Source organism: Pinus tabuliformis, chromosome 1_2, assembly GCF_031772625.1.
Source record: "Pinus tabuliformis cultivar Carrire ecotype Pingquan chromosome 1_2, CPIR1, whole genome shotgun sequence".
Classification (NCBI taxonomy): domain Eukaryota; kingdom Viridiplantae; phylum Streptophyta; class Pinopsida; order Pinales; family Pinaceae; genus Pinus; species Pinus tabuliformis.
The window spans coordinates 1,259,128,493-1,259,416,850 of NC_142298.1; the positions used below are offsets into that span (position 1 = coordinate 1,259,128,493).

The 288,358-nt window shown below is 39.1% G+C and overlaps 1 pseudogene; it reads left to right on the forward strand.

Annotated features, from left to right (window-relative positions):
- The first annotated feature begins 1,787 nt into the window (after nt 1-1,787).
- Nucleotides 1,788-4,078, forward strand: LOC149210810 (protein RTF1 homolog pseudogene; annotated as a pseudogene).
- Nucleotides 4,079-288,358: the final 284,280 nt, after the last annotated feature.

Here is a 288,358-nt window from a genome sequence, read left to right on the forward strand (position 1 = left end):
ACCAGTGGTTCCGACCCAGTATCAACCTCCCAGCAAAGAAGCCCCTCTTCACCTCAAACAAAGCATAGATCACCCAACAATCTGATGTTTGTCTCTAGAAACCAATAGCAATTCCTTACAATATGCAAAATTCCAGCCTGTGGATCTCTGGGATGAGGGATCCATATATAGATATCTGTAAGGAGGATGAGTCAGCTTGTGATTTGATTAGTGTCTTCTCTCTGTCAGTTCTTGCTTCCACTTGGAGACTGAGGGCCTCTTACTCATCCTTGGTCGAATTCAGTGAGGCAAGTGTCACAGGAGAAGATTCTGGAAGCTTCCATTGCCTCTCCACCTCGCGGAATGACACTGCCATTTGTCATTTCTCGCCCATCGCACCCCATAGAAGGGAGTTTTGAAATGCAACACACCCTCACAGTGCATTTGGGTGAGATGCAACGCACCTAGCCAGTGGAGCAGCTGCAATGATCCTGTTTTGACCAATTTTGAGTAGTTTTTCATGGAGAACTTCTGGGAGACGCTGTAATATGTTGACCTTGTTCATTTAGGGGTTAGAACAACACTTTTAGGGACTTAGGAGCCCTTGGTTTATGGACATTTCATGCTTGGAGTTGTAGGGCACAAAAATGTCTATAACACTGGGCTTTAACAAATATTACGTCAGGAACCTCAGAACATACCAGAGTTGTGATTGATCATGGAGCTATGCCCAAGTTTGTGCAACTTCTTAGTGTTTCCAGTGATGATGTCAGAGCACAGGTTGCATTTTGGACCTTTCCATCCATTTATGTTACTCAATTGACATTAGTTGCATTTACAAGTTTTCTTCCTTGTATTCTTATGTCGCCAGCCTTGATTTATCTTGAATACAGGCCTTTTGGGCTTTGGGAAATGTAGCTGGTGATTCACCCAAATGTAGAGATCTAGTTACGCCGTAAGGCATTTCCCTTTGAAATGAATTGCCCCAGCCGATGCCGTGTCCTATTGTTGACCGTGGATTTGTGGTGTTAGATGATTGAACGAGGTTTGGTCGTTGATCCTCACACTGTCCTTTTGTCTCCCAACCCAATGGCCTCTCTGTCTTCAGAGTTATTGTTCGGGGATGTTTCCTCTGGAGGTATGCGAGCTAGGGCTTCATGAGACAGAGTCGGTCTGTTTACAAGTTCAGGTGTCCGGTCTTCGGCCTTGTTTCGTCTCAGGTCGGCTAGGTATGTGTTAATATCTGATTTTATGTGTATTTTCGTGCCGCTCGTTTAGACGTTCTTCACCACTTTCCAGTTATTTTAGCTGAAATCCAGAGAGTTCCAGTTTTTGTTGCGAGATTTGTTTTTTTCTTTCTTTGAAAACTATGTTTGTGTATTCGGTGATGTTTTGGATTCAGGGAATTATCGTTTCAAACAATCAGATAAAATTCCATTTATTTACTCGAACTCGATTTTTGTGACAATGTTCGTTAACTCTTTCCCTGTAGAAAGTTCAGTTTTTTCAGTCATTAATTGTTCTGTATCTGTTTCTCATCTCTGTTAGAAATCTGGTGTCTTTTCATTCTTTCAGTAGCTTACATTTGCACAGTTTCGTCAGTGTTTGTACTTACATTAATATAAATTTGAGTTGGCTGTTTAGGGTTTCATTTCCTATTCTGTAACGCCCTTTTTTTCATTGTGAATATAAAATTTTCTTTAGGACAATATTCAGATTTCTGGTAGGACTTTGATTTTACTTGGTTAGAATTTCATGTGCTATTTATTATTCTATGACTTTTGGTCAGTATTAATTGTATGGTTAGGGTTTGTTATATTCTCACGCTTTTGCGCATACTTGGTTTGTGATATGTGTACTTCTCAAACGTTTCAGTTCTATGAAGAATTTGGCTCAGAAATATTTTTGAAATTTGCCATCTCTATGTTCAATGTGCTTTCTTTACAGGTCTAAGGGTTCTTTTGAACTAATTGAGATAGTAATGTTCGTTTCATTGTAAGGACCATGTATTACAAAATGTAATGTCGGTGATGTACATTTATTAAGCTCCATGGTGTGGTTTGCCTCTCACAATTTTAATCTGTTTGATGGACAGTAGGTTTTAGGTTTTGAAGATCTATTGAGGAGTGGTATTTGCAGTCTCTGCTCTAGCCAGGGAACGAAGGACTATTCAATCAGCGTGGGTGTTTAGAGGGGAAAAAAGAAAGTTATGGCTGAACTGGAGCATTTGCTGCTAGAAGTAGCTGGTCGAACATCTACCAATGATGGAAAGCAAAACCAAAATCCTGCGAAAGGGAGACTGGAAGATTCTGATTCAGATGATGGCAGTGACTCAAAATACAATGATGGCGATGATTCAGATGATGCTGGGACAGCAAATAGGAAGGCTTCTGGGTCAAGAATGCCCCTGAAAAAGAGATTTGATTCTGGTGACAAGAATGATGATGACAGGGGTCGCCGTGATGATTCCGATAGCGAATTATCCATAGGAAGTGATTTATACAAAGATGATGAAGATAGGGAGCAGCTTGGGAAAATGACTGAATTGGACCGGGAGTTGATTTTGGCATAACGAGCGGAAGCAAGGGATAATTATTTAATGGATAAAAGGGCTCGCCAAAACGAGATTAGAAATCAACAACGGAAAGAAGCAGGGCCTCCATCTTCACGGATGCGCTCTTTTGTGAAATCGACAAGGTCTGTAAAAGAAAATGCTTTGAGTGAATTGGTAGCAAGGCGGCATAAAGCACAGGATTCTGACATTCAGCGTAAGCGGAGAGATAATACTGGTTCATCTAAGGGGCAGGATTCGTCACCTAGTAGAAGAAAATCTCATGCGAGTCTGAGCCTTAGTTTGTCATCCTCTAGTGAAGGAGAAGGAAGTGGAAGCAATGGCGAAGAATCAGATAGTGATGGTGATGGTCCCGACTCTACTGACACTCCCAGCTTTGAAGATATTAGAAGCATAACAATAAGGAGATCAAAACTTGCCAAGTGGTTTATGGAACATTTTTTTGAGAATATCATTGTGGGCTGCTTTGTAAGAATTGGGATAGGAATGTCCAGGTCAGGACAGAGTACTTACCATCTTTGCATGGTAAAAAATGTTGATGCGACAGACCCTGATAAACAATACAAGTTTGAGAACCGCACCACATACAAGTATTTGAATTGTTTCTGGGGTAGCGAGAGCAGTGCAGCAAGATGGCAGATGGCCAGGGTGTCTGATTCACCTCCACTTGAGAAAGAGTTTTCAGATTGGGAACGGGAAGTAGAACGCAGTGGTGGTCGGATGATTAGTCGAGTAGAAGTTGAGGAAAAAATAAATGCGCTAAAAAAGATAAATCAATTTGTGTATTCTACAGAAACTGTAAAACAAATGTTGGAGGAAAAGAAGTTGGCTTCCAAAAGGCCATCAAATGTGGCTGCTGAAAAGGACAGAGTTAGAAGAGAGATGGAGCTGGCAGAGAGCAGGCATGATTATTCAGAAGTTGAGAGAATTAAAGTGAGATTGAAGGAACTAGAAGTCCTTTCTCTTCAAAGCAAAATAAAGGATGCAAAAGCCTTGATGCTAGCAGAAATGAATAAGAAAAACAAGGCTGAAATTTTCAAGAACACTTCTGAGATCAAGCCTCTAAACCTTAATCTTAAAGCAGGTGAAGCAGGGTATGATCCTTTCACTCGGCGTTGGACTCAATCTCAAAATTATTATGATACAAAGGCGAAGGTTGCTGAAGACAACACTGATGCGAACAAAGAGGTAGATGTAGCCAAAGTAGAGGAAGCCATAGCAATAGAAACTGCCGAGGATGATGGAAAGCTTGTCGACACTGATGCTCCTGTATCAGAAGATGCAAAGGTGTATTCTTTGCATGATTTTGAACTTCCAATTTCACTTGCTGGACTGCAGAAGTATGGGGGTGCTCAAGGGGCCCCTTTAGCTTTTATGGCTAGAAAGCAGAAGATTGAGTCAACTTGTGGAGTGCAAGTTCCTAGCAATGATGGAAGGAGGCATAGTCTGACATTAATTGTGAATGATTACAAGCGTAGAAGAGGCCTGTTGTGAAAATAAATAATGATATTTTATCTGCTTGTTGGTTTCCCCATTTAATTTTTATATGAAAGATTCGGAAATTTCCTTTTGGGATTGCCATAAACATTTGCAGAAAAGCCTTAAAGTGAACATTTTTGTAAATTGTTTCAAATTCTATATGTAGTGTGCCATTATAGGCACTTTAAAACACAACTGCAATAACCTAGTCAACCAAGGATTGTCTTTTAATAGTAGCAACATCATGGATTGTTGGCAGGCATGAAATCAACAATGTGTTAGAAATATAGGCTGTATTTTCTTGACATCTAAAGTTCAAGGGTGTTTTTTTGTCTCAACCATTCTGCTAAAAAATGGTATATAATGTTCCAAAAGGATTCCTTTCCTCTAAGTAACGTTATTCCACTGCAAGTTATCATGCAGTTGGTGAAACATGGCATTTTATGTTGTTTGAGATTGATGTTGAGTGATGCCTTTTTCTAAATTATTGTTGAAATATGTAGTGTTTTTTAGATTCATGTAATAAATGCTATGTTTTATTAATTTCTGTTGTTGTAGTATAGTTTGCTTAAATGCTTTTAGAGTTGTGGTTGTTTTGTTGTGCTTAGTTGTTTATTCTTGCTTTCGATTGATTGCAATTCTATCTAATAAGCAACTATCTTTTACATGGTCAAAAAGTTTCACTGAATCGAGGAAAACATTCGAAAATCTGGAAGAACTTTGGTACAGCCAAATAATTCGGTTCAGTTGGGATTCGTATAGTCAATCTGTTGTTTGTCCAAAACTGAACCAAACCAAATCCAATTTTAACCCAAAAAAATCATCTTCCCAAGAAACCCTAAAGAATTCTTAAGAAAATGCATTTTAACTTTCAAGCCACCAATGAATATGTTATTTGCCCATTTCTTCTCCCTGTCCCACCAATGCCTGTCACTACTCCCTTGTTTAGGAGCTAGCCATGGGAGATTTCAGGAGACTATGCTGCTGCTGATGCCTAGAGAGGTTTGTCTATTCTGTTCATGTGTGAAGTCTCGAGGAGACTGCATTTGTAGTTGGGACACTGTTGCCTGCACCTTAAAGGCCTACTTAGACCTTCATAAACAAATTTACACTCAAATGAAGCATGCCAACTGAGCCAACATACTAAATAAGTAGCTTCCACTAGGTATTTAGTCATATATTCTTTGTTTGCTATGTGCTTATTTAATTTTTATTTTTCAACTTGAAAGGGTGTACCTAATGTCTGTGCATATCCTTCTTACTTCTAGAACACCTAGAACATGTTACATGACCTACATTATCAAAAGTAGAATCACAACACACGCAAACAAATACATACGCCCACCAAGCACAAGAAAATAGTGTGATGGCTATCAACTTTTTTTAATCAAACTTGTAATAATCTCAATAATAAATCTAATGTTCTTTAGAGAAGACCTGCTACTCTAGTTTTTGCTGGGTTTCGTACAGTTTATAGTGTATGATAAGGAAATACATTTCTTGAAGGGATTGCATCAGAAGGCTCAACGGACCTTTGAGCATTTTTGTAGGGGTTTATGTTATCCAATCATTAAAATTTTTGATAAAATTAGTCTGGACTATCCACATACCTATTTTTTTTCAATAAATTTGAAGAAGTGCATGTTTTTGCTTTAATAATATGTATACTCCTGAATTTTCTGAACTGTAGTTTTGTGGGCCAATTGTTTTCTGTATTATGTGGTATCCACATTTGAATTCAGATTCTATATTGATAACTATCATTTCTTAGTATGTTTTTATGAATATATTGCATTGTAAGTGTTCTTTCTCTTCTTACATTGGACAAGAGAATATGGCTGTCTTTGACAATGTGAAGTTGTTGAAGATGCAAGAATTCCCTTGCTTTACATGAGCCAACTTGACCTTCAATAGAAACGTTGGTGAACACAATGAGAAGTTTCATGTTTCTTTAGAGAGCATCTCGAAAGGCTTGTGTAATTCCTGCATTATTTTGGTTGATGCCTTGCTGAGGAATCATTGAGACTCATCATGGTTTTGTGGTCCAATCAGAACCTATTCAATACTCACCTTCATTGACTATATTAGTCAGACACAAACCCTGTCAAAACTCTCAAGCCAGTAGGGCTCGGGCACAATGTTAGTTCCTCAATACGGTAATCAAAGTCTGTCATCAACATTACAATTGTCTTCACGCATCCTTTTTCTAAATGAATCTATATTACATGTGCTTGAAGAACTAGCTTTGAAGTCTCTATTCTCCGGCAATGTTTAGGTCTAAGTTCATGTAGGCAATTCTATGTTGAAATTATACTTGCATACCAGAATCTTATATTGGTGGAAGACCGTTACTCAAATGTTTGCGAAAAAGAGCACCCATTCTGACACACCACCTATGCAGAGGAAGAAGCCTCACAAGTGTTTGGGCTCCTTTTCTCTATCATGGCTGGGGAAGTAGCCAAGAGTAAATATCTCTGCAGGCATGAAGTCCAATAAAAATAATGTATAATACATATTTGACAACCAACAATTGCATCTAACATGCAAAATATGTTCCCAGCCTTTCAGAAAATGTGGAGTCCAGTAGAATGTGAGGCCAGCATTATCATCGAAATTCAAACCAGATATAAATCTTTCAGTCTTACGGTATTATGGGACAATAACATCACTGATATATGAACTATATATCAAGCTTTCAATCCTAAAATATAAGTGTTGGATGCTTCACTGTAAAGCCTAGAAGCCTTCTTTCAAATGTAACGACTAGATGATGCACAGAAGTTGATGCTAATAGAAGTCCGTATGGAGCGACCAACCCTTAACATGGTGGTGGGCTCTTGTACGAGAAGCCTTCTTTCAAATATAACAACTGAATGATGCGCAGAAGTTGATGCTAAAAGAAGTCAGTATGGAGCGACCAACCCTTAACATGGCGGTGGGCTCTTGTACGAGACTTAGTCAACTCAAATTCACCTCCTACACAAACTTTGATATGCTTCAAGCAAGAAATGCAAGATAGGTTATACCTGAAGGGGAAAGCAAAGGAAATCATGAAGCAATGGATTTACGTAAGGCAAGTACCTGGTCAAAGGTATCAAACAATATTTTTGATGGCTGCAAGTCCATGGTGATGAACTTGGAAGTTCCTTGACTCACTTCTCAGAGGACTCTCAACCAAAATATCCAAAGAAAAATGGACCTGCTTAGTATAAATGCTTTGGAGAATGCTTTACAAGTAGCTCTCGAGTTTGAGGCCAAAGCTTCAGAAGAAAATGTACTAAGCCTCCACCAACTAAAGCAAGGTTCTCGAAGCCTTATCTTTTAGAATTGTCTGTATTAGTAACTCAGAGCAACCTTTAAATTAGGGAAATGAAAAAGGTAAGAAAAAGTATAGCAGTTATCATAAAAATGCATGCATGATAAGGACAGTGTATTGCTCAAAAATCTTGAATAACATAGAACCAGTGTTATTGGAACTAGACCGGAACTGGTGAAATTAGTTGGTTTGATCTTTTTGACACCCAAACGGGTCCGGTTCGAGGTCTGGAACCGGAAATGGCCAGTTTGGTATTGCACTAGCCAATTAGGTACCAAACTAGCCAATTCTGCGCAATTTGATTAAAGATGTTCCAAACGTAATTATTTTTTAGAAAAAAACAAGAATTTTTGAGTGGGGTAGCCTAATATTCAAGCCTATGGCTTTAGTATTGCTTATGCAATTCATAACATTACCATGAAATGACTTTGGATGTTTGAGAGTAGTTCTAACCTCATTGAATTTCATATGGAGAAAGTAAAATTTTAGATCTCACTCAAAATTTAGTAGACTTGACAACCTTTTTCATGATTTCAAGATTGTGGGGATTGCCACATTTCCGTTGGATTTTGTTATGTATGAGGGTATGAACTAGTAATTAACCAAGAAAACTAAGCTCTCTATGTACCTTAATGTTAGTGACATTGGTTGATGAACTCTGCTCTCAGAACCCTACTAAAAATGTACCCATCACTTAAACAAAGTCTTGACTTGAGATGCTACTTTTTTTTCTATCTTATTTTAATACTTAGAGGGTGATATTGATGATGGAGATCCTAATATAGACAATGATTTTGATTATATGTAGGTATTTGTTGTAACATTTTTTTTTTTTTTTTGATGCTAACGGTCATCTGGACCCTGTTTGTTGATGTTTTTTCGGTTTAGAGATGGATTGTACTACCCTGTTTGTTGATGTTTTTTCGGTTTAGAGATGGATTGTACTTGATGCTATTTTTGTTATTTGCTTCTATAGGACCTAGATAATGCAAGGGCCACACAATTTCCACTGAAGCATCCACTTGGGTTAGCCTCTATGTTTTGGATGATTACACAATAGATAAAATTGACCAGCACTTATCAAAAATTCCATCTAGCCAGATAGTCGATGCTCAATCCTACTTTATATTTTCTAAGCACAACCAATAACTCCACGAGGATAACATGATCCCTATTTAGCAAATACACCGGCTGCCCGCTCAAATGGCTGGTACCTATAATCATAGCCCTGTATGGATAAAAACTGATGACTACGAGTTACGTTGGCTCACATAAAACAAAAACCATATTTTTTGTTTGATTGATCACATAGTCTAAAGTTAAAGGGAAAGGAATCCTTTTGTTTTCACTTTGTTTTATGTATGTGATATATTTTCTTTCAGAATTATCTCCTTTCCTCAATCACACAAAGTAGCACACACTCTAGTCGACACCATATGGGACCCCACAGCTCCTTGTCGATCTATACATTTTCAAAACCTTCCTCCATTACTAGGAGGAGCATCAGTTCTCTCATCATTTAGGCGTAGAAGACACCAATAAGCTACTGTATCAGATATTCCTTTATCGGTACAACTTTGCTTGGAACTCATCCTTGTAAAAGTACCCCATACACTACCCCTTAGGGGAGCATCCACAACTCCCCTCCCAAGAGTCCACACAATGCTCACCAGGGTAACCACCCTCATCTGGGAACCGCCAACATAAATCTATCTAAAATTGTTTCATGATGGTGGAAAACTGACAAGTCTCATTTGTAGCTTCTTTAAACCTTCCTGATTTAAACAAGATAACCAATGACCCGATTACGCATGACTAGAATTGGCCATCCATGCCCACCAATCTCCCTTCAGACATCCCAAAATTTGAAGGGAAGCAAGGAGAAGACCAGGTAAACCATGTCATGTCCTTTCACCTGTGGTGTAAATTCAATAGTATCACAGACGATACTATTCGATTACGACTGTTTCAACACACCCTTACTGGTCCCACAACGAAATGGTATATTGACCAACCTTCTGCATCACATGGGAGCTTTAGTTCCCTAGCCACAAACATTCCTAACATTATTCCAACTCCTGGCCCGTCATGACTTGGGCTTAAAACTCCTCACCCTTCAAAGAAAGCCCTGCTACACACATATTGGATCACATCCAAGAGGGGCAGAAATGTTGTAGCTTGTGTAAAGCATAGTTTGAAGACAAAGTCCTCCTCAATCTATTTTTGAGATCTCTCACATTGGAAATATCAAAAGATGTGGTGCATTAATCCCCACAAACCAAGGAATAATCCATTCGCAGATCTCAACAATTAAAGCTTATATATACCCAGTCTGGATACCTCTACCATTTGTTGACGTACACCCCATGCTTGCAGACTTTTAAAGAGACACCAGGTGCATCCAATGCTACTGATCGATTGATTGGGACCATAGTGAAAAATCACCCTGGCAACACTTTCTAGTGCCCTGGATACAATTACAGTGGCCAACCATTTGGTGCCATAACACCACTACACCACACATCATATTACCCTGGACAATGTATGCCTATGCAGAATCCTGCTATGTAGGTTAACCAATATCAACCCGCGTAGGGGGGCCATTACCCTCCCACGCAAGGTGGCCCATATCTCCCCTAGGAACATGGAACCATTTCCTCCTTCCAAGAAATCATATGCCAGTTAGGGTCAAGGCAACAAATATTTATATTTCTCCGCACCTCAATAGAATAACCCGCCAACACAAGCTAATGCAAGGGTTAATCTAGTGCAGCCTTCCCTCACTCAACATAAGCAATCAGATGAACAACTGGACATAGCTAACCCACCTAACATTGCTAATAAAAAACCAAAGAGAAAGCCAAAGGGAGAGCATAACCAAGGGGGTAGTTGTTAGGGTCCCACCCTAACCCCCTTATTTATGTCATGGGATCACGTCATAGTCAAGAGTCAATAAAGCCCATATTAATATTTGTAAGTGGTTAACCCGCAATTAATGACGAGACCACAGTTAGTTGCAAATGGGCCGTAGTATTAGATAGATGGTATTAATAAAACCCACGGTATTGGCCCGTGGTATTGCATGTATGAGTCATATATAAAGGATAGAGACTCCCTGCGAGGAGTATCGTGTCTTATTTTATAATCGAGCTCTGCTCTATTGGAGGTTGCCCCCTCAAAGAGGCAAGTGAACATTACTCTCTGAATAATAAAATCATTGCTATTCTGTGTTTTGGGTATCTTTTCTTCGCATCTTCTGTATTGGGTATCATTTTGCAGGTTAAGAGCATAACAAGTGGTATCAGAGCACTTTCCAGGTCCGGTGGGATCTCCAATTCTTAGCAATTTTTTTTTTGGCTAGAGACGTGTTCCGGCGTCTTTAAACCACAGGATCTGTTGTTGAGCGCATAAACTTGCGGATTTGGGGAGGCATGCACGCAGGAAATACAAGAGGTGGTCACGTCTGTTGGACTCCCTTGTAACCCCTGTGGGTACCCCTTCGAGTAGTAGCACATTAGACAGAACCACGCACGGACTGTCTTCCACATACCCTCTGGGTATATCGGAAGCCCCTAGGCTCCCTTGAAACCTCGCCATAGATAAACCGTCGGCCGTCTTGTGACTACAGTACACCGAGAACAACACTCGGAGAGATTACTCGCCCGTACGATAGGGTAGTCGGGTTGTACGGCTAAGGGTACGGTCAATCCTCCTTAGTTAGAGCCCTGAAACATTGGGCCGAGTACTACTGCCAGACCCTTATGTATATTGCGATCTGTAGCACCTGACACTCCTCAAGACCATAGTTCCCTTTACTATCGGGGGATCGCACATCATCTATTCCAGATCCGCTGGTGCAACAGCAGCCGACATCAGTCCCGCAGTCTCGAGTTCGCAGATCAGTCATTCCGATCTATTAGAGCCAGCCAATCCGCAGCAGCAGTCTGTTCCGCCGCCCAGAGCTATCCGATCCGCCATTCAGATCTCTCAGATCCACCAGATCGGAGTTGTTGTGAAGGGTTCCTATACCGAGGTATAATTTTCGCAGGACTTTTGGCGTATTGACTTTTTGAGGATTTGGCAACTGCAGTATTGATCAGGAAGGAGTAAAACTCCGTTAGGAGTTTTCAGAAAAAAAAAAAAAAATAAATAAAAAAAAATTTGAGATCTTCCAGGGCGCTTATTGGTGATCTAGCCCATCAGAATCAGGACGACGAGCTAAGCACGGTGGTACCATTCAATTATTAGTGAAAATTTTTAGGCGGTCCCAATTTTTCATCAGGTTGGTGTATGGTAGAAACTAGAGCTCAAGCAATGGCCAATGGAAGAATGGACAAACTTGAAGAATCCATCCAATCCATCAATAAGCAGCTTACCGAACTATGTCTCCAGGTCCAGCAATTAATCCCGAAGGGCAAGGAGCAAGCCCACGAGGAGGCGTATAATGACAATGAATACAATGAGGGTGAGTCTAGCCACTCTCCTCACGTCTGGCACACCCACCCACCACCCAGTCAGCGACCTCCCAAGTTGGATATGCATAAATTTGACCGTCTGCATGGATAGCACAAATGGAGCAGTATTTCAAACTGAATCATATCTTAGATGATGCGACTAAGCTTATGTTGGGGAGCATGTACTTGGACAATGAACGGTGGCAATGGTGGGAATGGCATCAACGTTGCAATGGACCTTTAAGACTTGGACCCAATTTACCAAAGCTCTTCGAAACCGCTTTGAACAGGAGGACTCTTTTTTGGGTCGTCTTACTAAGCTCCGACAGACAGGTACAATGGATGAATATATTACAGCTTTTGAAGCCTTAGCCTTCCGCACTTGGGGTCTCTCAAATGTGTTCTACACGGAATGTTTTATCAGTGGTCTTAAAGAAGCCATCAAAGCTCAAGTCTTACTGCACCACCCTCCTACTTGGACAGAGGCTTGCAAGGTAGCCCGTAACGTGGAACGTGCATTAGCATCCCAATACAGTCGCCCAAATTTCCCCGCTAAAGGTCGTCCCCCACAGGCTCACAACACGACTCAAACACTTAAGGTCCAAAAAGTGTCACCTGCGGAAATGGCCAAAAGAAGGAAGCAAGGACTATGTTACTACTGTGATGAAAAATACTCCCCAGGTCATAAATGCAAGGAGCCCAAATTTTTTCAAATAGATGCCACTGGCTACAACTCAACAGAGGAAGATCCACCACTTGAGGAACATGAGGCACTAGAAGAAGACAACCCAAAGGAGAATGTCTCTGACGAACCAGTTATTTCGCTGCATGCGTTGGCAGGGATTTCTTCCCCTCAAACTCTCAAAATCAGGGGTTTTCTTAAACATCGCCCAATAGTAGTCTTGATTGATAGTGGAAGTACCCATAATTTCATCCATTAAAAAATCGCAGAAGCAGTGCATGGTTTTGTACGAGTAGTTTCTAACTTCCAAGTCCAAATTGCGGATGGGGGCACAATGAAATGTGAAGGCCGCTGTGAAAATGTCAAACTTCAAATGGGGGATTATCAGTTGAAAACCCACATGTTTGCCATACACATGGGGGGTTGCGACATTGTCCTCGGCGCTGAATGGCTTCGCACCCTTGGGCCAATCACAATGGATTTTCAGGAGTTATATATGAGTTTTAAGCAGAAAAACTACACACATACCCTCCGTGGACTCCAGGCGGGAGACCCCTCTATCATCAGCTCGCATCAGATGGAAAAATTGTTAAAAAAGGGAAATCATGGAGTGGTAGCTCAATTTAATGCCATCCAGGTCGTCGAAACCAAGTCTTTGCTCATCCTGAGATGCAACAGATTGTAAATAACCATCTGCTGGTCTTTGACAAGCCTCATGAGCTTCCACCCTCGCGAGGGGAACATGATCATAGCATCACCTTGGTTCCAGGGGTCCAACCCCCAAATGTGCGGCCATACAGATATCCGTTCACCCAAAAGAATGAAATAGAAAAAATCATCAAGCAACTTTTGGAAGCAGGTGTCATTCATCCCAGCATTAGTCCTTATTCATCCCCAATGGTCATGGTGCTCAAGAAAGATGGGGAGTGGCGGATGTGTCCCGACTTCAGGGCCCTCAATAAGTTGACATTCAAAGATAAATTTCCCATTTCGGTGGTTGACGATTTGTTGGACGAACTCAATGGGGCTCAATTCTTCACTAAGCTGGATCTTCGCTCAGGCTACCACCAAATTCGCATGAAGGAAGTCGACATTCCCAAGACTGCTTTCCGAACTCATGAAGGCCATTATGAGTTCCTGGTCCTGCCATTTGGTCTTTGTAATGCCCCCTCTACTTTTCAGAGCCTTATGAATCACATTCTCAAAGCATATCTCAGGAAATTTGTCCTGGTCTTCTTTGATGACATCCTCATCTATAGTGGCACTTGGGCTGCACATGTTCAGCATGTAGATCTACTCTTACACCTGCTCCGCAAGCATAAATTATTTGTCAAGATGTCCAAGTGTTCGTTTGGCATGGAAGAAGTTGAGTATTTGGGCCACATTGTGGGGCGTGAAGGTGTCAAGATGGACCCCAAAAAGATCCAGGCAATGCAAGAATGGCCTCAACCTAAGACTTTGAAGAGCTTGAGAGGATTTTTGGGTCTCACAGGCTATTATCGTAAATTTGTCTGCAACTATGGCCGCATAGCGAAGCCCCTCACTCAACTCCTAAAGAAAAATTCCTTCTTCTGGAATGAGGAAGCACAACAGGAATTTACCGCTCTCAAAAACGCCATGTGTTCCACTCCAGTCTTAGCACTACCTGACTTCACCAAATCCTTTGTCATTGAATGTGATGCTTCGGGGACCGGTATTGGGGCGGTCTTAATGCAGGAAGGGCGACTTTTGGCCTTCACAAGCCAACAACTAAGTGGGAGGAATTTGGGCCAATCTACCTACGAAAAAGAAATGATGGCCATCTTACATGCCGTCGAGACCTGGCGACCTTACTTATTGGGGCGACGTTTCCAAATCCGCACAGATCATCACAGTCTTAAATATTTTTTGGAGCAACGCCTATCCTCCCCACAACAAAATAAATGGCTCGCCAAAATGCAGGGATATGATTATGAGATCATTTACAAGAAAGGGAAAGACAATAGTGTTGCAGATGCATTATCTCGCCAATTTGAGGAAGAAAGTACTCTGCTAGCAATTTCCCTCCCCATTCCAGAATGGATTGAAGAGGCTCGCAAGGAATGGTTTTCACACCCCGGGCTATCCCAACTCATTTCTCAATTGCAGGTAGATCCAAATGCCACCAAGGTCTACTCGTGGTAGGATGATATTCTTCGCTACAGGGACAGAGTCATAATATCCCCAACATCCACCCTCAAAGGTCGCATTTTGGCAGAATTGCACTCGTCGCCCATTGCAGGACATTCGGGCTTTCAGAAGACGTATGCTCGCACCAGAAGATCATTTTTTTGGACAGGCATGAAAAAGGACATCCTTACTTTTGTAGTAGAATGCGATGTCTGTCAATGCCACAAAGGGGAAACCGTCAACACACCAGGCACATTACAACCATTTCCCATTCTGACATCAATTTGGATGGAAGTTTCTATGGATTTCATTACAGGTCTTCCAAAGTCCGGGAACAAGTCAGTCATCATGGTGGTTGTGGACCGACTATCTAAGTATGCTCATTTTTGCGCCCTACCCCAGCCATTTACACCAACTTTGGTCGCTCAATATCTCATGGATTAGATTTTCAAATTGCATGGCATGCCCACTTCTATTGTGTCCGATCGCGACCCGATCTTCACCAGTAATTTTTGGCAGGAACTCTTCAGGATACAAGGCACTCAACTAAAACTCAGTACTTCCTATCATCCGTAAACGGATGGTAAAACTGAAGCCGTCAACAAATGTCTAGAAACCTACCTTACGTGTTTCACTTCAGAAAAGCAACACCTTTGGGTACAGTGGTTACCTCTGGTTGAATGGTGGTATAACACCAACTATCATGCCGCCACCAAAATGACTCCCTATTAAGCAGTATATGGTCAACTTCCGCCTTCCCCTACTTCTTATCTCAAGGGGTGCTCCAAAGTACAAGCAGTGGATCAACTCCTACAACACCGCGCAACCATGCTCGCCCATCTTAGAGAGAATCTTCATCAAGCTCAGAACCGCATGAAGCAACAGGTAGACCAGCATCGCTCAGAGCGACAATTTCAAGAAGGGGATCAGGTCTTTTTGAGGTTGCAACCATATAAGCAAACATCACTCAAAGACAAGGGTTGTCAGAAGCTATCTCCAAAATTCTACGGACCATACCAAGTACTTCAGTGCATTGTAGAAGTGGCTTACAAGTTGGCTTTGCCACCTACTACAAAAATCCATCCAGTTTTCCATGTATCGTGCCTCAAGAAAGTGATTGGGAACAATTGCCGAGTTCAAACCAGTCTACTTGAATTGGACGAAGAAGGGTCAATCTGGCTTCACCCCGAACAGGTTCTAGACACAAGAGACAAACACCCGCGTGGCCGCATGATTAAGGAAGTCCTCGTCAAATGGAAAGACACCTCTATGGAAGATGCAACTTGGGAACCAACCACTATTCTTCAGCAGTTTCCGCAGCTTCAGCCTTGAGGACAAGGCTAGTCTTAAGGGGGAGGGCATGTTAGGGTCCCACCCTAACCCCCTTATTTATGTCATGGGATCACGTCATAGTCAAGAGTCAATAAAGCCCATATTAATATTTGTAAGTGGTTAACCCGCAATTAATGACGGGACCACAGTTAGTTGCAAATGGGCCATAGTATTAGATTGATGGTATTAATAAAACCCACGGTATTGGCCCGTGGTATTGCATGTATGAGTCATATATAAAGGATAGAGACTCCCTGCGAGGAGTATCATGTCTTATTTTGTAATCGAGCTCTGCTCTATTGGAGGTTGCCCCCTCGAAGAGGCAAGTGAACATTACTCTCTGAATAATAAAATCATTGCTATTCTGTGTTCTGGGTATCTTTTCTTCGCATCTTCTGTATTGGGTATCATTTTGCAGGTTAAGAGCATAACAATAGTAATCAACATCAACCTTCACAAGCACCGGCCGGGGGCAACACCAACCGGGACCAAAACTAGGGACCGACCAATAACAACCCACAAAGGAAAAACAAGAATATGAGTCTATGAACTAATAATGCTTGTGCCATTTGTGGTGAGTATGGTCATTACACCCATCACTGTCCTCAACTCCTTGAGTTAAAAAATGTGAAGGACAATGGGGGGAAAGGACAGAAAAACCTACAACCTACAGTGATGTAGCATCACTTCCCTCATTAAGGAGTGGTAAATACGCAACAGGAACACTCCCAAAAACACCTGAATCCTCCTAGAGGAAGTTCCCAAAATACCTCAAACCATTTCATTTACATGGCAGGGGAAGATGTTCTCTTGTAGACACGCAACTGAGAGTACGAAACTCCACCAAAAAATCAACCCTTCCACCTCAAATACTACAATAGCTACATCACCTTTAATAATCCCTTGATACGCTAGGGATCCCATCCAAAATATGGTTAAAGATCCTTTACGGTGAGCGACATAGAACTCAAATGTTGCTCACAACTATAGCATAGTCGATGACTTGGCCCAAACTCCTTCATCTATGTCAGCATTGGAAGTTTTGCAATCATGCCCAACCCAACAAAAATCCTTACTTTTCGCATTAGGAGCAATCGATCCTGCTAATTCTTGTTTAACAGTCTTTGACTTAGATAAATCCACCCCACGTTTACCATCAACCGTCGCTTTTCAAATCTCGGTCTCAGTCCATAATATCACCATCCATCGTTTCATAGTCGACGAAGGGGCATCCACATGTACTATGTCCAAATCAGTTTGGAAAAAACTTGGATCCCCTGAACTCAGATCGTCTGACATCACTCTCAGAGCGTATGGCAGGTGCCCTTCTATCCCATAGGCCTATATCAAGGTGTTCCAGTACAATTGGCCGGTCAAAACCGTGCTCATAGACATCGAAGTATTGGATGCACAGTTGGATTAAAAATCCTTCTAGGCCAAATTTATATGTACGAAATGTCAGTGGTAACATCTTCTGTATTCAGGGTAATGATGTTTCCCCATGACGGTAAAATGATTACAATTTACCAACTCACATATTATGAGAAGAAGGCATTAACTGCAACTGATGGTGTGCTACCTTTCATCGCATCTTCTCCTGAATTCATCACCACGTACACTAAATTTGGCCCTGGTCAATTTAATCCATCAACGCTTCTTAGGACTTCCCAGGAGACCCGCTTATGATGATATCTTTCCGGCCACAGGAGACTCTCGGTGTGCATGATGAGTTCATAAAACACCCATCAAGATCAAGAACTAGTTTAAGAGACCAACAATAGTGTTGTTCCTGATCTTGATTTCTTACCATATGCTACCACCCAAACACCCTTCTTATTCCCTCCATCTGGTTTTATCTCGCACCAATTCATTGCAATGCTCTCATTGCCCAATATGGCTTTGGCGATATTATTCTAGTATCTGTCCCCTTAGGCCATGTTGGGAATCTCAAGTACACCTCAACATGCGTCATTCTTGTAACTCCTCATGATAACACCCCACAACAAGCAATGCATGCATCGACACCAATCAATGTCTTGAAAAGGGATAAGCAAAAAGGCAAGAAGGTAGAAGCTCAAAGACTACCTCCTCTAGGGTACCTCCACTTTATGCTTTGTGTGAAGTAGTTGAGCACCCCACTAATATGTGCCCTGACTTAGACGAGCTAAAATCTCTTCTGCATGCACTAAAAGCGCCAAGGAAAAGAGCACACCCGCGTATTATAAGGCATTGCACACCAACCATGAATGTTCCATATGTGCGGAATACATGCGTTACACTCATCATTGCCCCGAAATCCATCGATATCGAGATGTGTTAAGTGCACTTGTCCAAGCCAATACCATGACCACATCACTACCAGCAGATGATGGATCGAAAACCATCTTTTATGTCATGAGGGAAGAATATTCTTACTCCTATCCCTCTTCTGGTTCCTCAAACTCTCTCCATGCTTGGAGAAAAGCAGAATTAGTGACACCTGAACATACCTTCAAGTGTGTTTTATACGATGAATCAGACTATTTCATAAACTAATGTCCCAAGATACGGGCATTTAGGAAGTATTACCCTAACCTACACCCCAACCTGAGCAACATACCCAGACGTAAGTGTCATAGCTGCCACATTTGTTTAGGAAACCATAATACCTAGTGGTGCCCACACCTTTCTCGATTCCATGAAATGTTGGGATTCATGTAGCGATTCATTATTGAGAACTCTGATCTATTCGAACTAGGTACCCAATCCCTAGATAACACCACACAAGTGGGGGATGAAAAATCTAGGTCCATCTTGTGCATATTCGAGGAAAAAACCCAAATTGAGCCAAAGTTAGGCCCCAATCAATGTATCAACCACCACCACCATCTGTCTAGATCTAGAAGGAAGACAAAACAGTCTCAGACCACTTCATCAAAATCACCCCACAGATGTGCCCTATGTGATAGACCCAACCACCTGGTAAATCAATGCCGAGAATTAGGCAAGATTACAAGCATTTTTCACTTTTTGGTCCATACTCTGCGACCTAACCACGTTAGACATTTGCATTATTAGTGTCACATCTGCTCTCAAGCACACCATACATGAAACTGTCAGTACCTTCCACATTTTCAAGTAGCCAGAGTAGCATTGAGACAACCTCACATTAGGAATACACCTAATGCTGGTACTAAGATCCAGAGTTTGCAAGCACCCAAGATTTCCCCACCTCATGACACCAATCAAGCGTCAGCGTCTCACACTATCGACGATATTTACACCCACACCATTTATAGTGTTAGCACTAGTCCTGTTAGCCTCCTATACCAATAGGTTTTCATTTTTCATGATTGACAGTCGAAGTGCCAAAAATGTTCATCTTCGATGATACAAAGGTTCCATTTTTGTCAAAGAAACAAACAGTTAAAAAATGTAAAGAGGGTATGCCTTAAAAGAATAATCAAAAGGCAAGAATATGAAGTGGTTAGAAAAAATAATTGAAATGAACCCCAAAGAAAGACCAGGAAAGTGGCCAACCAAAATGCCACTGCTATCTTGCTGGGTGACCCAACAATTCAAGCTGGGCCATGCCATGTTTTAAATTGCCTGTTCTAGACTAGAGAAAGAATACCTGCTCAAACAGTTCAAGCTTGGCAGATGACTAGTTGGATAGAGAAAGGAAGGAGCCCAACTGCTTAATCTGGGCCCTTGGAAGACATAAGGGTAGATTTAGATAGGAGGGCAGCAAAAAGAAAAGAAGATTATCAGGGTTTGCAAGGCTAAGTGCACCCATCCAAAAGAAGAAAAAATGTTAGGCCTATTAGGCAGGGTAGGCAGTTGGAGGTTGCAGAAGCAAGGTCTGACCACATGATATATTGAAAATCACATCTTATCTCATCAATAAGAGCAGAATAAGAACAATGGTCTATATGGCAAAACTATCAAGCATGTCTAACTTCCCTCATTCCCTTCAAAAGCTTTCTTACTAACATCTCCTTGAGGACTTTAGGATCTGCCTAAACAGTCCTCCTTGCATTTCTCCTTTGTGAAATTCATGACAAGTTGTGACCTTCTTCTCCAAAAAGAAGCCACATTTCTTGTCTAAAATCATCTCTCACTCTCATCTGCTTCTAAATCTAAGTTTACTCCTTAAACTTAGCTCTCTGTTCCTCTTTCACATCCCAAATTCATATTAACTTCTAAACTTACTATATAGCTCCCTAAGTGCCCCCCTCCCCCTACTATTATAGCATTTTATGCAAAAACCCAAAAAATATGTAAATATCCCCCCCCTTAGCATTATAGCTAAGTAACATTGTCATGGGAGACATTAGTCCATCTGGGACTATAGTCAACCCTTCCGAGTCCTTACCCAGGAATTAATCTAACCCCTGGTTAAATTAATAACCTAAAAACCACCATTCACCCAAAAAACCCTTGCAAAATAATACCCCCCTCAAAGTTAAAACCCAATATTTTGACAAAAATGGGTAAAACCTTTGTTATGTGTTATGGCGCCATCGCATGCATTGATTTAAAACTATAAAACCCACCCGACCAAAGTTATGGGCACGCGCCATTAAAATATTAATTTAATTTTGGGCGGGTCCCGTTTCCAAACTTGCACGCCACATTCCCGCGCCCTGCCAACCGTTGATCTCCCACTAGGCTTGATCCAATGGTGGGCGGGCGATATGGGCCACAAATATGCCGCCATTTAATGTCCGGGGGATGGGCGGTATTGTCGCCTTACCCCCGCCACGTGGCGGCAGCCCGGGGTGTTCGGAGCCCCCCCCCCCGAAACCACCTTCCTCCAAAGGCGGTGCGGGGAAACTGGAAACTGCCTCCCGCAAACCGCCGCGCCCGTTATGTCAGTACCCTGTCAGCGTGACGTCACGCCCGGGCCCCCGCTACTATTCCACGTCCCCTGCCACTCCCGCATTCCGCCACCGTGTCCCGCCAAGCTGTCATCCCAGTCAGCATCCACGTCACCATCCGTACCCGGGGCCCGCTGATGACGTCATGCTGACATCATCACGGAAAAAGTGTCAAAAGCGCTAATGAGCCAAATTAGTGGTTAAAAAGGCCAAAAATGACTGTTTTGTGTCATTTTCACAATACACCTCAACTGCGCCGTTTCGCTGGTCACCTCCAACTACCTCCAGAGCTCAAATTCATTGTTGCGGACGCTGCCACTCGCCAATTCAACGGCATTCTCCGTCTGCTCATCAATTCGACGACCCTCGGCATTGGCTAAACCAGGTATTTGCCAAAACCAACCCGTTTGCCCGTGTTCTTCCCATTCTCTGCAAATTTTCCACTGAATTGCCTAAGAACTCCTAAATTAATGGTGTTGGCCTGTTAATGATTAGCCTAAAAAGATCTAAAGCACCCTCTGTTCAAATTTCACCGTTGCACAGTCATTCTCGGGCTTAAATTTGACTTACTCTCCCAACTGCCCGACATTGTTCCCTTTTTCCGAGTGTTTAATTTAAAGACCTCATTACACCAGGTTGTAATCCTGCTCTCCTCTGCAATTTGCCCTCACTGTCCATAAATCCTGAGAATTCACCAGAAGAAACCAGAGTTAAGTCAACTCCTCCAAGTTTCTCCTTCCAAAAGGCAAATTTGGCCCCAGCTGCATTCATTCTACCACCTCACTTCTAAAGCCTCATAAGCTATCATATTTAGATTGTTACACTGAGAAGCTACACTCTATAGTCAAAGACCTGAAAATTTTACAAATGGCTACACCATCAACTCTCAGTGTCACTCCTATGAATACACCAAACAAGGAGCTTGAAGCCATGCCTCTTGCTGACAGAGATTACCTCATCCAAGACCTTGTGGGTGACAGGAACCATTTACAGACCTTTCGCCAATTAAGAGACAGCTATTTGAGCAACAATGACACATATGGGATATCGGAGTCCAATCTGCCTTACTATTTCCTCCCATCTGTTAATGTTTTTCCAGAAATCATCCGCTTATGTGCTAAGAATTATGATCCAACTCAGAGAACTGTCAAGTCTCCATCTAGGAGCATACTTTTCCACATCAATCCTGACTCCATCAACCAAATGCTCAATTTCAAGCAGACTCAGCTGCTGTTTCCCTTCTCCATGAACTATTTACTGGATGCAGGCACCAAACTTTCCACTTCTGACATTGAGAAGGTTAGCAAGACATTCATGAGGGCAGACTGCCAGCCTACAGGGCCACCTCCTTTCTTGTATGTCCATTTCACTGATGTAGGCAAGCTCCTAGTTGACATGATCTCCTATGTGTTGGGCTACAAAACCAGTGAGCACATTGATGAGACAGTGCTGGTATTATTAGCTGCTTATAGCCCAGGCCAGCCTCCTGCTTACAAATATAACTTTGCCAAGTTTATAGCCAACAAAATACATGACCAGCTCTTGAAAGTGGATAGGGAGGGTGTGTTCAAATATTCATCATATATCTACCACTTGTTCATGTATTATCAGTCTGAAGTTTTTCAATGCCCCATCAAGAAACTGGATTCTAGGGGAGAGAGGAGGTCTGTTATCTTCTGGTCATCAGTTTTCCACCAAGTTCAAGATTCACCATATTCTTACTGTGAGTTTATTGACCAATTTGTTTACCCGGTCTCTTGCCTATTGATGAGATCCCCTCCTCCCAGACTGTCATTTGAAATCCAGAAAACTTTGCAGCTGTCCAAGAACTATAAAATAGGTGATTGGTACCTATATCAAAACCATACAGTCATCAGAATTTATGGCTGTGAGCTCTGTCCATATAGGCTCCCAAGATATGTACCGATGAGATTGTTCGCCTTGGAATACTATAGGCAACTCATTAGCTCTGACCTCACCCACTTTCATAGTGCCAAGAAGAAAGCCCACCTCAAGTTCAAAGACCATATGGGCCCCTTTATCATGAATAAGAAAGAGGGTTGGCAAGAGGCTGATCAAATTCTCAGAGATAAATACAAACTAAAGAGAAGCTTCTGGTGGGTCCCTTATGACCCCGAAGGCTTCATCAGTGCTAGAAGAGTCAAATACAGGCTGCTAGGGTATGATCACTGTAAATATCCACAAATTGAGCAGTATGCCAACCAAGATGAATGGTTGCAAGGCACATTAATTGAGGAACTAACTCAAGAAAAAATAATGGAAAGAAATGTCAAGGATTTAGAAAAAACTCTTGACTTAGATTCTGTGCAGCAGGTAACTTTCAAACAGCCACATCCAATTGGAGAAGGTACATCCACTGCTGGAACCGCACCAGTCACCCAGGGGCCATCTACATCAGCATCAGGTACAGAAAAAGGCAAGGGGATAATGGGTGCAGAAAAAGAAGTAGTGACAGAAAAGCCTGCCTCCTCAATTGGGCAGCAGCAAGAGCAAACTCCTCCACTGCAAACAGAGGCACCAACAGTGCCTTCCTTACAGACCCCTGCACATGAGGAAAGAGGCAAGAAACGAGACCGGGAGGAGTCCACACCTGCTAGTGGATCCGCTCAGCAACCCGAAGCCAAAAGGCAAAAGGTTGATTCTCCAGTTATAGAAGAAATCAATGAAGAAATCCTTGGAAGCCCAAGGAAATATAAAGAAGACAACCAATAGACAACAACAAGCTCTTTTCAACAAGAGCAAGGAGGACAACATGGCATGGAGGTGTCCTCCTCCACTCAGCAAAGCAAGAAGCCATCCAGCACCAAGGCCTCCTTCAAAGAAATTAAGGCACAAAATGAGCTGCTAAAAAAGCAGATATATGAACAATTTCTCAAGGCAACACCTGCCAAACAAGAAAGGTTGATGGCAGCATAACACATCAAAGAGGAAAAGATGATCCTCACCCATTTTCAACCCAAGGTACAACAACCTCAGTCGGCTGCGGATTTTGTTAAATCAAAATTGGAGGTCATGGCAAAAGACATTCACCCCATGGATCAGATAGAACTGCATAAGTAAACAGGGGAAATGGTCTATGCCACATTGGTAGACAGGGCCACAATGGCACATGAATTAAAGGAATCACTGAAGAACACTAATACTCAACTTGATTTAGAGAGAATGTCCTCCACAGCCAAGGATAATAGAATCAAAACATTGGAGGACATTATTGTGGACTTAGGACATGATCCTAAGGATCCTAAGGGTGTGAGGGCCCTTATGAAAAAGAAGGATGACGACATTGCTGCATTAAAGAAGAGATTGAGATTGCTTCCTACTGAGCACCCTCAAACAGGAGAATTGCAGAAAGAAAAGGAAGCTTAGGATCAATTGGATCTAATAATGAAGCTGAACCAAAGAGTAATTGATCTAGAAGGGGAGCTGGAGAAAGCAATGCAAGACAAACAAGGAGAATCAACCTCCCAACTGCCCCTAACTGCTCCAACCACTACAACAACTACAGATGCTGCAGCGGCAACAACAACAGCTCCTAAGTCTAGCTTAAACATGGATGAATTGACAAAAGTTATCAAAGAGCTGGAGCTTCAGGCGATAGAGATTATACAAGCCAAAGAAAAATTGGCTGAGCTGGAAACAAAATATGACAAATCCAAAATGACAGTAGCAGAGCAGAACAGAGAGATTAAGGCCCTAAAGGACAGAATAAAGGCCTTGGAAAAGGAGTTGAATTTTGAGAAGACTCTGGCTGAAATAAAGAGAATTTTGTGGACCCGGATTGACCACTCCATTACCAAACAGTGGAAGTCAATCAAAACAGTGCATGAGCAGATTGATTTGATAGGCCAAGCACAAATTGAAAGCCAGAAGGCCAAAACAGCACTAGGGAATATGCCTGAGCAGGCCAACAGGATGATACATTTCCTCAACAATCAGACCAAGGAGGAGTTGGCAGCCCTAAACATCATCAACAGAACAAATTTTTTCCTAACAGTTAAAAAAGTGCTGACCCTCAGAAATTTTGTGCAAACTGTGGAGAGAAAATGTCATGAAATGCAGGCTGAGGTGGATGAATACAAGCTTAAAATGGGAGCATTGCAAGACAAAGGATTGCCCAGCCTTTTGACCGGCGCAGGAAGACTGCTCACCCGTGAGCAATATGCCACTAGGATGAACAATTTCATTGAAAATCAGATCACAGCATCCACCAGCACTTCTGAAGAAACAGGACCTCCATCAGCTATAACAAGCTTGAAAATCTATTCTACATTGAGCATGAGATTAATCACTTGTTTGAGGTCCTACCAAATTTTTACAGGTTTACAGAGGCAGATGAAACTTTGATAAAAATACGAAGACACCAAATTCCCAAGGAAGATTGGTGGCAGGCAATGTTGCAAATTTTTCCTCAATAAACTCGGTTTGATCTATCCTAATCAGCGTCAGGTCAACCATAGTCAAAAAGTAACGTGGAGACAGCAGACATGGTGGATAAAAGAAGTGACTTAGCATGATACTACGACAGCAAGCCAAGACAAAGGAAACACGCGGATTTTGGGCAACACGGCTCCAACCGACTCAGTGGGTCACAAAGTCAAAACTTTCTGACAATTTTGGACAGCTAATACACTAAGCAGTTATTACGGCATTTACTCTCTCAGCTGTAATTCTTCAGGAGTTGGCACAGTATTTATGAGCCATTAATTCATCAGCTAGATATTTTTGTATCTAAATTTTGTATAAATACCTCCCCTTGCAACGTATTTGGGGTTGGTGATTTTCTCTCTGAGACACTATGTTGTATATTTTCAGATGATCTAATGCAAAGGCTGAAAAGTTCACTATCTCTTGGCTGTGTGATGTCTCAATAATGCTCTGCGTGCTGTTACAGAATTCCTGTGGTGTCTAATGGAACAATAAGTTATCCTGAACTATGTTTTGTCTTTTCATGTCTACTTAATTCATATACATGTTTCACTAGTCTAGCAATAGAGAAAAAGAATGGTATAGGAAATGTTTGATTACACCCTGTGCTCAATCTCTGTTGTTTAATATGTTTTCTTCAGAATTAATCATAAACATGAATTCTTAGTTGCTCATGTTTGTATTCATTCTATCAACATAAATATTATTCAGGAATTCTTAAATGCTCCCAAGTAATGTTTCCACCATGTTTCCACCATTACCCATATCAGTTTATTGAAAGATCCTTAGTTGCCTTTCACGCCCTGATTTCATCCCATCATATCACAGATTCGAAAAATTGTTCCACAGACTCCTGTCTGGCTCTGTAGCATCACTGTTTTTTCAAAGTAGACATTTCAAGCAATTAAATATCATGGACTCCATGCCCAATGGCCTAGATCACCCTGCAAAAGCATACTTGTTCTGACTGAAATCATCATCCAACAAATTCAAAACAAAACCTTGTGCATCATAACTAGCCTAAAACCTCATCAAAACAAAGTTAAATCAGAAAGAGAGAGCCCTCTCTGGTTACAGGTAGGCTAGGACCTGTGGCCAAAAGATTGGTTAGTGGTTACCTCGGCCGTATTCCCTTAGGAGTCAAAGGGAACAACCTGAGTGTTAACATAATTGGCGACTCCACTGGGGAACAGAACGAATTTTTCAACTACTGTCTACTTTTTAAAACTACAGATGAAGCCTGAATGTCAGCCAGGAAGCCTCTGAAACTGTTCTTGCTTTGCATTTACAGGAGTAAGTAAAAGCTGCTTCAGTCAAACTTCATGCTAGTTTTAGACTCTAGACAGTTGTTCCAAAATTTGAGCAGTTATTTGTTAATTCTAAAAACATTCCCAAAAATACCAAAAACAAATTCGAAAGCTGGCTCCTAAAAAGAAGACTAGGTATACTAGGTCAAATCCTGACCCAGATCCCCCAGCTGTTTTTGACAATCATAATTTAATCCCGAAGATTCTTAGGAAGCAAGAAAGACAGGAAGATTTTGCTGATTTGAGTCCTGAAACAGCTCACCCAAGCTGTGTTCCAACCCCTGTCAAGATTTTATTTCGTTCAACCCTTGTTTCCCCTAGTTCCTCATCTACATCTCAAGGCACTCCTTCCACACCTTCATTCACTGCACAAACTGCCATTGTTGTCCCTGTTGTTCCAGCTGTTCCCCTTCCTGTTGTTCCATTTATCCCCGTTGTTCCACCTATCCCTGCCAATATGGCCAATAGATATGCACCCCTGCAATTACCTGCTAATGCTGGGGCTTTACCTCAAGATTGCCAATCTAAAATCACCTATTTTGACAGTACTGGTCCTTTAACAACCCTCCAGCATACCAAAAAGATGCAAGACTATTTTGAAAACTACGAGATAGATGATGACAGCGTAAGAATGAGAATTTTTGTTCAGAGTTTAACAGGTGATGTAAGAACTTGGTTCAGATCACTTGCTGCAAACTCCATAACCACTCCAGATGAGCTTTACCAATCCTTTACCAACAGATGGGAAAAGAAAAAAGACCCACTACATATTTTATCTGAGTATGACACCATAAGAAGAGGCCCACAAGAAACTGTCCTAGATTATTGTGCAAGATTTAACAACGTATACAATGCCATCCCTCAAAACCTTAGGCCTCCACCTGATTTAGCCTTAATCAAATTCCCTGATGGATTTGATGCTGACATGGCATATCAACTGAGGGAAAGAGCCCCTGCAACCTTGGCAGACATGCAAAACATAGCTGTCAGTGTAGAGGCGAACCTTATTGCTAAGAGGAATAGAGCAAGAGCTGAGAGAAGGACTACTTTTAAAGAAGAACCTTCAACATTCGAACAAAAGCTAGATGCAATCATTAAAGGCATGGACAGACTTGGGGACAGGGTAGAAACCATAGAAAGAAAATCATCATGGGAAGGTCAACCGAGTACTGCTAGAAACCCAAATTTTAGAAAGAACCAAAATCCAAATGTTGGAAGGGCTGATCCCGACCAGCACATTAGACCCCTTTTCAAGAAAATTATGCTGAGGCAGCAACATCTAGTGAACCTACCGAGGATCCTCACATCAACCTAATGGGTCTGGACACCGAGCATCAGGTCTTTCTAACACAAGAAGATCAAGAGGCCTATAATTGTAATCAATTTCAAACTAAATCAGGAGAGTCTTTTGACTTTAGGGAAGGCTATGATGCAGCGGTGTATGAGGTACATAAACAGTACAAACTAAGAAGTAGAACCATAGATGTACCTGAACCTTTCAAACCAAAGGACAGTAAGCAGCCAAAAAAGACCAAGGATAACACTGTTCTTCCAAAATCCGCTGATAAAACAAACCCCCATCCCATCCTTCGAAAGCAAGTCCAAACGACATCCCTGAAAATAAATCTAGGACTAATTTTATTCAAAATCATACCAATCATGAAGAAAGGATTACTGAAAATCCAGCTAAAAAGGAAAAATTTGCTGCACTTAATGCCAAAACTCAAATGGAAAAGCCCTTTAACTTAGAACAAAAATAAGTAAGCTAAAGATAGCTGTCCCTCTTTCTGAATTGGCCAAACATCAATTGTATAGACAACAGATTAATAGGTCACTCCAAATGTCAAACAATAAGGATGCTGTGAATGTTCTAGATGACCAACCCGAATTACTGTTTGGTCCTGAGGTTAATGGAAAGACAACCAATGGAGGTGTCCCACCCTTCTATGTCAGTTTAAACATTCATGACAAGGTATTACATAACACAATGTTTGATTCCGGGGCCTCACATAACTTAATGCCCAAATCTGTAATGGAAAAACTAGACCTAGATATCACAAGACCTTATAAAGATCTATTCTCGTTTGATTCAAGCCAAGTCAGGTGCTTAGGCTTAATTAAAGATTTGTGTGTCTCCCTGGTCCAATACCCAACCAAAACACTTCTGATGGATGTGGTGGTAGCTGAAATTCCACCTAAGTACGGTATGCTTTTATCCAGATCTTGGGGGGCCAAACTCCAAGGATCCTTGCAGCTAGACATGTCCTACGCCACCATTACAGTCTTCGGATAGCCAAAGAGATTATACCGTGAAACATTAATGAAATATGTAGTGAGTAGTCAAGAGAAGCCCCAAAACTTCCCCATCTACTCAATACATTCCGACATGGATTCATTCATTTTGTATAATGCTGACACGTGCACTAAAGCTTATCCTAAACTATTAGTGGCAGCACAGACAGAGGGAGTGAATGAACAATTTGCTTCCCAAGATCAAAAAACTTTTCATATAGTTGATACAACAAAGAAGAATGATGCATCAAATGACCTGCAAGAAACCAATCTGCCCATGGTCCAACTTTCTAGGAGTCCTAATCCAAACCTTGACCATGAAACCTTATGGTATTTAGAATTTGATGGTTCCGAAAACAAGTTGAGAGCTGGAGCAGGAGTCTGGATTTACAACATGCAGAATGACCAGGCTGAAGGTCATGCGTATAGGTTGAACTTTTGATGCACAAACAATATGGCTGAGTATGAGGCCCTTTTGTTAGGTCTCAAACTCATAAAAAATCTGGGTGCAACCAAAGTTTCAATCTTAGGTGATTCAGACTTGATCATACAACAGATGAAAGGAAACTTTACCACAAATGATCTAAGGTTGAGAGTGTATAAGGGAGCAACTATCCAAGTACTTGATACCTTCTCAAAATCTCAGTTAACTAAAATTTCTAGAGAACTCAATTTACATGCTCATAGCTTGGCAACCTTTGCCAGCACTTGCAAGCTACCTTTCAAATCGAATCACACTTTCACTGCTAAAATCAAACATAGACCTGTAGTTCCACACAACATCAAGAATTGGCAAGTCTTTGAGAGTGACACACAATAAACAACTTCCTCACTCTAAAAGAAGAATTTTCCAGCATCAACATTGATACCAGCACTATAGATGACCAACCGCAGGCATACACAGCCAAGCAAAATATATCAGCTGAAACAACAAATTTGGTTTTGAACCCTACCACCTTTAACAACGAAAGTATACAAAAGTTGAGGCAAATAGATGAAGATGAACTGGCTGAAACAGAAGCAGAGGTAATTGAGTTAAAAGATAATTTTCTGCCCACAGGTTTAACCCCTTTGGAGGATCTGTTTGATTCAAATGATATCTCAAGAAAACCAAAAATGCAACCGCTGAATGCTGAAATTGAAGACTGTAACATTGGAACCACAGAAAATCCCAAAATGGTAAAATTATCCAAGGCACTACCAGCTGATCAGAAATTGAAATACATTGAGTTATTTAAAGAGTCCCAAGATGTCTTTGCCTGGAGTTATGAGGACCTTAAGTCCTATGATACCTCAGTCATCCAGCACACCATACCTTTGAAAGAAAACCAAAAACCTTTTAAACAGAAGCTTAGGAGAGTGAACCCTGTGCTCCTTCCCCTCATTGAAAAAGAAGTGAAACGTATGTATGAAGCAGGGATCATTGCTCCAATCAGGTTCTCAGAATGGATTTCAAACCTAGTGCCTACTAGAAAAAAGACGGGAGAGATCAGACTGTGTGTTGACCTAAGGAATTTGAACAAAGTCTCTCTCAAAGACCATTACCCCTTACCAAAAATGGATCATATCTTACAAAGGGTAGTGGGAGCCTCTAGGATCTCACTATTAGATGGATTCTCTGGATTCAATCAGATTTTAGTACACCCAGATGACCAAGACAAAATTGCATTCACAACACCTTGGGGAACCTTCAAATATGTCAAAATGCCTTTTGGGCTTAAGAATGCAGGGGCCACGTTCCAAAGAGCAATGGATATAGCCTTCGCCAAGGAAATACATGATTTTCTGGTGGTCTACCTGGATGATCTTACTGCCTTTTCAAAATCTGATCAGGAACACTTAGAACATTTGAGACAGGTTTTCTTAATTTGTAGAAAATATGGCATATCTTTGAATCCAAAAAAATCACTGTGTGGCCTAGAGGAAGGTAAACTCCTAGGGCATATAATCTCAAAAGACGGTATTAGGATTTATCCGGATAGAATTCAAGCTATCCTACAAGTACCTCATCCGAGAAATATCAAAGAACTACAAGGCTTTTTAGGAAAGATCAACTTCTTGAGAAGATTCATTCCTAATTTGGACGAACTCATAAGACTGTTAAACAATATGTTGAAGAAGGATTCTAAGGTAAAATGGACCATGGGAGCTAAACAAGCCTTTGAGGATATCAAAAGAGCATTGACAAACACACCAGTCCTAACAAGTCTTAGGTTTGATAGGGATTTCATAATTTTTTCTTTCGCATCTGAGCATACAATTGCTGCTGTCCTGTTACAAAAAGATGACCAAGGCTGTGAAAAACCCATTGCATTTTTTAGCAAAGCCCTTAGAGATGCCCCCTTAAAATATCAGATTATGGAAAAGCAAGCCTATGCATTGGTAAAGGCCATCAAAGACTTCAGAATCTATATTTTATACTCTCATATAATTGCTTATGTCCCAAATGCAGTGGTTAAGGACATCTTAACCCAAAAAGGAATTGAAGGCAAAAGGGGAAAATGGATTGCAAATATCTTAGAATACGACATTGAAATCAGGCCTACCAAATTGATAAAGGGACAAGGTCTAGCCAAGCTAATGGCTGAAACCAATTTTCAAGCCCTTGACATTAATGAACTAGACAACGAAGAGGAGATGGTGACTCCACAGATCAACCAAGCCTTTTTGCAATCTCCCTGGTATGCTGATATATGTTTTGTATTGTTAAACCTGCAAGCTCCTCCAGGGTTGTCCAGAACTAAGAAAAGGTTCTTGAAAATGAAAGCATCAAAGTTTTGTATCATAGACAATGTTTTGTTTTGGAGAAATCACGAAGGAATCTTACTTAATTGCCTAACATTGGATGAAACTGACAATGTCCTCAAGGAATTTCATGCAGGTGACTGTGGAGGAAACTTATACTAGAAGTCCACAGCTGATAAAATCTTAAGGGCTGGATTTTATTGGCCTTCCTTGTTTACTGATGTGAGAAAATTTGTAATGTCTTGTCACAAATGCCAAATTTTTGAAGGCAAGAGAAAGCTACTGCCTTTACCACTCAAACCTGTTTCAACTGAGAGACCATTCCAGCAATGGGGTTTAGACTTTATTGGTGAAATTCACCCTCCATCCTCTGGCCAGCATAGGTGGATTCTGACTGCTACAGACTATTTCACCAAATGGATAGAAGCTGTCCCTTCTAGGCAGGCCAATGACTCCATTATTATACAATTTCTAGAAACCAACATCTTGTCCAGGTTTGACTGTCCAGACAAAATTATTACAGACAATGCCGCCGCCTTCAAGTCCAAGAAAATGATCAACTTCTGCCATAAATATCACATGACCTTGGGCCATTCCACTGCCTATTATCCTCAAGGCAATGGCTTGGCTGAGTCTTCCAACAAAAGCCTTATCAACATCATCAAAAAGGTCTTGGAGGAGAATAAAAAGAATTGGCATAAGAAGTTGGTGAATGCACCGTGGGCAGACAGACTGACCACCAAGAGATCCATTGGCACAGGCCCATATGAACTAGTTTATGGAATGGAAACAAGATTTCCTTCATCTTTAGGTATTCCTGTAATCAAGTTGCTGCAAGAAATACAAGCTGAGCCCAATGACATTCAAAGAAGGATCAATCAGACAATTCACCTACAACAAACAAGAGAGGAAGTCTATCAAAGAACCCAAGTACTGCAAGAAAAGCTCAAAAGAATATTTGACAAAAGAACCAAAGCTGAAGACTTCTTCATAGGAAACAAAGTGCTGAGATGGGATTCCAGGAGGGAGGACAAAGGAAAACATGGTAAATTTGATTTCTTATGGAAGGGACCTTATGTCATTTATGCTGTACAAGGTAATAACACCTATTTTCTAAAGAGTTTGGATGGCTCAAACACTGAGGAAGGCCCAGTCAATGGGAGGATGCTCAAGCATTATTTTGACCCCCTTTGATGAAACACTGCACAGTCATATGTTGTACATAAATATTTGTATTTTCAGTATTTTCATTTACAACAGATAAATAAAGGACTAAGTGGACCAGATTTTGAGAAAAATCAGGGAACTGCACCATTTTTGATATATGTTTTTATCCTATCATGGGAAAGCAAGAGAAAACACTTGGGAACGATCAAGGTGATGAGGAAAACTCAAAGAAACAGGTAAAAAACAGAGCTGTAATTTCACAGCAAATCAGCTTGCAGGATATTTCATACAAATGTCTAGGATTCATATAAATGGTCTCCAACAAAAGAAAAATTCAGACTGCAGCAGGAATGGAAAAATAAGGCAATCTGACCTGCTGTTCTTGGCTTTTCATCTGGAAAAGCCATCCCCAAGAGGAGCCACTGTTAGCCTCCTATACCAATAGGTTTTCATTTTTCATGATTGAAAGTGGAAGTGCCAAAAATGTTCATCTTCGATGATACAAAGGTTCCATTTTTGTCAAAGAAACAGACAATTAAAAAATGTAAAGAGGGTATGCCTTAAAAGAATAATCAAAAGGCAAGAATATGAAGTGGTCAGAAAAAATAATTGAAATGAACCCCAAAGAAAGACCAGGAAAGTGGCCAACCAAAATTCCACTGCTATCTTGCTGGGTGACCCAACAGTTCAAGCTGGGCCATGCCATGTTTTAAATTGCCTGTTCTAGACTAGAGAAAGAATACCTGCTCAAACAGTTCAAGCTTGGCAGATGACTAGTTGGATAGAGAAAGGAAGGAGCCCAACTGCTTAATCTGGGCCCTTGGAAGACATAAGGGTAGATTTAGATAGGATGACAACAAAAAGAAAAGAAGATTATCAGGGTTTGCAAGGCTAAGTGCACCCATCCAAAAGAAGAAAAAATGTTAGGCCTATTAGGCAGGGTAGGCAGTTAGAGGTTGCAGAAGCAAGGTCTGACCACATGATATATTGAAAATCACATCTTATCTCATCAATAAGAGCAGAATAAGAACAATGGTCTATATGGCAAAACTATCAAGCATGTATAACTTCCCTCATTCCCTTCAAAAGCTTTCTTACTAACATCTCCTTGAGGACTTTAGGATTTGCCTAAACAGTCCTCCTTGCATTTCTCCTTTGTGAAATTCATGACAAGTTGTGATCTTCTTCTCCAAAAAGAAGCCACATTTCTTGTCTAAAATCATCTCTCACTCTCATATGCTTCTAAATCTAAGTTTACTCCTTAAACTTAACTCTCTGTTCCTCTTTCACATCCCAAATTCATATTAACTTCTAAACTTACTATATAGTTCCCTAAGTGCCCCCCTCCCCCTACTATTATAGCATTTTATGCAAAAACCCAAAAAATATGTAAATATCCCCCCCCCTTAGCATTATAGCTAAGTAACATTGTCATGGGAGACATTAGTCCATCTGGGACTATAGTCAACCCTTCCGAGTCCTTACCCAGGAATTAATCTAACCCCTGGTTAAATTAATAACCTAAAAACCACCATTCACCCAAAAAACCCTTGCAAAATAATACCCCCCTCAAAGTTAAAACCCAATGTTTTGACAAAAATGGTTAAAAACCTTTATTATGTGTTATGGCGCCATCGCATGCATTGATTTAAAACTATAAAACCCACCCGACCAAGGTTATGGGCCCGCGCCATTAAAATATTAATTTAATTTTGGGCGGGTCCCGTTTCCAAACTTGCACGCCACACTGCCGCGCCCCGCCAACCGTTGATCTCCCGCCAGGCTTGATCCAACGGTGGGCGGGCGATATGGGCCACAGATATGCCGCCATTTAACGTCCGGGGGATGGGCGGTATTGCCGCCGTACCCCCGCCACGTGTCGGCAGCCCGGGGTGTTCGGAGCCCTCCCCCCCGAAACCACCTTCCCCCAAAGGCGGTGCGGGGAAACCGGAAACCGCCTCCCGCAAACCGCCGCGCCCGTTACGTCAGCACCCCGTCAGCACGACGTCATGCCCGGGCCCCCGCCACTATTCCACGTCCCCCGCCACTCTGTCCTGCCACTCCCGCATTCCGCCACCGTGTCCCGCCAAGCTGTCATCCCAGTCAGCATCCACGTCACCATCCGTACCCGGGGCCCGCTGATGACGTCATGCTGACGTCATCGCAGAAAAAGCGCCAAAAGCGCATATGCGGCAAATTTGTTGTTAAAAAGGCCAAAAGTGACCGTTTTGTGTCATTTTCACGATACAACTCAGCTGCGTCGTTTCGCTGGTCACCTCCAACTACCTCCAGAGCTCAAATTCATTGCTGCGGACGCTGCCACTCGCCAATTCAACGACATTCTCCGTCTGCTCATCAATTCGATGACCCTCGGCATTGGCTAAACCAGGTATTTGCCAAAACCAACCCGTTTGCCCGTGTTCTTACCATTTCTCTTCAAATTTCTCCACTGAATTGCCTGGTGTTGGCCTGTTAATGATTAGCCTAAAAAGATCTAAAGCACCCTCTGTTCAAATTTCACCGTTGCACAGTCGTTCTCGGGCTTAATTTTTGACTTACTCTCCCAACTGCCCGGCATTGTTCCCTTTTGCCGAGTGTTTAATTTAAAGACTTCATTGCACCAGATTGTAATCCTGCTCTCCTCTGCAATTTGCCCTCACTGTCCATAAATCCTGAGAATTCACCAGAAGAAACCAGAGTTAAGTCAACTCCTCCAAGTTGCTCCTTCCAAAAGGCAAATTTGGCCCCATCTGCATTCATTCTGCCACCTCACTTCTAAAGCCTCATAAGCTATCATATTCAGATTGTTACACTGAGAAGCTACACGCTATAGTCAAAGACCTGAAAGTTTTACAAATGGCTACACCATCAACTCTCAGTGTCACTCCTATGAATCCACCAAACAAGGAGCTTGAAGCCATGCATCTTGCTGACAGAGATTACCTCATCCAAGACCTTGTGGGTGACAGGAACCATTTACAGACCTTTCGCCAATTAAGAGACAACTATTTGAGCAACAATGACACATATGGGATATGGGAGTCCAATCCGCCTTACTATTTCCTACCATCTGTTAATGTTTTTCCAGAAATCATCCGCTTATGTGCTGAGAATTATGATCCAACTCAGCGAACTGTCAAGTCTCCATCTGGGAGCATACTTTTCCACATCAATCCAGACTCCAACAACCAAATGCTCAATTTCAAGCAGACTCAGCTGCTGTTTCCCTTCTCCATGAACTATTTACTGGATGCAGGCGCTAAAATTTCCACTGCTGACATTGAGAAGGTCACCAAGACATTCATGAGGGCAGATCGCCAGCCTACAGGGCCACCTCCTTTCTTGTATGTCCATTTCACTAATGTAGGCAAGCTCCTAGTTGACATGATCTCCTATGTGTTGGGCTACAAAACCAGTGAGCAAATCGATGAGACAGTGCTGGTATTATTAGATGCTTATAGCCCAGGCCAGCCTCCTTCTTACAAATATAACTTTGCCAAGTTTATAGCCAACAAAATACATGACCAGCTCTTGAAAGTGGATAGGGAGGGTGTGTTCAAATATTCATCATATATCTACCACTTGTTCATGTATTATTAGTCTGAATTTTTTCAATGCCCCATCAAGAAACTGGATTCTAGGGGAAAGAGGAGGTCTGTTATCTTCTGGTCATCAGTTTTCCACCAAGTTCAAGATTCACCATATTCTTACTGTGAGTTTATTAACCAATTTGTTTAACCAGTCTCTTGCCTATTGATGAGATCCCCTCCTCCCAGACTGTCATTTGAAATCCAGAAAACGTTGCAGCTGTCCAAGAACTATAAAATAGGTGATTGGTACCTATATCAAAACCATACAGTCATCAGAATTTATGGCTGTGAGCTCTGTCCATATAGGCTCCCAAGATATGTACCGATGAGATTGTTCGCATTGGAATACTATAGGAAACTCATTAGCTCTGACCTCACCCACTTTCATAGTGCCAAGAAGAAAGCCCACCTCAAGTTCAAAGACCATATGGGCCCCTTTATCATGAATAAGAAAGAGGGTTGGCAAGAGGCTGATCAAATTCTCAGAGATAAATACAAACTAAAGAGAAGCTTCTGGTGGGTCCCTTATGACCCCGAAGGCTTCATCAGTGCTAGAAGAGTCAAATACAGGCTGCTAGGGTATGATCACTGTAAATATCCACAAATTGAGCAGTATGCCAACCAAGATGAATGGTTGCAAGGCACATTAATTGAGGAACTAACTCAAGAAGAAATAATGGAAAGAAATGTCAAGGATTTAGAAAAAACTCTTGACTTAGATTCTGTGCAACAGGTAACTTTCAAACAGCCACATCCAATTGGAGAAGGTACATCCACTGCTGCAACCGCACCAGTCACCCAGGGGCCATCTACATCAGCATCAGGTACAGAAAAAGGCAAGGGGATAATGGGTGCAGAAAAAGAAGTAGTGACAGAAAAGCCTGCCTCCTCAATTGGGCAGCAGCAAGAGCAAACTCCTCCACCGCAAACAGAAGTGCCTGCCTTACAGACCCTTGCACATGAAGAAAGAGGCAAGAAACGGGACCGAGAGGAGTCCACACCTGCTAGTGGATCCGCTCAGCAACCCGAAGCCAAAAGGCAAAAGGTTGATTCTCCAGTTATAGAAGAAATCAGTGAAGAAATCCTTGGAAGCCCAAGGAAAGATAAAGAAGACAGCCAGCAGACAGCCACAAGCTCTTTTCAACAAGAGCAAGGAGGACAGCATGGCATGGAGGTGTCCTCCTCCACTCAGCAAAGCAAGAAGCCATCCAGCACCAAGGCCTCCTTCAAAGAAATTAAGGCATAAAATGAGCTGCTAAAAAAGCAGATATATGAACAATTTCTCAAGGCAACACCTGCCAAACAAGAAAGGTTGATGGCAGCATATCACATCAAAGAGGAAAAGATGATCCTCACCCATTTTCAACCCAAGGTACAGCAGCCTCAGTCGGCTACGGATTTTGTTAATACAAAATTGGAGGTCATGGCAAAAGACATTCACCCCATGGATCAGATAGAACTGCATAAGCAAACAGGGGAAATGGTCCATGCCACATTGGTAGACAGGGCCACAATGGCACATGAATTAAAGGAATCACTGAAGAACACTAATACTCAGCTTGATTTAAACATTGGAGGACATTATTGTGGACTTAGGACATGATCCTAAGGATCCTAAGGGTGTGAGAGCCCTTATGAAAAAGAAGGATGACGACATTGCTACATTAAAGAAGAGATTGAGATTGCTTCCTACTGATCACCCTCAAACAGGAGAATTGCAGAAAGAAAAGGAAGCTGAGGATCAATTGGATCTAATAATGAAGCTGAACCAAAGAGTAATTGATCTAGAAGGGGAGCTGGAGAAAGCACTGCAAGAAAAACAGGGAGAATCAACCTCCCAACTGCCCCTAACTGCTCCAACCACTGCCACAGCTACAGAAGCAGCAGGAACCCCTCCAACGGCTACAACAACTACAAATGCTGCAGCGGCAACAACAACAGCTCTTGAGTCTAGCTTAAACATGGATGAATTGACAAAAGTTATCAAAGAGCTGGAGCTTCAGGCGACAGAGATTAAACAAGCCAAAGAAAAATTGGCTGAGCTGGAAACAAAATATGACAAATCCAAAATGACAGTAGCAGAGCAGAACAAAGAGATTAAGGCCCTAAAGGACAGAATAAAGGCCTTGGAAAAGGAGTTGAATTTTGAGAAGACTCTGGCTGAAATAAAGAGAATTTTGTGGACCCGGATTGACCACTCCATTACCAAACAGTGGAAGTCAATCAAAACAGTGCATGAGCAAATTGATTTGATAGGCCAATCACAAATTGAATGCCAGAAGGCCAGAACAACACTAGGGAATAGGCCTGAGCAGGCCAACAGGATGATACATTTCCTCAACAATTAGACCAAGGAGGAACTGGTAGCCCTAAACATCATCAACAGAACAGATGCTGTCCTAACAGTTAAAAAAGTGCTGACCCTCAGAAATTTTGTGCAAACTGTGGAGAGAAAATGTCATGAAATGCAGGCTGAGGTGGATGACTACAAGCTTAAAATGGGAGCATTGCAAGACAAAGGATTGCCCAGCCTTTTGACCAACGTAGGAAGACTGCTCACCCGTGAGCAATATGCCACTAGGATGAACAATTTCATTGAAAATCAGATCACAGCATCCACCAGCACTTCTGAAGAAACAGGACCTCCATCAGGGCAGAGCCTTTATAACAAGCTTTAAAATCTATTCTACATTGAGCATGAGATTAATGACTTGTTTGAGGTCCCACCAAATTTTTACAGGTATACAGAGGCAGATGAAACTTTGATAAAAATACGAAGACACCAAATGCCCAAGGAAGATTGGTGGCAGGCAATGTTGCAAATTTTGCTTCAATAAACTCGGTTTGATCTATCCTAATCAGCTTCAGGTCAACCATAGTCAAAAAGCAACGTGGAGATAGCAGGTAGGGCGGATAAAAGAAGTGACTCAGCATGATACTATGACAACAAGCCAAGACAAAGGAAACGCGCGGATTTTGGGAAACACGGCTCCAACCGACTCAGTGAGACACAAAGTCAAAACTTTCTAACAATTTTGGACAACTAATACACTAAGCAGTTATTACAACATTTAATCTCTCAGCTGTAATTCTTCAAGAGTTGGCACAGTATTTATGAGCCTTTAATTCATTAGCTAGATATTTTTATATCTAAATTTTGTATAAATACCTCCCCTTGCAATGTATTTGGGGTTGGTGATTTTCTCTCTGAGACACTATGTTGTATATTTTCAGATGATCTAATGCAAAGGCTGGAAAGTTCACTATCTCTTGGCTGTGTGATGTCTCAATAATGCTCTGCATGCTGTTACAGAATTCCTGTGGTGTCTAATGGAACAATAAGTTATCCTAAACTATGTTTTGCCTTTTCATGTCTACTTAATTCATATACATGTTTCACTAGTCTAGCAACAGAGAAAAAGAATGGTATAGGAAATGTTTAAATACACCCTGTGCTCAATCTCTGTTGTTTAATATGTTTTCTTTAGAATCAATCATAAACATGAATTCTTAGTTGCTCATGTTTGTATTCATTCTATCAACATAAATATTATTCAGGAATTCTTAAATGCTCCTAAGTAATGTTTCCACCATTCCCCATATCAGTTTATTGAAAGATCCTTAGTTGCCTTTCATGCCCTGATTTCATCCCATCATATCATAGATTCGAAAAATTGTTCCACAGATTCCTGTTTGGCTCTGTAGCATCACTGTTTTTTCAAAATAGACACTTAAAGCAATTAAATATCATGGACTCCATGCCCAATGGCCTAGATCATCCTGCAAAAACATACCTGTTCTGACTGAAATCATCATCCAGCAAATTCAAAACAAAACCTTGTGCATCATAACTAGCCTAAAACCTCATCAAAACAAAGTTAAATCAGAAAGAGAGAGCCCTCTCTGGTTACAGGTAGGCTAGGACATGTGGCCAAAAGTTTGGTTAGTGGTTACGTCGGCCGTATTCCCTTAGGAGTCAAAGGGAACAACCTGAGTGTTAACAAGTCCCGTGTGTAGTATTTGCACCAGTACCTCTCATAGTTCTGATACATGTCATATGTTATGAACGTTTAGACAGCTAAGGATTCAACATCAACTTCATCATGAGGAAGAATTTCTTTTCCCTTGGACTCCACCTAAGTTGCAAGAAATTCCTTCCATGCATTATCAACTTGGCATTATGGAAATTCTACCACCACCTAATGTTGAGGACACACAACATCACCTACAATTCATTTCCTCGTCCATAGGAACCATGATTTGTGTTGTTTTCTCATCATTTTTTCTTGTCGAGACTACTAAACCAACCACGTCGATGGTACCATCACCGACAGTGCAGACCCATCCTATCTACCCATGGTCAACTTTGCTAGGTTCTACAACATCAACCACTGAATCATATTCTTGCTTGTTGACCAACACAACTAAGCTTGAACTCTAACCTTGAGGCCCTGCACAACCCAATTCAACACTAGATAATATTTTTCATTCAGACAAAGATATTATAGAAGCCATGATGGAACCCAAATGTCCATGGGATGCCATGCACTATCGCTCATAATTTCTACCTAAAAAATCATTTGTACCTACTGATGCACCTAGCCTTGATATTTGCGCCATATAATGAAAATATTTCTTGCCTCTAGGATAGGTAAATTGGTTTAAGAATCCCATCCTAACACTAGATGCATTCGAGGAAGGGAACATGGAAAATATTTCACCTACCATTAAGGTCAATATTTCAAACAAACTTGGTGTAGTTGAAAAAAACCTCACTAGGATCAGCTAGCTCTTAGAATGAGGTGGCCTCATACACTGCCCTGTTCTAAGAATATAGGGATATCTTTGCGTGGGTTTACTCTGAAATCCTAGACATTAGTCCCACCATTGTGGAACATCAGATTGACACCTAGTCTAATGCCCATCCTGTTAGGAAAAAAACATCAATTACACCCCTCTAAGGTAGAAGCAATCAAGCTGGAAATTGAGAAACTCCACAAAGTTGGTTTCATCTATCCTATCACTTACATTTCTTGGGTTTCTAACCTTGTACCCGTCTTGAAAAAATAGGGCACCATACAAGTTTGTATTGATTTTCGAGATCAAGACAGAGCCTATCCCAAGGAAAATTACCCTACTCCATTCATTGACCAAGTTATTGACTCTTGTGCAAGTCATGAGGCCCCATCCTTCATGTACGGATTCTCTGGGTATAATCAAATTCAGATTCACCACAATGATCAGTATAAAACAACCTTCATAACCCCATGGGCCACATTTTCATATCGAGTGATCCCCTTTGGCCTTAAAAATGCCAGGGCCACCTTCCAATGATCCATGAACTATATATTCCATGATTTGTCTCATCTCATTCTCACCTATTTGGACAACCTTACTGTACGATCCAAAAAGCATGATGACCATTTGGAGGACCTACGCCTGGTGTTTCAACAATGTTGACAATATAACCTACGCTTGAACCCTCTCAAGTGTGTCTTATGTATTAACGCATGACGACTACTAGGATTAATTATTTCCCTACAAGGTATTAGAGTTGACCCTCTCAAAATCCAATCCATTAAGGAAATTTCACCTCCAAAATCTTTAAAGTAGCTCCAAATCTTGCAGTGTAAGGCCAACTTCTTACGTCATTTTGTTCTTGGCTACGCCACCCGTGAACACAGATTATTGCGCCTGCCTCATCAGGATATCCCTTTTCATTGGGACCAGGAGACACAAGACTCATTTGAAGCCCTAAAAGATGCATTGTCTCAGGCACCTTTGATTAGCCCTCCTAACCATAACAAGGACTATACCCTTTACCTCTCAACATATGAAGTAGCCATCACTAGGGTACTAGTCCAAGAAGGACTTAATAATAGAGAGCATGTAATCTACTACATCCACAAGAAACTTTTCGGGCCTGCATTGAAGTATGACCCAGCCAAAAAAACAACCTTAGCCCTTGTCCACTCTGTACAGAACCGTCGGCATTACATAATCATACAAACCACCACCGTAATAGCAAATATCAACCCTATGTGATATTTTTTCACTCGTCATATGATGAACCACAAATACACTCGATGGGTCATTATTCCACAAGAATTTAAGCTTCAGTTCGCCTCCCCCAAGAGCAAGAAGGCCCTTATCCTCGCTGAGTTCATCACTGATATCCCAACAAAGACCCAAGGATTCCCCATTAATGATGCATTCCTCGAAGACCACTTTTTCTTATTCACCCTTGTATGACCTACTTAGTCGCCAGTCTACCACAATGATAAAGTTAGGGTTGCATGTTCTAAGCAGTCTCTCCTCGCATGCTCCCCGGGTGCACAGGATGATCGCAATGGTAGGAAACAGCTATTGGAACAGCTCCGACCACGCAAGATAGCAAGCACAAATGAGGTGGCATATGGGCCACTTTTCCCTATATATCATCCTCTTTGTCATCTTCCGGGGCCCAATACAGGAGCTCATGACCTCTGTTTTCAAAACCATGATAGACACAAGGATCACAACATCATCTTCATCATGGTACCCTCCATTCTATTTCAACCCCAAACTCACTTTTTGGACCCGTTGCACGCTCAGAGTACCACTTTAGGTGCATCATCTCCTATTTTTCGATTCATCTTGTTTAGCCCATTTTCAGCTTACATATGTTTTCATCAAGATGTTTTCACTTAGGGTATTGGTCGTTGAGGTTGCAGGTATGTCAGCAACTTCCCACCAGTGTCAACACCCCGATTGCCATCAACAGGATAGGTATCATTCATCGCTCAGCATGATAGGGTTCCTACAAAGCTTTCCATATCTTAACATCATTTCTCCTAAATGTGCCATAGGGTGCACCATCTCAACCACATTTACCACCACCTCCCCTTGCACGTGGTAAACGTCCATGTCGGTTGATAGAGCCTCCCCACTCATGGATTACCTCATGTTATAGACCCCCATATCTTATTTGGAATCCATGACCATCTAGTTCGGCCCAGAATCCATCTCACTTACATGCCTTGAAGATCATCCTCATTCATCTCTTCTTCACTTACTTCTAACCAAACCTACTCTCGGGCCACCTTATTCATTTACGATGGATAAAGACAAGCGCTTTTTCGTGTTCTGCATTGGGCCTATCACCCCTTCGTACAACATAAGCTCATTTGTGTCACTTCATTCGCCTCAGAAACCCAACACTAAGACCAACCAATGGGGCCCCTGCCCTTAACAAAATACACTTTACCTCCATCATCATGTAGGTCGCTATTTTTTGGGGGCACTCATCTCCATGTATGTACATCTCAAACCACCTTTATATTCTTTTGGCAAGTGTACATTTTTCTTTTAGGAAAATGGTTCCCACCCATATTTTCATGCCTTTTACTTGATGAAAATCCCTAGTCGCCCTTGGTTTGAGCTCGCACATAACCCACATTCATTCACCTTCTTCATGCCAGTCAGAACATACTCACACCTACCCTAGATGTCCTACTGACTCTAGGGCCACTCCCCTCAGAAGAACTATTTTAACTGTCGCCACTTGCGTTATAGCTCCGACCTCAGGTAAGTTTTCCATATCCATTCATATCATCAGCTTTCATTATCATGCCTTGTTGACCCACCTTATTACAATATATTTTACTACACATATTGATTTCCCAAATCTGCATTTTTGGAAATTGATGCCTCTTTCTCCTTGACTTCAACACCCATCTTCGAAGATTGAGGCAATACCTTGGGTGTTCCCCCCCCTTTAGGGACATCCTCGAGTGGCACAATGGGAATCACTATTTTCCATTGATGTCATCGACCCCCCTGACATTCGACACCAACATAAGCTCTCATGTCAGGGTGGTATTGTACTTCATGACCATTGTAGTTCTCTCATTTAGTTGAAGACCAATGCATCACTTTAGCACCTCACTCAGCAGTGCTTGCATCTTAATGTGTGGCAGGTGTGGTGAAGTAAAATTATGAGTGCGGACACAAACAATTCCTCTAGCCCGATAATGGGTCTAGCCACAACCGATACATTCTATGGAAGATTTCCTTGGGTTATAACCAATTAAGAGGGCCTACCTCTTAGTACACTTATCCCATTTGATGATGACCTTGCTTGCTTGCTCCAGCTATCTCTCGTTTCCTTCTTTAAACACTTGAAACAAGTAAAAAATAGCAAACAACAACCGTGATAATAGAAAAATTGTAATTCAACCTACTTAACAAGTCAAGAAGCATTAATCCATAAACATGTAAGATGACACATTATGTAGGAAATCAATAGATAGTTGCATATATATTGAATCAAGAAGAGATTACAACCATTTTCCTGACGTTTCTGTTCTCCTCCGAAAAAACCAGGTTCCCACACACTTCCATTAGCATTCCATGATGGCCTTAACAATAATAGTTTTAAGGCTCTGCCCTTTAGGCTTCACACTAAACCAAATTCACACTTCTCCCTCACACAACTAGAGATCTACAACTATGAATAGCTTGTTGTTTACTCCAAACTTAATTAGCACAAGCACACCCACATTAACACTTCAACACTCAACACTAGCTTGTGCTTGGGAAAAATGGAGGTTTATATAGCATGAATGGATGGGAGATGGTTCCTTTTTTCATTGGAGAAGGTATTATCTCTTGAGGTAGTTCCATCCTTATAGGGGAAAGGAGCCTAAACTAACATCCTCGACTCCATCCAGCCAAACCATTTACCAGAGTACCGTTATGAAGCTTTTAGAGTTGGAAGCTTTAGCTCCTTATTTAAAAAAATTTCCATAAGAGGATCGGTGCAACTGGAACAAAGCTCAGTGGCTCCGATCGGCGCTAGGGACAGTGTTAATCCCTGCATATTAGCACAAGGAGGACAAGCATCATTATCATCGGTCTTGTAAACTGAGAAAAACATAATATTTTGAGGAAATGGTGCAAAAGGGATTTGTTCTGCTCATGAAGAGGGACACAATGGGAGTTTCTTCATGAAGGGGAAGCATGTAGGGTTCACTGTAGAGGTCATCCAAGATCATGGAATGGGGAGTAAAGGGACAGTGACAAAATGTTGTGTAACAGATGCCCCCTAAAGCGTGAAGGCCGAACTAGAGTGAGGGATGAAATGTTTTATGAATCAGTGTGGGGAAACGGAGTCCGTTGTCGGAAAACCTGCAAGAAAGTACAGATACATATACATAACTGAAAACTCTGTCAAATTATACATGAATCGTGGTATGGACGCAACCATCCAGAGCATGATCATGTAAATGGATCCAGGCATGGGTACAACCATCTGTTAAAGAGGATCATAATGAAACCAAGGTATGATCCTAGCCATCCATCTGAAAGAGACATGTATATCAACATAATCATGTCACACTACTTTGCAACCTGTACTTTTGTAATCTGGGCCTAGAGTCTTGCACTCCAACATGACCCGATCAAAGTACAAATTCTAACATGTTAATAGAGGTGTTGATGTCGAACATGTTAGAAAGTCACTTAATTACCAATCAATGATGTAGACTGTTAACAAGCGCGAGAGAAACCACCAATAATGATAATGGTACTCAAGGTACTATCAGCACAATCCAAGGAATGTGAATAGAGGAACTGAAGTTGAACACCCATGAAATCACTCAATAAAAAGCCAATGATGTGAACTTGTTATCGAGTATGAAGAACTTGCCATTAGGGAATGCAAGCTCTAAGGTACCGGAAGGGAGTCTCTTGGTCAACTTCCCGGATAATGAGTTGAAGTCAACAGGAAGTGACTGTGTCGAAGGAGGGCCATAATGTATCCCACATCATCGATACAAGACAAAGGGATGAAAAATGATTTTGGATGATACAGAGAATCAGAGGTAAGTGTAACTGCAGAAGGACAACTCTTGAACATATCGGCGACATGATTGGAAGTTTGGCAGTTTTTGGATCCATAGGATCGGTTGTCATGATGACGTGGCAGAGATAAAATGGAAGGAAAAAATGAATGACCCAACGCAGGAAGGTCAACGATAAAAAGGAGGATGTCCCAACCTGACACGTAGCAGAAAGTATCATGTTCAAGAGTGAGATGCCGACACAACTGATTAGATTTCCAAATTTTTCCCCACCATTCATGTTGGTACCCCAATTATTTTTTATTCACAAGCTTGAAGGGGATAGCATATGCTTGCACTGCAAGTTCATCCTTTGGACGAATCCGACCTAGTAATTTTAACGAGACCTAGGAAGGAGAAGCTTATGTTCGTTAAAGTGACGAATCCGATGTCGTTTAATATTTTAACGAGTTCGACAAAGGTGTAACTCGTTATCTTTTTCATGTTTAGAGAGTTTGAAAAAGACACAAAAAAAAAAAAATCCACATGGTCCCTTTTCATATATTTGTGTCTCTTGAGCTCGAAAAGGTAGAAACCGATATTTGAGAGAACCGCTTTACCATTTCAGTCAAGGAGTACCTTTTTTGTAAATAGTGCATCCAACCTGAAAAATGGGTAAATTTATACTAGGCGCACGATGTTTTGCATCTGTTAATGAGTTTGAAATGACAAGTGCTCGACTATCTTTCGTTTTTAAAGGGTCAGAAAAGAGCTTAAAAGCAGACCCCCCATTTTATTCTCTTTTACGAGTCAAAAGGGAAAAATACTCGTCAATATTTTCATATGAGTTTAATGAGTCGAGAAAAGAGCTTAAACGTTACTCGGTATCGTCGTCGAACATCTATCCTCTGTCACTGCGTAAAAAGGTAAAGAGCATGGTCCAATTCTTGAGGCAGAATAGGTCAAAACATTTACAAAAACCTAATATTTCATGAAAAGCTGAATAAAAAGGAGGAAAAGTAAATTTTTTTTACCTTTTACTATTTTACCTTGCTGTGAAAGACTTTTCACCCACTTTTTCCCTAATTTTTCCAGAGAAGATTGCAGGAGATTCTGGAGGTCATTTATAGAGCCGCCAGTTACAGGTAAGAGCCAAAGCCCTAAGCTCCATTTTCATACCATTTATTCATGTTTTCATCCATTTTTTGGATTTTTGAGGGAGGTTTTGTCAAAACCTATCGCATCGTCGGCGCAACTGTTTTTGCACATGAGTGAGAAGGGGATGCAAAATCTTCACTCAAGAAATTTGTTGCCAGGTTTGAAGCATGTTGATTTAGAATTCTGTGAGAATTGTGTTTACGGAAAACAGAAGAGAGTCAGATTCCTTAGAGTTGGGAAATAAAAGAAGAGCGAAAAATTAGAGCTTGTGCATACAGAGGTATGGGGACCTGCTCAGGTATCATCTCTTGGTGGCTCTCGTTATTATGTTACTTTTATTGATAATGCAACCAGGAAAACCTGGATTTATTGTATTCAAAATAAATCTGATGTATTTGATACTTTCAAGAAATGGAAAGCTTTGGTTGAAAATGAGACAGGAAAAAGGTTGAAGTGTCTCAGATCAGACAATGGAGGTGAATATTGTAGTAAAGATTTTGATAAGTATTTTTCATAGAATGGAATTCGCAGAGAGAAGACGGTTCTAGGAACACCACAAAAGAATGGTGTGTCAGATAGGATGAACAGGACAATCATGGAACGTGCAAGGTGCATGAGATTGCATGCAGGATTACCTTTACAATTTTGGGCAGATGCTGTAGATACTATTGTTTATCTAATAAACAGAGGGCCTTCAAGTTCCTTGGATGGTGGTATTCTAGAGGAGGCATGGACAGGTAAAAAAGCAAACTACTCATTTTTAAAAACTTTTGGTTGTGAAGCCTTTGTCCACATTAATAAAGAAAATAGAAAAAAGCTTAAGGCAAAATTAAAGAAATGTACTTTTATTGGATATGGTGTTAATGATTTTGGTTATTTCTTTTATGATTATGAAAAACACAAAATCATCAGGAGCAGAGATGTCATATTCAATGAAAATGTTTTGTATAAGGATCAGTCGCAGGAAAAGAAACAGGAAAAAGAAAACAGAGAATACACAGTGCTTGACAGGATCACAAAAAAAGTGATGGTGCCTAAAAATCATAGTGATCAACATCCAGAACAACAACCACAACAGCAACAAGCACCTCAAACACCTGAAAGTGGTGTTAGAAGATCTACCGGGATAAGTAGATCCCCTGAACGATACTCTCCTTCATTATATTATGTATTATTGACTGATTCTGGTGAACCAGAATGTTATGAAGAAGCAGTACAGGCAGAAACCAAGAAGAAGTGGGAGAAATCCATGAAAGAAGAGATGGACTCCTTAGCACGTAACCAGACTTGGGACTTAGTCAGGTTGCCTGCAGGTAAAACAACATTGTAGAATAAATGGGTTTATAAGTTGAAGGAAGAAGATGGAGGTAGAGAAAGGTATAAATCTAGACTTGTGGTGAAAGGGTTTGCACAGAAAAAGGGTATAGATTTTGATGAGATATTTTCTCTTGTTGTTAAAATGATAATTCTAATAGCAGTTGAAGATTTTCATCCTACGCAGTTAGATGTAAAAACAACATTTCTCCGTGGAGATTTGGGGGAAGAGATATATATGCAGCAGCCACAAGGATATGAGGTAAAAGGGAAGGAGAAACTAATGTGCGGGTTGAAGAAGAGCTTGTATGGCTTAAAACGAGCTCCAAGGCGATGGTATCTAAAATTTGACAGGTTTATGTCTGAACAAGGTTATACTAGATGTCATTCTGATCATTGTGTTTATCTCTAAAGGAAAAATGATGGCAGCTATATTATATTGCTATTGTATGTAGATGACATGCTTGTTGCAAGTTCTAACATGCAGGAAATAAATGTGCTCAAAAGAAAATTGGCGAACTCATTTGCAATGAAGGATTTGGGTGCTGCAAAACAAATCCTTGGTATGAGAATAACTAGAGACAGGAAGAATTGTAAATTAACATTGTCTCAAAGTGAGTACATAGAAAAGGTGTTGAAAAGGTTTAATATGCAGAATGAAAAACCAGTTAGTATACCTTTGGCTACCCATTTCAAATCAAGTAAGGAGGAGTGTCCCAAGGCTCAGGAAGAAATGGCTCATATGTCTAAAGTTCCATATGCATCAGCAGTTGGAAGCTTAATGTATGCAATGGTCTACACAAGGCCTGATATTGCACATGCAGCGGGAGTTGTAAGCAGGTACATGAACAATCCAGGAAAGGAACATTGGATGGTGGTGAAGTGGATTCCCAGGTATTTGAGAGGTACCACAAATCAAGCATTATGCTTTGGTGGTTCAAACATTACTCTACAGGGATATGTTGATGCAGATATGGAGGGTGATAGAGATAACAGGAGAAGCACAACAGGGTATGTGTTTACTGTAGGTGGAACAATGATCAGTTGGGTCTCAAAACTGCAAAGTGTTGTTGCACTCTCAACAACAGAAGCAGAGCATGTTGCTGCTACATAGGCTAGTAAAGAAATGATTTGGTTACAAAGGTTTTTGGATGAAATGGGTAAGAAATAGGAGTTGGGTAGGTTATACAGTGACAGCAGAGTGCTATACATCTTGCAAAGAACTTTGCATTTCATTCCAAGGCTAAACATATACAGCTCAAGTACCATTTCATACGGTCAGCGTTGGAAGATGGATAGTTGAAGTTGGAAAAGATACACACTCGCCAGAATCCTGCAGATATGTTAACAAAAGTTGTAACCAGGGAACAATTGAGAATATGCTCAGTTTTTATTGGTCTTCAAGTATGATGAAGAAGATGAGAAACAACCAGGTCCAAAGTGGAGTCATTTTCCAGCAAATGAAGCAGCTGTGGAGTTGTTATAATCAGTCTCCAAGTGGGAAATTGTTGGGTGTGGAGCCTGATTATCTTCTTTATTTAGAGGTATCGCCACATGGTACCCCAGTTCGTAATGGGGTAGCAACGTCGCTCGTAATATTTGCGCTGCAAGGGGGGTTTTTTGGTCAATTTAGTGATGTTTAAATTGCAACTTTTAAATGTCAACCCGGGGCTCGTAAGCTGATGAAGTGAGGTGTACTATATGTACTTAGGTAACTGTTTTCTTAATCTTTTGTCGTTTTTATTTTTTTAGTTTGTTTTTGATTGTATCTTTCCTAATGTGATGTGATGGAGATGTAATAAAGCGAGTGAATGTGGGTGATTGTGATGATTTCTAAGTGATTTCTTGAAACTTAAAGAGTATTCTAAAAGGAAACTTGAACAATAACTGAAATAAAATCAAAGCTTAAAATCAAATAAAGGACTAATGGCATCGGCCCAGTATCTCTGCTGCTGATGAAAATGAAAATGAAATCTATATTAACTCAATGAAAAGCAAGAACAACTACTTTATACCACTTTACACTATTTTAACTCTTCATTAAAATCTAATCAGTGTGAAATCTAAGTGAGACGAATCACACCATTTTAACCTTTTCTTAATCATGTGAGAACAATTATGAACAGGTCAGCAATGTGAGTCTTAAAGCAAAATAAACCAAGCTGCACTAAGTGATATTTTGGCTCTCAATGAAGATATTGGATTATGGAAAAAAGAACCAACAATAGATGAACAACTTGATAACTACTGAGCAGAAAGTAAAGTGCAAGTTAAAGAAATGATACTAATGAAAATCAAACTGCAGAAAAATAAAGGTCAGTAGCCTAGACAAGATGATCACACATGCCACTAGTTGTACAAAGAAAAGAAAGAAAACTGTCCCGGGCTCGCCTAAGAAACCTGCATAACACACTGATCAGTCATGAACAAAAGTGCAGAAATGTAAATCAACAGAATTCAAAGTTTATGTACAGCTATTATACATGTTGAAAATGCAGCAATTAAAAGACATCTGTACAGCTATTATACATGAAACAAGAAAAAGAAATGCTGGAAATTAAAAGTAAAACTACTGTACATTGGCTGCCGCAAACAGGGGCCCTCTGCCTACTTCAGCCAATCCAAAGAGCAGTTACATGCTTAGAAACAGAACAATCTTCTCATGTATTAATCATCAAAATGTCAAGTACAGTGGGGAGCTCAAAATTACAAAATGATTACAGCAACGACTAACTATCCAGCGTTCAAAGACGCTTTGTTTATAACAGAGGAAAGCAAACTAACTTAACGAAAACTAAGCTATTCAAGCAGCTATGTATAAACGCGTAATCTGGCTGCGTCCTCGGATTTAGGCAACGGTTGTTGTGGGCATTCAATCTGCTGTTGGATTCGTGTTTCCCACTGTCTTCGTGGCTGAGGAAGATGCCACCTGTTCTTCACGTGCTCCAAAACAGAACACGCAGAGCCGTGCCACTGCTAATGACTTCTGTTGACTGTATTTGCCTCCTCGTTGACCACGGGTTTTTATGACCGGTTTGGGTGAGCTGGAAGGATACACACCATGTCCTTGGTTCCACGAACTTGCCCATGTGGCTCTTCTTCCCGGAGGACACCTGGAACATATCATTTAATAAAACAGCTGCGGAATCCGGGGTTGGCTGCGAAAACCGGGATCAGCTGCGGAAACCCTGTGTGAGCTGCAGAAACGTAACACTTTGAACCAAAATTCTAAACCAACAACAGTCATTAGCATAATTAACAAACCATGTAAAAAGTCCTAAAATACAATGATTTGAGCAATTTGATGGAGGGAATGAGTGGCAAAAGAAGGAAATGAATAGGAAAAGGAGGCTGAGAGGATGTGTGAAGAAGTGCAGGTTTGAGGCTCAACATACCCCCACTGTGAAGGTGTTGCATGTCCTCATGCAACCAAAACTTTGTCATTGTTTTTCAATCCATGTGCTCAGATGCTTCTGCCAAAACATCTAGCCTTCTTCTCTTTCTCCTTGCTGCCAAAATTGTCCTTGGTTTTCTGACTAAACACCTGAATTTCAAATTGATCAATGCCCTGCTCAGCTTCTTACATTTTCTCTTCAATTTTCTGTTCTTCTTCTGCCAGAGTCCTAAGTGAAGCATGGTATTGTCATGGACAATTTTGTCCACCTTGCTTTGTTCTTTCAATGCTTCGTTTTCTTGTTTAATATGCCGGTTCAGGACTTCTAGCTCAAACACCTCCTGTTTTAAAGATCAGACCTGTTCATCAAGAGGCAATATAGTGCTTGGACCTGCAACTGATTGCTCCAAGGTCTCCAAATAATTGTATACCTCCTGCTGGTCAGGGTCAATTTCAGGTGTTCTTCTTGGGCTATGTTCAAAATCAAATTCTGTTTGAGGTTCTGGCTGAAAGGGGCTCTCTTCATGTGGAGGAGTGGTCTCAACATGTGGAGGACTCGACTCAAGGTCAAGCTGAGTTGGAGCCTTTTCAGGTGTACCTTCTCCCAAATCAATGAAATGTGATTGTTTTCCTTTAGTCACACTTATTTTTTCTTTAAGTCTACTGCTTCTTCTCACTTGTGCACTAATGCTCTTTTGCTGGGCACCCTGTTTTTCTTTCTGTTTCTTCTTTGAGAGGGCAGCAGCTTGAAGTTGTGCTAGTCTATCAGCCAAGGTTTGAGAGTCTTCTTCTACTGAAGGTTCAGGTGATGGATATGATTCTTGAACAATTGTTTTCCCTTTATCCTTTTTCTGTTTCTTGGTTTTATCTCCCTCTTCCTCTTCTTCTTGACCAATTTCTTGAGTTTCTACTGTAGGAGGATCTTGGGCTGCAACATTTCTTTCTCTTCTCCTACTTCTTTTTGGGATTCTAGGGGAACTGCTAGAGGCTTCAGTCACCTCTTGGAAATGGTTTCTGATTAGAAACTTTTCCCATGTATCCTTGTTATTTTTCAATTGCTCTTATATGAGAATTTTAATGAACCCGTGATGATACAAGTGGGGTTCAATATGGCCTACATTCTTTTGGACAGTGGAACTCATTTTCTTTAGGCTTGCTAACAGAAAGTGGGGTAAATTGAGGGCATGGCCTTCCATGAAATTCATCATAATCCTTGCATGGTACATATACATAATGCCAAAGCAGCCCTCACATGTGATAAACTTTTGAACAAGTAATAACAATGTAGTCCATTCTTCCTTAATTACATGCACAGGAATCCCTTTAGTGAATATTGAAGTGTCCATACCTGGGTTCTTAAGCATGTCTTTCCATCCTTGATCTTCCAGCCCTCTGTTCTTAAACCATCTGTCTCCCTCTTGTGGTAAACTGGTTGCTGCTGCTATGGTGTTCTCTGTTATTGTGAATTTCAGGTTCCCTACTTCCACGGTGTGTCCATTGAAGGATCGAGCAAATGCTTTCGTTACCTCCTTATTATACCCTCTGAATTTTTGAATAAACTTCAACCACTTTGCTTTCTTTAATGCTTCCTTCGTCTGTGGATACCCTTCTAAATACTTCGGACCCTCAGGTTCAGCTCTAAGCAGCTTCCCCATCTTCGGCTGAAGCTTTGACTGTGTGTGGATGCTCAAGGAGGATGCTCACGGGAAAAACAGGTGGATTACGGTTGTAAGTGGAGTAGCTGTAATGTAATGCAAGGCGTATTGCAGAACTGTAATCGAGGTTTGAAACAGAGCTGTGGAGTTTGCGGCGGAAATGAGAGTGGAAATAGTGTGAGTACGAGGGAGTAGAAGACAAACACGAGAAATGAGTTCAACGCATGCGGAAATGGAGTGATAAGTGGACGGAATAACGACCGAATCCTTTAGAGTCGGGTGGCTTACGCACACGTCTCAGCGTTGGCTGCGGAAATGATGGTAAGGAGAGCCGTGGTACATTGGGTTACGTCACAGAGGTACGGCCAATAAATGAAAAGCAACCCCATTTCGAGTTTGAATTAAGAGTGATTATGGAACCGTTAGAAAGGTATGAGGTGGATTATCGTGGAGGAGGAATGGGATGATTTTGCCGAATCATTGCATTTAGTGGCTCTTTCCACGATTTAATAACTATGCATAAAATGACATTAAATTTTTGTTTGGAAAAGATTTTGATCATACCTTCATAAGTTCGCCATTTGTTGATTAAGGTTGCTGACCCATTATTGCTTTTTGATCTTGCAGATGCCTCATATCCTTGCTATTCTTGGTGATGATGATACCTCTGACTGTGACTTTTGAAAACAGAGTGCTGCTGTAGAGACAGAGTGTGCTGGCTGCGAAATCATTTCGAGTTGCAGAAACTGGTGCGAGCTACGGAAACGGTTCCCAGCTGCGGAAACTAAGACAACTCCCCTTTTAGCTGCACAAAATTAGTTAGAAAAACAACTAACTGAATGAAATAGTCCTGAGATGGACTTTTATTAATGGAATGGAATGAAATGAATGGAATGAGATCGAAGTGAAGTGGAATGGAGATGAAGATGAGATGGAGGTGAAGATGGAAATGACAAGTGGAGTGAAGATGGAGAGAAAGAGATTTTTTTTTTGGAAAATATAGAGTGTCAGGTGTCCCTGATTTTCACTCCATATTTTCTGTATAAGACTGCCAATCTGGGATTGGTTTTTAGGCTTATACACATTTTTTTTTTTTTTTATAATTCAGAAGGAAACAGAGATTAGGCTGATGGAGGAGAAGAATTCTTCTCCACCAGCCTCATTGCAGAATTCTCTTGAAATTTTTTGACAAAGTCCTCTTTTGAGAGTGGCTTATGATAAATTTTCAATCGGTGGCCATTCACAATGAGAGGAGTTTGAAACTCATCAATAGTCTTGACTCGAACTGCTCCATTGCTAAAGACTTCATCAATCTCATATGGTCCAAGCCAATGAGTTTGAAATTTTCCTTTGAAGTCTTTAAATTTTGAATCAAACAGTAACGCCCAATCTCCCTTTTGAAACTTCTTCTCTTTGATATATCTTTCATGCCACTTAGTTCTTTGGTGCTGAACTAGATCGGTCCTTAAAATTGCATCTTGTCTTATTTCATCTAGCTCATTCAGCTGCTCCATTCTGCGCTTTTGGGCTTCTGATAGACTCGTCCCCAACTGAACTGCCATCTTGAAGGTCTTGACTTGGAACTCAATGGGGAGCAAGACTTCTTTCCCATAAACAAGTTCATAGGGAGAATGTCCTGTTGTGTTCCTCCATGTAGTTCTATAGGCCCATAAGGCTTTAGGAAGCCTTTCTGCCCAATCTCTTCTGTGGAGATGAACAGTTTTGGTGATGATGCTCTCAAGAACTTTATTTGTGGATTCCACTTGACCATTTGCTTGTGGATGGTATGGAGTAGATTTTCTATGCTTGATTTTGTATTCTTCCATCAGCTTCTCCATCAAGTTAGATGTAAATTGACTTCCCTGATCTGTCACAATTTCTCTTGGGACACCAAAACGAGTAAAAATATCCTCAAAAAGAAATTGAACAACTGAATTTTCAGTGGCAGAAGGCAATGCCTTGGCTTCTACCCATTTAGTAACATAATCAGTGCAAACCAATATATACTTCTTTTGTTTAGATGGTGGATTAATAGGTCCAACAAAATCTAAAGCCCATTTCTCAAAGGGTTCGATGAGTACCTATGGCTGTAATGGCATTTCATTTGAAAGAGTTGGTCTCCCAACTCTTTGGCAGCTGTCACACCTTCTAACATATTGTTTTGCATCTTTGAAGAGAGAAGGCCAATAATATCCTAAAGAAAGGATTTTATAGGCCGTCCTCTTGTCAGCAAAGTGTCCACCGCACGGTTCATCATGACATGCCTTAAGGATGTCAGGCATTTCATCTTCCCGAACACATCTTCTGATCACACAATCTAGCCCTGTTTTGAACAATTCATTAGAAATCCATGAATACTTTGAACTCTCCTGAATGATTTTCCTTTTCTCATTAGGAAATAAGTGTGGAGGTAGCTTCCATGTAACCAAATAGTTAGCAATATCTGCATGCCAAGGAGTTTTAGTAGTTACTGCAAACAGATATTCATCTGGAAACTTATCCTCTACGGGAGAATCTTCGTTAGTATTTTGGATTCTAGACAAGAAATTAGCTACTGTATTTTGTTTTCCTGGTCTATCTAACACAGTAATATTGAATTCTTGTAAAAGTAAAAGCCATCTTGTGACTCTGCCATTAGTAATAGGTTTGTTCATGAGATATCTAATTGCAGAATGATCAGTATGGACAAAAGTTTCATACCCAGTTATGTAATGTCTAAACTTGTTAATTGCATGAACAACGACTAAGAACTCTTTTTCAGTCACAATATAATTTAACTCAGTGGGAGTCAAATTTTTACTGGTGTAATAAATGGCATAAGGAACTAAATCCTTTTGACCCAACACAGCTCCTAGAGCTGTATCTGAAGCATCTGTAGAAATATGGAAAGGAAGTTTCCAATTTGGCCCTCTCAGAATGGGTGCTTCAGATATTCTTGTTTTTAGAGTTTCAAATGCAGATTGATAGTCAGGATCCCACTTGAATTCACAGTCTTTTGTAAGTAATTTGAAGAGCGGAGATGCTATCTTGGTGAAGTTTTCAATAAATCTTCTATAATATCCAGTAAACCCAAGAAAACTTCTAACATCTTTTTGACAATTTGGAATAGGTAACTTGGAGATGACTTCAACTTTTGATCTATCAACTTTAATTCCATCTCCTGAAATATGATGTCCTAAAACAATCCCTTCAGTAAACATCATAAAGCATTTTTCATGACTTAATGAAAGATTTGTTTCCTTACATCTTATAAGGACTTTTTCCAAATTTTCTAATGCCTCTTCAAATGAATTACCATAAACTGTAAAATCATCCATATAGACCTCTACACAATCATGAATTAGATCAGAAAAGATTCCTAATACTGCCCTTTGAAATGTTGCAGGTGCATTACATAATCCAAAAGGAAGTACTCGGTAAGAACAAGTTCCCCATGGACAGGTAAATGTGGTCTTGTCCTGATCTTCAGGTGCTACCTGAATTTGATTGTAACCACTAAAACCATCCAAAAATGAGAAGTACTTTTTGCTTGCTAAAGTATCTAATACTTGATCAATAAAGGGTAAAGGAAAGTGATCCTTCAAAGTTGCTTTGTTTAATTCCCTGTAATCAATGCAAACCATCCATTTACCATTTTTTTTAGGTACTATAACCAAAGGGGAAACCCACCGGCTATCTGAAATGGGGTAAATGAAGTTTACATTAAGTAACTTTTGGAGCTCTTATTTCACTATCTCCCTAAGGTTTGGATTCATCCTTCTTTGAGGTTGTCTGATTGGTTTACTGTTTTCCTCAATGTAGATGTGATGAATGCAAGTCTTAGGGTCAATACCTTTCATATCGGTATACTCCCATGCAAATGCAGTAGAATGTTTTTGCAAGATTTTGGTTAGCTCCCCTTGTTGTGATTTTTCCAAGTTTCTGTTGATATTCAATGTTTTTCCTGAAAAAATCTCAATGGCAGAACTACCAAACTCTTCCATAGAGAAAAGAGACATTTGTCTAGATGATAGACACTCAATGTTAGAATCCAACTGAAATTGTGTGGAGTCATATTCTGAATATGGTTCAAAATTTTCTAATGTGTTCAGAATTTGACTATCTTCACTAACCTCAGAAATGGTAAAGACAGGTTGTATAGTATCTTCATCATCAATCCACTCATTATCCCCTATTTCTGTAATTGCTTTTGCTGGAGGATACAAATTGAACTTCTTTGTCGAATTACCATCAGAAATATACATATCCCCAGACCTACAACTTATGAAAGCATCAGCTGTGGCTAGCCAAGGTCTTCCTAAAATAAGAGGATGTCCTCCTAGATTACTCTTGGGAATTAAAATCACGAAATCCACTAGATATTACGAAGAGTCTAGGGAGACTGGAATGTCTTGTAATACACCATCTGGTTTAATAATTGATCGATCTGCCAATTGCAATAAAGTAGGTGTAAAAAGAAGATTAGGAAGTTTTAGCTGTTCCATAGTCTGTCTACTCATAATGTTAATAGCAGCCCCTAAATCAATCAAAGTATTTGGTATTTCTACCCCATTGATATGTGTTTTGACAATTGGACTACCAGGGTCTACATATTTCTGCATAGTAATTTTTCCCATCATGATATCTGCAATTTTTCCTACCAGGTGGATCCTTCTGGTATCTCTTGGTTTCCTTCCTGGTCTTTTAAGGCTCAACTCCTTTATTGTTTTTGCTAGAATATGAATTTCCTTAATGGCTTGTAACAAGGGAATCTTGATACAAACATTCTTCAATTCATCTAGAAAATTATAGTCAGGCAACCAAATTTGTTTTTCCACTCCTTTGTCAATTTGTAATCTTTCAGGAAAGAGGTGTGGATAAAGATGCAGGTTGCTCAACTATGGGAGTTGTGGGGGTTAATTCTTTTTCTTTTTCTTTTTGAGTGTTTGGGTTTTGAAGAGATGCTTCAGAACCCTTATTGGCTTCAAGAGATTCTTCCTCAAAAATGCTTTGCTTTTGATCATTTATAGAAGGCTTATCTAAGACTCTACCTGATCTGAGTTATACTTCATTGAGAGGAACAATCATATAGGTAGGAAATGGTTGACCTTCCAACATGTAAGCATTTTGAGGATTTTTATTATTGGGGTTTGGAAATGGCTGAGAAGGAATTTGATTTGACTTCTGTTGGAATGGAAGCAAGAGTTGAGAATTTGGATTCTGTTGAGAAGGTTGTTGTTGTTGAAATGGCAATGATAGTTGTGGATTTTGATTTGGAAGTTGTGGAGCTTGTTGGTTTTGAAAAGATGGAGGATATTGGTAAAATTGAGCAAATCTCCCATAAGGATTTTGCATACCTTGTACCCATGATTGAAAAGGATTTTGAGGTTGGGACCAAGGTTGTTGCCAAGGATTCCAATTTGGTGGGGGTTGAAAATTCATAGAGTTGTTAAACCCTTGATTTTGTTGCCCCTGCCAAGGTTTCCTTGTAACAAAACAGAGAGATTCGAGTGTATTTGGATCTTCTTGAAAGACAACTTTGAGCCCAGGGATTGAAGGACAATCCTTGGTCTCATGATTCTCTGAACAAATGACACATGTCTCTACAACTTTTGCATCCAAGGGACATTCCCTTAGAGCATGTTTCTTTCTACACTTTGGGCAAAAGATGGCCAAAGCCTCAGCTTCTGATTTCTGCTTATTGTGAATCTTAAGGGTGTCTAGTTGTTCACTAAGACTTCCTAAGATATCAGTTTTAAATTCATCAAGCATATTGCCAATCTCAGCCCTACTTACTGATCCAGTTGCAGATTTGTTTGCTCTGATGAGAGAAGGATCTCTAGGCCCTTTTTGAGTTTTAGACTTCCCCCTTGAGAGATGGACACATAGTTCTGCTATATCATTGAGTGAAAGTTGAGATATATCTCCCTTTCCCATCATGTTCAAAATATCTATCCATTCATCTCTAATGGCTTTCAATAGAAGGGCTTTTAAGGTCTCCTCATCTAAGATGTTCATTTTTTCTCTTTTCAAGTTGTATTGAAATCTTTCAAGCAAATCCTCCAAATTTTCATCTTCTTTTTGCATCATTTTGAATACCTCATCCTTGTCATTGGTGGGCAGACAATAGTCCAGGTACCTATCCAAAAATGTTTGTTTCATATCATTCCAAGACCTAATGGACTGAGTGAGTAATCCCATGAACCACTTCAAGGCTGCTCCTTTCAATGTTGAAGGGAACAGTTTGAGTTTTTGAGAGTCTTCCAGATAGTCATAAGTTCGACAAACGACTTCAAACTCAAATAGAAATGTTTCAGGGTCTTCATTCCTCATCCCATGGAAGTTTGGGAGGACAGATGGTGAGATTTTTTTCATGGTGTCTCGGGAGTCCTCATCGACTATAGGAAATCTGAAAGAGTTATCTCCATCCCTATTTCCCCCAATGTTACCTCGACCTCCTCCATTGTTTCCTCCTCCTCCTCCTCCTCTACCTCTACCTCTACCAAATCCAGGTGCTCCTTCTTCTGTCATGGTAGTCTCCCCGGAGACTTCAGAGTTTTCCGGTTCCTCTACTAAGGGTGAACGAGAAGGAATTTCTCCCTCTTCTTCAGATGATTCTACTTCTTCAATTACAATTTGTCCTCCTATGTAAGGAAGAAAAGGGTCCCTTTCTGATTCAGATTCGATAGATGGTGTGGGAGAGTCAACTATTGCCTCTTGAATTCCAGGAATCCTAGGGCTAGGAGTGTAAGTTGGAGATGATGGAGGTGTCTCTTGTCTATTCCTTGAAGTAGATGGACTTGTAAAAATCGAACTCTTGGCTCTAGCGAAAAACCTTCCCCTAGAATCTCTTGCTCTATGCATGTCATTTTTTATTTTTCTTCAAGTCGGGGTAATAGTTCTCTTTCTGATCTTCCAGGTCACTCTAGGTGCAAGAAGAGAGCATACTCAAGAAACTATTAAACCAATAACTTTCTCTTTTCTGATCCTCTAGGTCACTCTAGGTGCAAGAGGAGAGCACACTTTGAGAGGTTATTAATTTTCCTTCCTTGAAATTTTCTTGTTTTTTTTTTTTTTTAAGAATTGGCTACCTAATTTCACTTCCCCGGCAACAGCGCCATAATGTTTGGTCAATTTAGTGATGTCTAAATTGCAACTTTTAAATGTCAACCCGGGGCTCGTAAGCTGATGAAGTGAGGTGTACTATATGTACTTAGGTAACTGTTTTCTTAATCTTTTGTCGTTTTTATCTTTTTAGTTTGTTTTTGATTGTATCTTTCCTAATGTGATGTGATGGAGATGTAATAAAGCGAGTGAATGTGGGTGATTGTGATGATTTCTAAGTGATTTCTTGAAACTTAAAGAGTATTCTAAAAGGAAACTTGAACAATAACTGAAAGAAAATCAAAGCTTAAAATCAAATAAAGGACTAATGGCATCGGCCCAGTATCTCTGCTACTGATGAAAATGAAAATGAAATCTATATTAACTAAATGAAAAGCAAGAACAACTACTTTATACCACTTTACACTATTTTAACTCTTCATTAAAATCTAATCAACGTGAAATCTAAGTGAGACGAATCACACCATTTTAACCTTTTCTTAATCATGTGAGAACAATTATGAACAGGTCAGCAATGTGAGTCTTAAAGAAAAATAAACCAAGCTGCACTAAGTGATATTTTGGCTCTCAATAAAGATATTGGATTATGGAAAAAAGAACCATCAATAGATGAACAACTTGATAACTACTGAGCAGAAAGTAAAGTGCAAGTTAAAGAAATGATACTAATGAAAATCAAACTGCAGAAAAATAAAGGTCAACAGCCTAGAAAAGATGATCACACATGCCACTAGTTGTACAAATAAAAGAAAGAAAACTGTCCCGGGCTCGCCTAAGAAACCTGCATAACACACTGATCAGTCATGAACAAAAGTGCAGAAATGTAAATCAACAGAATTCAAAGTTTATGTACAGCTATTATACATGTTGAAAACGCAGCAATTAAAAGACATCTGTACAACTATTATACATGAAACAAGAAAAAGAAATGTTGGAAATTAAAAGTAAAACTACTGTACAGTGGCTGCCGCAAACAGGGGCCCTCTGCCTACTTCAGCCAATCCAAAGAGCAGTTACACGCTTAGAAACAGAACAATCTTCTCATGTATTAATCATCAAAATGTCAAGTACAGTGGGGAGCTCAAAATTACAAAATGATTACAGCAACGACTAACTATCTAGCGTTGAAAGACGCTTTATTTATAACAGAGGAAAGCAAACTAACTTAACGAAAACTAAGCTATTCAAGCAGCTGTGTATAAACATGTAATCTGGCTGCGTCCTCGGATTTAGGCAACGGTCGTTGTGGGCATTCAATCTGCTATTGGATTCGTGTTTCCCACTGTCTTCGTGGCTGAGGAAGATGCCACCTGTTCTTCACGTGCTCCAAAACAGAACACGCAGAGCCGTGCCACCGCTAATGACTTCTGTTGACCGTATTTGCCTCCTCGTTGACCATGGGTTTTTATGACCAGTTTGGGTGAGCTGGAAGGATACACACCATGTCCTTGGTTCCACGAACTTGCCCAAGTGGCTCTTCTTCCGGGAGGACACCTGGAACATATCATTTAATAAAACAGCTGCGGAATCCGGGGTTGGCTGCGGAAACCGGGATCAGCTGCGGAAACCCTGTGTGAGCTGCGGAAACGCAGCACTTTGAACCAAAATTCTAAACCAACAACAGTCATTAGCATAATTAGCAAACCATGTAAAAATTCCTAAAATACAATGATTTGAGCAATTTGATGGAGGGAATGAGTGGCAAAAGAAGCAAATGAATAGGAAAAGGAGGCTGAGAGGATGTGTGAAGAAGTGCAGGTTTGAGGCTCAACAGGGGTCCAGGGGGGGCGAATGCGACCTTTGGGAGCCCCCCTTGGTGGGGGGATCAGGGGCAACGCCCCCAAAGCTAAAAATAGATGTAAAATTTCCTTGTAAAATGTTGTAATTTCGTAGTCAATCTGGGCTGTTCATTAGGCAGAGATCTGATGGTAGAATTTATGTTTAATTTAGGGTTTTTTCCCTAGAAGGAAACCCCTCGCTATATATGGGGGAATTGTATTGCGTCTATGTAGATCCGTATTCTGAGCGAGAAGAGAGAGGAGATTGAGTGAGAGAGAAGAAGGAATTACACCGGATCTGTTGTAGGTTGTAACTCTTCAGTTTGTTGGATAATATAAAAGGAAGGACTGGTTGTTTCTCCGTGGACATAGCCCAAATTGGGTGAACCATGTATATCTGTGTCTCTCTTGTTTTATGTGTTTTCTATGTTTATATTTCTGCAATATATTTTATGTGTTCCATTGCTATGTAATATATAATTTTCTAACAAATACCATAATGAGTTGTGTTATAAATGTCCACTGTATGATATGGGTATCATGTAATTATGGTTGTGTTATTTGTTATTATGTTATCATGTGGTTATGTTATCATGATGTTGTGATTTCATATGGGCTAGCACTCAACAAGATGATCATTGTAAATATCATAATGATTTGTATTATAAAAATCCACTATGCGGTATATTTTCATGTTATCGTGATATTTCTCTCTTGAGTAGATCTTTCATTGTAAATATTGCATCAAGCTATGTTATAAAGCTCCATGAGAAGTATGTCTTCTTTTAGCAGGTTTTTGAGTTATATGAGTGATTGGATACCGATGACAGTGTCCTCAAAGGTGGAGGGTTTTGTAATACCCGTCGTGAAAATTTCATGTAATAAAAAATAAAAACAATAACCATGAATGAATGTAACACTTATTCCAAGCTGAATGTTGGGCAAGACCTCCTAGGGGGTGTTCATTTGGTTGTTTATGGCTAAGTAAATTGGCAAAGGCAATGGCTAAGGCTTTGGAAAGGGAAAATGGCATTTTTGGCACATTTATTTATGAAAATAATGGAAATTAGGAGAAAAAGGAGGTGAAAGGTCACAATTTGCATGTGAGGAGGAAAATGAAGGAAAATAATGGAAAATGAAAAAAATAGAAGCGTCATCCATAAAAAGGCTTATGAGAGTTGGTAACCTTTTGTTAGTTTAGATTTGGAGCTCTCTCATTATTATCTCTCTCTCTCTCTCTCATGCTCTTGGACACTTATAGTTTTCTTGGAGCACTTTGGCATTGGATCGAGAATGGAAAAGAAGGTAAAAGGAAGTAAAGATCAAGCAGGGAAAGGTAGGATCAAGCAGCTACAACTGGCTTCATTACAAGTATCGACTTGCATGCGTATTTTGTTTGCTAGATTTGGCATGCATGGGATTACATGTGTTTCTTTTCTACCATGGCAAGGGTTTTTCTAGGTGTGAAAATATTTTTAGCCTAGCCTTACCATTTCCTAATAGCTTTGATGAGATGGGTTCCTGTTGCACAACATTTTGTCACTGTCCATCTACTCCCCGTTCCATGATCCTGGAGGACCTCTACAGTGAACCCTACATGCTTTCCCTTCATGAAGAAACTCACATTGTATCCCTCTTTATGAGCAGAACAATTCCCTTTTGCGTCATTTCCCAATAATCTTTTGTTTTTCCCAGTTTACAAGACTAGCGCTAATGGCCTATGTCCTCCTCGCACCGATATGCAAGGATTACAATTGTCCCTAGCATCGACTGGAGCAACTGAGCCTTTTTCCAGTTGTGCCAATCCTCTTTTGGATAGTTTTTAAGTAAGGAGCCGAAGCTTCCAGCTTTAGAAGCTTCGTAACAAAAGTCTGGTAAGTGGTTAGGCCGGATGGAGTCAAGGAGGTCATTTTGGGCTACTTTCCCCTAATAGGATGGAACTACCTAAAGAGATAAGACCTTCTGCCATGAGAAGAGGACCCATCTCCCTTCCATCGATGTTATATAAACCTCCCTCTTTTCCAAGCACAAGCTAGTTCTAAGTAGGCTATGGTTGAAGTTTTGGTTGTGGAACAATGAGCAAGTTATTCATAGTTGTAGTTCTCTAATTGTGTGTGAGGGAGAAGTGTGAATTTGGTTTAGTGTGAAGGCTAAAGGGAAGAGCCTTAAAACTACCATTGTTGAGGCCATCATGGAATGCTAACAGAAGTGTGTGGGAACCCGGATTTGTCGGATGAGAACAGCAACGTCAAGACAACAGTTGTAATCTTTTCTTAATTTAATATATATGCAACTATCGATTGATTTCGTACATAATATGTCATCTCACATGTTTATGGCTTAATGGTTTTTGACTTGTTAAGTAGGTTGAATACAATTTGTCTATTATCACGGTTGTTGTTTGTTGTTGTTTACTTGTTTCAGGTGCTTCAAGAAGGAAACATGAGATAGCTGGAGCGAGGAAGCAACTTCATCACCAAATGGGATAAGCGTAATAAGAGGTAGGCTCTCTTAATTGGTTCTAACCTAAGGAAATATTCCCCAGTATGGTCGCTAATTTTTTGGTGCAGGTAAAATTCTAAGTGCGGACACAAACAATTCCTCTAGCCCGAGAGCGGGTCTAGCCACAAACAAGACATTCTATGGAATATTTCCTTAAGTTAGAACCAATTAAGAGGGCCTACCTCTAAGTATGCTTATCCCATTGGGTGATGACCTTGCTTCCTCACTCCAACTATCTCCTGTTTCCTTCTTTGAGCACCTGAAACAAGTAAACAACAGCAAACAACAACCGTGATAATAGACAAATTGTATTTAGTCTACTTAAAAAGTCAAGAAAAATGAAGCCATAAACATGTGAGATGACATCTTATGTAAGAAATCAATCGATAGTTACATATATATTAAATCAAGAAGACATTACAACCGTTGTCTTGACGTTGTTGTTCTCCTCCGACAAATCTGGGTTCCCACACACTTCCGTTAGCATTCCATGATGGCCTCAACAATGGTAGTTTTAAGGCTCTTCTCTTTAGCTTTCACACTAAACCAAATTTACACTTCTCCCTCACACACAACTAGAGAGCTACAACTATGAATAACTTTATGATTACTCCACAATCAAAACTTCAACCAGAGCCTAATTAGAACTAGCTTGTGCTTGGGAAAAAGGGGGGTTTATATAGCATGGATGGAAGGGAGATGGGTCCTCTTCTCATGGGAGAAGGTCTTATCTCTTGAGGTAGTTCCATCCTAATAGGGGAAAGGAGCCCAAACTGACCTCCTTGTTGACAGGAAAAGTGTCTATTCAGAACGACCCTATCCCACTAAGGTGTGAGAGTGACCTTAGCAACAAACAGAGAAAACTACTTTTGTATTCTTCTTTATGAACTATAAACAAAGAGGAATAAGATGAACCAACCTGTGTCTTGCGCTAGTCCTTTGATCCAATCTCTCTCTTCTTTGACAGCTTCCAACTACCTGCTTCCTTACTTGACCAGCTTCACCAAGTTCCTGTAAGATCACAGAAGAAGAAAACTACACAAAGACATGGATTTATATTCATAAAAAGCTTAGGATCAGATTTAAGCTAAACATACAAATGTAACAAACATCAATGATACACAAGCATGTAGGAGAAACTCAAATAGTTTTATTGATATAACAAGAAGATCCAGGAGGAGTTACAACCAATGATTTCCGATCCAGCATCAACCTCCCAGCAAAGAAGCCCCTCTTCACCTCCAACAAAGCATAAATCACCCAATACTCTGATATCAATCTCAAAACCAACAACAATTCTCTGCAATGTACAAAATTCCAGCATCTGGATCTCTGGGATGAGGGATCCATATATAGATGTATGCAAAGAGTATGAGTCATCTCGTCATTTGACTAGTGTCTTCTCTCTGTCAGTTCTTGCTTCCACTTGGAGACTGAGAGCCTCTTACTCATCCTTGGTCGAACTCAGTGAGGCAAGTGTCATAGGGGAAGATTCTGGAAGCTTCCATTGTCTTTCCACCTCGCGGAATGACACTGCCATTTGTCACTTCCCGCTCAACGCACCCTGGTAGTGCATTTAGGTGCATTGCAACGCACCTAGCTAGTGTATTTGGGTGCTATGCAACGCAGCTAGCTAGTGGAGCAGCTGAAATGATCCTGATTTGACTGATTCTGAGCAGTTTCTGGTGGAGAACTTTTGGGAGAAGCTGTAATTTGTTGATCTTGTTTCTTTAGGGGCAGGAACAAAACTTTTAGGGACTTAGGATCCCTTGGTTTATGGACATTTCATGCTTAGAGTTGTAAGGCACAAAAATGTCTATAACAGTTGCCCCCTAAAGTATGAGGCCGTTTATCGGGTGAAATGCTTTATTAGGAGGATCCGAAGTTCTTTCAATGCTGGGAGGAGACCTGTAATAAGATACAATACAATACATTATCTTCATACTATTCTCATGATCTAGCTGAGGCGGGCATTCCCATGCTCAGCTTTATAAATTCATTTTCATGTACATAGGATAGACAATCGTCTGTTGGTAGACTGATGATTCTGATAGAGCCATCATCCTTTTGGTAGGATGATTATCTGTGCTGCAATGCTGTACATTTCAATGTCTTTATTTTCCTGAATATATATCGCAGCCCGGATGGATGAAACTAGATCCGGGGTCTTCAATCTCATCCGATCTTCACTCGAAGTACAAGTCGATCCATGTGAGAAATGTTTTGAAGTCGAACATGGAAAGACATCGCTTGATTACCAGTCAATGATGTAAACTATTAACAAGCGCGAGAGGAATCACCGATAATGATGATGACCCTCAAGGTACTGCAGTACAATTCACGTGGTGTGAATAAAGGACTTGGCATTGAACACCACGCAAAATCTTTCGGTCGAAGGTCATTGATGTATACCTGTCACCGGAAATGAGAAACTTGCCATTGAGGCATGCAAGCTTCAAAGTAATGTATGGGGTGTTCCTAGATCAACTTCTTGGATAATGAGCTGATGTCGACAAGAAGCGATTCGTCAAAGTAGGGCCTTAATGAATCCCACATCAATGACACGGAACGGAGCAAATGATTTTGATGGAGGTGAAAACGATCTGATGATACATGGTTGAGGATGGCGGTCATGAAAGAATGAAGTGTAATGTATGGTAGTGGATGGGACATAGGTGACTTCTCTGGATGACTTCTCTTGAACATGTCGGCGAGACTTATGTGATGGATTGGTAGCATTTACCCCAAATGTGGATGGTATGGCGTGACCATGGTGATGTGACCAGTGAATGAAACAACCCAACCCGACTCAGGTACGGAGTGGAAGTGTCATGTTCAACAGCGACTTGCTACCAATAAAGATTCTTTGAGTTTTCTTCCCAATTTTTCCCCAGTCATTGCTGACCAGTACCTCTTTATTTTTTTCAAGCTTGAGGAGGATAACATATGCTTGTTCTATAATTTGCCCTTCGGGCAAACCCATCGCTATGTTTTAACGAGCCTAGCGATAGTGAAACTCGTTCTCGTCTAAAGACAAGTTTGTCGTTATTAATATTTTTAACGAGTCTAACGACAAAGATAACTCGGTCCTTTTCATTTTTAGAGAGTCTGAAAAGGTACGTAAAGGTAACTCCGAAATTCCTTTTTCGTCATCTAATCCCTCAAGTCCGAAAAAGTATAAAACAATACAGAAGGGATGAATTTTCGATAGTTTTAATGAGCTGAACAACACAAGCGCTCGATCTTTTTGTGCAATAATCCCTTAGGTCCAAAAAGATTAAAATCTAGAGGAGGGATAGCACTTCCCGTCGCTTTAATGAGCTGGAAGGCCAAAACTCGGCAATCTTTTCATATTTTACGAGTCAGATGAAAAGAGCTTAAAGAAGACTCGTCTTTTGAGGAACGAGTGATAAAATGGGTGGCAGCTGATTCCAGGTAAGGTTTGGAATTTTCCAATCACGGTAGTGTCACAAGGATGGCTAGTGAAATCACTCTTCGCAGCTGTTCCTCAAAATGGGTAAACAATCAAATGGAGGTGAATGATCGGCCAATGGAAAAGTGGAGGTGACGGTGCAAACACGACCAAGGCTTTAATGGCTGAAGTACTACATTCACGACGGTTATTTACCGGAGGATAGTTCATTTTTTAACGAGCTTAAACGTGGATTGAAACACTTGCTCATGTCTTATGTTTATTTTTTAACGAGCTTGAACTATGTGCTAAAACTTCTCGATTAATCCAGTCATATGATAAGAACGTCTCATATAAAACGGCAACTTTTAGATTTTTGCCCCACATCCTTTCTTTATGCAAGTTAGGTGACGACTAATCCTAAGTGTTTAAAGGGTTAGCCTACAGGTTTAAAGGGAGGACCTAAAAATTTAAAAAATAAATAGTCGCCCTTCGCTTGCACTTCAAAAGGTTTGCATGCCCCCAGGTATAAAATATGGTTTCAAGGTTACCCCTCAATTTGCAGACAAAACATTTGTTCTATCAGGAAAGGCCTACCTCTTACAGGTTACCCAAAGATTGTTCTATTCGCGGTGCAAACAAAACACTTCTTCGGCGATGTCTACCGAGATAAACAAGGGTGAGCGATGACGTCCGCCACTCACATAACTTTGACAAGATAATCTTATTCTAGAATAACCCCTCTTCCACCGACGGACGGGGTACAGACTAGTCATATTCTCCTGCGGAAACCTACCCTATACCCGAAGTTTTCCTGCCGAAGCAGACCAGGATGCATGCCCCCTGGGTTTTAGTCATATCCCTCCGAATTACTCACGCTCATCGGGAGGAAGGACTGGGGGTTGAGACATTTCTTGCGTGAAGAGACCATTTAGGGATGGTATATGACTATTTGCTATGCGTGATCCGAGAAATGAAAGCTGGTCTACGAGCTTGACCACTCTTCCTTCGTGCAGAAAACACATTACTCTAAAGAGTGAGGAGACGATGGCTCCCATGCAATAAATATAGTCTCGTCCAAGGAGTAAATTGTAATCTAAGGGTCATTGAACTACCATTACATTCATTTGAACTGTCTTCCTTCTCAATGTTATGGGCACATTGGGAAGGATCCCTAAAGGTCGACTGGTTCCTTTATCAAAGCCTGTCAGATTTCTCATCTCAAGCGAAAGCGATGGCGAACCAAGCGCTTTCCAAGCAGTAGAGGAAAGGATACTCATAGAAGCCCCCTCATCTATGATGGTACCAGCCATGACCATTCTATATATTTGAACGATAATTCGGAATGGTACACTTGCTGGTAGGCGGGGTCTGCCTAGTTGATTCCAGTCGAAGGAGACAACTAGGTTGCTTGGAGGTGGGACCGAGTAGACGGCTGGGTATGGCTCTGACGAACTTCCTTCCTGTGGTAAAGGAACGGGTAAATTGCCCCCATGTTTGTCGGAGTCTGTGTTTATGAAGAGAATTTGGACGGTGTCATCCTTGTTCTATCCGTGACGGTATCATCTGAAGATGAAACCTCTGAAGGCAAGACCGGGTCAACTGCCGCCTCGACCTTTTGAATTTCGTCTAGTATGGATTCGGATGGTTTATCTTCAATGATAGGTGTTTCGGCTGACTACCTGAGCGGGGCAGCCGGGTTTTCAACTGGTGACGGACTCGACAAGAGTTTTTTATATCCAGGAGGAAGTCGCAACGGTGAAACCGGACGATCTTCCAAAACTCTTTTAGCCTCGTCTAAGAAGGGACAACGGTGGATGGCATGATCGCCTTCGCACAGTTTATAGGGAAATCTAGCTTTCCCTTTTTGTCCTGTGGCTTCACTTTCACTAGTCGACGATGTGCTTTCAACATGGCCATCAGAGGTTGATGACACCGGATTGTGCAAACGAGGAGACCAGTCCCTTAGTATCCGAGGGATGCAAGGACAATCTCTGTGAAAGTGGTATCCTTTGCAAATGACACATGGCAATTTAGGCCTGGTCGGTGCAGTGCGTGGATTTTCGTTAGACGACACTCGTTTGCCCCCATTCGCTTTTGGCTCCTTCTTCTTCTTCTCTTTCTGCTTCTTTTCCTTCTTCTCCTTAGGAACTTGACTTTTGGCTTTTCCAGCCCCATCAAGCAAAGAGGAAGGAGGAGAGGAAGAATTAGAGGAAGTAGAAGGTTGGTGGGTAACTCTGGACTCGTCTAACTGCTGATTCGATTGTTCAGGAATAGTGGTGTTCTGAATGACATTGGTTGAGAAGAGCCATATTGGCAAGCCAATTGTCAGTCCTGGAAGCGACAAGGTGGCCATATGGGGTGCACAAACATCTCCCCAAGAGGAGAAGGGACTAGGATTTCCACCAAGGGGAATTCCTTGGTTGGTAGACCCCATTTTCTCAACCCAAGATCAACGTAGGAAAGGGGTAATGAATATTCCGTTTAAAATAAATTTTTAGACGCTTTAGACACAACTTGTTTTTTCAGTTTTTAAGAGTCGAGAAAAAACAAAAGATGACTCTAGTCTCCTTCGATTTTTAATGAGCCTGAAGTGACAAGTGCTCAGATGGACCTTTTCTATTAAGGAGTCTGAAAAGGAACGAAAGGGACTGCTCTGGAGATCTAGGTAGAGGGAGTACCAAACCAATCACAAAACTGCAGAATACGTTTTACGGTACGGCAGCCAATCTTCCCGAATGCTGTGTTCGGTGCATTGCAATCAGTAGGGCGGCCGACACGGCTTCCTATGGATAAAAGGTTTTAAGCCTATAGGGGTCTCCCAATATATACTCGACGGTACGTGGGAGCACAAGTCCGTACTAGCACTTATCGTCTCATAGTGGAGGAATCACCCAACCATCAGTGAGGACAACAGTTACCAGGCTTTACGACGCTGGAATACGTCTCTAGCCTAGACCTCTATGTTGTGCGTTAAGTTCCAAAGCGTTGTTAGATTCATTCAATTTATTTTAAGTTGATATTTCTTATGAAGTTTGCCTTTTGGGTTCACCACGAGATGTAGATGTAATTCCTAAAATGCAATCTAAAGATGATAAGCAAATCTTTTATCTCTTTTCAGCAATGAAAATCCTAGCTACAAGGGGAAAAGAAAGACACAATCTTTTCGCAAAGAGCAAAGAGCACACTGTAAATGCACTTTTCCTAAATCAAGCCATACAAACTATCAATATGAAAATGCACATGTGCATGTATTTGTTTTTCACTTTCTTAATATTGATGCCTAAAAAGAAAGTTGATGTACAAATCTGAATTTGCTTTCAAATGACAAACACAAACAAGCTTCTTTTTCGAAATCCAAAAGTAGAGACGATTACGACACTTTAAGATTTTGAAATAAATACTCGTTTCGACACTAGAAAGTCACAAATTCAAACCAAAGGCAAAAGTAAAAGCATAATCGACTGTCAACATCAAATAAACTTTCTCCTAAGACCAAAATCGACAGTTACGATAGATCTAAATCAAAGGATGACAATGTGAATATTCTACTTTTGCAATGGAAAACTGTAAATGATGCCACAAACACACAAAAACACCTAAAGTTTCTTTTTGTACAAAGGAGGTGGAATTAAGGCAAAGAAAAGGAGTTTTTAGACAGGCACACACACTGATCACAGGCTGCAAAAATCAGAGACAAAACTGGAAAGAATGAAGCAAAGAACCTCAGCTGCACAAGGCAAGGCTGATCAGCGCACCTGTTACACAGAGAAACTGGATTGCAGCGCAGGTAGCCCTCTCGGGACCTGCGTTGAAATGCAAAACCTCTTCACAGAGCCTGCGCTGGGGCAGAAATGAGAATTCTATCCGGGTTCTGGGTCACGGTTTGCAGTTTAATCTATGGTTTTTGGCCGAGTAAAAGCAATCAGTAATGCACAATCAGAGGGTTGATTTAAAGGAGGTCTAAGAGCTATCACAAAGGGCAATCAGATCATTTGTGAATCAGCTGTTCAAATCATAAACAGATCCAGTGAATGGATTGAAGTAGCAGATGTCTACTTTGCATTTGTAAATGGAAAATGCAGTTCGATTGCTACTTCTAAGTTTATGAAACAAACAACAAGAGAAACACAAATAAACTAATTAGACAATCGTCCCCAGCGGAGTCGCCATTTTTTTGATGGGAAAAGTGTCTATTCAGAACGACCCTATCCCACTAAGGTGTGACAGTGACCTTAGCAACAAACAAAGAAAACTACTTTTGTATTCTTCTTTATGAACTATAAACAAAGAGGAATAGGATGAACCAACCTGTGTCTTGCGCTAGTCCTTTGATCCAATCTCTCTCTTCTTTGACAGCTTCCAACTACTTGCTTCCTTACTTGCCCAGCTTCACCAAGTTCTTGTAAGATCACAGAAGAAGAAAACTACACAAAGACATGGATTTATATTCATAAAAAGCTTAGGATCAGATTTAAGCTAAACATACAAATGTAACAAATATCAATGATACACAAGCATGTAGGAGAAACTCAAATAGTTTTATTGATATAACAAGAAGATCCAGGAGGAGTTACAACCAATGATTTCCGATCCAGCGTCAACCTCCCAGCAAAGAAGCCCCTCTTCACCTCCAACAAAGCATAAATCACCCAATACTCTGATATCAATCTCAAAACCAACAACAATTCTCTGCAATGTACAAAATTCCAGCTTCTGGATCTCTGGGATGAGGGATCCATATATAGATGTATGCAAAGAGGATGAGTCAGCTTGTCATTTGACTAGTGTCTTCTCTCTGTCATTTCTTGCTTCCACTTGGAGACTGAGAGCCTCTTACTCATCCTTGGTCGAACTCAGTGAGGCAAGTGTCATAGGGGAAGATTCTGGAAGCTTCCATTGTCTTTCCACCTCGCGGAATGGCACTGCCATTTGTCACTTCCCGCTCAACGCACCCTGGTAGTGCATTTAGGTGCGTTGCAACGCACCTAGCTAGTGTATTTGGGTGCTATGCAACGCAGCTAGCTAGTGGAGCAGCTGAAATGATCTTGATTTGACTGATTCTGAGCAGTTTCTGGTGGAGAACTTATGGGAGAAGCTGTAATTTGTTGACCTTGTTCCTTTAGGGGCAGGAACAACACTTTTAGGGACTTAGGATCCCTTGGTTTATGGACATTTCATGCTTAGAGCTGTAAGGAACAAAAATGTCTATAACACTCCTCGACTCCATCTGGCCTAACCATTTACCATACTTTCGTTACGAAGCTTCTAGAGCTGGAAGCTTCGCCTCCTCCTTTGGGGAGATTTCCTACCCGTACTTCTCGGTTCGTTGGGAGGTATTCTGCAGTTCACGGTTACCTGGTAATCCTTTTGCCTATATTATTCGGAGTAGTCATTTTGGTTTTTTGACTCTTCAAATTTAAAATATCATCGAGCACTTGTCCTTTTGAGCTCGTTAATTCCTAAAGCGACTAGAGTCACCCTTCGTCCTTTTCTCGACTCTTAAAATATGAAAATGCAAAGTTTTGTTTAAGTGTCTTAAAATTAACTTCCCACGAAATATTACTAGTTAAAGTTATCTTTCTTAGTGTTTCTTTAAAAGTCGATTCCAATGGAAAAATTCATGAAGTCTACCAGTCAAGGGTTCCCCTTGGATGGGAATCCTGGTCCTTTTCCTTCTTTTGGAAATGTTGGTGCTCCTTATATGGCAACGTTGTCCCTCCCTGGGTTAACCATTGGTTTACTTGTCTGGTTATTTTCGACCTTGGTGGTCCCGAGTGTCCCGACTCCTGTGCAAATGTCTCCTTCATTTGAATCACATCACGTTGATTCTAAAGTTGACCTCTCACCTTCTTCCCCTATTTATTCACTTTCCTCTTCTACTTCGCCTGGTGAAAGTTTCAAATCTAGTAACCATGAGGCTAAGAAGAAGAAGAAGACGAAGAAGAAGAAGTCAAATAAGCGAGAGGCTAACCATGCAGTTGTTACTCCAAATGCACCTCCTGTAGACAAACCTTATGATCCTCCACGGAAGGTCAGATTCCCTTCCAAGATGTGAAAGGGTGACCATCTCCTTCGAGACTGTCCTGGCATTGCTAGAGTCTTCGAGGTATGGTATCAAAACCTGAACCGACCATCCCCCTCGACCTTTAGAGATCATGTCGATGCTATGCCTTTAGCTAATGATGGTAAGAAGGAGGGAAATATTAGATTCCCCTGTAGGTTATGTGAAGGAGAGCATCTTCTTCACCTTTGTCCTCTTATGGATAAAGCTTCCAAAGATATGGAAAACCTTACAGCTCCTCAACCCAACTTCCTGTTGGTTATCACAGGCTTTCTTCTGACCCTCTCCCGGTTGATAAAGAGATTGACTTGGATTCATCCGTCCTGCTCTTCCTGAGTGAGACTCTCTTGTGTCCGTTTCCGACCAAGCATTGGTAAAAAAAAGTGTTGACTTGGCTCTGCCTTCAGTTGTTCACTCTATTCCCGAAGAGGGTAGTGATCATAATGCTCATGTTATTCTCATCTCCTCAGATTCCAACGAATCAAATAGTAACCCTCTTGTCCCAGTTGTTCAAAAGATTCCTTCTCCTATTCCTGTACAACATGGGAGAAATCATATGATACCTCCACCAAGTAGTTTTTTTGCTTCTTTTGATTGGATTCAATTGATTGCTTTCCACCTTCCATCTTATGTGCCTTTCCAGATTATAGTACAAGCCTGTAATATGGTAGTACCTAACACTATACTAGATGAAGGCTCGTTTGTTAGCATCATGTCTTCTCCTATTTGGAAAGCTTTGGGTTCCCCACAGCTTGTGCCTGTTACCCAGAATCTGTTAGCTTTCAACAGAGGAACTAGTCAGCCCTTAGGGGTCCTTCCGAAGTTCCCTATTACTTTAGGAAGAAAGATCGTCTATATAGAGGTGATGGTAGTCCAAGATCCATTAGATTTCAATCTTATCCTTGGACGCGACTATGTTTATATCATGGGAGCTCTTGTTTCTTTGCTTTTCTGTGTGGTTTGTTTTCTGCATGAAGGGAGAATAGTGACCATTGATCAATTTTCATTCATTGGTCACCAAGCACCTCTTTTGCAACCATCATCACCTATCAGCTCTTGTTTGCAAGAAGTACCTTTCCTGCCATAGGTCAATTATGTGGCTACTCATTCCGTCTCCACGTCTGTTGATGATCATGCAGATGGTATAGTACATTATGTAATGGGGGCTTTGGAACCCAATCTGTCTTTGGTAGCAAATGACATATATTCCTCCCAGAGCGTTGTTCTTTCGTCTAGTGAAGACCTGTTGGGAGCCATGTTCTCGTATGGTTCATGAACAGATCTATGCGGATAGTTCTTTTTCTTGTGTCAACCTCGTTAAAAAATGAAACAACGTGCGAGGTTATTTTTTTCCTGTATCAACCTCGTTTAAAAAAAATGAAACAAGAGATATGAGCATAGTTCACTGTCTTGTGTCAAGCTCGTTAAAAAATGAAACAAGGGTCATGAGGATAGTTCCTGGGATTGTGTCGACCTCGTTAAAAAATGAAACAAAATGTGTGAGGATAGTTCTTGGTCTTGTGTCAACCTCGTTAAAAAATGAAACAAGGAGTCGTGAGGATAGTTCATGGTCTTGTGACAACCTCGTTAAAAAAGGAATCAAGGAGTGCGGAGCATAGTTCTTGGTATTGTGTCATTCTCGTTAAAAAATCAATCAAGGAGTACGAGGATAGTTCTTCTCTATCAACCTCGTTAAAAAATGAAACCGATTTCGAGGATAGTTCTTTTACTATGTCGACCTCATTAAAAAATGAAGCAACTCCCTTTTCCAAATCGAGTCTTTGATTAAGATCTCATAAAATCCTAGTCAAGTCTTTCCAAGATCTCGAAAGTGCACCTTCATTCCATCCACCTAGTTAAATGAAATGAAGCTTGGGGGGCATGTACCTCGAATTGAGTCATCATGTCGGGGGCATGCAAACTTATCCCAAGCATAGTTTTTCGTTTCAAGCTTGTGTAAACATGAAACTAAATCCAAGCAAAGTTCTCCATGGTTTAAGCTTCTGTAAAAATGAACCCATGCCCGATTTACATCTTGTGATTGCAATTTTTATCAGCTAATTTCTACTAGATGAGCCTTGGTTGTTTCATTCTGTCACCACCATCTCTTTGGCCGATCATATTCTTTCACTTGGTTGTTTTTTGTTTCCTGAGGAACCACAACAATGAGTGGTTTTATTAGCCAACCTCTTCACCATTACATGTTTTTACTAGTTCCTCCATTGCCGGAACCAGTTGCTACCCTTCATACTACTCGTTCCTCTAGGACGAGTCACGTTTCAGCTCTTTTCTCGAATCGTAAAACTCATATGAAAAGATCGCCGAGTATTTTTCCTTTTTTGACTCGTAAAAGAGAATAAAAACGTGGGGTCTGATTTCAAAATCTTTTCTGACTCTTTAAACACGAAAATGTTGTCGATCTCTTATCATTTTGAACTCATTAAGCGCTGTGAAACGTCTTTTACCCAGTATACTTTTACCCCTTTTCCAAACTGGGATAAACTATTTACAAAAAAAGGTACTCCTTGACTGAAATGGTCAAGCTATTCTCTTGAGTATCATTTTCTACCTTTTTGGGCTCGAGAGACACAAATGTACAAAAATGGGCCATGTGGAGTTTTCTTTTTCGTGTCTTTTTCAAACTCTCTAAACATGAAGAAGATATTGAGCTTCACCATTGTCGGACTTGTTAAAATATTAAACGACATCAGATTCGTCACCATGATGAACATGAGCTTCTCCTGCTTAGGGCTTGTTAAACTTACTAGGTCAGATTTATCTGAAGGATGGACTTATAGTGCAAGCATATGTTATCCCCTTCAAGCTTGCAATTAAAAAATAATTGGGGTACCTTCCAGAAATGGTGGGGGAAAATTTGGAAATTTTATCAGTTGTGTCAGTAGCTCACTCTGGAACATGACACTTTCTGCTTCGTGTCGGGTTGGGATATCCTCACTTCATCTTCGACCTTCCTGGGTTGGGTCGTTCATTTTTTTCCTTCCATTTGGTCTCTTCCACATCATCATGACCACCGATCCTGTGGATCCAAAAGCTGCCAAACTTCTAGTCGTGTCGCTGTTATGTTTAAGAGTTGTCCTTCTATTGTTACACTTACCCCTGATTCTCTGTATCATCGAAAATCATTTTGCATCTCTTTCTCTCATGTTGATGATGTGGAATACATCATGTCCCTCCTTCAACACGGTTGTTTCCTTTCGACTTCAGCTCATTATCCAGGAAGTTGATTGAGAGACTCCCTTCCAGTACCTTAGAGCTTGCATGCCCCGATGGCAAGTTCTTCACACTCGACGACAAGTTCACATCATTGGCTTTCGATTGAGTGATTTCATGGGTGTTCAACTTCAGTTCCTTTATTCACATTCTGTGAATTGTGTTGATAGTACCTTGAGGACCATTTTCATAATTGGTGGTTTCTCTCGTGCTTGTTGACAGTTCACACCATCGGTTGGTAATCAAGCAATTTTCTAGCATGTTCGATGTCAACACATCTGTTTACATGTTAGAATTTGTACTTTGATCGGATCATGTTGGAGTGTAAGACCCTGGGCTCAAATTACAAAAGTCCAGGTTTCAAGGCAGTGTGACATGGTTATGTTGATATGCATGTCTCTTTCAGATGGATGGTTGCGGCCATACCATGAGTTGTCATATGTGATCCTTCTCGTTATTGGATGAGTGCAACCATACCTTGGTTTCGATATGATCCTCTTTATCGGATGGTTGCGCCCATGCCTGGATCCATTTACATGATCATTCTCTGGATGGCTGCATCCATGCCACAATTCATGTATCATTTGACAGAGTTTTCAGTTATGCATATGTATATGTACTTGCTTGTAGGTTTTTCGATGGCAGACCCTGGCTTCCTGCACTGATTCATAAAGCATTTCACCCCACTCTAGTTCGGCCTTCACGCTTTAGGGGGCATCTGTTACACAACATTTTGTCATTGTCCCTGTACTCCCCGTTCCATGATCCTAGAGGACCTCTACAGTGAACCATACATTCTTTCCCTTCATGAAGAAACTCCCATTGTGTCCCTCTTGTAGGAATTTACAGGGTAATTTCCTCAGACAGAACACCAAAGGAAACTGCTCACAAACAGATCACAGATCAATACACCAGTGTTCTTGATGTGGTTAAAACCATCAAAGAGGGAAACAGTCCATGGCCTGAGCCAACGCGACCACTTCAAGCAATTTATTAATAAAAGAATGAAAAATTACATAAACTTCTCTCATGAACGGTTACCCTACAAATGACCCTCCATGCTCTTTAAATAGAGATAATGGACCAATCGGGTGTTAAGCCACGGATCAAGTATCGGTAATACCGAAGAGAGAATGAACCTTCGGATCACTACATATCATGACCATCAGATTGTAAGTTGCAAAAGTACATAGTAAAGAAACACACTTTACCTAACTCTACACTAGACCAAGTTATACTTAACTATTTCCTATGTGTCGGAATATCCTAACATCCCCCCTTAAGAAAAACTTGGGATAGGATTGAAGGATGTACAAATATGACACAATAGGAGAAGAAAGGAGGCATTAGAGCCTATCCCCCCTTAGTGACAACTTCCTGAACTCCAACCATAAATCGAAGTTTAGTAAAATTCACCTCTGTGAGAGCCTTTGTAAAGATGTCTGCAACTTGATCGTCTGTTGAACAATATTGCACTTCAAGAACATGGTCCTAAATGAGCTTTCTGATGAAGTGCATGTTCAGTTCAATGTGTTCGCTGCGATGATGTTGGACTGGATCTTTGCATAGTTGAATGGCACTTTGATTATCACACCAAAGTGTAGTTGGATGTTGTTGCTGAAAGCCAAACTCTGACAATATTTGACGAAGCCACGAGGCTTCCTTACTAGCTTCTACGGCACCACGATACTCTACTTCTACTGAAAAAAAGAAATGACACTTTGTTTCTTGCAAGCCCATGTAATAGGTCCTGAACCAAGAGTGAACACATAACCTGCAATAGACTTCCGATCATCAGGGTTACTAGCGCAATCAGAATCAGTGAAACCAACCAGAGGAGATGCGTCTGCACTGTAATGAATCCCAAACTAAACTGTACCTCAAACATAACAAAGTATTCTTTTAGCTGCTTTCCAATGACTTACATGTGTGTTTTGCATAAATTGAGCAATAAGGCCAACAACAAAGGAAAGGTCAGGACGAGTATGGGTCAGATACAAAAGTTTTCCTACAAGTTGACGTTATAATGTAGCATCAACTTCAAGGGAAGTACAAGTGACTGAAAGTTTGGCTCTAGACTGAAAGGGAGAAGAGGTTGGCTTACAATCTTCCATGTGAAAATGGCGTAGAAGATCACATGCATACTTGGACTGGGAAAGGGAAATACCTGCCTTGGATTGTAAGACTTGAAGACCAAGAAAATAATGCAAGTGTCCTAAGTCTGTCATTTCAAACTTCTTTTTAAGGTTGGACTTCACATGGTTTATAAGGTTGGGATCACTACCAGTAAGGATAAGATCATCAACATAAAGAACAAGAATGATAAGGGACTTGCCCACTCTCTTGGTGTAGACAATATTGTAAGAATGACACCTAGAAAATCCAGTTTCTAAAAGAAAGCTATCCATTTTGGCATACCAAGCCCGAGGGGCTTGCTTGAGACCATAAAGGGATTTCTTAAGCCGACATACAAGGCTGGAGTCTGTTTGTATAAAGCCAGTAGGTTGTTCCATATAGATTTCTTCATGCAAGTCTCCTTGCAAGAAGGCATATTTAACATCCATCCGATGGACTTCCCATTTGAAAGAGGCAGCAAGGGAAAGAACAAGGTGGATAGAGTTCATTTTGGCAACAGGGGAGAAGGTTTCAGTATAGTCAATGCCTTCAACTTGTGAAAAACCCTTAGCAACAAGATAAGTTTTATGTTTATCATCTTTTCCATCTGGTCCATACTTGGTTCTGTAAACCCATTTGCATCTAACAAGTTTTCGTCCCTTTGGAAGGGGAACAAGATCCCATGTATCATTTGCCAATAATGAACGATATTCTTCATTCATAGCTGCGTCCCAATCTAGATGGATCGAAGCTTTTGCAAAGGTGTCAGGATCATAATTAGCTAAAGCTTGAGCCAGTAAAGAAGAGGCTCTATCGAACTGAGAACGTGTACGTCGCTGATTTGTAGGATCATCGGCAAGAGCACCTGTTGCATCCAGAGTAGCATGGACCCATTTTGGAAGCTGAGGAGCTGAAGGAGGATCTTGAGAAGGTGGGGGAGGATTGTCATCCTCACTGACATCATCTGAAGAAGAAATATTTTCAGAAGTAGAAGGGATAGAGAGAGGTGGCACATCCACCGAACTAGGCTTAGAGGACAATATATTTTTAGCAAACTTTACATCTCTTCTAATGATAACATTTTTAGACTTACGTGGAATAAGTCTATACCCTTTGAGATCTTTAGAATATCCAACAAAAATACAGTTTTCACTCTTAGGTTCAAAAGCTTTATGTTTGTCATTTGGAATATGGGCCCATTCTTCACTTCCAAAAACACAAAAGTGACTTACATCTGGTTTTAATTGAGCTCCATGCTTCTTCTGGAGTGATATTCTTTAAAACCTTAGTAAGAGTGCGACTTATTATGTAATTTGCACAGTTAATTGATTCTGCCCAAAATTTAAGACTAAGTCCTTTAGATTGAAGCATACAATTAGCCATTTCTTTTATGGTTCGATTCTTCCTTCTAGCTACACTATTTTTTTGTGGAGTATATGGAACAGTATGTTGCATTTGAATTCCATTCTCAGTGCAAAATTTGATGAATTTGTTGTTAACATATTCTTAGCCATTATCAGATCTTAGCTTAAGAATTTGATATCCAGATTGTTTTTCAACAAAGGCCTTAAAGGCCAAGAACATGTTAAATACTTCACTCTTGAGTTTTAAGAAGTATACCCAAGTGCGTCTGGAGAAATCATATATGAAAGTTAAGAAATACTTGTAGCCAGAGAATGAAACAACTGGAAGTGGACCACATAAATCACTATGCACAAGCTGTAAAGGGGCTGAGGCGTGCCAAGAGGCACGTTTTTCAAAACTATCATGATGATGTTTTCCGAGTACACATCTGGAACAAACACCATCTCTGCAAGATACCATTGGAAGTCCTGTCACCATATTTTTTTTACATAGATTCTGAAGGGAGTGATAGTTTAAGTGACCAAATCGGTCATTACAAAGTTTGCTCACTTCATCATTATGAGCAACAAATACCGAGGGAAGATTTGATGACCCAAAGTTGTTAAAATTATACAACCTTGTAGAATCATCATCAATGCCAGTAGCTAAAATATGTCTAAGATCTCTTAGGTCCTTATTTACAACATTGTGAGGTGAAATTTCAACGATTTTACCTTCACCTGAATGCGTTATTTGATATATAAATAGAAGGTTGCAGGATAAGGTTGGAACACATAATACATCATTAAATCGACCATTGTCTATATGAACAGTTCCAGTCCCTACAACACTAAGAGATCTATCATCACCAACATATATATTTTTGGTGTTACAATCGTTTAAAGAAGAAAACATGGCTTTGTTTTTGGCCATGTGATAAGAAGCTCCAGAATCAATGAGCCACTCATGAGAATTAGAAGAAGAAGATACATTTAGTGCATATCCAGACCGAGATGTTTGACAACCGCATGCAGAAAGTGTTATTCCTGAAGATGAAGTTGAAGTTGAAGAGTGCTCCAAATGGATGTTATGCTTCTTCATTGCTGCTTCCAAGGCTTCCATCTTATTAAAGCATTTGGATTCTAAGTGGCCATCTCGATTACAAAAGTGGCAATGTCTATCAGTGTTCTTCCTTTGTTTTTATTTGACTTATCATTTTGTTTAAATTATTTGTCATTTTGAGACTGAAATTGCTTAGGACCCTTGTTTGGTTTAAGACCATGATTTTTAGGATACAACTTATTAGGATTCTTTGAATTTGGTTGTTGTTGGGTGGCTAAGGCTTTTTTAGAAGAGTTTCCAAGATTAAGAAGACTAAGGTGTAAGATTTTTTCTTGTTCTCTTATTAAAGAATCACAAAAGGCATCAAAGGAAGGAGACTTGTAGTCTTGTCCTTTAGAGATGAAGGCTTCTCTTGTAGAATGGAAGGTGGAAACAAACACAGAGTAGGTTGGTCCCATCTTAGTAAGAATGGAATAGATAAGGTTACCATCTTCTTTCTTAACCTTAACACCTTCCAAGAGAAGTCTAAGGGTCTCAAACTTGGACAAAAAATCTTCAATGGAAGAAAAATTATTGGGGTCCAATGTAAGCAACTCATTTTCAAGTTGATGGGCTCTAAGTTCATTTTTAATTCCAAAAACTTTAGTGATCTATTTCATTGCTTCATTAGGAGTATCAAGTTCTGCGATATGGAATCTAAGGTCTAGAGAAATAGACATCCCTATCAACCCACGTGCTTGATCTTGCCTATTTTCCCATTTGGTTGCCTTATCTTCATTTTTTGGTTTAGTTTCTTGGCCTGAGGCTATTCTGTAAAGAACTTTACTTCTAAGTAAATCCACAATGTAGGACCACCATTGGAAGTAGTTGGTGTTGTCAAGAAAAAATTGGCATGAAATTTCCATTTTAATAGAAACTGAAGCTATAGATGTTGAAACTAAGTGTTCCAATGGAAAGATCTCGAAAAATTAGGCTGATTAAAAAAAAACGGCTCTAAAAACGACTTCTGGATGAAGAAGTTATGGTTTTTTGAATAAAAGTTGTTGAAGATGTCGACGAAGTGCGGGAATGTGCAGAAATGAATGATAAATTATATTTAAAAAAAATCTGCCCCCTTTCCAAATTTAATCTAATTAGCTCAACAAAAAGAAAGACTTGAACTCAAGATCTCTATTCTCATAAAGTGGCTTTGGACCAAGTGAGCTAGATTAAAAGGTTAGTAATTTTTGGAAAAGAGGAAGGAGGGTTTTTTTTGTTCTTTTTGTTTTTTAGTCACTGAAGCTTTGGGGTGCGTGCTTACTTGAGAAAGCACTTTTTTGCCTCCAGATCTTAAAAATGACGTAGCTAGGACTATCAGAAACCTTTTCGCGTCAAACGAAAGGGGTTCTTCACTGGAACAGATGCTCCTAACACAATAGAGTAGTCCTCTCGGCCTGAAAGCAGTCAGTAACAGTAGATCTAGGAAACGACAGTCAGATGCAGTTCTACCGGCTTCATATTTGGATCACCAACAGATTCGACCCTCAAATAGCTCTGATACCATGTAGGAATTTACAGGGTAATTTCCTTAGACAGAACACCAAAGGACACCGCTCAAAAACAAATCACAGATCAATACACTAGTATTCTTGACATGGTTAAAACCCTCAAAGAGGGAAACAATCCACATCTTGAGCCAACGTGGCCACTTCAGGAAATTTATTAGTAAAAGAATGAAAATTTACATAAGCTTCTCTCATGAACGGTTACCTTACAAATGACCCTCCATGCTTTTAAAATAGAGATCATGGACCAATCGCGTGTTAAGCCATGGATGAAGTGTCAGTAATACCAAGGAGAGAATGAACCGTCGAATCACTACATTTCAGGACAGTCGGATTGTAAGTTACAAAAGTACATAGTAAAGAAACACATTTTACCTAACTCTACACTAGACCAAGTTATACTTACTATTTCCTAGGTGTCAAAATATCTTAACACCTCTTCATGAGCATAACAATTTCCTTTTGCATCATTTCCCAAAAATCTTATGTTTTTCCTAGTTTACAAGACTGGTGCTAATGACCCGTATCGTCCTCACGCTGATATGCAGGGATTACAACTATCCCTAGCACCGACCAGAGTGTATGAGCCTTTTTTCAATCGCACCAATCCTCTTTTGGAAAGTTTTTAAATAAGGAGCTGAAGCTTCCAGCTCTAGAAGCTTCGTAACGTAAGTTTGGTAAATGGTTAGGCCGGGTGGAGTCGAGGAGGTCAGTTTGGGATCCTTTCCCTTATTAGGATGGAACTACCTCAAGAGATAAGACCTTATCCCATGAGAAGAGGACCCATCACCCTTCCATCCATGCTATATAAACCCCCCTTTTTCCCAAGCACAAGCTAGTTCTAATTAGGCTCTGGTTGAAGTTTTGATTGTGGAGTAATCAGAAAGTTATTCATAGTTGTAGCTCTCTAGTTGTGTGTGAGGGAGAAGTGTGAAATTGGTTTAGTGTGAAGGCTAAAGGGAAGAGCCTTAAAATTACCATTGTTGAGGCCATCATGGAATGCTAACGGAAGTGTGTGGGAATCCGGATTTGTTGGAGGAGAACAACAATGTCAAGACAACGGTTGTAATATCTTATTGGTTTAATATATATATGCAACTATCGATTGATTTCCTACATAATATGTCATCTCACATGTTTATGGCTTAATGTTTCTTGACTTGTTAAGTAGGTTGAATACAATTTGTCTATTATCACGGTTGTTGTTTGTTGGTGTTTACTTGTTTCAGGTGCTCGAAGAAGGAAATGGGAGATAGTTGGAGTGTGGAAGCAAGGTCATCACCAAATGGGATAAGCGTACTAAGAGGTAGACCCTCTTAATTGGTTCTAACCTAAGGAAATCTTCGATAGAATTTCTTGTTTGTGGCTAGAACCACTCTTGGGCTAGAGGAATTGTTTGTGTCCGCACTTAGAATTTTCCCTACACCACAGTTCTCTCATTCGGTTTATGTGGGATGGATGGATTGGATTCGAAGTTGAGTGGGGTGGATCTTTGAATTAATAAACACATGGTGTAGTGGTCCCTAGACCGGACTGAGAATGCAAAAATCCACTAGCCTAGCAACCCTTGAATCGTACTGTGGGTTGCGGTAAAGCCAGATTGTGTGCCTCGATGGGCCTAGGAATGCTTGCCGGTGAGTGGTGGGATATACGTTGAAGCCAAGCAGTGGATTTTCTCTCTGTTGGGCCTAGTGATTCCGGGATGGAATGCACAATAAAACCTGGAGAGTATGTCTTGGTGTAGCACCTAGTGATCCCTGGATCGCACTACGGATGCACGGTAAATCCTAAGAGAATAGGAGGCACTCAAATTCCTCACGGTGTTGGAGGAGAACTCCAGTGGCGTCCACATTGATTGGTGTTTTTGATGTGTTCTATGAGTCCCACATTCATGCTTGGAATATGGAACGAGGGTGATTGGCTATGAGAGACTTGGCTTAGCCAATCTATGGTTCGGTGGAACATGGTAATCCCATCTCTGGGTGGTTCATTGCATTCATTAATGAGAAATTCAATTCCTTGACTTTCATGTGTAAATGTACTGATGTATATATGGATTTTGTTGGTTGATATGTTTATTTTATTTCTGTTCCTATTATGTTGGTTATATGCACATTTTATGATAGCGGCTATGTATGGCTATGTAATCCTCTCCGTATACAGAGACGATCCCTCTAGCCCAATGAGTGGGTCTAGTAACTTGAGAGGACAATCAACTAGACATCTTCTTAGATTATGATTGAAAGATATAACAAGAGAGAAGGCCTACCTTGTTCTAATGCTAATCCTATTTCCTTTGTTGAAATCCTCGAACTACTTGTGTCAAGATCTTGTTCCTGCTTCTTCCAAGGATTATGTACCTGTGCAAACAACCAAGAGACAACAAAGCATGCCAGAACAAATAACAGATCCAATAATAATCTATTTAGTTGATTAAGGAATGCCAAACAAATACATACATGAACATATATATTGGGAAGATGAACCAGCAGTTGTATTATTATTTAAAGAATAAAGCGGAAGCTTACAACCATAGCCTTGATGTTGAAAGGCTCTCCTTGAGTGGTAATCCATGTCTAAGCCAAGAAACTCTCCAACACTCCTTCTCCAAGTCTAATGAATAACCTCTAATCACAAGCTCGGTATAGGGGTGAAAATGGACATAGATCAACATTTTGGGAATGGTAGAGGGGAGATTTATAGGCTGGGAGAGGGATTTATACCTTCTCCAAAGATAGGATTAGGCCCACATCTTAAGGAGGTAGCTCATAGGGATGAGACAAAGAGGTCAAATTAGGAGGATTCGACCTCAGCTATGCGAAACCACCTCCAGCTCGTTGCTCTAGAAGCTTCTAGATCACGAAGCTTCTCATCATCTTTGGGAAAAATTCCTTTTTGAGACCATCGCGAGTATGAGAGAGAAGAAAGTGATGCCATCATTAGCTTAACAAGGTGCAACAGGGGATCATCGCGGTTTTGAGCTTCATAAGGGTGATGATTCTCATTTTAGGGTTTCATGAGCTATTTCTTTCGAGAAAGTTCTAGATATTTTCCAGGCAAAGTTAAAGGAGGGATATGAGTTGCATACATTGATGAGTATACTATATAATGATCATGTTTCGGGCACTTCAGGGTATGTCACAGGGAATTACAAAGAGGCGTGACAAAATACTATGTAACAGATGCCCCCTAAAGCGTGAAGGAAAAATGGGGAGTGATGGCTGAAATGCTTTACGAGTTTTTGGCAAGGATGAGGACGCATACTATTAGGAGACCTACAAATCAAGGATGCATATAAATATACATATTTGAGATTAAGACATGAATCCACGGCGTGGGCGCAACCATCTGGATGATGAATACTGCATAAAAAAAATCCATGGTATGGGCACAACCATCCAGATAACAAGGATCAGTATAAATATTAAGTCTCACGGTATGGTCATAGCCATCCGTATAGTAGAAACATGTGTACAATCATGAACAACATAAAACTCCATGCAACCTGAGCCATAACAGACAAGACTCAGAGTCTTACACTCCATCTTGACTCGATCAAAGTACGAACCCTAGCATGCGAATAAACGTGTTGAAGTCGAACATGCTAGAAAACCACCTAATTACCGACCAATGAGGTGGACTATTAACAGGTACGAGAGAAACCATAAATAATGACAATAGCCCCCAAGGTACAACAGTTCAATATGTGAATGTATTAATGAATTTGAGGTCGAACACTCATGGAATCACCCAATCGAAAGCCAATAACGAAGACATGTCGTCGGATGCGAAGAACTAACCATTAAGGCATGCCAACTCTAAGGCACTGAAAGGGAGTTCTGAAGCATAAAAATTGATAGCTTGTAGACTTGAATGTAAAAATACACAAGAGGTATTTGAAATAGTAATTTATTATTATATATATATATATAAAATGTATAAGTCATGAATGTTAAAATGAGGACCCAAATTTATATACCTAAGCAGGTGTCCTATCATGAATGGGCATATCTTTTAGACATGCCTTTTCACTTTACTAAATGACTATTTAACCTAATTAATATTTGATTATTTAATATTTATATTTAGTTTATCTATTTACTTGTTATGAATTATATTCATTACAAGTTCCTATGTCATCTTCCTGGATAGTGAGCTGAAGTCGACAGGAAGTGACCCGTCGAAGGAGGGCAATGATGAATCCCCCATCATCAACACGAAATAAGGAATAAAGTGGAATGATATTGAGGACTGTAGCAATGACTCAAACAATGTATAGGTAAATAACTGCAGATTGGACTTCTCTTGAACATTTTGGCGACACGACTCGGGAGTGTGGCAACATCTGAATCAACATGAGACTAAAGGTCATGATGACAGTGTGGAATACTCAAATGAGAGGCAAGATGGATAACCTAAACCCGGGAGGACAAGTGACTAAGTGAGGATATCCCAAACCCAACACGAGAGAAGAAGAGTGTCATATTCAAGAGTGACATGCTGCCTATACAAAGGACATCTCATCTTCATTTCCCCCCGCTATTTCTAGTGAGTACCCCAATTATTTTTAATCACAATCTTGAAGGGGATAGCATATGCTTGTTATTTAAGTTCATTCTTTCAATGAATCCATCCTAGTAAGTTTTATGGGCCCTAGGAAGGAGAAGCTCGGTCACGTCATGGTGACGAGCCTTTTGTCGTAACATTTTAACGAGCCTGACATAAGAATAACTTGACATATTTTTCATGTTTAGAGAGTTTGAAAAAGAAATGAAAAAGAAAACTCCACCATGCCCCTTTTCGTAATTTGTCCCTTGAAACCGAAAAGGTAGAAAACAATATCCGAGAGAACCTCTTGACCATGTCGACCGAAGTGTACCTTTTTCGTAAATAGTTAGTCTCAGCCTGAAAAAGGGGTAAACATATACTAAGCTGACGTCGATTCATTTACTTTAACGAGTTCGAAAAGACAAGTACTCGGCAATCTTTTCAATTTTCGAGAGTCAAAAAAGAGCTGAAAGAAGACTCTAGGGGGGTTCCTTTTTCATTTATTTAAGGAATCCGAAAAAGAGATAAAATAAAACTCCTAGAATCGGTAAAAAACAATCACTTTTCACATTGAAGGCACCTGTAACTGCACAAGAAACGCACCCATCATTGATATTGAGAAAATATTAAAATATTACAAAATATTTGACAAAATGACTTTCAAAACTTATAAATAGGCAAAAGTAATTTCAATTTTTACCTTTTTACCAAACTGAGCTCTGAAAGTGTTTTTGTGCCCTAATTTCCTTGATTTTCTAGTGGTTGTTGTGAGAGAACCAGGGGACCATTTCATGATCTGTCTACAACAGGTAAGAGCCTCATCCCTGCTCTTGCATTTCATTACCTTTTTATGCAATTTTATCAGTGAATTTTAAGCTAGAAAAGAGGATTTTTAAAATTTAGGTCGTCAGCGACCATCATGGGTATGGTCATCAGATCCGTGATGGTCGGAATCGAGCCCAAAAGGCTCACGCGATGCCATTGCACTATTTTGAAAAATAGGCGCGATGGCGCCGAGAGCGACTTTTTAGAGATTAAAAACTCATATTAAAGCAAAAAATGGTGATTTTTATCCATGGAAAAAGCACTAAAAAGGGTTTAAATGTTGTTTGCAAGAGAAATATGGTCATAGAGTGGAAAGAAAGAGGCCATGAGGCTGAGGATCACCAAGCATCTCAAGGTCCGGCATGCATAAATGCTTTGAGGGATTGTGGCCTGCTGAAATTCTTCCAGACCACAGGGTTGAGGGCACAGGTGGAGTTGCTACCTTAGCTAATCAGTCTTTGGGATGTAGATTGGGAGATCTTCATCATCAAAGGGAAGGAACTGGAAATGGAGGAAATGGACATTTACTTCTTCACAAGATTATCCCATCGAGGAGAACCCATTCAACTCTTGGATCTCACCAAGGAGGTGAGAGAACTAGGATTCTAGTCCATAGATACTGTTTCGGAACCGAGATAACTAACTGAGGTAAGGTGAAGATTGCAACAATCACCAATAACCTCATTCAAAGAATAATATTATTCACCATGGCGCATGTACCTCGCACGCAAGCTCTTAACGAGGCTTCCAAGTCTTAGTTTCAATATGCCATTACTTTTTTGACCCCCACCATCTTCAACTGGTGTGGAGGTTTTTTGGCGAACATTAAACACCAACTGACCAAAGGTAAGCACAAACACCTAAATAAGTTCAGGTTTGGTTCCATACTAGTGACCTTCTTCTTGGAGCGAATACTGCTCTTTTGGTATCAGTGGGCAGAAGTACCACATCCTGCCCCTTGAGATTCGAGGCTCGTGAGATGGAGCCAACTCATGCCTCGAGGAGGCACAGGCCAACACATGCACTATCCACCACAGTTCTGCGCTTGGCTTGAATGCCAGCTGCTGATGGTAAACGACTATGTGTATTTTGGCATATATTTCAGAGGGGATCCAGATCTACGTTTGCCACCAGGTGAACAATGGACTGACGCAGGTAAAAACTTGTTTTGAATTTTTTCAAGTTTTTACGATTTTTTATGAGAATTTAATATAAGACTCAACTTATGATAAATGTGTAGATGTGGGACCAGAGAGACCACCACGCATGTCGCCAATAGCACGGCGAGTTCGCCATCCAATAGTGCTGCAGACTATGAAGAAGGGGCTAACCACTTAGATGAGATGGAACACAACCTGGAGGCAATCACCCGCGGGGTTCCAGATTATGCCACCATCGACGATGTTCCACTACGTTGGCAGAGACATACAGTGGGAGCCTCTGCGAGACTACGTCGGTTGTTAGGCCAAGTGATTAGAGCAGTCGTGTGCTACCATGAGCACCGCGTAGTTTGATAGCCCTTCTATTCTTTTACACATTTTGTAGGCTTTGAAAGCCAAGTGTCTCAGAACACCCTATTTTTTGACATTTTCATGTAAACACTCTAGCAGACACAATATATATATATATATATATATATATATATATATATATATATATATATATATATATATATATATATATATATATATATATATATATATATATATATATATATATATATATATATATATATATATATATGTTTTATTTCTACTTATGTGTTCATAACATGATTCAGTTTTACAAATGATGGAATATGTTGATATGTAATGTAATCAAAATTTATTTCCAGCAATCTAAAACGTAGATACATATGCAATATTTGTGGATTTCTTACTAAATAATGATTGTTTAATTGTAACACAACGAGTTGGGAATCCAACTTAACAACTAAATCTCTAATGCCAAGAGCAACTACTTCTGACAAGAGTTCAATAACTCCACTATAATCAACGATATTATTGGTTGTTTGACCAAGGCATATACCTTGTAAGTTAATCAACTCACCATTAGGGTCATAGAGTAACCGCGCTGCAGAAGAGAGGTTCTGTGTGTTATGACAAGCACCATCAGCAAAACCAACGTAATGACCTGATGACATCTGCAAACCAAGTGGAACACAGGGTAAGCAGAAAAACATATGCCTACAAAGCAAACAAACACACCAAAAATCAAAACGCACACTAATGAATTAAAACGCTAATTTACCAAAGTTATCATACGAATTTCACGCATAATACTTTTTGATATACAACCCATTACAGGGTTGTGACAATGCATTCCCCTCATAATCACATAGCTCATAGGCACCTTTCTGTAAGACACACTTGACAATGTAGGGCCCATGCCACATACGTTCGAACTTGCCTTCCCCCAACTTATCGTTGGCTTCATCGCAAAGAAGGACCAAGTCGCCTTCAGCGAAAGTGTGAGGAGAAATTCGTGAAAATGAGCTTTGACTTGTTTGTTTTGAGCTTCGATAATCATCACAGCAATGCAACGAGTCTCATTGAGTCTCTTCAGATATAGTAGTTGCTCCTCTTCAGGCGAGGTATTCGGAAGAAGTTTGATAGCTAGCTTAAGCAAAGGGATTTCACATTTGATTGGAAGAGTTGCCTCTAAACTATACACCAGCTGGAACTGAGTGAATCCAATGGCCATCTTAGTAGAGGTTCGGTAAGCCCAAAGAGCTGAGAAAAGCATTAAATGCCAATATTTTTTGTGCTTCCCAATGGTACGTTGAAGCATAGTAATCAAAACCTTATTGACTGCTTAAACTTGGAAATTGGCTTGTGGATAATATGGAGTCGAGCTATCACGACGAAGGCCCAACTAAGCAGATAACTCTTCCATCATGTGCTGATGAAAATGTGATCCATGGTCAGTAACGATAGCTTGAGGGACACCGAAATGTGCTATAACGTGGTTAAAAATGAATTGGACAGCAATAATACCATCAACATTGTATGTAGGCATTGCCTTAGCCCATTTTGTAAAATAGTCGATGGCGATGATGATATAACCATGTCCCTCAGCCGAGTGAGGGTTACATGTCATGAAATCAATGCTCCATTTGGTAAATGGGCCAACAGTAATTACTGGGTGTAGGGATGCAAGTGGGGTGCACTATTTGCGGTTGAAAATATGGCATTCATGGCATTTTTGAATAGCTAGAATGCAATCTCTGAAGATAGAAGGCCAGAAATAACCGATGCGAAGGATCTTCTGAGCAACGACATATCCAGACATATGACGACCACACGCACCAGAGTGGCAATCATATAGGACCCGCTCACCTTCTTCAAGGGTGTGAAATCTGTGAAGGGCAGAGTCCACACCGACCCGATATAAAGTATCACTGAGGATCTGATAGGGTTGGGACTGATGTCAGATCCGGCATCAGTCTGATTGGGACAACTCAGATCAAAAGGTCCGGATTTAGAGATAAACAATAATGTCTCCATAACAGGGGTCAAGAGTGCTGATCAGAAATAATGTTTCATCGGGTATCTGCTCAGTAAAATTGGTTGGGGTGCCTGCAGATGGATTAGTAGTGAATTCCCAATCGAACTCTGTAGGATGACGATCCATTTGGATTATTTGCCCCCCAGTAACTGACGAGTCAGTATATATGTCATGGGGTTACAATAAGAAATTATGGTGGTTTTCCTAAAAAGGATATAGTGTCGAAATATTTGGACGGCATGAACCGCCGCCAAAGCAAGCTTCTCGACGTGAGCATAGCGAGATTTAGTATCAAGAATATTTTGGCTTAGATAATAAACCATGTGCTCGTTTCCATCATCGTTGTCCTCAACTAATACCGTAGCAATGGTGTTATCAGTTGCAGCCAAATACAGGAAATAATCGTGACGGTACTTTGGGGGATGAAGTAAAGGAGCACTAACCAGGGCTTTCTTTAAAGCACCAAAGGATTATTGAGAAACTTCGTCCCAAATAAAAGGGATCCCCTTCTTAAGTAAGCAAGTATAACCTGTGGCAAGTTCGGCGTAATTCAGGACAAATCGATGGAGAAAATTAGCTTTTCCCTGCAAGCTCTGCAATTGCAGCAGCGATGTTGGAGGGCGTAGATTGACTATGGCCTCAACTTTCAAAGCATCAATTCTTATCCCTTCATGAGACACGACAAAACCTAAAAGCCATTCAAAATCGCCACAAAACACACACTTTTGTGGATTGAGATGGATATTATAATGTCGACATTGTAAAAATATAGCTCTCAAGTGATTTGGATGGTCACGACGTTTAGCTGAATGAGCAGGCAAGCCGTCGAGGTATGGCTGAACAATATGTCAAATGTCATGGAATGCATAGGACATTGCTCGCTGAAAAGTGGCACTAGAATTCTTCAGACCAAAAGGAAGATTTTTGTAAGCGAAGGTACCCCAAGGATAGATAAATGTTGTTTTATGCTGATCGGGGGGTGAAAGGTTGATATGAAAATGGGACACTAAAGGCTTCTTGTCAAACTTACAAGAACCTCTCCCACTCCAAAGCTTATATATTCCCAAGATCTATGCTTATGATTGACAATTTGCGGAATTAAAGGACTTGAAATAGGTGTATGCTTTTGTTTGCCTTAAACTGTTAAGTGCTTATGTTCATTTGCTTAAACTGATATGAAATGCATATAACTGTAAATAAAGCAACAAACAAGCAAACCACATAAGGCAACAATATAATATGGATTTCACCCTGATATCTTGGGCTACGTCTCCTCGAGCTCTAATCAACTCGATTAGGCTCTTTGGGATTATGGCTTAAATTATTTTACAAGTTCGAAACTCAACTCCATAGGTTTACAACTGTACCTATGGGCTTAGAATACCATCTTACCCCTGGTTGTCCTTACGTCACAGACAGATCTAGGCTTCTCTGGACCGGACTCCTTCAATTAGTGCTCTGAGCTATCTTGAGCTCTAGCTTGCACCAACTCCCTCAGAATTCTGTTAACTGTCACTAGAACTCCTTCTTCTGTCTTCAACACACATCAGACATCAGCAATAGCTTGATCATTTGATCTCTTTGTTGTTCTACAACTTCACTACAACATCATGGCTCTTAGAAGTCTGCTTTGAGCTCTCGGCTCTGCGGCTTTGCCTCCAACCTCTGGTGGCTCTGCCTCTGTCAAGCACTCTAGATCTACGGCTCTGGTGGCTATCCTCTGTCCCCTCAACATCTTTGGGTTCATCGCGTTTTATAACACGTTCTGTTACCACAATCGCTTAAAGCGTGGAAACCGACTATCTATCTCTTCGCCTCCTCCTGCGTTTTAATTTGTGTTTTCATGACATGTTCTGTTCATCATTTCCTTACGGTGGGGAACAATGATGTTTGAATTAGAAACAATTTCATAATTGAAAAGGAACCGATGGGCGTGGGCAAATCGGTCGTTTGGCCTTCCTCCTGCCATTAATCTCGAATTCCAACACGTCATGGCAATACACAGAGAAACACACGAAAAACACATTATTGGTTGTTTAGCCGGACTTCAAATAATATAGAATCACATCTATATCCTCTCGAGTTCATAAAACAGCTCATTCATCGTCCACCATCTGATCAGTGATTGATAATCAATAGCTGACGATCATTTTGGGTGGCCCACTTGCACGGAGGTTACCCACCCGAAAAGCGATTTTCTCTCTCCTGTGGCTTGCTATGTGTCGACTGGTGTATGGAATCGGGTGAAGCCATTCCAATACCACTTACCACCTGAAGCCTGCCCGAAATACCATTTACCACGGAACTCAAAAGGTTCGTTGTTTTATTCATAAATCCATCAGGTTCGCTACCTAATGAGCTTTAGCGGTAAACACCGTTTAACATTATTAATCACGTTTTTCGCTTTTAACCCTGTTACACATCTTTGATGACGTGAGCCAATCTCCGACTACCACCTCATCCGCTGCGCTGACATCACCAGAAAACTATGGCTCTATCCCGAGTTGCCACTGTCTAGCTGATGTAGCCATCGATTCTCTGTCCCAAAGTTTGACTCTCTGATTTGGGATCACCGATTGCATCTCGACCGTTGATTCCTTTTGATCCGACGGTTGACAATGCTCATCGCAAGTCTTCACACCTTTTGTTAAGTCCTCCCTTTCGCTTTTTTTTGCGATGCGATAAAGCAGTAATCGCATATCACAATGCCTTAAGGCCTATGTTTAAGTCCTTCCCTTTGGCACATTTGCGATGCAATATAATATTGCCCGATTTCCTTTTTTACCAATCAAACAGGGCCACATGGCCCAATCTCGACCTGCCATGTGTCATCTATGGATTGGCCCGTAAGCCTATACCAAAAATCAACATTTTCAATATAGTTTGAAGATTAATGAAATTACCTCCTTTTCTAAGGACATTGGACAATTTTCATTTTACAATAACTCCTTCATCCGTAGTCTGTTTTGGTCCATTCAAATTGTAGTAGATTCAGAATGAAGAGATCTATGCAATGAGACTATTTCCAAGATTATCCTTTGAATTTCATTTTTGATCATTAAAAGTCATCAAGGATCATTTTCTGATCACGCCTCCCCATTGGAAATCTTTTGGACCCCAAAATACTGATATACTAATCTGAATAGTAGATGAGAGTACAACACCCTCTTCTTTCAGCCTTCATACACTTGCCTTGCATAGTGCCTCTGAACCAAAGCCTTTGAACACTCCCTTCCTAGATGTGCTTCTTTTCCTGGGAAGAACTGTCTTCCTCCTTGACTTCATGCAGAACCCCCACTGAGAAGGTTACAGAAGGTAGTTTGAACTTCTCTTCCTTGATCATTGATCCAAGGTGGCTCAAACAAATGTGAAGTTACATCTTCTTCACCAAAATTTACATTTGTATCTATTTGACATATTGTCAACAACAACTATTAACAACAATAGAATTATAGACAACAACTGGATGGCCTAAACTCTTGCTTCATAAAAAGAAATAGATTTCACATCTTGTGAACACCTCCATGTCTTTACATCTGCATACAAATGATTGACTAGATAACAAGCCAACAAAACATGCCTTAAAAAAATTGACCCTTCAAGTCAAGCAGAAAAATAACTTTAGGATTCTTTTTCAAAGATGAAACACTTCATCATTATCTCCATCTTGGAGACCAAATCAAGTTTTTCCAAGTGAACATTAAACAAATTAATCAACCCTTCAAGTTAATCACACATATATGTTCAAATACAAGGAAATCATCAACATCCTTGTGTTTATGCATATCAAGCTTATGCATGCATTTCATCTTTCAACTTTCACTTAAGTACACTGTACTTTCGAAGTTGACATGAATATAATGTTGCAGCAATAAAGTGAGTCTCCTACTCAACTTTTCCATTCACCTTCTTAGTAAAATCCTGCAACTTGTATCTCATTAACAAAGAATTACAAATAGATGTGATACATTTCTTTTCGCATCAAAAGATATGCAACTTTATTTGCATAAGAACTCTAACCATTTCTTACCAATCCATTTCAAAGGTCCTTCCTTTGTCTTCACATCAGCATCAACATGTGAATCATGCTGAAACACATCAATCATGGATTCTTTCTTTCCATCCCTGTCATTCTCTCTTTCCACCTTCTTCAAGTTTTGTGGAAGCATTGCTGGATTCAAAGTCCAACATTTTGCAGCAATATTTCCTTGCTTATGGCAGTAAGTGCAATGCATGTGCATCTTCTTGACAACATGATTCGCCTTGTCCAGTGGACTGTTGGCTTTTTGCTTCCTTTCCTTCAAAAGTTTCCTGTATGCGGCCATTCTCTTCCAACATCCAGAAACACTATGGTTATCCAAACCACAAAAGTAACATGCAATTCTTTTCCCATTCCCATATGGAAATTTACCATGCTTTACATAATCAAAAGGAATGTGGTTAAAACCAGACTTATACCTTTCTCTTTCACTTTTATTGCCTCCATGAGGAGGTGAATTGAATGAAGAAGTAGCTCCATTTGGAACACCATCAACCTCTTCAATGGTTTCAGAGTTTCCACAACTCTCTAGTTCAAGTGTATGCTTATGAACATCTTCTTCCTGAAAATGACGTTTCAAACTATTGCATTCCCCAATGATACAATCTTCACACTCTTGAGGTAGAAGACCTGCAATGAAACTCCTTCTTGGAACTGTTTCAGTGGCCTTCATGGAAGCTTTAGAACTTTCTCCATAAGACTGTCCATATCCAAGACCCAAATGCTTAGGCCTTTCCTCAACCATTATTGGCTCAACAATACCTTGTTCATGTTTGCCCAAGCCTTTTCCTTCATAGCCCATCTTGGATATTAACTTGGAACCTGTGCCTCTGGTATGTTTTTCAAAATAACCAATATAAACATTCTTAGAGGAAATTGAAGACAAACTAGAATTATTTACCTCTTTTTCAAGCTGATACTTGACTAAGGCTTCTTTGTAAACAAAGAGTCGTATCTCCAACTCATGCATCCTTTCCAGATCCATATTTGCAATATGAAGTTGTCTCTCCATTTCCTGCAATTTGTCAGAAAGCAACTGATTCTCTTCCTTTATGAAATTCAACTGCTCTCTAAGGGTGATGCTCTTCCTTCCATCCTCATACATTTCTCTCACCATATCCATCATGATGAACAAGTCTTGCTTCATGTCTTCATCAAAGAAGCTTGCGAAGAAAGGAGAATTTGAGGACTCACTTGTAGAAGTTGTCATTATCAAAATGAGCAAAAGAACTTCAAACAAGATTAACAAAGAGCTTATTCAAACAACCTTTTGAAAAAAACCTCTTGTGCTTCAAGGATTGCTTTGAGGTCCTTTGGGATAAGAAGAATGCCTTCAGCCCTTCTTGCTTCTTATCCTCTCATGGACTTAGCTATCAATAGCTTTCCCTTCACCTTTGCAAACTCAAACAACAGTCAGTTTACAACAATCAAACAATCAATCCTCGACTGTTTAAACACATTTCAAGTTAACCAAGCATATAGATTGCTCTCTCAATCAAGCATTTTGATCTAATACCACTTGCATCATGATACAACCTACTTCATGATACAACCTGCTTTGGTATAATTTAGCTATGATATCACCTTCTTTGAATGTGGGGTTAATCAACTTGATGCTCTGATACCACCTGATTTGAAAATGGGACACTAAAGGCTTCTTGTCAAACTTACAAGAACCTCTCCCACTCAAACACTTATATATTCCCTAGATCTATGCTTATGATTGACAATTTGTGGAATTAAAGGACTTGAAATAGGTGTATGCTTTTGTTTGCCTTCAACTATTAAGTGCTTATGTTCATTTGCTTAAACTGATATGAAATTCATATAACAGTAAATAAAGCAAAAAATAAGCAAACCACATAAGGCAACAATATAATATGGAGTTCACCCTGATCTCTTGGGCTATGTCTCCTTGAGCTCTAATCAACTCGATTAGGCTCTTTGGGATTATGGCATAAATTATTTTACAAGTTCCACACTCAACTCCATAGGTTTACAACTGTAACTATGGCTTAGAATACCATCTTACCCCTGGCTATCCTTACGATGTAGATAGATCTAGGCTTCTCTAGACTAGACTCCTTCCATTAGTGCTCTGACCTATCTTGAGCTCTAGCTTGCACCAACTCCCTCAGAATTTGGTTAACTGTCTCTGGAACTCCTCCTTCTGTCTTCAACACACATCGGACATCAGCAATAGCTTGATCATTTGATCTCTTTTTTGTTCTGCAACTTCACTACAACATCATGGCTCTTAGAAGTCTGCTTTGAGCTCTCTGGCTCTACGGCTCTACCCCCAACCTCTAGTGGCTCTACCTCTGTCAAGCACTCTGGCTCTGCGGCTCTGGTGGCTATCCTATGTCCCCTCAACATCTCTGGGTTCATCGCGTTTTATAACATGTTCTGTTACCACAATCGCTTAAAGCATGGAAACCGACTGTCTGTCTCTTCGCCTCCTTCTGCGTTTTAATTCGTGTTTTCATGACTCATTCTGTTCATCATTTCCTTACGGTGGGGAAAATGATGTTTGAATTAGAAACGGTTTCATAATTGAAAAGGAACCGATAGGTACGGGCAACCCTGTTGTTTGGCCTTCCTCCTGCCATTAATCCCGAATTCCAACATGTCATGGCAGTACACAGAGAAACACACGAAAAACACATTATTGGTCATTCAGCCGGACTTCAAATAATATAGAATCACATCTATATCCTCTCAAGTTCGTAAAACAGCTCGTTCATCGTCCACCTTCCGATCAGTGATTGATAATCAACGACTGACGATCATTTCGGGTGGCGCACTTGCACGAATATTACCCGCCCAAAAAAGAGGTTTTCTCTCTCCTGCGGCATGCTACATGTCGGCTGGTGTATGAAATCAAGTGAAGCCCTTCCAATACTACTTACCGCCTAAAGCCCGCCTAAAATACCGTTTACCACGGAACTCAAAAGGTTTGCTATTTTATTCATAAATCCTTTGGGTCCGCTGCCTGATGAGGTTTAATGGTAAACAACGTTTAACCTTATTAATCATGTTTTCCGCTTTTATCCCTGTTCCACATCTTTGATGCCGTGAGCCAATTTCTGACTGCCACCTCATCCGCTGCACTGACATCATTGGAAACCTGTGACTCTATCCCAGGTTGCCACATGTCCTGCTAACGTAGCCATCAATTCTCTGGCCCGAAGTTTGACTCTCCGATTTGCGATCACTGATGGCATCTAAACCATTGATTCCTTTTGATCCGACGGCTGACAATGCTCATCGCAATCGGCCCATCGCAAGTCTTCATGCCTTTGGTTAATTCCTCCCTCTAGCTCTTTTTTGCAATGCGATAAAGAGGTAATTGCATATTGCAATGCCTTAAGGCCTATGGTTAAATCCTTCCCTTTGGCACATTTGCGATGCGATATAATATTGCCCGATTTCCTTTTTGACCAATCAAACAGTGCCATGTGGCCCAATCTCAACCTGCCATGTGTCAGCTGTGGATTGGCCCGTGAGCCTATACCAAAAATCAACATTTTCAATATAGTTTGAAGATTAATGAAATTGCCTCCTTTTATAAGGACATTGCACAATTTTCATTTTACAATAACTCCTTCATCCGGAGTCTGTTTTGGTCCATTCAAATTGTAGTAGATTCAGTATGAAGAGATCTATGCAATGAGACTATTTCCAAGAGTATCCTTTGACTTTAATTTTTGATCATTAAAAGTCATCATGGATCATTTTCTGATCAAAGTTTAATATGGTTAGAGCTAGGAATTCCATCCATGAAAGAAAAGATCACTCCTTGCGCATTCGTCAATGATCTGGTCGATAAAGGGAGTAGGATAATTGTCTTTAGGACATGCATGATTGATATTGCGATAATTAACACAAACAAGTATTGTGCCCTGTTTTTTGGCAACATGGACGATATTGGATACCCCATCCGTCAATGGAATAGGATAAATGAAACTTGTTTTCAAAAGCTTTTCTACTTCTGCTTTGATAACAACAGCCTTGCAAGGGTGCATAGGGCGAAGCCATTGTCGAACCGGCTTAGCACCAGGATATGTCGAGATCTCATGCACCACTATGGTTGGATCAATACCATGCATCTCCTCATATGACCAAGAGAAAACATCTCAGAATTCTTTAAAAAGATGAGTATAGATCTTGATCTCATCTAGAGAACAAGAAAACTGTATATGGATGTTCTTGACAATTCTCGGTTTAACGAAAATGTCAATAGGAATTGTACCAGTGATGTTTACCATAGTACCCTCTGACAAAATTTCATGTACCCGAACAAGTGTTTGAAACAGAGGCGTAAATGGACGAGAAACAGATGCTTCAGGACAAGAAGGCATCTCATCAAGGCGAGGAAGAAAGGAAGAACGATGATGTAGACCATTCCATGGAACTTCTTCCAGAGACATGAATTCCACGATACTCTCATTAGTGGGGAATGTCTCATTCAAGGGATCCGGAGAATGCCAAGAACCAAGCCAAGGGGATGGAACATAAGTGTCTAGGTTCATACTGAAGATAGTATGACTTTCGGGAGCGGCCATCAAAGCCAAAACAATTTCTTGATAATTTATTTCCAATGGACTTAAAGGCGTAGCATTGCCAAATGAGTCAATTTGATTGTCATAAGGGATAACCCAAGGATCTGTGGAATCCAATATCATATTGACTGAATGAACATGTGGAGGTGGAAGGGTAAATGTACCCATCAAAGCAAAGTCTTTGAAGAGACCTACACCCACTCTCTCATAAGGAATCTCAGTATTTCCCACATAAGGAATGTTACCGTTGGACGAACCAGAAGAAAAGAAAGATAGTTGATCAACCATGACTATTTTTCCTTCATGAGGAAAATGAAGTATGCAGAACAAAGAAAACATCACACAAAACATGGCGTGAGTCCAGCTTCGCCCGAGAAGAAGGTTGTAGTTGAGATTGGCATCTACAACTTCTACTTCTAATTCAACAGTCTTGCCTTCTAATGTAATCGGTAAGTTCATGAGAATACTGTATGGTCGTGAACCTCTGCCATCGAAGGCTTCCAAGGTGTTCGGAGATCGGTTAAGAGGAGGACAGCCAATGGATTTCCAACATGAAACTGACATGATGCAGGTCGAGGCACCTTCGTCAATAACCGTGCGATGAATCATCTTTCCTTTGATAAATACTGGATCAGAAATGTGATCTGATGAGGAAGATGAGGTACATGATTCTCTAGACCAAAAGTAATCAAACTCGAATAAGAAGGATCGATAGCACCTATAGCAAATAGCAGTGACTTCCGCTACATTGGACAGGATTGAAGAACCTCCAAGGCAGACATCACCGAAGTTACCTGAGCCAAATCCTCAACAATATTATAATGTTGCACAAATTTGGCATTCATATTGAAAGATGACTTTCGAAGAACACCTTTATTGGGTGGTCGGGTGACGAACTTATTGTTAGGGCGCTCGATATGGATTGGACCAAAAGAGACAGAGTAGAATTAGAAGGTACATCATGGGCTTCTTTCTCCGTGGTCTTTTTACATGTAGCTTGATAGTCCTTGGTTCGAGTAGCGATCGAGATAGGTGAAGAACCTTGCATCATGAACACTTGGGAACCTGAGGAAGCAGAAGACTGAGGCTAGTCTACCAATTGGGTCTGTTGTGACAGAAAAGGTTCTTTTAAGACAATCGGAGTCCCTTTTAGAAAGAAACTAACTTTAGATCTTCGGGGGGAAAATATTTAGTGTAATGATCCTCCTCACAGATGAGGCAAAGATACTTCGGCTTTTGTTGAGAAGCGTCATCAACAGAAAATTTAGGAGGGTCCTATTTTGGGACATCAGCTTTGACTTTACCTTTGCCTTTCTTTTTACCTTTAGAGGATTTATCTGCTGTGGTAGACACGACAACATGAACCTCAGAGGTTTTACCAGGACCAGATGAATTCTTAGAGGGATTATTGGAACCAATGTTCGAGACTGATTTCTACTTCAAAGAAGCTTTCGAAGGACTCTGAGACACAGAACCAATCACACCATCAACAGGTGGTGTATTCAGAGACTTAGATCCTATCAGATCTGATGATGGTCTCGAAGCATCAGGTAACATCTCATACAATGTGCTAGATTATGAATAGACTAGGTCTAAATACTGAGCATAGGCGATAGCTTGCTCTTCATTAACACATCCACCCATGGCTATGTCCTTAGAAATTTTATTGATGAATGATTTTGTTAACCATTTTGTCAACAACTCATCTATAATCTCAAAATTGATGAGACGACATTGACGTCTCCATTCATGGATATGATCAGAGATGTGGGTCGCGGTATCTTTATTTAGTGACGTAAGCAAATGGGAGCCAGTTTCATAGCGAACTAGCAGCTGGAAATGAGTGAGAAAAGCTATAGTGAGAGAGTTGAAGTCATCTTAGGTACCTCGAGGCAATTCGATGTATCACTTGGTGACAACACCTGTGAGAGTCCTTTGGAAAAGTCGAAGACAGATAAAATCATCGACGTACGAATTTGAGGAGCACCAGAGGTGATATGTCATCACATGGGCTTGTGGATCCTCCTTCGCTTTTCCCTCAAACTTGGGGCAATCACTTGGAATCTTCGATGGAACTAGAGGCCAGTATGGCGAATGAAGAATGGGATCATTCATGAGGCTGGAAACATCGGGTAGCTCCAACATAGCCAAGAAAGGCAATTGAATATTAAATGGCATATAAGGCCTTTGAGGAGACCCAAACTATGGAGTCCATCCTTGTTGGTAAGGATTTTTCCCGCATATTGGCGGATTTTGTCCATATGGAATTTGATTTTGTCCCCACTGAGGGTTACCTTACCCATAAGGAGGATTCGGTCCTGGGTAGGTTTGATATTGCCCTACCATAGGCTGCTGATGAGCATTGTATGCGGCATACAGGTTATAAGGTTGCTGAACCTGCTGACCCTAGATATAAGGATTTTGAACCTGGTGATGCAGGGTTGACCTTGACCTTGATGATGCGCATATAAGGCTTGTTTCCGCTAAGGCTGACCTTGTTGCTGCAAAGGCTAGCTTTGTTGTTGTAAAGGTTGGCCCTACGGCTGCATAGGTTAGCCTTGCAAGGACAAAGGTTGGGAGGACTACTAAACAAACTGCGTCTATGGATGCAAAGTTTGTTGTGACCATTGCAAAGGTTTCCCATGCAGTTGTAGCAGTTGTCTTTGCTGTTGTAATGCTTGCCCTTGTTGCTGCAAAGATTTCCCTTGCTATTGCGAGGGTTTCCCTTGCGATTGCGAAGGTTGTCCTTGTTGCTGCAAGGGTATTTGGATAGTTCCTGGGTTGATACCTTGAAGGTATTGATAGTTCCCGAATTGGATCTGGCCATATCCACCAGGCATAGTGGATTGACCAGGTTGAACATAAGGCCCAGCTTGAGGAATGTAAGGTGGATTTACCATAGCTTGCGAACCATATGGAACATAATCTAGTCGGAATGGGACATGAGCCATATATGGCTGTTGGTATTGGACGTTACCTGACCCAGTGGACCAATAGAGTTAGGAATAATGTCGTAAAAGGGTTGATTCATTCCAACCATGTGAGTTTGTAATCCGCTTACATTGGTTCCACCAGACATCATAGGGATATTTGGATCTTTCCCCCTTAGGGGGTAGCATAGTCTATCCACTTGCTGGAGGGATAGAAGAACTTACCGAGACTTGCCCTGAGACTGTCAGTTGAACCAACGAGTCGGTCGAAATGACGAGACAGGTTGAGATAGAATGGTAGGTTGAACCAAAACTGAAGTGACTGCAATTTGCATAATCGGTTGAGAGTTTGTGTTCTGAACGAACAGACCTGATGTAGGCATAGCGTCGAAAGACCAAATTGGGTTCTGATACAATGACGAGGCACTAGGAGTGCCTGAAACCAACTGAGCTAGAGAGGTATAACCATGCGACAATATGGGCTCACTTATCTCAGGATAAGAGAGAGATGAGACTCTTCCCGTAAAAGGGAAACCTTCTGGAGGGAACTCATATCCCTGTTGATCATCTACGTGAGGAGTGTGGGTAGCAGAAACTTATGAATGACCCAAAGAGGAGACTGGGATCTCGCCTTCTAACTCCATATATGGAAACAACTAGCGACGAGGAACCAAAGATGTCCGAGGAGATAACTCCAAAGGAATACCAAGCCGATCATACTGACTGTATGGACGCTATGGAGATATCACAACAAGATCGAACAATGGGTTCGGTGGATAAACAACTAGTCTTTGCGGATTTTCTGGAGTCTGCGGACTCTCGAGTGTCTGGATGGGATTATCAGAGGAATCTGGATCAGATTCTTGTGGTGACCAGGAATCTGATGGAGGCGGGTGAGAAGACAAAGATTGGATACTCAAAACAATTCCAAGTTCAACACCTTGATACTCAAGTGACTGAGGAAGTTCCGGATGAACTCCTTGGGAGGACCCTTCAGTATCAGAAAACGAAGGGGAACTATGAGATGGACTCAATGGTTCAGCCACGATGGCTTCCCCTCAATAGCAAAAGGAAAGGAAACAATTTGATTAAGGCTTTAACAATCTTGAAATTAACATGGAATCAATCAATTTGGTCTAAGAAGCAACTGCTTGGGATGACATGTTTACAGTGGGCAGTTATATTTTAGAAATAAAAACATTGCCTTTTCATCTTTTAAGAGCCGAGAAAATGGCGAAAAGGTGACTCTAGTCGCTTTCAATGGTTTTACGAGCGTGAAAGGACAAGTTGCTCGATGATCTTTTCAAATTTAAAGATTCAGAAAAGATCAAATGATTGCTCAGGTGAATCTAGGTAAAGGGAGTACCAAGTAACCGGGAACTGCAATATACACCTCAACCAATAAATTGGCCAAGGACTTGATGTACCTGCAAGCAATCTCCTCGAATGTTGTGTTCGATGTATCACGTTTACAGGGTGGTAGAATCAGCTTCCTATTGATAAAGGATTGCAACCTAGAGGGTTCTCCCTTTATATACGTGACGGTACAGAGAGCACAAGCTCATGCTAGCGTTGTCTAATGCCGAAGCTAACGAAAACTGCTAAGTTTTAAAGACACAGGAACACGTCTCTAACCTATACCACTAGATATGATCGTTAATGTTTCAAATGCTTCTTAGGTTAATTGATAGATTTTAAAGTTGATCTTGTAATTATGTCTCAATTGCAAGGCCCTAACAATGTTTCTTCTTCCTAAAATGCAAACTAGATGACGAAATGAAATATTTCAATTTGATCAAGGCCAGCTATGTAGGGAAGAAAATCGCTCAAATCACACATCAAACCAAATACAATATGCATCTATGAACATCTTCAAATGCAAAAAATATGAAATCTAATCTTTCATATGATAAGCAAATGCAATGCCAAAACAAATCTTAAAGCAAAATCTCTAAGATATAATGATGATTTTTTCCTTCTCTTTTCAAAATGCAACAAATGTAATCTAGTGCAAAGGGAAAGAAAATGAAAGAAAACCATGAAGTATGGAAATCACTTTCACATCAATGATTTGAATGCAATGCAAAATGTTCCGAAGACTAGGAAAATAATTAGACTTTCACTTTCAGTTCGAAACATAAACAACTTCAAAGAAACCACTTTCTTTTGCTTCCAATCAGAGAAACGATTTGTAATCTATTGCTTATCGAATGAAGCCTAAGAAACTTTCACTATATCCATTAATGAAAACAACTTAAGGCACAAGAAAAAAAATTAATCTGCAAGCAGGTATGAACACATAAAGACTTTTCAACACAGGCAATCAATCTTTGATCGGAAGACCGATGAGTGTACTAAGGTTGACCTAGAAGACCTAGAACCCTAAAAGGATAATCAAACTTCAAGAACACTCAAGCCAAGTCAAAAAGAAATTGCAAGCAGACACTGAGAGAGTCAATGAACAAACACACTAGTAAATCCCAAGGAGAAGACAACTAAAACTGAAAATCAAAGAGAAAACCCTAAATTTCTAAGTTTTCTACAATCATCGCACTTGTCAGAAGTAAAGTAGTGATCATTGCTACTGTGACTAGAAAACACGTGATATCATCGCGACTCTAAGGATCATATCTGCGATGGTCGAGGAAAAGGACAAAGAAATCTAAAATCTTCAAAAACAACTCAAGTTAACGATCTTCAAACATCTACCAGGCAATGACACTAACTACAAGCAAGCAATGAAGTTTAAAAATCAATGGTTGACCAAACTCATTAAAATACAAGGTGAAGGAGAGGAAGGAAAAGGTCATAGGCTCCCTAGCGGAGTCGCCATTTTGTTGACAAGGTTAATCCTCTTTGCAGACAGAAACGATCCATCTAGCCCAATGAGTGGGTCTAGAAACTTGAGAGGACAATCAACTAGACATCTTCCTAGATTATGATTAAAAGATAGAACAAGAGAGAAGGCCTACCTTGTTCTAATTCTAATCCGATTTCCTTTGTTGAAATCATTGAACTACTTGTGTCAAGGTCTTGTTCTTGCTTCTTCCAGCGCTTATGTACTTGTACAAACAACCAAGAGACAACAAAGCATGCCAAAACCAATAGCAAATCCAATAATAATCTATTTAGCTGATCAAGGAATGCCAAACAAATACATATATGAACATACATATTGGGAAGATGAACCAACAATTGCATTATTATTTAAAGAATAAAGGGGAAGCTTACAACCATAGCCTTGATGTTGAAAGGCTCTCCTTGAGTGGTAATCCAAGTCCAAGCCAAGAAACTCTCCAACACTCCTTCTCCAAGTCTAATGAATAACCTCTAAGCACAAGCTCAGCATAGGGGTGCAAATGGACATAGATCAACCTTTTGGGAATGGTAGAGGGGAAATTTATAGGATGGGAGAGAGAGTTAGACCTCCTTCAAATATAATATTAGGCCCACATCTTAAGGAGGTAGCTCATAGGGATGAGACCAAGAGGTCAAATTAGGAGGATTCGACCTCATCTATGTGAAACCACCTCCAGCTCATCGCTCTGGAAGCTTCTAGATCACGAATCTTCTCATCTTCTTTGGGAAAACTTCCTTCTTGAGACCATTGCGAGTATGAGAGATAACAAAGCGATTCCATCACTGGCTTAACAAGGTGCAATAGGCGATCATCGTGATTTTGAGCTTCATAAGGGCGATCATTCTCATTTTAGCATTTCGTGAGCTATTTCTTTAGGGAAAGCTCTAAATAGTTTCCAAGCACAGTTAAAGGAGGGATCTGAGCTGCATAAATTGATGAGTATACTGTATAATGATCATGTTTCAGGGACTTCAGGGTATGTTACAGGGAGTGCAAGAGGCGTGACAAAATACTGTGTAACAGGCTCTCAGCATGTTTTTACTTGTATATGGATGGATAATGTGTTTATGAGCTAATAGATGAATATGCAGTAAATGAAATGAGGGAACAATGGTTTATAGCGATTCTCAGAAGAGTATGACATCCCTACACTCAATTGTATTGTTTACACCTATAGGTTACATGTTGATGATATGTTTCACGAAATGTTTGTCATGGCTAGTAGGGGTCTAGTTAAGGTCTTGTTGAGCTTAATGCTTTAACACCATTGTTTCCCTGTACTTTTATGGATTTAAATCTATCATTCCATTCTGGGAAGTGGCCTAGGCTCTGGGCCTGAAAAAGTGGCTTAAATCCCGGAGTTGTTGGGACAGAACTGGCAAGTTTAGCCCACAGTCACTAGCATGCAGGCCTATGAGAGCGACTTTAGGTCTCTGGTTGCTCCATTTCCCATAGAATGAGAGCGATTATGGCCTCAGAGGTCCAGAATGTTGTAGCATTTTTTGGTTTTGATTAGATAGAATATTTCAAAAAATGTTAAGTTAGGATATGGACATATCATAGTGAATAAAATGCTAGTGAAAAAATATATTTTTGTTGATAATGTCCATATCAAAGAAAATGTTAGGTTAGCTGCTCTAAAAAATCAAGGCAAAAGAAAATGTTAGGTAGAAAGAAAACAAATAAACTCTGAAAGTGAGCAAGTCTAAATGCCACTACTCTGTTTCTGCAAAATAATGGATGTGTGCAGCTTGTTTTAAATGCCACAACCCATGACAATCAAACTGTTTAATCTTGACTGCTTCATGCTTTAAATTTGATGTTATAGTTAGAGAATAAAGATCTTGCCAATCTATTTAATCTTGGCAAACCAATAGTTAGGTAGAGAATAATAAGGTGCTCATCAGTTTAATCTGAGCCCTTGGGGGCTATAAGGGTAGATTTAGATAGTTTTCTTTTGTAAAATAAGAAGAAAGGAAAAGGGTTTGCTAGCTTAAATGCACCTATTAAGTGAAGAAAAAATGATAGGATAAGCTAAGGGTAAGTAGAGAAAGATTGCAGCAGTTTGATTATTGATTGGACAAAATGTACATTTATCATTTTTTTTCTGTCCAGGAGGCAATTACACAAAGCAAATGAAGGTCTACAAAGTCAATTTATTAACCCCCTCATCCTTATTCATTCATATGTTTACTAATTTCCCCTTCATACATTCATATTCATTCTTTTACATAAAAAGCCCTTTTCCTATGGTAAAAACCCTTTTTTACCTAGGAAAAGTGAAAAACCTTTTATACTATGTAAAAACCCTTTTTACTATGTAAAAACCCTTTTTACCATGTAAATTCCCTAATACCATGTAAATTCCCTTTTTATCCAAAAACCCATAAAAATACCTTTACACTAAGTATAAATGCTATATGAAAAGTCAAAGCATTCATAAAAAGCATTACACTTAGTGTTATTCCTCTTTTCCACTATATTTCATATTAACACTAACATATACTATTAAACCCTTAATATTTTCCCTTTCCCGTATAATATAACTCCATTTATTTAAATATCCGAGAATCCTTAGTTTTGTTATAAAACTATGTATTTCACAAATATCGCATCGGCGGGACCATAGGCCTTTAAACATACATATACCATAGTTTTATTAATAAAACTATGTATTTAAACATATAACGCATCAGCGGGATCGCAAAATCCTTTAAACATACATACACCCTCGCATTGCAATATGTGATGGGAAGCCCGGACCCGACCCATATATATATTATAGTTTATACCATTTCGCATCCGCTCTCCATCGCAGTCCCGCTAATACCATAAACCTTTTCCATTACGAAGTGCGATGTGCGATAAAGCTCGACTCGACGCTGTATATATTACAACTTATTACCATATCACATCTGCCCCTCCATCACAGTCCTGCTTATACCATAACCCTTTCCACACTCCAATATCCGATTGCGATTAGCCTGGACCCGACACAGTTATATGTCATGTTTTATTTCACGTCGCGTCCTTCCATTATTATATGCCTTTTCGCTGGACTTACCCCTGGATTTATACTATTTCTCATGGTATTGATACTTTGTATCTCAGTTCAATTGTTTATGAAATCTAATAGAAGAAGAAGAATTATGGGTTTTCCCCCTTGTGGGATTTTTCCCTGGTCTCCGACCAATCCTGGTGTCTCTATGTGTGTGTGTGATTTTCTTCTTATGTTTCTCTTATTTTCACTACGTTGTTGATGATGTTTTTCTTTCTACATAATTTCATATGATGTGATGATGTTATGGGGTGAATGAATATGTAAATGATGAAAATTATATATAAATGAAATTATCAAAACAAAGAACAATATAGCTCTAAGGTAAATTAACATGGTATCAAAGTTGGGCTAGAGGAAAAGTCTTTGAGATCACCTCCTTTAAGACACCATGATGAAAGAGTTGAAGATATTGGAGACCTAAAAGAATCCTAGGGTTTGAAGGAAACCCTAGGAACCCTTGCTAAGAGGATTTAGGGTTTGGTATATAACATGAGGCTAAGGTTTGAGAGAATCCCCTGAAGTATGCTTGGAAGAAGGGCCTAGATATGATCAAATCACACAAGTTTGACGTTGGTTCACAAAGTAGTTCATGGAAGTATGAAATTTCAAGGTTCGATCTTTCACATGAAAATAATTTTGTCTATGGTGCAGGGTTGAATCACAAAGATCTTGGCCAAAGCCACACACTTGATAGGGTGCTTCATGCATTTGGAAAGCTTGAGTCGCACGCATGGTCACTAGCTTCGTGTGGCTGTGACCTAGGGTTTTGTTGACAATTGACTGTTGACTTTGACCATTAACTGAAGGATTGGAAACCTTGATCTAGATTTTATCTATTTATGGGGCTTATCTCTTGGATATTGTTTGGTTGGTGTTGCTGGATAGTCTCTTGAAAATTTAGTATAACCCTAGACGGGTTAGTCTCATTTGGGCATGATAAAATCGATTGATGATGCCAAGTTGAGGCATCCCTTATTTTGTTGATATATTATTGATGACTGGTGGCGCCTCATGATAGGTACTCTACTGATGCATTTCTTCTACAGGAAACATTGACTCTTAGATACTGGATCAAGAGGGAGTTGATCACTTCAAATCTCATTAAAGATAATTACCTTCTAGACTTATGTTGTTTTTATATGACACTTATTTTGTTTAGATTTTTTGTTTTAATCATTTCTTATTCCTCCTACATAAATATTTGAGTACTTCTAACTTCCTTATGAAGAGATGATAAGAATATCCTTCTTGAGGATCATCTGGATGATGAATGTGCAGGAGAAGATAGTTGGTGCTAGAGTTGTATGCAAGCTCTACATTTTCTATTTGAGTGCTACAAGTTGCTAAAGGTATTTGAATATTACAAGGTATGTATAGTATATTGTTTCAATGGAAAGTTAAGCCTTGAGGTATGACAAGAATATCACCCTTATAGAGACTTATGCTTGTCTTTCGCATACACATGTAAGTGAGTTTTATTCCTAGTACATGTGATATACTAGTAGTAGTTAATATGATATCTCTAATGCATGGAAAGAATCTAACTTGTCATGTAACCTTGTTGGATATCATGATTTTTTCTAAGATAAATCAAGCCTAGAAACATTGATTTTTGATAGTGTTGACAACACTTGTGATGAGTATGACAACCCTATTAACAATAGTATGATTGTAAGATTGGTACTCAGGATCTACTGACTATTATCTTGTTGATTTTAATAAGGCCTTGATAAAGTTGTAACTTCTATGATGTCCTAACAACATGGTAAATTTAATGTGACAAAATGGATGCCCTAACTTGATGATGTTAAGACTCTAATGAAAATTTTGTATAAGGTGATAAAGAAGTAATTTTACCTCTAACCTTTGTTGAGCGTTTGATGATATGTCCATATGTGACAGTGAAGCCATTGATGGTGACTTGTCATGACTATGAATATGATATATATATATAGTTTGAATCCATGATCTAATTGTTTTGTTGATACATGACATATGATAGACATGTTGATGTCTTGATTGATGATGATTGAAGAGGATTCCTATTTAGGGGGAGAGACCCTTAATTATTCCCAACAACTACTATTTATTTACAGTGGATTATTGGAAGTCCCATGATTGCAGAATGAAAAGAACATCTAATGTTATTAAAAGCATGCCTTTGATTATTGATTTTATGAGCTAACAGTTCTTTGCTGGCAGGATTGGTTTATCCCATGTAGTATCAGGATCCATCTCTCGTATAGAAGTGCTTTTGTGACATTTTGGATTGCATTGATGGATTATTGTTACTAGATCCTTGTATGCACTTTGAGTTAGACATAGTCTAGTCATATATAGATGGAACAAAGATCTCTTCATGGATTGAGATTATGGTTAGGCTTGTGGTTACTGCCGCCCTGCGTGAGAAGGAGAAAGAATGAATATGGTATTCTCTTCTTTATGACATATATTTGCTCTAACATTTGATGTACTATATGAACATGATAGCAAATAGCTACTGCTCTTAGGCAAGTTGCTTGAGTCGATACTAGATATGATCACTTTGACATGTTTCTCTACAGAGTAGATTGGATTGAAAGTAAGGTTATGGGCTTATTGAGAACACTGAGTGATTCTCTTTCCCCCTTTTTGAGCTCCCAGGGTGATTAATTGAGTCGACGACCTCCTGGGGTTGAAGGAATTCATGGAAAATAGGCGTGTCTGATCCTTACCTCACGGCAAGTGTATATATCCCCTATTTTTGTTCCATGGTGTGTTTGATCCTTACCTTACGGTAAGTTTGTATCTCCCTCTGCCGAGTATACCCCTGTATGCATCCTTCCCACAAGTTGGGCTTGCCAGAATTGTTCCTCCCCATTTGGCCAATGAGTTGAGAGGTGACATGGGCGTGTCTGATCCTTGCCTATGGAAAGTGTGTATATTATCCCAAGGTTTTGGATGTAGGTGTTCTACCACTAACTCTTGAGGGTCAAGTTGGGAAGATTAGCGGACAATAGGAGAGTTGTGATCCTCACCTCTTGATTGGTAGACCTATTGTTTTGGTAATAGGAGAGTTGTGATCCTCACCTTTCAGTGAATTGTACCCTCCCTATTGTCTACCAATAGAGGGTTGAGATAGGCTCCCTGTTGTAGCCGCTGCAATAACCCCTCCAAAATTTCATGCTCTTCAAAATTTAGGAGCCCCTTTTACCTTTTCAAGAGTTTCCCTCATCCTTAGAGTCTATTTAAGAGCTCGAGAGGCCAAAAAAGACTTGTAAGAACCCAAGGATTTCTTCCAAGTCAAACTAAGTTCGTAATCTGGTCCAAACCATCCAGTCATAGCTGCATGATGCAACCTTTCCTTCGCCTGCGACTAGTGCGACCCATGCGACCTGGGTATCCCAAGTTGCATAAGTTGCATAAGTCAGATTTGTAAAAATTGCGACCCTCGTGACCTATGCCACTGTGTGACCAAGAAGTCACTGGGTCAGAGAGGTCACGTGGGACCAAACAACCAAACATGTGACTTGTGCGACCTTTGCAACATAGAGATCTCCGGGTCGCAAGGTTGCATAGGTCACAAAGCCCAATCACCCTAGCCATGCGACCCTTGCGACCTAGCGACCTTGGAGGTTGCACAAGTTGAAAGGTTGCACTCTTTCCCGATCCGAGATTTGCGACCTATGTAACCCCTGCACATGCGATCGAAACTATTTATAGGTCATCGCTCAAGCTCATTTGGTAACAATTCTTGGGTCGCACAAGAGACGAGGGAGCTTTGTGACCAAGGCGCGTGCCCATTTTTGTCCAGGTAGGTGACCTTTCCTCTTCCCCAGTAATCATTCTTTCCATCCAAGTGTTGCCCTCTTCCACCCTAACCCTGCAAATTCCAACCCTGGGGGTTTTTATTTGAATTTTGACCTAGGTTGCAGCATGAATCTCAAATAAATGTATTTTGGCCTCATGATCCCCCGTTGCTTTCACTCACATCCATTCTTCGCCCTTAGTCCACCCCTTTTTCCCCATGTGCGTAACCATTTCGCTCTGAGGAGTTTCAAGGATCTCTCTTAAGTCTCATTCTTCCTTTTAGCTTGCCCAATGCACAGGTTGCGCGGCCAAAAGCCATGATAGCCAAAATATTACGACTTATGTGATCTAGTGACTAGCGCGACCTCGTGACTTGATCGACCTCACGACTGGTGCAACCTCACGACTGGTGTGACCCATGTGACCCATGACTTTTCTCATCTTACCTAGTCTCTAGGTCGCAGTCCTCTCTATGCGACCACTATGACCTCTTTCCCTTGTGACCTGCCTAAAAAACCTCCTCATAGCCTCTCAAATTGATTTTGTTTTTAAACACTCTCTTCTTTTTCATGCCGTCACTCTCATCATGGGATTGATTTTTTGACATGCCAAGTGGCATGGATCTCGACTACATCTCCATCTTCTCTTTTGAAGATGATATGGCACCCCTGATTGCAAAGGTTGCCCGTAAAATCTTAGGGAGCAGTTCACTGGAAATATATCAGTATGAGGAACCACCTATCTATGGAAACATGACCTGTAATATTAATAAGAACATGAGGCTCTCCTTGTACAACATTTATGAAGAGTTTGCCAAGCCGAACATACCAGAAACCCAGGAATACTTCCCAGTGTACCCTGAACGTCAAGAGGTCGAAGCTCCACAAGATAGCGCCACACCCTCCCATTTTTCCATGTGTCGAAACCATTGATTAGATCCTGCAAAGCACAGATATAGATTGATGGATAGTGAGGAACCATACTTGCACACCCTTACCAATGATCTCTTCTATAGACATTGCCACTCACTATAGGCTCCCTGAGAAGCAGGAAACTGTTAACACCTGATGGATCTCTAGCTTCATGTCGCCTACCAAAGACATCCAGAGGGAATGGTGGTAAGACCCATCTAAATTTTGGGTTAGGATAGATCATGTGTACATGATAGGCGGTCTGAGAAAGGTTTATCAACTGATCGTCGCCATGTTGTGTCGCATGTATGGGAAAGCAGATTGTGATGTATTCCATGGTACCTGGATCCCTCTCATGTACGTCGTCACCACCCGTGGAACAATCTTCAACTGGGCAAGCATTCTTGTGTCGGCCCTGAGGAAGAACATCATTGCAGCAAAGTAACTAGAGCTAGAGCAACCACCAGAATTATACATGGCCTCATACCTCCTAGATGTTGTGTGTGCAAGATGTTAGTTTGACAATTGGAGCTATAATTGGGATACATCCTTAGCCAATCTAGTGAAACACCACTATAAGATCTTCTGGGACACCGCCTATAAGGGTATGATTGATGTCATTTCCGAGTCTTTTATCGCCTAACTATAGTAGCGACTATTCAAAGAAGAGTCACCATGCATGTTGAAGAGGGCCATGGAAACCATTGCCAAGGTGGCACATTGGTTCCCCATCTATGAAGGTACGTTCATTAGAGTTTTCAGTTCCCATAAGGCCCGCATGCTCTGCCCAGGTTCGTCACAGATAAATTACTCCTGTGAGAAGCATGCTACCAAATGACGCAATGTTTCTCGAGGTTACTAAGCAAAGGTAAGAAGAAACCATAGTTGACTTTCCCGCTCATCATAGGAGCATATGTAGTTGAGAATTTAGGCAAGTAGAGGCTGAGGCTGAAGCTTTGAAGGGTAGTCACTTTATAACCCTGAAATGTCATACGTATGACCCTGAGAAAGTTGTGGCTACTATGTTGGGAACGGGTCCCTTGGGATCAATTTTGGGGTTAAAAGCCCAAGTTTTTGGGGTAAAGGCCCAAGTTTTGTGTAAAGAATGTAAATTCTCTGCATTTTGTGGCCGTGGAGCGCGAAGATGTAAAGAGTTACTAAGGGTTTTCCACCCTTCTTTTGTATAAGTCATGTCGGCTTTAGAGATCTACCCATGGTCCGCAGACCATGGGATTGTATAAAAAGGGAGTCTTAGAAGAGTCTAAGGCAGTGGAGTTTAGTGGAGTCTTGTTATGTTTTATGTATGGGTCTGTGAGAGCTAGGAGCGAAGAGTCTTAGTGTAGGAAGTGGCTCTACAGCTGAGTGCGCAAAGGCCTAGGGTAGAAGTCCGCAGCTGAGTGTGCAGACCCCTGCAGCTGTGTGCGCAGGGTAGTCAGAGTTTGTACTGGAAATCTAAATTATCAATAAAGAGGAAAATTCTACAATCATCTATATATGCGTTATTTTAATTATGTTATGAATATTGCGATTATACTAGAGTATGAAGTAATGTTATATTGATGCATGAATCTATGTATTTTACCTTTTCATATGAATGAAAATAGGAATATATATTTATGCGAAGATAACCGTAATACATGTTAAAGTAACTAATACTTAAGCGAATCTGGGTAGATACAAAAGTAAGAGTAATTACAGGGGCGTGTAAGTGCCTCATCTATCTAGTTAGGGTTTGCGAAGGACGATTAGAGACTTTCGCAGAGGCTTCAAGGATGAATAAGAGTAATACTTTGATAAGCCCTAAAGAGATTATCGATCTATGTGAAGGAAGGTTAGGGAAAATAACCGACATCACAACCATCTCAGGGTGTAGAAACTTGGTTCCTGCATCCCCCCATACTGCTTTGGGTGATACTTCAGTCTGCGCTCCACGGATTGATGCTGAAAAGGCTAGTGGTGTAGGGATTTGCTTGGCTACCTAACGCTGAACCTAGGTCAGGGCCCATCAAGCCAACAAATGGTTCCATTGTCGGGACTGGGATCTGCATAACGAGATGTGTGATGTTGCATCATTGGAATCCAACTAAGAAGGAGATTGAAGATTGGTTGGATAGAAAGATCCACGAATTTGTGATGCAAGGAAACAAGAATCCATGATTGACGAAAGAATAGTGGTTGGACAGATATATATACATAGAGATAGATGAAATCTTCTTATGTTCCTTCCTATTTGAATTATATGAGTGGATCGCAAAGTTGGCAGACGACCAAGGAAGGTGGAGGCTTGAAGGTCTGATTTTCTAGACCCCGGAGTTAGTACGGAAACTGGAAACCTCTGAAGATAAGATCGTGCACGTTGTCAATCATTGGCTTGACCATATCATAGGAGGGTTTGTGACAAAGTTCGTGGTCGATACTTTGGTCAGTTACAGCGAAGCAGAGCGCCACTTCTTCAATGGGTCGGAGGTAAGTATTTGAAATCATTAAATACTTGGATTAAGATTCTCTTGTGTGAAAAGAAGGTTATGTTGTTACCTTGATGTTTGGGGCTACTCAAAGTGGAAGGAATTTTAAGGACGTAGGAAGAAAAGGCCCTGAATACAGCTTGCTGATTGAGCCTCCTTTGAGTGACGACAAAGGAGCAGCACAAGGTTTTCCCCTGAGCACTATTTGGTTGATAAGACCAGGATTCCCATGAATACCTACACCGCCTCCATCCTCACCTCCACTGCTTACTCCCTCACCCACACTGCCGCCACCTCCACCACCGTTCAACATGGTGAACTCCATAAAGCTACTTGTGTTCAAGGGTGTAGGAAATGAAGATCCGGAACAATTTTGGTTCATTGCGAAGGTTGTGTGGGAAGTTCAGGGTATCACGGATGATCAAATGAAGAAAGAAACATTGGTTAGTGCTTTGCAGGACCATGCACTAACTTGGTACATTAAGTATTGTGTTGATAATACGACGTCCGCGTTGGCAGATATCCAGGCTGCGTTGAATAAGGAATTTAGTAGACCTAAATCTGAGGCGTAATCAATTGTGGGATTCAAGGAGATCATGATGAAGCCTGGAGAGATGCCTTGGGATTTGGATCAAAGACTGAAGTGTATGATCCGTGAAGACAACATGAATCTGACTGATGGGCAACACCTCGAATGGTTTGTGGCCTCGCTCCTGCCTCATCTAAGGGTTGCGCTATCACAATAGAAGATCGGGACCGAGGCGGAAGCTCTGGAAATCACGACGAGATTGCATGAGACACCAATGCAGGATGATAATCTGGGGGTTCAATAGATTCACCCGCAGTTGTAGAACCTTTGCCTCGAAATATAAAGTCTGAAGAAAGATAGAACAGCTCGGCCAGAGGTGCACGAAGAAGTGTGGTGCCTAAAGTGAAAAATCTAGGGGCTTGACAGAAATCACTGTCTCGTTTTCGCAAATTATGTTGCATCAGGGGGGCCAATTCCTCTAAGGCTGGAAGCTACAGCAGGGCCAAGTACAGGGCTCGTGCTATGGTGTGCTATCTGTCAGGTAGCTAGGAAACATGTGACATACAATTTCCATTTGCTGCAAAAATTCGTACAAACACCGCAACAACTCTTCTGCAAATTTTGTCAATCTATGGGTCATGATGAGCACAATTGCTGAAGTTATGAATTAATGATGGACAGGATACCTACAAATAGGGTGCAGGCATAAACGCAGCCTCCGAACGAAGGTGCTGGAGGAGCATGAGGTGAGTTTCAGGGGCATGACCGAGGCTGAGGTGGAGGAGGACCTAGTAGGGGTCCAGGGCAGATTATTTGTTACAATTGTGGAGGACCGAGACACTACACGCTAGACTGTCCAAATCCGACGCAACTATCATGCCGCTATTGTACCCAGTTTGACAATGCAATGGAGGATTGCCCTATATTGTTTTCCAAGATATGTGAGAAGGGGGCAAAGCCTCAGCAACTGACTCAAAACCTGCAGATGATGAGGGCTGAGCCTTGCGAGGAAGACCCAATGGTAAATATTGTGCTTGGAGTGGAGTGATGAATGATGAGGATAAGGGGAAGTATCCTGACGAGGGTGAGTGGGTTCGCAAGGCACCAAAAAAGGAGACCAGGTTTGATCTAGAACATGCAAAAGAAACATTTATGGAAGCAAAGAAAAGTTTTGCTAAGGCCTCTACCTCAAGGAGTCAGGAGAAACTGGCTGAAGAAATGGACCCGTCCATGATTACCACATTCTTGGAGACCTGCATGAAACTGATCCACGATAGTGAGGCTGTGAAAGGACCACAAGAGCTGATCAATAGCTGCGCTGGCAAGGAAACCGCTATTGATAGACCACACGTAGTTAGGAAGCTTGGTAAGAATAAGGCATGAACAAGATGTGAGATGAGACTCACCACACAGATAGGAGAATACGAAATGGACCAAGTTATCTTGGACCTGGGGTCTGACGCGAATGTTTCGCCAAAATAGACATGGGAAAGAATGGGGAGAACTACACTACAGTGGTCTTTGATTCAGTTAAGGATGGTGAATCAATAGAAAATCATCCCAATGGGGAGGTTGCATGGGGTAACAATTGATATCGAAGGCGTAAGCACACTAGCGGATTTTGAAGTGATAGAGATTGTGGATGACATCAATCCATACCCTGTGCTCGTTGGGATCGATTGGGCCACTGACATGAATGGGGTAATCAACCTGAAGAAGGGAAAGATGATATTTGAGAAGAAATCGCTCCGCGTAGTGGTGCCATTGGACCCTGCAAAAGGACCACATTATACTGAACTGGTCCACAATTATGAAAGTGATGACGATTTGGACCAGATTTACAAGATAACAATGCGAGATCAGGATTGGGTGAATCTAATAGCAGACGAACGTATTACATGGGACCACGAGAGCTCCTGCACATCAGATTTAGGCGAAGAACTTGAGCACTGGCAGAATCGACTACATGAAGTATCTACGTTGTGTTGTAATATGATGACCAAGTCATTGTGTTGTGTATCATTAGAGGTAAGAAATCTGCCTCACTATGATGGGTTAACTGATGTTGATCACTTTTTGGATGCATTTGAAAGGGAAGTACCAGAGAAGCATCACTTCTAGGCATTGGATTGGGCATTGTGTGCTATGCCCGCAAGATGGTGGGGTACACACAAAGATAGTTTTGATGATTGGCGCGAATATAGGAGGATGATGAGGGTACACTTTGGTCATCCGAAGGTGCGACTAACATAAAAATATGATGGGAGAAATGATCCACGCGACCATTTGGCCAAGTGGATTGAAGTGTACGGAGCGAAGCCTCAACCGGAATGGGTCCATCTATTTTGTCATACCTTGGATGTTATACCAATGAATTGGTACTTGGAGATGGAACTCCACCATGGCACCAAAGAATGGGATATTTTGCACCAAGGATTTTTGATGACGTTCAGTTTTGAGGATGGATTTGAATCTATCGATGAAGCATTGTGGGAGGTTAAGACGCAATTTTCAGGATACGACAGGATCCTATAGATTTGATTCAACCTGATTGGACCACCCAACCGAGCCACATGCTAGAGTGCTACAATGTCACAGTGGAAGAAGAAGACGAAGACCCGGGGAAGATTAATATCCAAGAGACTGAAGGTCCTCACAAAGTTGAAGGACCACAACTAGAGAATCCAGACATAACTGAGTCACTCAAAACCAGACAAGTGAATATTGGCACGGAGGCAGCGCTGAAGTTTGAAAATATTGGAGACTACTAGGACGATGCAAAAGTAGATAAGGTCGCTGAACTATTTTACGAATATCAGGTTCTGTTTCCCATGAAATTTTCAGATCTGAAAGGGATAATAGGAGATCTGGGTGTCATGAAGATCACCCTAAAACCAGACGTGAAACCTATGAAGCAAAGACCTTACCACCTCAATCCGAAGTACAAAGAAAGGGTCTGCTTAGAGTTAGACAAGATGCTCGTGGTAGGTATTATTGAACCAGTGGAAGAATCTGATTGGGTGAACCCAATAGTGGTTCAGGAAAAGAAGCAGAAGGAAGAAATAAGGATATGCGTAGATCTTAGGAAGTTGAATGATGCCTGCATGCATGATCCCTTCCCAACTCCATTCACCGATGAGGTCTTGGATAATGTTGGCGGCTAGGAAGTATATTTGTTCACTGATGGGTTCTCTGGGTACCATTAGATCAAGATCACGTCAGAGGATAGAAGTAAGACGACCTTTGCCACTGAATGGGGATGCTTCCAATATACGGTGATGCCTTTTGGGCTGAAGAACATGCCAACAATCTTTTCGTGCGTAGTCATCGCTGCGTTCAAGGACTTCATTCATAAATTTATGGAATTATACTTCAACGATTGGACAATGTTTAGACTAGTAAAGTTCCATTTGGAAAGTCTGTGCTTGATGCTAGATACATGCCGAAGGTACCAGATCACGCTCAATCTGAAGAAATGATTGTTTTGTGTCCCATTTGGGATCTTGCTGGGCCATGTGGTATGCATATAGGGCTTGATGGTAGACCCAGCGAAGATCACAGTCATAATCAATTTGTAGGCGCCAAGGAGTGTGAAACAGTTGCATGCTATGTTGGGACATACGATATACTATAGGAAATTCATCAAGAGCTATGCCCAGATCATCGCGCTGATGGAAAAACTGCTAAAGAAGGATGTTATGTTCTGTTGCAATGAAGAATGGTAGAAGAGCTTGGATGTGCTAAAGGAGAAAATGGTCACCGTGTTGATGCTAGTCTTCCTAGATTGGAAGAAGGAATTCCATGTGCATGTGGATGCGTCATGTATTGCGCTAGGAGCAGTATTGACACAGGTCGATGAAGGGGACTTGGATCATCCTATGGCGTTCGCAAGTAGGAATCTGTCTAAAGCTGAGAAAAATTATTCCATGACAGAGTGCGAAGGATTATCTATGGTGTATGCACTCCAGAAGTTCAGACATTATTTGTTGGGTGGACATTTTAAGATGTACAAGTCATTTCGCATTGAAATACCTGGTCAATAAGCTTGTGTTGGGGGGAAAGATATGTAGGTGGCTGTTGTTGTTCCAGGAATATGATTTTGAAGTCATTGTGAAACTAGGACACTTGAATGTTGGATCGGATCATCTGTCGCACATTGAAACAGGAGAGGAACCTACGAATTTGGAGGAAGGACTACCTGACGCACAACTCTTTGCAGTACATGTCATGGAAAACTACTTCGAAGATATTCTACACTTCTTGATGATAGGTACAACTTCGAAAGGATATACAAGCCAAGTGATCTAAAAATGAGATCTTAAATCAATATTAAGGTATTACAGACTCATGTGCAGGAACGCATATATTATTTAGTGAAATGGATCAAAAAGATTGCGATTAATATAGACAATGAACAGTTATAAAACATAGTAAACACACACATCAACACAGAAAAATAATCAAGGAGTTCACCAGACTTCCTAGCTATATCTCTTGGTCCAACTTTCAGTGTCGACCTCTATATTATGTCTTTAAGAGCAGAATATTACAAGTGTGAGCTCGAATAGAGTCTCAACACAACAATGACAAAACAACAGGGATTTACTCGAAATCCTCAAGTCTAAAAGAGTGCACAGATCTCCCTCTTGTTCTCTGTCTTCTGCTTTCTCTTGCTCTCTTCTCTGTCTCTTCTTTGTCTGCCATAAAGTTTCTTTTAAGCCTCTCGACTCTATCCGTTCATCTACATTCTTGGGCTTTCTGGCTCCCGACCGCTGTTCGTTCAATTCCTTGTTGAGCGTTAAACAACCATTGCAAAACACTCTAAGGTATGGTGGCCACCTATTTTCAAACGGAAAGGACCACTAGCATGGGTGAAATCCCTGGGAATACATTCCTCTGTTTACATGGAGAAATACACCAAAACAATGAGAATGTCCACCAAGCCAGACTTCAAATGATATTGAATCCAACCTATAATCCTATCAGGTCCGTTGTTGCATCGCTATCGCAAGTCGTAAGCGCTACGGTCATAATCCCTTTGTATTTCATCCATAGTGGGAATACACAAAAATTCATAGGAAAACGCTTATTATCGGACTTCAAATTCTATACAGTCGCATCTATTATTCCTTTCAGGTCCAACCTGATCGCAATCGCATATCGCATTCATGCTCATTACAACCCCATTTAACGTTTGCGATACGAATAAATCTCCGTCATTGGTATTTGGCCATCAGATCAACGACTGATGTCTTTCCGATCAAACAAAACTTGCTCGACAGTCCTTCGCCATTGATCTACACTTAGTGGAACCAACGGCCCACAGTGATTTCAGGTGAAAAACTTTCCTGACACTTAACCAACTTTAAAGACCCAATGGGAATTATAAACTCCCAACCTATTAAAGTTTGGGTCCGATTTCTTAATTAAAGTCTGATTACTTTAGCACCCAATATCCATTGGATGATGAGATCTCTCGATCCTACGGTCTGCGGCTATTAAACATACACACGTTTTAACTTCAGTTTGATTCCATGTGATGCAATATTGGTAGTTGATCTGGACCGTTGATCTGCACGCTTGATCAACGGTTCACATTGTCTCGCTTGTATTGCTATCACATTTTTCTTAAGGCTAAGGCCCATTAACACTGCTTGGCTTTCTCCGATGCGATATCCCGATTTAATTCAGGCCATTGATCTGGCCGATCTGACGGCTTCGGTGCAACATTAATTCAATCTTCGCTTTACTCTGTTTTCTGCCATTCTTCATGGTTTTTCTTCTGCGATAGTGTTTTCCGATAGTATTAAAGACTTAGACTTAGAGGTTTTAGGATCCATTTTGGATCACACCTTCCCACTGAAAAGCTTTTGGACCACCAAAGTTGGTTTTTAGGCATCGAACAAGTGAGGATACAACTCCCTCACTTGTTTAACATGTATCCATCGTGCTTTTCTTGGGTTTGAACCTTTGAGCCCTACTCTCAGGTACTCAACATCCCCTCGACGCATAGTTCTCACCTTCCTATCCAGAAATGTGTCTTCCTGTAACTCATTGAGATATTCAGGCAACAAATCCTCAATAGAAGGCAACTATCTTTGCTCTTCAGGAACTTCAATCATTGATGGTTCATACAATCTCAAGTTTTCTGCATTAATGACTGAATAGATCTGCATATAAGCTAGCAAATCAAGGTGAAAAGCATTTTCACCAATTTTATCAAGTATCTTGAAAAGTCCATATGTTATTGGTTTTAGCTTCTTACCTTCACCCTGCATTCTATCTTTGCTGATGTATAGCCAGACTTGATCACCAACTTGAAAACTATGTTCAACTCGATGCTTATCAGGTCTTGCCTTGTACTTGGCTTGAATTCTTTCCAGCTATTCCTGTACTACCTGGTGAATTTCCTGGATTTGTTCAATTAACTTGGTTGCTTTCTCCACGTCACTGTGTCCATCAACTGCTATGTCTTTACTAAAGACAAAATCCAAGGGAGACTTTGGTATAAAACCAAAACAAGTCTCAAAAGGAGATCTCTGAGTCGAATAGTGCTTGGCACGGTTGTAAGCATGCTACACATAACACAAATACTCATCCCAAAGCTTGGGATGCTTGCTGCGATATCCTCTGAGCAACTGGATCACTGTCCTGTTGACCACTTCTATCTGAGCATTTGTTTGTGGATGAAATGTTATGCTCTTCTTCAACTTGGTGTCCATCAAGTCCCATAGATTTGACGAAAACTTACCAACAAATCGAGAATCTCGATCAGATACAATAGAAGTGGGTAAACCAAAATGAACCCATACATTCTGAAAGAACAACTTTGTTGTTTGTTCAGCTGTAACTTGCTCATTACATGGTATCAAAATACACATTTTACTGAACCTATCCACAACAACATACAAATAATCATGAACTTTCCTAGATTTTGGAAATCCCCCAACAAAATCCATGGAAACACTTTCCCAAGGACGATAAGGAATTGGAAGTGGAGTGTACAAGCCTAGTTTTCTATTACTGGGCTTGCTTGTAGCACACATAGTACACCCTTTGATATATCTAGAAACTGTCTCATGCATTCTTGGCCAATAACAGAACCTTTGCAATTGTGCAACTGTTTTACTTACACCAAAATGACATGATATGAGAGAAGTATGTGCTTCTCGGATTATGTTAACTCTTTTAGTTTGTGGAATGCATAACTTTCCAAAATGATATAAGAGTTGGTCCTTTACATAATAATCCAATTCTTCTACTTGCTTGCCATGACTTAAAGTTGCATATACATCTTTAAAATCTACATCTTGAGCATATTGTTCAATGTAACTTTCATGCATTACTGAGTTATGCTTAAGTATAGTAGATGCATTTATGATTGGTCTTGATAACATGTCTGAAACCTTATTGTGTATGGCCTTCTTATATCTGATGACAAGATGAAATTGTTGTAGAAAACCCATCCACCTATAATGTCTTGATTGTTGAAATTTAGTTTGTGAGTGCAAATGTTGAAGTGGTTGATGATCTGCATGTATGATTTTTTATTTACCCATTAGGTAATGTTTCTACTTTTTCACACTTTGTACTAATGCATAAAATTCTTTATCATATGTGGGATAATTAACTACTATAGAAGTAAATGTCTCAGAATGATAGCATATGGGTTTTCCGTGTTGCATCAACACTGCTCCCATGGCATATTCACTGGCACCTGTATCAATCTCAAATGGATGTTGAAGATCTAACAGTGCTAGTACTGGTGTTGTACTAATTTTATCTTTTAAGGTTTCGAAGGCTTTTTGCTATTTTCCTCCCCACTGAAACACCTGTTTCAATCTTGTTAATGCATGTAATGGAGTTGCAATCAATGAAAAGTTAGCAACAAACTTTCTCCAGTATTGTGCTGCCCCTAGGAAACTCCTAACCTCTATAGAAGATTTGGGTTTAGGCCAATTCACAATGACTTCAACCTTAGAGGGATTTATCTTCAATTCACCACCCCCTACAATATAACCCAAATAATTTAAATATGTTCTGCCAAATTCACATTTTGACAGTTTTACATAGAGATTTTCTCTTTTTAAAACATCTAAAGTCTGCTTTACATGCTTCACATGCCTTACTAAAAACAAGAATGTCATATAAATAAACAATTACAAAGTCATCAATAAATGGTCTAAGTACATCATTCATAACTCTCATAAATGTAGCAGGAACATTAGTTAAGCCAAAAGGCATAACCAACCATTCATAAATTCCTTGCTTTGTCTTGAAAACAGTCTTCCGTGCATCCTGTTCTGTAACTATGACTTGATGATAACCACTTCGCAAGTCTAACTTAGAAAATTAAACTGCTTCTTTCAAATTGATCTAATAAATCATCAGTACGAGGAAGAGGATAACGATTCTTGATCGTTATTTTATTTAGTGCTCTACAATCAATGCACATTCTCCACAAACCATCTTTCTTTCTTACCAGCACGATTGGAGATCCACATGGTGATGTGCTTGGTCATATAAACCCTTTATCGAGCAACTCCTATACCTGCTTCTTTATATTTTCATTCTCTAACTCTGATAACCTATACATTCCAATGTTAGGTAATGGAGCATCTTGCTGCAAACAAATATCATGTACTATTTCTCGCTTGGGTGGCAGACCTTTTGGTTCTTGAAATAGAACATCATAGTCTGAAACAACTTTAACTAAATCAGCTTTCTGTTTAGAATCATAGCCTTCAAATGCATTGGATTTTTCAGGATCCTTTGCCTTTACAACCATTAGTAGAAATTTCTTACTTGAATTCACAATTCTTTTCATCTGTCTTGATTTTATGAGAGAATAGTTATCTTTGAGTTTATGAGCTCTTACAATGTATTCTATTCCATTTTTAGTGAGTTGATACTTATTCTCAGCTCTATAGAAAATAGCTTTTCTATCATACAAGTATGGACTTCCCAAAACAATACCACATATATCTAATGGAACTATATCTAACTCAACCTCAAATGTTGATCCAATAGCAAACCTAAGTTTACATTGTCTCGTTACTTGTAGCTTTGTTTTATCACACACCCAACCTAATGGATATGGCTTCTCATGAGGTTTTGTTTGTAATCCCAACTTCTTTACAATTGTTTCAGAAATCAAATTTACTTCTGATCCACTAACAAATAAGGTATCAATGTTGTTATGCTTGGAAATTACTCTAATATGAAAAAGCTCATTTCTTTCCCTCTCATTATTTTCATTATCAACAGATTGTGCAAAATTACTTGTGGATGCTTCAGAATCTTTACCTTTAATGCCTGTGGCTATAATTATTGTTTCATCACCTGAATCTGATCCCAAGTCCTTCTGAATAGCAGCAACATTCTTCTTCTTCTTTCCACCAAAATTCTTAGGTTTCAGTTGTGGATGAAAAAACCAGTAGTGTGCCTCATCATGTCCTTCTTTCTTGCAATGAGTGCATGAATGTTTATCCTTATTTACAGTGTTTTCTTTCCTCTCCTTCCATTTTAGTTTCTTCTTTTCCTTATTCTTGCTTACTTAATATTTAGGTGATCCCCCAACCTCTGGGTTTACATTCTTACCTCTAGCTTCTAGATGTGTGGCTTGAACTGATACATCATCTAAGCTAGTGGGATTAAACATGAGAATAGTATGCTTTAAATAGCTATGAATACCACCTATATACTTCAACAAAGTCTCAGGTGAATCTAATGATATACCTAGAGTTAAAGCTCTCTTTCTGAATTCCTAAGTATAACTTTGTACACTCTAACCCTTCAACTGAAGAAGAGTTTGCCAACTCATCAGTACCTACTGCATATAAGCTAAAGGGTAGAATTGCTTTTTGATAGCAGAAATAATTTCATTCTAGGTAGAAATTATTTTACCATGTTTTTGTAGATCAGCTTGTGTCTTGCCTTCCCACCATACTAGTGCAGTTCCTCCAAGTCGAAGGCTAGCCAGCTAAATCTTCTTCCTTTATGAATCAACATTATGTACCCTGCAATATACATCAATTTGTCTTATCCAATTATCTAGCTTTTCTACATTGAGTTCTCCATCATAAATTGGCAAATCAAACTTCACATCTAATTTGATTAAGGAAGTTTTCTTCTTTTTCTTAGAATAGCTAGAAGATGATGAGGATGATGAAGGTAATGATGAAGGAGATGGTGGAGGAGGCATTTCCCCTTTCCCTTTGCCTTCTAGAGGGGCAAATAAAAAAGGTTCCTATGCTCCTTTTTCTGGTTTAGGTGTTGAAGTGCTTTCACCTCGACCCTTCTTAAATTCCAAATACATCTCTTCCACCATAGCTCGAATTATCATAAAAATTTCTATAAATTGAGATTCTGATCCCAATGGAGTTTCTTCTGCCATTCTCCTCTAAGAATAGACTCTTCTAATCTCTGGATTATCCTCAACAAGTTCTCCTTCTCCTAGTCTGAGCTTTAATCTATTTAGCATTCAAAATCCAGCACAAGCTTGTCTAACCTTAACAAAACCAAAACCTAATGCTCTGATACCACTTGATCTGAAAATGAGATCTTAAATCAATATTAAGGTATTATAGACTCATGTGTGGGAATGCCTATATTATTTAGTGCAACAGGTCGAAAAGATCGCGAATAATATAGACAATGAACAGTTATAAAACATAGTAAACACACACATCAACACAGCAGAATAATCAAGGAGTTCATCAGACTTCCTGGCTACGTCTCCTGGTCCAACTTTTAGTGTTGACCTCTATATTATGTCTTTAAGAGTAGAATATTACAAGTGTAAGCTCGAATAGAGTCTTAACACAACAGTGACAAAACAATAGGGATTTACTCGAAATCCTCGAGTCTAAAAGAGTGCACAGCCTCTCCCTCTTGCTCTCTGTCTTCTACTTTCTCTTGCTTTCTTCTCTGTCTCTTCTTTGTCTACCATAGAGTTTCTTTTAAGCCTCTCAGCTTTGCCCGTTCATCTACATTCTTGGGCTTTTTGGCTCCCAGCCTCTGTCTGTTCAAATCCCTGTTGAACGTTAAACAATCATTGCAAAACGCTCTAAGGTATGGTGGCCACCTGTTTTCAAACGGAAAGGACCACTCGTGCGGGTGAAATCCCTGGGAATATGTTCCTCTATTGACACAGAGAAATACACCAAAACAGTGAGAATTTCCACCAAGCTGGACTTCAAATGATATTGAATTGGACCTACAATCCTATCGGGTCTATTGTTGCATCGCTATCGCCAGTCGCAAGCGCTACAGTCATAATCCATTTGTATTTGGTCCATAGAGGGAATACACAGAAATACATAGGAAAACTCTTATTATCGGACTTCAAATTTTATACAGTCGCATCTATAATTCATTTCGGATCCGCGCTGATCGCAATCGCATATCACATTCATTCACACCTATTACAACCCCATTTAACATTTGCGATGCAAATAAATCTCTGTCGTTGGTCTTCCGCCATGAGATCGACGGTTGATGTCTTCTCGATCAAACAAAACTTGCCCAACAATCCTTCACAGTTGATCTACACTTAGTGGATCCGACGGCCCACAGCGATTTCGGGTGAACAACTTTCTCGACACTTAACCAACTTTACGGACTTGATGGGAATTATAAACTCCCAATCTATTAAAGTTCCGGTCTGATTTCTGAATTAAACTCTGCTTACTTTAGCACCCGATATCAGTTGGATGATAAGATCTCTCGATCCTACGGTCTGCGGGTATTCAACATACACACGTTTTAACTTCCCTTTGGTTCCATGCGATGCGATATTGGTAGTTGATCTGGACCGTAGATCTGCGCGCTCGATCAATGGTTCACATTGTCTTGCTTGTATCGCTATCCCATTTTTCTTAAGGCTAAGGCCCGTTAACATTGCTTGGTCCCAAAGTCAAATTAGCTGTTGGCCAAGATAGCCGTTGGAGGCTCTGCTCAATCTATTTAACTTGCATAGCTGGATCTGTTTCTTCAACTTGTCCTGATGATGAACCACACTAGTTGGTTCGAAACGCGTCGACAAAGGTCTTTCCTCATGTGATTTATGCCGAAGTTCTTCTTACAAAAAAAAAATTAATTGGCCTCCCCCCAAGTGGCCATAACAGAAGGAGTGGTGGTTGCACCTGGTAATGTTGCTCCTATCACAATAGGGTTTTCTCAACTAATGATCCTTGATGAGTGGACTAAAGAATACCATCCAGTGTCTCAAAATTATTTTCCGACTCGAGAACCTAAAAGATTGTTTATTATTGAGTCAAGTAGAGGACCAGTCTTTAGACTGAGGAATGAAACTGCATTACCCAAAATCCCCATTAGAATTCACTCTCTCAAAAGCCATGATATTTCAGACCTCAGTAGGCATTTGGCAAAACACAAGTGCAAATCATCCTCTCAATGCAAATTATGTATTGCCTCTAGGAGTCCAAGTTCTGATAAAAAATTTCAAGTCTTTCACAGACCTTAGTCCATCTTGAAAGAGGAACATTTGGGCCAACATACAAAATGTCAAGAATGTCTACAAATTGCCTCTCCGAGAGATATTAAGTTCATGAGATACACACTGCCTAGAGAAAAGGTAGGGGAAGATTTAGAAAAGCTTCTACTCCAAAAAAGGAGACTTGCTCCTGGAAATTTTGTACATAAATTCAAAGATGGGAATGTTATAGCTGATGTGGATTTCCTACAATATAGGAAAGCGATAGATGAGAAGCCCCAAGAGATTATAAGGCTTCAGAACTACAACAATTATCAACTAACATGTGTAGCACATAATCTAGATGACCTATTACAAGAAGTGTTGAAAGAGCAATCCCATGTGGTAGGATTCCATTCTAGTCTAGATGATTTGAGTCAAAAAGCTTCTGAGCATTTTGATAAGTTAAAATATGTAAATATAAAGTTAGAGAAAATTATGGAAGTAGTAGTAGATTTAAAGTTGAGTCTGAAGAAAGAAAATTTTGAGTTAGAAGAAGCACTTACTGCAACAAAGATTTATAGCCAAACATTCCAGCTAGAAGAAAAGAACCCTGAAAAGAAAAATACTCCATTGTTTCTCAAACAGTTCTCTATACATAATCCTATAGTTTTTCAATTTGAAAATTCTATTTCATTTGCTAGAAAAAAATTGGCTCTAGTTCAATCACAAATCCCAGTCTTTGATATGCCACCATAGAACAAAGAAGAAATAAAAATGGTAAAAGAAGAGGGAGAAGGATCCAGAAAAAGACCCAGAAGTACGGATGGCGATAGACCAAACCATATTTTGAATCTGCATGGGAAAAGTGGTGTAATGCAAAGTATGGTTCTCTTGGAAAAACTCCATATGATCCTTCAAACACTAATCGGTTCCCTACTCTTAGTTGAGGTAACATAGATCAAGCTCCAATGATAAATCTGAACTACAAATCTAAAAATGAAATCCTCATGGTAATCCATATTTGGAGTGCATGGAAAAGCACTCAAAAGTCCATTCACAGAAACATAGTCTCATGGTTAGAATTATCTTTAAGGATAACTTGGGGTTTCCAACGTAACTTAGAATTATGGTGGTCTAGAATGCATGAATCTGACAAGCTCAATATTATGAATAGTGATAAGGCAGTCGTTGAACTTGTCAAGGCAGTTCTCAACTAATTTTATGAAGAAATTAAGGGTGATGGCCATCATTATGTAGATATGTTCATGAGCCAAAGACTTTGTCATATGAAGGAACTTCGTGAGTTCTTCTGCACAATGCAAGATCTTCTTTATAAGGCAAGAGACCCAAAAAATACAACTTATTTGAGAAAATATTTGTCTGCAATGCCTAGCAGAATCCTAGACCTTGTCAGGGCTAGATTTGAACCTGAAAATAAAGATATTGAAAATCTTTCTCTTGCAGGACTCCATGAATAAATTGTATTTACTCTGTAGAAAGAATGCCACAGAAAGAAGACAACCAAATCAGTGAAGAGACAAATTGGTTTCAATGCAAATGTTTGTGATATCTATGTTGAAACCTATCATTTTGGTTGCAAAATAAAAACAAAGAACGCTAGCAAAGGAAAATGTGGAAGTGATTTCCAATGTCAAAAATGCACGAAGAAAATCCAGCCCAGAAGGTTTTACCCTAGGAGACAAAGGTTTCAGAGACCGAGAAAAGGATATTTCAAGAAAAGGCAAGAAGGCACCCAAAGAGAACAATCAAGAACTTGTTTCATTTGCAAGAAGTTGGGCCATTGGGCAAGTAAATGTCCTTTGAAGGGTAAAACTCACTTCCAAAATAATTTGTTTGATATTTTTTCTAATATTTATGATCCGACTGAATGGGAGCAAGTAGATTAGCCCCCACAGAATGAAGAATATTTTTCAGTCACAGATTCAGATGAGTCAAACCCTCCAGCTCCACATCCTGAAGACTCATCTTTCTCTAGATCCACCTTAGATCTTAACTTCATTTCTGATGTCAAGATGTTTCATTTAGAAAATCCTGCAAACCTCCACTTTGAAATTACATCTATACAATCTTGTATTTCTTCCCTCACACCAGGAGATTTCGCCATCCGACACCATCTCACATAATGTCTCTCCACCCTCCAGCATTAATTTCCCCAAATCACCCAACCAAGTGAGGTGAATCTTGGTGGTTACTATCCAAGTGACACACCTACCACATTTGCCCAGATTTCCATTACACCCTCATCCAACATTCCACCGAAGAAGTAGTTTCCCCGCAGATCTACTATAATCATAGAAGAAGTAAGCTTTCTTCATCAGATTAAATCCTACGGGTATAAGAAAGCTACTCCCATCATTGAGAATCTCTCAGAAAAAGAAGAAGAACCAGACTAGGTTAGTAACCTGCAAGGAGAAATATTGCATCTAGAAATCACCATTGAAGAAAAAAAGAGGTATAGTTAAAGAAATTCTAACCAGTATGAAAGTTGACCAAAAGGAATTGGTCGAAAAATAGAAATAGCTTGCAGAACTAAAAGATTCAAAGATGATAGAAGAATTTGAAGATGTGCTCAAAGAAGAAGAAGATCATAACCGAGAGTAGCAAGCATTACAATGCATACCAGAAGATCACCATCCAGAACCAGGTACATCTATTCTCCAGAGTAGATGTCAAAGTCAGTGGTTATAAACAATACTCTCTAGATGCACAACTAGACACATGAGCTATGAATTCCTGTGCAAAACATAGTGTCATTCCTTAATATTATTGGCAACCCACAAACTTGCAATTCAAAGCTGTAAATAAGACATTAATGACTATCAGAGCTATGGCTCCTGATTTCCTGATTATTCTAAATGGAATTCCTACTTCTGTAAATTTGTATTGTTTTGATACAAGTAGTGGTATTTTGTTGGGACAAGATTTTGTAAGGAGACATCTTCCTCTTATTGTAGAAGCAAACTATATTTGCCTCAACATCCAAGAAAGAACTGTAAAAATTCAGAGCAAGTCTAGCTATGTAAATAGAATTTTAGACCTTGTCCCAAATATAGTCGAATGTTCTCTTGACAAGCTAGCAAAGATAAAAAAAAAAGTAATCAGAAATGATGAGCTCCAAGGGCCAGAATACATCAGATAAATAAAAGAGAAAATTGAAGCAAAATTTACAACAAATGGACCCAATGCACTTTGGAAAAGAGAGAAATACTTTGTGGATCTTCCCTACAAATAAAATTACTTTGGAACACCTCAGAAATCATCAGCAAACCAAATGTCCCCACCGTAGCTCAAACTCTTTAAAAAAGATATTGTTGAGATATTAGAAACAAATTTGATTGAGCCAAGCAGAATCCCTTGGGCTTGCCCAACATTCTATGTCAACAAGAATTCATAACAAAATAGAGGTAAACCTCAGATGGTGATTAACTATAGAGAATTAAACGATCCTTTGTTTCCTATCAGGTATCCTATGCCATATAAAGAAGCTTTATTTCATAAAATCAGTAATAATAACGTGTTTAACAAATTTGACCTTCAGAGCGGATTTTGGCAGATAGGGATCAAACCATATGATAGATACAAGGCTGGTTTTGTCTGTAGATGATAATTTATATTGAAGGCTAACTTTGTGCGTAAGCTTGCAAACAACTCCTTCCAAAACTTGGAAGCGAGCTTGGAATCTCTATTTGATATAGTCTTATTGGGAACTCCAAGCAACCTCACTATCTCTTTAATGAATACCTGAGCCACTTCACTAGCTAAATTATTAGACTTCACTGCAATGAAGTGAGCTACCTTCTAAACCTGTCAACCACGACCATGATGGAGTCATGTTGCCTTGATCTCATAAGAAAACCTGTAATGAAATCCATGGAAATGACCTCCCATTTCCATTCCAGAATCTGAATAGGCTGCGAAAAACTAGTTGGATGCTTGCATTCATCTTTTACTTACTAACAATCCAGGAACCTTGCAACAAACTCAACCACCTCTTTCTTCAAATTTGGAAAATAGTAGAACTTCTTGATAGTTTTTAAAGTCTTATGGTATCTTGGGTGGCCTGAATACATCATGACATGAAACTCTCACAAGATAAGCTTCTTCAATTCACCAATGCTAGGCACATAGATCCTTCTCTTAAATCTAACCAAGTCATTCGTCGTAAGGTGATACTCCTCATACATATCACCTTCACCTTGCTGCTGCAAGTTTTGCTTCAGCTGTTGGTACTTCTCATCATGTTGTCCTGCATGTAATATTTTCTCCTATAAATGTCCCATAAGAGATCACAACTGGAATATCATTCACCTGCACTCTCGTACTAAGAGCATTGGTAACTCGGTTCTCTTCTCCTTTGATTTACCTTATCTTAAAATCAAACTCACTGAGAGCAGCCAACCATTTATCTTTCCTTGCATTCAAATTGGGTTGTTCAAATAAGTACCTCAGTCCATTGTGATCACTCATCAAAATGAACCTCCTTCCAAGAAGATAATGTCTCCACATATTCAATGCATGAACGATAGTTGCCAACTCAAGATCATGAGTCACATAATTCTTCTCATGCTTATTTAGCTTTCCTGATTCATAGAAAACCACCTGTCCTTCTGGCATCAAGACTCCACCAAGTCCTTCCTTGCAAGCATTTGTACAAACCACAAACTCCTTATCAAGATCTACAATCTTCAAAATTGGGGCATTGGTAAGTAACTGCTTCAACTTCTCAAAACTAGCTGCACACTCACCATTCCATTCGAACTTCTTCCCTTTCCTTTGCAAATGTGTGATAGGATAACCAATCTTAGAGAAGTTCGTGATGAACCTCCTGTAGTAACCTGCTAGTCAAATGAATGATCTGACCTCATCCACATTCTTCGGAGTTGGCCACTCCATGACATCCTTAATATTTTACAAGTCCACTTCTATCCCCTCCTTGGAAACAACATGTCCCAACTAATCAATCTGAGTCTGAAAGAAGAAACACTTGTTGAGCTTGGCATACAATTGATTCTCTCTCAGCAATCCCAATACTACTACCAGGTGCTCTGCATGATCCTCCTCATTCTTTGAATATACTAATATATCATCAACAAATACTATCACACACAAATTATTCATACTAATTTGGTATGAATTGTAGTCTTGTAGATGTATTCTTCTTTGATGCACACCTGATGATATCCTAATCTCATATCAATCTTCAAAAATATTTCTTCTTCCTTCAGCTGATCGAAAAAATCATCAATATAAGGAAATAGATACCTATTCTTGATAGTCACCTTGTTTAGATGCCTGTAATCAATGCACAATATAAGAGTACCATCCTTCTTCCTTACAAAAAACACTGGTGCACCCCAAGGAGACACACTTGGCCTGATGTATCTATTATCAAGCATGTCTCTACGCTATAACTTTAATTCCACCAACTTGGGCATGCTCATCGTGTAAGGTGTCTTAGATTCTAGTGTTTCTCTTGAAAACAACTCAATAGATAAAGCCACCTCTCTATTAGGAGACAACTCTGGAATCTCTACAGGAAACACATCCTAAATCTGTTGCAAGATAGGATACATCATCAAGAGTTCATCATGCTTCTCCTCCTTCCCTTTGTCATTGGAAATATGAACTAAAAACAATACACACCCTTTCCCGTGGTTGTGCTTAGCTTTCATAGCTATAACCATTCTCACTGATGTATGCTTCTTCTTTCCTCACAAGACTCTATTTTCTCCATCATCATCCAGGCAGTCAATGACTTTGTCATAGAAATCTACCTTAGTCTTGTGAATAAACAACCAATCTATTCCAAAAATCATGTTATATGAACCCAAAGGAAGAAAATTTAGGTGTGTTATTGTATGCATGCCATTAAACTTAAATCCAAAAGACTTCACCCAATTATGAACTCTTCTCTTGGTCCATGTAGCCAACTACACCAACCAAGATTCTACATGCATTTCCTTATTCAACCGACATCGATCCACTAGGTTAGGATTAATATAGCTATAATTTTATCTGGGTTCAATCAATAGAAACAATTTGATCACAAATCTTACCTTTCATCTCGATAATGGATGCTTCATGATCTGCATGTTGGACACAGATTGTCATTGATGTCAATATGGCAATATTCAAGAGGAGGAGATGGAGCCAAGAGGAGAAAATGGAGCCAAGAGGAGCAGACGAAGCCATCGGAGCAAGAGGAGCCACAGTGGAGCAAAGAGGAGCTATAGGAGGAGCTACATATATATATGCCAAAGAAGAGGAGCTATGGGAGCATATTAGAGCAAGAGGAGCCATCGGAGGAGCAAATGCAGCAAACAGAGCCATATATGACACATATAACTCTATCAGAAGCCATCGAAGGAGAAAACCAATATACATATGCCTTAACACTATCAACGGCCATAAATCATATAAACATGCACATAACAACTATCAGGAGCTATTGGGAGCCATATTAACACTATCGGCGGCCAGAAATCATATAAACATGCACGCCACAGCTATCGGGAGCCATATATGCCATAAACTCATATATCGGAGGCCAAACCTCATAAAACTCATATATAGACAGGGCTATATACACTATCAGCGCAACAATGCCAAAGGAAGAACTATCGGGAGCTATCGGAGGCAGAACCCATATATATATATGCATTAACAGCTATAATAACACGGAGGAGTATATATATAGAGCGGAGGAGTATATATATATATATATATATATATATATATATATATATATATATATATATATATATAGATATATATATATATATATATATATATAGATATATATATATATATATATATATATATATATATAGATATATATATAGATGCGATATAATAAAACAGACCCGCGGCTCCATTATAAATTGCCTTAATGTAATATCGCATCCGCTGTGTCGCTAGTTTCAAAGGGCTGTCACCCCCGAAACCGTCGATCGCGATATATAGTTGCGGACCCGACGGGAATTTAAACCATGGTTCATTGTTAAATCACATCCGTCGCATATCAAAAGCTGTGAAGAAGTGTAACTATATCAAAACCTCCGATTGTGACAATATATGCGGACCCAACGGGCATATAAATTATGGCTTAATACCATATCGCATCGGCCATCGGCCATTGGTGACTGCAGTCATGTTGCGATCGTCGATAGCAATAGGAGTAGTGGACCCGATAGGCATATACAATATAATTCAATATAAGTCACCGGATTCGTCCTAAACCTCCTGCGAAACTCGAATTCGGCGAATCCGACACGATTCGATCCGGATTCATGTCCAAATCACAAGACACGTCGTGTCGCGATTTTCAGGGGCATGTCGCGATTTTAGGACACATGTCCGGTTTCCAGGACTCGCTAAACTCAGCGCTGGTATGAAAAGGGTGTGTTTTCTCATTAATATTTTCATTTGGTAAGTGATTTGTGCTGTTGGCAAGTGATTTGTGTTGTTGCAGCCAGGAGTAGAGCATTTTGGCAGCTTCATGATCAAGTCTAGGGCCTAGTATTGATATGCTATTCATGGTAATGTTAAATTCTTAAAGTAAAAGTGACATTCTCCTTAATCTTCATTTTCATCCTTTTACTTAAATTTTTAACATTACCATGAAATGACTCAGGATGTTTGAGAGTGGTTTCGGCCTCATTGGATTTCATATGGAGAAAGTAGAATTTTAGATTTCATTCAAAATCCAGCAGACTTATCAGTTTTTCAGGATTTTAGGATTGGGGGATTGCAATGTTTTCGTTGAATTTTGTCATGTAGTAGGGTATGGAAATCATATTTAATCAAGAGCACGAAACCAAGAGCTTCTGAATATGTCACTCCTGCTCCCGTTTTCGCTCCTGCTCCCCGCTTTCACTCCCGCTCCCAACTAACATTGTTCCTGATGATATGGATCTGGACACCACTGTTGAGTTGGCATTGGCCAACATGGATCTCAATGATCCAGTACTAGAGCCTGTTAGATTTGATGACTTAGAGGGGTCAGCCTCCATACCAGCAGATGCAGAGGTGACTATGGATACAGGGGAGGAGGAGGATGCAAAGGAGAGCAGTGGGGACCATGATGATGGGGACAGTGATGCTGATTGATGCCTTGAGGCTTGTATACCTATAGTTGTTTTATATTTTCTATTTCTATTTTCCATTGGCATTGCACCAACAGTACCTATGTAACACATTTTGATTTGATGACTTAATGAGAAAACTACAGTTGTCAGTGTGTTTATCTTACTATCTTGTAGTTGTAAGTTGTCTTTCAGTTATGAATTATGAATCATGATTTAAATTTTTAATAGATTTATTATTTATGTGACCAGTACCACTGACATTTATTTGAATTTTGTATATACTACGCATGCTAATATCTATAGATGAAGATCTATGTTTGAAATCAATAAATTTGTATCATTAATTAAAATTTGTGCAAGAAATATGATAATATCTCATTTTTAATATATATATTTTATATATATATATATATAACGTGTCCTAACGTGTCCTGTTCCAGGGGGTCAGCGTGTCCGAATCCGACACCACGATTCCCGAATCTTACGTGTCCTGAATCCCCGTGTCAGGTGACTTAGAATTCAATGCAATATCACATCCGGTCCATCGGATCGGCCATCGACCATCGGCCATTGTGACTGCAGTTTTGTTGCGATCGCCGATAGCGATGAAAGGAATGGACCTGACGGGCATATAAAACAGGGTTCAATGCAATATCGCATCCGCAAGTGGATCGGCCGTCGGCCATCGGCGATATCATAGGTCTGATATATAAAGGACTCCCGGGAGTCACAAATCGCCGATTGCAATTTAAGCATGGACCCGATACATTATAGATGCGGGTTTAATATTAATATAAAAGTCCGCCCCTTAGTCTTTTGACTGTTGTGCTCATATTTTCCTGTGTAGCTGTGTTTCGGCTTGCGTGGTGGTTTTTAAGCTGAAAGGCTTACGATGGCTGTTTCCGATGGATTAGAAGGCTGAGCTTCAGTAACATGTGGTGATTCATGGCAAAATCGATTGCGATTAGACGTGGCTATCCGTTAAATGAAATTGAACTCTAAGTATGCCCGTAATCATTGTTAAAGGAGCGTTGTTACAGTTGGGACCTGTAAGATGTGTTCTCCGTGGATTAATTGACACTCTCTTATGAATTAACATCTCCTGTGAGCACGATAAAATAGAGGAAGCTACAACGACAAACAAGATAACAGTGAGGAAGCTGAAGCAGGTGAGAAGGAAGCCGAAGAGCCAGCATGTAAGAGGAATCGAATGGACAGAGGCACGAGAGTGCATAAAACAGTAAAAACAGAAGACTGTGGGTGTTGTTGGTGTGGTGAAAAACCAAAGAAGAGGCAGCGGAGGGTACAGAGGCAATAGAAGCAACAGAGACTGCAGAGGCAACAGAAGCAGCAGAGACTATAGAGGCAGCAGAAGCAGCAGAGACTGTAGAGACAGCAGAAGCAGCAGAGACTGTAGAGGCAGCAAAAGCAGTAGAACTAGTTTATACCAAGTTTGGGTTGGAGCCCAAGAGGTTGGAGCCTCAGAACTGAACAAGATTGAAGTCCTTGGGAGTTGGTGCTCCTAAAGTCCAAGATTGGGGTCTTGGCAAAACAGAGTAGGTGCTCTGGAGGTTGGAGCCTCACTGAAGTCCAAGTTGGAGCTTGGCAACTATTCACAGTCAGATATACTTATATTGTATTTATTTCATTGCACTGTCTTGAGTCTTAATAAAAGCATTTATTCCAGCTATCGATTTCTGTGGCCTATACATATCTATATATGCTTTTGACAATCACTAGAACAAAAAATAAGAAATACTGATTCACCCCACCTCTCAGTATTTACAACAATTGGTATTGGAGCCAAGCTTCTTCATACTAGCCTAACAGCTTGAAGAAGGATCCGTAGCCATGATGAGAAATCATGAAGCATCAGGAAAACCTCCTCTGTTCGATGGCATTAACTTTGGTTTCTGGAAGAAAAGAATGACTTACTACTTAATGTCCCTTGGACCCGAAGTCTGGCATTTTTGTCAAATTGAATACCAAGCGACTTCCACTCTTCCAACATACCAAGAAGAGAGGAAATCCTACATTGCAAATGCAAAGGCCATGAACTCTATCACTAGTGGAATCACTGATTTTGAGTTTACAAAATTCATGCACTGTAACTTTGCCAAAGAAATGTGGGAGAAGCTAGTTGGCTTGTACGATGGAGACTCAAAAGTCAAAAAGGCAAAGCTTCAAACTCACAGAAGACAATTTGAAAATTTGAAGATGGAAGATGAAGAAGACATTGCATCATACCTCCTCCGAGTAGCTGAAGTGGTAAATTCCCTAAAAGGATTGGACGAAAAAGTTGAAGAAAGTACCATTATTCAAAAGGTATTAAGGTGTCTTCCGGACAGATTTGACTCCAAAATAAGTGATATAGAAGAAGCAAAGGATATAAATACCCTCAAAATGGATGAACTCCATGGAATTCTCACTGCCTATGAAATGAGGAAAGGTGTCCCTAGCTCCAAAGATGCAACATTCAAGGCCTCAAAGTCAAAGGAAGGGAAAGAAAGAAATGACTGTAGTGATGAGTCAGATGTGGAATCCAAATTGGCTCAATATGTATGAAAGTTGAAGAGAGGATCTAAGCTTAAAGGCAAGTATCCTCTTATCTGTTTTAAATGTGGTAAAATAGGTCATTATGCAACAAAATGTCCTCATAAACATGACAGTGATGATGAAGGAAATTCTAAAAGAATGGCACACAAAAAGAAAGGGTTCAATAAGAAAAACTTCTTCTCCAAGAAAGATGAGTTTGATGAGGATGAGTTTATGGTCATCAAAAGGAAATCAGATGAGGAAAGTGATCATGATGAAAGCCAAGAAGCATTATTCATGGCACTCACAAATGATGATGACTCAGGGCTAGAAGGAAATGTGGATGAACTATTAATAAGCGCCATTGAAGAAAACGAGAAACTACAGAACAAAATCATTTCTCTCAAAGTGGAAAACGAGGAAATAAGAAGGAGAGAAGATCTCTTGGAAGCAAAGCTTAAAGAAAAAGAAGAGACTTGTGAAGAACGCGAGGCCGAAGTAGTGTCTCTGAGAAAGAAGTTGGAGCAAATTAAAAAGGGTTGTAAAAGCTCTCAAATACTTGATACTATTCTGAAAAATCAGAAACCTCAACATGATAAATCTGGAATAGGTTTCAAAGGAGAATCCTAAAGCACTAAGAATAGTGCGAAAAGCTATGCCGATGCACTTTCTTGCAATCCAAAAGATGAAAAAGTATGTTATCAAAAGTGCATCCTAGATTCCAAGAATGAAGAAAGAATTACTCCAAAGAAGAATGTGGAGTCGAATCATGGACACTACAGCAAATACAAACCTGTACTCCACCAAGGGCCCATCACAAATCCAAAGAACGAGGGAGAAGTAATTCCCAGGAAGGAAATCGACTCAAACCGTGGTTGCTTCAAAACCAACTTTCTTGGACACTGCTTTCACTGTAGAAACTTCGGTCACCAAGCTAGACACTGTATGGCTCGCAGAAGTGAAAAGACAACGCAAAAAGACCGAGTAATCAACTCATATGCCCCCCAAAGGCAGGGACAAATCAAAACCTTCAATTCGTTTGATCCCTTGACCAAATTTGATCTGATTTGCTCTTTTTGCTACAATAACGGACATTATGAACAAGACTGCCCACTCAAAGGAAGAAAGACAAGTAGCAAGAACTCCAGAATGGACAAATCCGGCCTGGCTCTATATGCTCAAAATAATGGAAACCAATGGTTTGTAGATAGTGGGTGCTCCAGACACATGACATGGGACAGAGGGAAGTTTGTCTCACTGAGTAAAAAGGAAGGGAATGTGTCTTTTGGAAGCGGATCTGGCAGAATTGTAGGAAAAGGAACAGTTACTCTGATAAATGGAAAAGGAAAAGCTCAAGATGCTCTGCTAGTTGACGGACTCAAACACAACCTTCTGAGTGTCAACCAAATCTGTGATCAAGGACATAAGGTTGTTTTCAGTACCAAAGAATGTGAAATGAGGAACTCTGCCTCAGGGAAACTTGTAGCAAAAGGGGTGAGAACACCAGATAACATTTACATTCTGAACAAGATTCAGGAAAATAAATGCTACTTGAGTCAGACAGATGAGAGTTGGCTATGGCACAAGTGACTTGGACATATAAGCTTCGAAAATCTGATCAATATCAGCAAGATCAAAGCTGTACAAGATATCCGAAGGTTGTTCAAACCAAATCAAGTAGTGTGTGGTCCATGTCAACATGGAAAGGAGACCAGAACCAGCCACAAGACAAAGGAACACTGTACATCGAAGCCCTTGGAGATCATCCATGCTGATGTGTGTGGGCCAACTAGAAATCAAGCACTCCAAGGAGAAAGGTACATTGTGTTATTTGTTGATGATTATACTAGAATGATGTGCATATATTTCATAAAGTATAAATCTGAAACTTTTGAGTGTTTTAAGAATCTAAAAGCTGTTGGAAATAATACTGAGAGGGGGGGGGGGGGGTGAATCAGTATTATCAGATCAATAAAACTTTTTCATTTCATACTTAGAAACATATACGCTACTTCAGTTAAGTGAACCCGCGTGTACACGCTACCGTGTTAATTGCAACTAGCGTATATCAAGAGATCTTATGATTCAGTTAGCTTATCTTCAGTAAATGCATCATAACATTATTAACCATATTAACAATAAACAGGTGCAGTATAACAGAACAGATCATCACACAAAAGCCACACACATGAACACCATGATATAAGGTGGAAACCCAATGTGGGTGAAAACCACCTGCTGCAAGTCGTCTCTATCTTTTATTCAATAAGAAATTTCTTTTACAATGTACTGGTGCAGTCCTTTACCAGCACGCAGGCTACAACCTGCAGAGGGCTACAACCCTCTTAGCTCTTGTACTAGCCGATCAATTTACTAGTATGTAGGTGCCTACCTACAGAATGCTCCAACATTTACTTGTTTTCCAACTGCTACTGAAGGGAGCTACAACCCCTTTTCTCTTGTACTGGCTGATATGTTTACGAGTATGTAGGTGCCGGCCTACGATCTACCCGGGACCACGTTTCATACATTTTCATACTGGATCCATAAGACAATCATCATTGTAGTACAACCTGCATCATTGATCACTGAAACACTGTCAACAACACAGTCACCAGAACACAGAGCAGACACAGAACTCTGCAATAACCATCAGACCCATCTGCAACTTCAAATATCAAGCTTTACAATGTACACGCTACTTGGATGAACCCAGCCTGCATGTATACGCTCTTTTTCAAAGGCCAACCCGCGTACAAATCTAAAAATATTTCCATATAACTTTGCAGCTGTACCAGACATCAACTATAACACTTATAGAACATTATTTGCGTCAGTATGCAGATCTAGAACAAGCATAATCAACCATATAAAGATAGTTCATTTCAAACCATTTGATCCCGATCTCTCCTTAGATCTTGTTCTCCATCAACCGGTGAGATCTCTCCTTAGCTCAGATCAAGCAATTGCATCATCAACCCATAACCTGCATACTGGATCTAATACTTCATCAGATATTCAAGACTTTTCAGATACACTTGCCTAATGATTTCTTTCTCCTTATATAGCTTTAGGCCTTGTTCAATACCAAGGGCCAAAACCATAGAAATCCAATACCATCAACTTCAAAACTAGAGATCAACACGTCCGTCGAGACACCAAGGTCCAAAACCATAGGCACAACTTCCAAGGAATAACCACCGTGGACCAAAGATAAGTTTTCCACATACACGTGCTTTTACTGAAGCCAACCAGCGTGTACAATGACTTGGTATATAGCGAGCCTGCGTATACGCGACTTGGTATATAGTGAACCTGCTTGTATACGTGACTTGGTATATAGTGAACCAGCGTGTATATATTTTCTTCATACTTGTAGACTGATCATCAATTCCTTGCTGCTATCCTTCTGCACTATGATTTGTCATCAGTGTGATTTGCCATCAAGGACAACACTTGTCTCATAATGCCAACAAAAGCCCTTGTAGAAAATGAAAAAGATTCAAAAATTAAGTGCCTCAGAACAGACAGAGGAGGAGAATTCACATCAAACGAGTTTAGTGAGTTCTATAATATTCATGGAATTAAAAGGGAATTCTCGGCTGCTAGAACACCTCAGCAAAATGGAGTAGTTGAAAGACGAAACCGAATAGTCCAAGAGATGGAAAGAACCATGCTATTAGCATCAGACCTATAACCTAAATTCTGGAGAGAAGCAGTAGGGACAACTGTCTATACACTGAATCAGACTCAATTAAGACCAAATTGTGATAAGACTCCTTATGAGCTATGGAAAGGAAGAACTGCTTTGATGAAGTACTTCAAGATATTTGGAAGCAAGTGCTTCATAAAAATAAATGATGGCTCACCTGGAAAGTTTGATTCTCGGGTTGATGAAGGGATATTCCTTGGATACTCTCCACGGAGCAAGGCTTACGAGTGCTACAATTATCGACTGAAGTGGTAGCCTCCTGATGCAACAGGGTTTCATCTTTCATGATTGACATTTTTACATGCCAAATATGTCATACTTTGCAAGCTGCAGTGTTCCATATTTCCAGAAGAAGCCAAAGAAGAAAGCCATGAAGTGTGCTAGTCCAAATGCCACTGCTGATTCCAATTTTGATGAGTTGTTCCAGTTTTGAAGAGTTTTCATTTAAGGAAGGTCCAAACAGTCTAATCTTGGCCTTCCTAGGTTTCAATTTCCTGTTTTAGAATATAGAGAAATGTGTCTGTCCAAACAGTTTAATCTTGGCAGATTTGTAGATAGGTAGAGAATCAAAGGGACCCAACTGTTTAATCTAGGCCATGGCAGAAATAAGTGTAGAGCTAGATAGGAAACATTAAAAAGAAAAATTGTAAATCTGGGTCTGCAAGTCTAAGTGCACTCAAACCAAAAAAAAAGAAGAAAAAATGTTAGGTGAGTAGGCTGGGTAGGTAGCTGAGAGGTTGCAGAAAGATGACTTATGATCCATTTTGTGTTACTAAGTGTATATTTTTCCGGATCACAGTGCAGGCAGTTTTCATTTAAAGGAGCTCAAAGGTGGACATCACTAACTCCCCCTTCTTCTAATTCCCTAAGTCACTTACTAATTTCCCCAAAGAGGTTTAAGATCTGCTTGATTCCTCTTAGTTCCATCATCCTCTGCATCAGATTGCCTTGGTGAAGATCTGCTTCACTCAAGGATTTTATCTCTTTTCAAATTCTTTTCCCCAAAATTAGCCCAAGGTCCCTGACCTTGGCACCTGCTTATCATCTCCATATTAACTACTAACTCTAGTATATAACTCCCTATCAGTTTTCCCCCTTCCCCTACTAAAACTTTGTATATAAAAATCCCCCTATGTAAAATATCCCCTCCCTGGCAATATAGCCATATTTTTATAAGTCCGGGAAAAAATGGTCCACCTGGGGCTGTTTTTAGCCCATCCGAGTCATAACAGGGGTTAGATGACACCTGGTCATGCTAACAGCCTCTTCCCTAGCCCTAAAACCCTCAAAAATCCCTCTATTCCACCCCTAACCCAAAGTTTGTACATAAAATATTAATCGCGCTCATTTTAAACCCATGTTTCACCCCTTACCCTAAGTCCCGAACGCAAATACATTAACCCGCCCATATAACTTCAAACCCCGCCTTTCCCTAAGTCTAAACCCACCCGCGCGCTTTATTAAATTCGGAATATCCCGCGCATATTCCCTGCCCGTATACCCCCGCCGACTCACCATCGCCGCCAGCCGTTGGATCGTTAGCCCCGCAGATCTACGGCTGACGGGCCCTCCCATCCCCGAACTGCCCGAAGCTTAGCGTCCGGGAGATGGGCGGTATTACTGCCGTACTCCCGCCACGCGTCAAGCTCTCGGGTGTGGCGGAGCCCCTCCCTCCAAAACCACCCAGGCGCTAAGGCGGTGCGCCCAAAACCGCTTACCGCCATTTCCCTTGTGACGTCACCCGCCTGCGTCACCTCCCTGCCCAGTCAACATGACACGTCACCCGCCTGCATGGCCTCCTGCCACTGTACCACTGAGTCACCTGCCACGTGTCCTGCCACATCATCAGAGCCGCCGTACCTGCCACATCACCATCTGTACGTGATGACGTCATCATGCTGACGTCATCCCGCCACGTCATCATGCTGACGTCATCGCTGACGTCACCCGCCGTACGAGGTCCCATCGCTGATGTCATGCTGACGTCATCATCACTTTTTTGGCGCGAAGGAGCAAAAATCGCACTTCGGAGCCCCGGAATCAGTTTCTGAGGCAGTTTTTGATGAGCGATTTGCTGGATTTTTTAGGCCGAAATGGGGAATCTTTAGGGAATCTTTTCATTTTGCAGCCCCCAGGAAGCCCGAAAGGCGCCGAATGACCCATTTTTCTTCGCGAAGCTTGCCGGAAGGAGCAGAAGACAGTTCTAGAGGAAGCAGAGGCCGAACAACGGCCATTAATTTGTGATTAGACCCACAACAAAGGAAAACAGTGGCCCAATTTATTGTCAAAGAGTATCAGAGGAAGAAGAAGAGCCAAAGAGTATCAGTCAAGATTTTTTAGGGGCTCGAAGCACCTAAACATTGATGAGCCCCCCAGAAAGTCAAATCAAGAGGCGTAAGCCCATCCTTGCCCTCAAATCACAGTTAAAGCTTTAAATGCAGACCGACAGCAAAGAAGCAGAAATCCATACACATTTATTGCAAAAGAAACTGCACCAAGCCGCCAAGGACTACATCATTTACTCAGTTTTGATAAGGCAGCCCTGAGCGCAGCCCAAGATATTTTTTGCATTTATTTCTGGATAGGATTGGGTCAAGTAATCATCTTTCTTTCAAGCCTGTTTAGGTCAAGTTGTAATAAAAGCAGTTGTAGAGAGTTTTTCCCTATATATACCGCCCTCTACATTGTTACAAGGGTTGGACAATTGAGAATTTTCACTAGAGACTCGCCTTGTATACCTGGGTTTTTCTATAATCAAAGATTGTTGAAAGCTTGGAGAGCAAACTGTCTGTTGTAAATGAATGTTTTTGGAGATATGAAGATGGAATTCTTGTGCGGCAGTCTGAAGCAATAAGTGCATCTTACCTCTGTTTATTGTTTACCACTATCTAGATAGCAAAAAGAAAGAATAGCTTAGAATTTGTTTAAGTACACTCTATGCTCAATTTCTGATGTTTCTTTATGTTTTCCTCTAAATGAATTGGTTATGAATGTGAATTCCCCCGGGCTCATATTTACCTTGATTCACCTGTGCTAGCCAATTATCTATGGATTCTTTACTGCCCCTAGGTAGAGCTCTGTTACCCCCATCTGTTAAGCTGATTGAGAGATTCTTAACTGCCTCTCATTTCTTAGCATTCTTTCCATCACTTAAACCTGAAATACTGTTTCATGCGTAGCTATCTGGCTCCACTTTCCCTCTCCTATGACTGAAGAAGTGCACCAGCAGTTCTCCTCCTCGAATCCCTGCCCAATGGTTTGAAACTCCCAGCCTATGCCTTGCCTCTTTGTCTGAAGACATCAATTTTCCCACCAAAAAAAAAACAAAAACCCTCTGAACTCAAAATCTAGCCTAAAATCCTTTTCAACAAAGCTAAATATAAAAGAGAGAGCCCTCTCTGATTGCAGGTTGGCTAGAACCTGTAGTCCAAAGTTGGTATGTGGTTACCTCGACCGTATCCTTCTCTGGAGCTTAAGGACAACTTGAGTGATAACATAATGGCGACTCCACTGGGGAACTTCCTCAGATAGTTTCACGAAGAAGGTAAGAAAGCTCCGCTGAGACCATAAATCAAACTTTTCAATTGTTGTTTATCTCTTAAAACTACAGATGAAGCCTGAATGTCAGCCAGGAAGCCTTTGAAGCTGTTTTTTGCTTTGCATTAACAGGAGTAAATAAATGCTACTTCAGTCAATCTTCATGCTAGTTTTAAGTTACAAATAAGCTGTCCCAAATTTTAATTAGTCCCTTGTTGATTACAAAAACATTCCTAGGAAAAATACCCAAAAAAACAATTCAGAAGCTGGCTCCCAAGAAAAATCCACGATATACAAGGTCAAATCCAGATCCCAACCCTCCAGCTATTTTTGAAAACCCTAACCTAATCTCGAAAATCCTTAGGAAACAAGAAAGACCAGAAAATTTTGCTGATTTGAGCCCTGAAACAGCTTACCCTAGCTGTATTCCGACTCCTGTCAAGGTTTTGTTCCGGTCAACCCCTATTTCCCTTAGTTCATCATCTACATCCCATAGTACTTCTTCCACACCTTCATTCACTGCACATACTAACACTACTGTTGTTTCCAGCGTTCCAGTTACTCCTGTGATCCCCGTTACTCCAGTTGTTCCATTTATCCCCGTTGTTCCACTTATACCTGCCAACATGGCTAATAGGTATGCACCCTTGCAATTACCTGCTTATGCTGGGGCTTTACCTCAAGAGTACCAATCTAAAATCACATATTTTGACAACACCGGTCCTTTCACAGCCATTCAGCATACCAAAAAGATGCAAGATTATTTTGAAAACTACGAGATAGATGATGATAGTGTAAGAATGAGAATTTTTGTTCAGAGTTTAATAGGTGATGTAAGAACTTGGTTCAGATCGCTTGCTGCAAATTCCATAACCACCCCAGATGAGCTTTACCAATCCTTTACCAACAGATGGGAGAAAAAGAAAGACCCCTTGCACATACTAGCTGAATATGATACGATCAAACGAGGTCCTCAAGAGACTGTTTTGGAGTACTGTGCAAGATTCAATAATGTATATAACGCAATACCACAGAACTTAAGGCCTCCACCTGACCTTGCCTTGTACAAATTTCCCGATGGATTCGACCTGGATATGGCATACCAGTTAAAAGAAAGAGCTCCTCAAACCCTTGCGAACATGCAAAATGTTGCTGTTAGCGTAGAAGCCAATTTAATTGCCAAAATAAACAGAGCTGGAATGGAAAGAAGAACCACCTTTAAGGAAGAACCCTCGGCTTTTGATCAAAAGCTTGATGCTATCATCAGTGGCTTGCAAAGGCTGGGAGAAAGAGTAGAAAATGTCGAGAGAAAAGCATCATGGGAAGGACAGCAGTCCAATACCATAAGGAACCCAAATTTTAGGAAAACGCAGAACACAAATGCTGGTAGACCCACCCAAGACCATGATATAAGACCCCCTTTTCAAGATAACTATGTTGAAGGATCTACTTCTGGTGAACCCATAGAGGACACTCACATGAACTTAATGGATCTAAAGGGCGAGGATCAAACTGTCCTGTCCCAAGAAGACCAAAATGAACCCGATTACAATCAGTTTCAGACTAAATCTGGTGAGTCTTTTGATTTTAAACAGGGTTATGATACTGCTGTGTATGAAGTACACAAACAATATAAGCTGAGAACTAGGACCATTGACATTTCCGAACCTAGCAAAACAAAGGATGGCAAACAGCCCAACAAGATCAAAGGCAAGGCTGTCATAACAGAACCAGTTGATATACCTGTTCCAAACCCGCATCAAGTGACGGTAGAAGACATAACAGAAATACAGTCTTCCAAAGATCAGCCTTTGCCACCTCCTTCCTCGAAAGAAAGCTCGAACAGGGTTCCCAAAAACTTTCCTGAAGTTGAAAAACCACAAGCTAAAACTTCCCATAACAGCGATAAACAAGAGCGAAACGCTGACAATTCAAATGAAACAAAAAAAACTGCCATTATCAACACCAAAACTCCATTGGAAAAACCATTTAATTTAGAGGCAGAAATAGCTAAGTTGAAGATATCCATTCCCCTCTCAGAACTGGCCAAACATGATGTATATAGGCAACAAATTCAAAGATCACTTCAAATGCCAGAGGTTAAGGATGATGTAAATGTTTTAGATGACACCCCAGAGCTGCTGTTTGGCCCAGAAGTTAATGGAAAATCAACACATGGACCTGTCCCACCCTTTTATGTCAGTTTGCATATACATGACAAAGTTTTGCATAATGCTATGTTTGACTCAGGGGCATCGCACAATCTTATGCCCAAAGCAGTTATGGAAAAACTGAATCTTGATGTTACAAGACCTTACAAAGATTTATACTCATTTGACTCAAGTCAAGTGAAATGTCTAGGCCTCATCAAAGACTTGTGTGTCTCCTTAGTCCAATATCCCAACAAGACCATCCTCATGGATGTAGTGGTTGCTGACATTCCACCAAAGTACGGTATGCTCCTGTCAAGATCATGGGGAGCAAAGCTCCAAGGATCCCTTCAATTAGACCTTTCCTATGCCACCATTTTAGTCTTCGGGCAACCAAAGAGACTGTATAGAGAAACGCTCATGAAACATGTGGTAAGTAGTGAGAGCAAGCCTGAAAATTTTCCTATTTACTCAATCCACTCTGATATGGATTCCTTTATTTTGTTTAATGATGATACAAATGTTTCAATTGATAATGAGCCCTTCGCTCTAGAGCAACAAGCACACATCAACGAAGAGTCGGTTGCGCATACCCACGAAACTGTCTCAGCAGTTAATGCAACCATCCTACCAAAAGAAATTCCCCAAAAAGAAATTTTAAAACTGCCCAATCCTAAAACAACTCAATCTCTTGATACTGATCATAAGCAAGAAATCACCTGGTATTTAGAGTTTGATGGCTCCGTTAACAATTTAGGAGCAGGGGAAGGTGTCTGGATTCACAATACATATAACAACCATGCAGAAGGTCATGCCTACAGACTGAATTTCAAATGCACAAATAACATGGCAGAGTATGAGGCTCTGCTGCTAGGCCTTAAACTCCTCAAAGCTCTAGGAGCTGCAAAAGTGTCTATTTTAGGAGACTCTGATTTAATCATACAATAGATGAAAGGCAATTTTGTAACCAATGACAATAGAATGAGAGCCTATAGGACCGCTGCTACTAATATACTCCAGGCATTCCCTGAATTCAAGCTTGACAAGATTTCCAGAAATCACAACATTCATGCACACAGCCTAGCCACCTTTTCTAGTACATGCAAACTTCCTTTTGACCCAAACCATCACTTCACAGCTGAAATAAAACATAGGCCCGCAGTCCCAAATAAAATTAGAGACTGGCAAGTATTCGAAAACGATGCCCAGATTAACAATTCCTCACCCTTGAGCACGAGTTTTCGAATATTAACATTGACATGGATGCTATGATAGATCCAGAACACCAAACAACTGAAAATCAGCAAGATGTAACAGGTGCAACAGTTAAGAAAATCCTGAAACCAACTATTCTTGATGAAGAAAACATAGAATAGCTGAAACAAATACACTTGGAAGATATAGCCAAAACAGAGGCAGAGGTCATTGACTTAAAGGATAATTTTCTGCCTGCTGGCCTAACCCCATTAGAAGACATGTTTGATGCTATTGACGTGCCAAGAAAGCCAAAATTGTAGCCCATAAACACTGATATAGAGGAACACAACATTGGGATAGCAGAAAAGCCTAAAATGATCAAACTGTCCAAAAATTTACCACCTGATCAAAAGCCCCAGTACATTGACCTATTCAAAGAGTTCCAAGATGTATTTTCTTGGAGCTATGAGGATTTGAAATCCTATGACACCTCGGTGATCCAACACACCATTCCTTTAAAACCAAACCAGAAAACCTTCAAGCAGAAACTTAGAAGAATTAACCCTATGCTTCTTCCCCCGATTGAGAAGGAAGTAAAGAGGATGTTTGAAGCAGGCATCATAGCACCCATCAGATTTTTTGAATGGGTGTCCAATCTTGTTCCTACGAGAAAAAAAAACAGGTGAAATTAGACTTTGTGTAGATCTCAGAAATTTAAACCAAGTCTCCCTAAAACACCATTACCCTTTGCCTAAAATGGACCACATCCTACAAAAGGTAGTGGGATCATCTAGAATCTCCTTGCTAGATGGTTTTTCGGGTTTCAACCAAATACTTGTTCACCCAGACGACCAAGACAAAACAGCTTTTACCACACCCTGGGGAACATTTAAGTATGTAAAGATGCCATTTGGTCTTAAAAACGCTGGTGCTACCTTTCAACATGCAATGGATATTGCTTTCGCCAAAGAAATACATGACTTCCTAGTTGTCTACCTTGATGACTTAACCCCATTTTCCAAATCTGATGAAGAACACCTCAAGCATCTCAGGCAAATTTTCATGACATGTAGGAAATATGGCATTTCCTTGAACCCCAAGAAGTCTCTGTTTGGCCTTGAAGAAGGCAAATTACTTGGCCACATCATATCAAAGGATGGGATCAGAATTGATCCCGAAAGAATACAAGCCATCCTCCAAATCCCATTTCCAAGAAACATTAAAGAGCTACAAGCATTCCTTGGGAAAATCAAATTCTTGAGAAGATTTATTCCAAATCTAGCTGAGCTGATAAGATTGTTAAGCAATATGTTAAAGAAGGATGCCAAGGTAAAATGGTCTCTTGAAACCAAGCAAGCATTTGAGAGTATCAAATCAGCCTTAACACAAACCCCTGTCCTAACTAGCCCACAATTTGACAAAGATTTTATCATATTTTCATTTGCATCTCACCACACAATAGCAACTGTCCTACTACAAAAGGATGAACAAGGAGCTGAAAAACCAATCGCTTTTTTCAGCCGAGCCTTAAGAGATGCTCCTTTGAAGTACCCAATAATGGAAAAGCAAGCCTACGCACTTGTTAAGGCCATCAAGGATTTCAGAGTGTACATTTTATGTTCACATGTGATTGCCTGTGTTCCACATGCTGCTGTAAAGGACATATTGACTCAAGAGGGATTAGAAGGCAAAAGAGGCAAGTGGATTGCGAACATCCTTGAATATGACATAGAAATAAAACCAACCAAGCTGATAAAAGGACAAGGTTTAGCTAAACTAATGTCTGAAACAAACTTCCAAGCCTTAGACATTAACCAGCTGGACAATGAACAGGAGCTGGCGACTCCACAGATCAGTGAAATATTTTTACAATCCCCATGGTACGCTGATATATGCTTTGTATTGTTAAACCTGTGTGCTCCCCCAAGATTGTCCAGAACCAAGAAAAGATTTTTGAAAATTAAGGCTTTAAAGTTTTGTGTTATAGACGGTGTATTATTTTGGAGAAATCGTGAAGGTATATTGCTTAATTGTTTAACCATGAATGAAACTAACAATGTCATGAAAGAATTCCATGCAGGTGACAGTGGAGGACATCTATATTGGAAGTCCACTGTTGATAAAATTTTAAGGGCTGGTTTCTATTGGCCCTCTCTTTTTGCAGATGTAAAGAAGTTTGCCATGTCATGTCACAAATGCCAAATTTTTGAGGGCAAGAGAAAGCTGTTACCCCTGCCCCTTAAACCCATCTCAACCGAACAACCTTTTCAACAATGGGGTCTTGACTTCATTGGAGAAATCCATCCCTCTTCCTCAGGCCAGCACAAATGGATCCTAACAGCCACTGACTATTTCACTAAGTGGGTTGAAGCCATTACCTGTAGACAAGTCAATGACACCATCATTATCCAATTCCTTGAGTGCAATATCCTTTCCAGATTTGGCTGCCCTGAGAAAATCATCACTGGTAATGCCGCTACCTTTAAGTCCAAAAAAATGATCAATTTCTGCCAAAAAAAGTGTTCCAGTTTTAAAGCCTCTGTCTCTGCACCAATTTCAGCAAAACAACAAAAGGAAGACTGTCGTATTACAAGAAATTCACTGTAGAAAAGAACTATTTGCAGTCATTGTGCATAATTATCAAGCACGCAGAAGAAAGCAGGTGATGTTGTGCAGTTCACAGTGATTCAGTTGAGGAGGAGGTTGTTCATAGTTCAAAGTTTATGTTTTTAGCAGCCAGAACAAATGTTTCCAGTCTACAACAACAAACAGAAGATCAAGGCAGTCTGACCTGCTGTTCTTGGCTTTTCACAAGAAAAAGCCATCCCCAAGTGGAGCCACTGTTAGCCTCCTATTGCAACAGGGTTTCATCTTTCATGATTGACATTTTGACATGCCAAATATGTCATACTTTGCAAGCTGCAGTGTTCCATATTTCCAGAAGAAGCCAAAGAAGAAAGCCATGAAGTGTGCTAGTCCAAATGCCACTGCTGATTCCAATTTTGATGAGTTGTTCCAGTTTTGAAGAGTTTTCATTTAAGGAAGGTCCAAACAGTCTAATCTTGGCCTTCCTAGGTTTCAATTTCCTGTTTTAGAATATAGAGAAATGTGTCTGTCCAAACAGTTTAATCTTGGCAGATTTGTAGATAGGTAGAGAATCAAAGGGACCCAACTGTTTAATCTGGGCCCTGGCAGAAATAAGTGTAGAGCTAGATAGGAAACATTAAAAAGAAAAATTGTAAATCTGGGTCTGCAAGTCTAAGTGCACCCAAACCAAAAAAAAAGAAGAAAAAATGTTAGGTGAGTAGGCTGGGTAGGTAGCTGAGAGGTTGCAGAAAGATGACTTATGATCAATTTTGTGTTACTAAGTGTATATTTTTCCGGATCACAGTGCAGGCAGTTTTCATTCAAAGGAGCTCAAAGGTGGACATCACTAACTCCCCCTTCTTCTAATTCCCTAAGTCACTTACTAATTTCCCCAAAGAGGTCAAGATCTGCTTGATTCCTCTTAGTTCCATCATCCTCTGCATCAGATTGCCTTGGTGAAGATCTGCTTCACTCAAGGATTTTATCTCTTTTCAAATTCTTTTCCCCAAAATTAGCCCAAGGTCCCTGACCTTGGCACCTGCTTATCATCTCCATATTAACTACTAACTCTAGTATATAACTCCCTATCAGTTTTCCCCCTTCCCCTACTAAAACTTTGTATATAAAAATCCCCCTATGTAAAATATCCCCTCCCTGGCAATATAGCCATATTTTTATAAGTCCGGGAAAAAATAGTCCACCTGGGGTTGTTTTTAGCCCATCCGAGTCATAATAGGGTTTAGATGACACCTGGTCATGCTAACAGCTTCTTCCCTAGCCCTAAAACCCTCAAAAATCCCTCTATTCCACCCCTAACCCAAAGTTTGTACATAAAATATTAATCACGCTCTTTTTAAACCCATGCTTCACCCCTTACCCTAAGTCCCGAACGCAAATACATTAACCCACCCATATAACTTCAAACCCCGCCTTTCCCTAAGTCTACACCCACCCGTGTCCTTTATTAAATTCAGAATATCCCATGCATATTCCATGCCCGTATACCCTCGCCGACTCACCATCGCCACCAGCCGTTGGATCGTCAGCCCCGCAGATCTACGGCTGACGAGCCCTCCCATCCCCGAACCGCCCGAATCTTAGCGTCCGGGAGATGGGCGGTATCACCGCCGTACTCCCGCCACATGTCAAGCTCTCGGGTGTGGCGGAGCCCCTCCCTCCAAAACCACCCAGGCGCTAAGGCGGTGCGCCCAAAACCGCTTATCGCCATTTCCCTTGTGACGTCACCCGCCTGCGTCACCTCCCTGCCCAGTCAACATGACACGTCACCCGCCTGCGTGGCCTCCTGCCACTGTACCGCTGAGTCACCTGCCACGTGTCCTACCACATCATCAGAGCTGCTGTACCTGCCACATCACCATCTGTACGTGATGATGTCATCATGCTGACGTCATCCCACCACGTCATCATGCTGACGTCATCGCTGACGTCACCCGCCATACGAGGTCCCATCGCTGACATCATCATCACTTTTTTGGCGCGAAGGAGCAAAAATTGCACTTCGGAGCCCCGGAATCAGTTTCTGAGGCAGTTTTTGATGAGCGATTTGCTGGATTTTTTAGGCCGAAATGGGGAATCTTTTCATTTTGCAGCCCCTTGGAAGCCCGAAAGACGCCGAATGACCCATTTTTCTTCGCGAAGCTTGCCGGAAAGAGCAGAAGACAGTTCTAGAGGAAGCAGAGGCCGAACAACGGCCATTAATTTGTGATTAGACCCACAACAAAGGAAAAAAACAGCCCAGTTTATTGTCAAAAAGTATCAGAGGAAGAAGAAGAGCCAAAGAGTATCAGTCAAGATTTTTTAGGGGCTAGAAGCACCTGAACATTGATGAGCCCCCCAGAAAGTCAAATCAAGAGGCGTAAGCCCATCCCTGCCCTCAAATCACAGTTAAGCTTTAAATGCAGACCGACAGCAAAGAAGCAGAAACCCATACACATTTATTACAGAAGACACTGCATCAAGCCGCCAAGGACTACATCATTTACTCAGTTTTGATAAGGTAGCCTTGAGCGCAGTCCGAGATATTTTTTGCATTTATTTCTGGATAGGATTAGGTCAAGTAATCATCTTTCTTTCAGACCTGTTTAGGTCAAGTTGTAATAAAAGCAGTTGTAGAGAGTTTTTCCCTATATATACTGCCCTCTACATTGTTACAAGGGTTGGACAATTGAGAATTTTCACTAGAGACTCGCCTTGTATACCTGGGTTTTTCTATAATCAAAGATTGCTGAAAGCTTGGAGAGCAAACTGTCTGTTGTAAATGAATGCTTTTGGAGATATGAAGATGGAATTCTTGTGCGGCAGTGTGAAGCAATAAGTGCATCTTACCTCTGTTTATTGTTTACCACTATCTAGATAGCAGAAAGAAAGAATAGCTTAGAATTTGTTTAAGTAAACTCTATGCTCAATTTCTGCTATTTCTTTATGTTTTCCTCTGAATGAATTGGTTATGAATGTGAATTCCCCCGGGCTCATGTTTACCTCGATTCACCTGTGCTAGCCAATTATCTAGGGATTCTTTACTGCCCCTAGGTAGAGCTCTGTTACCCCCATCTGTTAAGCTGATTGAGAGATTCTTAACTGCATCTCATTACTTAGCATTCTTTGCATCACTTAAACCTGAAATGTTGTTTCATGCGCAGCTATCTGGCTCCACTTTCCCTCTCCTGTGACTGAAGAAGTGCACCAGCAGTTCTCCTCCTCGACTCCATGCCCAATGGTTTGAAACTCTCAGCCTATGCAGATTGAAATCTTCCCACCATTCCTACTACTTGCATTATGTCTGGTCGTGTAGCTGTTAAGTATAGTAGGGCTCCAATCATTAACCTGTAATGAGTTGCATCTACTAGAGGGGAGTCATCATCTTTGCTCAATTTGCGGTTTGTGGTCATAGGTGTACTCACGGGTGCACGGGTGCCCAATCAGCATCGGTGTATGCAGTTACCGTCAGTGTTGAGTCCTTTGGGTACCAAAGACCAAAATCAGAAGTTCCCTTCAAATATCTGAGAATTCTTTTTACCCGACGGCATAGTGATGAAAGGAACGGACCCGACGGGCATATAAAACAGGGTTCAATGCAATATCGCATCTGCAAGTGGATCAGCCATCGGCGATATCATAGGTCTGAAATATAAAGGACTCCCAGGAGTCACAAATCGCCAATTGCAATTTAAGCATGGACCCGATACATTATAGATGCGGGTTTAATATTAATATAAAAGTCTGCCCCCTAGTCTTTTGACTGTTTTGCTCATATTTTCCTATGTAGCTGTGTTTCAGTTTGCGTGGTGGTTTTTAAGCTGAAAGGCTTACGATGGCTGTTTCCGATGAATTAGAAGGCTGAGCTTCAGTAACATGGGGTGATTCATGGCGAAATCAATTGCAATTGGACGTGGCTATCTGTTAAATGAAACTGAAATCTAAGTATGCCCATAATCATTGTTAAAGGAGCGTTGTTACAGTTGGGACCTGTAAGATGTGTTCTCCATGGATTAATTGGCACTCTCTTATGAATTAACATCTCCTGTAAGCATGATAAAACACAGGAAGCTACATCGATAAACAAGCTAATAGTGAGGAAGCTGAAGCAGGTGAGAAGGAAGCCGAAGAGCCAGCATGTAAGAGGAACCGAATGGATAGAGGCACGAGAGTGCATAAAACAGTAAAAACAGAAGACTGTGGGTGTTGTTGGTGTGGTGAAAAACTAGAGAAGAGGCAGCAGAGGGTACAGAGGCAACAGAAGCAGCAGAGACTGTAGAGGCAACAGAAGCAACAGAGACTGTAGAGGCAGTAGAAGCACCAGAGACTGTAGAGACAATAGAAGCAGTAGAGACTGTAGAGGCAGCAGAAGCAGCAGAACCAGTTTATACCAAGGTTGGGTTGGAGCCTCAGAATTGAACAAGATTGAAGTCCTTGGGAGTTGGTGCTCCTAAAGTCCAAGATTGGTGTCTTGGCAAAACAAAGTAGGTGCTCTGGAGGTTGGAGCCTCACTGAAGTCCAAGTTGGAGCTTGGCAACTATTCACAGTCAGATATACTTATATTGTATTTATTTCATTGCAATGTCTTGAGTCTTAATAAAAGAATTTATTCCAGCTGTCGATTTTTGTGGTTTGTACATATCTATATATGCTTTTGACAATCACTAGAACAAAAAATAAGAAATACTGATTCACCCCCCCTCTCAGTATTTCCAACACTGCATGCCTATTATTCACTGCTACATAGATATAGGGAATGCTCTGGCCTACATCCCCAATTTCCTATGCCTCCTGAGTAATGTAGATCTAAGGCATGCCACCCTGATACTAAGGACAATACCTCCTGCAATGGTCTCCACTACAAGTCCAACACTTTAATGGTTTTCCACCATTTCCTTTATTCTGCTTCTCTCTAGGTTGAGACCCATGCATTTTCTCAACTGAATTGGACTTCTTATGCAGAGCCAAATTTTCCTTGTCACCTGCATCCTGAGATATTCCTCACTTCTTAGGCCATTTTCCTTTAGTCTTATCATTACCACTCTAGTCACGCTTGAGCTTAGGCTTACACTTTGACTACTCATAATAATGATTCAACTTCTTGATGGATTCATCCAAAGACCAAGGCTCATCAAACTCAATCTGATCTTTGAATGTTAATGGAAATCCACTAATGAACCTTTGGATCTTTGCTTTATCATCCTTGAGATATGGCACATATCTCAACAAGTCTAGAAATATGGTTGTATACTCTTCATCTGTCATGGAACCCATCTTGAGCTCATAGAATTCCTTGGCTTTTTCATCACATGTTATGAAACCAGCTCACAAAAAGATAGAAAAGATAGATCAATGACTTAAAAATTAGCCTCTTCGAGGGGGGAACCTCCTTTACATTACACAAATGAAAAATTCTTGGCAGATACAAATGACAAGACCTCATTTCTATATATAGGAGTCTAAGGGGTCCCAATAAAATCAGATCCTACATAAAAATAATATTGTAGGGGCACAACGATAACAATAGTCATCTTCTATGGGGCATAATAATAACAGCATGGGGACTATATGGCACAATAATACAATAAGTGGGTTGCACTAATAAAAATAAGGGGTTACACTAGTAGTATAGGGACCTATCATGCCCCTCTCCTTCAAAAAGTGTTTTTCTCAACGCTTGAGTAGTTATGGATGCTTCTGTATAAAATTATCCTCCTCCCATGTGAAATCTTCAACGGGTAAGTTCTTCCATTTGATGAGATACTCTAAAATTGATCGATTCCATAGCTGTTGATTTCTTGTTTTTGTGACAACTTCCGGTTCCAATATGATTTTTCCTTCCTCGTCAAGTTCTGGTAATATTGTTTGAACTGGGATCTTCTCACCTATAACCTTCTTTAAACATGAAACATGGAAAATTGGGTGCACTCAAGAATATGCAAGAAGCTCCAATTTGTATGCCATAGTACCAATATTTTTTAACAGATTGTACAGACCATAATACTTTGGTGATAATTTATTTTCCTTCTTAGATTGCTTGAGGGACATTTGTTTGTATGGTTGTAGTCGTAGAAATACCCAGTCACCTACATCAAAACTTCTTTCGCTACGATGTTGATCTGCTTGTTGTTTCATTCTATTCTAAGCCAAAGTGAGGTTATCCTTTAAGAGTTTGAGAACCCATTGTTGATGCTTGATGTGATCTTCCATTGCTTGAACCTTAGAATTTTCTTTTAAATATGATGTGATGGACGGTGGATGATATCCCAAAAGTGCCATAAATGGGGTCATTTTCGCTGTAGTATGGAAGGAAGTGTTATACCACCATTTAGCCAGAGGAAACCACTTGACCCATTGTGTCTGTTTATCAAATGCAAAGCAACGAAGATATACTTCTAAAAAATTGTTCACTATCTCAGTTTGCCCATCAGATTGAGGATGATAAGATGAGCTATGTTCTAATTGAGTACCCAAATATTCCACCTCTTGTACTCCAAAGAAACATTTGGAGCTTTTTGCATATAATTGTTTCTCCTCCAATAGTTTGAGCACCTTGTCAACATGTTGAACATGGTCCTTCCAAGACTTGATGTAGATTAGTATATCATCAAAAAATAATAACACAAATTTTCTAAGGAAGGGTTTGAAAATGGAATTTATCAGACCTTGAAATGTAGAAGGTGCATTGGTATGGCCAAAACACATGACCAAAAATTCATAATGACCCTCATGAGTTCTAAATGTTGTTTTTGGAATGTCTTCAGTCTTCATTTTGATTTGATGATATCCTAAACGAAGATCCAACTTGGTGAAGTAAATTGATCCATGTAATTCATCCAATAATTCATCAATGCCAGGAATGGGAAATTTATCTTTAATAGTAAGCTTGTTGAGCTCCCTATAATCTAGAGACATGTGCCATGATCCGTCCTTCTTGTGTACCAATAGCACTGGAGCAAAGAAATAACTTTGACTAGGTTGAATTATACCAAACTCTAGCATTTATGCAACAATACGTTTAAGTTCACTCTTTTGGGCATATGGATATTTGTAAGGCCTGATGTTTGGGGGAACACTTCTTGGAATCAAATGAATAGCATGATCATGATCACGAATAGGTGGGAGGCCTTTGGGAGTCTCAGATACCTTGCAATGATTTTCCAAAACATTTTGGAGATCTGGAGAAATAGATGATTTTGATGTGGGAACCTCTAATGAACATAATGGTGCAATTATGCCCATTGTTCTTTCTTTAGAATATTTTTCATGTTGTTAGAGTTGATTAACTTTCTCAGTTTCCGTTCACTACCTCTTAATTCAACTTCCTTTCCTTTCAAAAAAAATACAAGAAAAGTTCTTGAAAATTAAAAGTTATCGTACCCAAATATTGTAGCCATTGGAATCCTAGTTAACATCTGCACCACCCATTGGAATGGAAAGCATTGGACTATTCAAGACATATTCTCCCATGTATAGCTTGATATTATGGAACTTTCCAGAGAAATTTATGGTTCCTCCATTTGCAACCATTACTTGACACTCTGGTGCTGGATATAGGAAGCAATTCAATTCCTTGGCTATCTTAGAATGAATAAAATTATGGGTACTACTCGAATCAATAAACACTATTTACTTTTTCTTCTTGATATGCCCTTCTATCTTGAGAGTTTGAGGAGTGGTAATTCCTGTCAATGCATTACAAGATATGGTCAGATTCATTTCTTCTTTCTCTGGGATTGGTTCCTGGTGTATATCCTCTTCTTTTGACGTTTCTTGTTCCTTTTCTTGCTCCTCTTCCCCATCTATGTAAATTAATTTCTTCTCAGTACACTTATGACCTTTAGTTTATTTTTTATCACAATTGTAACAAAGCCTTTTTTCTCTTTTCTCTTCCAATTGTTGTGGTGTCAACCTTGTAGGTGGTGAAAGGTTAGGAGAAACAACACTTCCATCTTTATAGTTGTGAGTGGTAGGCTTCCTTGTTGCCATAATTTTTCTTTCCATTTTTCTTGCCAACCTGAATGCCTTCTCCAATGAATCAAGTTCCCAAAGGTGAACCTCATGTTGGATGTTATCCTTTAAAGTCCCTATGAACACATAAATCCTATGCTCCTTTGGAATATCTTTTACCCTTATATTCAATTTTTGGAAGTGCTCCATGTGCTCCATCATTGAACCCTATTTGAGATGGAATTTTGGATCTTGAAAAAACCCTAACTTCCTCAGATCATATCTACAAAAATATAGCAAGACAAGATATGAAATTTGGACCCGATGTTAATAACAATTTCAGATCAAATGGGTTTTTGTTTTAGCTTCTGAAACATCGTAGAGAAAAAGTTATATCACAAATTCCACGATGACCTGTTTGGAGCAGCGAAACCCTAGAATACAAATCTTTGATATCAAATGCTATGAAACCAGCTGACAAGAAGATAGAAAATATAGATCAAGGACTTAAAATTCAGCCTCTTCGAGGGGGTAACCTCCTTTACATTACACAAATGAAAAATTCTAGGATGATACAAATGACAAGACCTCCTTTCTATATATAGGAGTCTAAGGGGTCCCAATACAATCAGAGCCTACATAACAATAATATTGTAGGGGCACAACAATAACAGTAGTGGGCTTCTATGGGGCATAATAATAACAATATGGGGACTATATGGGCACAATAACATAATAAGGGGGTTGCACTAATAACAATAAGGGGTTACACTAGTAGTATATGGACCTAACATCATAATACCTCTTATATAGGTATTTGTTTCTGAAGAGTTATTCAAACTCATCCCAGGTCATCTCCTCTTCCCTGATGCCTCTGACATGCCTAACATATTCCCACTAGATATATGTTTTTCCTTTGAGAACGAAGGTAGCTATCTTGGCTTTCATATTCTCATAGTAACCATGAAGTCTGAAGAATTTCCTTATCCCAATCAGCCATGCTTCTGCATCTTCTGACTTAGTCAACTCACCATCAAAACTAGGAGGCTTGAATTTCTATAAATTCTCTTGCAAGTACCCCTTTCGCTCCTCCTATAATGATGTTGTAGGTGATGGTGATGATGTCTCCTGGAAGCAGAACTATAATTACATCCATGAGTGCTAGCCCTCCTCTTAGGTGTTGTTAACACCCAGGTTGTTCCCTTTGACTCCCAAGGGAATACAGCCGGGGTAACCACTAACCAATCTTTGGATTACAGCTTCTAGCCCAACTGTAATCAGAGAGGGCTCTCTCTTTATGATTTGTCTCTGTTTTGAGAAGATTTTTAGGCTAGCTATGATGCTCGAGGTTTGTTTTGGACTTGGTTGGGTGATGGTTTCAATCAAGATATATATGTGTTCACTAATATGTTCTAGGCCATTGGGCATGGAGTCAGTGGTCCTTCGGTAGTTTGGTGTGCTGTGTTAATACAGTAGTGATGCTGCAGAGCTGGATAACTGTCTGAGAAACAATGCTTTGAAATTGTGATTAAGTGTGATGTGTCCAGTTCATGAAAGGCAGTTAAGGATCTTCCAATAAACTGATATGCTAAAGAAGTGAGAGTGTTATTTAGAAGCAGTGAAGAATTTCTAGACAACATTCACATTATAGAATTAATAAAAACATGAGCATTTAAGAATTCATGTCCATAGTTAATTCTGAAGAAAAACATTTACAGCAGTAAAAATTGAGCACAAGGTGTAACCAGACAATTCATGCACTATTCTTTTTCTTTACTGCTAGTCAGTGAAACATGAGTATGATTTAATAAACATAGGAAAACAAACAGAGATTAAGGAAAACTTATTATTTCATCAGACAACACAAGAATTCTGCAACAGCACTTAAGTCATCAGCAAGACATCAAAGTTCCAGGAAATCACTGAGCTGGTCCAGCCCTTTGTATTAGACAATCTGAAAGTGTACAATAGATTTGCCTCAGAGTGAAAATCACCAACCCCTTATGAGTTGCTAAGGGGGGTATATATACAAATTTACATAAGAAAATATCTAAGAAATGAGTTAATGGCTCATTAATGTTATGCCAACTCCTGGAGCCTTGTAGCTGAGAATTTTAATGCTGTAATAACTCTTCTGTGCTTTAGCTGTCCAAAATAGTCAGAAACTGTTGACTTGGTGGCTGCTGGAGTCGGTTGAGGGTACGCTGTCCAAAAATCCGCGTATCTTCTTATCCTTTGGGCTAGCTGTCGTTCTCCATGCGCTTAGTCATCTTTTGGCTGCCTTTAATACTGACTTTATTCTGCTGTTTGTCTTCTAGTGAGTTGGAGCTGGCAGTGACCGAGCCATTTAGGCTACCGTGGCAAAATTTGAAGCATTGCCTGCCACCAATCCTCCTTTGGCAGCTGATGTCTTCTAATCTTTATCAAGGTCTCGTCGGCCTCTGTATATCTGTAAAAGTTTGGAGGAGTTTCAAAAAGGTGATTTACCTCATTTTCAATAAAAAACAGGCCTTCAAGTTTATCATATAGGCTCTGTCCTGTTGGGGGCCCTGTTCCCTCAGATGTACTGCCAGATGCAGTGATTTGATTTTCAATATAATTTTCCATCCTATTGGTGAATTGATCTCGGGAGATCAGTCTTCCTGCACCACTTAGTAGGCTGGGCAGTCCCTTTGCTTGCAGCACTGCCGTCTTGACTCTATATACCTCCACATCAGCTTGTATCTCATAGCACTTCCTCTCCACAGTTTGTACATAATTTCTGAGAGTTAGTACCTTTTTGGCTGTGAGGACAGCCTCTGTCCTGTTGACATGCCAATGGCTGCCAGCTCCTCCTTTTCTTGCCTATTCAGGAAATCTATCATTCTGTTTGCCTGTTCAGGTTTGTCTCCCAGTAATGCTTTGGCCCTCTGAATTTCTGTTTGTGCTTGGCCAATTAAATCCATCTTCTCATGTATAGTCTTGATTGATCTCCATTGTTGAGTGATGGATTGGCCAATTTTGGCCCATAGAATTCTTTTTATCTCAGCCATGGCACTCTCCAGATTTAACTCTTTCTCCAAGGTTTTTATCTTTTCTTTTAGAGCCTTTATTTCTCTGCCTTGCTCTGCTACGGTCACTTTTGATTTATCATACTTGGCATCCAGCTCTGCCAATTTTTCCTTGGCCTTTTTTTATCTCATTTGCCTGGAGCTCCATTTCTTTGATGGCTTTAGTCAATTCTTCTACACTTGTGCTGGAATCTGGAGCTGCTGTTGTTGCTGCTGCTTCTGTTGTAGGGGCCACTGCTGCCTCTGTAGTTGTTGCAGTGGTTGAAGTTGTTGGAGGAGCTTGGGATGTAGATTCTCCCTGTTTATCTTGTAAGGCTCCTTCAAGCTCTTTCTCCAAATCGAGGACCTTTTGGTTTAGCTGCATTATGAGGTCCAGTTGCTCATCAACCTGCTTTTCCTTTTGTAGCTCTACTGTTTGAGGGTGCTCTGTGGGCTGCAGCTTTAACCTCTTCTTCAATGCATTGAGGTCATCTTCTTTTTTCTTCATAAGGGCCTTTACACCCTTTGGATCCTTAGGATCATGTCCCAGGTCGATAATAATGTCCTCAAGTGATTTTATTATGTTATCTTTGGCTAGGGAGGACATTCTCTCAAAATCCAACTGAGTGTTGGTATTTTTTAGTGATTCCTTCAGCTCATGGGCCATGGTTGCCCTGTCTACCAAGGTTGCATAGACCATTTCTCCTGCCTGCTTATGGAGTTCGATTTGGTCCATGGGATGGATGTCCTTGGCTAGGACCTCCACCCTTGTCTTTATATAATCTGCCCCTGATTTTGGATCGGGCACTGTAGGTTTGAAATGGCTGAGGATGATTTTCTCCTCTTGAATGTCATATACAAACATTAGCCTTTCTTTCTGGGCTGGTGTGGCATTCAAAATTTTTTTATAGACTTCCACCCTCAGCAAGTCATTCTGTGCCTTAATTTGCTTGAAAGAAGCCTTAGTGCTTTTGGGCTTCTTGCTCTGCTGAGAGGAGGATGATACCTCCAAACCAAGTTGTAATCCTTGCTCCTGCTGAAAGGAGCTTGTACCTGTATGCTGGCTTCCCTCCCTGTCTTTCCTTGCACTGTCAAGGATTTCTTCAGTGATGTCTTCTACCTCTGGGGAGTCAGCCCTTTGCCTTTTGGCCTGAGGTTGATGGGAGGATCCACTAGCAGGAGTGGACTCTTCTCTGTCTCTTTTTGTACCCCTCTCCTCCTGTGCTGGGGTCTGCATAATTGGAGCTGTTTGTGGCTCAGTTTGTGGAGGGGGAGTCTGCTCTTGTGGCTGCTGCCCTTGTTGCTGCTCACTTAAAGGGGCAGGCTTTTCTTTCACGGTTTCCTCTTCAGCACCCATTATTCCTTTCCCTTTGTCTGTTCCTGGTGCTGCTGTAGACGGTGCTTGTGTGGCTGGTGCTGTTCTTGAGGCCGAGGTCCCTTCTCCTGCTGAATGTGGTCTTTTGAAGGGTACCTGCTGCACAGAATCTAGGTCAAAAGTCTTTTCCAGTTCTCTGACATTCTTTAACATTGTCTCTTCTTCAGTTAATTTTTCAACTAGAGTATCCTGCTGCCATTCTTGCTGGTTGGCATATTTTTCAATATGTGGGTATTTACAATTCCTATAACCTAGAAGCCTGTACTTGATTCTTCTAGCAGTAATGAAGCCTTCAGGGTCATAAGGGACCCACCGAAAACTATATGACAGCTTGTATTTGTCTTTGAGGATTAGGTCGGCATCTTCCCATCCTTCTTTCTTATTCATGATGAAGGGGCCCACTTGGTGTTTGAACTTGAGGTGGGATTTCTTTTTGGAGCTGTGGAAGTGAGTGAGGTCAGACTGAATCAACTGCCTGTAATACTCCAAGGCAAATATCCTCATAGGCACATATTTTGGGAGCCTGTATGGACAGAGCTCACAGCCATAGACTCTGATGACTGTATGATTCTCATATAGGTACCAATCACCTATTTTGTAATTTTTGGAAAGCTGCAGAGCTTTCTGTATCTCAGTTGATATTCTGGGAGGAGGGGACCTCATCAATAGGCAAGAGACAGGGTATACAAATTGGTCAACAAACTCACAATAGGAATAGGGTGAAGTTTGGACTTGGTGATAGACAGATGTCCAGAAGATAACAGATCTTCTTTCCCCTTTATAGTCCAGCTTTTTGATGTAGGATGAGTACTTGAAGACACCCTGTCTGTCTACTTTGCACAGCTGATCATGAATCTTGTTAGCTATGAACTTGGCAAAGTTATATTTGTGGGCAGGGGGTTGGCCTGGGCTGTAAGCAGCTAGCAATACCAGCATTGTTTCATCCACATGCTCACTGGTTCTGTATCCCAACACATACGCAATCATGTCTAGCAACATTCTGCCTACCTCAGTAAAATAGACATCCAAGTAGGGAGGAGGCCCTGCAGGCTGACATTCAGGTTTCACAAATGTCCTGGTGACCTTCTGAATATCCTCACTGGTCATCTTGGCACCAGTGTCCAACAGATAATTCATGGAAAAGGGGAACAACAGCTCAGTTTGATCAAAGTGGAGCATCTTATTGATAGTTTCAAGATTGATGTGAAAGAGGATGCTCCCAGATGGAGACTTAATGGCTCTTTGCTGCACATCATAGTTTTCAGCACATATGCGAATGATCTCAGGAAAAACATTTACAGAGGGGAGACAGTAGTATGGCAGGTTTGACTCCCATATCCCATATGTATCATGACCATTCAGGTAGTCCTCTCTCAATTGCCTGAAGGTCTGGAGAAAGTCCCTGTTACCCACAAAGTCTTCAATGAGGTAGTCCTTGTCAGCAAGAGGCAAGGACTCCAGGTGTTGGCCCTCAGTTTTGGTCTATTTTTGCTTAGGGAAACCTACTTAATCCTTATATTTTCCATACATTTTCCATCACATCCATCTCATTTTGATGTATTTTATGCATATTCAGGTGTTTAATTTTAATTTTGCAATTTCTAGAAGTTTTTATGAAAATTGAGTTTCAAGTGCAATTTTGGACTGAATCAGAAATTCCCCTAATAGCTATGTGGATGACATGTTTGCAGAACACTTGGGCTCGAGTTTGATGCATGGATGGACAGCTTGGGAACTAGGACTAAGCTAACTCCACCTGGTTCGGCCAGAACAAGCTTTATTAGGCCCGATCAAGGCTGGTCAAACATGACTAGTCACCAGAAAATCCCTAGGAAATAGGGCAGTTTTGAGATTTTATGGGATTGACCATATTTCTTGGGATGAATTGGATGAGTTCGACTTAGATAGGTGGATATGAGTAGATACGAGTGTTAGAGATAATATAGATCAGTTTGTTTCATCAAACCTCTATTTAAAGCCAAGACTTTGATGGCTTTTGTAATGGAATTTATATGTAACTTTTGTATAATTTGAGTTGGGAGCTAATTTGAAGAACTTGTTTCATTCCAATTTGTTTTTCATGCTTGGTTGATTTACTGAAGTTGCTGTAGCTTAGATTTCTTCATGTGTGCAAGGCAAGGGTGGAGGGCCCCCACACCAAGCTAAGTACACTTCTTGGTTCAATTTTCATAGTTTTCATATACTAGTTTTTGTTCCAAATGTATTTAGATGTGTGATGATTGCTAAATGAATATTGGTTTAATTCTAATCTACATATGAAGGGACACAAAGGAATTTAAGTTAAATTCCCCTTCTATTTGATCTTGAACTAAAACTGAATTTCATTCTCCATTTCTCATTTGAAGTTATTTCTGCATTTCTGGTTTGAAGCAATGGTGATTGTGATATAGTAGGATTGTGAAGAAGGACAATCTGGACCTCCTTAGTTAGGAGCCTCTTCTTTTACATCTTCCGCATCATAAACCATTTTTAATTAGTGCTCTTAGATTTATCTTCATGAAAGTAGTATTGTAGGGAAGAATAACCTGGTTCTCCTAAGTTAGGAGCCTCTTCCCTCATATATTACATAAATGAGGTAGAAATTATTAAAATAGGTTTATATTTGTAATATGTACTTCTTTAAATCTTCAAATTTTATCTTCTAAACTTGATTATATCTGATGTCCATATATAGTGGATTTGCCTCCAAGTTTTACAAACCCGGATTGATAATTAAATACTTGTGTTAATTTAGTCAATAAATTAGCCCAACATTTTGGCGCCGTTGCCGGTGAGGTAGTTATCAGCATAGCCAAATAGAAGATAAACAAAAACACTAAAAATCTAGTTAGTATGCATTTCTCTTAGTTATGTTTCTTTATGCTTTGAAATAGAGATCCTAGAAGTAGATTTCCCAAAACAAACCCCCCAACAAAAACATAAAATAAAAAAATAACTACAAAATCCATTTGCAAGACAAGATCTAAAGAATGATGTTAAAGAAATCATTTAGAGAAGGAGGGTATGCTACCACAAAACTATTTTCAAGTCCTAGTCCTCAATTTAGAATGCTCACTAGGGTTGAATCTTTATGTCAAAGGATAGAAGAGCAACAAAACATCCATGAAGATGATCCACGGGAAGAGAACCTAGAACTTTCTTCTAGCTATCTTTGTGAGGAGGTGAATGAATCATGGATCACAGGCAATGAAGATCAAACATTAGAGCCATAAATTGAAGAATTTCTAGCAAGTATATCACACGATCCCTTGTGCATACAAGATTTTGAACAAGTACCACAAGAAGAGTTTTGTGCTATGACAATTAATGAGAACCAAGCAGACAAAGATCATCTTAAAACTTGGTTTCAACTAGTCATTAGCTCACAACACTACTCCATTATTCAACATTCTTTCTCATCAAATCTTGATCAAATAAATTTTCATGTCCAAACATACATTAAAGTATATTTTTCAAATTTGGATATGAGTTTACTTATGATCTTGTTACGAAAACGGATGCACTGGAAATTATCTTATACTTGAGAGAATGAATTATTTTATAAAATAGAATAGGATAGAATAGAATAAATAAAAAAGTTGAATGAACTTACAATAAGACTTCCATAATAAATTTGTTTCAAACAATTTCTTCAAATCATTGTTCAATATTCATTTGAAATTACTACATGGCAAAATGCAGTAAGACCAAGCCTATTTTGGGTAACCATATAGGATCATTTTGAAATCATGGTTTATTTTACATGTCCCTTGAAATCTAGTTTTGGAATCCATTTTGAAGTTTTTAATTTATATCACAATAGAAATGTGATCAACATCAAAACTAGGTCTCAAGTGAAATGTTGAGGACAGAGTTAGTACAGCCTATATTTGAAGTGTCTAATGGAAACATTTTTATCTGAAATTCATAGGAAAGATAGCCCTTGGAATCTAGTTTCCAAATCAATTTGAATCACTTCAATCAGATATCATATGAAAAAGTTATTATTGAAATACTAACTACTTGTCGAAAAATCTGCAAGGTGACAATTCTAGGTCTTGACTGTTCATTGGCATATTTGACATACCAAATAATCTTATTTTCAAAACCTGTTTATATGGGAGATACATATTCAAGTCTAGTTTAAGACACAATTTAAATCCCATTTGGAGGTGAAATGAAAACGTTATGCCACATTTAGTGACTGCATGTCTTCAAACCAGCATAGTAAAACTCTGCCTCCTAGGCCTGTTCATCACCAATTTTGTGATATCAAGCCTAAGAATTTTTAAAACCTGTTTATATTGGAAATACAAAACTGAATCTAATTTAATCTCCAGGTGGAATCACATTGATCTGATCTTTATCAAAGAAGTTACGCTTCAAATAGTGACTGTTGGTCTAGTTAAAAATTAACAAGCAGCTCTATCAAACATGGCACTCCTTATAATATTTACCATATCATTTTAAACAATTTTGAAAACCTGTTTATATTGGAGGTAGCCATATGAATTCAATTTAACTTGGCTTTGGAGTTACTCTAATTGGATATAAAACAAATATTTTGTAAACGAAATACCGCTAGGAGGTCTAGGCTGGCCACCATTCCTCAAGGGGTAAATAAATGCAATTTGTTTATAATATTTGGACTTGTTTTCTAAGAAATGCTTGTAATGATTTACATGTTTATTGGAAGAAGAGAGACTGTACACCTCTCTTCCTCCATCATCTAATGTTGTATTGCAGGCAAGTGCTATGTTTTTGCAGGTCATAGGAAGAATGAAGGAGTGAACTCCATGGATGAAGTAATTTTCAAAAGTCAAATTCATATTCCAGAATATGAATACAAATGTTCAAGTCAAAGCAAAGTGAAAATTCACTTGATGTTGAGATCATTCAATGGAACTCCAACTCTTGAAGCTTGCTCTTCAATGTTGACCAACAACATCCACAAACCCTACAACATGATCGAGATCAAGGCAAAAAGACATGAAGACAACCATTAGAAGAAGCAGTCAAGTTCAGTACCATGTCAAGTCACATCAATCTTCAAAGAAGCCTTTTATATTGAATTCATATTGTTCATGATTTGAATTCATATTGTCCATCATCCATACTGTATGTTAAGCTCCACGACCATGCGTGTTGAAGTCCAAGACTCATTATCCATCCATTTACTACTACATCATGACTTCAATATAACCTATTTTCATAAGCTTTCATACTTCCCAACTCCATTACACCCCACCTCCATCTAGAAAAGAAAAAAATAGAAAAAGATAAAAAATAATAAAGGAGTTTGGTTGTGAAAATCCACGAAAGTGGCACAATACAAACTCGAATTCATATTGGAAAACCAACCAGCTTGGACAATATGAATTCTCTATTTTGTTTTACCATTTCTTCAATTTGAGTTTGTAGGAATCATCCTCCACAATAAACAAGACTTGAGGACAAGTCTTCCCATCAGCAAGGGGGAAGGTTCACAAAAAGAAACTTAGTTATGCAGCTGCATTGACGACGGAACTTGTATTGTTGGCAGTAGGGACCTGAAATGTTAGCAAAAACATGTATATATTGCATAAAAATGTACATGACAGAAGGGACCTGAGTTATCATGAATCAATTGCAGAGGGACCTGAACTACATCAACAAGCAATGGACCAGAATCAATGAAGGATGCTAGAACATGCAGCATAAATAAGCTCTATGTTTCTATCTATCTACGATATTCGATCAAGACAACTTCATCCAATATTGTTAAGGAACAACAACATTCATCCAATACTACAGGGAAGTACAAATACCGTAAGTGCACAATTTTGTTCTTGCAAATTTACATTTTTGTAGAAATTTCTAGACTTTGTTAAAATTGAGTTAATACCTGAATGCATATTTTATATTCTCCTCATCCTATATCCATTATCCTATATCTACATTTTCATTTACCCTAGACCTAATCCAATGTACATATGTACATATTTTTCATTCCATAACCCTTATAATTCTACATTCCCTTCATAATTTCCATATTCATTTCAAAAACCCTAACCCTAAGTAGTTTTCCATAAAGCAAAAGGGATCAAAGTGAGGATTTAAAAAGTTGAACCTGCACAAACAAAGCAAGCATTAGTCCTATGGAAACAATTTTAAACATGACCTAAAAAAATGGTCATTTTAAAATTAAGGAAATCATTGCAATACATATGGAATATCAAACAAACAAAATTGAAATGATATGATGTAATAAGGTGAAGTTATAATGGCAAATTGAATACAATATGATGGCAAACCTTATGGAACTATGCAACGATATCAAGCATATGGTAAAGGGTAAGAAATATCAAACATGCGCATATTTTTTTAAAGGAAATGTATTAAACATTATATGCGCATACAAAAAGGAAATGTAATGAGCATAAAAGCTTTGAGCAGATAACAAAAGTGGCGAACACGGAAATGATATTAGGAGGGAGGATATAATATGATTTCATAGTATGGCGCTAACAGCCGGGTTCGAAGTCTAATGAGATTGAAGGCATGAACGCAAATAGAGCTATGGTGCATTGGCAGGGCCGTAAAACCTGCGCTAAAGTCTTAACAACAAATATGGATGCAAACAATAAGCCGGATGGTGTCAATAGCACGGTGCAAATAATTACAAATGGTTCCAATTATCAGCGGCATACCAATCAAAAGGAAATGGTCAAAACATTTTAAAAAACAAAGAAATAAGCCACGTTCCATTCTGATCAGAAAGCAGCAAACAAAATGGTTAAAATTTTCAAAGGAGAAGTCTGTAAACTCAGAAAATTAAGTAGTTTTGAAACCCCGTGAGCTGTAGTTACACAAAACTGACAACAACCAAACAATAAAATGGTAAAAACGTTTTGAAAAAACCTTGTGGGAAGTAAAACATTTTAACAGAGCTACAACTACATTCAATACGTAAAAACATTTTGAAATAAACCCTGTGCGTTGAGAAAAGAAGAGCTCTGCCATTGTTGAGCTCAGAGCTGTAAATTTCTTTGCCATCACAGCCATTTAAGGCTCAGGAAAGATGGTAGATGCGCAGTTGAGAGAAGCAAAACGTTTTGACAGCGGAGGAGAGGATGCAAACATGGCAGCTTCAGGTACGCAGAACAGAAAATGACTTGGAGAGGTAAAAAAGTCAAACTACATTTTAAAAAAACTCTGTAATGTTATTACCATGCAAACCCAGCTCAGCGATTGAGCCTTTCACCGCGTGAAAAAGATGGAGGCATAAAAAATGCAGAGAGAAATGCAAAGCTAAGCAAGGCAGCATAGGAATAAGGCGGTTATACATCAGATTTAACGGTGAGTTGAATCTCGTGGATTGCGCAGGTGAATAAGGTAAGATCAAAAGCTTGATTCTTTTTAATAAATGCAACAGAGGAAATATCGGGATTTTTCACTGAGATATGGACTGTTTGTTATTTATTTAAAATTAATTTATGCCACCAGTCAACGAATAAGCAAGAAACGATATAAAATACAGCTAATTGGGCCATGAATCAAGGGGATCATGACACTTCAACAGCAGTGAGGTATACTCAATGAAATCGCTGAGTTTGTTAATAAAATGAAGTGTTTACACAGTGAGTTTAAATGTACAAGCAGTGAGCTTAATTGCACAATCATGGTATAGCTGGAGATAAATGTTTTCTGCATCTTCCACGAAGAGTCTGTTAATAAATATTGGTTGCATGAACTCAGGACTTTGAGTAGGATAAACACGTAGCCTATGTGATCCAAAACAGAACTCACGTTGCATTGTTGCTGAGCGAATTCGGTGACTCAGCTATGAAATGCTTGAGTGCTGGAGTTAAATTGTTGGTAAAAAATAAGTCGTAAATTCCCAGAGCAGAGATGGAAAGTTGAGTTTGCATAGGTAGTAAAATGAAATCCGTTTGATTTTTTTTTTTTTTAATAATATCCAAAGTCTAAAATTTGCATTCAAATAACTGGAAGTGTAACCTCTTAGTCGACTATGTAATATACCTTGAGTTGGCAAGTGTTGGTGGCAGTCATAGTTTCAATTGCATAGTGGCATCAAAGATCTACATTCAAGCTCCAGCTCTAGGTGGGTGATAACCAACACAAAACTCCAGCCACATTAATTCACTTCAATGCATCAAAGAATTGGTTAATAACAACAGAGTTTTTGGACTGTATTACGTGTCTTGTAAAGCAGGAGTTGTGTATTGCAGAGTTTTTTTAAATGTTGTTACAAAGGGTTATATTGCAGGCACTATAATGTGTATTTTTGCATAACAGGTATTATAGATTGCCAAAACAGAGGTGTTTTTACGTGTTGTTAAAGAGGTTGTATTGTATGAACAGATGAATTCTTAAGTGCTGTTGCATAACAGGGGCTCTAGTGTGTAACCAAGAATGTATATTGTGTAAATAGATGAATTTTGAGTGCTGCTGCAGGGGATTGTATTGAATGTTGTTGTCAAACAGGGGTTGAATACTGTGAAAACAAAGGAAAATTCTCTCTTAAGTACTGTTAGAAGGGGCCGAAACACTTGTTTCTTTGTCGAAATAAGTTTTTTTAGAACTGAGGCAATCAGGGCAGAATTGAAAATCATTTCTTTTTCCTCCTTTCATACAGCGCTGAAGATTAGGCTTGCATGATAATTTGTACAGAGAACAGTGAATCAAAAATGATGCTAATGGAACCCTAGTTTGCATGGTGAATTATACAAGGAGCAGAAGAAAAATATCTTTAGATTACATTAATATATTTTTCTTATGTATTTCTATTTCAAAGCAGAGCTCAGTTTTTGTTTACAAGAGGGGTTTGTTATTTTTACAAAGGGTAATGATTTAAAAAAGCAGTGCCGTGAGATAGCAATAAAACAATCTTGCAATTCAATTGTTTTAAAAGAGCATAAGCAAGACGTAAGCAGGATATTGAAGAAGCATTTGAAGAGAGAATTTGATTTCAAATTTGATAATCATGGAATTTTAACCAGTTCTGGAAATTCATTTCAATTTTTGAAAGGCCACTATCTTACGTTGCTTTCTCTAGGCAAATGAAAATGAAATTTTAAAAATGAAAACATGGGTTTTCTTCAGAATGAGCCTAATTAGACTCCATGGAAACAATTTTTCTCAAATTCATTTCTATTTGGGATATTTTTATGGTTCTTTCAACCCCTATTTTGCAGATTGCATGGGTAAACCAATGGCTAAATTGAAAGTGAAGGCCTAGACATAAAAAAAATTTGCTTCACTTAGGGAGATGTAAGAGCAACTGGACATTGGATCCTTTGAGTAAAATTGTTGATTTGAGAGGGACATGAATCCTGTGTCAGAATGTATTGCAAAAATCAAGTTTTATTTGTTGTCTGAAGCTGCTCATCCAGAATGATATATTGATAAAGAATGTCATCCACAAGAAAAGAGAAGAAGTACATGAAAGAATAGATATCATTTTACAGGTAGCTCAAGAGAAAGCTTCATCTTCAAGGGACAAAACCATCGGTAGAAGAGCAAGGGAGGTTAGCATACAAAGGCAGAAAATCAATGAGACAAAGACAAGCATGAGGACATGCTTGAAGATCAGCAAGGGGGAGATGTTGGCCCTCAGTTTTGGTCTATTTTTGCTTAGGGAAACCTACTTAATCCTTATATTTTCCATCCATTTTCCATCACATCCATCTCATTTTGATGTATTTTATGCATATTCAGGTGTTTAATTTTAATTTTGCAATTTCTAGAAGTTTTTATGAAAATTGAGTTTCAAGTGCAATTTTGGACTGAATCAGAAATTCTCGTAATAGCTATGTGGATGACATGTTTGCAGAACACTTGGGCTCGAGTTTGATGCATGGATGGACAGCTTGGGAACTAGGACCAAGCTAACTCCACCTGGTTCGGCCAGAACAAGCTTTATTAGGCCCGATCAAGGCTGGTCAAACATGACTAGTCACCAGAAAATCCCTAGGAAATAGGGCAGTTTTGAGATTTTATGGGATTGACCATATTTCTTGGGATGAATTGGATGAGTTCGACTTAGATAGGTGGATATGAGTAGATACGAGTGTTAGAGATAATATAGATCAGTTTGTTTCATTAAACCTCTATTTAAAGCCAAGACTTTGATGGCTTTTGTAATGGAATTTATATGTAACTTTTGTATAATTTGAGTTGGGAGCTAATTTGAAGAACTTGTTTCATTCCAATTTGTTGTTCATGCTTGGTTGATTTACTGAAGTTGCTGTAGCTGAGATTTCTTCAAGTGTGCAAGGCAAGGGTGGAGGGCCCCCACACCAAGCTAAGTACACTTCTTGGTTCAATTTTCATAGTTTTCATATACTAGTTTTTGTTTCAAATGTATTTAGATGTGTGATGATTGCTGAATGAATATTGGTTTAATTCTAATCTACATATGAAGGGACACAAAGGAATTTAAGTTAAATTCCCCTTCTATTTGATCTTGAACTAAAACTGAATTTCATTCTCCATTTCTCATTTTAAGTTATTTCTGCATTTCTGGTTTGAAGCAATGGTGATTGTGATATAGTAGGATTGTAAAGAAGGACAATCTGGACCTCCTTAGTTAGGAGCCTCTTCTTTTACATCTTCTGCATCATAAACCATTTTTAATTAGTGCTCTTAGATTTATCTTCATGAAAGTAGTATTGTAGGGAAGAATAACCTGGTTCTCCTAAGTTAGGAGCCTCTTCCCTCATATATTACATAAATGAGGTAGAAATTGTTAAAATAGGTTTATATTTGTAATATGTACTTCTTTAAATCTTCAAATTTTATCTTCTAAACTTGATTATATCTGATGTCCATATATAGTGGATTTGCCTCCAAGTTTTACAAACCCGGATTGATAATTAAATACTTGTGTTAATTTAGTCAATAAATTAGCCCAACACCAGGGCTTTATTTGGTGGATTTAATGGAGCAACACTGAGGGCTGAGGGTGCAGGAGCAACCATTATGCAGTTTGAATTTAACTGAGGTGATTACAATGGTTTGCAAGGTTCCTCAAAGATTTGAGTGACAGGCTTAACAGACAATACTTGAAATTCTCCTCAAAGTTGAAAAGGCAGGCTTGGCAGACTTGTTTTTTCTGTTTGCTGGTAAATTCACAGGGATTGTGAATTTATGAGGATGATTGCAGAGGGTGAGAGGGCTTCAATTTGGTGACATACAGACTTGGGCCTCCACCTGGCAAAAGGGAACAATGCTGGGCAAGTTCGGGGCCGAAATTATAACCTTCGACCGTGAATTATCGTTTTAATACAGAATTGTCGGGGCGAAGGGTAATGCAGGTAGATTTGATGGCAAATTCAGTGAAAAACAGTGTGCAGTTTAGGATTTAAATGATTCTTATGGGGAATTCACATAGAAATGGTATGCACAGGGGCGAAACAGGGAATTTGCGGTGAATACCTGGAGAACATGCACGGAACGCCTTCGGGCCGAACGGGGGAGCTCACTGCGGCTGAATTTCCCACTTATAGCGGCCGCAATCTTCAAATTGGATGGCTGGAGGTAATTTCGCGGCAACAGGTCGACAGTAGCAGCGTCTTTTTCGCATGAAAATGACCGCAAACGGCTAGTTTGGGCGTTAATAACAGCAAATTTGGGCAAAAAGGGTCATTGGCGCTTTTTCCGCCAATGACGTCAGCATGACGTCACGACGGGCCCGGTACGGAGGGTGATGTGGACACTGACATGGAGGCCAGCGTGGCTGGATGCGGTGGCAGACATATGCAATGGCGGACCTATGTGGAGGGCCACGGGGCGCGGGGGCGGGCGGAGTGGCATGACGTCATAGTGACGTGAGCGATGACGTGTGGGAGGCGCGGTTTCGGGAAGGCGGTAAGCGGTCTCCCCGCACCGCTTTTGGTGATAGGCGGTATCGGGGAGGGGGGCTCCGAACAACCCCAGCGCCTGCCACGCGTCCAGGGTACGACGCCCAATACCGCCCTTCCCCGGACGTTAAAGGGAGGCAGGTCGGGGAGCAAGATTGACCGCCCACCGTTGGATCGGGGGCGGCAGAGATCGGACGGCTGGCGGGTACTGCCGTCGGTCGCGCAGCTCTGGGCTGGGTCCCGCCCGGCCATTAAAATATTTCATTTAATAATTATGCGCGGGACCATAGGTTTAAGGATTTTTGTGGGTTTTTTGGGATTTTTTCGGGTTTTTTGGGTTTTTTGGGTTAATCTTTAGGAAAAAGAGGTTAAAAGTGGGTTTTAGCAGAGGGAAAGGGGTTTTTTATGGAATTTTTTGAACAGAGGGAAGGTGAGGGCTTAGGGGGAGGTTATCACTCCAACCAGAGGTTAGAGCAATCCCATGACAGGGTTGACCATAGTCCCTGGTGGACTAATGTCTCCCTTAGACAAACTTATTTAGCTATAGTGCTAAAAAGGGAGGATATTTATACAATGCTTGGGATTTATACACCATGGTGTTATAATAGTAGGGGGAAGGGAAACATAGGGGATTTAGATAATAGAAGTTAGGGGTTAATATGGATGGAAAAGGTGAATGAGGAGTGAAATCACTAAGTTTATGTGAAGATAACTTAGCTTAGGGAGTAGATCAAAAATAAAAAGATTTTTAGACAAGAGATGTGGCTTTCAAAGGAATAAGAACCAGCATAAAACCTCAAATTCTTTCATGAACACAACTGATGAAGGGATGTTAGTAATGAAGGTGAAAAGGGGGAAAAGGAAGTTAGTCATGCCTCTTTGTTTTGCTGCAACATGATGGAGAAGAAGGCCTTCTCAATCCATTGATATTCCTTTGAAACAGGTTACCATACACTCAATTGAGAGGAATGACATTTCTGCAACCCCATCTGCTTACCCATCTATTTACCTAGCATTTTTTGTCTCTTCATTAAGGGTGCAATTGGACTTGCAGACCCTTATGTGCCTTTTCTTTTCTCTTGGCTTTTCTTTTTATTTTCTATCTAGAACTACCCTTATTGCTTCCAAGGTCCCAGATTAAGCAGTTGGGAACCTTACTTCTCTACCTAAGCTACTTGTCTGCCAAGATTAAACAGTTTGGACAGACTTCTTTCTATATTCTACAACAGAAAATTAAAACATGGCATGATCGAGATTAGGCTGTTGAACCACCCATCAAAATTGAGTCAACATCAAGCTAGGTACACATGTTTTCTCTTGGAAATATGGGATCTTTGCATCATCAAAGCAGAGCATATTTGGACCTTTGTTTGCCAATCATGAAATATGAAACCTATTGGTATAGGTAGCTAACAGGTGTATCCAAGAGTCTTCCACACTTCACCGTATCATCCCTATCAAAAATGTTCCTTCTTTGAGACTTGCTTCCATATGCACCATTAGTATTTTCTTCTTGTCTATCCTCGTGAGTGATTCCTAGTTGTCCTTGCTTCTCCAAATATGAAAGACTATAGAGGATGACTACATTAACCTCGAATTGCTTTACTTGAGCCTTCACAAGCTTTTCTTGTGCCTCAATCAATATCTCATTATCTAGCAACTTACAATTTCTGCCTTCAAGCTTTTCAATGTACCTTCTAGATTAGGAGATTATCCCTCTCCTTGTTGCTCAATTGATCACTCCCATCCCACCAATGTCTCTTCTAGTCTGTATGGGGAGTCATATGAATTGTACTCAACTATTCTTCTCTTCATCTTTTGGCCTTTTATTTCTTGCAATAAACCGTTGTTAGCTAAATAAAAGCATAATGAAAATCATACCTCAACTTACTACTAGTGAGGCAATTGCATCTACATAGACCAATCTAGATTAGCACAATAAAACATATCATAAGCATGATATAATAACAATATCAATAATTAATTTAACATGCATGCATAGAAAACATATAGACAAATGACATACAAGCATAACGATATACATTTACCCTGAGGTCGAGTGTTGCAACCTTGCTTTGATACCACTCTGTAACACTCACCACATATTTACCCGCTTTTACAAGCTCACCAGAGTAAACGTGAGATGAGAGTTACTATGCATGACCCAAAAACCAAGTTCCAGTTATGGAAGTGGGGTCTACCATTCTGAAACTTACTGCAACCTCCCAAGGACACCTGATCACCCAGATGCTAAACAACATCCATTGACGATATTTCCCTAAGTTGGAACTATATCTTTCCCAAGCTTTACAACCCAGCTGCATGCATGCCAAGCGGTCCATGCAGCCAAAAGGCTTCAGTCACATACACAAGTCGTCCTTTGTACGACTACAACCAAAATTCCACAGTTTTGTGCTAGTGGTCTGTTGTGGTCACCAACAACCCCCCTCTTTGTTTAGTATTAGCAATAATATCAAGCAAAGGGGGACCCTTAACAAAAAATCTCAAAAATATTTTTATCAAAATTTTTGTATTTAACTCCCTAAAAGCTATATCGCATCGCAAAGAGAAAGTGAAGCATTTTTCCTATGCGCTTAAGTAAGTTGCGATGAAGCGATGCGAAATTCATCGCATCGCATACTCTGAAAGCGCCCTTAAAAAGAAAAACCTAAGGAATCGTCGATGGCCGATATGCGACGTCGCATATCGCAACGTCGCATAAGCAGCACACAATGAGCAAATGAAAATTGCGATATTGCGATTTGCGATCTGCGATCCTATAAACTGCAATTTTGCGATTTGCGATCTGCGACGAATGAGACTATTAATTGCTGCGATACGAATCGCAGAAACCGCTCATCACAAAGTTTCTTCGGCATGATCTGTAAACCCAAAATCGAGCGTGCACCTTAAGGGAAATTAATGATTGCACGCCTGAGTATCCAAAGATGATCGTGTTGCATTTTTCGAAGAGTCAAGTCATTATGAGTGTCATGATTATGCATTCATTAGAGTTTAAAGATTTCATGTCAATCTTTTCGTCATGTCTCTTTTCCTTTGCGTAAACTATAAGGCAGTAACTGATATAAATCTATATGCAGGAAACATCTAAGGAAAAGGGGAAAGCGCCAATACTTGAAGAACAGAGAGGAGATGCCTTCGCAAATGAATGCCGCATGCAGCAGAGCCGCGGATTCCAGAGTATCACTCCACAAACACTGATGAAAATAGACTATACAAGACTTAGAGTCAAAGGCGCACAAAAGCAGCATGTTTGCAAAATATCCTGAAGCTCAGATTGGATAAAGCAAAAAGAAAAACGCTAAAAAGGGATGATGCTTCAGAAAAGCCTGGAACAAAGAACGGAAGCAATTTTCAATACGTAAGATTGTTCAAGCAATGAAATCCCTAACTCATTGAGTCATTCGCACGGCCGGAAACTGAAATAGCAACAGCACAATCAGTTTGAAAGAAATCTGGGTTATACTAAATATACACACAGCAAAAAACACCCAGCCAGAGGAAGATTTTCAAAAATATATTCTAGTTTGCAAGAAAGAGGTGCCAGATTTTGTTATTTCTACTTTTATCGCCCGAGCAAAAGGAAAAGACAACCAGCCGACTCTTTCCAGGCGAACCTCACATTGCTTACAACACTAAGGAGCAGATACAGAAATGGTTAGAAATTAGATTCAATTTTTAGAAATAAATTTGTTTTAGTAAAAGGGCGGTCATTTGAAGCCGTTTCCTAAATTTGTGTAATTAAGATTAGTTAGTTAGTAGTATTTAACCCTTCTCATGGCATTTGGAGAAGGGTCCGGAAATTTGTCAAAAAACTTATCCTCAGAACATGCACTTTTGCACCCTCGGAGGGGGTTTTTGATGAATGGATGGATCGAGATTTATTTATGTTTGCATTTTAATGTCTGCTACTGATGTTGCACTTCTGTACTCTTAGTAGATGTTAGAAGTAAGTAGAGATAAATCATTATTGCTTGAAGTTTGTGAGTGAAAATCAGCCATAAATGGTACTTTTATCTCTTGATTAATTTCTACTCATATTCTTAGAGTGATATACAGCTGAGTTGTTTATATGTTAATGTATGAATGTGTGGGTTACCATTTGGCACTTTTGTATGGTGGAGTCATTTGTTTGTGCTTGACATATGAATAACTGATTATGCAATATGTTGTTCACAACTGTTTTGCATAACTTCTTATGCAGAATGGTTCATCTTAATTGATTTATATTCTTATGATAGCTGAATGATCTTTATTACCAGTTGTTGTATGAAATCTTTTTAGATCGCATAATGAAAGAATTTTACCCCGGGTTAGTATAGATTAGATGTGCTGTTTTTGTTAGATTACAGTAGCATAGAGTCAGTTTAGAGTCTAGAATTAAATTAGTTTAAAATTACCTTTAGATTAGTATCTTCAAAAACATACACACACACATCTTTTAGATTGGGAAGCTGGTCCCATCATCCCCAGTCGGACCCGCTACACCAAACGGGCACGGAGGCGCCAACCAGGTTCCCGACCGGGTGGGTATCCCCCTTGTTGTTGACCCAATTTCGGGGCCCTCAACATATTTGGCGCTAGAAGGAGGGTACGAACTATGAATGGCAACTAAGTCAAAATCTAAATGCCATTCTGAGAGTAAATCACCCTCATCAACTCCCCCGACTTCTCCACTATGGTTAAACCTGGAGTTAGAAGTCGCTCGAGTATCCACCACTGCTACCTACTCCAATATGTCAGACCAACTCATTATTGAACCCCCTGAAATTCAAACTTTGATTCGTAAACTCCAGGGATTCTCTATTTTTTCTCATAGGTCTGATAAATCTAACAGCAGCTTGACTTCGCAGTACAATCCTGCTCATCCTCTGACCAGATTGAAGAGTGAAAAATTTGGTATTCAACCAAGTGAACTCCCTCTCCCTACTAGGAAAAGAGCAAGGAAAGCACCACCAGAGTCTGACCGTGAGACTCTTTCATCCACTTCGTCCATTGCAACACCCTCACCGCGAAGTCAACCACCCACATCCTCATCCCAAATCACTCATCCATCTTCCACAACACTTCCTCTTCAATCATCAAAGATCATAATACCTTCATCTTCTCAGCATCAGGGACCGTCTTCTGCACTCTCATTAACTAGCGGCTCAACGATGGCCCAGTCTCCATGGAACAATCCTGGGGCGGTTTTAATGCCTCCACCCCTGAGCCCAATACCGGCCCATCCTGAGAAGTGGCTACCTAAATTCAATCCAGAAACAGGCATGCTAGCTAAAGAGCATATCAATAATTTCATGCTTTCTGTTAATCTCAACGGAGTTACCAACGAAGATGCTGTCGTCCGACTTTTTCCTTACACAATGCAAAGAATAGCCGGGTCATGGTACTTTTCGTTACCTTCCGGGTCCATCACAAGTTGGGACATTTTTCAAAGTCAATTCCTCACCAAGTTTGGCGATGACAGATCAACAACAAAATTGATCAATGACCTATCTAATCTTAAATCTGAGGCTAGAGAACCCATTAAAGATTTCAATTTACGGTTCAATAAGATCCTCAACAAGATTCCCGCTGCTTCTCAACCCAGCGAGGAAGTAAGATGTGAATGGTACATCACAGCCTTACCATCAAACTTGGCCATCTTCGTAGATAGGGCAAACAAGATGACCTTAGTTGAAAACTTAACTGAGGCGTTAGCAGTAGAAAAACGCGTAGTTGCCCTAGAAAAGAGATCTGCAATAGAAGAATGCAAATATAAGAAGATCTCTTTCAAAGAAGACACCAAGAAGAAGCAAACGAAAGATCCTTTCGATATGGAAGGATTAAAAAAGGTGTTAAAGGCCATGTCCAACGAGATGATTGATATAAGAAAACAAGTAGCAGAAACTTCTTCAAAAAAGCCCTACAGATCTTTTAAAAGAAACCTTCCCATGGAGGTGAAACCACCCAATGCTGTCTCAAACGTCGAATCTGAAGAAGAAGAAGAAGAAGAGAATACCATTGAAGGGCAGACCGATGATGAAGAAGTTGTGGAACTACAAGGAATGTGGGATTTCATCCTCCCACAAGAAGAGGATCAAGAAGCATTTCCGGTTAGCACACGAAGCAAAAATCAACTTGATCCTCCCCAAACTACCCCTAAACAGAAGGGCGCAAGCCCTGCAACAAAAGATAAGGTCGCAACAAAAAAACAACCGCTAGAGCGACCCAATTTAGCCCAGTCCAATCAGATCAAGTACCTCCATCAAGAACACTGATAATGTCGGATGAAATGGAGTATAACATTATCGATGACATGAAAAAGACTAGGGCTAATATCACTCTTTACGAATTGAGCAAATTGAAACATCAACAGAAAATAATGATGAAAGAATTACATGCCGTGCCTACTACATCTTTACCTACAGCTGTAGCTTCCCACAACATGGGAAGACCTCCAACCAACATGATCAATAAGATTGATCCGAATGACATTGCCTTGATTGGAGGAAGGTCAAGATCCCATACTCCTCCTTTTCTCCTCACTTATGAAATTTTCAATAAAAACGTGCACAATTGCCTGATTGATTCTGGTGCTTCAACGGATATTCTACCCAGATCAATATGTGCCAAATTGAATGTTCAGCCTCAGAAATATGCAGTGCACATAGTTCAACTTGATCGATCTCAAGTCGAAGTGATTGGTGAACTTAACCAGGTGACCATAAGATTGTCGTCTAACCCGAAAGTATGTCAGGTTATCGACATTCTAGTAGCTGATATCCCTGAATTCTATGGTTTAATTCTTAGCAGGGATTGGTCCGAGAAACTCCACGGATATTTCTCAACCGACTGGTCGCACATGTGGTTACCCTACAACGGCAAACCCAATCAAATAAAGGTTGAACGAGAATTGCACCAAAAGTACATAGTGACAGAATTGGAAGGAGAGAACGAAGCAATAGCATACAATAGCAGTATCATAGGCAATTACTCGGTAGATTCTTTCCTCGGCAATTTCAATGCTCACACTTCACCTTACTTAGAAAATTCAGTTGTGTCCCAAGTTGAAAATTTTTCCCAAACTGATGATTCAAAGTGTTTTAATTTTTTAGATAGTTCTGTAAATACATCTTTATTTTGGAAATTATATTTTGATGGCTCTAAATCTAACGAGGGAGCAGGAGCAGGATGCATTCTGATTAACCCAGATGGGAACAATACCATGCTTACATGCAGACTTGAGTTCGATTGCACAAACAATACAGCAGAATACGAAGCCTTGGTGCAAGGCATATACAAAGCAATCGGCTTGAATGTTAAGTATCTTCAAGTCTTTGGAGATTCCGAAATTGTCGTCAAACAGGTACGTAACACCATACATTGCCTGTCAAGTCATTTAAAGCACTATCAATCTTTAGTACAAGATCTGACTTCACATTTCATAGCATTCAATATTTCGTCAATCCCAAGACTCCAAAATGCGAGCGCAGACCTGTTAGCTAACGTAGCCTCTAGACTGATTCCCTCCGAAGATTTTAGTCCCGATAGGTTTTCAATAGAATTAATCTTTAAACCATCCATCCCTAACAACATCACCAACTGGAGGGTATTCAATGATGATCCAGACATTGTAAATTTCCTCACTTCTGAAGGATCCTACTCAAATCAAATAATTGACGAAGACCATCATGATCACCAAATTCAGCAAAATAGCACTGATAACGCTATACCTAAATCGGTGGTTAAGTTAGAAGATTTATATGATTTGAAAAGTCGGTTTAAAAGGTCTGCCAATTCTAAACTCTATAGTTCAACTCTAAATTATGAATTAGTGAACCTAGGAACCAATCAGAAGCCGCAAAACGTTAATCTGGGCCAAGGCCTAGCCCCTGAAGAAAAATCAACGTATATCGGTCTTCTGAGACAATACAAAAACGTTTTTGCATGGAATTGCGATGAGCTGAAAACATACAAAACTTCTATCATTCAACACACTATCCCTATGATTGACAATGAAAAACCTGTCTAGCAGAAGCTCAGAAAAATCCACCCCAACTTAGAAAATCAGATAAAGACTGAGCTAAATAAATTGTTGAGAGCCAGAATAATTTTCCCAGTCAGACACTCCAAATGGGTATCCAATATGGTGCCTATTAGGAAGAAAAACGGAGATATTAGAATCTGTATTGATTTCCGGAATCTCAACAAAACCTGTCAGAAAGATAATTTTCCCCTCCCACCTATGGAGCAAATATTACAGGCAGTAGCGGGCTCAGAATTAATGTCTTTCCTGGATGGATTTTCAGGATACAATCAAGTGCTGGTACATCCCGATGATCAGTTGAAAACCACATTCCGAACCAAGTGGGGCACATACGCATATCGGAAGATGCCATTTGGTCTGATCAATGCCGGCGCTACCTTTCAGAGAGCCATGGACATCGTGTTTAAAGGTTTAGTCAATAAATCGGTAGTGATTTACCTAGATGATATAACAATGTACTCCAAGAAGCGAAGCGACCATCTCAAAGATTTGAAACAGATCTTTCAAAGATGCTTAAGTTATGGAATTTCACTTAACCCAAGGAAATCTTTTTTCGCATTAAGTGAAGGGAAATTTCTCGGATTCATAGTGTCAAAATCTAGTATTCACATTGAACCTGATAGAATCAAAGAAATTTCCGAAATATCCATACCCCATAACAAAAAGGCCATGCAATCTTTCCTTGGAAAAATCAACTTTGTAAAAAGGTTTGTCCCCGATTTTTCACGTATTATTTCTCCTTTACAAAACATGATAAAAAAGAATTCAAATTTTAAATGGGGCATAGATGAGCATGAAGCATTCAACTTGATCAAACAAGCTATCATCAACGCTCCATCTTTAGCTACCCCAAATTTTTTAGAATCTTTCATCTTATACACTTTTGCCTCAGAAAAATCTTATGCCACGATTTTGACTCAAGTAAATCAAGAGAAGGCAGAAGCTCCAATCGCATTCTTTAGCTCGAACTTACAAGGTGCTGAACTCAATTATTCAGATGTGGAGAAACAAGCGTATGCTGTTTTCAAAGCGATCAAATATTTCAGACCTTTCTTACTTAAAGCCCATACCAAAGTCGTAGTACCGTTTCCAGCGGTAAGAAACTTGTTGGTACAGAAGGATGTGGGCGAAAAGAGAGCAAATTGGATTACTGCTCTACAAGAATACGATCTTGAGATCAAACCAGCAAACATCGTAAGGGGTCAAGGCTTCTGCAAGATGTTAGCTAGAGCATCGCAAATTCCTAAGAACTCATCTGAAGAGGTACACATGTATGAGGTAAGCCAAAACCACGTAGAATCATTATATGCGGACACCATTTATTATCTTAAGACGGGTATGCTCCATCGCACTTGGATCACACCAAGAAAAGAGCTCTAAGATTGAAAGCTAAACAATACCAGCTCATAAATGATGTTCTGTTTAAAAGGAATTACGATTCTGTACTTCTTAGGTGTCTTGAGAAAACTGAAGCCGAAAAGGTTTTGCAGGAACTCCACGATGGACCAGCAGGTGGACACTATGCTGGAGAGACTACTGCGCATAGGATCTTACGTGCAGGATATTATTGGCCCACGCTGTTCAAAGACTCATACAATTACGTAAGGAAATGCCAAATCTGTCAAACTGCTGCGGGGAAACAAAAGAAATCATCCATGCCACTACAGCCGATGAACATCGAGCAACCATTCAGCCAATGGGGCTTGGACATAATAGGTGAGATCGTTCCTCACTCTTCTAATCAGCATAGGTATATCCTCACGGCAACATATTATTTTACTAAATGGGTAGAATCAGTTCCTCTCAAGACAGTTAATTCTGAAAACATTATTGAATTCATAGATCAATTTATCATCACTAGGTTTGGATTGCCAACGGCCTTAATGTTTGATAATGCATAATACTTTTCTGGAAATGCAATGACTGAGTTTGCATTAAAAAGAGGGTTCAAATTGAAATATTCTGCTAATTACTATCCGCAAGGTAATGGGTTGGCTGAATCAACAAACAAAAACCTAATCAGGATTATCAAAAGAATAGTCGACAAAAACCAAAAGAATTGGCACAAAGCGCTGGTAAATGCTTTATGGGCAGATAGAATCACGAAGAAAGCTTCAATCGACACTTCTCCCTTTAATTTAGTTTATGGGAAAGAAGTGGTTCTTCCAACTCACTTAGTCATTCCCTCTTTGTCTTTAGTACAACACATCGATGAAGTATCTACTTCCTCTTTGCAATTAAGACAAATGGAAATAATCAAACTAGAAGAATGCCGAGAACAAGCTAAGAAAACCGATGCTCACCACCAAGCGCTAATAAAATCTTCTTTTGACTCAGACATCATAACCAGAAAGAACTTTCAGATGGGAGATTTAGTTTTGAAATGGGATAAGGCTCATGAAGAAAAGGGCAAACATACAAAATTTCAGAAGCTGTGGCTTGGTCCTTTTCAGATTGTAGAAGTCATAGGCCCATCGACGTTTGTGTTGCAGGATTTGGCAGGTAGAAGAAATTCTTTGCCTGTGAATGGACAAATTCTTAAAATGTATTTTCCATACAAGATCACTCTTCTATTTTTGTAGGATAGTTTTAGTTTCTTTTATTTTGTTTTTCTCTTTCTTATAAATAAAACCGGTTGTAAATGATCATTGAATAAGATTCATGAAAGAGCACACTAACTCTCTATCAGATTTTGATTTCACTTGTACAAATAGCAAAACTTTTCGAAAAATATGATTTTTATTATTGACAAATAGAGTTAACTTTAACCCGAATATGATATTAGTTTCAACCTCTCAAAAAAATTTGATGAAATCAACCTTTGGTTAAAAATTGTTTTATCCCAGCACAATTAAAGGTATCATCAATAATATAATAAATATTATCTGCAAAGCTGTTATTTTCAAAACTCTATTATTGTCGTCCAGAGCTTTCTTAAGGAAAAACAATGACTTCCTCCCTGCTAAAGGAAACCGCAGCATTCAGAGAAACAATCCGAGAAAACACTATATCTCAAAGAATAAGAGGTCTCATCACGAGCCGACTTATCATGATCACAGATATTATAACTTGCTGACTTTGCCAATACTGTCTATCAAAACAGGGCAACGACTCAAGATTGTTGCAATCAAAAGACAAGGGGTCTCATCACGAGGCAGCTTGTTCAGAAAAAGTGTAAATCAAGTGAATGACTGTGTCATAATTTGGCCACCAAACCAAGACATTGTTCTTTAGAGAGTAAAAAAGGAAAAAGTGCCAAAAAGGATTTTTCTCTGAAATGTTGTAAATAACCTCAAGCAGGAAAAAGGATAATTGCTGGATAACATGGTAACCCTGTCGAGGCTATGGACGCTTGCGGGCCGCAGAGGCTCTACCTACGACAAATGAGCATATTTTAAAGCCAGTACGCAGAGAAGACCTTATTTTATCTTTTAAAAAGGACCGAGTAATGTCTGGTATGAATGCAAGAACTAAGCCTAGGGAAGTAGACAATTGGACAAAAAGAAAGGTTGAAACAAAGTATCATTGACAGGATAAGGGGTAATCTACTCTATCTGTCCATAACAAAATTTAGACATATGAAAATTTTTCTGTTTCGGAAGTGGAAATATTGTCAATAGAAAAGTAGAGATAACTGGTTCTTCACAGTGAATCGCCATTGTTGTGGTCACCAACAACCCCCCTCTTTGTTTAGTATTAGCAATAATATCAAGCAAAGGGGGACCCTTAACAAAAAATCTCAAAAATATTTTTATCAAAATTTTTGTATTTAACTCCCTAAAAGCTATATCGCATCGCAAAGAGAAAGTGAAGCATTTTTCCTATGCGCGTAAGTAAGCTGCGATGAAGTGATGTGAAATTCATCGCATCGCATATTCTGAAAGCGCCCTTAAAAAGAAAAACCTAAGGAATCGCCGATGGCCGATATGCGATGTCGCATATCGCAACGTCGCATAAGCAACACACAATGAGCAAATGAAAATTGCGATATTGCGATTTGCGATCTGCGATCCTATAAACTGCGATTTTGTGATTTGCGATCTGTGACGAATGAGACTATTAATTGCTGCGATACGAATCACAGAAACCACTCATCGCAAAGTTTCTTCAGCATGATCTGTAAACCCAAAATCGAGCGCGCACCTTAAGGGAAATTAATGATTGCACGCCTGAGTATCCAAAGATGATCGTGTTGCATTTTTCGAAGAGTCAAGTCATTATGAGTGTCATGATTATGCATTCATTAGAGTTTAAAGCTTCCATGTCAATCTTTTCGTCATGTCTCTTTTCTTTTGCGTAAACTGTAAGGCAATAACTGATATCAATCTATATGCAGGAAACATCTGAGGAAAAGGGGAAAGCGCCAATACTTGAAGAACAGAGAGGAGATGCCTTCGCAAATGAATGCCGCATCCAGCAGAGCCGCGGATTCCAGAGTATCACTCCACAGGCACTGATGAAAATAGACTATCCAAGACTCAGAGTCAAAGGCGCACAAAAGCAGCATGTTTGTAAAAGATCCTGAAGCTCAGATTGGATAAAGCAAAAAGAAAAACGCTAAAAAGGGATGATGCTTCAGAAAAGCCTGGAACAAAGAATGGAAGCAATTTTCAATACGTAAGATTGTTCAGGCAACGAAATCCCTAACTCATTGAGTCATTCGCACGGCCAGAAACTGAAATAGCAACAACACAATCAGTTTGAAAGAAATCTGGGTTATACTAAATATACACACAGCAAAAAACACCTAGCCAGAGGAAGATTTTCAAAAACATATTCTAGTTTGTTAGAAAGAGGTGCCAGATTTTGTTATTTCTACTTTTATCGCCCGAGAAAAAGGAAAAGACAACCAGCCGACTCTTTCCAGGCGAACCTCACATTGCTTACAGCACTAAGGAGCAGATACAGAAACGGTTAGAAATTAGATTCAATTTTTAGAAATAAATTTGTTTTAGTAAAAGGGCGGTCATTTGAAGCCGTTTCCTAAATTTGTGTAATTAAGATTAGTTAGTTAGTAGTATTTAACCCTTCTCATGGCATTTGGAGAAGGGTCCGGAAATTTGTCAAAAAACTTGTCCTCAGAACATGCACTTTTGCACCCTCTGAGGGGGTTTTTGATGAATGGATGGATCGAGATTTATTTATGTTTGCATTTTAATGTCTGCTACTGATGTTGCACTTCTGTACTCTTAGTAGATGTTAGAAGTAAGTAGAGATAAATCATTATTGCTTGAAGTTTGTGAGTGAAAATCAGCCATAAATGGTACTTTTATCTCTTGATTAATTTCTTCTCATATTCTTAGAGTGATATACAGCTGAGTTGTTTATATGTTAATGTATGAATGTGTGGGTTAACATTTGGCACTTTTGTACGGTGGAGTCATTTGTTTGTGCTTGACATATGAATAACTGATTATGTGATATGCTGTTCACAACTGTTTTGCCTAACTTCTTATGCAGAATGGTTCATCTTAATTGATTTATATTCTTATGATAGCTGAATGATCTTTATTACCAGTTGTTGTATGAAATCTTTTTAGATCGCATAATAAAAGAATTTTACCCCGGGTTAGTATAGATTAGATGTGCTGTTTTTGTTAGATTACAGTAGCATAGAGTCAGTTTAGAGTCTAGAATTAAATTAGTTTAAAATTACCTTTAGATTAGTATCTTCAAAATCTACACACACACACACATCTTTTATATTGGGAAGCTGGTCTCATCATCCCCAGTCGGACCCGCTACACCAAACGGGCACGGAGCCTCCAACCAGGTTCCCGACCGGGTCGGTATCCCCCTTGTTGTTGACCCGATTTCAGGGCCCTCAACATGGTCATGAGTTCAGTGTCTGAATTTTAGGCTATCCTACAAGTCACTACCTAGAACTTTCCAGAATCAAGTCTAAGATAATCACAAGTCTGCATAATATATACTAAAGCTCAGATCTTACTCAAACATTCCAAACACATTATAAAAATTTAGACAAACATACAGTGAACATAATAACTACAGGTCATGAAAGAATATATGTTCATTGTCTCATTAATTTCATCAAAGAATTGTTAAGAAGGATCACTAACCTCTCAAGTTAGATGCAAAAACACTTGTTATCTCATACATTCATGTAACCATTCAATAATTATCAAATCATGAACAATATCCATAACAATATTGCATCATTTAACAATGCCTATAACTAACATTTAACCAGAATGAGGCCATGACAAAACAATCATAAAATCAACACAATAACCAATACATGTGCTCATTGATCTCAATAAGAAATAACACATAATAACATATGCATTAAGCCAACAAGTCAAGGACTTTCATGTAGCACCCAACCATAGATTGGACTGAACCAAATATCTCTTTCATCCAATCACCCCTATGCCATATTTCAAGCATGAATGTGGTATAACATGGGATAAACCATAGAATAACCAACCATGACATCCAGAGGCTAAACCACATCAACCCTCTACCATAGTGATTTCACCTAAATTGGTCCAGAAATCACCAAAACTAAACAAGATTGGATGCCTCATACTTTCTTCACCATATCCAGAGGAATTTTCTTGTCTCCACCCACCTATCAAGAGTTCCAAGATAAAACCATCTCCACCCTCAACCCTTGGGAATTTTCCTGAGACAACCTCAACCATTATCCGCAATCTACTGGCAATCCAAACCTTAACCAAAACAAAGAGCCCACTACATCAACACTATCTAGGGAATGGAAAAGGAAAGTTTGTACACCACTATTAATCTAGGAAAATCCCATTCCAATGACAACAAACATAAAAAAATAAACCAATGTATAGACCATGCATCAAATCCCAACATACTAAATCACACATGCACATTGTTACCTGAAAATCTGCAACTATTTTCTGCCCTTTCTTGTTGTTGTCCAAACTTCTCTTGCACTACCTTTCTTTTTCCTTGCTTTCTTGCTTGATTCATCCTTGTGTCCAAGTGCTTGTTCTCTCACTCTTGCTCTTTTATTGTCTAAGTGAATGCTAAAATGTCCAAGAGTGTGTGTGAATTCTATCTTTTCTTTTTCCTTTACTTTTCCTTCATCTTCCCTTGCATGCATATTCTTGTCCCTTCGTCTTCCTTTTTTCTTATTTTCCTTTATTTCTTTTATTAAATTTCCATTTATTTCCTTTTTCCTTTTCCAATGCCAATGCCAATTTCCATAGTCAATAATAAAGCATAAGTGATTGTTGGCATTGATGTGTGTTGCAGTGGTGCATATGTATTGTTTGTTGGCATTGATGTCAACCTGGTAGAATGGGCTATAGGATATTTGTTTAGCATATGTATGTTTCGTTACAGATGGCTTGTACATGGTTGATGTGTTGCATTGGATTTGACATGTCTACTAGCATGGAGATGTGAGGATGGAGAAGTGATCTGCAGGTGTTGCATACATAATTATGGATCATGGTGTGTTTCACTGGTATGGAGGCCTTCCCATGATGATCATTTGTGTAGAGAAGAGAGTTATAACGTAGTTTACCAAGGAAAGGAAGGCGTTACTTTGTTTTGGTGATTTTTCTCTAGTTTATTTGTGCATCCTGCATATTTCATGAGTAGATTATTACCATGGTACATGTATTCTTGGTATTTGCATTACCATGGTATCGGTTTGTGTGTGTGGATTAGGTTGGCATGTGATATTACCTTGGTGCAGATTGTCTTGGTATTGACATAACCATCGTATTCACCGATGGTATTGTTTTGGAGATTACCATGGTACAAGAGTCTTTGGTATTGACATAACCATGGTATTCACCCATGGTATTGGTATGGAGATTACCATGGTACATGTGTCCTTGGTATTGCCATAACCAAGGTATTTTCTTGTGGTATTGGTTTGGAGATTACCATGGTATTGACATAACCAAGGTGTTTTCTCATGGTATTGGCTTGGATATCACCATGGTACAAGTGTCCTGGGTATTGGCATAACCATTGTATTTTCCTGTGGTATTCACTTGGAGAATTGTTGAGGATATTTTGGCTTTTACTTATGTGAAAAAAAAAAAAATAGTGTTATTGATTGGTTGGTATTCTTGAGAGTGTGAGAGAATTCCATTGTGAGGGCATTGAGAGTGAGTAGAGATTGAAACACCTTCTCACATAGTTTTGTAGTGTTTTATCAGAGTGTTGTATGTAGAAATACAAGATAGAATTGAGAAGAAAATTCAAAATTTGTGTGTTGCAGGTGGTAGAGAATTCGAAGCCTGTGGTCTGTTAGACAACATAGTTTGGTGTGAGAAGAAGAGAAGAATTTCCCTCCTTCGGGTAGAGTTTTTGTCTGCAGAATGATGGTGTTGTTAAGTTGCTCACGCTGAGCAGATTGAGAACCCAGTTTGAATGTTAATCAAGGTTGTCATTGATGTCAATATTACATTGGATGAGATGGAAAATATTCTTGAGATTCCTGGTTCCAGATGATGATGTCATAACTCTTATTTGATAGAGATGCCATTAATGAAGATGTCAAGCTATTAATAATGCCATTATGATGTCAAGCCACTAAGAAGAAGTCTTGTCCTAGATGCCTAATGTTCATAATGTCCTTGAACTAACCATGAAGACACCATAACCTCTTGTATCCTTGCTCTTGATGAAGAAGCCCTAGAAATCATGATGATGTCCTTACACTTGATGAAGGAGTCCTTATTGATGCTCATAGTGACTCTTGATGAAGAAGATATCCTTGTGATGATCTAGCCTTCCTCTAACAAATTGATGAATGTTGCATTTGGTTAATGACATATCACTGCACTATCTTGATGACATGGTGACATTGATGGAACATATGATGACATATATGGTGATGTTACACTTGATGACATGGACAATGAAGGAATTGGAGATCACCTGATGAATGCATGATGACATGGATGACTCACATACACTATGGTGAAGAACTTAGAAGCCCTAATGCCCTCTTGTTGTCCTAATCACTCTCTGCACTAAAAATTTCAAAGAGTAGTCACGAAGAAAAATATTTTTTGACACCTTGGAGGCATCTTTAAATAATGAGATATATACCATCTTAAAGAGTATATTTTCCCCTTTATAATGAGCCCTTACTTTCCCTCAAACTCCTGGTGATTGAGAAGATAATGAATTTCTATGTTAGCAAAATTTATTTGGCAGCCTAGCCGACCTAAAAAATAGTCATTCAAGTCGGCCTTCTCCGAGAAGACGTGTCCCTTCATTTCAAAGTCAAGTTCATATAAATAGAAGCTCAGACTGTCATTTTTACTTACTGATTTTTGGAGAAGATTTCAGAGATAAGGCACAAATATGCACAGAAGAATAAAGTCTAAGGAGAACAAAAGAGATTTATGTTTGGGCTAATTTATGGGTTATATTTTCAACTTAGAGTATAGGACAATCACCTTGGATACCTATAAAGAGCTCATACTAAGTCTTGGATCTGTGGAACAATGGACAACAACCTGTGATACTTCGGAACTGTGAACAAGCCTTTTGTGGAAGGGTTAGAACAATGATTACTAGCTTCAAGCTCAGACTTGGTGCATACTTTGGGACATAGAATAGTCACAAGTTTTAGAGATCTCAGACCTGTGGCTCTTGTGAAAAAAAATTCGGATCTATAGCACTGAAATTTTGGATCTGTGACCTGTAGCACTGTAACTTCGGACCTGTTTTTAGTGCAGAAATTATAGTCCTCACAATTCGGATCTGTTGAGTGACAGCTACAACAATTTGGACCTGTAATCATCATATAACCTTGGGTTAGTGAAGGCAACCTTAGAACGATGAATTAAGGCCTTATTGAAGAAGTCTTTGGAAGTAGTTTGAGGTCACTGTCTGAAGCAGTGAATAAGAAGAGCTTGGAACATAGGACAGAAAATAACTTGAAGCCTGGATAATGATGCATCAAGGCATTGCGCAGTAAAGAAGTATTAAGGCATTGTGCAGTTTAGAATATTTTGACAAGTGAAGCTTTGGACAGTGGAACCTTTGGAACCTTGAACAAGTTAAGAACTTGAGGGCCTTTGTATAGTGAAATTTTTTATGACAATTTGAAGATATCCTTGTACCAGATATATTGAAGAATTCTTGAAGCAATAGATTGAAGACCCAAAAGTTATCCTTGGATTCATTAAATACATTGTGCATTTCTTGATTGCGTTTGGATCACATTTACAACACCTTGGAACAACTTATGAATACACTTTGAAACTTAACTTGGAGATAACATTGAAGACCATGATGCATCGCTGATGTCATAATGAGATGACTTGAAGAAATTGTTTGGGTACGATGAAGAGCAATGGTGAAACCTTCTAAGAGAACAAGGTTGTCATTGATAATGTAACATGGAGACCAAAGTGAAGGCTAAGCAAAGATTGTCAGGGCTTTTTGAGAATAAATTGGGAGTCGTGAAGTATAACCAAATATATCTTGATGAAGTAAAGCTAAGGGTTGGAGCCCAAGAGGTTGGAGCCTCGTAGAAGACAAGGTTGGTGCCTTGGGAAATAGGGTTGGAGCCCTAGAGGATAGGAGTCCTCAAGAAACTTGGTCAGAGCCTGAACCAAAAATAGGGTTGGAGCCCTAGAGGTTGGTTCCTTGACGTTGACAAGGTTGAAGCCTTGGAAAGTCCAAGTCAGTGCTTAACATATTACAAGTTGGAGCCTAGGAGATTGAAGATTGGTGTCTTCATCTAGGGTTGGATCCCTATGCATATATTGTACTCGATTATTGTGAAGAATAAATTAATAAAAGTCCCAACTAGACCTCACACTGTTTGGTGTGGGAGTCCCATCCAGTACGATGGCCCGGTTTCCATTATCTTAAGGATTTTCCTCAACTCTTACTTGTCAGCACATGAGAGTGGTCTGCTTTGTCTTAGAGAAGTGAGGTTCACGTGCCTGGTTAGTGTAAGTGTCACTTATGTCAATGTTTCTTTCACTGCCGAGGGAGAGGGTGAGAGTGAGTCCCAAGTTGGTTGGGAATAGTCCCAATGTTGCTAGGAACACACAACACAACAGGACGTGCACAACTTCTGGCAAAGAAGTCCACACAGATGTGGCAGTCACAACACACAAGGGAAGATAACACATATCACACTTAGCAAATTAGTCCACATGATTGCAACGTTTTTTTATAGAAATTTTTATGTGAAAGGTATGTCTGATGTCTGAGAGAGTAGTCTACATGGGCAAGACAACGTTAACAACATATACAATACATTTTCATTAATATATTATGCATTACAACAAGTTAAATAGTTCAAATGTAGAACATAGGTTGAAGCAACATGCATCACAAGTGTTAAATATTAGTCTTACAACAGCTACACTACATGTGTGAAAATGTGCTGGCCTATTAGCATGCTTTTGAATTAAGTGAAAGTTCCAAGACACATTGTTACACCATACATCAAAAACCCCATGTGAGGGGTGTTGGAGCCACTACTTACTCCTCAAAGAAACGATTACAAACTACCTTGGCTATGTGGGAGGAGCTTAGGTGAAAATTCCTTTGCATGTACAAATGAGGGGGTATTTATAGCCAAGGGTGAAACTAACCCTTGTGGTTGTTCGAATACCCTCATGACTGTTTGACTTCCATAAATTTTCGACTTTACATGACTCTTTGTACAACAAGTGGGTCTCTTGGACTTCCACGTTACATTACATTGATATACTATATGGCCCACAGTAGAGATGTGGACGACATGACTCATGACATGACTCGACATGAAAGTGTTGGTACATTCGTGCTGCTGCTAGTGTGCATGTCAAGTTGTAATGCTGCTAGTTGATGGATGTCCTCATAGTGTATCACAGCTTCACCTCCGCATGGAAAAGTGCGCGGAGTATTCAATGGTCGTTGGTTCACTTGATGTTGATTTTGCATGTTGCTCCTCGCTTGTATGTTGGAAGGCTTGACAGGTTCGTCTATTCACAAAAGGTGCATGATTGTTCGTTCATCCATTCGTGAGCACATATTGCATATTTGCTGGTCCGTCCATTCGCAAACACATATTTGCATGATCATCCGTTCGCGAGCACATTTCTTTGCATGTATCGTTTGTTCATCCGTTGGTGAACCTGTCCTTTTGCATGTGCTCCCCTTCGTTCATCTCGTTCATCATCGTGCCATGTTTGTTTGTGTACTTGTTCCTGCAGTCACTTATAATGAGACGACATCAAATCCAAAAACCTCCTAGTCTACCATGATACATGACCATTTCGGATGCAGGTGACCGAGAGAGGCAACAAGGTTGCGAGGCAGGATGGAGGCTGTGGGCACTGCTGATGAAAACTTCGCGAGAGTCTCTGGGCGATGGAGATGGGAAATCCAGATTGATAGTGACTGTCTGCAAGATCTAGCCTAGCTGGAGGGAAAATTGTGCAACTTTTTAGGGGAAAAATCTGGGCTGTAGGAAGGTTGAGTAGGAAAACTCTGTGTAATTTTCAGAATGAGTGGGCAACGGGGCTAGGTAGAAAAATCTGTGCAATTTTTTGGAGGAACAGGTCGGGCTGCAGGGAGGCTTGGAAGATAGAAATTGTGCAATTTTTTGGAGGAATCAGCCAGGAGCTTGGTAGCCAAAACTGTGCAATTCCTGGAGGGAACTGGAAGTTGGCTGCTGGGTCACTGGCAACAGAAATTGTGTAATTCTTGAGGGGAACTGGCAGTCAGCTGCCGAGATCTTGGTAGCAGAAATTGCACAATTCTTGGAGGGAGTTGAGAGTCTACTGATGGGAGTTGTTGGCAAAATAAATTGCACTAATGTTGGGAGTCCAGCCTGCTGATCATCTCTGCGCAATTTCTGAGTTGAGCGGATTGCTGGGCAGCAGAGGGTCTGCTCATGAAAACTGCACAATTTTCTGGATGAGCAGTCGGTCGACTGTCGGGAGGGCTGGCTGGAAAAATTGCACAATTTTCTAAGAGAGATAGGGACGGGAATTGGGTGTCTGTCTGGCCTATCTGTGCAATTTTGTCAGTTAGCAGAGTGGGCAATGTTTGTATCCTCTGCGCAATTTTTTAGGGGAGTCAATCTCGGGGTGGCTTCTGGGTGAAACTCTTTGGTTGACCAACATGGAGATTGATTTATTTTCTTGCGGGCAGTGCAGCTTGAAATGAATTGCTTGGTTCTCCTGCACTGTTTTTGGTGACATTTGATTGAGTCGATGGCAGGGTGATGGTCTGACTATTAGAGGGGAGTCCGGTCGTCAGAACTTCAGCAACATGACTAAGTGTGTGAACGAGTGAAAGGTGCACATGTAATATTGCAACACACACTTGCGTGACTCGACGATGAGATGATTCAAACCATCATGACACATATGTACAACATGACTGATCGACGGTGCAGGCGACAAGCGTGACACTTGTGATTGGTTGTTGGTCGATCGTAATGATGCATGTGCGACAGTGAATGTGACTCCGTGTGTGAGTGCGATAGATGTTTTCATAGCGAACACAACAAGTACACACAAAGCGAATACTTTGGATCATAACCAGAACATGGTCGCAAGCATGAATTTGACATCAACATCCAAGACTTGGTGAAATGAACAAGCAAGGAAAATGCGGAGACTCACGCGGGCTCATGGATTGAACCCGAGTTTGTGCAGTCATCAAATGAAACTTTCAAGGGAGGCTCTGAAATTGGGTGCAAGCCAAAATTTTGGAGGGTGGTTGTAGCGGCTACAACATATCCTTAGAACACAAATGGAAAAGCCAAGGAAGAAAGCCTCCAATCCTCCTAAAGATATCTCTTCCTCAATCATGAAAGCTAAAGATAATCAAATTGGGAAGGTTCCATTGTTCAATGGAAACTTTGATGTATGGAAGGTAAGAGTGATAAATTTTTTAATGGCTCAAGGTGTTGAAGTATGGGAATCAATGATTACTGATAACTTGATGAATGGAGAATTCAAGGAGTACAATGCAAAAGCAATGAAGGCAATCTTGAATGGGCTGCTAGATTCTATAAAGGCCAATTTGGAAAAATCTTCGTCAGCAAAGGGTATATAGGACAAACTTCATGACCTTCACTCAAAAGGAGCATTAACCATGACCTATAGTCAAGAAGATGATGGAAAGAAAGAAGGAAATCCAGAACCCATCAAGGAAGCTAAAAACAAGAGTGATGACATTAAGGCCAAAGAAGACCTAGAAGATGAAGAAAATAAAGAAGACTTTGAAGAAGATCTCCTGACTAAACTTATAGCTGCCATGGAAGAGATTAACAATTTGAAAAAGGAAAATGAGGAACTTAAGAAAAAAGTGCAAGATGGTGACCAAGAAAAGACAAGGAAGGAAGTTGACCTTTTTAAACTTCAAGTACAAGAAATAGATGAGGAGATCACCAAATGTAAGGAGGAATTTCATCAAAACAAAAGAAAGCATCATGAAGAAGTCATATCCATGACAAATCAATTGGATAAGGCAAAGAAAAGGGAAAAAACTTTGTCAAGCTACCTTGAACAAAGACTCAAGATCTTGAATAAACTTGAAGTAGAGATTGTCAACACAAGGAAGAGGTCCCCCCCCTTAGATCTCAACTGGAAGAAGCAAGGAAATAAGCACAATGAGATGAGAAGGCGATGGAAGCTTTGACATTCATAGAAGGACAAGTTGATGAAGCAAAAAAGGAGAGAAACACCATGATGTGCCAACTAGAAGAAAAGGATGATGACATCACCAAGTTAAGATCAGAAATCACTTCTCTTAAGGCCAAATCATGTGAAGCAACCAAGATGAAGGAAAAAATGGAGGTCATACTATCAAAGAAGGATGAAGAATGTAAGAAAATGAAGGAAGAAATTGTCTTTCTTAAAAAGGAAGTTGACTTGCTGAATAAGAACTTGAAAAGTTATCAAACCCTAGATGACATCCTAAGTCATCAAAGGTCTCCCCTTGATAAATCAGGTCTTGGTTATGTAGGTGAATCCTCAAGCAAGAATGATAATGCTTCAAACAACAAGAATGTGAGGATGTGAGGAAGAAATTTTGATGCTCCCAATTTGAGCAAAGGCAAGGAGAAGAGTCAAGACAACAATGGAAGAAATCCTACACCAAGGAGACATGCAAATGGTGTTAAGAATACAAAAGGCAATGAATATCATCAAAGAATCCCAAGGCAAAAAGACTCCAGAAATACATCAAGGAAATATTCACCTCCCATGTACCAAAGTATATTACTTGTTTATTTCTATTCTTGTACAAACTTTGGGCACATGGCAAAAGATTGTAAGGCATACCACAAAGACAAATATAATGGTCCTCGTCAATCTCCTAGAAGCAATTTTGCAAGAAGAAGTCATGATTCCTCATTTATGAACAAGATGGAATGCTTCAATTTCCATAACATTGGACATATGGCATGTGATTGTAACTTGACTTGGTCCCTACACAAACTAGAACCATGAAAACCAAGACATAAAATAAAGTTACACAAATATGGAGAAAGAAGCAAATTGGATCTGAAAGAATATTGCACAATCCAGCCAACAAAACATGTTGTTGATTTGATAAAGTCATCCTTGATATTCCAAGTATTTGATGACGAGACTCTGCCAAAAAAAGAGAGGAGACCATGCATACTGTTAGGGGGGAGCTTATGATTCTTAACCATTCTTGCAGAAGCTATCCGGGAAAGGGCCCTATGAAATTATTGATGAGTCACACATGGAAAATCATCCTTTGATAGATCATCTCTCGAGAGAAATTACATTGAAGAGCATGATTCCTTACTCATCTGATGGACTATTGTTGAGGATATCTTCCATTTTATCACTAAGAAAGTAATCTTTCTTGAGCTAGAGGAGTTTATGCAGACAGGGGGAATTGGTTCATTACATGAAGAAATGTAGACATGTCTATCATGCCATAAGGAAAAGCACCATGATAAGGGGAGTAAGATACCTATGAAGAAATACTATTAATGAAGAAAAGAAGTAGCTTGACAGGGGGAGTACTTGGGCACATCGTTTTCCATTGATGTCAAAGGGGGAGAGAATGTTGGAAGGGAAATAATATTGCCATCAATGAACAACGGGGAGATTCTTAATCAAGGTTGTCATTGATGTCAATATGGCATTGGTCGAGATGGAAAATATTCTTGAGATGCCTGGTTCCAGATGATGACGTCATAACTCTTATTTGATAGAGATTCCATTAATGAAGATGTCAAGTTATTAATGATGCCATTATGATGTTAAGCCACTAAGAAGAAGTCTTGCCCCAGATCCCTACTGTTCATAATGTCCTTGAACTAACCATGAAGACACCATAACCTATTGTATCCTTTCCCTTGATGAAGAAGCCCTATAAATCATGATGATGTCCTTATTCTTAATTAAGGAGTCCTTATTGATGCTTATAGTGACTCTTGATGAAGAAGATCTCCTTGTGATGATCTAGCCCTTTCTCTAACAAATTGATGAATGTCGTATATGGTTAATGACATATCACTGCACTATCTTGATGACATGGTGAGATTGATGGCACAAATGATGACATATATGGTGACGTTACACTTGATGACATGGACAATGAAGGAATTGGACATCACTTGACGAATGCATGATGACATGGATGACTCACATACTCTATGGTGAATAACTTAGAAGCCCTAATGATCTCTTGTTGTCCTAATCACCCTCTGCACTAAAAATTTCGAAGAGAATTCACAAAGAAAAATACGTTTTGACACCTTGGAGGCATCTTTCCATAATGAGGAATATTCCATCTTATAGAGTATATTTTTCCCTTTCTAATGAGCCCTTACTTTCCCTCAAACTCACGGTGGTTGAGGAGATAATGAATTTTTAACTTAGAAAATTTTATTTGGCAACCTAGCCGACCTAAAAATTAGTCATTCAAGTCGGCCTACTCCTAGAAGATGTGTCCCTTCATTTCAAAGTTGAATTCACATAAATAGAAGCTCAAACTGTCATTTTTAGTTACCGATTTTTGGTGAAGATTTCAAAGATAAGGCATAGAGAGGCACAAAAGAATATAGGTCGAGGGGAACAAAAGAGATTTATGTTTGGGCTAATTTATGGGTTATCTTTTCAACTCAGACTACAAGACAGTCACCTTGGAGACCTATAAAGAGCTCGGACTAAGTCTTGGATCTATGGAATAGTGGACAACAATCTATGATACTTTGGAACTATGGACAAGCCTTTTGTGGAAGGGTCGAAACAATGATTACTACCTTCAAGCTTGGACTTGGTGCAGGCTTCGGGACAAAGAACAATCACAAGTTTTAGAGACCTTGGATTTGTGGCTTCCCTGATTTTTTTTTGGATCTGTAGCATTGAAATTTCTGATTTGTGACCTGTAGCACTGCAACATCGGACCTGTTTTTAGTGCAGAAATTACAGTCCTCACAATTCGGATCTGTTGAGTGATAGCTACAGTAATTCAGACCTTTAATCATCATATAACCTTGGGTTAGTGAAGCCAACCTTAGAACGATGAATTAAGGCCTTATTGAAGCAGTCTTTGGAAGTAGTTTGAGGTCATTGTCTGAAGCAGTGAATAAATAAGAGCTTGGAACATAGGACAGAAAATAGCTTGAAGCCTGGACAGTGAAGCATCAAGGCATTGGGCGGTAAAGAAGTATTAAGGCATTGGAAAATGTAGAATATTTTGACAATTGAAGCTTTGGATAGTGGAACCTTTGGAACCTTGAACAAGTTAATAACTTGAGGGCCTTTGGACAATGAAGTTTGTTGATGACAATTTGAAGATATCCTGTAAAATATAGCATACTCTGCTCCTTGTGGAAGCCGAAAAGACTAAGTAGTCCAAGAGACCTTGGGATCTGAAACCCAAGAGTCACAACATTGTATTATAAATGTACATCTCCTGTTAATAAAAAATGAACTCACTGATTTATCTTTCCTATTCTTTGCTGTTCATGTGTGTTTAACATGGTATCGGAGCAGGATGCTTGTAGATGACCATCATTTCCCCCCCTGTCAGATACAAGGTGAGAAGATGGAGAAAACTCAACTGTAAGACTGTTCAATATTCTGGAACAAGTTCTGACATGTGTTTGGAATATCTTCTTGGCTGTTGATGCCCATTGCCAAGAAGCAATCCATCCAAGATGACCATGCAGTAAGGTCTCTTGTGACTCTTGGGTTTCAGATCCCAAGGTCTCTTGTACTAGAGGAAGTGATCCTATTGTTTTAAAGAGGGAAACCTTCAACCATAAAAGGGAGGTCTCACCCCGCATAAAAGGTAAAACTTCAACCTGAAAAGGGAAGTCTCAACCTGTGATGGTTTAAGGATAACCAACAACTCTGGAATGCTTAATGCAATTCCTGAACTCTTCCAAAACTGGCAAGAAGCTGGAGTCTTCTGCTAGAGGAAGTGTTCTTAATCTATGATGGTTTAAGGATGACCAACAACTTTGTAATTCCTGGAACTCTTCCAAAACTGGCAAGAAGCTGGTGTCTTCTGCTAGAGGAAGTGTTCTCAATCTGTTCACGGGCATCTTTGTCTCTGGCTACAACTCTGAAACTGGTGTGGTAGGTTGTGGCTCAGGCTCGCTTGATGTGACTTTGAAGCTTGTAGATGACCATCATTTCCCCCCCTGTCAGATACAAGGTGAGAAGATGGAGAAAACTCAACTGCAAGGCTGTTCAATATTCTGGAACAAGTTCTGTCTTGCGCTCAATAACCTCTGGAGTTAAAGACTAAGTAGTCCAAGAGACCTTGGGATCTAAAACCCAAGAGTCACAACATTGTATTATAAATGTACATCTCTTGTTAATAAAAAATGAACTCACTGATTTATCTTTCCTATTCTTTGCTATCCATGTGTGTTTAACAGTAGATATATTGAAGAATTCTTGAAGCAACAGATTAAAGATCCAAAAGTTATCCTTGGATTCATTAAATACATTGTGCATTTATTGATTGGGTTTGGAGCACCTTGACAACACCTTGGAACATCTTGTGAAGACACTTTGAAACTGAACTTGGAGATAACATTGAATAACATGATGCATTACTAATGTCATCATGAGGTGACTTGAATAAATTGTTTGGGTACGATGAAGAGCAGTGGTGACACCTTCTAAGAGAACAAGTTTGTCATTGCTAATGTAACATGGAGACCAAAGTGAAGGCTAAGCAAAGATTGACAGGGCTTGTTGAAGAAGACATTGGGAGCCGTGAAGTATAGCCAAACATATCTTGACGAAGTAAAGCTAAGGGTTGGATCCCAAGAGGTTGAAGCCTCATAGAAGACAAGGTTGGTGCCTTGGGAAATAGGGTTGGAGCCCTAGAGGATAGGAGTCCTAAAGAAACTAGGTCGGAGCCTGAACTAGAAATAGGGTTGGAGCCCTAGAGGTTGGTGCATGGAAATTGACAAGGTTGGAGCCTTGGAAATTCCAAGTCGGTGCTTGATATATTAAGGGTTGGAGCCTGGGAGATTGAAGATTGGTGTCTTCATCTAGGGTTGGAGACCTACACATATATTGTACTTGATTATTGTAAAGAACATATTAATAAAATTATTTATTCTATCATTATTCATTCGTGTTCTAAATATAAGTGATCTAACTGGTAAAAGTAACAACTAAAAAGAAATATTGATTCACCACCCCCACCCCCCAAGTATTTCCAACATTGAAAATATATGAAATGTGGTTCGCATCGAGGTAGTGAAGGCATGGAGGCTTTAGAGTAAACAGTGATTCGACATATTCAATAGAAGTAATATATTTTTCCATCCAATAGGAATTGGATAGTCTAATGGGAGTTGGGCAAGGATCGTTGGTTGTGGGGGCTTTTAATGGATAGATTTCCATAGATCCATGAGAGAAACAGATTTCCTAACTGATAGGTGCCAACATACTTTGAAGGAAGCCAAGTCTTCCAGCTTATGTTTGTAATCTAATCCATGTAAAATTTGTTCAGTAGATTAATAGAAGAATTGAGCAGTGCAACACCAACAAGGTGGTTTTCTCTTGAAAGGGTTTCCACTAGAAATACTTTTGTTCTTATGTGTGCATTCTTGTGTTGATGTTTCTCATGGTTATTATGATTTCAGTTTATTGTTTCTTTCATATTTAGTTAAGCTATTGTGAATATGCATGTCTATTTGATATTGTGGTAAAACTATTGGAAATTGATATAAAGGTCATCACTATTGATTCACCCCCCTCAGTAGTGATCTAGTTTCCAACAATTGGTATCAGAATCGGTGCTCTTTAGTGAAGCTTGAATGCTTGGAGAGTATATCATGGATCATGGACAAAAGCAAGAAGAGGATGTCCCAAAATACAAAGGGTTTGAATAAAGAAAAGATTCATTCCATTGAAAATGAAGCAACAAACTTTGAAATTTCAGCCAAAACAGTTGTGTCATGAGATAATATGTTGAAATATTTTTTTAATTATCATTCTAATGATTTTATTGAGCTACATAGTGGAGATGAGATGGATATTGCTCTTGTTAAGGTTGAATACGAATCAATAATGGTTGTAATAAAATAATTAGCTACTAAAGTGGATAGAATAACCTCTACATGTAAGGATCATAAAATAATTTTGTAGATTTCCGATGATAAGGAGAATGGTTTAAGAGAAGAGATCAATGGATTGAAAATTCAGCTTGAGGCAAAGAATATTGAAGAATAAATGAGAAATAAGTATCGAGAAAAGGAGGAGGAATGTGAAAGATTGGAAGCAGAAGTGGTTTCATTATGAAGAAATTTGGAGAAGGAATCCATACAATTGAAGAGCAGCCAAAGTACTTCATCTTTCAAAATAGATTGCCACATGCATGAAGGAGAGATTGGTCTTGATGCAACAAGTATAACCAATGATAGTAGTTGAAAATCAGCAAGAAGGAGATCCATCAACACAATCAATCAAAGAAGAAGCTCAAGGAAGATAAGCCCGAGGTTATGCCAAAGAAAATTTCAAGAAGATCATTTTCACCTGTGAGATGGTTCAACTGCCAGAAGCTAGGACATATTGCAACAAATTGTAGAAGTAAGCAGCAGAAGAAGTGGTTGGATAAAAGGCCTTGTCAAGCAAACAATGAAATAATAATTTCCTTTTCATGAAATTCAGCCAAAATTAGGTATAATACTCATTTTTTTATGGTTATTGTTGCTCATGCAATGATTTTGGCCATAAGGCTATTGAATGCAGGGTGCATGCAAAGAGGAGTAGAAGGAAGACTAGGAAATGTGAGCCTTTTCCTCCATTTTTCAAGCACATCATATTCTATGTGTGTGAAAATATTGGTCATATGGCCAAAGATTGCAAGACTCCATTTTACTTGAGGCCACCTATTCAAAGAATGAAATATATGCAAAGTAGGCCAAGCATGAGGACAATTAGACAGTTGAATGCAAGAGAGCAACCATTCAAAGTTTGGAAGAAGAACGACCAGCAAAGTCCAGCAAGCATAAACTGAGGACCTCATGGCCTCAGGTGGAGCTATGGAACATAATAAATTTTCATGTTAGATTATAAATGATGCAGCCATAGGAGTCCATGTAAACATGGTTGTTTGTTTAGGAGTTGTTTTTTATGTATGCGGTTAGAATGTGATGTTGATGGTGCTTATTTATTTTATGATTTCATGATGGTGGATTTTTACTACTAATGTTGTATTTGCTCAGGCTATTATGATCAGGAAGAAGGTTGAAAAAGTGTGATGGCACATTTTCAAGGGGAGCATCTCATATGCTTCCTATGATTCAGTGATTTTGATAGCATCATGTTTATTTGCTAGCTAAAGAAGGAAAAGTAACTAATTGGAGGATTTGGCTATATAATCCATGTTATGTGCTTATTTGACAAGAGTTTGTTGTGGGAGAATGTTCCTTGATTATGCCTGACTTATGTGTTCTCTAATAATTTTTGCATGAGTTGATATGTAGTTTCCTTATATTAGCTTGATCTATGGAACACATGTTTATGATGGTGCATGGTACTTAGAGCGTATAGTGTTGGGTCCCTATAATACTAGTGATTACCACATTACTATTGTAGTTATAACCCCTATTTATATTGTTGTGCCCCTATTACCCCCATATTGTTATTTCTGTGCCCTTAGAATCCCTCTATTGTTATTTTTGTGGCTTTATATTATTATTGTTAGGTCGGCTGGATTATATTGTGACTCCTTAGACTCCTATATATAGAAAGGAGGTTTTGTCATTTGTATCATCCAAGAATTGTTCATTTATGTAATGTAAAGGAGGTTGCCCCCTCGAAGAGGCTGAATTCTAATGCGTGGATCTCTCTTTTCTATCTTTTTGTGAGCTGGTTTCATAACATTTGGTATCAGAGCTTTGGATTCTAGGGTTTCGCTGCTCCAAACAGGTCATCGTGGAATTTTCGCTATAACCTTTTTTCTGTGACGTTTCAGAAGTCGCAAAAAAAACCCATTTGAGAAGAAATCGCGCTGAACCTTGGGTCCGAATTTCAGAGCTGTTTGCGCGATATTTGCGGAGCTATGATCTAAGGAAGTTGGTCTTTTTGCAAACTCCTGAATTACATTCAAAACAGGTGACCTGAGGAAAATCGTCATAACTCTCTCTCTGAGGATCGGATTGAAATTTCGTAAGAAGGTGCAGAAAGAGGACGGACTGTAGTTTGTTTTATGTGTGTTTCCGATTCAAAGGTTGAAACAGGGACTCGTGGCACGTCGTACAACTTTCCTCTACTGAACCAGTCTAAAAGCAAGTCACTGTGGGAGATTTCACATAACTCTTCCTTGGAGAATCCAATTTGGCTCAGACTTGTGGCATTGGAAAGAGGACGCAGAAGGCTACTACCGGTAGCAATTTCAGAATTGGATGATCTGCAATTACAGAGATACATCAGATTCAATATCAGGATTCTATAAAGTGAAAAAAGGTGTGTAGTTTGTTTTTTAATTTTTGTGTAAGCTTGGTTTAACGGAATTCAAAGGGCATAGTAAAGAATTATTACCGGTAACTGATGCCTCGAGGAAAGAAAATGCAAACACCTAGTAAGGAACCTCAAAGTTCTAGCATGACTCATGAAGAAGAGGAAGAAATGCTACATGATATATCAAAATTACAAGAACAAGTGCAACAAATGTCACGCTCACAAAAGCTAACATAAGCTAAGATAAGTGGCGTGGAATCTAAGGTAAATGGCGTGGAATCTAAGATAAATGGAATGGAAGCTAAGATGGAGGATTCGATGGCAAATTTGAAGATAGATTTGAATACAAACATGGAAGAATTGAAGAAGTTGCTACAAGAAAGGGTCACTAATGGTGAAAAGGTAGTAAAGGAAACTCATGATGAGAACAAAAGAAATGTTAATCATGATTCCATAGACTCTAATGTTGGATCAAAGACTCACCATGTTCCAAAAATCGATATGAGGAAGTTTGATGGCAAGGATCCCGCCACATGGATATTACAGATGGAGCAATTCTTCGATCTCAATAATGTGCAAAACACACAAAAGGTACGTATGGCAACTTTATATTTGGAACCAAATCAGTTTGTATGGTATCAATGGCTTTGTTCTCGTAAACATTTATCACTTGGGAAATTTTTACGGAAGAATTGATAGCACATTATGAGGATACAAAAAGCAACACTTTTTTTAGCCAATTGATAAGTCTCAAACAAAAGGGTTCAATAATGGAGCACATTGAGGAGTTCCAAAAATTGAACATAAGGGTAAAAGATATTCCAGAGGAGCATAGGATTGATGTGTTCATAGGGTCTTTAAAGGATAATATCCAACATGATGTGCGCCTTTGGGAACCTGATTCATTAGAGAAGGCATTCAGGTTAGCAAGAAAAATGGAAAGCAAAATTATGGCAACTAGGAAGCATACCATTCACAACTATAAAGACGGAAGTGTTGTTGCCCATAGTCTTCCACAACCTACAAGGTTGACACCACAACAATTGGAAGAAAAAAGAGCAAAAGGGCTTTGTTACAATTGTGATAGCAAATACACAAAAGGTCATAAGTGTGCTGAGAAGAAATTATTCTACATAGATTGTGAAGAGGAAGAAGAAAAGGAGCAAGAAAGGTCAAAAGAAGAGGATATATTCCAGGAACAAAGCCTAGATGAAGAACAAATAAATCCGACCATATCTTGTAATGCATTGGCGGGAATTACCACTCCTCAAACCATCAAGATAGAAGGAAAAATCAAGAAGAAAAAGGTAATAGTGTTGATTGATTCAGGAAGCACCCACAATTTTATTCATTGTAGGGTAGCAAAAGAATTGAATTGCTTCCTATATCCAGCACCAGAGTGTCAAGTGATGATTGCAAATGGAGGAACAATAAATTGTTCTGGAAAGTGCCATAATATCAAGCTATCCATGGGAGAATATGTATTGACTAGCCCAATGCTTTCCATTCCAATGGGAGGTGCTGATGTTGTACTAGGAGTCCAATGGCTACAATCCTTGGGTACAATAGCTTTTAATTTTCAAGAACTTTTCATGAAATTTTCTGTGGAAGGAAAGGAAGTTGAATTAAGGGGTATTGCAGGGAAACCAGGAAAGATAATCAGCTCTAATGGAATGACAAAGCTTCTTAAAAAGGAGCAAAGAGGTGTAATTGCACAATTATGTTCGCTAGATGTTTCCACATTGGAATCATCTATTTCTCCAGATCTCCAAAAAGTCCTGGACAATCATTCCAAGGTATTTGAGACTCCCAAAGGTCTCCCACCTATGCGTGATCATGATCATGCTATTCATCTGATTCCAGGAAGTGTTCCTCCAAACATCAGGCCGTACAGATATCCATATGTCCAAAAAAGTGAAATTGAACGTATGGTTGCAGAAATGCTAGAGGCTGGTATAATTCAACCGAGTCAAAGTTCTTTCTCAGCTCCAGTAGTATTGGTGCACAAGAAGGATGGATCATGGCGCATGTGTCCAGATTATAGGGAGCTCAACAAGCTCACTATTAAAGATAAGTTCCCCATTCCTGTTATTGATGAATTACTGGATGAATTGCATGGATCAATTTACTTCACCAAGTTGGATCTTCGTTCGGGATATCATCAAATCAGAATGAAGATTGAAGACATTCTGAAAATAGCATTTAGAACTCATGAGGGTCATTATGAATTTTTGGTCATGCCTTTTGGCCTTACCAATGCACCTTCAACATTTCAAGGTTTGATGAATTCAATTTTCAAACCATTCCTTAGAAAATTTGTGTTAGTATTTTTTGATGATATACTAATCTACAGCAAGTCTTGGAAGGATCATGTTGAACATGTTGACAGGGTGCTACAACTATTGGAGGAGAAAAAATTATATGCAAAAAGATCCAAATGTTTCTTTGGAGTCCAGGAGGTGGAATATTTGGGTCATATTGTATCTCATGAAGGAGTTAAGGTAGACCCTAGCAAAATTAAAGCCATTAAGGAATGGAAAATCCCCACATCCATAAAGCATCTGCGAGGATTTCTTGGGTTGACAGGGTATTATCGCAAGTTTGTTAAGAATTATGGGAGAATAGCAGCACCTCTAACAACATTATTGAAGAAAGATTCATTTTCATGGACTTCGGAAGCAACAAAGGCCTTTGAACATCTTAAAGAGGCAATGTGCCAAGCACCGGTCTTAGCTACGCCGGACTTCACAAAAACCTTTATTGTGGAATGTGATGCTTCAGGAAATGGAATTGGTGCTGTTCTAATGCAAGATGAAAGACCCATTGCTTTTGAAAGTCGTCCAATCAAGGGAAAGTTTTTAAGCAAAGCTATTTATGAGAAGGAAATGTTGGCAATACTCCATGCACTTAAGAAATGGCGACCCTACCTAATGGGAAGACACTTCAAGGTAAAAACAGATCATGATAGCCTTAAATACTTTTTAGAACAAAGATTATCCTCTGAAGAGCAACAAAAGTGGGTCACAAAGATGTTGGGTTATGACTTTGAAATCATCTACAAAAAAGGGAAGCAAAATGTGGTGGCAGATGCACTCTCAAGAAAGGATGAGGATGTGGAAGCATTGTTGTGTGCCATTTCTATTATCCAACCAGATTGGATAAACGAAGCAAGGGAGGAATGGAAGAATGACGAAGAAGTGTGGGCACTTATTCAAAAGCTACAACAAGATTCCAGTACTTCTGATACATTTAGCTGGAAAAATGATTCGTTATGGTACAAAGATCGCTTATACCTCTGTAAGAATTCCCAGCTAAAACAAAAGATTCTTATGGAATTGCACACTTCTCCCTTAGGAGGGCACTCAGGATTTTTAAAAACTTACCACAGGGTTAAGAAGGAATTTTTTTGGGATGGCCTTAAATCAGATATTCAAAAGTTTGTGGCGGAATGTTTGGTTTGCCAGCAAAATAAAGTTGAAACAATTAAGACACCGGGTCTATTACAACCTTTATCCATTCCAAGCCAACGTTGGGAGGAGGTTTCAATGGATTTTATCACAGGTTTACCCAAGTCTGAGGGAAAGAGTGTCATCATGGTGGTAGTTGACAGACTTACCAAGTATGCACACTTTTGTGCATTATCACATCCATTTAAAGCCAGTACAGTTTCTACTGCATTTATGGAAACAGTTCAAAAGCTACATGGAAACCCAAAGATTATTGTAAGTGACAGAGATCCCATTTTCACTGGAAATTTTTGGACATAATTATTTTCTTGTCTTGGTACTCAGTTAGCTCATAGCTCATCTTATCATCCTCAATCTGATGGGCAAACTGAGATAGTAAACAAATGTTTGGAAGGATATCTTCGTTGCTTTGTATCTGATAAACAGACACAATGGGTCAAATGGTTGCCTCTGGCTGAATGGTGGTATAACACTTCCTTCCATACAGCAACAAAAATGACCCCATTTATGGCACTTTATGGGTATCAACCACCATCCATCACATCATATTTAAGAGAAAATTCTAAGGTTCAGGCAGTGGAACATCACATCGAACATCAACAACAAGTCCTCCAACTCTTAAAGGATAACCTCGTGTTGGCACAAAATAGAATGAAACAACAGGCAGATCAACATCGCAGTGAAAGAAGTTTTGATGTAGGTGATTGGGTATTCCTACGGCTACAACCATATAAGAAAATGTCCCTAAAGCAAGCTAAGAAGGATAATAAATTATCACCAAAGTATTATGGTCCGTACAAGGTGTTGGAAAAGATTGGTACTATGGCATACAAATTGGAGCTTCCTGCAGCTTCTCGATTGCACCCAGTTTTCCATGTTTCATGTTTAAAGAAGGTTATAGGTGACAAGCTCCCAATTCAAACAATATTGCCAGAACTTGATGAGGAAGGAAAAATTATATTGGAACCGGAAGCAATCACAGAAACAAGAACTCGACAGCTACGAAATCGATCAATTTCAGAGTATCTTATCAAGTGGAAGAACTTATCCGCTGAAGATTCCACATGGGAGGATGAGAATTTTATGCAGAAGTATCCAGAACTGCTCAAGCGTTGAGGACAACACTTTTTTGAAGGAGAGGGGCATGTTGGGTCCCTATAATACTAGTGATTACCCCATTACTATTGTAGTTATACCCCTATTTATATTGTTGTGCCCCTATTACCCCCATATTGTTATTTCTGTGCCCTTAGAATCCCTCTATTGTTATTTTTGTGGCTTTATATTATTATTGTTAGGTCGGCTGGATTATATTGTGACTCCTTAGACTCCTATATATAGAAAGGAGGTTTTGTCATTTGTATCATCCAAGAATTGTTCATTTATGTAATGTAAAGGAGGTTGCCCCCTCGAAGAGGCTGAATTCTAAGGCGTGGATCTCTCTTTTCTATCTTTTTGTGAGCTGGTTTCATAACATATAGTGTTGTGGTTTGTGTTGCACCATTAATATAGATTTTTTGTGGTTGCTTGCTTATCTTATGTCATATCATTTGTTGGAGATTTTACATTGAAAGAATGTGTTGATACATTGGCTTATTTGTTGCTTGAGATGATCTTGTTTCACCTTGATTTGTTGTCCAGAGATAAAACTTGTGATGTAGGAGTATGGGTTCATGTTGTTGAGCCATTTGGTATTTGATGTCTACATTTATGAGGATTTATGATGGGATATATATTGCTTCAATCTCTACATCATTATATTTATGTTGTTGCTTCCAGTTCAATTTACATTGTAGAGATTCATGCTACTTATGATGATCATTGTTGTTGCTATGTTTTTTTATAGAGAGATGATATATTGAGTTGATTGGTGTGCTATGTTGTTGGTTCATGATGTTGCTAATACATGCTATTGTTGGTCCAATATACATTGTTATGTGTTGGTGATTACTGTTAATGTTGATATCTTGATTCCATGGTTGATGTTCTAGAGAGGTCGATACATATCTCTTATGTGATTTATATTGACATTATATTGCTACCATAAAAAGGACATGTTTTTGATCATATGCTTTATGTACTTGCATTATGACATTATTTTAGACATGCATTTATGAGATTACTGTTATGATGTCCATGTTTGAGAGAGTCTCATTCTTGTATGTATCATGCTTAGATATGAGAATCATGAATGGCTTGTTTTGTATAATGAGTTATGAGAGTTGGTTCAAGTATGTATGGGTTGTTAGTAGTGTTGTTACAACCATGTATCTCATGTATTATTCATGTACACTCTCATACTTATTATAGTGGGGCATCTAGAGTCATGTATGCATTGAGAGAGAGTCACGTGAGTCATGGTTCAACCACATATATGGGCTTATTGATGTAATTGTGGAACCGTGTATTATCATTTTGGTAGCCATGTAATAGGCCTATGAAGCCCTGTACTTTGTTGCATATCATTGGGTCATAGTCATTGGTCCATGTGGAGTAGCCTCTTGCATATGTGAAGGAGGAATTGGTAGGGATATATATCAGTACATATTCAACCATAGAGATGTTTGCATTCAATGGAGTATGGTTGGTCATGTTGTTGTGACCTTGTCATCATGTATTTGCTGCCACAATGTTTTTCCTCAGAGGATATTACTGCTACTCATTGGGATAGGAAAGAGAGATGATGCTTCTAGATAGTCATTGTTGCTACTGATATATGCGTTTTTTGTTACTGGATAGTACAATGCGGAGATGCAGATATGAGATGGAGAGACTACATATGTTTTTTTGTTTAGGATTTAATTAGATACATGTCATTGCTACTATAGAGATTATCAGAGTTGTTGTTGATAGTTGGTCACACTATGTTTCTGCTGCTATGTGTTGATGACCTGATCTGATGCTACTTCTATGACATGGATTTTTCTACTATTACTTATTGTCATGCTTCCATATGAGTGAGAGATTTTATTGTTGCTGCTGATAGGGGATTTATATTTTTGCTCTAGTGTGTTGTTGATCGGGCTTAGCCTGTGTCTAGGGGGGGTTTATTGCACACATTTTTTTGTTATGTGGAGGAGTGTTGTTATTATTGTCATATTTCAGTATTGTATCCCATTGTTCATCACTTGCATATGGTTTTTTAAGTGGATTTTTTGTTTTTTTTTGTTGATGGATCCCATTGCATGGAGAGGATTGTTGGCATTATGATTCTGGTATGGCTCTATGTTACAGATGTTGTACTTGATAGCAACACCCTCAAGTGGCAATGCTCTGATCAGGCTCTCAAAATGTTGAAAATTAAGAGGTACGCAGGAGAATAGTTCAAAAGCTGCGTACACGCAGGTACACCGTGAAGGGACTGCAGCCAAACACGCAGGTCACCCGTTCAGAAGGTGCGTACCCCCAGTTCACTTACTTCAAGGCAGAGAAGCGCGTTCACGTGGGGTTTCCTATGTTTGGCCCGTGGTATTTAGCCCGCCGTTCTTGATTCTATGGTTTTGGCCAGTGGTATCGTTTTATATTATTATTATTATTATTGAGCCCCATGTTTTTGGGCCCCTTGTATTGGTTATCTATGGTATTGATCCATGATTTTAGGAAGAGCTTGCCTATATAAAGCGAAGGAGATCACTTGGCTAAGTATCTTTCGCAAATTGAATATCTTAAGATCTGAAATATTGGGTTATAGATTTAAAAGCTTGATATATATAAAAGTGAAGTTGAAAGTGAGTCTATGAAGTGTGATCTCTCGGGCGCATGATCAGATCTGGGCATCTGACTATCTGTGGCACACTGGTGGACTGCCAATTCGGCCCTAATCAGAGGTACGCAGGTGATTAACGGTGCAAGTGCATGGGTACGCAGAGCAGAAGAAGGAGAACTGTGTGGGTACGCAGAGCAGAAGAAGGAGAAGTGCGTGGGTACGCAGAGCAGAAGAAGGAGAACTGCGTGGGTACGCAGCGCGACAGAGGTTCAGGTGCGTACGCACAGTAAAAGTACGTAGCGCTTCAGAAGCCGTAGGTGCGTAGGCACGCGACGCGATTGCATCTGTGGGTGCGTGGCTACAGTAGCAGTACGCAGTGTGATTGAAGAAACAGTGCGTGGGTACGTGGTGCAGCAGAAGGATCTTTGCGGGTATACGCAGGGGAGCAGAAGGTGAAGTGCGGGGCTACGCAGGCTAGAGAAAGAAAAACTGCGTATCTGTCTTAAGATCTTTTGTTGACTAAATTTTTCTGTTGATAAGGTGTTCTGGGTTTAGTTTACTATATTTTGGATCTGGTTACTACAGTTGATTGGGTGATTTACTTGTACTTGATGATCATTCGATGTTTATGGATCCAGTTTGAAAATTTATGAAAAGTGGTCCTTGAAAGAAAAGAAGTAGGGGGTTGTAGCTCCCTTCCAGGAGAGACTGGAAAACGAGAGAGAGTTGTATCTCTCTGCAGGTTGCAGCCTGCGTACTGGTAAAGGACTGCACCAGTACAAAATCATTGTAAAAGGAGTTTCTAATTTGAAAGAAGATAGAGACATATTGCAGCAGGTGGTTTTCACCCACATTGGGTTTCCACCTTACATCTGGTGTTCTTTGGTGTGACTATCTGTTTTCTTTGTTCATGCTCATTATTTTATGGTACTGACATGCAAAAATAATTCAAAGTATAAATAAGGAAGATTTATTAAAAGATCTTGATAATACTGATTCACCCCCCCTCTCAGTGTTATTTCCAACAAGGATCATATAAAATTTTTCCTTGATATGTTATCCCTTTGCCATTGATGTCAAAGGGGGATAATATGAATATGGAGATAAACTTTCAGAGGACATTTTTAGATGGTTGGTTCAACTAGGGTTTCCATCAATTCCAAAGGGAGAGATTGTTGGAATCGATGTGTGTTGCAGTGGTTCAGATATGTTATTGGTTGGAATTGATGTCAACCTGGTAGCATGGGTTATAGGAGAGTTGGTTAACATATGTATGTTTCGTTACATATGGCTTGTACATGGTTTATGTGTTGCATGGGATTTGGAATGTCTACTAGCATGGAGATGTCAGGATGGAGACTTGATCTGCAGGTGTTGCATATATAATGTTGGATGATGGTGTGTTGCACTAGTATGGAGGCCTTCCCATGATGACCAGTTGCGTCGAGAAGAGAGTTATAACGTAGTTCAGTAAGGCAAGGAAAGCGTTACTCTTTTTTGGTGATTTTTCTTTGGTTTATTTGTGCATCCTGCATATTTCATGAGTAGAGTATTACCATGGTACATGTATTCTTGGTATTGGCATTACCATGGTATTGGTATGTGTATGGAGTAGGTTGGCACATGATATTTCCTTGGTGCATATAGTCTTGGTATTGACATAACCATGGTATTTACCCATGGTATTATTTTGGAGATTACGATGGTACATGAGTCCTTAATATTGACATAACCATGGTATTTGCTTGTGGTATTGGTATGGAGATTACCATGGTACAGGTGTCCTTGGAATTGACGTAACCAAGGTATTTTCTTGTACTATTGGTTTGGAAATTACCATGGTACAGGTATTTTCCTGTGGTATTGGTTTGTAGATTACCATGGTACAAGTGTCCCGGGTATTGGAAAAACCATGGTATTTGCCTGTGGTATTCACTTGGAGAATTGTTGAGGATATTTTGGCTTTTACTTATGTGAAATAAAAATAGTATTGTTGGTTAATTGGCCTTCTTGAGAGTGTTAGAGAATGCCATTGTGAAGGCATTAAGAGTGAGTCGATATTGCATCACCTGCTCACATATTTTTGTAGTGTTTTATCAAAGTGTTGTATGCATAAATAAGAGATATAATTGAGAAGAAAATTCAGAATTTTTGAGTTGCGGGTGGTATAGAATTGGCAGCTTGTGGTGTCTTTGAGAGCAGAGTTTGGTGGGTGAAGAAGAGAAGAATTTCCCTCCTCTGGGTAGAGTTTTTTATTCATATTTTTTGTGCAAAATGATAGTATTGTTAGGTTGCTCATGTTGAGCAGATTGAGAACCGATTTTGAAAATATATGAAACATGGTTCGCATGGAGGAACTGAAGTCACGGAGGCTTTAGAGTAGTGATCCGGCAGATTTAGTAGAAGGAACAAATTTCTCCATCCAATAGGAGTTGGATAGTGCAATGGGAGTTTGGTGAGGATCGTTGGTCATGGGGGCTTCTAGCATATAGATTCTCGTAGATCCATGAGAGAAACAAGTTTCCTAACTGATAGGTGCCAACATATTGTCAAGGAAGACAAGTCTTCCAGTGTATGGTTGTAATCTAATCCATGTAAAAATTGTCATCGAATTAATAGAATAATTGAGCAGCGCAACAACAACAGGATGGTTTTCCCTTGAAATGGTTTCCACCATAAATACTTGTGTTCTTGTGTGTGCATGCTTGTGTTGATGTTTCTCATGGTTATTATGCTTTGACTTTATTGTTGATTTCATATTAATTTAAGCTAATGTTGTGAATGTGCATTTCTATTCGATATTGTAGTAAAAAGATTTAAAATTGATATAAAGGCCATCACTATTGATTCACCCCACCCCCGCCCTCTCTGTAGTGATCTAGTTTCCAACATTCATTCACAATGTAATGTTTTTTCCCTCCATTCAGCTTGGAATACATGTCCCATGACTTTGGTTTTATTTTATTTACATGGAAACTTAGCCTGGGGTTGTTACATTCACAAGGCTAACTTACTTGTCATCTCAAAAATATATGCATACTCTCTAATTTTTTTTTTTATGGCAGCCAAGGAAAATCATTAAGACTATTGGCATTTGGGCCTATTTCCCAGATGTGGATCTTACTCCAAATGGGGTGAGTTCTAGTTAGGACTTCATATCGCAGAGACCCCCTATATGTTGGCAGTTTCCAGCATTGTCAACACCCCCCGATGTGTCCCTTGACCTTTCTCATGACACTTGATCTCCCTAACCCTTGAGATCCCTAATAACTCTTCACATTCCTCATGTGACTCTTGGGGTTCCACTCACATTTTATAATTTTATTATTTCCAAATACCAAAATAGATATGAAAAAATTGTGGCAATAGCCATAAAACAAAAATGAATATGTTTCATTTAGACTTGAGGAAATTGCAACTAGACAACTGTGAGATGTAGCTCTATAGTGACATATTGATAGCAAGATTTTTGTTATTCTGCTACATATCCAACCATAAGTGGAAAATCTAGATAATATCTAATATTCGCCTCCAACTCATCCAAATATATAGTTTTGAAACCTGATTGCTTATTGTTCCACAACATGACTAACTTGATATGTAACTTTACTGGTTCAACTACATCTTGTAGAACATAATCCTTTGTCACCTCCAAGTTATCTTGCATGCCTTCTTGTTTTATCTAGTTCAAGAATTCCTCTAGCTCTCGCCTCATAGAATTCCTACCTTTAATATCCCCAAGTGCACCAACAAAATTTATTTTGTGCATTCACACCAAGGCATCCAATCCATTGTACAATCATGCATATGATGACATGGTGTTGGTTACATGGTTTCCAAGTTGTTCATAAACCTGTATGAACACACTTATTTTTTCCCTGTCCATATCAACTTCTTTCCTTCCTCTCTTAACCAACCCTCTAGGTATATATACATACTTGGCAGCCCATTCTTGGATCACATCAATAGTTGCATAAGTTGTCTTTAAGAATCTCACATTCTCTTGTGATCCTTTTTGAGCATTATTCAAAGGTGTCATTGCCTTATGCAGGGTGACCAATTCCTTGTACACCTACTTCATTGTGTCTTACAGTGGCTTGTTTTTTTCCAATATGGCCAACAATAATCCTTCCCTGCTAGCACTAGTGGAAGACATAATTTGATTCTCAATGAAGAGATGATCAATCTGCTACTTCACAATAGATAATTCCTTCTTCAACTCATATCTGTCTTACATCAGGAAATTTGTATTCTTTTGTGTAGCTATTGCAAAGGTGGAATTTTCTAAGGTGATTTCCTCAAGATTATTCCTGGTGTTTGACACAATAATTGTTTCTGTGTTGATGGAAATAGGACGAGTGGGATCATTTGGGTAATACCTTCTCCTTTCCTGTATAATTTTATGCTTCATCTCATCAAAGGTGAAATTGGAGATATCCATCACCATATCACTAGGTGGAGGAATAATCCTCATTTCACTTAAAGGAAGATGGCCACCAGTTAGAGGGGGTGAAGGAGGCATGTTCAGAGTTTATGCAATTGGCTCAATGTATACCTCCTCATTGTTTGCATCCTGGGCCTCCAAGCCCTCTTCTAATATTCTTTCAAACTCTTCTTCTTATTTCCTTTTTCTTTCTTCTTCAGCTAATATATTTTTTCATTCCTCTTCTTCCCTTTTATTCGATTGTGCCTTTGGTAAGCGGGTCAACCTTGAAATTCCTACTCCTGTCCTCTTCGGGATCATGCCTATGCTTCCTCTTTGGTGTAATACTAACTGGCGTAGGCACTTCCTGTTGGATCCCTTATTGAGTAATATATGGTACATGTGCTATAAGAGAAGGACCTACCTCATCACTGGTCCACATGCTCTGGAAGCATTATAGAAATTATTGATCTTCTCTTCATCTTCCTAAGAGTCAAAGCATATGGCCAAATGAAATGCAACTTTTCACATTATCACTTGCATATGCCTCTAGGTTCATAACGATGAAACCTCATCTCACCGAATCTGAGGTGGTTTAGTTCCATAGTATCTGCTTCTACTTCCTCCAGATTCTTTAGTTCATATAACCCTACTTGCAAAGGGAAGCTAGGCCAAGGTGATTTCTTCTTCTTCTACAACAACTGTGACAATATTGAGCATAATTGATAACCAATCTCTTGCATGACAACTTTTTCAGTCACATACTTCGGCATAAGATCAGGAGTATTATAGGATCTAAAGACTCTGATGTATGTTCCTTGTGAATAAGAAAACCAATCTACAACCTTGACAACAACTTCTTTGGCCTTGTTTATCATGTAGGGTGCCTCCACCTTAGAACATATCATAAATAATGGCAATGAAGTGCATGACTATATTTTCATAAACTCCCCTATAGCTGACCTTCGATAATATCTTGCAACAGATGTTGACAAAGAGTTGTTGTTTGGTCCATTTCCACTCTAGACCTGGGAACTCATTTCAGGCACAAATTCCATCAAGAAAGTATGAAGACATATAGAACTCAGAGAACTCACCTTGTGAAACCTTTTACGCCTTTGTCACATTCAATTGCAGTTGTTGGGCTAGTTTTCCTGACCAATTAAAGATATGTCTTTTTGAAGTAATTGGGTATGCCATGTAAATGCATCCTTCTTCAAAGAAATTTGTGTCCTCTAGCCCATACAATCGACAACACATAGTCATGAGGTATTTTTATACCTTCCGTAATGATTTTTTTTCTATAAATGCCCTCACGAATCTGAAAAAAAATTCGTCGTTCATTTCACCATAACTTGAGAACATCCTTAGTGGCAAACTGCGCATGACAATCTTCACAGAATTTTGTATTCAAATACCTATTTGGCTTCTATAGTTTGTACTAAGAGTGAAGGTCATGTGGTTGATAGGTGGCAAGCTCTTGCTCACTTTCACTACTAAGAATCGTGTTCTTGGAGTCTAGATGTTGCAGTATCCACCCTATCACTTTAGCATAAGGTAGAACCAGATACCTGCAAGCATTCTTGTGAAATCTACAGTTCTTGATATTGATTTATGCCTTTCTGTCCTCCAAGCCTTTTGGGAACTCTTTCTTAATAAAATATTTGTTGATCATTTTCCATGTCATAGTGGTTGACTTATTAATGAATCACTTGGTATCTGACATAATGGGTATTTTCACTCTAGAGTTGTCCACAACACCTTTGGCACTAATTTCAGTTTCCTCCTTGGTGGGTCCTTTAGGTGTAACTGAAGTCATGGTGTCTATGGAAGATTACATGCTAATATGCTTTAGATCTAAAATACCTGGAGGTGGAAATTCACTCATGGAAAAACAAAATTAGTTCCACAAAATCAGTTGATTTATGTAGTTTATCAATGCAAGAGGAAATCACTATGAGGGAAGAATGTGCTAGTTTTGAGCACAAGAATAGAGGCTTGAAACAATATGACCTTACTAGCAACTGGAAGTGTTCTCTACATAATGACAAGTAAGAGAGACTCAATTTAAGTGTATATTGGATCAACAAGAGACGAGGTTGGATGCTTGTATCTTGGAAATGCGCAATGTGCTCATGCAAGAAGAGAGGTTGATTCTTTGTGTGCAATTTACATCAGTAGTGAGTAGAGGGATGCATGCCACCAACTATAAGTTCACAATGCAATTTTGAGGGCTAGGTTGAGCGCAGTTCATGATCACAGTGAGCAAGGATGTCGAGACTGCTAACTACGAGTGCTCAATGCACAATTGAAGAGGGACAATTCCTTTGAAGTGTGCATTTTTTATCGATGGTGAGCAAGATGTGAGGGTCTACTGCCTTGAAGATAGAAATGTGCAAGTAAAAGGCATGGCAATAAGGATAAGATCAAAAATTTAAATAAGTATTGAGTGAGAGAAAGCAAAGAGAACTACAAGAATGAATAAACTAGCATGCACTCACACATATATAAAATTGTAATCATAACTAGAATGAAAAGGGTCTTAGGATGCAAATACACACTAAAAAAGACACATGCATTAGAGAAACGACACATGCAAGAGATAAAATTAACAAAAGTCACAAATGCAAAGGAAAAATCAAGCAAAAGTGACACATGCAAAAGAAAAAGTGACAGTTGCGAAAGAAAAAGTGAGCAAAAGAAACAATTGAGAAGCTAACTTGGAATAAAGGCACACTAGAAACCAAGCATGAGAGAAAGCTCCTTGTTTTCAAGGAATGTGTAGAGCTCCAAATCAAGAGATGAATGTGAGAAGAGATTTGGGTTGAAATCCTTATATAGGTGAGCATACATGAAATTAGGGTTAGGGTTTTGTGAGTGTGCTCAGAAAAATTGGAGATAAGTGTGAGTTGATTACTTCTAGAAGTGCGCATTGACTATCAAAGAGCTCACAGTCACTGTCAATAAGGAGTGCGCAGTCACTATTCCTGGGGAATGCACTCTAACTAGCTCTTGAAACTTCACTATAGTTGTGAACAAGAAGTGCGCTTAGCTTGTTACCAAGGATTGCGCAGATGCTGCTGACAAGGAGTGTACACTCCCTGATAGCAAGGAGTGCACTCCACTACCTTCAAGAAGTGCAGAATACCTACTTGGGAGAAGTGTGCTATGAAGGAATCAAGAGTTGGGCATGTGAGTGCATGGGATTTCAACACTTAGTTTTCTAAGAGAAGACTTGAAAACTTATAAAAATATGTTGACAAATGACTTCGATGACTTAACACGATAGTTCACATGATGATTAAGGGGCTCTAAAATTTAGATGAAGGAAATTTTTTATAGGGGCATTGTATCAGCTACAACACTTGGCGACACACTAGAAGAACCATGACTTCTATGTTTAGGTCTACCTTTACGTAGAGGTTATAGATTTTGAGAAGTATTGTCTCATCCTATAGATCACCCTAGATTCCTTACTTAGCCCAATTATAGATGTGGCCTCTCTTGTTCCTCTTGTTGGCTTAACACACTTAACAAAACTAGTCTTACTTCTCATTTTGATCAGGGAGTAGGAGTATGTAAATTGTGAGTTTAAGATGTTCATAGTTTTAGTATCATCTCTGTTGTTGGTACGCTACCAACGAACCTGTTAATTACCTCAGTTGAGTCACTCCAAAGGATAACAAGCATTGTTTCACTACAAGGAGGCATGTTCATTACCCTGATGGTTTCTTGCTTCACCTATCTATGCAAGAAGCCTCTCTCTTCTTTCACCCTTCATTTATTTTATTAATTTATGCTCACTGGCATTTTATCGACGTTATATTTCCATGGGTGGAAGAGGTATCCTGAATTAATTATGAGTAAGAGAGGTTGTTCCTTGTTTTGCAAAGACTCTTATATATGCCTCTAAAATTAGTTTTCTTTCTTAAGTATTCTCCTTTCCACTCTCTACTCATCTGTGTTGAAACATTAAAACCGATCAAAATAAAAGTTTGATTCAAAGAATGAAGACCCCATTATAAATATGAGCAGCATAGATCTGCTAAGGCTTTCGTTCAGAAGGAAGTGTATTTTCCGTACGTGCATTATCAACTTTAAAATTACTTAGGCCTAAAGAAAGAAGGGGATCAAAATTAAGCCAATCATTATCAGTCGTCACAATGCCCTTTTATAACAAAATCCCACATTACTTCAGAGCCAAAAAAGATGGTTTTACACAAAATGTTATTTATGTACAAACCTATGAAGGGAGTGCGAAAGACACAAATCAAATGCAAATAAAATAAAACAAAAAACTAAAACAGTGTGAGAAAGTAAAACTAAATAAAACAAAGAAACAAAACTAATCCTACACCTAACTTAACTGAATAGAAATTCAGGATCATGTAAAATCAAATTTCCAATGCAACCCTAAGAGTTTGTCCTGAACTACAAGGACTAGGGTAGCAATAATTCAAATGAACATGATAGAATGTGAAAAAATGAAAAGATTTACCTGAATAGTATGCACAATATATTGAAGTTCTGATATACTGGAAGAAAAGTAGGATGAAAATTCTTTCTTAAACCAGTGTGCAATTTTACCATGTTGTTTATTTGTCACAAATTTACATTCTTTCATATTTTCAATCTTAACAAAAATTAAGAAAGTTTGAAACTTATTATTAATGACAGAGCTTTCCAAGTAGCATTCTTCAATCCATTCATTTATTGGATCATGATATTCAAGACAACCCATTGAGGAACCTTGAAATTCTGAGAGACGTAAAATTCCAATCAGTTTAATTGAATTACAAAAGGAATCCCATGAGGGAGATTTCATCTAATATTGTTCAGAAACTTTGTTAATATCATGAGAACCTAGCATAACCATCATCAAAGGATGAAGTGCCTTGACTCCTTGAAAAGTTTATAAACTCTCAAAGGATGAATCATCAAATTTGGGTGGCTTATAAAGTTCAACAGGTAGACATGCAAAACTATCATTAGATGAATCATTGAACACATCGCCAATGCCACTGATTTGATCGAATTTGACTTTTATCACATGAGAGTCTTCATAAATAAAGGATCTAGATGAATCAAACAAAGGACTCCCTTAAGCTATAAGTCATTTCCCCTCATTTATTGAGGACGAGGAATGAAACAAGTCATGAACATTGAATTCCACCTTTTCATCTTCTAATCATGAACTAATACTATCCCACACCTAATTGTAATCAAGACCATTAGGATAAATATCTAAAGGATTTAGACAAATGGTCGGTTTAACATCTTCATTAAACACATCAAGGTATAATGAATGGTGTGTGAGGGGTGATGGAAAAGTGAAAGATTCAGATGGGACAACATCAATGAGAATTGATTCTAATTCAAAATTCGGATCCTACATTTTGATATCACTTTGTAAAAACAATTAATCATCATAGAAATTATCTTCACCCCTTTTCTCCTTTATCTATGGAATGTAACCATCTTGTACTTTGTTAGGGTCCAACCCTAACACCCTTATTTATGTAATAGGATCGAGTCATAGTTATAGTTAAGTAAAGAGTCAATAAAGCCCATATTAATAATTGTAAGTGGTTAACCCGCATTTAATGAAGGGACCACAGTTAGTTGCCCCATGGTATTGCATGTATGAATCCTATATAAAGGGTAGAGACTCCCCTCGAGGAGCATCATTTATTATTTTTTAATTGAGCTCAGCTCTATTGGAGGTTGCCCCCTCGAAGAGGCAAGTGAACATTGCTTTCTGAATAATAAAATACTTGTTGTTATTTCTCATTGTTTTATGTTCTGGGTATATTTCTTTGCATATTCGGTATTCTGGTATCGTCTTGCAGGTTAAGAGCATAACATACTTGACCATCATCAAAATATGAAATAATTGTTGGTGGAGCAAATTGATTAAGTGAATCAAGATATAGAGGGTTATGATATTTCAAAGATAGATGATGAAAGGTATCCTTTGAAGTGGAAATATCATCAATCAAAGCATATTCAATATTTATCTTATGATCATTAAGGTCTTGATTAAAAGAAGAATATGAAGGTGAAATAAGTGGATCAACGATCTATTTTTTGGGTTCCCCAACTTCAACATCAGTACAAGAGATCATTTTTTTTAGTAAATTAAAAGGAGGAGGGGAGGGAACAAAAAGGGAAATAGATTCCTCTTTTGAGATTCAAACCAACTGTGGAAACTTTTCATTCATGAAATCCAAATCCACATCTTCTTTAGAAAATTCAAAATAAAGGTGAAGAAATCATTCGACAAAATCCTCTAATGATTCATCATATTTAATTCTAATTTGATTAATCCTTTTATACATATATTGATAATTGTACCTATCAAAGGCTTGATGAATATCCCTGATAGGTTGACGAATGAATAGAAGCAATTGGTAAGGCGTGACACCATTGATTAACTCGACCTTCAAGTGTGAGGGTGAATAATCTACAAGCAACATCCTAACAATTCACTTCATTAGAGTCACATCACTTAAGAAACTGAAGTGTATGCTCAAGTATGGATGTACCACCCTTGCCATTAAACTTAAGTTGTGACCAGTTGTGAATTAGTTCTGTGGGTATTGTAAATTTTACATTTTTAGGAAAACACTTTGGAAGTATGATTTGATAAAGAGCCATTTAAGATGAGAGATTCAAATTTAACTCCATGGGCTCAGCTTCCAGTTATCTAGCCCCCCTAGCGCCAATTTTTTGATAGTTTTGGACGTCCTCCAACAAAGGGGGTCTCCTTATTATGAAGTCCCAATTAGGCTTCACTCCATTTGGTATAGGAGCCCGATTTGGGGAAATAAACCCAATAGCCATAATATTGATCTTAAAGATTCACCTTGGTTGCAATCAACACACAAGAGAGCATGCACATAACTTTTAGATAAGCAAGTAAGTTAGCTTTGTGAAATACCAATTGCAATGCATATGAAGTACTTTCACGAATAGGAAAATAAAGAGTGATCCTTTAGAAGAGAAGTAATAGTACTATCCTAATAAAGAAACACATGAGCATAGAGAGAATTGTTAATTAATATGAAAAATAGTTTGCAAAGTAACAAGGATCATGAAAGAAAGTAAGAATGCACATTCAATAAGATGTGTACCAAATCCAACGAAATAATTCATTTTCAGTAGTACATATGAACATAAACATACATTGTAAACATTAAAATAATAGTCTGACAACAAATTTCATGATAAATGCATGAACTGTCCAACTCTAAGAGCTTCGAAATATTAAGTAAAAGTTCCAAATACACAATTACAATGATGCATTTCTATCCCCAATAGTGGAACAAGAAGCTACCGTTTTCTCCTCCAAAGAATGATCTTCTCTCTTATGCTACACTAGAGAAGCCAAGGCTTCAACTCTCCAAAAGTCCCTTTACTTGAGGCATGAGGGCCTATTTATAACAAATGAGGTGAACTTTCACCTCCCCGTGTCACTCTTGACCTTCCTCATGACTCTTGAGCTCCCTAGTGACCCTTAAGCTTCCAAGTGACCCTTGAGCTTCCTAATAACTCTTCACATTCCGCATGTGACTCTTGCACTTCCACTCACATTTTACAATTTTAATATTTCCAAATACAAAAATTTATATGACAAAATTGTGGCAATAGCCACAAGAAAAAAATGAACATGTTTCATTCAGACTTGAGGAAATTGCAGCTCGGTGACTATGAGATGTAGCTCTGTAGTGAAATACTGGTACCAAGATTTGTATTCTTATGCCATATATTCAACCTTTAGTGATAGGTATGTATTATATCTAATCTTCCCCTCCAACACATCCAAATATATAATTTTTGAGCCTGACTGTATATCGTAGCACAACATGACTAACTTCATATGTAACTTTACTGGTTCATCTACATATTGTAGAACATAATCCTTTGTCATGTCCAATTTATCTTGCATGGCTTCCTATTTGATCTGGTTTAAGAATTCCTCTAGCTCTCACTTGATAAAATTCCTACCTTTAATCTCCCCAAGTGCAACAATAAAATGTATTTTTTGCATTCACACCAAGGCATCTAATCAATTGTACAACCGTTGATATGTTGACATAGTGTTAGTTATATGGTTGTTGAGTCTTTCACAGACCTATATGAATATCCTTATTTATGCCATGTCCATCTCAGCTTCTTGCCTTCCTTTCTTAACCAAACTTGCAGGTATATTTAGATACTTGATGCCCCATTCTTGGATCACATCGATAGTTGCATAAGTTGCCTTTAAGACTCTCACATTCTCCTGCGATCCTTTCTGAAAATTATACAAAGGCACCATTTCCTTACATAGAGTGACCATTTCCTCGTACACCTACTTCATTGTGTCTTCTAGTGGCTTGATTTCTTCCAGTATGGCCAACTACAATCCTTCCCTGCTAGCACTAGTGGAAGACATCCTTTGATTATCAACGCAGAGATGATCAATTTGCTACTTCACAGGAGCTAATTCCTTCTTCAACTCATCTCTCTCTTGCATCAAGAAATTTGTTTTCTTTTGTGTAGCTACTACAAAGTCGACTTCCTTAAGATTATCCCTGGTGTTTGACACAATAATATTTTTTGTGTTGATGGAAAGAGGATGAGCGGTATCATTTGGGTAATACCTTCTCCTTTCATTTAGAATTTTATGCTTTAGCTCATTGAAGGAGAAATTGGAGATATCCATCACTCAATCATCGAGCAGAGGAATAATCCCCATTTCACTGAAAGGAAGATGGGCACCAGTTAGAGGGGGTGGAGGTGACATGCTCAGAGTTTTTGAAATTGGCTCAATATCTACCTCCTCTTCATTTTCATCCTGGGCCTCCAATTCCTCTTCTAACATTCTTGCAAAATTTTCTTCTTATTTCCTTTTACTTTCTTCTTCATCTAATATCTTATGGCATTCCTCTTCTTCCCTTTTCTTCAATTGCTCCTTTGGTAAGTGGGTCAACCTTTAATTTCCTACTCCTCTCCTATTTGGTATCATGCCTTTGATTCCTATTTGGTGCAACACTAACTGCCATAAGCACTTCCTGTTGGGTTCTTTCTTAAGTAATATATGGTACATGTGCTGTAAGAGAAGGACCTGCCTCATCACCCGATCCACATGCTCTGGAAGAATTATACCAATTCTTACTATTCTCTTCATATTCCTGAGAGTCAGAAGCATATGGAAAAATGAAATGCAGCTTTGCACAATGTCTCTTGCATATGCCTCTAGGGTCATAACGATGAAATCTCATCTCACCGAATATGAGGTGGTTGAGTTCCACAATATTTGCTTCTGCTGCCTTCAAATTATTTAGTTCATATAACCCTACTTGCAAAGGGAAGCTAGGCCAAGGTAACTTATTCTTCCTCTGGAACAACTGCGACAATCTTGAGCATAGTTGATAACCAATCTCTTGCATTAAAAATTTTCCAGTCACGTACTTTGGCATAAGATGAGGAGGCTTATATGATTCAAAGAATTTGATGTATGTGCCTTGTGATGAAGCAAACCAATCTACAACCTCGGTAACAACTTCTTTGGCCTTGTTTATCATGTAGGGTGCCTCCACCTCAATGATCATTTGATAAAGCATGGAAATGAGTGCTCAGATAAATTGTCGTAAAATTCCCTATAGATGACGTCTGATAATATCTTGAAATAGATGTTGAAAAAGAGTTGTTGTCTAGTCCATTTCCACTCTAGACCTGGGAACTCAATTTGGGCATAGATTCCATCATGCAAGTATTCAAATGTATAGAACTCAGATTGCTCACCTTGTGAAACCCTTTTTGTCTAACTATAGTAGTTGGTCTAGTGTGTCTGACCAATTAAATATATGTCCTTTTTAAGCAGTTGGGTATGCTGTGTAAATCCATCCTTCTTCAAAGAAATTTGTTTCCTCTCAGCCATACAATCTACAACACATAGCCATGAGGTATTGTTATACCTTCTATATTGAATTTTTTCTATAAATCCCCTTAGCCTTCTGTTGAAATTTCCCTAGTTCCTACCACCATAACTTAAGAACATCCTTAGTGGAAAATTGTGCATGACAATCTGCATAGAATTTTGTATTCAAATACTTCTTGGGCTTTGATAGTTTGTACTAAGAGCGAAGGTCATGTGGTTGATAGGTGGAAAGCTCTCACCCACTTGCACTATTTAGAATCATGTTCTTGAAGTCTAGATGTTGCAGTATCCACCCTATCTAGAGTGTACTAACCATAACGTAGAACCAAATACCTGCAAGCATTCTTATGGAATCTAGAATTCTTGATATTGATTTATGCCTCTCTGTCCTCCAAGCCTTGTGGGAACTATTTCTTAATAAAATATATGTTTATCATTTTCCATGTCATAATGGTTGACTTATCAATGAAACACTTGGTATCTAACACAATGGGTATTTTCACTCTAGAGTTGTCCTCGATACCTTTGGCACTGCTTTTAGTTGCCTCCCTGAGGGGTCCTTTACTTGTGACTGGAGGCATGGTGTTTGTGGAAGATGATATGCTAATATTCTTTGGATGTGCAGTACTTGGAGGTGGAAATTCACCCGTGGAAAAACAAAATCAGTTCCACAAAATCACTTGATCTATATATTTAATCAATTCAAGAGGCAATCAATATGAGGGAAGACTACGCTAGTTCTGAGCACAAGAATAGAGGCTTGAAACAAGGTGACCTTACTGGCCACTGGAAGTGCTCTCTATGCAATGGCAAGGAAGAGAGATGCAATTTAAGCACATATTGGATCAACAAGAGAAGAGGTTGGATGTTTGGGTCTTAGAAATGCGCAATGAGCTCATGCAATAAGACAAGTTGTCTCTTTGTGTGTAATGCACATCAGTAGTGAGTAGAGGGATGCATTCTACCAACTATAAGTGAACAATGTGCAATTGAGGGCTAGGTTAAGCATAGTTCATAGTCACAATGAGCAAGGATGTTAACACTGCTAACTAGGAGTGCTTAATGTGTAATTGAAGAGGGACAATTCCTTTGAAGTGTGTGTTTTGCATCGAAAGTGAGAAATATGTGAGGGTCTATTGCCTAGAAGAGAGAAATGCGTGAGTAAAAGGAATGGCAACAAGGATCAACTCAAAAATTTGATGAAGTATAGAATGAGAGCAAGAAAAGAAAACTACAAGAATGAATATACCAACATGCACTCCCACATATATACAATTTTAATCATAACTGGAATGCGAAGGTTACATAATGCAAAGAGACACTAAAAAATACACATGCAATAGATAAAATTAACAAAAGTGATACATGCAAATGAAAAATCACGCAAAAGTGACACATGCAAGGGAATAATCGAGCAAAAGCGACACATGCAAAAGCAGAAGAGACAATTGTGAAAGAAAAAGTGACAATTGAGAAACTTACCTAGAATAAAGGCTCACTAGCAACCAAGCATGAGATAAATCTCCTTGTGTTCAAGGAATGCACGTAACTCCAAAGCAAAATATGAATATGAGAAGAGCTTTAGGCTGGACTTCTTATATAGGTGAGCACACATGCGATTAGGGTTAGGGTTTTGTGAGTGCACTAAAAAAGAAAGGAGATAAGTGTGAGTTGGTTGCTTCTAGAAGTGTGCATGGACTATCAACAAAGAGTGTGCAATCACTGGAAATAAAGAGTGTGCAGTCACTATTCCCAGGGAATGTGCTCTAATTGGCTCTTAAAACTACATTTTGGCTATGAACAAGAAGTGCACTCAACTTGTTCCCAAGGACTGCGCAGATGATGCTGACAGGGAGTGTGCACTTCCTAATAGAAAGGAGTGCGTTCATTGCCTCCAAGAAGTGTGCAATAGCTACTTGGGAGAAGTGTGGTATGAAGGCATCAAGAGTTGGGCATGTGAGTGCATAGGGTTTCGACACTTAATTTTCTAAGAGAATACTTGACCACTTAGAAAAACATGATGACGCATGACTTCGATGACTCAAAGCGACAATTCACATGATGATTGAGGGGATCCAAAACTTAGATGAAGGAAAAAATTTGGAGGGGGGTTGTAGGAGCTACAAAAATTGGATTACAATATTCCATGTGAAAATGACAAAGAATATCATGATAATAATTAGATTAGGAAAGAGAAATTCCTTCATTTGTTTGCAATACTTGAAGGCTAAGAAAATAATGCAAATATCCTAAGTCTATCATTTCAAACTTCTTCTTATTACTTGATTTCACACGAGTTAAAAGTTTAGGGTCATTACCAGTGAGGATAAGGTCATCAACATAGAGAACAAGGATTATGAGATGACTTCCTACTTTCTTGTTGTATACATTGGGGTCATAATGACATCGAGAGAAGTTTATGTCAAGAATAAAGTTATCCCATTTTGCGTACAAAGCTCAAGGAGCTTGTTTAAGACCATAGATAGATTTCTTATGATGGAAAATAAGGCTAGAGTTACTCTGAACATAGCAAGGATTTGTTTCCATGTAGATTTATTCTTGTAGATACCCATGCAAAAAGGTGAATTTAACATCCATTTGATGGACCTCCAATCCATGTGAAGCAACAATCACTAGAAAAAGGTGAATTGAATTTATTTTGGCAACTCGGGCAAAGGTTTCATTGTAGTCAATTCCTTCAACTTCAGAGAATCCTTTAGCAACCAATCGATCCTTATGTCTTTCATCACTTACATCTAATGCAGTCTTAGTTATATACACCCATTTACATATAAGAAGTTTTTTTCCTTTTGAAAGAGGTACAAGTTCCCAAGTATTGTTCACCATCAAGGAATGATACTCTTCATGCATTGTTGTTTCTTAATCTAGATGACTTGAAGCTTTTGAAAATGATTCTAGATCGTGAGTCTTTGAGACTTGAGCCAAAAGGGAGGAGGCTCACTAGAACTGTGAACATGTATGATGTCAATATGTAGAATCACTAACAAGATCGCTAGCCACTTCTCATGTTGAATGGGCCCATCAAGGAAGTTATGGTGCTAGTGTGGGTTAATGTTCAATGGAATCATATTCAAGAAGGTGAGTAGGTGGAGGTGAATTTTCATTCTCATTGTCATCGTTTGAAGAAGAAACTAGAATAGGAACATAAGGTGGTACAAATGCTAAAGATGGCTCACAAGCCGAAGAGGGAACAACTGTTGAATTAGTCTCATGGGCCAAGAGATTTTCATCAAATTTAACATATCTTCTAATGATTATTTCATTAAAGTGAGGTTGAAGAAGCCAAAAACCTTTTACATCTTCAAAATATCCAACAAAAATACAGTTCTCATGTTTAGGTTGTAAATCTTTCCTTTTTAATCAAGAATGTGAGCCCATTCTACGCTACCAAAGGTGGCTTACATCTAGATTAATGTTATTCCATGCTTGTTCTAGTGTTATTTTTTTTAGCCTTTGCGGGAGTGCGATTTACTATGTAATTTTCATAGTTTATTACTTATCCCAATAATGAAGATTTAACCCCTTAGATTGAATCATATAATTAGCCAATTCCTTTAATCTACTATTTGTTTTTCAACAATACTATTTTTTATGGTGTATATGGAATAGTATGGTGCATTTGAATGCCCTGTGTAGTGCAATATGTTTTGAATTTATTTTCGACATATTCACCTAAATTATATACTCTTATTTTTTGCAATTGATGTCCAAATTGTTTTTCTACAAGGGCCTTGTAGGCCAAGAACAAGTCAAAAAATTCACTCTTAAGTTTTAAGAAGTAAAGGAAAATGCATCTGGAGAAGTCATCAATGAATTTTAAGAAGCAATTGAACCTAAGGAAACAAAAGAGAAGAAAGTGGACAACACAAATTCACTATGAACAAGTTGCAAAGAGGATGAGGTGTGCTAAGAGGCACATTTGTCAAAATTGTCTTAATGATGTTTGTTGAGAACATAACCAACACAAACACCATCTCTTCTAGAAATGAGAGGAAGAACAATCACCATATTTTGATTACATAGTTGTTTCAATGTGTGATAGTTTAGATGACTAAATTGATCATATGAGAAATAAAAATTGAAGGAAATAGTGATGAACCATAGTAATCAAAATTTTACAATTTGGTAATATCATCAACTATTTCAGTGCAAGGACATGCTTAGGAAGTTTTAAATCCTTAATTACAGCTTGGCGAGGTGAAAAATATCTTGTTTTACCTTCACCTAAATAAGTGATCTGATAGAATGATAGAAGTTTATAGTAAAGACTTGGAAACAGACTACATAATAAAAATTATCATTATCTAATTGAACTATTCTAGACCCTACAACACTAAGAGATATATCATCACCAAGAAATATTTGCTAGGTGTTACAATCATTAAGAGAAGGAAAAATGACTCTATCCTTAGCCATATTATATGATGATCCATAATCAAGAAGCCACTCATCATAAGAAGAAGTAGAAGTTGTATTGAAGGAGAAATTAGAAGAAAGTTCATATCCATAAAAACAAGTGTTGGAAGAAGAACTAGCTTTGGTATTATGCTTCTTCATTGATGCTTCTGACACCTCCATCTTTTCAAAATATTTATACTCTAGCCAATCATATTTGCCACAATAATTGAAATATATGTTAGTCTTCTTACTCTTTGAGTTGGTCCTTTGTCACCATTGTGAGTAGAAGTTGTTTGAGAGGGTTTGGGACCCTTGTTTTGCTTGTTGTTGCAAGGATTTCGCTTCTTTAGTTTGGTTTTATCTTTGTGTTGGGCCACTAAGGCATTATTAGATGTACTTGTAGTGTTGATCACTCCAATATGAAAGTTCCTATCTTTCTCTCGAATTAGAGAGTCACAAAAGGATAGGAGATGGTTTTTGATATGAAACCCCTAGAGCTTCTCTAGCGATAAAATATAAATATAAAAACATATTATATATAGGACCAAGTTGGGACAAAATAATATCTATGCAACCCTCATGATTAAGATCGGATTGAAAGTCTTTAAGGAAACATCTAAGCATTTTGAACTTAGATTAATAATATTCAATGGAAGAGAAATCATTGTGATTTAAAGTCATGATATAGTTTTAAAGGTGATGATATCTAATCACATTAGGTTGACCAAATAGTTTTTTCAAGTTTTCCCAAACTTCATTCAGGTCATTCATTCCTTAAATGTGAAATCATAAATCAAGAGAAATGGACATTTTGATTAATCCTCATGCTTCATTATTCCTATTATCCCATTTTACTCACATATTAGCATCGACAGGGGGATTTTTCTTTTCCCAAGGTTATTTGATACAATATTTTACTTCTTGTTTTTGTCACCAATGAGTAGATTTGATATTAATTATGTGCTTAGATGTAGAAAAATGCCCAGGAAATGTTTACATTGATTTCAAAACTTCAGGGTCTTCAAAAAAGAATAGGACGGAAGTTTAAAAATTCTGATATAGTAAACTACCGCGGTTAAACATTCTACCTACCAGACAACAACTATAAGTTATGCAAAAATGACTAGACAAAAAGATAACTTTATAATATGATATCATAGATCAAGAGGGTGATAATCAACGAGAGACATGTTAATATCAATTGACAATTTTTCATTTTGGCATCTAAAAGAATTGCATGTTGTGTTGTGATATTCATCGGTTGTTCTCCAATTGGCAATGCAATGGGTCAATTTTGTCTTCCTATTGATTCACTTGGGCTTTGAGCATTTGCAATTCCTCGACAAAGAAGAAGATAGAGTTATATTATGTTAGGTCCCTATAATACTATGTATTACTTTATTATTATTGTCATAGAATCCCACTATTGTTATTGTTGTGCCCTTACATTCTTATTGTTATGTCGGCTTTGACTATATTGTGACCCCTTAGACTCCTATATATAGAAAGGAGGTATTGTCATTTGTATCATCCAAGAATTGTTCATTTGTTTAATGTAAAGGAGGTTTCCCCCTCGAAGAGGTTTATTTTGAAGTTGTTGATCTATCTTTTCTTCTATTTTGTGAGCTGGTTGCATAACAATTAGTATCATAGCTTTGGATTCTAGGGTTTTGCTGCTTCAGACAGGACATCATGGAATTTTCGCTATAACTTTTTTCTGTGATGTTTCAAAAGCTACAATTAAAAACCATTTGATCTGAAATCGTGATGAACCTTGTTTATGAATTTCATATCTTGTCATGCTACAGTTTAGGTGATATGATCCAAGGAAGTTAGGGTTTTTGCAGGCTCCCGAATTATATCTCAAACAAGTGACCTAGGGAAAATAATCATAAATTTCTCTCTGAGAATCAGATTGAAATTTCGTAAAAATTAACTAAACAAGGACAGACTGTAGTTTTCTGTATATTGGTTTCAGATCCGAAGGTTGAAACAGTGACACGTGACACTTCATACAAGTTCGCTCTACTAAACTAGTCTATAATCAAGTCATCGTGGGATATTTGGAATACCACTTTCTTGGAGAATCCAATATTAATCATACTTGCGGGTTTGGAACGAGGACTCAAAGGGATACCATAGGATGAAATTTCAGACCTTGGAGATCTGATATTACAGAGATAAAACAAATTCAATATCTAGCTCCTACAAAGCCAAAAAATGTGTGCAGACTTTTTAAAATTTTGCATAAGTTTGGTTTGAAAAATTAGTTTGAAGGAATTCAAAGGACATAGTGAAGCATAATTATCATTAACTGATGCCCCAAAGAAATAAATGGAAACACCTAGTAAGTAACTTGAAATCTCTAGCATGACTCATGAAAAAGAGGAAGAAATGCAACATGATATATGAAAATTACGAGACCAAGTGCAACAAATTTCACTCTCACAAAAAGTAGCAGAAGCTAAGATGGATGGTTTAAATAAAGGCGTGGAAGCTAATATGGATGGTTTCAATAATGGCATGGACGCTAAGATGGAATTTGAAGAAAACCATGGAAGGTTTGAAAGGGGGTTTGGCAAAGTTGCTACAAGAAATGCTTCCGAATGGCAAAAAGGTAGTAGAGGAAACTCATGATGAGAACAAAAAAAATGTTAGTCATGATTTCATAGACTCTAACATTGGATTGAAGACCCACCATGTTCCAAATATCGATATGAGGAAGTTTGATGGCAATGATCCCATAACATAGATACTATAGATGGAGCAATATTTCGATCTCCATAATGTGCAAAACACACAAAAGGTACGCATTGCAACTTTATATTTGGAATCAATCAGTTTGTATGGTATAAATGGCTTTTCTCTCGTAAACAAATTGTCACTTGGGCAATTTTTATGGAAGAAATGATAGCACATTATGAGGATACAAAAAGAAACACCTTTTTAAGCCAATTGATAAATCTCAAACAAAAAGGTTCAACGGTGGAGCACATTGGGGACTTCCAAAAATTGAATATAAGGGTAAAAGATATTCTAGAGGAGCATAGGATTGATGTGTTCATAGGGACATTAAAAGATAACATCCAACATGAGGTTCACCTTTGGAACTCGATTCATTGGAGAAGGAATTCAGGTTGGAAAGAAAAATTGAAAGAAAAATTATGGCAACAAGGAAGCCTTCCAATCACAACTATAAAGATGGAAGTGTTGTTGCTCCTAGCCTTCCAAAACCTACAAGGTTGACACCAAAACAATTGGAAGAAAAAAGAGAAAAAGGGCTTTGTTACATTTTTGATATAAAATACACTAATGGTCATAAGTGTGCTTAGAAGAAATTATTTTACATAGATTGTGAAGAGGAAGAAGAAAAGGAACAAGAAACATCAAAAGAAGAGGATACACACTAGGAACAAAGCCTAGAGAAGGAAGAAATGAATCTGGCCATATCTTGTAATGCATTGGCCGGAATAACCATTCCTCAAACTATCAAGATAGAAGGACATATCAAGAAGAAAAAGGTAATAGTGTTCATTGATTCGAGTAGTACCCATAATTTTATTCATTGTAAGATAGCGAAGGAATTGAATTGCTTCCTATATCCAGCACCAGAGTGTCAAGTGATGTTTACAAATGGAAGAACCATAAATTTCTCTAGAAAGTGCCATAATATCAAACTATCCATGGGAGAATATGTTTTGAATAGTTCAATGCTTTCCATTCCAGTGAGTGGTGCTGATGTTGTACTAGGAGTCCAATGGCTACAATATTTGGGTACGATAGCTTTTAATTTTCAAGAATTTTTCATGAATATTTTTTAAGAATGAAAGGGAGTTGAATTAAGGGGTATCTTAGGGAAACCAGGAAAGATAATCAACTCTAACAGCATGACAAAGCTTCTAAAGAAAGAAAAATGTGGCATAATTATAACATTATGTTCACTAGAGGTTCCCACTTCGAAATCATCTCTTTATCTAGATCTCAAAAAAGTTTTGGACAATCAGTCCAAAGTATTTGAGACTCCCAAAGGCCTCCTACCTATTCATGATCATGATCATGCTATTCATTTGATTCCAAGAATTGTTCCTCCAAACATTGGGCCTTACAGATATCCCTATGCCCAAAAGAGTGAAATTGAACGTATGGTTGCAGAAATGTTAGAGGCTGATATAATTCAACCTAGTCAAAGTTCTTTCTCTTCTCCAGCAGTATTGGTGCACAAGAAGGATGGATCATGGTGCATGTGTCCAGATTATAGGGAGCTCAACAAGCTCACTATTAAAGATAAATTTACCATCACTTTCATTGATGAATTATTGGATGAATTAAATGGATAAATTTACTTCACCAAGTTGGAACTTCATTTAAGATATCATCAAATCAGATTGAAGATTGAAGATATTCTAAAAACAACATTTAGAACTCATGAGGGTCATTATGAATTTTTGGTCATGCTTTTTGGCCTTACCAATGCACCTTCTAGATTTCAAGGTTTGATGAATTCCATTTTCAAACCCTCCCTTAGAAAATTTGTGTTAGTACTTTTTGATGATATACTAATCTACAACAAGTCTTGGAAGGATCATGTTCAACATGTTGATAGAGTGCTCAAACTATTTGTTGGGTGCAGGAATTGCACTTAAGCAAACTCCTCAACACTTAATTGTCAACCTGGGGGTTTCGTAAACTTAGAGATGAAGAACAGGTAATGCCAAAAGTGGTAAGAAATTTTTTTATTCCTAACCCTACTTCTCAAAGGAAATGCTTGCAGAATCAGACAAAAAATAATCATAAAGGCAATTAACACCAAGGAAACTCCAGTGCTGGAATATAAAAGACAATTTGCAAGTAAATCAAGTAAAGGAATTTTCACACGACTAAAACAATCTTAAATGCTGAAATGAAATGCTATGTTCATCTTTAGATGGATGGCTAACAGTCTGACAAGTGGGCCCTTGCAGAGTCTGTCTTCCTCCTGATCTTCCTTCCACACAAACAACCTATTCTTGCACTAGTGCAAGTACAATGTCTCTGGGTAAAAGTATATTTGACCTTCCTTACTAAAGACTTATGTCTTAGCGAAGGTGCTCTAAGCCTTAGGGCTTAGAGCACTTTGTTTCTGTGACAAGAGACCAGCTCTTGCACTGAGGCAGAGTTTCCTTCACCCAGTTTCCAAATTACATTCGAAAGCACTGAAAGATGTGCTGAAAAAGAATTTCAACTGTAAATGAAATCCTGAAGTAAATTATTGGTGGAAAAGAAAATGCTTTAATTCATTAAACCTTGCAAAAGAAATAAACTTCATGAAATAAAAGCAATTCAAAGGAATCAAACAGTAGTCTAAGTGATTTGCATGTGTCAATTAACTTTGGTAATCCACTCAAAATGCTTATGTTCTTTGCCAGTATAACATGTTCATGATAAGTTTATGCAACTACTTTCAGATCCTCTAAAGATGTACCTTTAATGATGAACACAGTTACTAAATTTAATGATTCATTTACTTGCAAAATAATTGGAAATAATATGCGGGTAAGTAATTCAATGTTCGCTGCAAAACGAATGACTAAACCAAAGTACAAGCAACCGCATGCACTGGTGCAGGAAAGAGTTCCTTGCATGATCTGATCGAAAGCGAATTAAGACAAGGATTGAGAGTTAAGAAAATGTGAGAAATGAATTTCATAAACGAAATAGACTCAGCTAACTCTCAAACCACGAATATTTTTTACACTTTAACTACAAAATAAATTTAAATTAGAATCTCAAAAATAAATATTAAACACGTAACATTACACAACTGCAAAATAAATACTCACACTGTCTTTCTGAGTAATGAAAGTACGAGGGGTAAACGAGCTGGGTTGGCTGGGCCCTAGCCAACCAGCTCATTCCCCTTCTAAGGAACGAAAAATATCAACACTTAAAATATACATCAAAGATAAATCAGACACCGTGTATGAAAATCATGGCAGTTCTCTTGTATTACTTGATTTGGAAAATGTACATAACAGAGCAAGTCCAGCCCCAGAGTTGAGGCGATAACCAAATTACATAGAACGAAATTATAGTTGATGGTTTGCTAGCTAATCCTACCTATGATCTATATCTTATACATCCTTTCGGCCCTAGCCGTTTTCACTAATTACAAACATTTTCTTATTCGGGCCTTTCGACCGAACATACTAGAAACCGAAATTACAAAATCAGTGAGAAGTTATAATGCACATGTATCTTGCTTGGCCATAAAGTAACTTCGGAAAACATTCCCTGATTGCGTGCCACTTGTTATCCTTCTTCAGTTCATCAACAACTAAACTCAGAGTCAAGGATCGAGACCCATCCTCGTGGAAGATTTAGCTCTCAGAAATCTCGGACAATATTCGTGGCGGTGCAGGAATCTACCTGCACTAGTCATACTCATTCATAATTAATACTAAGTTACATGATTACTCTAGGAAATTAATCATGAGTTACAAGAGGTATGCAAATAGGCATGAAATCCATATAAAAATGATTAATAAAGCGTTTTCATAAATTTTGATGTAAAATATGAGCATGTGCAAGAATGGGTAGCTATCTTGGACTAGTGCAGGAAAGAAGGGTCTATATTGAGATAAAATAGAGGCTAATATTTATGGAAATGGGGTAGAAATAGGACAATTCGGGACACCAACATCCTCCCATCCCTAAGTTGTTGTGTGTCCTCACACAACGTTTTACCTTCTGCAAAAAATACTCAAAAATGAATGGCCAGCTCCTCAATCCTGAACTTCAATGTTTATTCCTGCGTGCACTATCTTCGGCTTCTTGTCTCGGGCTTTTCTCAACTTCTTAGTCACATTCTTGAGGCATTTATAGAATTTGGAAGCCTGATACTTCCATACCTTTACTTGCTGCTTCTTCCTTTTTACCTCTACAAGTAACTCCACCTCACTCTGCTTTTGCCAACTCTGCTCCTTCATGACCTGGTTCAAAGCCTCTAGGTCATGAACTTGCTACTCCAAATCTACTATTTTGCTGTTGAGGTAGAGAGTGGAGGGTGTTGTGCTAAGATCTTTGGGTGTGAATGTCTTCTCTACCATGGACTCGAAACAAGTCCCATCATCATCAAGGTCAAGGCTGTCGAATGTCTGCCTTATGACGTCACCAAGGGTTTCTACACTCGAGGTTTCCTTGTCACTGAGGGTTTTGATGCCCTCCACAATCTTTGTGCCAAGGGTTTCAGTACCTTGTGCACTTAATTCCTCAGGGCTCTTAATACCATTTTCTTCTAGTTTCTCAGGGGATTTAAGACCCTGACTTTCCAACTCCATAGGTGTTTCGGTTCCCCATTCTTCTACAACTGTAGGGCCTTCAGTACCTTGTCCTTCTAAAATGGCAGGGTATTTAGTACTTTGACCTTCTAAAACTACAGGGTCTTCAATACCCTAACCTTCTAAAACAGTAGGGGCTTCAGTACCCCGCTCCTTGAAATCATTGAGGGTCTCCATGTCTGGTTCACTGAAATTATCAAGGGTCTCTACATGTTTTTCCTCTTCATCCTCACGACCCTCTGCTTGAACTTCACCAGTATTCGATGTCATCTTTCTGCTCCTTAACCTGCTGACAAATGTTGACAACAAGACGTCGTCTTCTACATTCTCCTCATGTTCTACAGTGTGTGCCATTGCATCTGCAAGCACTGAGATATTATGAACTGTAGGGGAAACTTGGGGTGATTCATCAATTACAATCAAAGAATTTGACTAGTTCGTCCCTTGGGAGACAGTCTTCCTCCTCACCAAGGTTTTGGTCTTCCTCTTCTTTGCCATGGGTGGAGTATTTCCAACGGCCTTCTTCTCTGCTTGCACTGGTGTACTTTCACTTCGCTGCTTGGCAGGAGACAATGTCTCTGCCTTCCTCTTCTTACTTGTACTCGTGCTAGCAGACTTCTCTACACCCCTCGCTCGAAATTATTTCATAAATGCTTCCCACGTTACTCCCTTTTCTTCCAACCTCTTCTTGACCAGAATCATGATAAGCCCGTGATGGTAGAGCTTGGTTGTGACTTGGCTTGCGTTTCCACTCTGCATGCCCTTCGCCATCTTTTTAAGACTTCTGAGCAAGTAGTAGGGGAAATTAATCAATTTTTTCCGACTTGAAATGTAGCAACAACCGAAGGTGATATACAAACACCAATGTATATCGTCCTTCCCCAGTTACGAATTTTTGCAGTATAAACAACAGGTCTCGCCACTTCCTAACCATGGCAGTTTGTGGAAGTCCCTTCCTCCAGTCGACCTTAATTTTCTTGTCAACCACAAACCGATGCCAATGTTTCTTCGCGAGCTGCTCCTTTTTAAACTAGTGTTCTCCTCTAAGTGGCAATCCTGTGGCTTGTGCAATAAACTCCTTTGTAATTTTGAACTTCAGTGACCCGACCCTAGCTCGGCGTCCCTTGAATGTCCTTACGAACTCCAATACCACAGCCATGTCGAACCTGTCAAAATTTTGTAGGAATGGCAGGAACCCAGATTCTTGCAATAGTGCAAGACTGTTCCTGTACTCTGCGATTTGCTCAATCTGATACAAAGACTGTAGCTCACTCCTCATAGGTTTCATTTCAAACTACACTTCACCCTCTCTGGTCACACCCTCGAAGGAATTTTTGAGTGACTCCAACATTTGTCGAGATTTTTATGTCGGAGGTTCGTCGACCTCCATCTTTTCAAACCTACTCACCCGGCTATGATGGAACAACCCCCCATATCAGGTGTTGATTTGTGTTGGCTTGCTATGGGTGAATCATAATGATTGGATGCAATGGTGGTATAGGTGGAAGTGGCGCAACGACTACAATGATCGAATTACAGGTAAGCTAATAATGGTTAGGCAATGCAGAATTATTTCAAGGAGGGTGAATGCAAGTTATAGGAAAATTGTACCATCCCACAGTCAGCATCATAATTTAATCAAGATATACTTCAGCACCTATTAAAAAGATTAGATTTCAAACCCTATACATCTTGCACTTTAAATATTTTTCCTAGGTTAGTAAATAATGAAATCGGGCATCAATTAAAACATGGAATGCTATAATATATCAATACACATGTACAGGAAAGTATAGGTCCATGAATATCCTTCATAAACCACTCTAGGACTGTGTAAATTTCTTTCACAGTGAGCTGTGTTTCTGTACTAAACATGTCTGCACTGTTGTGCTTGCAATGCGTTGTGCTTGCACCAGAGACTTTTACCAAAACAAAGAATCTGATAGGACATACTTTTGTAGCTGGACTTAAAAAAAATTCCTCATTATACAAGAAAAGTTTATTCGCCATCCTTTGGTGTTTCTCAAACATGCCTTCTAGATTGATTGCATCAAATTCTGCAATCAATTTATGAGGGAATAAAGAAGTGGGAAAGGGGTAAAAATTTTAGAATGGGAAGGAATATTATAGCAGGGATTTCAGAAACAATATCACCAAGAGGGATAAACGAAATAGGATGTGGAAAAAAATTCAAGGGAAAAGATGGATTTTACGAAATCGGGTAAGGGTAGTTTCTTAGAAGAAAGAGGAAGGTAATTCATTGGGGATTTCAGAAAAGAAACTAGTGGGAATTTCAAAATGGAAAATAGAAGAAAGACAACATTTTTACCTTCAAATCTGCGTGCACTGGTGTAGGAAGAAAATAACTGCAGCGGGAAGTAAGCATTTACTTGGATAAAATTGTCCATGCTAGTTACCCCAAACTTGGGTAAGTGCTTGATTTCATGAACCTGCTTCTTCTTGGCCGCAACCAACATATCTAAAAATCAAGTAACATTCCCTTTTTATTAAAATTTTGATCTTCCTGCCAGCATGCTAGTTTTTAGGTTGATCCTTCTGCAATCATGCCAGTCAACTGATTTTCATAATTACATGGTTTTTCTTTTTTCTTTTTATATTTTATATTTTTGTCATTTTTTTTCTTTTTATTTTTCTTTTATCATTTCTCAGACAAGAAGGAATCAATTCTTCAATAGGTTGGTGTTACCACCTACCAACTCCTTTTCAAATGGTTGTTGGACTTGCTGTATAAAATCTCCTTTAGTAAGGGGTTGAAAATATACCTTCAATCTATGCTCATTTACTAGGAACACAAAATTGCGCCCATCAATAGTTTTTATTTCTACCGCTACATTTTCGAACACTTTTACCACCTCATAGGGTCCCATCTAGCGTGTATGGAATTTTCCTTTAAAATGTTTGAATCTTGAATTGTAAAGGAGTACTCAATCACCTGCTTGGAACTGCTTCTTCTGAATGGACTTGTCATGCCACTTCTTGCACGCTGTTGAACCAAGATGTTCTGTTGAACAACATCCCTTCGGAATTCATCTAACTCGTTTAATTGTAGAAGACATTGTTGCTGTGCTTCAGAGAGATCTAGTCCCAATTGGACTGTAGTCCTGAAAGTCTTGATCTGGAATTCTATCGATAAGAGGACTTGTTTCCCATACACCAACTCATATGGTGTGTGTCCTGTGTTGTTTCTCCAAGTGGTTCGATAGGACCACAATTCTTTCGGTAATTTTTCAGCCTAATCCTTTCTGTGCAGGTTTACCGTATTTGTGAGGATGGACTCAATCACCTTATTCGTGGACTCCACCTGACCATTTTCTTGCGGGTGATACGGTGTAGATTTCCTATGCTGTATTTTGTACTGCTCCATCACACCTTGTACCAGATTAGAAATAAACTACAATCCATTGTTAGAAACAATTTCTCTAGCCACACCAAATCTAGTAAAGATTTTAGTAAAAAGAAAAACAACAACTCTTTCAGTAGCAAAAGAAACAACTTTAGCTCCTACCCATTTTGTAACAAAATCTGTACAAACCAAAATATGCTTTTTATTTGATGATGCTGGATTTATTGGTCCTATGAAATCAATGGCCCATTTTTCAAAAGGCTCAATCATAACCTGAGGACATAAAGGAATTTCATTGGTTTAATTAGGTTAGCCAATTTGCTGACAGCTATCACACAACTTGACATATTGTTTGGCATCCTTGAACAAGGAAGGCCAAAAATAGCTAGCTCATAACACTTTGTGTGTAGTCCGCTTATCGGCGAAGTGACCCCCACAAGGTTCACCATGGGCAGATTTTAAGATATCAAACACTTCTTCCTCTCTTACACATCTATGGATAATGAGATCTGCTCTGGTGTAAAAGAGGTCTCCTTGGATCTAGGAATATGCAGCACTTTTCTGAATGATATTCCACTTTTCATGGGCAGATAAGTGAGGTGGTAATTTTCCGGTGACTAAATAGTTATCTATGTTAGCAAACCATGGGGATTTTGTTGACACAACAAAAAGATGTTCGTCATGGAAATCATCATCAACAGGAATTGCTTCACCAGGATTATTTAATCTTGAAAGATGATCTGCTACTACATTTGATTTTCTTGGTCTATCAACAATAGTAATATTAAATTCCTATAATAATAGCAACCACCTAATCACTCTACCACTAGTTAATGGCTTATTCATCAAATATCTTATTGCGGAATGGTCAGTATGTACAAAGACTTCATATCCTGTAATATAATGTCTGAATTTATTAATAGAAAAAATTACAGCTAAAAACTCTTTCTTAGTAACCGTATAATTGAGTTCAGCGGGTGACAAGTTTTTACTAATGAAATAAATAGCATAAGATTGTTTGTCTTCTTCTTGTCCTAAATTTGAACCAATAATAGTATCTGAGGCATTAGAGGAAATATGGAATGGTAGGGACTAGTTTGGTCCTCTCAAAACTGGTGCCTGCACTAACTTTTCCTTCAATGTCTCAAAGGATTGTTGGCAAGCGGTGGACCAAGAAAACTCACTATCTTTAGCCAAAAGCCAGAAAATGGGAGTAACTATCCTTGAGAAATTCTCAATGAATCTCCTATAGTAGCCCGCATGACCTAGAAAAACTCTCACTTCCCTTTGAGTTTTGGGTATAGGAAGACTCAAAATGACTTCTATTTTTGCAGGGTCAACTTAGATGCCTTTGTCAGAAATAAGATGGCCAAGAACCACTCTCGCCTTGCACATTAATCTACATTTCTTGTCACTCAAGGCAAGATGAGCTTCTTGGCAGTGACGAAGCACTTTTTCTAAATTCTTGAGGGCTTATTGAAATGAATCACCAAACACAGAGAAGTCATCCATATAGATTTCTACGCATTCAAGGTCTGCAAAAATAGTCAAGACTACCCTTTGAAAGGTAGCCAGGGCATCACATAGTCCAAAGGGAAGCACTTGGTAAGCAAATGTACCCCATGGACATGTAAAATTCATTTTTCTTGATCGTCGGGTGCTATCTGTATCTAGTTATATCCGCTAAAGGGTATCGAGTACCTAATCGATGAAAGGAAGGGGGAAGTAATCTTTGAGAGTGGCTTTATTCAATTCTCTGTAGTCAATACAAATGTGCCATCTCCCATCTTTCTTTCAGACCAATACTAATGGAGAGACCCATTGGCTATCATAAATGGGATAGATAAAATCAGCATCTAAGAGTTTTTGCAATTCTTCCTTTACAATGTTTCTTAGAGCTGGGTTCATTCGCCTTTGGGGTTGTCGGACAGGTCGGGCTCCATCCTGAATATAGATATGGTGTGTACAAGTTTCAGGAGGGATTCCTTTCATATCTTCATAACCCCATGCAAAGGCATCAAGATGGTTTCGCAACAAATTCACAAGCTGCTCTTCTTGAGAAGGATCCAAGTCTGAACTGATATACAAGGATTTACCTAGACTAATGTCAACAAGAGTAGTATCAGGCTCAAGAGTACACAAAGGTGTCGCTAGATATGGTGATGATGGAGGTAGAGAGTCATATCCTTCTTGAAAATCCAGACTAAAAATATGACTTAATGACTTGAAATTAGGCATGGTGTCTAGATTGTTCAGGAATTCTTGAATCTCGCCCTCCTGTGAGGACTCAACATTATAATGTATCAAGGAAACACGCCGAGTCTCCTCATCACTACTGTAGTCTAACCATAGAGTGTCTCGGAGCTCCTGAATGGATCTAGCAGGTGGATATAAGGTGACTTTCTTTCTGGAATCTCCATGAGAAATATACATATCACTAGAACGACATCTGATATAAGCATCGGCCATAACAAGCACAATGGGAGTAGGACGAATATGGACCAATCCAAGTTGATCCATGGTTTTCTTGGTCATAACATTAATGGCTACCCCTAGGTCTATAAGTACATTAGAGACAAGAAAATCACCTATCTGAACAAAGACAACAGGGTTTCCGGGGTCGATATATTTTTCCATGTGCATACACCCCATCATTAACTTAGTTTCTCTACCAACAAATTGAATAGTTTAGGGTTCCAATCTTCTACTTCCTGGATTCTTGAGACATATTTCACTAATGATTTTTGTACAGATGGGGATCTCTTTGATAGCTTGGAGCAAATGTACCCTTATGAAAAGGCTTCTAAGCTCAAAAGTCAGGCTAGACTCAGGAATGGGGTCTTTCTTCTCCACAACTAACCTCTATGGATAGGGAGGTCAGTTGGAAGAAGATGACAAGGGCTCAGAATGTATAGGGATAGGCTGAATGATGTCATATTTTTCAGAATGGTCAAGAGTTTCCTCCTCTCCTTTCTCATCGATAATCACCATGGGCTACTTTTGATTTTATGAGGTTACTACCTTCCCTAATATCAATTGGAGATCACTGACTCCAACTGGCATAGTCTGAAATCTGGATGAAGAAAGCGGGGTCATAGAATGGATCATTTGTACCACTTTATTATTGGGGTTGGGTAAAGGTTGAGCAGGCAGTTGAGAAGGTCAAAACAGTGGAGGTAAAAATAATGGTGGCATAGGTTGACTCAGCTGAGGTAATGATGGTTAAGGAATTGGGTAAGGTGCATATGTAGGAGTGTATGATTGCATAGGTGCAGGATAGGAATGATGTGAATGATATGAATGGTTTGGCCCTCTCCATCCTTGTTGGCAAGATTGGGAGGGTTGTCCATATTGATATTGATTTCCATGCTGCCAATGCTGAGAGTGACTAGTGTTAGGATAGGAATATGAGTGTGCATTATAACCAAAAAAATGTGGTGGAGGTTCAGGAACCATACCTGCACTTACCTAAGGCCAATTTCTTCGTGCTCCCATAGCATGCAATGATTCAGCTTTAGGTTGTCCCCCTTCAAGTACAGCTTTCAGCCAAGGTCTGGAGGGAAATTTGTCTGTAGCATGGTTATCTGCACAAATTTCACATTTATTAGTTTCTTTAATATCTAGAGGACATTCTCTTAAAGGATGCTTTCTTCTACATCTAGGATAGACAATAAACAATATTTGTTGCTCTTCTACAAGTTTTTCCTAAAACTTCAAAGAGTCTATTTGTTTACTAAGAATATTCATTATTTCAATTTTCATATTGTCATTTTGTTTTCTAATCTAATAATCATAGCATCAGTAGATTCGGTTTTCCTTCTAAATTCCACCAGTTCTATATTGGTTCCTCGAGAATTTCCTGCATAAGTCACAGATCTGATCAATTTTTTTTTGAGAAATATCTTGTTGTCCTAACAGATTTAAATTATTGCTATCATCATCAGTAAGCCCATGTAAGAACAAGGTTCTAATGGTATTTAGATCAAATTTGTGCTTTGACCTTTGGAGGATGTACAAGAATCTCTCCAAGTAGTCCTCTAGCATCTCATCATCATTTTGCACAATAGTAAAGATTTCATCTTGAATATCTCTAGTTTTACAATATTCTTGATATTTCGATAAAACCACTCTCTTCATTTTCTCCCAAGAATTTATAGTGTTTCCTCCTAATCCCATGAACTAGTGGAGTGTTGTGTCCTTGAGAGTTGCAGGAAACAACTTTAACTTTTGGGCATCAGATGAGTAATCATAAATTCTACAAAAAATATCAAACTCAAATAAGAAAGAGTCTAGATCTTCATGTACCTTACCATAGAAATGAGGAAGAGCTCATGGTGAAATATTTTTCATTTGTACTTGTATATTAGGATTCACAATCAGGAATCCGAAAGTGGAGTGTTCCTCATTTACCTGATTTTCATCACTTCCTTCAACATGGTCTTCCATATCTGCCATTGTTGTTCTTCCAAATGAACCACTCTCAATAGGCTGAGAAGGATGACTATGGATTCCAATAGTCCCCTTCTTCCCCTTTATACACTGTGTCACACCTGAACCGCTGCTACCAGAGCCTAGGTGGATTGTTCCCGCGCGATGAGTCTGATTTTGTTTGGACTTTCTACCTACAAAAGAAGGCCCAATATGAGTTTTGGTTTCAGATTTGTTAGTATTTCTTTGGCCCCTAGTGGGCTCGGACCCCTACCTCTTTTAGGCATTCATTTCAAAAAAATGACAACGAAATTCAAATAAAAACTGTAATTCTCAAAACAAAAAAAATCGTCACCTATAAATTCCTTCAAACAATAGAAGCACACTGCAGGGAAAAAATAATAGCAGAGTTACCCCTATTGAAAAAATTGGAAAATTATTACCAATTCAAATCGCCCCCCCCCCCCAACGACGCCAAAATGTTGGGTGTAGGAATTGAGCTTAAAAAACTCCTCAACACTTAATTGTCAACCTGGGGGCTTCGTAAACTTAGAGATGAAGCACAAGTAATGCTAGAATTGGTATGAAATTTTCCTATTCCTAACCCTACTTCTTAAAGGAAATTCTTGCAGAATTAGAGAGAAAATAATCGTAAAGGAAATTAACACCAAGGCAACTCTAGTGCTGGAATATAAAAGACAATTTGCAAGTAAATCAAGTAAAGGAATTTTCACACAACTGAAACGATCTCAAATGCTGAAATGAAATGCTATGTTCATCTTCAGATGGATGGCTAACATTCTGTCAAGTGGGCCCTTGCAGAGTTCTGTCTTCCTCCTGATCTTCCTTCCACACAAACAACCTGTTCTTGCACTGTTGCAATCTGCTTGCACTAGTGCAGGTATAGTGTCTCTGTGTAAAAGCATCTTTGACCTTCCTTACTGAAGACTTATGTCTCAGCAAAGGTGCTCTAAGCCTTAGGGATTAGAGCACTCTGTTTCTGTGACAAGAGACCAGCTCTTGCACCGAGGTAGAGTTTCCTTCACCCAGTTTCTAAATTACTTTCGAAAGGACTGAAGGATGTGCTGAAAAAGAATTGCAATTGTAAATGAAATCCTGAAGTAAATTATCTATGGAAAAGAAAATTATTTAATTCATTAAACCTTGCAAAGGAAATAAACTTCATGAAATAAAATCAATTCAAAGGAATCAAACAGTAGTCCAAGAGATTTTCATGTGTCAATTAACTTTGGTAATCCACTCAAAATGCTTATGTTGTTTGCGAGTATAACATGTTCATGATAAGTTTATGTAACTGCTTTCAGATCCTCAAAAGATGTACCTTTGATGCTGAAGATAGTTACTAAAGTTAACGATTCATTCACTTGCAAAATAACTAGAAATAATATGCGGGTAAGTAATTCAATGTTCACTGCAAAACGAATGACTGAACCAAAATGCAGGAAACTGCATGCACTGGTGTAGGAAAGAGTTCCTTGCACGATCCGATAGAAAGCGAATTAAGACAAGGATTGAGAGTAAAGAAAATGCGAGAAAGGAATTTCATAAACAAAATAGACTCAGCTAACTCTCAAACCATGGATCCATTTCACACTTTAACTACAAAATAAATTTAAATCAGAATCTTAGAAATAAATATTAAAACTGTAACATCACACAGCTACAAAAGAAATATTCACAATGTCTTTCTGAGTAACAAAAGTATGAGGGGTAAATGAGCTGGGTTGGCTAGACCCTAGCCAACCAGCTCATTCCCCTTCTAAGGAACGAAAAATCTCAGCACTTCAAATATACATCAAAGATAAATCAGACACTGTGTATGAAAATCATGACAGTTCTCTTGTATTACTCGATTTGAAAAATGTACATAACAGAGCAAGTCTAGCCCCAGAGCTGAGGTGACAACCATATTTCATAGAACGAAATTACAGTCAACGATTCGCTAGATAATCCTACATATGATCTATATCTTATACATCCTTTCGGCCTTAGCCGTTTTCACTAATTACAGACATTTTCTTATTCAGACCTTTTGGCCGAACAAACTAGAAACCAAAATTACAAAATCAGCGAGCAGTTATAATGCACATGTATCTTGCTTGGCCGTAACCTAACTTTGGGAAACATTCCCTGATTGCATGCCACCTGTTATCCTTCTTCAGTTCATCAGCAACTAAACTTGGAGTCAAGGATCGAGACCCATCCTCATGGAAGATTTGGCTCTCTGAAATTTCAGACAGTATTCGTGGTGGTGCATGAATCTACCTGCACTAGTCATACTCATTCATAATTAATACTAACTTCCATGAACACTCTAGGAAATTAATTATGAGTTACAAGAGGTATGTAAATAGGCATGAAATCCATATAAAAATGATTAATAAAATATTGTCATAAATCTTAATGTAAAATATGAGCATGTGCAGGAATGGGTAGCTATCCTGGACTAGTGCAGGAAAGAAGGGTCTATACTGAGATAAAATAGAGGCTAATATTTATGGAAATGGGGTAGAAATAGGGCAATTCGGGACACCAACACTATTGGAGGAGAAACAATAATATGAAAAAACCTCCAAATGTTTCTTTGGAGTACAAGAGGTGGAATATTTGGGTTATATTGTATCTCATGAAGGTTTTAAGGTACACCCTAGCAAAATTAAATCCATTAAGGAATGGAAAATCCCCACAGCCATAAAGAATGTATGAGTATTTCTTGGTTTGACAGGGTATTATCGCAAGTTTGTTAAGAATTATGGGAGAATAGCAACACCTCTAACAACATTACTGAAGAAAGATGTGTTTTCTTGGACTCCAGAAGCAAAAAAAGCCTTTGAACATATTAAAGAGGCAATTTGCCAAGCATCGGTCTTAGCTATTCCAGACTTCACAAAAACCTTTATTGTGGAATGTGATGCCTCAGGAAATGGAATTGGTGTTGTTTTAAGGCAAGAAGAAAGACCCATTTCTTTCGAAAGTCGTCAAATCAAAGGAAAGTATTTACACAAAGTTATTTATGAGAAGGAAATGTTGGCAATACTACATTCACTTAAGAAATAGCAACCTTACCTAATGGGAAGACACTTCAAGGTAAAAAAAAATCATGATAGTCTTAAATACTTTTTAGAACAAATATTATCTTTAGAAGAGCAACAAAAATGGGTCACAAAGATGTTGGGTTATGACTTTGAAATCATCTAAAAAAACGGAAGAAAAATGTCGTTGCAAATGCAATCTCAAGAAAGGATGAGGATGTGGAAGCATTGCTTTGCACAATTTCTATTATCCAACCAAATTGGATAAACAAAGCAAGAGATGAATGGAAGAATGACGAAGAAGTGTGGGCACTCATTCAAAAGTTACAACAAGACCCCAATACATATGATACATTTATCTGGAAAAATGATTTGTTATGGTACAAAGATCACTTATACCTCTGTAAGAATTCCCAAATCAAATAAAAGATTCTTATGGAATTGCACACCTCTCCCTTAGGAGGGCACTCAGGATTTTTAAAAACTTACAACGGGGTTAAGAAAGATTTTTTTTGGATGGCCTTAAATCTAATATTCAAAAGTTTGTGGAAGAATGTTTGGTTTGCCAACAAAATAAAGTTGAAACAATTAAGACCCCAGGTCTATTATAACCTTTATCCATTCCAAGTCAATGTTGGGAGGAGGTTTCAATGGATTTTATCACAGATTTACCCAAGTCTGAAGGAAAGAGTATCATCATGGTGGTAATTGATAGACTTACCAAGTATGCACACTTTTGTGCATTATCTCATCCCTTTAAAGCCAGTATACTTTCTACTGCATTTATGGAAACAATTCAAAAGATACATGGAAACCCAAAGATTATTTTAAGGGACAGAGATCCCATTTTCACTAGAAATTTTTGGACAGAATTATTTTCTTGTCTGGGTACTCAGTTAGCTCATAGCTCATCTTATCATCCTCAATCTGATGGGAAAACTGAGACAATGAACAAATGTTTGGAAGGATATCTTTGTTGCTTTGTATATGATAAACAGACACAATGGGTCAAATGGTTGCCTTTGGTTGAATGGTGATATAACACTTCCTTCCATACTGCAGCGAAAATGACCCCATTTATGGCACTTTATGGATATCATCCACCGTCCATCACATCATATTTAAGATAAAATTCTAAGGTTCAAGCAGTGGAAGATCACATCGAGCATCAACAACAAGTTCTCCAACTTTTAAAAGGTAACCTCACTTTGGCATAGAATAGAATGAAACAACAGGCATACCAACATCGCAACGAAAGAAGTTTTGATGTAGGTGATTGGGGTTTTCTATGGCTACAACCATACAAAAAAAATTCCCTCAATATAGCCAAGAAGGATAATAAATTATCACCAAAGTATTGTGGTCCATACAAGGTGTTACAAAAGATTGGTACTATGGCATACAAATTGGAGCTTCCTACGGCTTCCCGAGTGCTCCCAATTTTCTATGTTTCATGCTTAAATAAGGTTATAGGTGACAAGCTCCTAGTTCAAGCAATATTTCCAGAACTTGACAAGGAAGGAAAAATCACACTAGAACCTGAAGCAGTCACAAAAACAAGAACTCGACAACTACAAAATTGATCAATTTCAAAGTATCTCATCAAGTGGAAGAACTTACCCGCTGAAGATTCCACATTGGAGGATGAGAATTTTATAGAGAAGCATCCAAAATTACTCAAGCATTGAGGACAACACTTTTCTGAAGGAAAGGGGCATGTTAGGTCCCTATAATACTAGTGTATTCCCTTATTATTATTGCCATAGAAGCCCACTATTGTTATTGTTGTGCCCTTACATTATTATTGTTATGTCAGCTTTGACTATATTGTGACCCCTTAGACTCCTATATATAGAAAGGAGGTCTTTTCATTTGTATCATCCAAGAATTGTTCATTTGTGTAATGTAAAGGAGGTTTCCCCCTAAAAGAGGCTGATTTTGAAGTCTTTGATCCATCTTTTCTTCTATTTTGTGAGTTTGTTGCATAACAGATTGTTTTGAATTACCCATTGGAGATCCAAGTACTCAATGTGATTATTGACAGGGAGGTGCAGACACTAACTACATGCACAGATGCCACATGAAGTGGCTAAAGGATTCTGGCTATGCGCCATTAGAAACTTGTTAGAGGGGAGAAGGAAAAAACCGAAGAGGGCCCAAATCTATATGGACCTAGAGCCTGAACCAGAGGATCAAGAAGGAGATGAGAGACTAAAAGGAAAAGGGACACCCAAAGAGTTAAATAATGAAGAGGTAGGAGGATAAAGGTACATACAATTTAGTGAACATGAAGGAGAAAAGGAAGTGGGCAACCAGAAAAACTGAGAGAGGAACGAAGAGAAGAACTATACCAAGAAAAAGTATACATTTGAATTTACAAGAAAATAGAAGGAGAGGTACCTTCAAAATACTGACGAGCCACAATTCACCTAAAGGTTCCTGTGGATCCTAGAACCTCCACTGCTTAGAGTAATCCTTTACTTCTTACTACATCCTCCATGTGGGATTTGCATGAGAAATATATGGTACTATTATCACCCCAAGAAACTCTCCTAGGTTGTAGCTCGGAGATGCTCAGGAATATTACAAACTCAACTTAATATTGGAAATGGATGAATGGAAGGAATGATGCTTGTTCGAGCCAGATAACCACTTCTACTATGCTTAACTCCAGACATGTGTGAACACCCCCAGACTACAAGGCTTTAGACCACCAATTACTCACAGTTTAAGGATTAGGTGAATATGGAGAGTACTAACCACACCAGCAGATACGCAAGACCATGTGATGGCCGGATGCAACTAGTAAATATGCCTACAAATCTATTTCCTAATGCACAGATAGGATGACAACACTCTAGCACTAAGTAAACAGAAACCTAAATAACACATTCACTGATACATACAAGATTTTAACACAGAGGTAGGATGATAGCTCCCCTAATGCTAAACATCAAGAGTTCATGAAAACTGCATAATAGGCACAACCTAGAACAGAATAGAAATGGAAAGTGAGAAATTAACAACAAAAGAAGCTTGTATTAGCTGAAAATGAAGACAAGATGCTACAAGTATCACAATAGTTATATTCTCCAGAAGTTGAACCTTACATCAAAACAACAACCATCAACCTTGATTACATCTATTTTTTGGGTATATATAGAGTTTCATTACAAAGATGTTATGCTATTCTAGGCATGGAGGGGTCATAATTGAACACCAACTGCTTTAACTGCCTAGTGGAGTCTCTGGTGCAATCTGCGTGCCTTAGTGAACGAATTTGATCTTCTTGGGTGCTCTGTTGTCCTTCTCGGGCAGGTGGAGTGTCGTATGGATGAAATTCCATAACTGCTAAATGCATTTATCTGCTCAAGGCTTGTCCTTTTCCTTCTCGGCCATCCTTCCTGTTAAATGCGGTTGTTGAGGAGCTACTGCACCGAGTACTAGATACTAGCCACCTTCGTCCTTTCGGGAGTATGGAATGGTTAAGGTACGTGAATTGCAAAGTGGTGAAACAGTCAGGTGGAGGAGTGATATCGACCGTTGGATTGGGTAGATCAACGGCAAGAATTGCTTGGCGAGGAGTACCGGGAGATATTGAAGTAGGGTGGACGGAGGCCGTTGGATCTCGGGCGGACAGATCCAATGGTCATCGGGCGTCGCGGATGCGCGGGGGTTAACGGCCGGGGAAATCGGTTTTGGCAGCAGGTGGTATTGATCGCACCGCCGTGGACCATCGGGCAGTAAAGGTACAGGGGTGCACGATTCCATTTAGACAGTGACACGTGGCAGCGGGGACAAACGAAAACCACTTTTGATCGTGGGTTATCGTGCGGTCAGTTTGCGGGTGCGGGAAGAGCGAACGCCGTCCAATCGCGGCAGAGATGATCGGATGGCGGGGGTTTGATCACGCAGGTTTTTGTTGGATGTGACGGGGAAAGAGCTTGTGAAGGCACGTGGTCGTGTGATCATGGTTATATGATGGTTTAAACTCCACGCCCGAGGACCTGAGGGAATATGGGTTTATACAGGGTTTTAGAGGTAAAATAGAGGTCGCGGGGTTATGAGAGTATAAGCGGAGTGAAGGAGAATGAGAAGGATGACTGATGCGAGCCATCTTTGAGCACAAACAACATGACCAGACCTGTATTTGACCCTCAAATGTTGAAGTATGTAGCAGAGCTAACACTGGCTCCTTCTGGGGATGAGATCCTCCCTTTGAGGTCTCAAGAACTTGTAGATCAATGCCTTTCCTATGAAAACCAATTAGCAAAATTTCCTAGTGTTCCATTGGGCATGGAGTCTAACTGAGCCTACACAAAAAATGATGAACTAACATATTTACAACCTTAAGGCCAAAAGACCTTAAATAACATAAATTTTCAAAAGCTGCCCATTTACTGGGCCATCAAATTTTTTTTTCCTTCTCTTGGTCAATATGTCTGTCAGCCGATTTATCAAAGACTTGCAAAATTGGATTTATTTGATCGTCTACCTCAAAAATTTTATGGACATTTGACCTTATTAGGTAGAGATGGTTTATATTTCACCCCCTCTCCGTATACTCTCATCCTTGGATGTTCTTCATGGAAGCTTTTGTACACTTGCTAAATAATAATGGCTGCTGTGTACTCAACTGTGTCATTTGTGGCCTTCACAATTAATGTAAATGGTGAACCAATGTATTCTTGTGTGGGGACACAAAGACTTCACCTGCTCCTGCATCTTTCTTAGAACAAGCCCCATCCAAGGAGGTGTCCCAAATCTCTGCGCTTTCTCCCTCTGTGAACTGGAAAACTGCACTTTCAAGCTGTGTGGAGGCCACCTGGGCAGGCTTCGGAATATCAAGACTGACATTATCCATGTCAGCCTTGGGCATTAAATCATGGCTAGCTCCAGTGCCTAGGGGGCAATTATGAGGGATTGTCTCTTGATCAAACAGAGAAACATAAGATGATGGGGAGCTGTCTTCACAAGTTTTCACCACTGGGCTGAGGATAACAACAGGTTGGTCAATTTGTAGATTTTCATAGTCATTAGAAGCTTGGCTGGCTTTAGGCTCAGACTCTTTGAGGATAGATTTCTTGAAGGACTCATTCTTCACTGGTTCAATCAAAGGCACGGGTATTCTTGGCTCCTGAACTTCTGATTGAAAGCTGAAAGAAGAAGGGGAGCCTTCAAGGCCTCTTACCTCTATGGCTAGAACTCTGAGGATGGTGGGACCTGGTGCTGGTTTCTTCTGCTTATAAGCTTGTTGTTTTGCAGGGACAACAAAATTATGAGCAGTGCCTTTGGATAATGACTTCTCATAGGCAGCTCTGCTTAAGAAAGGGGCGCTGCCCTTGTCTTTCATATCATGGACCTCATCCTCTTCTTCAAAACTCTCTTCTTCCATGACTATATTATGAAAAAGGGTCTTCGCCCTTTAGTCTTTGTTTGCACCTTTGTTTCTCTGCAAAATCTGCAACTGCTCCTTTGCTCCTCTATATGGATTTGGATTTGGAAGAGAAAAGGTACTAGGAGCTCCTGATTTCCCAGAATGCTGCTCAACCTTTAACTTGGAAACTTCAGAGGCTAATGACTCTATCATCCTGGCCATTTTATTGATCTTAAGATCTGAGGATGATGAGAGCTCATCCCTCTGTCTTCTTCTATTAGCATTACCTTCGAGCCTTTTTGTAGCCATGATGTTTGATTCTACTTCCAGGGCTGCATCTTGCATATCAGCCAAAGAAGCACATCTTCTTTCCCTGAGTAGCAAACAAAAACGAGAATTGAAGGCATTAGCATAAGTAAGCTTAGCAGAAGTAGGGGTGGGTTTCACTTCATCTGGTATTCTGCTATACATATGATTGAATCTCTTGTTGAAATCATACAACAGCTCATCCCTTTCCCTATGCAAGTTCCCAAATTCAGTATGATAGTAGAGCAGATATTTCTTACCCCCCCCAATGCTTTAGGAACACATCATCTAAGGCCTCAATTTCTGCTATAGACCTAGGGGTTAATTCTCTGAACCATTTTCTAGCTTCTCGATCTAGGCTTTGGACAAAAACCCTCATCCACACATCATCTTCATTGATATCTAGGTTATCAACATAGCTATAAAAAGACTCAAGGTGTTCTTCAGTTGTTACTCCCTCTGTACTAGTGAACTTAGGCATGTATTTATGATATTCTCCTGTAGGCATGGCATTCAAAGGGACAGGCAAGACCAAGGGTCCATACCTAGCAGCTATGATTCTTTCCATCTTTGTGGGAGCTTGTTGGCCTGCCATGACTGGGGTAGGTGGAAGGATACTGGTAGATTGAGTGGTATGGAACAATGAAACGGATGACAGAGACAAAGGAATATGATGGACTGTATGGGATGCTTTCTTTGGACTGAGATCTAAAGGGGAACTGAATGAATAAGGAGTTTTATGAATCTTTGCAGGTATTTTCTCACTAGCAATACTAGGCTCTAAATCTTCAAACTGTATATTCTCAACTATAACCTTCTCTTGCAGAGATACATAAGAATTCTTGGGCTTACCTGATCCTGATGCTCCTTTTTGCGATGTTTTCTTCTTCTTAACGATCTTCTCAGGGTCAGGCACTGGATCAGCTGGTGATTTCTGAGGATTTCTCCGAGTATGCCTCACAAACTGAGCCAGGACTGTGATGTGGAGTCGCCAAAGGTTGGTCTTCCAGTAGAGTCACCAGATAGATGATTACAACTAGAAATGTGTCCAAAATTTGTCTATCATCAAAGCTGGAACTGTGTTGTTTCCCAGGGAAGCTGAGCTTCAATCTCCTCTCCCCAGCAACGATGCCAATTAATGTTATCACCCCAAGAAACTCTCCTAGGTTTTAGCTCGGAGATGCTCAGGAACATTACAAACTCAACTTAATGTTGGAAATGGATGAATGGAAGGAATGATGCTTGTTCAAGCCAGATAACCACTTCTACTATGCTTAACTCCAGACATGCGTGAACACCCCTAGATTACAAGGCTTTAGACCACCAATTACTCATAGTTTAAGGATTAGGTGAATATGGAGAATACTGACCACACCAGTAGATACACAAGACCATTTGATGGCCAGATGCAACTAGTAAAGAGGCCTACAAATCTATTTCCTAATGCACAGATAGGATGATAACTCTCTGGCACTAAGTAAACAGAAACCTGAATAACACATTCACTAATACATACAAGATTTTAACACAGAGGTAGGATGACAACTCCCCTAATGCTAAACATCAAGAGTTCATGAAAACTGCATAACAGGCACAACCTAGAACATAATAGAAATGGAAAGTGAGTAATTGACAGCAAAAGAAGCTTGTATTAGCTGAAAATGAAGACGAGACGCTACAAGTATCACAATAGTTACAGTCTCCAGAAGTTGAACCTTACATCAAAACAACAACCATCAACCTTGATTACATCTGTTTTTTGGGTATATATAGAGTTTCATTACAAAGACGTTCTGCTATTCTAGGCGTGGAGGGGTCATAGTTGACCACCAACCGCTTTAATTGCCTGGTGGAGTCTCTGGTGCTATCTACTTGCTTCAGTGAATGAATTTGATCTTCTCGGGTGCTCTGTTGTCCTTCTCGGGTAGGTGGAGTGTCGTATGGATGAAATTCCATAACTGCTAAATGCATTTATCTGCTTGAGGCTTGTCCTTTTCCTTCTCGGCCATCCTTCAGGTTGAATGTGATTTTTGAGGAGCTGCTACATCGAGTACTAAATACTGGCCACCTTCATCCTTTCGGGAGTATGGAATGGTTAAGGTAAGTGAACTACAAAGCGGTGAAACAGTCGGGTGGAGGAGTGATATTGGCCGTTGGATTGGGCAGATCGACGACGGGAATTTCTTGGCGAGGAGTACCGGGAGATATGGAAGTAGGGTGGACGGAGGCCATTGGATCTCGGGCAGACAGATCCAACGGTCATCGGGCATTGCGGATGCGCGGGGGTTAACGGCCGGGGAAATCGGTTTCAGCAGCAGGTGGTCTTGATCACACCGCCTTGGATCATCGGGCAGTAAAGGTACAGGTGTTGGAAATAATACTGAGAGGGGGGGGTGAATCAGTATTATCAGATCAGATAAAACTTTTCAATTTCATACTCAGAAACATATACGCTACTTCAGTTAAGTGAACCCACGTGTACACGCTACTGTGTTTATTGCAACTAGCGTATATCAAGAGATCTTATGATTTAGTTAGCTTATCTTCAGTAAATGCATCAGAACATTATTAACCATATTAACAGTAAACAGGTGCAGTATAACAGAACAGATCATCACACAAGAGCCACACACATGAACACCATGATATAAGGTGGAAACCTAATGTGGGTGAAAACCACCTGTTGCAATTCGTCTCTTTCTTCTTTAATAAGAAACTTCTTTTACAATGTACTGGTGCAGTCCTTTACCAGCACGCAGGCTACAACCTGCAGAGGGCTACAACCCTCTTAGCTCTTGTACTAGCCGATCCATTTACTAGTACGTAGGTGCCTACCTACAGAATGCTCCAATCTTTACTCCCCTTGCTCTTGTACTGGCTGATATGATTACCAGTACGTAGGTGCCGACCTACGATGTACCCGGGACCACGTTTCATACATTTTCATACTAGATCCATAAGACAATCACCTTGTAGTACAACCTGCATCATTAATCACTGAAATACTGAAATACTGAAACTCTGTCAACAACACAGTCACCAGAACACAGAGCATACACAGAACTCTGCAATAACCATCAGACCCATCTGCAACTTCAAATATCAAGATTTACAATGTACACGCTACTTGGATGAACCCAACCTGCGTGTATACGCTCCTTTTCCAAGGTCAACCCGCGTACAGATCTAAAAATATTTCCTTATAACTTTGCAGCCGAACCAGACATCAATCATACTATAACACTTATAGAACATTATTTGCGTTAGTATGCAGATCTAGAATAAGCATAATCAACCATATAAAGATAGTTCATTTCAAACCATTTGATCCCAATCTCTCCTTAGATCTTGTTCTCTATCAACTGATGAGATCTCTCCTTAGCTCAGATCAAGCAATGCATCATCAACCCATAACCTCCATACTGGATCTAATCCTTCATCAGATATTCAAGACTTTTTAGATACACTTGCCTAATGATTTCCTTCTCCTTATATAGCCTTAGGCCTTGTTCAATACCAAGGGCCAAAACCATAGAAATCCAATCCCATCAACTTCAAAATTAGGGATCAACACGTCCGTCGAGACACCAAGGTCCAAAACCATAGGCACAACTTCCAAGGAATAACCGCCGTGGACCAAAGATAAGTTTTCCACATACACGCGCTTTTACTGAAGCCAACCAGCATGTACACGTGACTTGGTATATAGCGAACCTGCGTATACGCGACTTGGTATATAGTGAACCTGCTTGTATACGCGACTTGGTATATAGTGAACCAGCATGTATATATTTTTCTTCATACTTGTAGACTGATCATAAATTCCTTGCTGCTATCCTTCTGCACTATGATTTGTCATCAGCGTGATTTTCCATCAAGGACAACACTTGTCTCATAATTCCAACAATCTCCCCCTTTGGACTTGATGGCAAAGCTAACTTGTTACACTTAGAACTTGGTCTTCTTGTTCCTTTAAGTTGTCCTACATCCCATGCATTTAGTCACATCTGTAGATTGATCTAGTTGTATGTAAGTGAGATGTTCTTCTATGAGTGGGTTGCCATCAAGTACAACATATGCATCATAATGCCAACAATCTCCCCCTTTGGACTTGATGGCAACAACACCAAATCACTCTCCCCTTTTGAAATCAAGGGAAAAGGGTGGACCAAGATATTCTCTTCCTTTGCTGAATCATTCCACTATCCATACTCCCCCTGAGTACCTGCTGAAAACTCTGTCCTGCTGAAGTGTGCTGTTCATGCTCTTCCTGACTGTAGGCAAGATCTGAAAAATATGTTCTTCAAGAAGAACATGACTCTATACATCATAAAAGACCTTCCTATCACCAAAGACTCATACATACATCCATCTCTCAACTAAGAGAGGATATACAAAAATTGACTCATCCACCCAACCAAGTGGGAATACATCAAAAGTTTACATATGACAACCAATCATATTGCATCAATTATCCCAGGCATAGTGGGGAAACCAAAATAGGCCGTTACATGACCTTGACACCATGAAAGAGATACCACAAAAAAAGAGATATATGACATAGAGACGAAAGAACAAGACCAAGACTTATGAAAGTCACCAGCAACATCTGATAATCACCATTCAGATCAGCAACCAAGAGATCCTTCTGTTCTCCTTTCGCCTTTGTTCCATCTGAAACCAACAACAAATGTGAACTAGAACCAAAAACTTTAAGATAATGCCAACAATGCATCATTGGAAGATTATCTGTTCCCCTGAGCCTGTGCCAGATGATCTCTGTCAGACCCATATCATACTTTCTGCAACCAACATATGTCCCTGCTGATTTCCTTCAAAACTCCATATACGTGTCTGCATCCACATAAACAAGCGTATATACGCGGATAGGCCTTATGAAACTTGCGTACAACCATTTTCATATCAGCAACCTGTAAATTTCCTGCAGCAAGGTGTGTCTGAACATAGATGTCAACTCCTCCTTTTAAACATCATCATGAAATCATTCACATTACATGTGAAACCACCATAGCCATTACATCAACGTCAAGATCTACATGATCCAAGTATCATTACTTGGGAACATCTGCATCAATCAACATATGTAAGTATCAACCTATCATCATATAGATAAGAACTCATCACCATGTCTCCAACAAAGCAACTTTGAGTAGTCATCCATGTATCAACACTATGTATCTTGAGCTCAAGCTCATTTGACAAAACTTCTTGATATCATCAACAGCAACAATCCTTATCCACAAGAGTTCCTGCATCATAATTGTATGATCTTTATGCATATGACAACAGCAGTATATGAGTGACTCATCATCAAGTGAGGAAGATGTGTATTCAAGCTTTGTACTTCTCCTTATCCTTATGAAGATCACCATGTAAGCATCATCAAAGGATCAACCATAAATCTGATCTGAACATCTACTATGTAACTTCAAGAATCATATGAGAGTTTATCATAGCAAGATATATCATTTAGCCATATAAGAATCATCACCAAGGATTATTAACCATAATGCCAACAATGAATCACTAAAGGCATATGCTCTCGCTCAACCAGTGCCATCTGTTAGATCTGATCATGCATATATCAACAATAAGCATCAAAACATCATCATCCTCAAGTTAGGACCAAAACACTTCTAGACATCATACAAGTAACAAAACATTTCCACACATCCTCAACAGACTGTAACCAATAGAGCAAATAATAGATTGAATCATATCAGATCCTTTTTCTGATCCTGTCCCCACTGCTTTTCCTCGGACTGACATATACGCGACTTTGCAGTGTCTAACTCGCGTATGTACGCGACTTCCCTTTAAGGAACTTGCATATGAGATTCAGAACGCTGAAGTTTTACACTTTCAGCTCCCCCTGAGTTTGATATGTCTGTGTTGTGCTGTGTCTCAGTACATTGTGCTAACTATACTTCCTTCTTCCTCCATATCTTCAAGTGTGATGAGGTTTTCTCCTTTTGGTGTGATGTCCATCCTTTGTTCCTACATTCCTTTGCTATATGTCCAAGCTTGTTACATGCATAACATCTTACATGTTTCATATTCCTCCTGTAGCAATCAGCAGCTTTGTGACCAAACATATTGCAAGCAAAGCAATATCCATTAAAGTACCTTGAGTCTGATGATCTTTCTGCATGATGGTCTTGAACCCTTCTTCTCCTAAATCTAGCTGCAACATGTCCAAGATTATAACATTCAACATTATTCATAGGAGGAGTAAAAGATCTTCTTTGAGGAGTCTCTTTCCTTGATTGTTGATGGGGTTGACCTTTCATCTCCTTGTTGATCATTTTAGATTTCTCTTTAGAGTTCCTTGCCTCACCTTGTGAACTAGATTCACCTTCAACAGATTCATGAAAACCAAGACCAGTCTTGATAGCAGGAGACCTTTGACTACTAAGAATATCATCCAAGGCTTTAGTACTATCTTGAAATCTCAAAAGTTTATCCTTTTCTTCTAATTTACCTTTCAAGATATTTACCTCAACTTGAAGTTGTTCCTCCTTTTCTAGACATTGCTTCTTCATGTCTTCTCCATCTTTCCTTCCTTCTTCCAACTGATGCCTTAGTTTGAGAATATCCTTTTCTTGTTCTTCATTCAGATCTTGCTGTATTTGACGAATTCTGAGAGCACATTCCAGTTGAGATTTTAAGCTGATATCTTCGTTTACCTGTTTTTCAATAGCTTGGAGTAGATCTTTATTCTGCTTCTTTTATTCTTCAAGATCTTTCTTCAGCGAGCGGATCGTGGCTTCAAGACTTTCATAGTAACTGGATCTATCTCTGAGTTTCTTGATGGTTGTGCTTATTTCATTGACTTCATCTCTTAATGATGTCACTTCACCCTGCAACTTTTGACATTGATTTTCCTTGTCCTTGAGTAACTTTCTTACCTTGTTTCCTTCCTCTGATTGAGCTTTTAGTTTGGTAACTTCTTCTTTGAAAGCACATTCCCTTTTGTTCAATAGATCTTGTTGATCTTTAACTTTGTCTGTAAGCCTTCTAAATACTGCCTCTATTTGATACCTTTCTTGCTCACCCATAAAAGCATGTTCAGTAGTTTCACTATCACTTCCATCACTTTCACAAGGAAATATAGCAGGAACATCAGAGGATAACACATTCATACCTGATAATGATTCTGAATCTGATTCTGAATCTGATTCTGAATCTAAAGAACTTCTTATACCTAATCCCAAATCGACTCTCCCACTGTCATAGATCTTCTGAGATGTCTTCTTCTTCTTATGAGCTTTCTTCTTAAGCTTCTTTCCCATTGTTCCACGGATCTCCTTCAAGCGATCAAGCTTCTACCAAAGGACCTACTCTGATACCAATTGTTGGAAATAATACTGAGAGGGGGGGGGGGGTGAATCAGTATTATTAGATCAGATAAAACTTTTCAATTTCATACTGAGAAACATATACGCTACTTCAGTTAAGTGAACCCGCGTGTACACGCTACTGTGTTTATTGCAACTAGCGTATATCAAGAGATCTTATGATTTAGTTAGCTTATCTTCAGTAAATGCATCAGAACATTATTAACCATATTAACAGTAAACAGGTGCAGTATAACAGAACAGATCATCACACAAGAGCCACACACATGAACACCATGATATAAGATGGAAACCCAATGTGGGTGAAAACCACCTGCTGCAATTCGTCTCTTTCTTCTTTAATAAGAAACTTCTTTTACAATGTACTGGTGCAGTCCTTTACCAGCACGCAGGCTGCAACCTGCAGAGGGCTACAACCCTCTTAGATATTGTACTAGCCGATCCATTTACTAGTACGTAGGTGCCTACCTACAGAATGCTCCAATCTTTACACCCCTTGCTCTTGTACTGGCTGATATGATTACCAGTACGTAGGTGCTGACCTACGATCTACCCGGGACCACGTTTCATACATTTTGATACTGGATCCATAAGACAATCACCTTGTAGTATAACCTGCATCATTAATCACTGAAATATTGAAACTCTGTCAACAACACAGTCACCAGAACACAGAGCATACACAGAACTCTGCAATAACCATCAGACCCATTTGCAACTTCAAATATCAAGCTTTACAATGTACACGATACTTGGATGAACCCAACCTGCGTGTATACGCTCCTTTTCCAAGGTCAACCCGCGCACAGATCTAAAAATATTTCCTTATAACTTTGCAGCCGAACCAGACATCAATCATACTATAACACTTATAGAACATTATTTGCGTCAGTATGCAGATCTAGAATAAGCATAATCAACCATATAAAGATAGTTCATTTCAAACCATTTGATCCCGATCTCTCCTTAGATCTTGTTCTCTATCAACTGATGAGATCTCTCCTTAGCTCAGATCAAGCAATGCATCATCAACCCATAACCTGCATACTGGATCTAATCCTTGATCAGATATTCAAGACTTTTTAGATACACTTGCCTAATGATTTCCTTCTCCTTATATAGCCTTAGGCCTTGTTCAATACCAAGGGCCAAAACCATAGAAATCCAATACCATCAACTTCAAAATTAGGGATCAACACGTCCGTCGAGACACCAAGGTCCAAAACCATAGGCACAACTTCCAAGGAATAACCGCCGTGGACCAAAGATAAGTTTTCCACATACATGCGCTTTTACTGAAGCCAACCAGCATGTACACGCGACTTGGTATATAGCGAACCTGCGTATACGCGACTTGGTATATAGTGAACCTGCTTGTATACGCGACTTGGTATATAGTGAACCAGCGTGTATATATTTTTCTTCATACTTGTAGACTGATCATCAATTCCTTGCTGCTATCCTTCTGCACTATGATTTGTCATCAGTGTGATTTTCCATCAAGGACAACACTTGTCTCATAATGCCAACAATCTCCCCCTTTGGACTTGATGGCAAAGCTAACTTGTTACACTTAGAACTTGGTCTTATTGTTCCTTTGATCTGTCCTACATCCCATGCATTTAGTCACATCTGTAGATTGATCTAGTTGTATGTAAGTGAGATGTTCTTCTATGAGTGGGTTGCCATCAAGTACAACATATGCATCATAATTCCAACAACAGGGGTGCGCGATTCCATTCAGATAATGACGGGTGGTGGCGGGGACAAATGAAAACCACTTTTGATCGCGGGTTATCGTGCGGTCAGTTTGCAGGCGCGGGAAGAGCGAACACCATCCGATCGCGGCGGAGATGATTGGACGACGGGGGTTTGATCGCATAGGTTTTCGTCGGATGTGACGGGGAAAGAGCTTGTGAAGGCGCACGGTCATGTGATCATGGTTATATGATGGTTTAAACTCTGCACCTGGGGACCTGAGGGAATATGGGTTTATACAGGGTCTTAGAGGTAAAATGGAGGTCACAGGGTTATGAAAGTATAAGCAGAGTGAAGGAGAATGAGAAGGATGACTGATGCAAGCCCTCTTTGAGAACAAACAACATAGCCAGACCTGTATTTGACCCTCAAATGTCGAAGTATGTAGCAGAGCTAACAGGTACCAGTAAGAAAAAGTTCACTTGGAGTGGACATATTAAAATATGTAGATAAATGGTTTCAAAAGTTGAATCTAACTTTCTAGATGGAAATATATAAAAAAAAAAATAGATTTAAAAAAAAAATGACACTAAAATCAAACTTCAAATGTGAAAGTTATGTTCTTTAAAAAAAATAGATTAACGATAACAAAGAGCCATGTGGCAAGTAGAAGTTGGCCCATGTGGTGATGGATGTTTCCATAAATAAAAAATTATTTTCCCTCACTAGCTTTGCCTATAAGCTCACTTTTACAAATAAGTTACTTTATGAAGTGACATGCTTTTATAAAACAAGTGATAATCACTTTTACAATCAAGTTACTTTATAAATGAGAGTTACGTGCAAAAAAATAACTAACAAATATTTACCCTTATAATGACTCACTTTTATAATACAAGTAACTTAAACAAATATTTGAACTCAAGACCTCTTATTGAATAAAATAACTTCTAACCAAGTTAGCTAATGCAAAACACATAAAAATAGTAGTGAAAGAGGATAGAGGTGGTGTTGTTATTGTTGTTGGAGCCGTACCTCAAAATGCATGCTTACCAAAAAAAAGTGCTCGTTTGAAACAAACAATAATTTGAAAAAAAAGTAAAAAAATCCAAAACTCAACAATAATTGGGTTAGATATGAGTTAACTTACTTGAAAAATGCAAAATTTTCACTCTTTTTTATTTATCGTGATCACACAGTGCATGAAAAAGAGCATATCCAATTAAGAAAGCACTTTCTGCTATATTTCTGACTTGTTGAGATCACATATAGTGTAAGGCAAAGAGCATGTGTAGATTGGAAAGAGTAGTAAACCACACATATAAACAAAAAATTGAAAAATAAACTATGTTAAACAAAAATTGAAAAAAGGCATATTCAAACTATATACCTCTGGATCTAACACAAAAAACAACATATTGGGAAAATGAACACCTTTTTGGATGAAACAAAAGGCATTATTAACTGAAAGTAGTGCCATGGACACAATGGAATAGTCTATATTAGCTATAAATGTAGGAAAACAATAGATCTTGGAAATGTGGCAATATGGGCTCAACACTTTGATCAACAATCATGAGTAGATATTCAAACGAGCTTTGATATCATGTTCGATAAAATAGGTATTCTATACAATATGAACACTTTCAATAACCGCTCACACCACTAGATCAAATATCATAATTTCAACCTTTTTCCATGGTTAATACCTTCAAAGGGAGAAACAGTCGATAACTCCAACCAACATGGCCACTTGAGGCAAATTTATTAATTTACATAAGAGAGTTCTCATAATTGATCATAAGACATTACCCTCCATGCTCTTTAAATAGAGATCAAGGACCAAGTGGGTGTTAATCCACGTATCAATATCCATTAGTTTCAAGGAGAATATGATCCATCGCATCACTCTATGTCTAGAACATATCATGGACATCAAATTATAGTGCAACTAACGTATACTAAAGAAACAATCTATTACTTGATAGATTTATTAGACCAAGTTGAACTTAAGTAACTCATGAGTGTCGAAGTATCCTAACATTTTAGAAACTTGGCACTTAATCAAAGAGTGTTCCCACCCTATTAAGGTCCTCCAAACTAATGGATATTCATTCACAAATTAACAATATTTTTTGGTATGTTCTTCTATGGAAAGACATACCAAAACATTGTACCTTTGATTTTTCCACCATAGCTCAAATTTCTCTTTCTCACATTTTATATCTCAAATATCTTAACCAAAATAATATTTAAGCTATTTTTAAACATCACAAGACTGAAAAAAGATAAACAAAACTTGTTCCACTGTCGAGGTATTTACTAAATTCCTTGTTCTTATGGTAAATATTATCTTTATAAAAAATGGTCCATTCCATCCAAACTTATCTTAAATAACATATAAACAACATGCTTCATAATTGCCTTAACACATTTGTGATCACATGAAACTCTAACAACACTAAGACTTCAATATTTTTTGGTCTTACCTAAACCTAGCACTTGCTCCTCATTATTCAACATAAATTATCAAGGAAGCTCTTGAAATTGAGAAACAACTTATTAACTATTGATGATGAGAATTTATGATTCTTCTCATGTAACACTTTCAAATATTGTAAGGCTCAACAAGATAGTTAGGATTGATACTATTAGTGTCAGTATATGCATACTTCCATCACGAATCAAATCTGCTCTTTGCATTTTCATTTTAGGTGTCTCGTACTGAATTTTTGATCATTCGACTAGGTCATGCCAAAATGGTCCATTGATGGTTGTCTTCTTCTCAAAAAATCAAATTTTCCCCTCATGAGGTACATTTGCTGACCCATTTCCATGTTGCATTCAGTTATGGTTTTAGTTATGTTATTTTTAGAGTCAAGGAAGTTATGTTTTCATTAGGTCTTAGGGTTCATTTCCAAGGTCAAAAGCATGGTTTCAAGAGTAAATAAAGGGCAACAAAGGTATGAGGAAGACTAATAAACAAAGAGTGATTGGTAGTAAGTCATGGTTGTTGTACAAAAATCCTATTTCACTGATGTAATTTTCATCTCAAAAACATGTTTTTGAGATGAAAATAGAGTATTTTAGTTGATTCATATTTTTTGATGTAATTCAAGTCATTTCATGTAATAAGTGTTCCCATAAGCTGCCCAAGCATTTCTCCTTGCTGCAAGAAAATGAAGCCATTGAAGAAATCAGTTCAATCAAAGCATCATCCACCTGAAAAGAGACAAAGAAAGAAAAGCATTAAACAGAGATTTGAAGACAAAGTAAAAGTTCCAAAAAACATTATAAAGTGGGTTTTTTCTAAGGAAAAATCAAAATCACCCTCTATATAAGATTTCAAAATCCTTTTTCAAAATTCATCATATTCATTTGACAAAGAGAGAGAAGAGAGTTGAAGGAGAGAAGGAAGCAAATTGGTGGTTGAGCAAAGTGGAGGCATTGCGCATAGAGCAGGGAGCGTTGCGCATAAGGCAAATTATGGAGGCGTTGCGCATAAAGCAGGGAGTGCTACACATACAGACAGAGCGTTGTGCATAGAGCCTGTGTGCCTGTGCATTTTTTTACGGCGCTACACATACAACTAAAGTGCTATGCACCTATACAAGGCACTGCGCATAGGGTCATAAAACACCAAGACTACCCTAACAACCATCTAAATTGCTCTTTTGCTACCTAGAGCCTCTAAGAAAGTAAGTACACCCCTTGAACCATCCTCTCGGCACTCATTTCACGATTTTAAAGTTTGTTTTCTATTTAAATTTTGAAACCCTAGGTTGTCTAAAAACCCTCCCTGTTTACCTTATCTCTTATTCCCACATTCTATTGTCAAATCCCTACACGTATCCCCTATACCCTAATCCCCCAAACAAAATCCCTACACCTATCCCCTATACCCTAATCCTTAAAACAAAATCCTTAAACCCCTATTTGCTAAACAATCCCTACCAAAAAATACCCTCCTTATCACTCTCACATCATACATATCTCATCTTACATCCCACAAACTCCTCTCCCCTTCCCCTATCCCTATTCACCATAACTCACTTCTTTATTACCTTACCTAGGGTTTCTAAAGTTTCAAATTCAAAAGGCATGGATAAAGAGGATAGAGATGATGAGGAGGAGGAAAACAGTGGCAGTGAAAGCATGGGAGATGAACCTCAGCATCAGAGAAAACCACATAAGGGAGGAAAAATTATCAGAGAGGAACCATCAAACATCAGAGAGTTACAGGATTCTCATATGACTGTCTCTTGTTTTAGGCATCTAAGGTGTTATGAGTTTTGTGAGCAGGTACAAAGAGTTCAACATCATCTTGAGCTGACCAGGCTTTTTGTAGCCAATCTTCGTGATAACACGGTAACTCTTGCTGAGATGAAATTTACAGTTTCATCCTCCATCATTACTGATGCTACAACGATTTCGAATGTGGGGGAAAAATGGTATAAAGCACAAGATTTGGATGAGCACTACTATGAGCCATACATCAAACCCAGGTACGGGAATGAAAAGAATAGGACCTTTCCTTTCAGGTTCCTTTACGACAAGTATGCCCCTATGATGAGGATCATTATGAAATATTTTACATGTGAGGGAAGATTTTCCAGATTGTACACCTGTGTGGTCTAAAATGCGGATGCAAATTAGAGTTTAATTTAATGTCAACCCAGGAAGGTAAACTTAGAAGTGCTTATCTAAAATATATAGATCTAGAAAGATTCCTAATTTGTCCAAGATCTTAAAGTCCCCTTACAGGAACATATTCATTAAGATCTCTTTCAATGACTAATCAAACCTAGATCTAACAATTGTTTGAGATCTATGATTCTCTTACAAGAACATATTCTACAAGATCTCTTCCAAAATTAGATCATAAATTAGAACTTAAAAGCTGAAATGAAGTAAACCTAGATCTAATCATTGTATGAGATCTTATGGTCCTTTTACAAAAACACTTTCAAATAAGATCCTTCCAATATTAGAACATTTAATAAAACTTGAAAGCTGAAATCAAACAAAGACATAAAATAAATTATACCTAAAATAAACAAATAAGCATGCAAGTGAGGCCATGGTGGCCCTCCATAACTCCACAAGCACACCACTTCAATGGAGACTCAGATGTAGAAACAAAATTGAAGTATGATCCTTTATTTCAAAATGTCCATTACAAACCAACTCTAAGATTACAACTCTAAGCTTCTAAGATTACAAAAACTTCAAGATTACAAATGGAGGAGATTGTACTCCTATTTATACAATGGGATGAGTAACAAACTCATAATGATCATCCACTAATCTCTCTTTAGTTCCATAAATCTCGCAACCATTTTTAACTACTTTCCCATTATTACAAAATATGATCCCACAAATCTCTCAAGCATTTTTAACTACTTTCCCATTATTACAAAATATGATCCCTCTGAATCCTCCATAAATATTTCACATATCTTGGATAAGATATGCCAACCAAATCCTCCATGATCTTCTCCTTAGGAATTGGATAAGATATGCCAACCAAATCCTCCATGATTTTCTCCTTAGGAATAGGATAAGATATGCCAACCAAATTCTCCATGATTTTCTCCTTAGGAATAGGCTTGCATAATTATCTCCTTAATATGGTGGAGGAGATATTAATTCTTCACATATTTCCTACACATCATAAAGTTCACATATTCTTGAGATATATATAAAAATATGTATATTTTCTAATATTTAATCATAAATTCACTCGTAATAAAAAAATGAATAAAATGGAAAATAAGAAGGTGAAACCCAAATGTATTTATGAAAATGATATGATAAAAGGTTATTGGGATGATGAAATGTAAGGAATAGTGAAGAAAAAGGTGGATGAAAATATGACATATCTGAGTCCCAACATCCTCCCCAACGAAACTTGTTGCATGTCCTCATGCAACCATGCATGGGTCTCTTTAGGAACATTTGGCATCTTGAACAACTTTGGCTTTACATGATGATGTCTTTAATAATGAACGTTTCCAAGATATGTGAAAGACATGAGTAACAACTTACATTTTCTTATGGTTGGTTCTTGTGTGACAACCATGAATACAAAGAATGTTGGTTCTTGTGTTAACAACATTCATTTTGTTTTCTGTTCTCTTTTCTTCAATAATAATGTAGACACTCACTGGAAATCGTAAGCTATCAATGTGCATAAGAAACCCCTTTTGTAATATTAATGAAGCATGCCAATATTATGTATGAAGCAAAGTGCAACAAAGTATCATTGGAAAATAAATGTTGGTGAATGGTAAATGAAAAAATGGAGTGATAGTGGTGAAGAAATGGAATCATGGAAGTGAATAAGTAGTGTGGTGAAGAAATGAAATCATGGAAGTGAATATAGTTCTTCTCGGCCCCCCCCCCCCACTCAACTGAATTGGTTGCATGTCCTCATACAACTTGACATGGCTCATGAAAAGAAATGTAGCATGGTGAGGGAATTTTCCAAAATATTCAAGTTAGCATATAAGTAATTGCATGCTTAAAGATTAAAAAACAACATACCTCTACTTACCCAAGAATGATGAACTATGCAAGAGGAATCTAGCTATTGCTGCTGCTGCTGGATCAGGAAAATGTGACTGGTGTTGTTGTTACTGGATCCTGGGAAATGAAGGAATCTGAACTGCTGATGCTGAATCATGGAAAAGATAAATGCTGAAAGTGGAACTGTGGTACTCTCATAGATCAGAATTCATGCTGCTGTAATTCTGATCTGAAGCTTCTTCTACAAGTTATGGATGAAAGATGGATCTGTATTGTCATATTTACGACTGGATAGTCTGATGAATCTAATGAGTCTGCTAAATATGGCTGAAAATCTATAAGGCTTGGAAGGTATACAAAATATATAAGTTACATTTTCCTCCCCCCAACCTTATTTATTGACTTGTCCTCAAGTCATTACAAACTGAAAAAAATGAAAGGAAATCTGCTTCATCTGCTACAAAATATAGGTCTTCAAGTCTTCAACGCTCGATGGCACAAATCTTACTATGTGAATAAATGTGTCGGTGTCGAACATAGAAAGAAGTTGTTGACTTAGTGGCCATTAATGAATGCCCCTAGCCAACACAAGAGCTCCCACCATTGATTCCAATGGGAGTCAGGATGCCTAACACATCTTTGTAGGTATGAATAAATTTGTCGTGGTCGAGTCACCTACAAGATCCAACGAACAAGGGATATTAATGTACTCCCATTGTTCATTGGCAAGAGTACTTGCCATTAAGGCATGCAAGCCTCTAGGTGTTTTTACAAAGATAATTAGACTCTAGGACTTTGACTCAGTGATATGTAGAAGCAAGATTTTATTGGCGGAAGAGGAAAATGGTGGAAAAAGAAGGAAATGGAAATGACAATAAGGGAACTTTTTGTAAGTGAGCTGCTTGTTTTATTTTGTGGGTTAGGGGTGAATGAAAACAAGTAGATTTGACTGCATGATTGAAACTTGCTGGGAAAAAGGGATTTTGGCTTGCTTTGAGGACTGATTGGGATTTACAATTTTACAAAGGGAATAAGAGACTGGTTGTAATGAATATGGACTTATTCACATGATTCATCATAAAATTGATCTGTCAGAAGTCCAACTGTCGACAAATTAGACTCCTTGAAGGATCATCTGATTAACGCAAACCTGCAAAAACTTGGCATTCACAAAACATAAATATATCCAAGCAAAAGTGATCAATTTCTACTTGGTTTTTTTTATGAAAAAAATAAACACCAATGGAACAGATTTAAATAAAATCAAATGTATAAGTTAGCTCAATTCCATGATTTTTTTACAAATCCATTGTCAAATATGAAATGAGTATAATTAATTCCCTTCTTATGTAAATAAAATTCAATTTCGTTGCAATTATGCAAATCCCGACAATAGTCGAAATTGTTTCATGATTTGCGTCGATGATATCAAATTTCACATATCGCCGTTGATCTTGTAATTGCCAAAATCTGCATCATTTAAAAATTTGCAAGAGTTTAATACAAATGCGTCAAATAAAAATAAATAATAAAAATAAAAAAACAAAATTCATAAAAAAACTAATTGTTACTCCTCGTTGAAAGTTTTGTCGTGTGGTGATTTCTGTGTTTCACCCATCAATGGAAATCATCTGTCTAAAAAAAATGTTATGATATTGCACTTGCATATTCTGCATTTGATTCCATTTTTGCAGCGATTTCGATGTTGCAGCGATATCTCATCCATCAGTCCTGATAATTAAAACAAAGTTGTAGTGGCTATGTTTTTGCTCGATGAAATTAAACAAACGATGTCATGGCTGAACCGTAGCAGAAAAATTAGTGGAAGCTTCCGATCATTAAAATTTTTGAGCTATTTTTTTTAGCTTTGTATGGATTTCAACCCTCACAATCAATCCCGTAAATAGACAAGTGTTAATTTATAGCGTTTTCTCCCACTGTCTCAAGCTGGAATTTTAGCCACGAAAATCAGATCTGGCCACAAAGAAAATCGGATTTTGGCGCAATCTATCAAATTAGGCTCGAAAGAAACCCAATTTTCTCCTAAACCGCTGCAAATTTCAGGAAATTTCTTGCTAGTCACCTAATTACCCCCATTCCGGAGAAAACCCATGTCTCAGTTTTTTTTAATTCATCCTGGTTTGCGCAGAAAAATCCATTTTAAAATCACGTGTTGAGACTGGTGCGATTTCGTGAAGCTTTTGGCAACAGAAATCAATTGGTGTGCGTGGTGATGGAGTGAGCCATATGAAGGTAAAGAATTCAAAATTAAAAAGCACAACCCCAAAAGTAACGCTGTCAATGGGTATAGAGAGGGCTTGCACTAGAAGCACAGCCACGCCCCTAACCATATAACCCAACACAACGAATGCTGCAAAACCCATGTAAAAATGAAGAAAATTCGTCCTCTGTATCTCCACTTATCTTGAACGATTTTCTGCGATAATGGGCAATATGGATATACTTGGTATGAAAACGAAGCTTTCTAATTTTTTTTTTTAAAGAAATGCAATGCCCTGGCAATTTGCAAAAACCAACCAATCATGACAATGAATGATCTTAAAATGCTAGAATGATGAAAGCGGTGAAATCATTTTTTCTACACCCATATAACTGTGTTGTTTGTTTGAAAATTGTGGAGATTGAACTGCTTTCCCATTATGTGAATTCAAGTTGTGCTCTGTGTTACAGTAAATAAAACCTTGATAAGACAGAAAATACAATGAAATTCACTATGAAAACCGGGTTATAATAATTCTGGGCGTATCATAAATCGATTTTTGATGAAATTTGGAATACATTTGTTGTTTGTGGCAAAGTCAACGTATGGCTTCTTTTATAGTTCAAGTTGTTTTTTTTACAAAACTAAAAGAGTAAGTTTTATCTAAATTATTTTTATTTTTTATTTTTTATTTTTTAATTTTTTTTTTAAGATGATGTTTCGCTCATTTACAAAATTCTTTATTGTCATATCGCAAATCAATTTCCCAGCAAAAGTATTTTTATTTGAAATAAATCAATTGATTTTCTGATCTTTCTGATCGCACGAAGAGCAGGAAGAGAGCATACTAATCTCTTTATTTTTTTTTATTGATGCAGGTTAGCATGGGTGGATAAAACACAATTAAGACTTGCGACAAAACCTTGCATTATCTACACTCTTTCTGCAATGTCACGGGGGCATTTAGACTTTCGAAAGACAAGGCTTTCCGATAATCAAGCTCCTGGCTCACCCGTGATACAGAAACAAGACATAGAAATGCAAAGATGTGCCACTGAATTTATTCATGATGATTTATTTTTTTTGAAAACAAAACTAAAAACTTCTAATGACAATAACTTCTAATGACTTCTAATGAGATCTCATTTTTATTTTTCTAATCTATTCTACATTAATTTGAAATATGTTTTATTTTCTAAGTAAAAGCATGTTTCTAGTGAAGCCATCTACGGACTAAAAATTCGAACATGCTCACATCAAGATTTAAAAATTTTACATTATGTTTTGCAAGTATGTGAGAATCCTGTCTTAGAGTTGCCTCAAGGTTATTGTCCTTGCTCTCCAAGAAGTACCTGTTCAACATTGTCAAAGCCCTCATCCGTAGATGGATTAGTGAGAAATGGGGAGTTTAAAATAAAAACTAAATTTAACTTAACTATGTGAAAATAAAAATGCTCCAAACTTTGAAATCCTTTACGAACCTGCTGTCACCCAGTTCCACAAATTAGTCCATAAAAATAAATGCATAAAATAATTACTAAATCCTTCTAGTTGCACTTCCCCAACAACAACACCAAAATGTGTGGTTTAAAATGCGGATGCAAATTAGAGTTTAATTTAATGTCAACCCAGGAAGGTAAACTTAGAAGTGCTTATCTAAGATATATAGATCTAGAAAGATTCCTAATTTGTCCAAGATCTTAAAGTCCCCTTACAGGAACATATTCATTAAGATCTCTTTCAATAACTAATCAAACCTAGATCTAACAATTGTTTGAGATCTATGATTCTCTTATAAGAACATATTCTACAAGATCTCTTCCAAAATTAGATCATCTAATTAGAACTTAAAAGCTGAAATGAAGTAAACCTAGATCTAATCATTGAAAGATATCTTATGGTTCTTTTACAAAAACACTTTCAAATAAGATCCTTCCAATATTAGAACATTTAATAAAACTTGAAAGCTGAAATCAAACAAAGACATAAAATAAATTATACCTAAAATAAACAAATAAGCATGCAAGTGAGGCCATGGGGGCCCTCCATAACTCCACAAGCACACCACTTCAATGGAGACTCAGATGTAGAAGAAAAATTGAAGTATAATCCTTTATTTCAAAATCTCCATTACAAACCAACTCTAAGATTACAACTCTAAGTTTCTAAGATTACATACTCCAAAATTCTAAGATTACAAAAACTTCAAGATTACAAATGGAGGAGATTGTACTCCTATTTATATAATGGGATGAGTAACAAACTCATAATGATCATCCACTAATCTCTCTTTAGTTCCATAAATCTCGCAACCATTTTTAACTACTTTCCCATTATTACAAAATATGATCCCACAAATCTCTCAAGCATTTTTAACTACTTTCCCATTATTACAAAATATGATCCCTTTGAATCCTCCATAAATCTCTCACATATCTTGGATAAGATATGCCAACCAAATCCTCCATGATATTCTCCTTAGGAATTGGATAAGATATGCCAACCAAATCCTCCATGATTTTCTCCTTAGGAATAGGACAAGATATGCCAACCAAATTCTCCGTGATTTTCTCCTTAGGAATAGGCTTGCATAATTATCTCCTTAATATGGTGGAGGAGATATTAATTCTTCACATATTTCCTACACGTCACAAAACTCACATATTCTTGAGATATATATATAAAAATATGTATATTTCTAATATTTAATCATAAATTAACTTGTAATACAAAAATTAATAAAATGGAAAATAAGAAGGTGAAACCCAAATGTATTTATGAAAATGAAATGATAAAAGGTTAATGGGATGATGAAATGTAAGGAATAGTGAAGAAAAAGGTGGATGAAAATATGACATTTCTGAGTCCCAACAACACGTATCATATTAGGCTTCTTATGCACTTCACAAGAGTGAAAATGATGAACATCACGTATTTCTTATTCAGGAACATTGAGAAGATGGCCTACATTGTACAGAAAAAGCCATATCCCCAGCAGATGAATAGTATCTATCACTATTCCTTGATTAAGATGATTGTGCTACATCATCTCAACCTATTTAACATCTCATGGGATACATTTATTTCCATTGACATCTTAAATGGTCCTCAGATTCCTCCACCGGTGCCTCAGGAAGCAGAAAGGCCTTCCAGCAGTGCCAAAGTAAAGGAAAGTGAGAAGGTTAAAGAGATTAAATTTGTTGAGAAGCCAAAAACCTACAAAACATATCAGAGAGCGGCTAGAAAGTTGTTTGCAGTGGATAGGCAAGTGTTTACTCCACGATGTGGAAGGGGCCTTGCCTTCTTCATCAGCTCATAGGCAAATGATTGCTCCACAAACTGTGGAAGGGGCTTTTCCTTCTTCATCAACACAACAGGTACAACAGGTGCAACAGGTGCATAAAGGGAAATAAAAGATGCTGGAGGAAAGCCTCAATGATGAAGAGGAAATGGAATTTGATTTGATGGAACATGATGGATTAGAATAACCACACATTCATCATGGCATTGAGATAGTCGACTTGGAGGCTCAAGATGAAGCAACAAATGAAAATATAACCATAAGGGAAAAATATGCACAGATCTAAGCATTGATGGATAACTTGGAGAGAGCTATGTATGTCATTTCATACCTTGAGCAAGAGAACAAGCAGTTAAGTGACAAACAAGTCCTCATGGAGCTGGAACTTCTCAAAGCAAAGAGGCAAGGTGACAAAGGCAAATCAGTAATGCAAGAGGAAGTAACCCTAACCACCTTGACTACAAAACAAAGGCTTGAAATGGAGATTGAGGAGGATAGAGAAACTTGGTTTGATAGGGTCATTTTGCATTTGGAGAAGTTGCTACAAAGGGCCAATAGGGACAATCAAATCATCAGGCACATGGCTTACCATTACAAGGACCTGGAACAAGATTTGTAACATAAGAGTCAAGCAAATGAAGAGAAGGCTAAAACAAGCACTCAAAGGCAAAAAGGAGGGTGATAGGCTTAGGTTACTTGCTGAAGCTTCCTTGGCTAACCCAAACACTTGATGGTGGTTTTCTCCACAAATTTTGAGTAAGTTTTGAGAATTTTTGCCTTTTTGAAGAATTTTGCAATTTTTGACTCAGAAAAATTAGCTCTATGTGCAGCGCCACTGGTGCTACTCTTTTCCTAGGGGAATCCAAACAAAAAATGGTCAACATTTTTGGATTCACAATGATGAGTAAATGCACCATGTGCATTTGATCAGCTTTTGGAGAAAAACTGGTCAATCAAAAGGTCAAAAAACACCCAAAAAATGACCTTTTTGCCCATGGCATTGCGCACAGAAGAAGTCTTGGCAGAATTCGTTTTTGAGGGGTCAAATCAACTCCAAATGGGAAAATAAAGGCAGATTTGGAACGTAGATAGGATAGGCTTTCCAATGAGCTATCATGAGCTCAATTTGGACACTAGGAAGACCTCCAAAATGGTCTTGCAAAACATGTTGTGCATAGAGCTTGGGCACTACACATAGGACAATTTTATGCTGAATTTTCACTTCACTGTGCCATGACTGTAATTTTGGGTTTTCTCTCATGAATGATGTTTTTACTGATTTAAATGGTGACTAGGCATGTAAATAGGATGGATAGTACTTACTGGAAGGTAGATTCATTAGATCAAAAGTTATCTTGAGGACAAATGAATCAGTTTCCTCCCTTTTAGAGGCAAGTTGTTAGGTTGCCTAGATTCCAATTTCTTGTTCAGTTTTTAATGGATTAGTTCCTCATATTAGGGATTCAACCCCTAAGGATGGGAGGAGGTTGAATTAATGTCTATATCTTCCTTTTATTTCTCATTGTAAAGGGTTGGACTCAGTTGGATGCTTATGCTTTGAGTAGACATCATTTTGTATCAGTTTTCAGCAGGAGATTAATAACAAGTTGCAGCTATTTCTTTGGGATCCATGTGGTATGATGTTCAGTTCAATTTTCTCTATTGTGATCATATGTTAGAATGTTTTTTTACTTCATCAATCGTTTCATTGCTTTTAAGTGGATGTTTTCAAGTTGATAGGCAGAACCCATAACTTTTATGCTTTGTTTTGGGGAAATATTCACAGTCTATGTTTTCTTCAGTTCAGGAAGAATCCATGTTGCTTACATGCTCTTTCTAGCTCCTATTTGTCTTTAATCACCTCACCCATCAAACCCTAGAGTGTTGATCCTTGTGCCTACCTTTCCCCATAGAACACCCTACAATTTTGACCTGATTTCCTTGCCCTAACTATTTGGCTCCTCATGATCCAACAAAACCCTTCAAAATCATATCAAACCTTGTGCTACTATACCTAGCCTAATATCATTTTCATGATCCAAACATCTTGGCTGAGATCCTTACAGAGAGAGCCCTCTCATGGCCTAGTAGGGATAACTACTTGGCTAAGCGTGGTTTGTAGCTACCCTGGCATTGCCTTCCTTCAGCCTGAGGTTCAATCCAGGTGATAACAGATACCTTAGGTTTATAGCCTTGTTACTATAGAATCATATTTAAGACTCGGGTCTTTACATTTGAAAATCACTTTTCTCTTTACAAAGTTTTTTATTTTGAATATGTATGAGTAGAAAATAACCAAAAGAACAAATGAATAAGATAAAATAATATTTTTCTTGAAATATAAATGGAATAAATCAATAACCATTCAATCCTCAATAAGACAAATATGAAAGAAATTGACACACAAACACAAAAAAAGATATAAATTCAATCTTACTTACAACTTAAAATTTGTCTTTACGATCCCTTTTGTGAGTTAGGATCAGAGAAGATAGTTACAAGCAAAAGATGTAAAAAGACTCATACAATGGAAATCAGGTGCCCAAAGAAAGTAAAAAAATACAAGTCACTAGATCACTTCAAGTAATTACCAAATATCATTAAATTATGCAAAAAATTAAACTAATAAGCATTGAACTTGTCCAAAGTTTTGAATAGAATGAACAAAAATTAAATTAAATAAATCAACCTTGAAGAACAATTTAAAGAATACCAAACTACTTTTTATGATACCTTTCAAGATGTCCCCTGTTATCAACAAGACAATTTTATTTCTAGAAAACAAATGAAAGAGAAATAACTAGAATGATAATTAACATTCAAAGCTTTATAATACCTCCACACAGAATTCTCTCTTCTCAATTCACAATATTCATTCCTTATATCTTAATGGAAACAAGATTGGTAGTCAAACTACCTCTTCACTAAAATTTATTCATTAATTTCATAATAACATGTAAATATTTTTAAGGGAAAGAATTGGTTATGAACTAGTTTAACTAATAATAACTACAAGTTGGTGGGGTCCCTCTAGACTCTTCTAATACTTATTAAACATTCATTTTTATACCTTGTAACTCCCATTTATAATCAATAAATAATCATAAAGTAGAAATATAAATATATCAAATGAAAAACCATAAAATCGTCATCATAAACAATATATCACATATGTTCCAACATGTCAAATTATAATGTGCCAAATTCCAAAAAAAATAGTAAGAAAATGTTTGCATAATATATGAATGCATATCACAAGAATAAATTTCTATTTTTCTATCTTCCTCAACCTTCATTGAACATAACTTGGAAGGAATAGAAACAGAGTCAAAGGAGTTGAAACTAGCCTTGTTAAAGGGTGTTTTCCCTTTATTTTCCTGGAAGATAGGAATGGAATATCTGGGAAGAGATCAAGAAAAAGAGGCAAAAAAGGGAATCACATGTTTGGGAGAAAATACAATTGGAATGTGCATATGCATAGGAGTCCAATTCACAACACTAGAGGGTGGTTGTACGGGTTTAGGGTCTCGTCCATCATTGGAATGCCATCCATGGGACTCGGGAATATCAACAATGCTAGGGTGAGGTTACAGTAAGTCATCAAGTTGGGATGGGTTAGGAGCTAGGACAACTTGGCCACTAAGGTTAATCTAACCAATCTGTAGAATTCAATTAAACTCATCAAAATTTGCATAAAAATGTATGGAAAGTCACATTCATTTGTTTCAACCTTCCTGCCAAACAACATTTGGCCTTCTACCCCTTCTTGTTCTATCCTTTTTTATTAATGTTAAAGAAGCTATTTCAGAATCCAAACAAAAATGTCAATAACTGAAAGTTCATATTAAATCATTAAACACATTGTGAATCCCATTAAATACATTAAACATGGTCCATATCAAAAATATAATTGTTCAAGCATAAACAAAGATATGGTATAGGAAAAAGGTAGGGGAAATGAAACTATATTGAATTATCAATTAAAAAAACTCCTTGTCTCTCCAATCAACATCATCAAAAAATGATATTTTTTGCTTGTCCAAAGTCATTACAAACAGGTCTTAACAACTCTACATATATATTGTAATATATGAGTGCCTCTAATCGTGAAATTTAATTTTCATTATGTAAGTGAAATATGGAAAGTAGCAAGGTAGCACAATCGTTTAAGAAGGTATATAAAATGTATATTTATGAAATTAATATATATGGAAAATGATAGACTGGAATTGAAGTGGATGTACACTAGCAACAACAAGTTGTTTTTTGATCTATGGGAAAATGAAGTGTGGAAGGAAGAATGTCTAATTCAAAACTCTGCATATATTTCAATAACCGATAGTATTTGTACGTTGTCGATCCTCTAACTTCCTTTGCTATTGGTTTACCATAATGCACGTGTTTGAAGCTATAACTTATAAATACATTCTTTTCGATATATTTCCTTGTTGAAATGTTTAATGTTTGATAGACAGTTTCCAAATGCCACTAAATTTCCAAATAGATATGTATATATTTTATTTAGAAAATGAGTCACAATTTCATTATCGCATAGAGATATTTAATAAGGAACTGGAGTTCCTACTCTTCCAAAGCTCAAATAATAACCCAATGCTTTAAATAATAGTCTTGTCACTATTAGACGAAAATTTATTTTAAAAAGTTAACATTGAATTTTCACATCATAATATGTAAACCAATCAAAATCCTTTAAAATTTAAAATAGATGTACCTAATAAGACATGAAAAATTCTAATTATTTAATTTTTGTATAGTTGAATTTATTTAATAATATGATTTACCTACCTTAAGTGTGAATAGTGCCCAAGTGACCTAAAACTATATTAAATATTAAAAATAAAATTAATATCTTAATCTATATAAATTTGATTATCTAGAAAACTTTTAATTAAAGATAAATCATGGGTTGAGTGAGTTATTAATGACGCGTAAATCATGGGTTGAGCATTAATTAGAAAAGAAAATTAAAATTTCCAAACCATAGTATTAATAACATGTTTCTCTATGCACAAATATTTAGAAAAGAATACCAAAAATTAGTAATAATTCTTAATTTTTAAATATTAACTTTTCTCACATTTAAGAAAAAATTCATTTCCAACATTTTCCATTTAATTTTGATATTCTTTCTTTCTTTTTAGTTTTAGAAATTTTTATATATATTTAAATATTTCTCCTTTTGTTTTTTAAAATGTGAATAAATATTTTTTTAAAGATTTCCTGCTTTTTATTTTAAGAAAAATGTGAATGAATATTTTTTTTAAAGATTTCCCGCTATTATTGAGTAACTGCGTTTTCTATTTGCGATCGATTTAGTGTTTTATATTTTAAGAAAAATGTGAATAAATATTTTTTTTAAAGATTCCATGCTATTATCGATTAATTGTTTTTTCTATTTGTGTTTTATGTTTACCACTGAAAATCTCCTTATCTTTAGAATATTATGATCCAGGGAAAGAAAATAATGGAGGTTTTTGGATAAACAGAATCTCAGGGGTGTTAAATCTTCTAGATTGATTGTGTTGGAATACTTGGAGGGCGAAGGGGGGGAGGGAGGGGTTGAATCAGTGTTTCTTTCAATTGTTTTTTGATGGTAGTTAATATTTTTATCACAAATAAAATTGAACAAATGAGATAGAAAAAAATAATTGTATTGATCAAAATAGTGAGGACTCCAATCCTCTTGTACAAAAAATTAGGCTCTAACATGTACAACAAAATCTTTGACTTTTTAAAGCCTCCAACCTTGAGCAGATCCAAGCTCCTACTTGGTCAAAATGAGGACTCCAATCCTATCAACAACTTTCAAGCCCCAACTTGGTCAAAAATAAGGACTCCAATCCTTTCAATAACTCCAAGCCCCAACTTGGTCGAATCAAAATTTTACAAGAAATACTCAAAAAGGGCTCCAAAATGTCTTCAATAATGCTTCAACAAGGCTGCTCCAAAGGATGTCTTCAATAGGCATCAACAATGTTGCTCCAAAGATGTCTTCAATAAGCTTCAACAATGCTTCAACAGGGCTACTCCAAAGGATGTCTTCAATAGGTCTGTACAACAGGTCCTTTACAAGCTACTCCAAAAAGTCTTAAAAAATGCTTCAGATAATCTTCAAAAGTGCTCCATCAAGTCTTCAAGGATGTATTTAACAAATGCTTAAAGGTGACTGAAAAGTGTTAAAAATAGCAATAAGAAGTTACAATTTAATTTGTCCTTAAATTAAAATTGAATTATATTCTCATAATATTTTTTAAATAGTTAATTAAGTTTAATTGACTTAATTGATATAGGAATTTTGAGTTGGAAGTCTATCTCGAGTCATGTAAGTGTGATCCCTAAATTTTAGGGGTCTGGGTTGAGCTCTTTGGAGTTGTAATTAGATAACTCAATTCAATTGAGTTATAATCAATTAAACTAGTTCTAATTGTTGGAGGAACTAGTAGAGGTTTAGTAGTGAGTCAGTGCACCAGTGCATCGTCAATGCCACACTATTTAACTGAAGATTCACTCACAAATAATTCATGCATGTCGGTTTAGAGGAAGACCCAGTTGAGACTAGAGTGCAGGGACAATATACTATCAGTTGTATGATTTTCCAAGTTGTACAAATCATGCATGTAATCGGTTGAGGGCCTAAGTTTGGATTGCACAGTTTTGGAAGAAGTATTTCCCAATTAAATATGGGTTGATCCTCTTAGGAATTGCGCAAAGAAATAGTGGATTGGAAGGAAGCATAATTGGCTAAGTGTTGGCTAGAGCGAGCTTGTGAAGCAGAGAGCTGATTATACTTGTGCAGGGATAGTTCTAGTGAGAAGAAGCACTGTATTTTCTTCTATGATTTCTGATTAATGCAATATAGATAGTCAAGGTTGTAAGTAATTTCTTTGCCCAGAGAAATATTGTGTTATGTGCAATTGATATTCTTCCTTTGTTTTCATCAATCATTATTGGTTTCCGTTGTTGAAAGTAGATTATATTCTTGTCTTATGTTTTATTATATTACATGAGTTGTTGAATCTATAGAAAAATCTACATGGTATCATAGCCTAAGATAGTATAGAAGAGGAGATTTCATGTTTGTTGTGCAGGTGAAATTCGAATTTGCAGTTCATACTTCAGAGTCGGAAAATGGTTTTCTATAGTTTGAGACTTGAGTATGCCTTAAAATGTAGCTCAAATTACATAGTCTGTAAAGGTGGGATGGAAGTAGTGCTGGAAGACAATGGCCTCAAGGAATTCATTGATAAAGACATTCCTAAGCCTCCAACATTGGATGCTAATGATCTGGTCTAATGGAGAAAGTGTGTGGCAAAAGAGAGGCAGATTATTCTTGCGGGAGTTCGATAACACATTGTCTCAAGTCTCCATGGAAAGGAAAATACATATGTTATGTGGAAGGAATTGACAGACCTGTTTCAGAATAGTAGTGACCATAGGAAGTTGGCACTAAAGGACAAACTCAAAAAGATCAAGATGGAGAAGGGCGACTCAATTCCGAAATACTTGACCAACTTCACTCATTGTTGAGATGAGCTTGGAAGTGTTGGGATTGTTGTTTCCGAGGATGATATGGTGAGCCTAGCTCTTCTAAGACTCCCCAAGAGTTGGCATAGTTATCAAGACTCTATCAATGGGAGGGAGAAGCTGCCAAATTGGGAACGACTGTGGTCAGATTTGGTACAGGAAGAGATTCGTAAGAGCACCAAGGACAGATCCTCATCAAAGACTGATGATGAGGAAAATTGTGCCTTAGCGGGTAAGGCAAAGAAAGGGAAGGGGAAGGAATTCCATTCCAAATCGGATTCTTATCATGGAGGCAAGAAGAAGGAAATGTCAAAATTCAAGTGCTCTCATTGTCACGAGATGGGACATTTTGCTGCAAATTGTCTTCTCAAGAAGTCTAAGAAGAAGTCCTCAAGAGGAGCGGTAGGTGAGGTTCTTGCCTCACAATTTGAATTGGAATTTACCCTCATTTCATGCATGGTGTCATCGATGATGGGTAGTGTATGGTACCTAGAAAATGGAGCTTCTTTCCACATGACTAGTCACAAGGAGCTCTTTAGTGACTTGGAGGAGAAGGATTTCCAGATGCATATCGAGA